The sequence below is a fragment of the Sciurus vulgaris genome, assembly GCF_902686455.1.
Source record: "Sciurus vulgaris genome assembly, chromosome: 3".
Classification (NCBI taxonomy): domain Eukaryota; kingdom Metazoa; phylum Chordata; class Mammalia; order Rodentia; family Sciuridae; genus Sciurus; species Sciurus vulgaris.
In genome coordinates this window covers 143,496,363-143,784,720 of record NC_136463.1, presented here as the reverse complement: position 1 = coordinate 143,784,720, position 288,358 = coordinate 143,496,363, and the positions used below count along the sequence as shown (strand labels likewise).

Genomic DNA, 288,358 nt, shown 5'->3' with positions numbered 1-288,358 from the left:
TTACCGATGGTGCAGTTAAGCTCCCTTTTTACTACTGTCCATCAAAGTAACCTAGCAGATTAATCTCTATATCCATTCTCCTGTAAACACGCCGACCATGGCCAGGATATCTGACCTTTGTGACCAAGGGACTCCTCTCTACAACACCTCCCCACCATCCCCCCACTACTCTTCTTCCCAACAATGAGTTCTCTGTGAACCAAGAGGTACTGACTTCCAAAACTCTGTCCCTAATTTTACTTTTGACAATGACAATGGTTAATTAAATATAATATAAAATAATAGAACATGAGTTTAAAAACAAAGAATTGAAGGTTTGGGTAAGGTTTGATTACGGTGGATCTTAAATTACCATATGAGTCAACTGTAAAAAATAGAGGGAAAAGATTACCAAAAATACAGAATGAACATGTCCTCAGACTACTTTGCAAATATTTTTAGGTTTTTCCTGTAAACTAATTAAAATTAGAAATCATGCTCACCTGGGTGTGGCTTTTACAAGAGAAACAATGACCTACCAGCAGACCCAGGCTCAAGGAAGGGCTGTGGCTTTCTGGCAAAGATTGACAATGAACATACAGTTGCCCCTCAGTGTTAGTAAGTGATTCATTCCAGGAACCCCTGTAGATAACCAAATCCACAGAAACTCAAATCCCGAATATAAAATGATGAAATGTTTGCAAATAATCTATTAATACCTATCAATACTTAAATCATCTCTAGATTATTTATAATAACTAAATTCAATATAATTGCAGATTACTTATGATATCTAAATTCAATATAAGTGATACTTAAATAGTTGTTCTGCTGCATTATTTAGGGAATGTTGACAAAAATACTGGACATATTCAGTACAGATGAAAAACCTTTTTCAAATATTGTCTAGGGAACAATGTCAACAAAACTGGACATATTCAGTACAAATTTTTTTCAAATATTTTCTATCCAACAGAGAGTGAATCTTGGATGCAGAAGCCACAAATATGCAAGGCTGATTGCATATAATAGGTGCTTAAAGAATACATTGATTCCCTTTTCTCTCCAGCTCCTTTTCCCTTCCGATTAGTTGAGGAACTGTCTGGATCTCACTGAAGATGGCTCTTCTGCTGTGGGTTCTTGATTATTTACATGCTTCATCAGCGTTCTTGGTATCAGCATATGCCTTTTTCTTTCCCCCACTCCATAGTCTGTTTCCATGATGATTGCATTTGGGAGTGGGGGATTTTCATTTCTACTGTGTTTTGTGAAGAATCAACTGACTTTGACTTCAAATTAACCTTTAAAATCAGACTATTAGTGACAAGATAAGACTTGACAGCCCACAACCATTGAGCACAGTGTAAACGTCTAAAAACTAATCACTAAATAAATCGCTGAATCTGCTATATGCAAAAAAGGTGTATATGCAAAAAAAAAAAAAAGGAAATGTGATTTCATTTGTGGAAGAAATAACTGCACTCCCATGTTCACAATGTTCATGATATGCAATCAGTTCCCGATTGTGTATCATTGAATGGACAGATAAAGAAAATGTGGTGTATATACACAATGGAATACCATTGGCTTTAAAAAGAAGGAAATCCTGTCATTTGCAACAACAGGATGAACCTAAAAACATTATGAATACAAATAAGCCAGCACTGGAAGACAAATGCCCCATAATCTCACTTTAAAAAAAATTTTCATATCTATCTCTCTCTATATATACACACACACACATATTTAGTTGTAGGTGAACACAATAAACTTATTTTTACTTTTATGTGGTGCTAAGGAATCAAACCCAGGGTCTTACATGTGCCAGGTGAGTGCACTACCACTAAGCCACAACCTAGCCCCCATAAGCTCACATGTATATGGAATTTAACAAGGCAACTCATAGAAGTAGAAAGTAGGACGTTGGTTACCAGGGTCTGGAGTAGTGGTGGTGGGGACATTCGTCAAAAGATACAAAATTTCAAAGAGATAGTTAATAACAATGTATTGTATACTTGAAAACTGCTAATGGAGAATATTTTGTGTTCTCACCACACACAAAAAATAATAAGACAATGCAAATGTTAATAGCTTGATGTAGTTATTCTGTGGTGTATGCATATTCCAAAGCATCATGTTATACAACATTAAGTATATGCAACTATTATTGTCGACCTTTATTTATTTATTTATTTTCTTAGTTTAGGGACAGAAGGGAAAAAAAACCAACTTTGTTATTTTCATTCCTTTGTGATTGCAGAAAAATGGAGGAACATCCTTTGGCCCCCAGAGGGCGCACAGTGATCAGCACTGAGGGTTTGATCCCTCTGGTGGACACTACAGGGTTAGCAGAGCACTAACAAAAACAAAACCCAAAACCCAGTAACCACGGTACGTGTCCATCTCAGAGAATATTCAATATAGGACACTGGTACACACAAAGCTACCTCTTGTGAAGTGTAGTAAATACACAAAAATCATAGAAATCTCTACTCCATCCCCTTCTGCAGAAATGGAGTCTGTCTCTCTTGGGTCTCTGTGTTATCTATGGTCTTTTCCCCCAGCACTCCCCTCCCCAGCACCCCACTGCCACCCCCACTTCCCCTTCCTGTGTGAATCTCTATCTAATTCCCTCACTGTCTCTGAGCAGGTGGGAGGGAGTCCACAGTGCTCCAGCCTTTCCTTCTTAAGGGAAATAATAATACTATTGAAAGTACATGGATTTGGGTACATTATGGAAATTCAGTTCTGGATGTTCCACCACAGGCTAAAACTGCAGATTTTCCCTTCAAGGAGACAAAACCCATGGAAACCCTTCCTGTATTCTCCCTAATATTTCAGTGACAGTTATTCTATAGACAGTTCTTAGATGTTTAGAGAAGTTCTATGAATTGAATAAGATTTTTTCCTTTCTTCAATATTTTATTGAATAAGTTTCAAGCAACATTAACATCATATTCACAGTAAGAATATCATACATCAATTTACTGCATGAATGTCATTAATTTACTGAAATTAACATTATGAACACATAATGGAAAAATATTCCTCAAAAGAGGAAGGTGAATGTTAGCCATCAATAGGACAAAACTATCTTCAAAAGATAGAGATAATGGGAAACAGTTGCAGTTTGGCTTACATGTATTTTGAGGTCAGAGACCTCTACGCCTGTGTCTCCAAAGGTGCCAGGTGTTGGACAAGGAGGCTCAGGAACGTCTCCAGCCGCTCCCTGGATCTGTATGCGATCAGTCCTCCCTTGTTGGCCCAGCGATCCACCCCAGCGGCGCCTTGGTTTTCCCTGTGGTACAGCAGCTGTGGCAAATCCAGCCCCGAGTCTGGATTCCTTTCTAAACATTCTTTCATGTCCACCATTCCCCCGCCCATGGCCCTTAGGATGGCATGAGCAGCACAGGAGTCCCACTTGAACGTGGTGTCTTCTGAAAAGATGTAAATGTCAACGAGGCCTTGGACAACACAAAGGCTCTTGTAACCAGCCCCAGCTGCCCGGAAGATCCTGTCTCCGCACACGCGCGCTAGCGCAGCCTTGATGCTCTCCTTCTCGCTGGTACTAATGACTGCTGAAAAAGCAGAGGCCTCTGACTCAGGGCTGGAGTTCTCAGTCCGCTTTTCACTGCCATTTCTTTTACAGATGGCATGCTCAAGTGAATGGATATTGGTCCCCATGTAAGAAAGGCCCCAGTAGCACGGTCCTTCCACCTAGTGGAAAAAAAGTTCAGTCAGATAGAGGTGATTGGCACATTGTTTTTTCATGAGTCATAGTGCTTCCAAACTTAATAAAATGAAAACAAACCAAACTCATTCATCCTAGCATAACGAGGTTTTACCTCCCTAAGGCCTAGAAATAGATCTCAAGTAGCTAATTCAGTTTTAAAAGTTACTCTTACGCATGCATCTGCCTGTGCTGTTACAATTAGGGATACTTCCACTTCTACTGCATTATCACATCAATCTAAGACAACATCAAATATTTGTTTGATTTCCAGTCTCCAGAAACACTGCAAGCTTTTATTGCCACTTTTGGCATTTAAAGTTTAGTAGGGTAAAAGATGAACAGGTAATCAATCTTCAAATGTCTTACAACCTATAACAAGTTTTTTGTTTTTTGGTTACTCCTTTTTATTCTCCATTGCTTACCCAGTTCCACTTTGGCTTCTAACACCAAGAAAGCTGGGACTCAAAATGTTATTATTTTGATCAACAATAGCAACAACAGTACCTTCATTCATCTGTTCTTCACATACAGTTCGATGTTGGAAATTTTTACTGTTTACAGAACAGGAAATGGAGACTTTGAGAAATAAATAAGCTGCTGAGGCCCACCAAGCTTGTAAAGTGGTACAATCTGCATTCACAAACCCAGGTGATCTCACTCTAGAATCTGTGGCACCAAGTACTTTGGTGACTCATCTCCATTTCTAGGTCATGAGTATGTCTCATCCTGCCCCAATTCTTTTTAATTTCCTAATGACCTTTTAAAGATGACACAAACATATTTTGTTTTGAACGAAAACAGAGGTAGAAGAAAAAAATCAAAATTCCAGAGTTGTAAAGAGCAAACTATTCTTCCCTGAAGTGACTCAAAATTCAATAAAAATATGTAGTTTCTATATAAATAGAAAAAAATGACCTATTTCAATTTAAAAAGTTAAAAACACAACAACAACAACCACCTTAAGCTGCTTCTATTGAAACCCGGCCTGCCCTGGAATCAACCCAAAGCCCAGCAAGAATCAGAGGCAGTTGTTGTCCTCACCACCCTCTATGCTCTGTTCCAGGAGTCTGTGGAAAGGGCAGAGGGAGAGTAGGCAGAAAGGGAAGTAGATGCCTTGACAGCATTCATGAGGAGAGATGCCCCAGAGGTAGGCTCTGATCCTGATCACAACTGTCAACGTTTTCACTGGATATTTTTCACATTTTGTTTAAAGTTTCTTCTAAAATTATACAAAAAGTTCAACTGGCTATATAGTTATGACAGATGACATCTATCCTGGTCCAAAGTGTTAGAAGACCATTTTAGTACCATTCTAATTTATTTATTTTGTGGTACTGAGGATCGAATCCAGGACTTCACACATGCTAGGCAAGTGCTATACAACTGTTCCATATCCCAGACCCTTTTAAAAAGTATTTTGGGATAGTGTCTTGCTAAGTTTCTCATCCACCTTCAACTTGTGACCCTCTTACCTCAGCCTCCCTAGTAGCTGGGATGACAGGGACATGCTACTGTGCCCAGCAGCACCATTTTATTAATCTGGTTCTGAGTGCATTCTAGAAATGGAGAATAGGGTTGCTATCTCCCAAATGTAAACCCATGATATCTCCGAGAGAGTATTTCTTTTAAAATTTCTACCTCACATGCACTTTGGCCAAATAAAATTTTGCCAAATCCAGGACTGAAAATAGAAAGAACTTTAATTCAAACATGCATACTTTTAGTGGGAACACCAAAATGTATGGTGGGAATATCATGTAGTGATCATCCTGACCGTAAGCAAAGCTGAGGAAGTAAATTCCAAAGACTGTAATAGACAAAAATGTTCATCTTTTACCTGAGAGTGTTTAGGTCTCGTGACACAAAAGGTTGATTGATGACTCCCATCAGAGGCACCCCTGTCTGTATGTCATAGACACCAATTAAAATAGTGACACACTGAAGTCCAGAGGGGAATATTCCTTGGTTGATTGAGTATCAGCAGAACCTTTAATATACTGATAGGTTGAATCTGAAAAATGAAGTAAAGGTGTTGGGGTTCAGGTAAAGATTATGTAGAAGATAATGCTGAATATATCTATAAATTTTGCCCAATGTGATCTCTATTTTTTAAATATTTTTATTAGTTGTTGATGAATCTTTATTTATTTATTTGTATGTGGTCTTGAAAAATCAAACCCAGTGCCTCAGACATGCTAGGCAAGTGCCCTACCACTGAGCCACAATCCCGCCCTGTAATTTCTCTTTTCTTTTAATTGACTTTAGCAGGTTTTAATTCTTGGATATCACCTGTATCAAATTGTTACTTGGCCTCCTATATTTCAGTCTTAAGCTGCTTATGTTTCATTCTCCTGACTAAAGAGAATTGAAGGAGAGGACCTGTCTATAGTTCCTGCAGCATGTAGTAGAGCACCTTCATTATAATAAGCCCTCAAATATTCGTCACAGGTGGAAAGCATTTAAAAGCTAACAACTCAGAATAATGGATGAGATTATTTTAGAACTGTTATTAACCAGAAGACTAGTACAATGAGAGATAGAAAGGCCTTCTTCCAGCAATCTGCCAGAGGCAGAATTATCTTTTATTGTTAGTTTATTTGGTTCCTCAGGGTCCAAGAGGGAAAGGCAATGATGGTGGCATAAAAAGAAAGAAATTAATGGTGCTCTTGTGAAAAAGAAGTGGAAGAGCTGTTTCCTCTTCAGAGATGGATATGCCAGCAGGCACATGCCAACATCCAGGGGGTTAGCACCCAATTAAGGAGACCGGCAGAAGATGCAGAGAGCTAGAGAACAAAAACAAGAACCAAGAAACAACTGGGTATGATTGTGCATGCCTGTAATCCCAGGATCTCAGGAGGTTGAGGCAGGAGAATTGCAGATTCAAAGCGAGTCTCAGCAACTTAGCAAGTCCCTAAGCAACTTAGTGAGACCCTGTCTCAAAATAAAAATTAAAAAAAAGGACTGGTGTTGTGGTTCAGTGGTCAAGCGCTCCTGGGTTCAATCCTTGGTACCAACAAAACAAAACAAAACAAAACCAAGAAACAGGAAATTCTTGCCCTTCAGAAATCATAATTGATGTAATTTCCCCTTAAGTAATGGAAGATTTTGGGAAAGACTCTTAGTTTCCACATACATTGACTGAATGTTATGCAATTCTCTAATTAAACTCCTATTTCTTTCTCTCTCTCTTTTTTTCCTTGATGAGGTCATGCTATGTTGTCCAGGCTGGTCTAGGACTCCTCGATCAAGTTATCCTCTTGCTTCAGCCTCCCAGATGGTCAAGACTAAGGCATGCACTACCGAGCCCAGTCAATTAAACCCATTTTTATAACACTGTTAATGTTCTTTCACGATGGAAAGGGTGAAGGAGTTTGTCTGCTCAGTAAAATGTGTCTAGTGGCAAGAACACAAGCAACAATAGGTATTGGCAAGGATGTGGGGGAAAAGGTACACTCATACATTGCTGGTGGGGTTGCAAATTAGTGAAGCCACTCTGGAAAGCAGTGTGGAGATTCCTCAGAAAGCTTGGAATGGAACCACCATTTGACCCAGCTATCCCACTCCTTGGTCTATACCCAAAGGACTTAAAATCAGCATACTACAGAGATACAGCCACATCAAAGTTCATAGCTGCTCAATTCACAATAGCCAGATTGTGGAACCAACCTAGATGCCCCTCAATCGATGAATGGATAAAGAAACTGTGGTATATATATACAATGGAATATTACTCAGCCATAAAGAATGATAAAATTATGGCATTTGCAGGCAAATGGATGAAATTGGAGAATATCATGCTAAGTGAGATAAGCCAATCTCAAAAAACTAAAGGATGAATGATCTCGCTGATAAGCGGATGTTGACACATAACAGGGGGTGGGAGGGTTAGTGTTAGGGTTAAGGTTAGGGTTAGGGAGGGAGGCAAGAATGGAGGAAGGAAGGACTGTATAGAGGGAAAAGAGGAGTGGAGGGGTGGGGGGAAGGGAAAAAAACAGAATGAATCAAACAACATTACCCCATATAAATTGATGATTACTCCATGCACAAACAGAGAAACAACATGTATCCCATTGTTTACAATTAAAAAAAAAAAAAGAAAAAAATGTGTCTGGTGGAATATGGCAGGGAGGTGGGAAAAAAATGGGGGAGCGTGCAAAATATCTGGGATTTGGTATTAGTGGCATCACTGAAGAAAGGACCACATTTTTAAAACAATGAGCAATAGATTGTGTCCTACCACAATAAAACAAAAAACAATGGTAAGATCTACACAGGCTTGCAAACTGACTGTTCTGCTTGATCAATACTGCTCTGATTGTTGATTTGTTTAAATGAATTAGTAATCAATGGTTAAAAACTGGGAACTTTTGGGCTGGGGCTGTAGCTCAGTGGCAGAGTGCTTGCCTAGCATATGTGAGGCACACATATAAAAATAAACAAGTAAGATAAAGGCATGCTCCCCATCTACAACTACAAATTAAAAAAAAAAAAAAAAAAGAAACCTTGGGACCATTTCACTTAAGACCCTGGATTTTGCTTTTTTTATCCTCCCACAAAATCTGAAGATCTGGCCTGTACTCCCAAACAGCACCATGTGCTCTCAATTGTCATAACGGCTGTCACTTCATGTCCTCACTTATGTACCAGTCTGGCCCTTCTGTGGGCCTGGGTAGTATATATGCACACCTGTTATAGACATGGGTATAAATGTGCATATGTGCATAGATATAGTATACGTATATACACATATATCTATAACCAACACATCATAATACATCTCAACTCTTAGCATTTTGAAACTTTAAAATTTTAATTCTTCTAGAAGAATTAAACTATACTTTCAATAATTTTTATTTTTCCAAGTCAAAAAAAAAAAAAAGAAAGAAAGAAAGAAAGAGGATTGTGCAGAAGAACAAATACACAGGAAACAGAGCAAACATATTCTCCTGTACTTACCTATGGGATCCACCCAAATTCCTATAAGGTCCTGTGGAATGTTGATCACTATCGAATCCAGAGCTGGGTCAGCAAAGGCGACGTCCTGATGAACAACCTTGGCTAGTGCTTCGGCTGCTGACTTGTTACCATTAAGGACTTTGCTAAGAAGCTGTGCTGTTTCTTCCTCTGTTGAACACAGTTTTATGGTAATCTTTTCCCCTAGAAAAGACAAACTAAAATCCATTACATCTCGAGAACTTCAGTGGAGAAAGAACAACAGAGGGGTGGGAGTAAAGAGAGAGACAGAAGGAGGCTGCAAAAGCCATGTCCCTGCATTAGGTGAGGTCAACATATCCACACTCATGGTTCCTAAGCCTGAGGACCACCAGAATCACCTAGGGAGCTTCACCAAGTCACAATGGCCAGTCACCTGATGCCCTTAATCTCAGGGTGGGGTATAGGCCTTGAAAGACTGACTCCCCAGGAAAATGTCAACATAGACACAATTTTGTGTCGATTTTAAGAGGGTTCACAGACCAGTTAAAAATCCTTGATAATTAATCTTTATTTATTTTGTCTTTTTAAAATTTAATATTTTAAAAAGGCAAATTAAGAGTATAAAAAGAAACTTCAATGGAGAAAACAAGAAACTCTTTTAAAAATTAAATAAACATGGCACTTTGGGGCTTTTTAGATATACAGATCCATACTCCTTACTACCCTATATGTTTCAGGGACCAGCTGCATCTGTTATCACCCAGGAGCTTGTTATAAATTCAGAATCTCACTGGGTGTGGAGGCTGAGGAAGGAGGATTGCAAATTCAGTGCTAGCCTCAGCAATTGAGCAAGACCCTGTCTCAAAATAAAAAGTAAAAAGGACTGGGAGTGCAGCTCAGTGGTAGAACACCTTTGAGTTTAATCCCCAATGCCATTAAAAACAAAACAAAACAAAAACAAAAATAAAAAAAACAGAACTTCAGGCCTTACACCAGACCAGACCTACTGGATTTTAACAAGATCCTGATGTAATGATATGATCAGTAAAGTTTGGGAAGCACAGTATGAATCTATTACAATGATGACTTTTTTTTTTTTGGTGGTGGTGATTGGACACAGGGCCTCACACGTGCTAGGTAAGCACTCTACCCTTGAGCTATATCCCCAGCCTACAATGATGACTTTGAATCGGCAAGAAACACTTAAATTCAAATTAAATTAGACTATTAAAGTTAGGGAATAATAGTATTAATAAGTGCCACATACTGAACACTACTTTGGGTTTACTAAAAGTCACAGGATCATTGAAATGAGTAAATCATATCATATCATATCTCCTTGGATTAAAACAGGCCAGTGAATCCCCACCAAACTTGGAGGGAAACCTGAACTCTGGCCAAGATCCCATCCTGCCTGGACTCACGCCATCCACCACGGTCTCTCCTCTTCCCTGCTCCACATTTCTTTGCCCTTTCGACAAACGGAAAGTAGATGTGGAATGGCTTTGTGTCCCTATAATTCTGGATAAGTGATGTATTGAAATAACTTTGTAAAATAGTCAAATGTAGGATGTTTAATGAGGAATTCTTGTGAGTTAATCACAGGAGTTATTTTTAACTTTCAGCTAACTCTCTCTTCCTACGGAGTGTCTATTATGGTTTAGATATGCGGTGTCCCCTGAAAGCTCATATGTGTGATAATGCAAGAATTTTCAGAGATGAATAGATTATGAGACATGAAACCTATGTCAGTGGATTAATCCACTGATAAAAATAAACTGGGTGTAATTGTGGACAGGTAGGGTGTGGCTGGAGGAAGTAGGTTACCTGGGGCCTTTTACCATGATGTTCTGCCTCACCTGGGCACCCAGAGCTGTGGAGTCAGCTGTCTATGGAGTAAAACCTCTGAATCTGTGAGCCAAAATAAACTTCCTACTTGTCACGTCTTTTGATCACAGTGACAAAGAGAGTTGACTAAAGCAGTATTATTAGAACCAAGTACATTTTTAATGTATTGCTCATGAAGGAGATTTAAAAAGGTTTTCAGAGTTAATCCAGAAACTCATTTTTTTCTTTGTAAAAATTCATTTTCTTCCTTTGTAAATGTGTTTCCCAATATTTGACTATTTGTCCCATGAACAATGTTTAAGAGTCATTATTTTAGTCTTCTCATATTAAACAAAAATCCCAAACAAACTAAAAATGAAAAATTTCTCCGAAAATAATCAGATAGATTATGATATTTTCCCCCAAACTGCCATGGAACATAGAGGTCACTGAAGGGCAATATGCCTGTAGGAAACAAAATAAATAAGATTAAAATCTTGGCATTGCTAAGTGAAATAGGCCAAGCCCAAAAAACCAAAGGCCAAATGTTTTCTCTGAAGTGGATGACGATACATACCGAGGTGGGGTGGCGAGGGGCGGGGAAGAGAAGAATGTAGGAACTTTGGATGGTGTAGAGGAAAATGGGGCGGGAGCGGGTGGAGGAAGGAAAGATAGTAGAATGAAACAGACAGTATTACCCTATGTATATGTATGATCACATGAATGGTGTGAATCTACATTGTGTACAACCATAGAAATGAAAAGTTGTACCCCATTTGTGTACAGTGAATCAAAATGCAGTCTGTAAAAAATTAAAATTTAAATAAAAAACAAATCTTGGTATTGGCCCAGCACTGTGGGGTGCTGTGGTATCTCCAGCCATTCTGGGGGAGGAAGCAGAAGGATCACTTAAACCCAGGAGTTCCAGACCTGTCTGGATAACATATCAAGACAGGACTCTGAGATTCTGTCTCAAGCAAAATAAAAACAAACAAAAAATAACAAAACCAGCTTGCCACTAATTTACTTCAAGTACCTTTACAGAGGTTCTGAGACCTTGAGAAACAATGGTTCGAGATCACTGAGCAGTTCAGGGTCAAGGGCTCCCAGGGGGTCCATAAAAGGACTTAGACCTGAAATTGTCTGTACATCCATGTAGCTGTGCATCTTTCTGGGGGCATCAAATAACCTCCATTAGGTTCCCAAAGGGCTGTGCAACTTTTCCAAAAAGTAATTTATTAATTATTTAAAGCCACAGATTTATATTTAAAATGATACATGGACATGCTGAATTATTCTAAGAGATCACATCTCTCTCTTAAATGGCATGATATTCTGAGGTACAGATTGAATGAAGCTTCACATTCAAATATGTACTGTTGACTTTGAAAGGTTTCCAAACATCCACGTATTTCATGCTGTAAGTTGGAGGTCAGAACCTCATACCATGCTTAAGTTACAAAAATACATTAAGATTTTTATACTTACCCAAATCATTAGTAAACTCATTAGATTCTTCTCCAAAAATATTTTTTTCCAAGCCTGGAAACTGAATGATTCAGAATATGACAAAAAGCAAAACAACAAAACCCCCACATGTTCAATTCCCAATAGATTTCCATTTTACATTTCAAGTTGAACAGCACAATTAGATTTGAATTTCAGAAATTTCCAACTGTATAAACCAATTCAAATACAAAAAATGACACCAGCTTGATCCAGTGCTTAGTTCTCTAATATTTTCCTGTTTCTTTGCCTCTCTAAAAAATCCAAATCATGGTTGAAGTCTGGTTTTCTTATGTCTTGTTATCCTCCTATGGAAGGGTCCTAGAGCTAGGATGCTTGCAAAGGAGATATTGTAACCATCATCTTAAATGGCACCTTAGTATCTTGTATAAGTTAATATTATGATCAAGTGCCTGAAATTATTGAGACTAGATAGAAGAGATAAGAGGGTAATGCTGGATTTTATTTTTCATTTCCAAGGGTGTTTCTGCTCCTGCCAGAAATATCATTAGCTTTCAGGCTAGGAAGATATAGGGAAAAAAAGAGGTAGAAATACTTTATTGACCAATAATTTATATGTCAATATAAAATAAATAAATTGAGTCAAGTAAGAATCTTCTCTCATCTTTATATGATCAGGAAACTTTCAAATACATTTTGCTTCTGATCCTCACTAGTAAGGATCATTTTTCTCAAAACATTTGCTGAAGCATGCCTGTAATCTTCAGGAAGCTGAGGCAGGAGGATGGCACATTCAAAGTCAGCCTCAGCAACTTGTCTCAAAAACAAACAAACAAACAAACAAAAAAGAACGCTAATGTGGCTCAGCGGTAGAGAGTTCTGGGCTCAATCCCCAGAACTACAAAAATTAAAGTTAAAAAATAAAAATTGCCTTGTGATATGCATGATGTTCATAGGGAACAAAAGTAAGGAAATGCTTTAAATATTTGAGCTCAGTCATCTGCAGATGGCCAAAAGCTTTAATAATGCCCAGAACCACTTGGAGGTTTATTTTTTTGTTGTTTGATTTGGTTTTGTTTGTTATTTTTTCCTATTTTGCAAGATGATACAAGCCAACAAGGGCTGCAACTATCCTATTCATCGAGGACTGAAACTCAGTCTCCCAAGTCTGCTTAAACATCTGTTTCTGAGGGGCCAGGACATAAGGGTCATGAAATAAAATATTTTATATAATTGAAAAGGAAAACTATTTGTTCATAAGTTCTGGCATTTACTTCATGAATAAACAAGTGCCTGAATTTGTTATAATGTTGTGGCAAATATTAGTCCATAAAAAAATCAATGTCAATAAATATCTAATCCAGTTGCTCAACCATCATTTGCACTCAATTATCTTGATTAGTAACAAACAAAAATAAGTTTGCTTCATTTAGTTTTTCTGATGTAGATATTATAGTGTATGAGGAACTCAAAAGTTTGCAGAAATTTCATGGGGTCATCGATTCTTGTCTCCTGCCTATGGTTAAGATTTTACTTAAATGATGGCCCATATTTCAAGCATTTCATAGAAAATATTCCAATAATTTAAAATGTTTTCTATCACAAAGTTCTATCCTCAAAAATCTAAAAAGAATTATTAGATTTTCACATAAAAGGCAATATAGTTTTGAAAAGAATATAGACTCTGGCAATAGGCACGGTGGCATACACCTGTAATCTCAGCAGCTTGAGAGGTTGAGGCAGAAGAATGGTGAGTCCAAAGCCAGCCTCAGCAGTTTAGCAAGGGCCCTAAGCAACTCAGAGAGACCCTGTCTCTAAATAAAATACAAAAAGGGATGGGGATGTGACTCAGTGGTTAAGCCCCATTGGGTTCAATCCTTAGTACCAAAAAAAAAAAAAAAATAGACTTTGGAGTCAGTTTGCCTGTGTTCAAAAACTTGCCCTGCCATTTGTTTGCTGTGTAACCTTAGGCAAGTTACTTAAGCTCTCTTTGGTTCCTTCTGTAATTCACTAAGTCATAAAATTACTAAAAGGGCTAAATAAGTTACCCTTTTCAAAGTCCTTAGAACAATGTCTGGTATACATTTAGCATTTATAAGTGTCTGTTATCATCATTAGTATGATCTCTTCTACTACCACTACTACTACTACTAGTACTATTACTACTACTTATGAATACTGTTTTGTGATTCAGCTTAAGATACACAGAATTACAAACATTGTTAGTTATGACAATGTTTTTCTAGTAAAACAAAGGGAGACTTTATCCAGCTACAAGTCCCATAACCAAGGCAAACATCGGATAAATGATTAAATCCAAAAGTTAAGACCTACTATATCAAGTTAAAAAAAAAAAAACAAAAACAAAAAACAGGTTACAAAACAATGTGCTCTCATTTCTGATGAGATAAATGATAGGAGTCACGCACACACATACACAAAGAAAGGAAACATTCTAACAATATTTAGCAAACACAGTTGTGGTTTTCTCTAGTTGCAGGGTTAAAGAGGGAGTGCATGTAAACATGAAGCAACTTGACCAAGGTTACACCACTAGTAAATGATAGAATCTGCATTTGAACCCACATAGTCTGGCTTCAATTTCTGGCTCTTATTCATTCCTCCTTGCTCATTTAAATACTTGAAAACATATATAATTATATAGAGGGGATTGGAAGATTTTATCTTTATGAAAATAGTGTCAACCACTTCTTTCTCCCCTGTCAGCAACATTGGGCCCCTTTTTAAAACTCTATTCCTTGAAACTCACTCCTCCTCTGACTTCCTTGACCCACAGCTTTGGGTTTCCTTCTTCCCTCAGGCCATGCCCTTCGTATGATCCTTTTGGGTTTTTTAATTCCTTGGATTTTGTTCTAGACCTTCCTTCTGTTTTTTGTTTTGTTTGTTTTATTTTTGATGAATGTCTGTTCTCATCCTGTTGGCTTCCATCACAGAATGTTTGAAGACAATCTAACTTGCATCTCTCTGGGGTGACTTCTCTCCTGAGTGTCAGATCCATATGGCCATTGTCCATTAGAATGTGTCACGGGCATCCCACCCTCACTAAATCTCACATCAGTGTTTCATTATCTTCTGCTCCTCCCCAGCTCTTCTTCCCTGTTTTCTCTTACTTCTGTATTCTCAACCTGCCATCTATCCTTGCCTCTCTCTAGCACTCCCATACATAGTATATTTTTTTCCTAGGGCTGCTGAAACACGCTACCATATTACCTTACAATTTTGGAGACAGAAGTTCAAAATGAATTTTAGTGGCTACAGGACTGCTATGTTAGTCAGCTTCTTGTAAAAAAATACTGGAGATAAACAACTAAAAAGGAAGAAAATTTTATTTTGGCTCATGGTTTCAGAGGTTTTAGTACATGATCAGTTGACCCTATTGCTATGGGCCTGTGGTAAGTTCATGGTAAGAAGCTCATGGTGGCCAGGAATGAGGAGTGGGGGCAGAGAGAAGAAGGAAGGGACTGGGGTGTACCACCAGTGACCTACTTCATCTAAGTAGGCCCCACCTCCTACAGTTTCCACTACCTCCCAATAGTCCATCCAACTATGAACCCATCAGTAGATTAATTCACTGATGATATTAGAGCCCTCAATCACTTGCCTCAATGCACCACCTCTGAGCATTACTGCATTGGGGTCAAGGCTTCTACACATAAGCCTTTGGGGGACATACCTGATTCGGTCTATAATAGCTACATTTCTGTACACTGTAGAGGACAATTAATTGCTTAGACTTTTCCAACTTCTAGGAGCTATTCACATCCCTTGCCTCATGTGGCCCCCTCCTCCACTTCCAAAGCACACAGTCTAACTTCTGCTTCAGTCTTCATGGTGCCTTTTCTGACTCTGACCCTTCTACCCTCATATTAGGACCCTCATGATTTCACTGGGCTCACCCTGATAATCCAGGTTAAGCTCCTTTTAAGAGCATTAATCACATCTGCAAAGTCCCTTTTTGCTATGGAAGGTAGCACATTCATGGGTGCCTGGGGTTGGGATTTGGACATCTATAGGAACCATAACCACACCTAGTCAAATGCCAAACTCTCCCAGATCCATCTTTTGAAATTTCTAGAGCCCATCCTTTTCTCTCCATCACTGTGCAATCCTGATCCATGAGGTTATCTCGCCTTTTCCTTGTGACAACCATTTCTCTTATCTATCTGCCTCATTGTGCTCATTTGTCTAATTTTCCATTTGCAACCAAAGTAATCTTTAAAAACATCCTACCATGTAATTTCTTTGCCATCCTTCAGGGTTGTGTAACACCATGGGGCATCCTTCACGTTGTATGGTGTGTCTGGGATGTGCTACCAGAGGACCTTCCTTCTCTTCTTAAAACACATACAAGACTTCATTTATTATAACAAGGAGATTCAAAGGCCTAGTAGTTAAATAGGACTAGAAATTTTTTCTCATTTAACACTCCATTATTAGGTGAATAGTCCACACAACACATGATTCAGGTCTCACCATTCCCAGCACATAGGTTGGTTATACACCCAATCAGTTAGGGAAGTCCTAGCATTTACACACGTCATGTCCATTCACATTGCATTGACTGGAACTCAGTCACATGACCACATCTGAGTGCAAAGGAAGGAAATGTGGTCTTTAGTTGAGTGGCTGTATGCCCAGCTAAGCTCTATTATTACAAATGAAAAGGAGAATTAATTTTGAGATTCAATTAGTATCCTTCAACAGAGGAAAAAACGAGATGCTGTACAAGAAAAAATGGAGGAGTGTAATTGGGAGGATACCAAATCCTTCTCTGAGGAAGTATCATTAAATTGAGGCCTGAAGTATACAGAAAAAATAGGCAGGCAAAGTGTTCTGGAAAGATCTTTCCCCCTCTGAAGAAACAGCCTTGAGGCAAGAAGAGCTAGGGTCCTCTGACTAGAGCAGAACGAGGAGTGAGCTAGGAGGAAATTTGATGAGATATGGTTGGGGAAATTGGCACTAGCTAGGTGAGGCAGATACCTGTACATCCTACTAAACATTTGGAATTTTGAACTTAAATTCAAAGCAATCCATTGTGGAATGTTTAGGAGATGTATCTATGCTTTTAAAATACCACCACGGCCCAGAGAGGGCTCAGATCGGAAGTCAGGCTAAATTAGAAAGTAGCCGGTGGAAGACAGAAATGGCTAACAGGCTTGGATCACAGTGGTAGCAGTGGGAATGGAGAAAGATGGATTTGAGAAGTTATTGAAAGTGTATGAACACGTTGGTGGATACATGGAGTGGGAGGCAAGGAAAGGAGGTGTTAAGAATGACTCAGAGTTCTGGTTGAACACCTGGGTAGATGGTGATAACCTTTACAGAGAGGGAAGAGATTGTGGGAGGAGCCCGTTGGAGGGAAGAAAGTTCACATTTGACATGAGTTTGAGATGGCTGTTGAGACTTGAAGGTGGAGCTATGAAGTAGACAATTAAATAAAAAAGTCAAAAGCTCAGAAGAAAGGATTGGAACTGGCAATAATCAGTGCTGAGGTAATATTTACAGTCGTGAAGAGAACCACTTAAGGACAAAATATGTTGAAGGAGCCCTGAGAAAAGTCACACTTACCAGTTGGTATATGAGGTAGAAATAAGAACAATACATCAGAAGTAGGAGGATATTGCCACTGCAGCCTAGAAGTATGTGGTGTGTCTTCAAGAAGTGAGAGGCTTCATACTCTACTCCTTTTTCAGATTCCCAAATAAACTACTCATCTTCTACAGCCTAGTCTTGTTGTCCCTCAGTGGCTGCCATTTGCCATGTGTCTTCTCCATCACGGTACGTACCATAACTATTGTAATGACTTGTTTGACTTCCATGTGGACTGTGTACTCCTTAATGGGAATATGCACACAGGGAATGTGTGAATGTTGTTCACCATTTTTATTAGGTAGAGGATGGTCTACAGTAATTGCCCACATATAGTGGTTTAAATAAGATAAAAGAATGTTTATCACCTCATATGAATTGTAGGTTAATAGGTAACTCAGTGGTGTTGGGAACAAGGGGAGGAGATATGATCTGTGTGATGCATCGTCCATATAAAACTTCCATCTCTGAATCCAACAAGGGATCCCCAAAATGCAATATCCAGCTCTCACTATTGTGTGGCACATTCTAGCCATTGAGCTAGTGGGGAAGGGAAGGCATGTTTCCTTTCTTTAAAAACATAAATGGAAGTTGTATAGATCTCTTAAATATTACTGTTTAAATTTCAGTGCCAGAAACTTATTTATACGACCACTTCTATTTGCTAGGAAGATCAAGAAATGTAGCCTTTGAGTATTTATGTATACAGATAAAACTCCTTTTGAAAGAAGGGGAACAGACACTAAGTGACTAGCAGCCCTTTGGACCTGCCTCTGTTACTGCATCACAGAGCCTGACTGCCTGTTCCCTAGCAGGTTATCGTGTTCACCTCACACAGAGCCTGACTCTTGGAATGTGCTCCGTGCAGGGTAGAGGAAAGGTGTGGAAGGACAAGCGCCAGTTTTTTGACACTGATTACCTCAGGTGGGAGGAAATGGAAGGAGCACATAGGGATAGTTTATAAATATTTGTGATTCAATGGATCATAATAAATGGATAAATTCAGTGGTGACAATAGTAATGAGGTTGTTCCCATCATCTTCCCTTCTTCTTTCCTTAGCATTGGCTTGTGGAGGAAGTAAGACTTAGCAATGGCCCAAAAGATGACTTAAGATGTAAATAGGAGCAAAGAAGGCTAATGCATTTCAATCTGTTATTAAATCTATTTTCACTTTGTTCCCTTGAGTTTTCGAGGCAGATAATCACATCAAACTATACATAATGAATATTTGGTATCCCTTCCAATACTTGTATCTATTTTAAAATTTTTATCACATTGTTAAAATGATGGTAAATATTTGTAATGATCAACAGGTTGTCCATTGTTATTACTTTCTTTGCTGATTGCCTCTGTACTTACCACTGAGGCTGACTATTGCTTTGACATAGGTATTCTTCATTGGGTTAATAAAGTTTCCTATATATGCCTAACAAGTGTTTTTTAAAATGAATAATAGATGTTTTAATATAATTTCCTTCATGCATTTTCTAATATCTTTGTCTATTTCCAATCCAGTTCCATATCATATTGTGCTTATTGTCTTCTACTTATGGTCATCCTAAATGGTAATGAATCTACCACGGTGGTACAGAGAGTGAAGCACTGAAGATATAAGGAAGTATAAAACCAGGTCCCTCCCTTAGAAGAGGCTTATGAGTTATTAGCAGGGATATGACTATAAATAAATCAATTCTAATTAATATAACAACAGAAGGTGGCATAGGTTATGAGTGATACACAGATTAACTTTACAAAAGTAACATTTTCTTCAAGTTCTTCCCCTCCTGAGAAAAATCTATTAGATCATTATGGCCTAGAGCATAAAGTCCAAATTTTCACATCGCCTTCAACCAAACACTAACTTTACCAATTTTATCTTCTTGGCATTTCTCTGATGTGTTTGATCTCACCCATCCTACATATCCTTACACACAATCCCATGGAACTCATGGTCTTAATGCAAAGTCTCCATAACAGCTTCCCTATCCCCAGTCTCCCAACTTATCCAAAACAAAACATTGACTTCTTGTATCCTTAATTTTAAAACTTTTTATGAGAGTATAATAACTTATACAGAAAAGTGCACGTTCTTGAGAGCACAATTCAATGAATTAAATATAACAAAAAAACTGTGTAATCACCCCAATAGCAAGAAATTGATCATCCCCATAAGACCCCTTGACCCCTACAAATACTCCTCACCCAAAGTTATGTCATTCTGATTTCTAACCTCACAGGTTGGTTTTGCCTGCTTTTGAACTTCATATAAATAAAACCAGTTTTGTAATCCTTTGTGTTTGATTTCTCCTGTTCAAAATTACATTGCTATGTGTAGTTATTTCATTTCCAATACACCGATGCATATTATTTCTCTTTCATTTTTCTGCTGAGGGACACTTGGATTATTTCCATCTTTGACAATTTCAATAATGCTCTAATGAACATCCTGTTCTTGCCTTTTAGTACACATGTATGAATTTCTATCATATGTACCAGAACTGTAATTGCTAAATCTCAGGTATGAAGCTTTTCACCATTATTAGTTACTACTAAACAATTTCCAAGGTGTTCACAAGAATTTATACTCTATTGATAGTTCTCTCTTTCATTATCCTTGTCTTTGCTTGATATTATGTCTTCTTTTGACTTTATTACTTTCTTTTTCTTTATTATGACTTCTATTTCTTTTGAAATAATTTTATACTTGCAGAGAAGTTTCAAAGCGAATATAGAGAGCTCATATACACCCTCACCCAGCTCCCCACAATTTTAGCATCTTACATAGTACATTTATCAAAACTGAGAAATTAATGTTCTACCAATACCCTAACTAAGCCCTAAGATACCCTATTTGAATTTGAATCAGTCTTTCCACTAATGTCCTTTTTCTATTCCAGGATCTAACACAGGATTTCACATAACATTATGATTGTATGTTGCTTTAGTTTCCCAAGTCTGTTACAGCTTCTTAGTCTTCCCTTGTCTTTCCTGGACCTTGAGATTGTATAAAGGATGCTGGTCAGGTGACTTATAGAAGGACCCTCAGTTTAGGTTAACTGATGCTTTCTCATGGCTAGATTTAGGCTTGTGATTTTTTTAAGGAACATAACAAAGGCTCTGTGTCCTCAGACCACACACATCAGGGGCACCCTTGTCACATGTCCTATTATTTGCAATGTGAATCGTGATTCTCCTGATGGAGTTGTGTGTACTGGGTTTCTCCACTGTGAAGTCACTGCTCTGGTTTGAATTTTGTATCCCTTTCAAAATTCATGTTGACACTAATCCCCTGCAACTGTATTAAGAGGTAGTGTAAGGAGGTGAAGTCATGACAGCTTCATCCTCATGGATGAGCTTAAAGGAATGTATTTGCTCCTTCCACCCCCTTTTCCTTCTCCATCCCTTCCACCGTGGTGAGAATTCAGCATTTGACCCCTCCAGAATAGGCAGCAACAAGGTGTCATCTTGGAAGGAGAAAGATGCCATCACTAGACCTCAACTCCACTTACTGGCATTCTGTCCCTACAGTTCACCTTTTCCAGAATGTCATGTAGACAGAATTATACAAACTGTAGCCTTCAGGGTATGGCTTCTTTCACACAGCACTCTCTGTTTAAGATTCATTGATGTCATGGTATGAGTTGTTGTATATATTGTATGAACCAAAGGTTTATCCCTTTTTATTGCTGAATTGTATAGATAAAGCACAGGTTTTTATCCATTTTATCCATTCATTGACCTGAAGGGTATCTAAGTTGCTTCCAGTTTTTGACTGTTATTAACAAAGCTTCCATAAACATTTGCATACAGATTGTAAACAAAAGTTTCTAGTTCACTTGAGAAAATACCTGAGAAGGATTAGTGGAGCACATGGTAAGAATATGTTTAACTTTGGGCCAGGGATGTAATTCAGTGGTAAAATACTTGCCTAGCATGTAAAAGACCCTAGGTTCTATCCCCAACAACACAACAAATGTTTAACAAATTCAACATCATTCAACAATCTATCAGAGAGTCTATTTAGTGTAACTAGGTAAAAAACAAATAAGCATACAGCATGGAAAGGAAGAAGTAAAACTGTCTTTATTCACAAATGACATGTTTGTTTATGTGGGAAATCCTAAACAATCTAAATAAAAGCTTCTAGACCTAACAGAACTAATAGGGTGAGAGTGTCAAGTTTGAAGGGTATAAAAATAAATTTAAAAATCAATTGTATTTCCCTGTGTAGGCAAAGAACAACAGGACACTTAACAGGAAACCATTTACATGACATCAAATGTAAAATAATTTTTTTGGGGGGTGCTGGGGATGGAACCCAGGGCCTTGTGCTTATAAGGCAAGCACTCTACCGACTGAGGTATCTCCTCTGTCCCCCATAAAATAATTTTATTTTGACCTGTAATTAAAAACTACAAAAGACAATTAGAGACACTAATGAAAACCTAAATAAATGAAAGTAATCTACAGTGTTACTACAAGTCTAAATATTGGTAAAATGTCAATTTGCCCCTAATCTACAAATTAAACACAACTAAAAGCAAAGTTCTAACAAGATTTTTTGTAAGATTTGACAAACTAATTTTATAATTCACATAATAAGGGTATAAAATAGGGCTGGGGATATAGCTCAGTTGGTAGAGTGCTTGCCCCGCAAATACAAGGCCCTGGGTTCAATCCTCCCCAGTACAGGAAAAAAAAAAAAAGGGGGGGGGGGGTCTAAAATATCTGAAACAATTGTGAAAAAAAATCAAAGTTGAAGGACTTTCACTTCTTTATTTCAAAACTTATAAACCTAGAATCATCAAGATACTGTAGTATTGGTATAAATACTGTCATAGAGATCAGTGGAACAGTATAGGAATTCAAAAATAGGCCCACATATATAGCTAGTCAATTTCAATGAATTAACTTTCTTAGTCCATTTTCTGTTGCTGTAACAAATATCTGAGCCTGAATACTTTATGTGAAAGAGGTTTATTTAACTCAGGTTTTTTAAAATTTTCGATTCATTGTACACAAGTGGGGGTACAATTTTTCATTTCTCTGATTTGACACAATGTAGAGTCAAACCATTTGTATAATCATACATGTACATAGGGTAATGATATTTGTCTCATTCTGTTATCCTTTCTTAACCCCCACACCCTCCCCACCTCTCATTTCCCTTTACACCATCCAACATTCCTACATTTTTCCCTTACACCTTCCCTGCCCCCTATCATGTGTCAGCATCTTCTTACCAGAGAAAACATTTGGCCTTTGGCTTTGGGGCTTGGCTTATTTCACTTAGCATGATATTTTTCCAACTCCATCCATTTACCTGCAAATGCCATAATTTTATTCTTCTTTGTGGCTGAAAAATATTCCATTGTGTATGTATCCCACAGTTTCTTTATCCATTCATCTATTAAAGGGCATCTAGGTTGGTTCTATAGTTTAGCTATTGTGAGTTGAGCTGCTATAAACATTGATGTGGATGCATCACTGTAGTATGCTGATTTTAAGTCCTTTGGGTATAGGCCAAGGAGTGGGATAGCTGGGTCAAATGATGGTAACCATTCCAAGTTTCTAAGTAACCTCCATACTGCTTTCCAGAGTGGCTGCACCAATTTGAAATCCCACCAGCAATGTGTGAGTGTACCTTTTTCCCCACATCCTCGCCAACACCTATTGTTGTTTGCATTCTTGATAATAGCCATTCTAAGAGTATGGAGTGAGATGGGGTGAAATCTTAGCGTAGTTTTGATTTGCATTTCTCTAATTACTAGAGATGTTGAGCATTTTTTGTATATTTGTTGATCACTTGTATATCTTCTGTGAAGTGTCTGCTTAGTTCCTTAGCCCATTTATTGATTGGGTTATTTGTATTTTTGGTATAAAGTTTTATGAGTTCTTTATAAATTTCGGAGATTAGTGCTCTATCTGAAGTGTGTGTGGTAAAGATTTTCTCCCACTCTGTAGGCTCTCTTGTCACATTATTGATTGTTTCCTTTGCTACCCTCAGTTTTGAAGGCTGAAAATCTTATGACACATGGCATCACAATGGTAGGAGCATGTGGAAGAGATCACATGGCAAAACAGGAAGCTAGAGAAGGGGCAGAGACCAGCCTCGGTGTTGATAACAATCTACTCTCACAGGAACTAACTGGGTTCCCACAAGAACTTTCAAGGGCAGTGCCCTCCATGACATCATTACCTTGCACTAGGCTCCACCTCCCAAAGGTTCTGCTCCCTCCAAAGCTGCTGCACTAGGGATGAAGCCTCCAGCACAGGAACCCCTGAGCACACTTGAACCATGTCCAAACCATAGCAGCTCCCAAGGCAATTCAATAGAGAAAGGATCATCTTTCCAACATAGATGCAGGAACAATTGAATATCCATATTTTAAAAGTGAATTTCAGTCTTACCTCATACCATACACAGAAGTTAACTAAAAAATTAACCAAAGACCTAAATATAAAAGCTATAACAATTACACTTCCAGAAGAAAATGGGACATTTTTACCTTTAATTTGTCAAGTTTTCTTATGTAAGATATGAAAATTCAAATTATAAAAGAAAGGAATAAATTAACTGGACTTCATAAAAATTAAGAATTTTTCCTTTTCAAAATATAAGTTTATGAAAAACCAAATGGCAAAAAAATGGAAGAAACTATTTTCAAACAAATAGTCAACCAATGATTTGCATGTGGAATATGTAAGAAGTCTCACAATTCAAGAGTGCACATTTTGTTTGAGTATTGTTGAAAATTTGACTGTTACATTAATATTCTTCTACGTATACTGTATTAAAAATAGCATGATATGGCACATAGAGAATGTAAGAGGAACCCTAATTCTGTCCCACTTCACTTAGCTCAATTGAAAATTGACTCTACTAAATTTAATACTGCTAAAATAAAGTAAAAACAAAATTTTCAACCTTAAATACCAGTTTATCATTTTTATCAGTGATAATAAATAAGTAATGAAATATCAATAATTGAGTAATTATTCAATTAATATTTATTAGGCACTCAAAGTTCTGGTACAGTCCTTATTGAAATGGAGTGATACAGAGCACAGAAAGAACAGGCCATGGTATTAAGTAGACTGCAATCTCAGCAGAGAAATATATTTAAAGCATATTTCAGAAGTTTGTGATTTGAGGAAAAGTACACATCTGTATTCAACAATCCCAGACCCTTAAAGTATTCTATAATACCACACGCAATACTTCTTTGGAGATGTACATAGGAAACTAGCTCCAGTGTCTTACTATTTGTCAAACTTTTTTGATATATTCCATTCCATTTATTCATTCAACCAGTCTAGTATTTGTCAAGTGCCTATTTAGTAAACACAACATCTTAGTGCTGGGAACACAGTCATATAGAAAACAGGCAAGGTCTACTCTCATCAAGCTTAATTCTAGAAGGTATATAACTTTAGCCAAATATTACTTTTGTCTTAATGAACGGTATCAACATTCATGTCATTGTTTTCCCTATCTATAAGAATAGTTCTCGCTTATTGGAAACAAACAACCATAATACAGAAAATGAATATAATCTTGTAATCCTATCCCTTGGTGTAATTACCATGAATACTTTGGTGCATATACTTAGATTTTAAAAAATATATTTTTTTTAATTTACAAACTGGATCACCCTTCCATAATTTGCTTTTTTCCCCCACTTGTTAATACAGTATACCATGATTATCTTTTGCATTTAGATCTAACTCTTCCTTTGTATTGGCTGCAAAACATGCCATTTTACATAGAGAGGACAATTTACTTCAGCCATTCTTCTATTGATAACTCACTGGACCTGTTTATGATTTTTCCTTCAGGATCAGTGCTTTCAGTGTGTCGTTTAAGAAATCTTTGCCTAAGCTCATGTATTTTTCAAATTTACAATGTGGGGTCTAGAGAGAGAGAGAAAAGGAGAAAGAAAGAAATTCCAGCTTTTTCGCTGTCCCATTGGGCTGAAAGGCAGAATTGTACTTTAGGGATCTGGGATAGCCAATATGAGGGTTTAAATCTCAGAAAAAAAAGAGAAATGTAGAGAGGTGGAGCTTGGCACCTCTGCATACAATTTCCCTTCAATGTTTTTCTAATTCAGAAGCTGAACATGCTCACAGTGAAAGGCTGAGAAACCTAGCAAAAAGCAAGGAGTTGCTAAGAGACTTAGGTCTAACGATTGATTTGACTGTCCCACCTGTTTTGTTTTGTTTTGTTTTGTTTTGTTTTGTTTTGTTTTTTGGTTGCTGTTTCGCAGTGCCAGGGGCAGAAAGAAGGGGGGCAGGAAGAAGGGCTTGCATGCCAAACTGAAGCCTCAGTGCAGGTCAACAGAGGGTTCTAGGGAAGGAGGATTGAGAATCAGTACACAATTCTGCCCTACAACAAAGAAACTGCACAGAAATTGTGCCCCACCCACAGTCACAGATCATCCCAGCAGCAGAGCCAAGACCACTGGGCCTCCTTAGACTGCACCAGTGCCTTAAAGCCCTGTTGGCCATGTGCGTGCAATGAGGCAAGGAAAGGTCTGGTCAAGAGTGGTGATGAGATGTTGTAAAAATAAAAGACTGTTGGAAGCCAAGAAATGGGGAAGAGCAGGGAGAACAAGCTCAAGGATGAGAACAGGGCCCCAGAGTTTCCTTCAAGAAAGGAGATAGAAGATGAAATCTTCCAGATTAGATAGAGGTGTCTAAAGGGGTCGGGGGGGGGGGGGGAATAAAAAAAGGTACTTTGGGACCTGTTAAAGATCATGGACCTGGCAACACAAGGAGGTACAAATGACCAGCAGACCATTGGAATACGAGTTTGAAGTTTAAAAGAGTTTAGGGCTTTCCCTATTCAAATTCATGCCTTTCTTAATTCCTTCTTTTTATTAATTTAAGAATTAGATATACATTGTAGCTGAAGCTATAGAGATAGATGTGATCTTTAGGTAAAAAAAAATGCATAAAGAAAATAATTTTTACACAGTATAGTACATTAGAATTTCACATCTGAAAAAAGAAACCCCAATATAGGTAATCAGATTCACATGGAAACTAGATGTCATAGCTTGGAATCTCAGAGGAAGGAGCTCTGGATTTTTCTTGGCTCTGTCTAATGTCTGTAGGATTGATGGTAGTGGAATGGAGTTTCCATAGCTGGACATCTCAAACCCCTCAACAGTTTCTTGTATGAAGTTCACCTGGGCTTCTCCATAATTTTTGCTCATTGATTCTATAAGCTTTTGATTCTGTAAACTGTATCTACATTCCATAATAAAATGGTACAATTCAAGAAATACAGTAGGCTTCATTAATAACTCACAGTGATTGACTAATTTCATCAGTATACAGTAGGTCTAAAGTAGAGCAATAGAATGTTAAAACATCCTTAAATTAGGATGAGCCAAGCTCATCTCTCTACATTTCTCTTTTTTTCTGAGAATTAAACCCTCATATTGGCTATCCCAAATCCCTAAAGTACAATTCTGCCTCCCAGCCCAATGGGGCAGCAAAAAGTTGGAATTTATTTCTTTCTCCTTTTCTCTCTCTCCTCTAGACCCCACATTGTAAATTTGAAAAAATACCATGAGCTTAAGCAAAGATTTCTTAACGACACACTGAAAGCACTGATCCTGAAGGAAAAATCATAAACAGGTTCATTACTATACAGTTAGGTCTAAAGTAGAGCAATAGAATGTAAAACATCCTGATCTTTTTCATACAGACTTTTGAACAGTTAATATAGCTAACATTGGCAAGGATGTAGGATATGGATATTTGCATACTCTGTTGATGAAGTCAATTAGTACATCTTTTCTGGAGGACCTTTTGACAGTTAAGCACCCAAGATTTAAAAATTTTCAAAAAGGAGAAAAAAAAAAAAAAAAGAAAAAGGAAAAAAAAAAAATCTACACAATAACAGTCACATAGTATTCAACTTCCCAGTCTTCAGTAGCCTCACACATGAGAGGTACCTGACAATGAGCTTCCAGTGTTCAGCAGGTGTCTAAGGATGGGATTTGCCCCACCTAAAGATGGGAGCTACCGCTTACAGGATAATCCAAGATGACCGCTCTGGCTTCCCAAATTGGCAAATGGGGAGCTGCAGCTCCAGGTTTGGGCGTGGTCTGCGGGGATTCCTGGAGTCAGGGCTGGGTCAGTCCCGCCAGGGGTCCGACAGGTCCTGGCTGTTGTCTCAAAATGGCAGCAACCACATGCATAACAAATCTATAGGTTCTGTGACAGTGAACTTCCAGGCAACAGCAGGCAGCTGGCGATCTGCCGGTGGTCCACTGTCGGGTCTACCGGCTACCGGTGAATGATTGGCAGGTGGACCTCAGGCAGTGGATAATGGGTAGGTGAAAGGCAGGTGATGGGAAGGCAAGACACAGGCAAATGGCAGATGATAAGTGCCAGTCAGTGATCAATCTGCATTCAAAAAGTAGTCCATATGCTGGCAGACTGCAGGTGATCGCAGTGGACAAATGGCGGTAAACAGCAGGGATGGATAAGTAGCAAAGACTGCCTCACAGAGAACATATATCCTCTGCTTGAAACTCAAGTTATGGAGCAACAAGGAATGCAGCCTCCCTCTAGGCCACCATCTTGATCTCTAAGCACCCAAGTTTAAAATGTGCATTTTTAATTTAGCAATTCCATTTCTAAGAATTTATCTTAATGATACAATTATAGAAGAGTTCAAATGTGCACATTCATCCAATATATTCATTGACCCATTAAACTTTTTAATTAATTGATTAATTACTAAATATAGTAAATAGATAAATTTTAGGGTATACATCAATTTTTACAAAATGAACACTCTCACATATCTGCCATCAAGGTATAGAGAACACTACTGAAACCCCCTGGCCTTTCCCAGTCATTTCCCCCAAGGTATCTGCTACTCCAACTTTGCAGACTGGATTCTTTAGGGAAGCTGACTCGGAGATCATTGTGCAGCTGGGACCAACACTGGGAGGAAAAGAAGAGAAGGAAAGAAGAGAAAGGGATGGGAGGGGACATCGAGAAGTAAAATTAAGGAGAGCTGTAAATGGACTGAACAGAATTGCAACAAAGACTTCTACAGTTCTGCAGTGAGTTTTGAATCTGGGGTGGCCCTTCAGAGTTATGCCAAATTGGGATGAGAGCTTTTATTCTCAGTCTCAGGGTTAGGAATTTAATCTTGCACCTGGCAGCTCTGTTCAGCTAAGGTACTTCCCAGGAAGGCCTTCATTCCTTCAGGGGGATCTTGATGGTGCGTTTCATTAGCTCTGTTTAGTATGCACCCCTGTTTAGTATGAAAATATTGATTTTCCTTCAATATTGTGTATGTGAGATTAATCCACATCTTTTCATTCCACTTTAGCATATCATAATACACTTATTCGTTCTACTACAGTTAAGCACTTAATCAGTTTCAAGTGCTGGCTGGTCTCAATAGCACTGTTATGGATGTTCTTGTACACAACTTTTGATGTATATTACATGCATTTCTATTAGATATATACAGAGAAAGGTTATAGAATAAGCATATATTCAGCTCTATTAAATCCTGCCAAGCTTTTTCTAAAGGAGTTACGCAGCAAAGGAAACTATCAGCAATGCGAAGAAAGAGCCTACAGAGTGGGAGAATATCTTTGCCAATCATACTTCAGATAGAGCACTAATCTCCAGAATCTATAAAGAACTCAAAAAACTCTACTCCAAGAATTCAAATAATCCAGTGGACAAATGGGCTAAGGAAATGAATAGACACTTCACAGAAGAAGATCTACAAGCAATCAACAAACATATGGAAAAATGTTCAACATCTCTAGTAATAAGAGAAATGCAAATCAAAACCACCCTAAGATTCCATCTCACCCCAATTAGAATGGCGATTATCAAGAATACGAGCAACAACAGGTGTTGGCGAGGATGTGGGGAGAAAGGTACACTCATACATTGCTGGTGGGGCTGCAAATTAGTGCAGCCACTCTGGAAAGCAGTGTGGAGATTCCTTAGAAAACTCGGAATGGACCCTCCATTTGACCCAGCTATCCCACTCCTTGGCCTATACCCCAAAGGACTTAAAATCAGCATACTACAGAGATACAGCCACATCAATGTTCATAGCTGCTCAATTCACAATAGCCAGACTGTGGAACCAACCTAGATGCCCTTCAATTGATGAGTGGATAAAGAAACTGTGGTATATATATACAATGGAATATTACTCAGCCATAAAGAATGATAAAATAATGGCATTTGCAGGCAAATGGATGAAATTGGAGAATATCATGCTAAGTGAGATAAGCCAATCTCAAAAAGCCAAAGGACGAATGATATCGCTAATAAGTGGAGGATGACACATATGGGGGGGAGGGAAGGGTTAGTGTTAGGGTTAGAGTTAGGGTTAGGGAGGGGGGCAAGTATGGAGGAAGGAAGTACTGTATAGAGGGTAAAGATGGGTGGGAGGGGTGGGGGGAAGGGAAAAAATAACAGAATGAATCAAACAACATTACTCTATGTAAATTTATGATTACACAAATGGTATGCCTTTACGCCATGTACAAACAGAGAAACAACATGTATCCCATTTGTTTACAATAAAAAAAAAAGAAAAAAAGAAAAAAAAAAAGGAGTTACGCAAATTTACACTCCTTTCAGGAAATATAAGAGGATTTTAGTTGTTCCAAATTCTCACCAATACTTGATATTAATTATTAAATTTTAGCCATTCTGGTGGGTATAGTAGCATCTCTACATAGTTTAGGTGCTTTATTTCTGATATCTTGTGACATGCCTATTGGTCATTTGAATACTCTCTTTAGAAAAGTAAAGGGACTAGTGGCCATCTTTTAAAACTGGGCTTTCTGCCTTGTTGATTTGTAGGTCTTTATTTCTTCTGGATACAAGTTCTTTGTTATATGTGTATTAGTAAATATCTTTCCCATTATATGGCTCAAATTTTTATTATTTTATGAATAGAATAAAAATAACTAGAGAAATTACAGGATTAAAAGCAGTTGTGTCTGAATGTTGAATTTTCCTTCTTACTTCTCCGTGTTCTCCAGTTCTTTCAGAAATGTGTGACAATCATTTAAAATACAATGAAAAGAATGAGCTATTTAGGAAGGTGATTTATGTTATTTAAAAAAAAAAAAAGTCACCCATAGGAAGAGAATAACCAAGACAAGAGCTTCGCCCCAACTTGACTTTAATGTCACATGTGCCTGTGCAAATCTGCTGGAGACACCTGCTGGACAGTTGAGTTGACACCAAATGTGAGAAGTGCTGAATGTGCCAACTTTCTTGCCAGGTGAGTTTAAAACACACCTTGGTTTAGTTACACCTCTGTCATCTCAGTTTACAAACAAATAAAAAGAACCTTCAGTTGGGGTGAACCTAGCTCCTCAGTGGTTTGAGTTTGGGCCTGACCAGCCCGAACTATGACAAAAATTTAGATAGAACAAAAAACAGTAAGGTTAGAAGTAGAAATGGGACTGATTCAGGACAGGCTACATAATTTGTGGGGCCCAGTGCATAATGAAAAGGGTAAGGCCCTTTGTTCTAAAAGTAGGAGGAGAGTCTACCAAAGTAGAAAGATTTTTTTCCCCATGTTTTTTTCTCAACTTGTTATGGTTTCATTTTTATTTTTTTGTGTTTGTGTTTTTGCTATTTCATGTCATTCTGGGCACAGAAAAATTAAATGTTTAGATTATTATCACTAATCTTTATACAGTGTAATGCAGATATGAGTGTTTAACTCATATGTGAAATCATCAAAATTACACAATTTTCCCCCTTTAAATCTTTTCTTTGATTGTTGTTTTTATTTTTGTTTTTCTTGGTGTTGGGGATTAATCCCAGGGCTTTTGCACATGTGCTGGGCAAGTGCTCTACCAATGAACCACAACCCTGCCCAATTCATTTTTCATAGCTCATGCATGGATATGTGATTTGTTATCAGAACAGTAGAAACACACAGAAGAAAACTAACTCAACTGTTTTCACTTCACTTCTTGATACCCTCATATTCTACCTGCTTTCTTTACACTGGGTTCACTGGCAAGAAAGGACTGAAAAGGGAAGAAGCTGCGAGAAGCCCTAGCTTTCCCTTTCCTTCTGTGTTCCCCTTTCCAGAATGTGGGATTGGCCGATACAGAAAATTAACACAAATAAGAAGGGATGTGATAGGCTTCCTTGGTTTTCCATGTTTCTTAGGATGCTGTTAACTTCTTGTTTCTTGAATTTTTTTTTTAGTTGTCCATGGACCTTTAATGAATGAATTAATTTATTTTTATGTGATGCTGAAAATCAAACCTAGTGCCTCACATGTTAGGCAAGCACTCCACTACTGAGCTGCAACCCAGCCCTTGCCATTGACTTCTATTTGTGTTTCAAGCAAGTTCTGGTTGAGACTGCTGTGACTCGGCTTAGTCATAAGTAGAATACACTTGTCATGTACTTGCTCTGAGTTTCATTGACCTCCACACACCTCAGGTCAACAGGATGCTGTGTGCAAGGAGTGCTGAGAACCCTATGTGAATGGAATTGCAAGAAGAGGCTCTCCTCTTATGCCCGGTTACAATAAGGAGATGATCAAAGTATAATTTCACAAATCACATGATTTGCTGCCATAAGAAGAAATCCTGTGGGTTTTTTTTTCCACATTGTTTAAAGGATGGAAAAAATAATGGGATGAAATGTCACAGAGAATACACATGCTAGACGAAGCGTATTAGCCACACCATAAATTCTGATTTGGTTTAGAATCCGACTAAAGTCTAGTTGTTCCCGTAGGATGGAAGCAGGCCTCCTTGAATATAAAGTCAAATTGAAGTTTGAGGCTACCTTTCCCTGACAGGTTCTCAGGAGACAGAATTTGGCCAACACAACAGAGATCTCTGGCAGCATGCAAGATCTTGGGATGCTTAGGCTCAGTGCCATGTTAGCTGGCCTCAAAAAATAGTTTTATAGCTGTCAGAGAAACCCTGCCACAGTCTAAGCTCTCAATCTGTCAGACAGAATATTGGGTTTATATGTGTTTTAAAGTCTAATTGCTGAGGCCAATCACTCACATATGTGGTCTGGTAAGATGCAATGTAACATTCCAGTGGAGGAGATTACACTCCATGTTCTCATCACAGTAAATACATGTCACTCCAAACATGAGTGGCATGTTTGGAATCATTTCAAAGCTACCTAACACCTCCATTCACATACCTGCTTCATTGTACCTTTGACTTAACTTACAAAACACGAGTTTGAAGATAAAATTCTTGAGAATTTCAACATGGCAATATCAGAATATTATTCCAAGCTTGGTGATCTTCTAAATGGGGAGCTTCGTGCAATTGCACAGGTCACAACCCCATGAAGCCAGGTCAGGAATGGTTGACTCTGTTTTCCTTTTTCTTTTAATAGGTAAAGGGAGAAAACTTGATCATGCCATGTTAGAAACACTGAAATACAGCCTAGAAAAGAAAAATCTTATTCAAAATTACAGGCATTTTATTGGAACCAGAATTTTGGCTAGCTTGAGCATCAGATAGAAATAATAAGCAAATAAGACCTTTTAAGAAAGATATCAATGATCAAAATAGCTGCCGCGTTGGACCATTTTCACCGATCTATTTGCATGCATACCAGGCTTTGAGCGCCCTGCCATTCTAAAGGGACATTTGCAGTTATTAGGTTTGCTTTATGAGCTTGTTTCCATGTTTTTCACCCTAACTACCAAGTCATACACAAGTAGAGCTGTTAGCTATAGATGTAAAGTTTACAATTTACTGTTTCTACTTTTTTTTTCTTTTTTCTTTTTTCTTTTTTAACACTTAGTACTTAGGGAAAAAATGCAAACAAAGCTGTGAACAAGAAGAAATGTGTTAGAAACCTTTGCTTGTTGTTTTCTTTTTGGGGAAAACAGCACATATATGCAGCTGAATTTTATGTTTTCCGCCATTTTTGGTATGGAAGCTTTATTAAGGCTGGTTACAGTGACGTCCTCTGAGCTGCAGATGCAGGAGAAAGGGTGATGACCAGCTGCTGTGCACTGGACTAAGTGAACAGACTACCAAAACGGAATGGCTGAGAAAGGTATGCAAAGCAGACATTTGACTCTAGATTGTCTGCATTCTGAGCAGTCGACAGAGGCAGGGGATATGAATTGATAAGAGGAGACAGTAGGCCCTGAGCCCAGTTGCCAGGTCCAAGAATCTCAGAAATTCCTCACAGGTCTCAGGAGAGGAGTAACTGTACTTGCATTTGCCTTCTCTTTCCATTATGTGATTGTTGCCGGGAAGCTCCCTTTATCATCTTGAAGGATGCATATGTTTACAGCACTTTAATTCTTTGGGGAATGAAGTGGATAAATGCATCGTACATAGATAAGTATTGTGGCTACCTACGGGTTGGAGTAATCTGACTGTGAGGCCATAAGTCCTCGGCGATAATAGCAGGGGATGTATGATCAGATGTCAGGCTGAGCCAGGGCAACTCTGTTGCACTGACTGATAGAGCCTGCCGGTTGTCCTCCTATACCTGTTTCCTATCTTCTAGGGATAAGACTTCTGGACTTCTGGCTTTTGGCTGGGTACTTGGCTCCCCAGAAAAGAGACATTTTCCAACTTCCCTTAGAGCTGTGAGCAGTCATGTGACTAGGTTGTAGCCAGTGGAAAGAAAAATCACCTTCCCTTCCCTGCTCTTTGTCTTTTCTTCTATCTGACAAGAAATGCAGATGCAGTCGGGTAGCCCAGGGAAAGGGTATAGTCTGGGGGATGAAACAAACTTGAGGACTTCAGGGCTGAGCCACCTTTCAGCTCTGGAACACAAACCACTTCACTTCACTTTTGGAAGATAGAAATTGCTTCTATCTTAAGCCATTGCTATTTTAGCATTTCTGCCACTCATAGTTAAGCCTAATGCTTACTGAAATGGAGTATTACTGCAAACTTATTCTGGCTAGGCCTCTTCTGGACACAAGGGCTATCTCATAGAGTATACTCATAGGTTCAGTGGCCTGTTTTTAATATCTCCATCATTATAACACAACAGAATGCCCTTTACAGAATATTCATCCCTTGGCACTTCAAAATATCATACAGCGAGTACAGGTATAGCTCAGTGGTAGAGTGCTTGCTTAGCATGCACATGGCCCTGGTTAGTCCTAGCATTGCAGTAGCAACAATAACAATGTCCCATACGAGGAGGCTCTACCAAAGGGGTCAGAAGTCAGGGCAAAAGAAATATTGGAATACAAGGTGCATTAAAAGATAATGATCTTCAGATCCCACACTCAAGGTAGGAACCAATGCTTATGAACAGCTAGGCTGAGTTAAAGGTGATGGTAAAATGGAAGCAGGTGGTTGGTGCAGAGAATAACAGGTGAGAGGAATGGGTAGAAGATATATTTAAAAAGATTGTGGTGCTAGGGTTGTGGCTCAGTGGTAGAGTGCTTGCTTAGCATGCATGAGGTCCTGGGTTTGATACTCAGCACCACATAAAAATAAAATAAAGGTATTATGTCAACCTACAACTAAACAAAAATAATTTTAAAAACTGGATGGTGAAAAATTAACTTAGAGCTTTTAAAAATGTAAGTAAATATTAAGTCAGGTGAAAAAGATAGTATTATGCCATGGTAGCCAGGGATATAAAATTTGACTTATTATTTTAACTAATACAATTCAATTAAATATCTAACAACATTTGGAATATAGTGCTCAAAATGTTAGCTATTAATATTGTTATTATGTCATAATAAAATAATTAATCTTGTTAATAACTTATATGATTACTGATTAAATGAGGCATGATCTATTTATTTCATGATGCTTTTATTTCTGATAATTTTTAGGTTGACATTATTAAACATGAATAATAAAAGCATTACTCACTATTTTATTGAGTGTTTTTTTTTTAACTTTTTTAGTTGTACATGGACACATACTTTTATTTATTTATTTATATGGGGTGCTGAGGTTCAAACCCAGTGCCTCACATGTGCTAGGTAAGTGCTCTACCACTGAGTCACAACCCCAGCCCCTGAGATGTTTTGCATACATTATTTTATTTGCTTCTTGCATTCTTCCTCAGAGATGGCATAAATCATGTTACCAGAAAGTGAAACTTTCAAAGAGATTATGTGGTTTAGTGTCTAGCAATATCCACATGGTAGATGGTGGTGAATCTAGGTCTGTTTCACTTCAAAACCATGCTCTTTCCCTTAGACTGATTTTTACTCTTTTTTTGGCAGCAAGGTAAACAATATGTCAAGTTGTATTGTCAGTTCACTTTGACTTATTGTTTCCCTTACCTAAGCTAATGGTCCCTCCTTCTTCTGTTATAACTCCCTACAAACACCACAGATGGATATGTGTTTAACTAAAACAAGGAATTTATGAAACAGCATTTGCCTTATTATTTTATTATAGTGGACAAGAATTATGCCATAGTCATGTATTTTTATCACATTTTAAATCCATTAATGAATATGTTGTTTCCTAGCTACAGGTCAGGGTACTTAGTCATAAGTCAATGGGTTGTTTCACTACAGTGTAGTATATGATTGAAAGATGGAATAAATTAATAGTTATGGGAAATGTGAGCAACAAAACAGTAAAGAATAAATAAATAACTTATAGATAGGATCTAGAAAAGAAAACTATTATTAAATACTGTTTTTATTAGTGAACTTAATATCACCATGAACTATTATTATTATAATATTTGTCACAAATTAAGTTTCTGAAATTTAAAACTATTATTTCATTACAAAAACTGAGTTATAGAGATGAATAACAGTGAAATCTAATACTGGACAACAATGCTTCAGTGAAACAGCCAATTGTCTTGTGACTAAGTCCCCTGATCTGTTGCTAGGAAACAGTTTTCTTCATCCTTGTTTCTATTGCTTGGTACTGGCACCTGTTCTGGGCTGTATTTCTTAGTACCCTCCTGGCAGCTGTCAGATATCAAGCATTCTTACAAATACACATCAGCTACCAAAGTAATTAATTAAGTGCTCTTGGGTAGGCAGTGCTTACTAGATATTAAGGAAGGTGGTCCCTTACCTAGGCTAATGGTCCCTCCTCCTTCTATTGTAACTCCCTACAAACATCACAGATGAAGATATTTTTAACTAAAACAAAGAACTCATGAAATGGCATTTGCCTTTACCAAGAAGGATGCTTTCTGATATTTTCTATTCTTTTAGGTTAAATTTTAAAATAATCACCATCCACCAAATTGAGCCCAGGACTTGATAATCTAAGATGGAGATACTAAAATTCTCTAAACAAAATTATTGACCCTAAACAATTTTTGTTTCATGTCCATCAGTTGCACAATAATAACACAAGAGCTATTCCAGGCTAGAGAATAGTGATTGGTTTAGATCTGAGGGCAGATGACATCCCAAAACTTGCATGGAAAAAAGATTTTATTTTTGGGTACCGGGGATTGAATTCAGGGACGCTTGGCCACTTAGTCACAAACTCAGTCCTATTTTGAATTTTATTTAGAGACAGGGTCTCACTGAGTTGCTTATCACCTCACTTTCACTGAGGCTGACTTTGAACTCGTGATCCTCCTGCCTCTGCTTCCCAAGCTACTGGGATTACAGGCATGCACCACTTCACCCAGCTCTGGAAAAATATATTTTAAATGCCATTCACTAGACTATTTTCAGAACTAATTTAGAACAATTTTTAGTGGTAAAGACTATTTATTACCGCAAGGATACAATTCTAAGACTTTCTATAGAAATTATTTGAAATGTACCTAAAATATTTAGTGTTCTTGAGCTCTTTGTTTTTAGAGGAATTGTATTTCTACTTCTGTGATCAAGCATGGCATAGTACTACCTGCCTTTGATTATTAGTCATTGGTTTCTACATTCTTACCTTTAAAAATAATTACCCAATATTTGTACCTTCATTTTTCATAGCAGCATTATTTTATTTACTTATTTTGTACTGCTGGGGTTGAACTGAACCCAGGGCCATCTGCATGTGAGGTAAACATTCTACCACTGAGCTATATCCCCAGTTTTTTTATTTTAAGATAGGGTCTCACTAAGTTTCCCAGGCTGGCCTTGAACTTGTGATGCTTCATAGCAGCATTATTTACAATAGCCAAAGGTGGAACTAGCCCAAGTGGCCATCAACAGATGAATGGATAAACAAAATGTGGGAATACATGCAGGAAGATAGTATTCTGCCTTAAAAAGGAAGGAAATCCTGACACAATCTACTGCAACATGGATGAACCTTGACGATAGTATGTTAAGTGAAATAAACCATTCACAAAAAAAGACAAATGTATGATTCCAACTACGTGGGGGAGGTACCTACAGTTGTCAAATTCATAGTGACAACATAAAATGGTGGTTGTCAGGGACTTGGGTGAGGAGGAAACGGGGAGTTTTATTATGGAGTTTGGGAGGATGACAAAGTCCTGGAGTGCCTTTGCTTAGCATGCACAAAACCAAGTTTTGGGTTTGATTCCCAGAATTGGGGGATGGGGATTGGAAAAATCCAGTAGTGTGGCTGGAACAAAATGAGGAAGGGGGAGAGTGTTTTAGTTCATTTGGGCTACTATAACAAAATATCATAAACTGGTAGCTTATAAACAACAAAAATTTATTTCTCACATCTCTGGGGCCTGGAAATTTCCAGACCAAAGCAGATTCAGTGGAGGGTGAGGGCCTGCTTCCTGACTCATAGACTGCATCTTCTTGTTGTGTCCTGACATGGTGGAAGGACTGAGAGGTATCTGTCAGGCCTCTTTTATAAGAACATCATTAGGACATCAGCCTCGTGACCTGATCATTTCCCACAGGCCTCTCCTCCTAATGCCATCAACTTGGGAGTTAAGATTTCAACATATGAATTTGGCAGTGGACACAAACATTTAGACCATAGCAGAAAGTAAGAGCAGTTCACTTCTACTCTGTGGGTAAGTGAGAAGGGTGGATGCTGAGTGTTATAGGTTGTGTAAAGCATTTGACTCTTAACCCTGAGAAAATTGAAGAGCCACTTGGAGGGTTTTGAACAGAACAGAGACATGATCTGATACTTTTGAAAAAGGTCATTCTGGCTTCTGCATTGAAACTAAGGTGTATGGTGGCAAGTTAGCAGTTTACTGCAATAATCCAGGTAAGGCATAAACGGGGCCTGGAGCAAGGTGAGGGGTAGGAGTCGGGAGGGATGGTGGAATTCTGAGTATATTTTGAAAGTGGAACCAAGAGGGTTTCCTTAATGATTGTTGTGGGTTTTGAGAACAAGAGATGAATCAACGTTTTCTTGAATTCTCAGAGACTGTTCTTACCGATGTGCAGTTTAAGCTCCCTTTTTACTACTGTCCATCAAAGTAACCTAGCAGATTAATCTCTATATCCATTCTCCTGTAAAACACGCCGACCATGGCCAGGATATCTGACCTTTGTGACCAAGGGACTCCTCTCTACAACACCTCCCCACCATCCCCCCACTACTCTTCTTCCCAACAAATGAGTTCTCTGTGAACCAAGAGGTACTGACTTCCAAAACTCTGTCCTAATTTTACTTTTGACAATGACAATGGTTAATTAAATATAATATAAAATAATAGAACATGAGTTTAAAAACAAAGAATTGAAGGTTTGGGTAAGGGTTGATTAAGGTGGATCTTAAATTACCATATGAGTCAACTGTAAAAATAGAGGGAAAAGATTACAAAAATACAGAATGAACATGTCCTCAGACTACTTTGCAAATATTTTTAGGTTTTTCCTGTAAACTAATTAAAATTAGAAATCATGCTCACCTGGGTGTGGCTTTTACAAGAGAAACAATGACCTACCAGCAGACCCAGGCTCAAGGAAGGGCTGTGGCTTTCTGGCAAAGATTGACAATGAACATACAGTTGCCCCTCAGTGTTAGTAAGTGATTCATTCCAGGAACCCCTGTAGATAACCAAATCCACAGAAACTCAAATCCCGAATATAAAATGATGAAATGTTTGCAAATAATCTATTAATACCTATCAATACTTAAATCATCTCTAGATTATTTATAATAACTAAATTCAATATAATTGCAGATTACTTATGATATCTAAATTCAATATAAGTGATACTTAAATAGTTGTTCTGCTGCATTATTTAGGGAATGTTGACAAAAATACTGGACATATTCAGTACAGATGAAAAACCTTTTTCAAATATTGTCTAGGGAACAATGTCAACAAAACTGGACATATTCAGTACAAATTTTTTTCAAATATTTTCTATCCAACAGAGATTGAATCTTGGATGCAGAAGCCACAAATATGCAAGGCTGATTGCATATAATAGGTGCTTAAAGAATACATTGATTCCCTTTTCTCTCCAGCTCCTTTTCCCTTCCGATTAGTTGAGGAACTGTCTGGATCTCACTGAAGATGGCTCTTCTGCTGTGGGTTCTTGATTATTTACATGCTTCATCAGCGTTCTTGGTATCAGCATATGCCTTTTTCTTTCCCCCTCTCCATAGTCTGTTTCCATGATGATTGCATTTGGGAGTGGGGGATTTTCATTTCTACTGTGTTTTGTGAAGAATCAACTGACTTTGACTTCAAATTAACCTTTAAAATCAGACTATTAGTGACAAGATAAGACTTGACAGCCCACAACCATTGAGCACAGTGTAAACGTCTAAAAACTAATCACTAAATAAATCGCTGAATCTGCTATATGCAAAAAAGGTGTATATGCAAAAAAAAAAAAAAGGAAATGTGATTTCATTTGTGGAAGAAATAACTGCACTCCCATGTTCACAATGTTCATGATATGCAATCAGTTCCCGATTGTGTATCATTGAATGGACAGATAAAGAAAATGTGGTGTATATATACACAATGGAATACCATTGGCCTTTAAAAAGAAGGAAATCCTGTCATTTGCAACAACAGGATGAACCTAAAAACATTATGAATACAAATAAGCCAGCACTGGAAGACAAATGCCCCATAATCTCACTTTAAAAAAAATTTTCATATCTATCTCTCTCTATATATACACACACACACATATTTAGTTGTAGGTGAACACAATAAACTTATTTTTACTTTTATGTGGTGCTAAGGAATCAAACCCAGGGTCTTACATGTGCCAGGTGAGTGCACTACCACTAAGCCACAACCTAGCCCCCATAAGCTCACATGTATATGGAATTTAACAAGGCAACTCATAGAAGTAGAAAGTAGGACGTTGGTTACCAGGGTCTGGAGTAGTGGTGGTGGGGACATTCGTCAAAAGATACAAAATTTCAAAGAGATAGTTAATAACAATGTATTGTATACTTGAAAACTGCTAATGGAGAATATTTTGTGTTCTCACCACACACAAAAAAATAATAAGACAATGCAAATGTTAATAGCTTGATGTAGTTATTCTGTGGTGTATGCATATTCCAAAGCATCATGTTATACAACATTAAGTATATGCAACTATTATTGTCGACCTTTATTTATTTATTTATTTTCTTAGTTTAGGGACAGAAGGGAAAAAAAACCAACTTTGTTATTTTCATTCCTTTGTGATTGCAGAAAAATGGAGGAACATCCTTTGGCCCCCAGAGGGCGCACAGTGATCAGCACTGAGGGTTTGATCCCTCTGGTGGACACTACAGGGTTAGCAGAGCACTAACAAAAACAAAACCCAAAACCCAGTAACCACGGTACGTGTCCATCTCAGAGAATATTCAATATAGGACACTGGTACACACAAAGCTACCTCTTGTGAAGTGTAGTAAATACACAAAAATCATAGAAATCTCTACTCCATCCCCTTCTGCAGAAATGGAGTCTGTCTCTCTTGGGTCTCTGTGTTATCTATGGTCTTTTCCCCCAGCACTCCCCTCCCCAGCACCCCACTGCCACCCCCACTTCCCCTTCCTGTGTGAATCTCTATCTAATTCCCTCACTGTCTCTGAGCAGGTGGGAGGGAGTCCACAGTGCTCCAGCCTTTCCTTCTTAAGGGAAATAATAATACTATTGAAAGTACATGGATTTGGGTACATTATGGAAATTCAGTTCTGGATGTTCCACCACAGGCTAAAACTGCAGATTTTCCCTTCAAGGAGACAAAACCCATGGAAACCCTTCCTGTATTCTCCCTAATATTTCAGTGACAGTTATTCTATAGACAGTTCTTAGATGTTTAGAGAAGTTCTATGAATTGAATAAGATTTTTTCCTTTCTTCAATATTTTATTGAATAAGTTTCAAGCAACATTAACATCATATTCACAGTAAGAATATCATACATCAATTTACTGCATGAATGTCATTAATTTACTGAAATTAACATTATGAACACATAATGGAAAAATATTCCTCAAAAGAGGAAGGTGAATGTTAGCCATCAATAGGACAAAACTATCTTCAAAAGATAGAGATAATGGGAAACAGTTGCAGTTTGGCTTACATGTATTTTGAGGTCAGAGACCTCTACGCCTGTGTCTCCAAAGGTGCCAGGTGTTGGACAAGGAGGCTCAGGAACGTCTCCAGCCGCTCCCTGGATCTGTATGCGATCAGTCCTCCCTTGTTGGCCCAGCGATCCACCCCAGCGGCGCCTTGGTTTTCCCTGTGGTACAGCAGCTGTGGCAAATCCAGCCCCGAGTCTGGATTCCTTTCTAAACATTCTTTCATGTCCACCATTCCCCCGCCCATGGCCCTTAGGATGGCATGAGCAGCACAGGAGTCCCACTTGAACGTGGTGTCTTCTGAAAAGATGTAAATGTCAACGAGGCCTTGGACAACACAAAGGCTCTTGTAACCAGCCCCAGCTGCCCGGAAGATCCTGTCTCCGCACACGCGCGCTAGCGCAGCCTTGATGCTCTCCTTCTCGCTGGTACTAATGACTGCTGAAAAAGCAGAGGCCTCTGACTCAGGGCTGGAGTTCTCAGTCCGCTTTTCACTGCCATTTCTTTTACAGATGGCATGCTCAAGTGAATGGATATTGGTCCCCATGTAAGAAAGGCCCCAGTAGCACTGTCCTTTCCACCTATGGAAGAAAAAGTTCAGTCGATAGAGGTGATTTGCACATTTGTTTTTCATGAGTCATAGTGCTTCCAAACTTAATAAAATGAAAACAAACCAAAACTCAGTTCATCCTAGCATAACGAGTTTTACCTCCCCTAAGCCTAGAAATAGATCTCAAGTAGCTAATTCAGTTTTAAAAGTTACTCTTACGCATGCATCTGCCTGTGCTGTTACAATTAGGGATACTTCCACTTCTACTGCATTATCACATCAATCTAAGACAACATCAAAATATTTGTTTGATTTCCAGTCTCCAGAAACACTGCAAGCTTTTATTGCCACTTTTGGCATTTAAAGTTTAGTAGGGTAAAAGATGAACAGGTAAATCAATCTTCAAATGTCTTACAACCTATAACAAGTTTTTTTGTTTTTTGGTTACTCCTTTTTATTCTCTTGCTTACCCAGTTCCACTTTGGCTTCTAACACCAAGAAAGCTGGGACTCAAAATGTTATTATTTTGATCAACAATAGCAACAACAGTACCTTCCATTCATCTGTTCTTCACATACATTCTATGTTGGAAATTTTACTGTTTACAGAACAGGAAATGGAGACTTTGAGAAAATAAATAAGCTGCTGAGGCCCACCAAGCTTGTAAGTGGTACAAATCTGCATTCAAACCCAGGTGATCTCACTCTAGAATCTGTGGCACCAAGTACTTTGGTGACCATCTCCATTTCTAGGTCATGAGTATGTCTCATCCTGCCCCAATTCTTTTTAATTTCCTAATGACCTTTTAAAGATGACACAAACATATTTTTGGTTTTGAAGAAAACAGAGGTAGAAGAAAAAAATCAAAATTCCAGAGTTGTAAAGAGCAAACTATTCTTCCCTGAAGTGACTCAAAATTCAATAAAAATATGTAGTTCTATATAAATAGAAAAAAATGACCTATTTCAATTTTAAAAAGTTAAAAACAACAACAACAACAACCACCTTAAGCTGCTTCTATTTGAACCCTGCCTGCCCTGGAATCAACCCAAAGCCCAGGCCAAGAATCAGAGGCAGTTGTTGTCCTCACCACCCTCTATGCTCTGTTCAGGAGTCTGTGGAAAGGGCAGAGGGAGAGGAGGCAGAAAGGGAAGTGATGCTGACAGCATTCATGAGGAGAGATGCCCCAGAGGTAGGCTCTGATCCTGATCACAACTGTCAACGTTTTCACTGGATATTTTTCACATTTTGTTTTAAGTTTCTTCTAAAATTATACAAAAAGTTCAACTGGCTATATAGTTATGACAGATGACATCTATCCTGGTCCAAAGTGTTAGAAGACCATTTTAGTACCATTCTAATTTATTTATTTTGTGGTACTGAGGATCGAATCCAGGACTTCACACATGCTAGGCAAGTGCTATACAACTGTTCCATATCCCCAGCCCTTTTAAAAAGTATTTTGGGATAGTGTCTTGCTAAGTTTCTCATCCACCTTCAAACTTGTGACCCTCTTACCTCAGCCTCCCTAGTAGCTGGGATGACAGGGACATGCTACTGTGCCCAGCAGCACCATTTTATTAATCTGGTTCTGAGTGCATTCTAGAAATGGAGAATAGGGTTGCTATCTCCCAAATGTAAACCCATGATATCTCCGAGAGAGTATTTCTTTTAAAATTTCTACCTCACATGCACTTTGGCCAAATAAAATTTTGCCAAATCCAGGACTGAAAATAGAAAGAACTTTAATTCAAACATGCATACTTTTAGTGGGAACACCAAAATGTATGGTGGGAATATCATGTAGTGATCATCCTGACCGTAAGCAAAGCTGAGGAAGTAAATTCCAAAGACTGTAATAGACAAAAATGTTCATCTTTTACCTGAGAGTGTTTAGGTCTCGTGACACAAAAGGTTGATTGATGACTCCCATCAGAGGCACCCCTGTCTGTATGTCATAGACACCAATTAAAATAGTGACACACTGAAGTCCAGAGGGGAATATTCCTTGGTTGGATTGAGTATCAGCAGAACCTTTAATATACTGATAGGTTGAATCTGAAAAATGAAGTAAAGGTGTTGGGGTTCAGGTAAAGATTATGTAGAAGATAATGCTGAATATATCTATAAATTTTGCCCAATGTGATCTCTATTTTTTAAATATTTTTATTAGTTGTTGATGAATCTTTATTTATTTATTTGTATGTGGTCTTGAAAAATCAAACCCAGTGCCTCAGACATGCTAGGCAAGTGCCCTACCACTGAGCCACAATCCCGCCCTGTAATTTCTCTTTTCTTTTAATTGACTTTAGCAGGTTTTAATTCTTGGATATCACCTGTATCAAATTGTTACTTGGCCTCCTATATTTCAGTCTTAAGCTGCTTATGTTTCATTCTCCTGACTAAAGAGAATTGAAGGAGAGGACCTGTCTATAGTTCCTGCAGCATGTAGTAGAGCACCTTCATTATAATAAGCCCTCAAATATTCGTCACAGGTGGAAAGCATTTAAAAGCTAACAACTCAGAATAATGGATGAGATTATTTTAGAACTGTTATTAACCAGAAGACTAGTACAATGAGAGATAGAAAGGCCTTCTTCCAGCAATCTGCCAGAGGCAGAATTATCTTTTATTGTTAGTATTATTTGGTTCCTCAGGGTCCAAGAGGGAAAGGCAATGATGGTGGCATAAAAAGAAAGAAATTAATGGTGCTCTTGTGAAAAAGAAGTGGAAGAGCTGTTTCCTCTTCAGAGATGGATATGCCAGCAGGCACATGCCAACATCCAGGGGGTTAGCACCCAATTAAGGATGAGACCGGCAGAAGATGCAGAGAGCTAGAGAACAAAAACAAGAACCAAGAAACAACTGGGTATGATTGTGCATGCCTGTAATCCCAGGATCTCAGGAGGTTGAGGCAGGAGAATTGCAGATTCAAAGCGAGTCTCAGCAACTTAGCAAGTCCCTAAAGCAACTTAGTGAGACCCTGTCTCAAAATAAAAATTAAAAAAAAGGACTGGTGTTGTGGTTCAGTGGTCAAGCGCTCCTGGGTTCAATCCTTGGTACCAACAAAACAAAACAAAACAAAACCAAGAAACAGGAAATTCTTGCCCTTCAGAAATCATAATTGATGTAATTTCCCCTTAAGTAATGGAAGATTTTGGGAAAGACTCTTAGTTTCCACATACATTGACTGAATGTTATGCAATTCTCTAATTAAACTCCTATTTCTTTCTCTCTCTCTTTTTTTCCTTGATGAGGTCATGCTATGTTGTCCAGGCTGGTCTAGGACTCCTCAGATCAAGTTATCCTCTTGCTTCAGCCTCCCAGATGGTCAAGACTAAGGCATGCACTACCGAGCCCAGTCAATTAAACCCATTTTTATAACACTGTTAATGTTCTTTCACGATGGAAAGGGTGAAGGAGTTTGTCTGCTCAGTAAAATGTGTCTAGTGGCAAGAACACAAGCAACAATAGGTATTGGCAAGGATGTGGGGGAAAAGGTACACTCATACATTGCTGGTGGGGTTGCAAATTAGTGAAGCCACTCTGGAAAGCAGTGTGGAGATTCCTCAGAAAGCTTGGAATGGAACCACCATTTGACCCAGCTATCCCACTCCTTGGTCTATACCCAAAGGACTTAAAATCAGCATACTACAGAGATACAGCCACATCAAAGTTCATAGCTGCTCAATTCACAATAGCCAGATTGTGGAACCAACCTAGATGCCCCTCAATCGATGAATGGATAAAGAAACTGTGGTATATATATATATATACAATGGAATATTACTCAGCCATAAAGAATGATAAAATTATGGCATTTGCAGGCAAATGGATGAAATTGGAGAATATCATGCTAAGTGAGATAAGCCAATCTCAAAAAACTAAAGGATGAATGATCTCGCTGATAAGCGGATGTTGACACATAACAGGGGGTGGGAGGGGTTAGTGTTAGGGTTAAGGTTAGGGTTAGGGTTAGGGAGGGAGGCAAGAATGGAGGAAGGAAGGACTGTATAGAGGGAAAAGAGGAGTGGAGGGGTGGGGGGAAGGGAAAAATAACAGAATGAATCAAACAACATTACCCCATATAAATTGATGATTACTCCATGCACAAACAGAGAAACAACATGTATCCCATTTGTTTACAATTAAAAAAAAAAAAAAGAAAAAAATGTGTCTGGTGGAATATGGCAGGGAGGTGGGAAAAAAATGGGGGAGCGTGCAAAATATCTGGGATTTGGTATTAGTGGCATCACTGAAGAAAAGGACCACATTTTTAAAACAATGAGCAATAGATTGTGTGCCTACCACAATAAAACAAAAAACAATGGTAAGATCTACACAGGCTTGCAAACTGACTGTTCTGCTTGATCAATACTGCTCTGATTGTTGATTTGTTTAAATGAATTAGTAATCAATGGTTAAAAACTGGGAACTTTTGGGCTGGGGCTGTAGCACAGTGGCAGAGTGCTTGCCTAGCATATGTGAGGCACACATATAAAAATAAACAAGTAAGATAAAGGCATGCTCTCCATCTACAACTACAAATTAAAAAAAAAAAAAAAAAAGAAACCTTGGGACCATTTCACTTAAGACCCTGGATTTTGCTTTTTTTATCCTCCCACAAAATCTGAAGATCTGGCCTGTACTCCCAAACAGCACCATGTGCTCTCAATTGTCATAACGGCTGTCACTTCATGTCCTCACTTATGTACCAGTCTGGCCCTTCTGTGGGCCTGGGTAGTATATATGCACACCTGTTATAGACATGGGTATAAATGTGCATATGTGCATAGATATAGTATATGTATATACACATATATCTATAACCAACACATCATAATACATCTCAACTCTTAGCATTTTGAAACTTTAAAATTTTAAATCTTCTAGAAGAATTAAACTATACTTTCAATAATTTTTATTTTTCCAAGTCAAAAAAAAAAAAAGAAAGAAAGAAAGAAAGAAAGAGGATTGTGCAGAAGAACAAATACACAGGAAACAGAGCAAACATATTCTCCTGTACTTACCTATGGGATCCACCCAAATTCCTATAAGGTCCTGTGGAATGTTGATCACTATCGAATCCAGAGCTGGGTCAGCAAAGGCGACGTCCTGATGAACAACCTTGGCTAGTGCTTCGGCTGCTGACTTGTTACCATTAAGGACTTTGCTAAGAAGCTGTGCTGTTTCTTCCTCTGTTGAACACAGTTTTATGGTAATCTTTTCCCCTAGAAAAGACAAACTAAAATCCATTACATCTCGAGAACTTCAGTGGAGAAAGAACAACAGAGGGGTGGGAGTAAAGAGAGAGACAGAAGGAGGCTGCAAAAGCCATGTCCCTGCATTAGGTGAGGTCAACATATCCACACTCATGGTTCCTAAGCCTGAGGACCACCAGAATCACCTAGGGAGCTTCACCAAGTCACAAATGGCCAGTCACCTGATGCCCTTAATCTCAGGGTGGGGTATAGGCCTTGAAAGACTGACTCCCCAGGAAAATGTCAACATAGACACAATTTTGTGTCGATTTTAAGAGGGTTCACAGACCAGTTAAAAATCCTTGATAATTAATCTTTATTTATTTTTGTCTTTTTAAAATTTAATATTTTAAAAAGGCAAATTAAGAGTATAAAAAGAAACTTCAATGGAGAAAACAAGAAACTCTTTTAAAAATTAAATAAACATGGCACTTTGGGGCTTTTTAGATATACAGATCCATACTCCTTACTACCCTATATGTTTCAGGGACCAGCTGCATCTGTTATCACCCAGGAGCTTGTTATAAATTCAGAATCTCACTGGGTGTGGAGGCTGAGGAAGGAGGATTGCAAATTCAGTGCTAGCCTCAGCAATTGAGCAAGACCCTGTCTCAAAATAAAAAGTAAAAAGGACTGGGAGTGCAGCTCAGTGGTAGAACACCTTTGAGTTTAATCCCCAATGCCATTAAAAACAAAACAAAACAAAAACAAAAATAAAAAAAACAGAACTTCAGGCCTTACACCAGACCAGACCTACTGGATTTTAACAAGATCCTGATGTAATGATATGATCAGTAAAGTTTGGGAAGCACAGTATGAATCTATTACAATGATGACTTTTTTTTTTTGGTGGTGGTGGTGATTGGACACAGGGCCTCACACGTGCTAGGTAAGCACTCTACCCTTGAGCTATATCCCCAGCCTACAATGATGACTTTGAATCGGCAAGAAACACTTAAATTCAAATTAAATTAGACTATTAAAGTTAGGGAATAATAGTATTAATAAGTGCCACATACTGAACACTACTTTGGGTTTACTAAAAGTCACAGGATCATTGAAATGAGTAAATCATATCATATCACTCCTTGGATTAAAACAGGCCAGTGAATCCCCACCAAACTTGGAGGGAAACCTGAACTCTGGCCAAGATCCCATCCTGCCTGGACTCACGCCATCCACCACGGTCTCTCCTCTTCCCTGCTCCACATTTCTTTGCCCTTTCGACAAACGGGAAAGTAGATGTGGAATGGCTTTGTGTCCCTATAATTCTGGATAAGTGATGTATAGAAATAACTTTGTAAAATAGTCAAATGTAGGATGTTTAATGAGGAATTCTTGTGAGTTAATCACAGGAGTTATTTTTAACTTTCAGCTAACTCTCTCTTCCTACGGAGTGTCTATTATGGTTTAGATATGCGGTGTCCCCTGAAAGCTCATATGTGTGATAATGCAAGAATTTTCAGAGATGAATAGATTATGAGACATGAAACCTATGTCAGTGGATTAATCCACTGATAAAAATAAACTGGGTGTAATTGTGGACAGGTAGGGTGTGGCTGGAGGAAGTAGGTTACCTGGGGCCTTTTACCATGATGTTCTGCCTCACCTGGGCACCCAGAGCTGTGGAGTCAGCTGTCTATGGAGTAAAACCTCTGAATCTGTGAGCCAAAATAAACTTCCTACTTGTCACGTCTTTTGATCACAGTGACAAAGAGAGTTGACTAAAGCAGTATTATTAGAACCAAGTACATTTTTAATGTATTGCTCATGAAGGAGATTTAAAAAGGTTTTCAGAGTTAATCCAGAAACTCATTTTTTTCTTTGTAAAAATTCATTTTCTTCCTTTGTAAATGTGTTTCCCAATATTTGACTATTTGTCCCATGAACAATGTTTAAGAGTCATTATTTTAGTCTTCTCATATTAAACAAAAATCCCAAACAAACTAAAAATGAAAAATTTCTCCGAAAATAATCAGATAGATTATGATATTTTCCCCCAAACTGCCATGGAACATAGAGGTCACTGAAGGGCAATATGCCTGTAGGAAACAAAATAAATAAGATTAAAATCTTGGCATTGCTAAGTGAAATAGGCCAAGCCCAAAAAACCAAAGGCCAAATGTTTTCTCTGATAAGTGGATGACGATACATACCGAGGTGGGGTGGCGAGGGGCGGGGAAGAGAAGAATGTAGGAACTTTGGATGGTGTAGAGGAAAATGGGGCGGGAGCGGGTGGAGGAAGGAAAGATAGTAGAATGAAACAGACAGTATTACCCTATGTATATGTATGATCACATGAATGGTGTGAATCTACATTGTGTACAACCATAGAAATGAAAAGTTGTACCCCATTTGTGTACAGTGAATCAAAATGCAGTCTGTAAAAAATTAAAATTTAAATAAAAAAACAAATCTTGGTATTGGCCCAGCACTGTGGGGTGCTGTGGTATCTCCAGCCATTCTGGGGGAGGAAGCAGAAGGATCACTTAAACCCAGGAGTTCCAGACCTGTCTGGATAACATATCAAGACAGGACTCTGAGATTCTGTCTCAAGCAAAATAAAAACAAACAAAAAATAACAAAACCAGCTTGCCACTAATTTACTTCAAGTACCTTTACAGAGGTTCTGAGACCTTGAGAAACAATGGTTCGAGATCACTGAGCAGTTCAGGGTCAAGGGCTCCCAGGGGGTCCATAAAAGGACTTAGACCTGAAATTGTCTGTACATCCATGTAGCTGTGCATCTTTCTGGGGGCATCAAATAACCTCCATTAGGTTCCCAAAGGGCTGTGCAACTTTTCCAAAAAGTAATTTATTAATTATTTAAAGCCACAGATTTATATTTAAAATGATACATGGACATGCTGAATTATTCTAAGAGATCACATCTCTCTCTTAAATGGCATGATATTCTGAGGTACAGATTGAATGAAGCTTCACATTCAAATATGTACTGTTGACTTTGAAAGGTTTCCAAACATCCACGTATTTCATGCTGTAAGTTGGAGGTCAGAACCTCATACCATGCTTAAGTTACAAAAATACATTAAGATTTTTATACTTACCCAAATCATTAGTAAACTCATTAGATTCTTCTCCAAAAATATTTTTTTCCAAGCCTGGAAACTGAATGATTCAGAATATGACAAAAAGCAAAACAACAAAACCCCCACACATGTTCAATTCCCAATAGATTTCCATTTTACATTTCAAGTTGAACAGCACAATTAGATTTGAATTTCAGAAATTTCCAACTGTATAAACCAATTCAAATACAAAAAATGACACCAGCTTGATCCAGTGCTTAGTTCTCTAATATTTTCCTGTTTCTTTGCCTCTCTAAAAAATCCAAATCATGGTTGAAGTCTGGTTTTCTTATGTCTTGTTATCCTCCTATGGAAGGGTCCTAGAGCTAGGATGCTTGCAAAGGAGATATTGTAACCATCATCTTAAATGGCACCTTAGTATCTTGTATAAGTTAATATTAATGATCAAGTGCCTGAAATTATTGAGACTAGATAGAAGAGATAAGAGGGTAATGCTGGATTTTATTTTTCATTTCCAAGGGTGTTTCTGCTCCTGCCAGAAATATCATTAGCTTTCAGGCTAGGAAGATATAGGGAAAAAAAGAGGTAGAAATACTTTATTGACCAATAATTTATATGTCAATATAAAATAAATAAATTGAGTCAAGTAAGAATCTTCTCTCATCTTTATATGATCAGGAAACTTTCAAATACATTTTGCTTCTGATCCTCACTAGTAAGGATCATTTTTCTCAAAACATTTGCTGAAGCATGCCTGTAATCTTCAGGAAGCTGAGGCAGGAGGATGGCACATTCAAAGTCAGCCTCAGCAACTTGTCTCAAAAACAAACAAACAAACAAACAAAAAAGAACGCTAATGTGGCTCAGCGGTAGAGAGTTCTGGGCTCAATCCCCAGAACTACAAAAATTAAAGTTAAAAAATAAAAATTGCCTTGTGATATGCATGATGTTCATAGGGAACAAAAGTAAGGAAATGCTTTAAATATTTGAGCTCAGTCATCTGCAGATGGCCAAAAGCTTTAATAATGCCCAGAACCACTTGGAGGTTTATTTTTTTGTTGTTTGATTTGGTTTTGTTTGTTATTTTTTTCCTATTTTGCAAGATGATACAAGCCAACAAGGGCTGGCAACTATCCTATTCATCGAGGACTGAAACTCAGTCTCCCAAGTCTGCTTAAACATCTGTTTCTGAGGGGCCAGGACATAAGGGTCATGAAATAAAAATATTTTATATAATTGAAAAGGAAAACTATTTGTTCATAAGTTCTGGCATTTACTTCATGAATAAACAAGTGCCTGAATTTGTTATAATGTCTGTGGCAAATATTAGTCCATAAAAAAAATCAATGTCAATAAATATCTAATCCAGTTGCTCAACCATCATTTGCACTCAATTATCTTGATTAGTAACAAACAAAAATAAGTTTGCTTCATTTAGTTTTTCTGATGTAGATATTATAGTGTATGAGGAACTCAAAAGTTTGCAGAAATTTCATGGGGTCATCGATTCTTGTCTCCTGCCTATGGTTAAGATTTTACTTAAATGATGGCCCATATTTCAAGCATTTCATAGAAAATATTCCAATAATTTAAAATGTTTTCTATCACAAAGTTCTATCCTCAAAAATCTAAAAAGAATTATTAGATTTTCACATAAAAGGCAATATACTTTTGAAAAGAATATAGACTCTGGCAATAGAGCACGGTGGCATACACCTGTAATCTCAGCAGCTTGAGAGGTTGAGGCAGAAGAACGGTGAGTCCAAAGCCAGCCTCAGCAGTTTAGCAAGGGCCCTAAGCAACTCAGAGAGACCCTGTCTCTAAATAAAATACAAAAAAGGGATGGGGATGTGACTCAGTGGTTAAGCCCCATTGGGTTCAATCCTTAGTACCAAAAAAAAAAAAAAAAATAGACTTTGGAGTCAGTTTGCCTGTGTTCAAAAACTTGCCCTGCCATTTGTTTGCTGTGTAACCTTAGGCAAGTTACTTAAGCTCTCTTTGGTTCCTTCTGTAATTCACTAAGTCATAAAATTACTAAAAGGGCTAAATAAGTTACCCTTTTCAAAGTCCTTAGAACAATGTCTGGTATACATTTAGCATTTATAAGTGTCTGTTATCATCATTAGTATGATCTCTTCTACTACCACTACTACTACTACTAGTACTATTACTACTACTTATGAATACTGTTTTGTGATTCAGCTTAAGATACACAGAATTACAAACATTGTTAGTTATGACAATGTTTTTCTAGTAAAACAAAGGGAGACTTTATCCAGCTACAAGTCCCATAACCAAGGCAAACATCGGATAAATGATTAAATCCAAAAGTTAAGACCTACTATATCAAGTTAAAAAAAAAAAAACAAAAACAAAAAACAGGTTACAAAACAATGTGCTCTCATTTCTGATGAGATAAATGATAGGAGTCACGCACACACGTACACAAAGAAAGGAAACATTCTAATAATATTTAGCAAACACAGTTGTGGTTTTCTCTAGTTGCAGGGTAAAGAGGGCTCAATTTTGCTTGTGTTCCAGAGAACACGTATTATTTACTAAGAGGAAACTCATTAATAAAAGAAAAATTTTTGTGATTATTCTTTTCTTTTCTGTACTTAGAAGATTTTCTGCAGTGAACAGTTTTTTAGCATTGTAATCCAATCAAGGGGGGAACCCAAGATACTTATTTCAATCAAGATGCTAGTTTTCTGAGGAGGAATAAAAGCCATACTGTTCTATGAGGGGAAAAAGCCATTGGGGCAATTTTACAATTACTTTGACCGTGACATTTCTTACCTTGTTTTCCATATTCTGTTTTATAACTTCCTGCACCAGTACATCAGCCAGCGTCTTAAAATCAACTGTGAACTTCTTGTTCTTTTCTCCCTCTTTCTTTTCTTCAATGAGCAGCTGGAAGAGGGCTTCCTGCTGCCTGCAAGCCCGGGCAATGTTGGCAGCTTTCTCTGAGACGCGGAGCAGTTCCCGGAGGATCTCTGACATTTCTCAACTTTGCTGTTCAGTGGCAGCTACTGGTGGAATCGGCACCCACTTACTGGGCTGTCAGCTGTAAAGTGCAAGAATGTGAAAGAGAAAGCAGTTCAGAGAGTGATGTCAGGGTGCCTCACCCTACCAGCTACTTAGTCACAACCTCAGTGTGACTGGCTCAGTGTGGAAGGCTGTACATATAACCTGAAATTTGAAACTTAGTGTTTTTAAAATCTTGAAAAAAAAAATTGCATTCTCAAAAATACATTATACAAAGAACTGAATTATCAGTGTGAGAAAAATCCTTGAATGAGAATCAATATTATATTTACAGATTTCTAAACAGATAGGTAGAGCCCAAGGTTAAAGGAAAGCCAGATTCTTGTAATGACCCTAGTCTGACCACAGAGACTCAGCAGCAGGATTGAAGCAGTGCTCTTTCTTTCTCTCACCTTGAAAGGAAGAGAGAAGTGGGACAAATTTAAGCTATCAGTTCCAGAGCAACTTTCTCAAGTAGTAAGTAGCAAGTCAGGAAGCAGTGTGTCCTGCAAGACTCCTGGGATAGCAGCACAAACCATCTTCTAGCCAACTTATCCCTGCCCCATTGGGGGAAAAAAAATCCTATATCTATGGGCTCCTCCTACCAAGTGAAAGTCTAAACAGTAAAACAGTGAAACATGCAACTTGTTGGGACTTGAAAGGTCCTGGCTTCTAAAAGTGTCAGGCTACCATGCCTTGATCTATCTCTTGGTCCTATCTTGCAATTAGAGAAACATTTTTCACCAGTATTAAAAGTCTGAATAATTCCCATTTCTTGTTGTGGGAATTACTGTGAGGATTTTCCTTCCTGTTTTACAGTTAGGGAAAGGGAAGCTTTGGGAGGTTAAGTCACTTATTCAGGGTTACGCAAGACTAACTGCATAGGGTTCAGCATCAGTCATATCGACACTTGGGCTCTTTATTATCATGGGTGACAGATGTCTTCATGGAAAGAAGTTTCCTGAATGGACTACTGGAGACTAAAAACTAGAACAAATATAAAGATACTGATGCAACAGGTTAATTGTGAATTGTCACAATTAGTTCATCTTAAGTTTGCAAACAAAATATGTTCTCATTTTAAGATTATGGGTAAACCAGCATGAGACAGTATGTCCAACCTCAACAGCTATAAAAGGGCAGTGGATAAAACAATGAGACATCCTCTTTCTGATTATACATGTTTTAAAGTTAACATTCATCCTTGGAGGAGGCACTGTTGTGCACATGCTCACAAACAAGGAGATATCCAGAGGGCAATAAACAGAAGTATATCAAGGTCCCTAGAGAAGACAGCACCTTTTTAGTCTGTAACTCCAGTGGGTCCTTAATTTGGGTTAAGGAAATGAGTTGAGTTAAAAGTATTTCTGTACACAGTGGGTTAATATTATTCACAGGAAGAAAAAGTTGAAAATAATCTTAAACACTGGCAAAATGGTAAGATAAAATACTGTGAGGTCAGCAAAACATGTTTATGAAGAATACTGAATAACATGGAAATGTGCTAATACTACAGTGTTGAGTGGAAAAACAAACTATGAACATATATAGAGTAACAGTATGTTATCAATATTTGTTTACACAGAAAGAGAAAGAAAGGAGAAAGAGATTGGTAGGTGGTGGTTGAGTGATAGTTTTTGCTGAGTAGTCAACTGCATATGACTTTTTTCATTAGGTTTTTCTATTATTTTCAAATATTCCATAGTAAACATATTAATGCTTTTATAATAAGCAATGACATTTAAAATATCTTAAAGCACCTGTCCAAACAAACCGGGCCTTTGGTAACAACACAAAAAGCTTCCAGGTGGTAGAAGGGTGTACTTAAAACTAAAAAACCTCTTCCTACTTTAAATGCTTTTTCTTTGAGAAATGAATGATATGTGGGAAGATTCACTTCAGTTGCCTTGAACCTACACATTAAGAAAAACAGTTTCTTAGTAAGCTAAGGCACTTTGCAAAATAATTTATGGCATATATGACACATATATGGCACAAATTAAAATGATGTATAATACACCCACAGAGAGATGCGTACATATTCCTAGTATAGCACAAACCATGAGAGATAAATTATGATTTCTTAGTAATTGTTTTGCAAGAACCAATGAACCAAGAGTATCCAATTAACTTTTTATCTTAAAAGCAACACAGAGATGTTAAGGAGTCCAATTTGGAAGCTTTTGAGATAAACAATATCAGTATTATCTACTATACTGAACTTTGTTAAAACCAATTAATATTTTTCTGTAAAGAGGCACTGAATCAACTATACTGTTGGATAGCCTCTGATAAGTTCCTGTACAGCTGTTCCCCAGGAATCAATTTCCTCCTCTTTGGACCTGACCTTTATTTCCTCAATGACTGTTGTTCCCACCTGAGCAGTTACTACTTAGGAAACCCAGCAACTTGATCAATGGGGGAGAACTATCAGTCACAAACTGTGGACCTGAAATTAACAGATGTACAGATTTTATAAATTCTTAGCCAAATAATCATGTTTTTCAAATCCAAAGATATCCCACAGTTCAGCCTTAATCACTGTATATTCTGACCTGAGGGATCACTATATTTTGTCAAGCTCTAAGAGGAATAGTTTCAGATTGGCACTACACTTTGTCCAGCCATCTGAACCAACCCAGCACTTCTTCAGCTATTTCTCCTTCTCCAGTTTTCCAGCTCCCTAAAAATAACCTACAGCCCCCATACAAGACTTTCTAGGTGCATACTTGTAGTCCCCACTACTTGAGAGGCTAAGGCAAAGATTATTTGAGCACAGGCATTTGAGGCTAGCTGGATGACATAGCAAGACTCTGTCCCAAAACATTTAAAAAAAAAAAAGACTTCCTAATTAATTTGCATAGCTGACCTACTACTTTCTGGCTGAACAGACTATTTCCTCCAAACAAATCAAATCATCATACTGTACTTCTCAGTAAGCTGTTTCCTGATAGCTCTCTCCCTCTATCCTCATTTCAGTTCATGCAGGCAAGAAGGAAGTCCTGGAGGAAAAAAAAATAAAAAAGAAAGAAAAGAAAAAGAAAAAGAACACTGAACAATTTGTCCTGACCTCAAATACTTGAGATTGTCTACAGAGAAATTGAAGGCGACATCCAATACAGAACTTCTCCAGCTTCACATGGAAATTATCTTTGAGGTGGTTTTTAAAAAGAAAAATTTTCACTTTACACACTTCTTATGGCCCTCATTTCAAGAGTGGCTGGCACCTAGTGGCAGGTACATTGGTGGAAACTTGTAGTTCTATTATTAGTTGTAGTTATAATAGATGCTTTGGTTCTATTAGAAGCTATTCATGTGCATGGATAGACCACAGTTGAAACTAGGTGGTTAACATATGCCAGCCATCTTATAAGCACTTCAAATATATTAGTATACTTAATTCTCACACAACCCCATGAAATATGAATTGTTATCTCCATTTTACAGATGAAGAAACTGAGGTATAAGAAGGTTAAGGAATGTGCCCCCAAATCACACAGTTAGGAAGTAACAGGACAGGATTCAAGTCCCAAAAGTGGACAAAGCCTATGCTGTTAATCAGTATTCTAGCCAATGAAATCTCACAAATTGTTAGTTAAATAAATTAATAATTATTGTATAATAATTCTAAGCACATTATAATGTACATTATACAGAAAAATACACACCTAGCTAATATCTGTCACCAGTTTGAGCATTATATATCACTAATTGACACTTAACTTCCCTTTTACTCTCAGAAAAACCCTTTCTTCAGCTGATCCTAAAACTCACTGTAAAGTACCCTACCAAGTAGTAAAAGTTCATTCATCAGTTCCACTGATGTTTCTCTTAACCATCTGCATACAATAGTGGTAGGGGGCTAAGGGGAACTTAAGGAACAGATTTATTTTTTTCACAGTTCTGGAGACTGAAAGTCCAAGATCAAGGTGTTAACAGTTCTGGTTTCTCCCAAGTTTCTCCTCGGCTTGCAGACAGCTTCTTCTTATTGCATTCACACCCAATCTTTCCTCTATTGGCATGAATCTCTGGTCACTCCCTGTTCTTATAAGGATCCAAGTCAGATTGGATTAGGGTCCACCCATGTGACCTCATGTAGTCTTTAAAGTTTCTTTCTCCAAATACACTCATTTCTTGGTATCTTTGGGGAACTGGGTCTAGGATTCCTGCAAATACCAAAATATATGCACGCTCAAGTCCCTTAAATAAAATGGCATAGTATTTACATATAACCTGTGCATACCCTCCTGTGTGCTGTCAGGACTTCAGGGTAGGAATGTCAGAGGAATACAATTCACCTTGCAATCCCTCTCCTGACAGGGAGGGAGGCCTTAATGATTTTAGCCAATGCCAACACAATCTATTCCTTTCTTTTTTTGTGTGTTATTGTCAAATAATATAAAAATCAGATAGAGTTTTCTTCCCCAATTATGTGGTCAACAGTTTAATTCTGTGAGGTAAACCTTCCCAAAGCTCTTCACTTTAACAGCCAAGTACTGCACGATGCAGTGAGTGCTGAAATGACTTCTCTCATAAGCCTTGATCCTATTTTCAGTCACATTTCAGCAAAATAGGCTTAAAGAATTTTCATCCTTCACCATCTCTCACTAAATGTATATCGATATGTTAATATTAGATTGTGTCACAATATCAGGGTTAGTCTCTAGTTTTTGTGTTATTTTCACAGTAGTTGGAGAAATTAAAATGAAAGTTGGAGAAAAAAAGCAGATCAGGAAAAAATCAAATTCTGTCTACAAAGATAAAATTCAACTTTAATTTGTAGCTATTCTATCATCTCACTGGAACATCAAGAGGTTTAAAAGTCACACCCGGGGCTGGGCACAGTGGTGCACATCTCTAACCCCAGCTGCTTGGAAGGCTGAGGCAGGAGGATTGCAAGTTCGAGGCCAACTTGGGCAACTTAGTAAGACCTTATCTCAAAAAAGAAAAAAAAAAAAAGCACTCAGGGGTAGGGAGTGCTTGCCTAGCATGCATGAACTCTGGGTTCAATCCCTAGTACTGCCAAAAAACCAAAAAACAAAAATCATATCTGGGGATTAGGAGAGTAACTCAGTGGTAGAGTGCTTATCTACCATGCATAGGCCCTGGGTTGGATCCCTAACACCATAAGGGAGAGGAGGGGGGGGGGGGGGGGGGAGAGGGAGAAAAGGAGAGTGTGAGAGACGAGGAGAGGGAGAGAAAGAGAGAACATCTTATCTGAAGAGGTGATGCATATTTCAGAAGTGATAACACAGTGGGGAAGATAAAGGTTCAAGTAGACCTGGTTCAAGACCTAGTTCTGCCCCTACCTGCACTTATGTGGAAATTATCTTTGAAATGATTTTTCATGAAGTTTACTTCGTTTCTCTGAGCCTCTCTTCACGGTAATATGAAGATAGTACCATGCAGTGATGTCACGAAGATCTAATGAGAAATCTCTGGAAAGGCACCCATCGCACAGGCTTGCACATTGTAGATAATAAAGGATAGCTATGACAATTAAACACAACCTCACAAAAAACATAGTCACATGTCCTTACTTGAGAAAATATGAGGTTTCAAGTTTTTATAGGTCACTGAAATCTCTTCTGAAAATGTACTAATCTATTAAATCAAAAGCCTGGGAACTACTTGTAATTCTATGAATAACCCTGAATGAGGTTCCTTTATGTAGGCCAGACCCCACTGCTTTGCCTTGGGGGCATCTGGGTGGAAACTTTGGCTCTTGGAGGCTGGGGGACTACTCTAGCTTCACAGCAGACCATCTGCGGGGAGACACTTTTCTGTCAGGGGTATATTTTGTCAGGGGATTTTGTGAGGATTGTAGGGCCCAGGGAGTCTATTCTGTGAACTGTTTGTGCCTTTTTGTTGTCTAAAGTGACAGAAATGTGACACAGAGATAAAGGCCCCACAAAATGGACTGCTCCCTAATGTGTGGCAAGTGAATCAAAGCATTTCTGTTGACATTCCCTTCTTCCAGCAGATGAGCCAACATTTCTTTCTATAGAGCCCACAGTTTTGCACTGCCCCTGCCCCCACACCCATTCCTATCCTGAATTCGGTTTTTTCTCTCATCCTCTAAGCTGTGCATGGCCCTGCCTAACAGCCATGGCTGCTGGGGCAAAAGGCCTGGCTTCCACAAAGTACATACATGTCTTACAGGAAGCTGTTTGTCCTGACCTCTCTCAAGGAGGCTCAGCTGTTTAGGAGTCTCCTAGGTGGACACATTCTAGTTGTGACTAGTGCTCTATTGAGTTTGAATTGCTATGATTCAGAAATGTCCCTTGTACATGTAACCCTAACAAAGTCACGCACGTAGGTAGGGGAAACATTTCATTCTACCTCTCCTTTGTTCCATACTTTACCTTCAGGGAGTAAAAACCAGAGGCTGTCATGGCAAAAGGGATGGGAACAGAAGCAGGCCCCAAAGACAGAGTAGGCCTCAATTTGTTGTACAGCTTACTAACAGTCACCTCCTCTGATAGCCCTATGACTGCTCATCTGCCCACGGGTTACCTAGGACAGAGGGAAATGGGATGACAAGCATTCAATGCTACCCTTGAGTTCAGTGGAAACTAAACTGTCCTTCCAGTGTATGAGCTTTGTTCAACTGTCAGATACTTAACTGTCAAATGTTTCTCAGAAGCCAGGGAGTCTTATAGTATGGGCCACCTGTACTTTTTGGTGTTATTTTACCCTGATGTGGGTTGAGTTGTCATCATTACTTCCTAGTCTCGATTAAGTATTCTCTTTTCACAGCTGATTTTCCATTTTCTACCCACTTTCTCTCCTGCTCTGAGAATACTATATATATTTGCACTTGCTATCCCCTCTGGTTGGTGTCTTTCCTCTTGCTTTCTCTACCTAATGGTCACCTATGCTCTCAGAATCAGTTTCAGGGCAAGAAGCTTAAATAGGTACTGCCTTAAAGAGGGTATCCAAAAAGTCAATGAACATATGAACAGGCAGCCTACTTTATTAGTAATGAGGAAAATGCTGCTTCAAATCTCAACAGGATACCCCCACTTAACCAATAGAATAGTTAAAATTAAAAACACTGAAATTTCCAAGGCTTGGTGATGATACAGAGCAATGGGACTACTTAGTGCTGGTATGAAATTGGTATAACCATTTTGGAAAACCATTTGTAATTTGCTGAATGCAAATATAATCTATGATCCAGGAATTTCCTTTGTACATATATACCCAACAGAAGTTCATGCAAGTGTACATAAGAGACATTCAAGGGTATTTATGAGCAGAATTATTCTAATAATCTAACACTGATAATAGCCCAAGTAACCATAAATAACTAATGAAATAAACTGTAGCATAATCACATCTATACAGAACTGAAAATTAATGAACCCTGCAATAAGGCAACAACATGCATGCATCTCACGAAGGCACACTGTTCTGAAAGAATTCAGATATGAAAGATATATACTGTGCTGTATGATTTATTCAGAGTTCAAAAACAGGCAAATTAGCTCATGGTGTTAGATGTCACTATGGTGGAAAGTAAAGAGGGTTATTGCTGGGGGGATGCAAAAGGGACTTTCAGGCCCTGGTAATGCTCTGAATCTGAGTGGGTGGGCTGACTTTGAGTGAATTCGTAGAATTATAGAATTCTAAGAAATTCTATACTTTCAAGTATGCATTTCTAACTCAACAGAAGTGTATGTGTGTGTGTGTGTGTGTGTGTGTGTGTACATGCGTGCATGCATGTGTGTTTAATGTATGTGTGGAAGGAGGAGAATCAGTTCAATTGTTGGCTCCTCTAGGAACACCATTCCGGACTCCTCCCTCTTGGGCTCCTGGATCATGGGAGACCAGAGATAGGCCAAATCTCTATTCCGGCTCACCATAACACAATACACTGTTTTACTTATCTATTCTCTGGCAAGAGACCTAAACATGTGTGGTTTCTTAGGCCTCTTAACACATATTTCAGAGGTGTTCAATTAATGCCAGCTGATATATTTCCTCTTAGCTTTGTAAATACAGATTTTATCTTTGTCATAATTTTTACTGTATTTGGACCTTATCAGCATTACCCAAGTGCTATTAAGCACATGGGCCCATATTTGTTTACATTAAAGACTATGTATATTCCATATTCATTTTTAAAAACAAACCACAGCTGTATCTGGATGATAGCAATGGAATTCCATTTTTTGAGCACTGAATCAGATTCTGAAATTAAACTGTGTCATCTAGAGGTGACTTATCCTTGACAAGAGTAATTCAGTTAATTAAATCATCTAAAAGAGTGAGTTTAGTTTGGTTTAATTAGAATAGACATCTACTTAACATTTCTCACTCCCTCCTCCCTAACCTTCAAAATAAGGCACATACCATTTCTAACCTGGTTAGTTTAACTCACTCTAGCTTTGTTGAGGTTACTAATGGACTACTAGCCAACATTTTTGCTCACTGAGGCTGCTCAAAGCAATAGGCTACACAGAGATAACTGATGTTCTCAAATATTGTTCTGGAAATTTCTAAATGGGAGATTGTGCTAAAGTAGTATTTTCCAAATAAGTAAGATTGAGAATTAATTGGGACACATTAAAAATATAGATTTTTGCATTTTTCCCCTGTAGATACTGTTTCAATAAACCTGGGTTTAAAAAGTCCCTCAGCTGATTTTTATAAACTTAAGGACACCAGGTGTGACAGTGAGTTCACCCTGTCCATCACTGGTTACTTAGATGCAGAACAGGGACTCCTATGACTACTACAACTAGGACAGCCTTGCCCTTAGGCCGAGTCGACTTACCCTGCTTTTTGTAACAGAGATTAAATGCTGGGTGGCTGGGGAGCGAGTTGGTCTACATAATGACTCTTCTACATTAGCAAAACACTTGGGAAAATGAGGCATTTCAAAGACTTTCCAGAACTTACTTGAAAATTATGAAAAAGTATTCCATTTAGAAATAGTTTTAAACTGATAGTGATCCTTTTTTTCCCTTTTCTTTTCCATAGTTAGGAACATTTTCTACCCAGAAACTTTGTTCATTTAGGTCTTTTTCTATCTGCTCTATTTCAACTATACCCTTAAACTTTTGTATGCTAACAGATGTTTTTAGAATAACTGTGGTGTTGTAAATGAAATCTGAAATAGAATAGAATATGAAAAATAAAAGTAGACTCAGGATAACTTTGTTAACTATAGAAAATATTTTTTAAAGATAATTTAAGGCAGGAAAACAAAAGAAAAGATGTATTCCTTGTAGAAAGAACTTCTTCCAGTAGAATATAATTTATAGTTTTGATCAATCTTCAAGTCAATTTGAATGTTTCTTTCTGAATGTAACTTTCTAGGTCTTTAAGAAAGACTCCCAGGTCAATTTATCTTTCCTTCTAAACTCTTACAACAATTCCTAGATGTACCAACTCATTTAACATATGCCTTTTATTGTCTATAGAGGCAGAGGAGTGTGTGGTACAAAAAACTCTTGTTTACGTGGCAGGTGAGCTGGTTCTTAGGTTCTGCTTTGTCCTTCATCTACTGATTGTATAACCTTGGCCATGTGACCTAGGCTTTGGGGAACTTGTATGAAATGTTAATTCAAGTTTTGTCACATTCTAAGAACATTTGTATTAATGAATGTTTAATGCAGGTTATAATGTAATCCACATTACATTGTAATCCACAGAAAAATATAATATTGTGCCTGACAATTTTATATAACAAATCTACTTGTCAGCTCTTCTGTGTTCCTGATTAAACTTATGGAAGACAAGCTTACAATTTGAGTAAACTTATTTATACATTTTTTAAAAATGACTCCTCAACCCTCCCCCCCAAAGTGAACCTTGGCCATAATGGTCAGTTATACATAAAAACTAATAAAATATTTTAATTAATTTGTTCACTAAGATTAATTTATCATTAAATTTTAATTATTAAATATTTTATACTTTGCAAATATAAAAAAGGAAGAGAAGACAGTTGGATAGAACGATTCCAGTGGTCTATTCCACTTAAAAACTTCCCTGTTTTTTTATATCTACTTTTCATAGAAAAGAAGGTGGGGAATATTATTCATTCTCAAAAAGGAATGAAATTCTGATAATGTGACAACTTGGATGAACCTTGAAGATACCATGCTAAGTAAAATAAGCCAGCCTCAAAAGTACAAATATTGCATGATTCCAGTTCCATATGAGGTACTCCGAATACTCACATTCACAAAGATAGAAAGTACAATAGTAGTTACCTGACTGGGAGGCGAGGGTAACGGAGAGCTGCTATTTAATGAGTATACTGTCTTAGTCTGGAATGATGAAAAAGTTCTGGAGGTAGACTCTGGTGAGGACAGCACAACAATGTGAATATACTTAGTGTTGCTGAATTGTGCACCAGTAAATGGTTAGGCGGTGGGGGTGTGGCTCAGTGGTAGAGCACTTGCCTAGCATGTGCAAAGCCCTGGGTTCAATCCCCAGCACCACAAGAAAAAAAAAAAAAAAAAAAAGGCTAAAATGGTAAATTTAATATAGTATATATTTTATAGAAAAAAATTACAGGTTCAAGGAAATGCACATTTCAAAAGCATTTGACATTTCTCATCTACCTAATAAGAGCATAATAAATATTTGTTAATTGAATGAAAAAAAGGTTATGGTTAGAGGTATGAAAATTAGGTTGAAAGAAAGGTGGCACTATTTGTCTTGATGCTGATTTTGTGCCACAAGCACACTGTTTTTAATACTTAGACTGTATGTTTACCACAGTGGTTTGGGTGTGGATGAAGGGGTTAATAAACATCATGAGAGGATCTAATGCTCCCACTAAGTCACCACCCGGGGCATCAAGGCTCATTCTGCTGCTGTGAGTGCCTGCAGGTACACATTCCATCTCTCCATGACACACAGTGGGAGTTCTATCAATTGACTGATTTTCATTCCATTAAAGATAAACATATTTAAAGGGATTTTCTCAAACCAAAATTAATCTATAAAGGATTATTTATTATGCAAATTTTAGTATTAAAACTATTAGAAAACATGAGTCCAGTTTTTAATTTTTATTTATTTATTTATTTATTTATTTTTTTTTTTTGTAGTGCTGGGGCTCAAACCCGGGGCCCTGTGCTTATAAGGCAAGCACTTTACCAACTGAGCTATCTCTCCAGCCCCAAGTTCAGTTTTTTGCAGAACTTTCCAGAAGATGATTATTATTTACATCTGCAATGAAAAATAACTAGACTTAAAACATATCCCCAGAATGTTAAAGCAAGAAAACAGAGGTCACAGATTATGTGCCATTTATGGGCTTCAAATCTCTCCCAGCATTCTATTTAGTCTTCTATTTTCTGAAAAAATAAAATGTTTATCTTTAACAGATGTTTACAAAATGTTGATTAGAGCAATATAGAATATCAAATGTAACATTTGCCTTTAAAGGAACATGAACTGATAAAAAATATTGTCAAAATGGCCATACTACCTAAAGTGCTATACAAATTCAATGCAATTCCAATTAAAATCCCAATTGTGTACCTTACAGAAATAGAGCAAGCAATTATGAAATTCATCTGGAAGAATAAGAAACCCAGAATAGCTAAAGCAATCCTTAGCAGGAAGAGTGAAACAGGGGGTATTGCAATACCAGATCTTCAACTCTACTACAAAGCAATAGTAACAAAAACGGCATGGTATTGGTACCAAAATAGAAAGGTAGATCAATGGTACAGAATAGAGGACACGGACACAAACCCAAATAAATACAATTTTCTCATACTAGACAAAGGGGCCAAAAATATGCAATGGAGAAAAGATAGCCTCTTCAACAAATGGTGCTGGGAGAATTGGAAATCCATATGCAACAGAATGAAACTAAACCCATATCTCTCACCATGCACGAAACGAAACTCAAAATGGATTAAGGACCTCGGAATCAGACCAGAGACCCTGCAGATTATAGAAGAAAAAGTAGGTCCAAATCTTCACCTTGTTGGTCTAGGATCAGACTTCCTTAACAGGACTCCCATAGCACAAGAAATAAAAGCTAGAATCAACCACTGGGATAGATTCAAACTAAAAAGCTTTCTCTCAGCAAAGGAAACTATCAGCAATGCGAAGAAAGAGCCTACAGAGTGGGAGAATATCTTTGCCAATCATACTTCAGATAGAGCACTAATCTCCAGAATCTATAAAGAACTCAAAAAACTCTACTCCAAGAATTCAAATAGTCCAGTCAACAAATGGGCTAAGGAAATGAATAGACACTTCACAGAAGAAGATCTACAAGCAATCAACAAACATATGGAAAAATGTTCAACATCTCTAGTAATAAGAGAAATGCAAATCAAAACCACCCTAAGATTCCATCTCACCCCAATTAGAATGGCGATTATCAAGAATACGAGCAACAACAGGTGTTGGCGAGGATGTGGGGAGAAAGGTACACTCATACATTGCTGGTGGGGCTGCAAATTAGTGCAGCCACTATGGAAAGCAGTGTGGAGATTCCTTAGAAAACTTGGAATGGAACCACCATTTGACCCAGCTATCCCACTCCTTGGCCTATACCCAAAGGACTTAAAATCTGCATACTACAGAAATACAGCCACATCAATGTTCATAGCTGCTCAATTCACAATAGCCAGACTGTGGAACCAACCTAGATGCCCTTCAATTGATGAGTGGATAAAGAAACTGTGGTATATATATACAATGGAATATTACTCAGCCATAAAGAATGACAAAATTATGACATTTGCAGGCAAATGGATGAAATTGGAGAATATCATGCTAAGTGAGATAGGCCGATCTCAAAAAGCCAAAGGACGAATGATATCGCTGATAAGTGGAGGATGACACATAATGGGGGGGAGGGAAGGGTTAGAGTTAGGGTTAGGGAGGGGGGCAAGTATGGAGGAAGGAAGTACTGTATAGAGGGTAAAGAGGGGTGGGAGGGGTGGGGGGAAGGGAAAAAATAACAGAATGAATCAAACAACATTGCTCTATGTAAATTTATGATTACACAAATGGTATGCCTTTACGCCATGTACAAACAGAGAAACAACATGTATCCCATTTGTTTACAATAAAAAAAAATAAAAAATAAAAAAAAAAATAAAAAAAAAAAAATAAAATCAGTCACCAAAAAAAAAAAAAAAAAAAGATATACATGGCTCCTTAAAGTCCCAGTAATATGTAAGTATACTAAATACTCTTGCATTCTGGCTGATTCTGCAACCATAAATAAATATATAAACTGGTTAATATTTAACTTTCTTGATCTTATTCTTATTTTTATTTCCCCCCATCCTTTGCTATTCATGAGGCTTACAATCATATTTTAAATGCATACTTTCAATTATTCCCAGATCAAACTGGGATTATATAGAATTCTTGCAAATTCCAAGGAGGAATTATCTAGAGGGGTTTTCTGGAAATTTGAAGATCAAATCTTCACTTAAAAAATCTACTAGTAATGAAAAATTAGGGCATCACTTTAACGTAGATCTGTTTTCCTAGAGCAGTATCAGAAGAACAATTTCCTGTGTTCACTTGAATTTAAATCCTTCGGTGTTAATTGTAACCTCATTTGCATTGAGGGAAACTTACTGTTGTCACCAAAGGTACATGTTTAAATATCTGTTGGTAAAATTAGCAAATATTTAAATTAATTTAAACTTGGATAATTTAGGAGATTTTAAAAATTTAGATGATTAAGATTAAAACTAATAACCACCCTCTCAAAAAAGGGAAAACAAAACAAACAAAAAAAAAAAAAAAAAGGAAGGCAAAGGGGAAGAAAAGAAAGGGAAATAAATTCTGATGTTTTCCATTGTGGCAATTAATCTCAACAAATCAGATGTTTATAGATGTTTAATACTCTATTTTGTTAATTTGTTTTTATGTATAACTGACTATTGTCTTATGGCCAAGAGATTTGTTTTGTTTTGTTTTGTTTTATATATTGGGAATCATTTTAATAAAAGCTACAAATAAGTTACTTAAAGTTGCACACTTGCCTTCCCTATATTTAATCAGGAACACATAAGAGCTGACAAATAAATTTGTTATATGGAAGAAATTAGCAGGCACAATAATTTATTTTCCTGTGGATTACAAGTCATAGTAATCTGTATTAAATATTCATTAATACAATGTTCTTAGAACATGACAACTTGAACTAACACTGCATTCCATGTAAAGGAAACTAAACATACAAAAATATGTTTACAAAACTCAACCACCAGAGGCTTAACTACAAAAGGATATAAAAGTATGAGATTTCCTAAATTAGTGATATATTAATAAAATCATCTTTCATTTAAGAATATTTTATATATAGGAGTCTTAATAGGTTTTGTCAACTGCTCATTCCAGCAACAGTCGTTTCCACCTGCTTTCCAAATCTGCCTTAAAAAAAAAAACAAAAAAAAAAAAAACCCTTTTAAAATGTTATCATCTCTGCTTAGTGTAAGTATCCTTTTTCCCTTAGAAATTCTGAATCAGGAAGTACCAAGCTGCAACCTGGGAATCTTTTTAAACCCCACCCCCTCACTTGCCCACAATCCTGAGTAATTTTAAAACTCAGGCAAATTTGGGAAACACTACACTAATTGTGGGAGATGGGAAGCCAATTTTTATGTCCAAACTCTAAGCCAAACAGAAACATCAACAGGGAGAGTTCTGTTAGCTTCATTACAAGATTCAAAGTATTTTAACAAGGACATTAATAAGGACTTACATCTGGAAAAAGTTCTCATATATGCCATCCCCACCCTTAAAAATGAAGATGTTTGTTTATATTGATCACTTTATATAACTTAATTATCTTTTAAGCAATGTCTGTAAAACATGAAATAGAATAAGACATTTTCTAATTGTTTTAGAGCTAGATATAGAAAGGGAAATGCCTATATGATGAATCACTATTTATAACTTGTTTCAAATGCCTTCTACACCAAATAAGAAATTAACTTTTTTAAAAAAGTGTTACCACGAATATTGTTACAATTTAAATTTGTAATAAGCAGGTAGTGGTTTAATTCAAAAGTTTGAAGAGAGTTTATTCTGTGCAAAAGTGTAACTTATATACATGTAATCCTGATGACTAAGAATTAATTTCAAAAGTAGCATAAAAATTCTCAGAAACTTAAAGTACGTTCTAAATAAGATTGCAAAAATACCTGCATGGGAAAAAAAGTTCTCTTCTATTGTCTTTATTTTTCTCCTTATAGGGATATTTTAAAAGTTCAGAATGAGATCACTTAGCTAATCCATTAATCAATAGTAGTTGACAGGATTATTTTCATCATTTATATTATTATCAGGCTGAGCAAAGCCTTTGGTTTTAAAACTAGGAATTAAAGGGAAAGGGCCAAAATATGTTTTATTCATCGTACGGGATGCACTTAAGTGGTCTGTTCACACAGCCATAATCCACTATGCTCTTCAAGTGGGCAAACTTCTGCTTGTTCAACACCTCATAACTAGCTTTAAAATTGGAAGTCTCCATGAAACACACTGTGATTGTTTATAAGTGTTTTTCATGGGTGTACTAAATAATGAAGGGATTTTCTTGTGTCTAATAACCATCTACACGATTAGGCCAAACCAGTTTAACTTTTTTCACCTACGCTCTGTCCATACCAACCAACTGCGTCTCACAAAACCCTCTCAAAATGCAGAAAGAATTAAAAGCAAGGAGGTAAAGATTTTTCTAAATATAGTCCCATCATGTTTATTTTACACTGATCAAGTAGGTCAGGAGAGGCAGCCAACAGCTATCAGCACTTAGAAGCATCTCTGAAAAGCGCACGCTGAAACCAAGGGGTGCTTGACAGTTATGCCATCTACCTGTTGAACCCGGCTGGTGCTCTCCACAACTGTCAAATCGGCTAAAGCAGCTTATTCGACCTAGAAATGTTAACGATTGAATTAAAAAAATTCAAGTCGCTTGTTACTCTGCATTGCCGTCCCTGATTACTTGCGGGTCGCTACAGCAGAACTGAGGGCCCCGCGAGCTCCTCCGCCCGGCTGCTGCAGCGGCATTGCCTGGGTGGGCAGCGCCAGGCCGGGGGCAGCCTCGCTGCAGGGACAGAGGACCTCACAGGCCAGGGCCGCATAGGCAAGGAGTTCTCCCAACCCAGATTGACTCACCTACCCTCCGCAGAGGCGAGGGAACGCGCCGCTCAGCCAACCCCGGACCCAGATCCCAGGAGGAGGGAGATGGTGGCGCGGGGACACGGGGGAATGGGTGGCGTAAGGAGGAAAACGTCTTACCTAAGCCGGGGATGAGGAGCCGAGAAGGAGGCTACAGCCTTTCTCTTGAGAAACGGAAGAGGCGGGGGAGGAGAAAAGGAGGAGGAGGAAAATGCTCCGGGGGAGGAGGAGGTGGCGCGGGAGGCTAGGAGAGGGGCGCCAGGCGTCCGGCCGCAGGCTCAGCTGGAGGACGAGGGGCGGGGAGGACGGCGGAGGTCACGCGAAGGGAGGGTTAAGCCAGGGCGTCGCTGCCTCGCTTGGCCTGGGATCGCTGTGCTCAGCATCCGCCAGGTCGCCGCCCCCTCGTTTCCCCTGGAACCGTGGCGTGGAAAGGCGCGGTGACGCCTTCAGGCTTGTGCGGAGGGCGAGGGCATCCCATGCCTGCCAAACCCGGGCGTCCACCACGTCATAAGTGGAGCGCGTTAATTCGAATGGGAGGGCCAGGAAGAAAAGAACTCGGGGTCTGTTTTTTCCATGTAACCGCCCACAAATTTACTTTTAAAATCTTCCTCCTTCATTCATTCGTACTGTTGGGGGATAATGGATTTGACAGATGGGTTGGCAGCTGTGAAGACGGACGTCCTGCGCATGGTATTTGGGTTCATTGTTCTAATAGCAATGTCAGGATGATTTGGATGTTCTTCAAGCCATAGCAATCTCTTCTGGGCGCGTGCTTCGTGAGGTGTGGGCCCTGGGCCACCAATACTAAAAGTATCGTGGGTAGGGAACTCATGCTTCAATCCTTTAAACTGTGGTAGTCAGAGTATTTTAAGAAGGCTTTTGAATGGTAGGTGGGTATAGGAATGGGGGACAAGGGTAGAAATTTTAAAAGGGCAACGTAAGACTTTTGAGTAGCAGGGGTCTCACATAGCCTGGCCCACAAGTTGATGTTTCTGAGTGCATTGAACTTCCTAAAGCAGTTGCTTATACTTCATGAGACAAGTAGGAAAGGAAAATATTGCAAAGTCCCAAATGGGTCATTTAGAAGAGATTGCTTTTGCAGGAGGTACCTAGGCCCTTCCACCTGGAGGGCTGAGAAGACCAGCATCCATATACCTGTAACTCAGTCCATGACAAAAATGGGGAATCTGTTTTAAAATTGTAGCTGGCACGTTTTCTTTTCTACATTTTCCCAACCACTCAAGACCATCTCACTATGTTGTCACCACGTGGTTCTCAGAACAGTCAGGAACCATCAGACGAGAGCCTAGGACAATGCTGACATACTTCAGAAAATGGTACTTAAAACCTTACACCTCTCAAATCACTCATCGCTCTGTTCCCAGCCTGCTCCTGTGGTCTCTAATTTGAGACAGATTCTCTCTCATCCACCCACTCCTCAGCTTTCACTCACTAGCAGATTCAGTTGATTATACTTTCTCTCTCAAATGCATCTCTTAGGGATCTGTAGGTACCGTTTATTAATTAGCCTCATAATTATATCCCTGATGGCAAAATCAAGAAATAGTCTAAGCACCATATTTAGAAGTAAGGAGGGGTAGGAATTTGGGCAGGGGAGTGTGGAAGAGAGGGATATGAATCTAGTTGATTTCTCACCTGGCTACCACAGTGATTATTCTATACCATAAGTCTCAATGCAGTTTCTTGCTCATTTAAAAGCCGTCATTGCCTCTCTCCCCATCTCTGGTTGTATCAAACTCTTTCCCAGGCACAGTGACACATGCCTGTAATCTCAGTTAATTAGCAGGCTTACACAGGAGGATAGCAAGTTCCAGTCCAGACTATGCCACTTAAGCAAGAATCTCTATTTCAAAGAACAAACAAACAAAATGAAAACAAAAAACAAGCTTCTATGGACATGGCATTCAAGGCCCATTGCCTCCTCCCATCTGTCCATCCTACCCCTCACATTTCATACCCCATTTTACCATAACACATCTAGTTTCCTAAACCCACAAATTGATTCCATACCTTTGCACATTTATATATGTTATTGCTTTTGCCTGGAGCATTTTCTTGCTGCTATAGTAAGTACTACTGGCACTATGCTAAATGCTTGATGTGTTTTATAGCTGTTAATTTTTACAACAATCCTATGGTACGTATTGTTATCTCCATTTTATAAACAAGAAAACTAAGACTTAGAGAGGTTAAGTAATTCACTCAAATATGTGGTATGTGGTGAAGCTAAATCTGAACCCAGCAATTTGACTCCAGGACTCACATAATATTACCTACTTATCCCTTTAAAACCTTTTTTTTGAGGTACTAAATTTGAACAAGATTGAAAGATTTAAATTCTTTAAAAAATCTTAAAAGGGCAAGGAGAATATACAAGTGAATTGCTTTAATCTCCAAGTACAGCAAATATTGAAATTACAAAGGAAAAGGACAGAGTTGACTATTCAACTTTTAATTTCTTTCATCTAAAACATCGATAGAACAAAATTAAAGGACAAATAAAAATTATCAAGATATGTAATATATATGAATAAGGAAATAACATCTTTATTAAACAAAGAGAGCATATAAGCAAAATAAAAATATACTATTCCAAGAAAAATGGACAAAAATGTAAATCAGTTAATCATGAAAGAAAAATATGAATAATGGTGAAGTATTTTAAAGGGAAGTGAGAACTTCAAATGATGTACCATCAACTTGGCTGAGAATAACACAATACTCACAGCTAGTGAATTGAGCCAGCAACCCCAGGGGCAGGATGTGTGGCAAATAACCAGGCTCATGCATTACTGAGAAGTGTGTAAATCAGCTCAAACATTCTGAGGGCAGTTTGGCAGAATGTAGTTAAAAAGCCTCAAAAATATTCACACCCTTTGACTAAAAAAAATTACATTTCTGGGAATTTCTAATACAGAAATACTCTATAACAGAGGTTTGCAAACATTTTCTATAAAAGGTTGGATAGTAAATATTTTAAATTTTGAAGGCTACATTTGTCTCTTTTTTTCTTTCACACATTTGCTTCTAAAAAACAATCTAAAAATGTAAAAGCTATTAGTTTGAGAGCTGTAGAAAAATAAGTAGTGGCTTGAAATCACCCTGAGGGAAGTAGTATGTGCAAAGAGTAGCCTACAGGAAAGTTTGTCACATGTATTTGGTAACAGCCACAAGAGAAAGTAAACTAAATGTCTGAATATTTATGTAGTTGTTAAAATCAGATATAAAGAGACAGTTTGGACAAGGTTTTGCAATTTTAAAATGTTGCAGAATGGTATCTGTTATGTGAAATAGTATTTATGATTTGTTAAGTGAAAATTACAGTATACAAGAGTATTTATGATATCCCAATACAAAATAATCATGTGTATATATGTGTAGAAAAAAGACCTGGAAAGATAGAAACACATTAAGATGTTTGCAGTGGTCTGGGAAGAGGAATGGAAACATATACATACTATTTAGCTTTTGGTTCTGCATGTGTGTTTCCCCTAGTGAATGCACATTGTTTTTATAACAAGCAAAACTACAAGAAAGTTTGCTCATGGGACAACAAAGCACATCAGGTGTCAATTTGAGTACATCTTTCCCAAATTCACTCCTCCGGATGAAGCTAGTTGCTCTCTTCTGTGCTCCCTGATTATATAATGGTCTTTTTTTTGTGTGTGTGGTACTGGAGATTGAACCCAGGGCCTTAGTGCTTACAAGGCAAGCACTCTACCAACTGAGCTATCTCCCAGCCCTATATAATGGTCTTTTGAGCACCATTATTTACTTAATTGCAGAATGGTTGCAGAATACCATCATCTAGTTAATCTTTTCTCTGTTATTGGGCATTGGAATTCCAAATACTCTGCTATTAAAAGTATGTTGATTATTCTTCACTTGCTCTGTGCTGGATCCACCTGTCCCTCTGTGCTAGACTCTGTGCCTATAAAAGACAAACTTTCATAAACTATTTCCTCTGGGCTCTCTTACCAGCTGGTTTTCACTGATGGGCGACACCAGTGAGAGATACCACAGAAGATTAAAGGATAGAAAAGGAGAAAGTTTGCTTCTCATCTCTTTCCCTGCTTCTGGAGGGATTCTGGAAGGTTTTGAACTTCTAAGGACAGGCCCTGCTCCTAGTGAGAAATGAACTAGATTTATACCTCTTCTCCCATCCTACCCTCCCTGAATTCCCAGCTTCTACTGGGCTCTGCCAATGTAATTTCCTACCCTTAGACCTTCAGCTTAGGCCTAACAGTTTCTTACTCTTGCAAGTGCCTGAGTACTCCATGACCCTTGGTTCCTTTCCTCCAACACTAACCTTAAACCTAGTATAACTTCTGTAAATAGTCTGTACAATAAAATCTCTTTGGTTGAAACATCTGAGTGGAAGTCAGTTCCTGTTATGACAAGCTGACATATATTAAGGAACTCTGTTGATAATCACAGAACACAAATCTTTTATTCCTTATTGCAACAAGCCCTGGAAATTCTCAGATTTTACATCCAAGGTAATTATAGAATGATTTACATGTTTCCTGAGCAGGAATTTGAATCACTACTATGAGGCCAGTGTGCAAATGTAACACTATTATTTCTCACTTCTCCAGGAGTTTCTCAAAGTAACACTTGTATTTATACCAAAGAAATCACATTGGTGTTCACATTTTGATATTTTCAGTGTAATCTTTAAGAAAAAATTCCTATGTAGAGTCTAACATACAGTTAGATAAAAATTAAATTACTCCAGGAGACAGGGTTGGGAACCTCTGAAGAACCCCAGGGGACCTTAGAACACAATTTGAAACAGAGATTTAGAGAGTACCGGAAGCTAGTAGATATATACTTCAAAAATGTCAAGTGTCTATTGTATTTCCTTTGGTTGAATTCTTAGGATTCCATGGTCAACGACTGGATGTTACTAATTATCCTTTGAGGCCCTTGTCACAGTGAATGATGTTACCTATTTCAATACTGCTTTTAGGGACTAGGGTTGTGGCTCGTGGTAGAGTACTCACCTACCATATGTGAGGCACTGGGTTTGATTCTCAGCACTGCCTATAAATAAATAAAAATAAAGGTCCATCAACAACTAAAAAATATTTTAAAAAATACTGCTATCAGTAAATATACAACACCAAAAAATACCAATTTATGAATATTTTCTTTGTTTATATGCTTAGAAAATTCCTTTAAACCAAAGATGAGATCTATCGTCATTTATATTTCCTCTACTTTTTATACTATTTGATCATTAAAGTTGATGTTTTTAGTAATCTTGAATTTTTTTATTTTTTGAGGAGCTCAAACTGATCCCCTATCCCTGAACAGTTCACTAATTTTCCTGACATTTTTATTATTGGATAAATATCCCCTTTTCATTCAACCATGATGTCAAAAGTATTATTTTTTTTATGCACAATTTTGTTCTATTTTGCTTCATCCTTCCTTCTTTGGAATACTGTGCTAATGGCATAGTTTTTTTAATAGTAACAGGGCAACTATGCTAAAATTCAGTTTTAAAAATATTCTAAATATACTTTCAGGTGAAACTTGTTTATTGTTTTGGATGACTTTCTGTTATAAAAGTAATGTTTTATGAAGAAAAGTTGGGAAAAATGTGAAAAAGTAAAAGGAAATCAAAATCTCCATGCCACTATAACTATTGACATTTTGGAGTATAACTTTCTAGTCTTCTGTGCATGTAGATATGCTATTATTTTTACAAATACTGCTATTGTTTTATAAATGGTTCTTCAATCACATAAGCATTTCACCATGTCATTAAATATGATCTTCAATGGCACATGAACCAATTGTCAATAAGAGTCAATAGCAGTAGTGTCAGTAGCAACTCTTAGCCCTTCTGGACTTGGTCATCTCTTCTATATTGACATTACCAATTGTCACACAGATCAATATTGTCTGCTTGCCACTGCCACACCTCATACCTTGAAATCAGCTGCCGTAAACCTGAAATTGGTTTTGGTTGTAGTTTACTGTATCATGATGAGTTTTGCAGTATTTGCCACCTGCATCTCTTTTATGTAAAAATGACTCAGTCACAGGATATTAGGTAGCTAATAGAAAAGAGTTACAACAAGGAACAGGCTTGAATTGGTTTAGTTAGTTGTAAGAGATTCCAAACACCATACTGCACAATCTTATTTTTGTGTTTCCTTTAAATCATTAACTAATATAAATCAATCTTAGTTATTCAACCTTAGAAAAGATTAAATAACTCTCATATTTGATCTTAGAAAACAATGACTAACTCTCATGAAAGCAAAGTATATCTATGATTTTAAAAAGACTTAGAGGTATCTTTAATATTTGTAATAGAATACTTAAAAGCCTGAGTTTTTTTTCCAAATATAGTTCAAGTTTTCTAAACTATATAACTATAGGGAATCAAATATGCTATGAAGCTACAAGTAGCTGAGATATCAAAAACAGAATAAATTTCTAGGATAAGTCACAGTAGATATATTTTTAGTTGCTTTTCAATACACAGGACTACAGGCCTCTATCTAGAAATGTTTCACTGGGCCTTGAGTATTAATTTTTTTTAATTGTTAGGTTCAGAATAATAGTACAGTGCCCAAATATATTTACTATGTCTCCATCTATTACCTAAATAATGAGGCATATTAAATCATAGAAGGAAGTTATTTAATAAAAGCTCCTTCTTCCCCTAACTTACCTGTACACAGAAGTGTTGCTCACTGAATCCCCAGATGTAAAATACAGTACATGCTAAAACTCTGAGGTAAATGAACCCTTAGGATTTGAGTTGCTTCCTGTCTCAAGGACTTAATGGCTGGAACCTGAGAGTAAAATACTCAGGGAAGGGACGTTGGATTGCCTTTCCCTGTGCTCCATCTGAACATACCTCACTGATCCACCAAGCCCAGCCTCTGCTGATTAGGTGAAGAGTTCTCTGCTGTTCAGTACAAAGGTTAACGCATATTATCGACCAGTCATTTCCTTTAATTCTTAAACTTCCCTGGATATTTTCTAGTTTACTTTAGCTTTCCACAAATGACGCTTAAGATGAACTTATTGTTTGATCCTTCCAAATGCACTTTCGTTCATAAAATCAGCATATTGCATACTTGTTAATCCTCACTGGTTATTCTTTTGTGTATGTTTTGCTTTGAACAGGTTTGCTTGGTTTCATTTTTAGAACTGTAAATAATTTGTAACCTATTTTTTATATTTTGTGGAAAGTATGAATATAAAGTTATTTCATAGAGGTGAGTGCATTACAAATTTCATTTCTTAAGCATTAAAAACAGAACTTGAAGAAACTTTTTTAAAAAGTCTAATGCATATAGTCAAATTCTTTTCCTATACCACATCATCGTATCTTCTCCACAACTCTTGTTACCACATCATTCTGGTAAAAACCTAAGCCAAGAAAAAACTGGAAAGGCAAGAGGAGACAAGAAGTAACCTCTCATATGCTAATTACACTGTCTCTTAAATGTGTTTGTGACCCGAAGTGCCTCATTATTCAGGTCATTGTTGGAGAAATAGTAAATATCTGGGTCTTGCACTATTACTCCTAACACCTCACAACTTAAAAATAATTTTAATTTTCAAAATGCCTTCACACATATTGACAATTTGATCTTAAATGCTTTCTTGCAAGTCTTTTAATATATTGACACTGAAATGTTTGCTCAGTGTGTTTAAGCTAGAGTTTCCACAAATGAACTGGTATAAATGGAAAGAAAACATTGGAAAATCAGAACACACACTTGTTATTTTTGAACTTGCTTTACATAGTTCCTTTCTTCATAAACGTTTTTCCTCCTTTCACACATTTTTCCCCCTTCCTTTACTCTTTCCACAAACTGGTTAAAAAAAAGTTAAATATATTACTTGATATATGCAGTTAAATTTTGTCTTGGAAATAACAAATACAGTCATTAGATGTTTCTGTGAGGACCAATGAATTAAGTGAAAGTTGCAGACCATTTCTTGACACCATGAAAGAAGGAAACTGATACCCAGTTACCCCTTACTTCTCTGCTGCCATCTACGGGGTCCCAATCCCCATCCCTTTAGATGAGTCTGGAGGTTTCTGACCTCAACATACTCAGGATCTAGAAAGAGATCTGTGTACAGAAGTAGCTGTCTCTTCCTTATCATTATCAAAGACAAAACCTAAAACCTGAAAAACAAAAAACTTTGATGTTATCATTTACCACAAATCTTCTATCAGTTGCAAATTATTTCCTACTCCATCCATTCTGAATCTTAAAAACACATATCAAACATAGCTGTCTTGCCTTCCATTTTTTTCTCTAAGTGACTATTTTGTTCCTAAACACAGGCAGAAATTATACATACATATATATATATATATATACACATATATATTTAAGTAAAATTTACCATTAGTATTGTGGGTTGAGTAATTTTTCTGTTTTAACTTAGGGCTGAGAGGCAAGAGTTTCAATCCAGGGTTTCTGAGCACAGCAGCTGAATATCAGAAACAGAATATTAATATTAACAATTTTCTCTGTTTTCCTCTTCCTTTAACTTTAGTAGGGAAAAAGAATATAGTAGTATTATGAATAGTAGAAAGTCTTCAAGTACCAAATAGTAGAACAAAATAAAAGAGATTCTGAAAATAACTTGAACCTTTCTCAAGAGAGTAAAAGCATATCATTTCAACACTTATTTGATTTTATTTCTCCTTCCCCAAAGAAATAGCAAATATTCAGAAATCTAATATTTATCATAGGGAAGTATATGCATACTATAAAAATATTTTATGCTACTTACATATTATTGCTGTGTATACACACCTACAAATAAGTCTAGGGAAAACACAGAAGACCTTACTGCCATAATTATTACAGAGGATCTTATTTTCCTAGTTCCCTGTGGGACTGGCTAACATTACAGAATTTGTAAACAGACTTACCAAACTTGGTAGAACAAGTCAGTTTACTTACTTATTTGGGTTTGTCTTAGTGGTAATTTAAAATATTTATTGCTAAACTGAAAGTCTCAAAATTATATCTGCATAATATACATATTTTTAATAATGAAGATGAGTTAACTAACATGAAAATTATTAAAAATCTACAAATAGACATTATACTGTTACTGTATACCAAGGCTTATATTCTTTAAAATTACAATGCAAAGTCTTTAGAATGTCAGTATTAATCTTATGTTATAGATGTATTATATATGTTTTAATTTTAATTATTATAGGAATAATATGGCATATCACATCCCTTTTTAATTTTTTTAAATTTTTTATTTCGATACAGGGTCTCACTAAATTGCAAAGGGCCTTACCAAATTTCTGAGGTTGGCCTTGAGCTTGCCATCTTCCTGTCTCAGCCTCTCAAGCCACTGGGATTACAGGTGTGAGACACCATGCCCAGCATGTCACATATCAAAATCAAGTGAAGTATTAAAGTTTTTCCCTAAGAAATCTGATTTGGAGGGACTATCTTATAGAAAAGATAAGCATTTCAGTCTTCCTTGAGTTATCATCTGGCAGCTCATTTGCAATCAAGTACACATAGGAAAGAAAAAAAATATCCATAAGTTATTTGGGGAATTACCCATAAAGAAAAATTTGGCAGATTACATGTAGTCACCCTTATTTCCTTTAAAATACCACATTTATTTTTGTTACAAAACAGCTATCTCTTCTCACATAAAACAATAGGAAAAAGAAATGACTCTAGATAAGAAGTGAGTCATACATATTTCCACCACTACCCAATGATAACCACTGTTAACATTTCGAGTCTGCATTCCTCTAGAATGTTTCTGCACACATGTACACACATTTCCCCTAATAGAAACCATCTTTAAAAAAAAAAAAAAAAAAAAAAAAAAAACTTCCCACTTTTTTAATGCTCCTCTCTTTATAGCAGCTATTGGAACCACTGTTATGAGCATGAATATTGATTGATGACCTAAGAAATAAACCATCATTGCCTGTTACACTTCCATAATCTTGGAACCCATGAATATTTCCAGCATCCAAACAGATGATTAAGTCTCAAGGCCTCTTCATCCAATGTGGCCCATTCATAGCTCAAAAAACTTAAAAGATCAGATTGCCAAGTCCAGAAAATGGGAAACAGATTGACCAGTAATTAGGTATGACAAAAAATGTGTAAATAAATAACTATTTAAAAGTGATTTATGGGATGCTGTCATAAGGTAGAGTTAAAATCAGACAAAGCAAAGCAAGTCAAAACCTTTTGCAAGTCAAATCATATGAAGGTAAAGAAAACATACAGGGAGGAGTTTGGAGAACCAGATGTGTTTCCTCTGATCCACTGGACATTCTTCAGAGTGTTACTGATAGTATGGAATTAAAATGTGGTTGTGTCATATTTCTGCTCAAATGCCCTTATGGTGGTTCACAGATCCTTACTGACCTACTTCCTCTCTACCTCTCCAGTGTCACTGTCAGAATGTTGGAGCCACCTGTTATGCTCCCATAGTGAAGAGTTTCTCTATGTAAAACAGTCTCACTTGTTCTGGGAAGCTTTCTCTGATTCCTGGCCTATGACAAGCAGCCCTACTATGTGTTTCCATAGCACCTGTAATGACTAATTTGAATTGTAAACTTGATTGGATTAAGAGATGCCTATGATTAAGTGGCTTCTGGGTGTGTCAATGAGGGCATTTCTAGGAATGATTGGAATGTGGGGTAGTGAACTGGAGACCTTCTCTAAGTATGGGCAGCACCACCCAACAAGATGGTGGCTTGGATGGAATAAAAGTTGCAAGAAGAAGGAAGCAGCAGCAGATGCAAGCACGACTCTTCTTGAACGGATTCTTGACTGCTGCTTCGATTGTCTGAGGATATCGGACTCCCAATTCTTCACTCTTTCAAAGCAGACTCTGCCGGTGATTCTCCAGATAGTTTCCAGAAGCCTTGGTCTTGGACTAGCATAGCACTGATGATTCTTTTTGTTCTGGGGCTTCCGCCTCTTGGATTGCACAGCTGCTGGTTCTCCCAGCTCTCCAGCTGCAAATGGCCATTGTGGACTATTCAGCTTCTGGTCATGTAAGCCAATCTAATAAATCCCCTTTTTATAATCATAGTTCCTGTTGATTCTGTTCCTCTAGAGAACCCTGACTAATACAGCACCATGTAACCTCAAGGGACAAGCTCTTAACACAACAGCTGGATCATAATAGTCCTTTTATGGCTATACAGAACACCAAAAGAGAAACAAACATTCCACACATTTGGATAAGAATTCATGCTACCATGGGGAGAGGGAGGTAGAGAAGAGAGGCCCTCCAGATGCGACACCCCTTCTGAAGTTTTTGGATACAATTTTGGTCTGTGTGATCCTTAAAATAACTCCACCATAGTGCATATGGTCTGGTCCTGTTCTTTGTGCTACACAAAATGATTACATATACAAGCATATAAAAGGGCAAGAGTGATCTTCAAAATATTGAACTTATTGCTCTGACAGCAACTCTGTGCATGCCAGCCTGCAGCAGGCAGTCTCAGTCTTGGGAAGAACTGCCTGATGGACACCAGGCACAGGCATCCTAGTACACCAAGCACCACTGCCAGGGGCGCCACCTCGCCCAAAAGGATCTGGACCTACTGTGAACACATAGAGAAGGGATCTAGACTAGACAGCTATGGCAGCCAGCTAGCAGATGCCACATTGTTTCTTCAGCAACGTCCACTTGAGGCTTCTTGGAGCTAGGATGACTGAATTGCCTGGCAATTGACACAAGCTCTTTATCGATCAGTTCAGAAAGTATTTCAATGTATTAATAATTATATGATGCTTACTTGCTGAATATTAGTCCTGCAGAAGGGTTTATTTAACTTGCTTAGGAAACTGAGCAAGAGGAAAGAAAGGATCCAGATTTCCTTACTCTACCTCAGGTAGCACCAAAACTTTGGGATCCATAAAGCGGCTAATCCATGCCAATAGTATAAGGCAGAAAATGACATCTTCCTTAAAAGGAGTGCCATTGTGTCACCGGCACCACAGTATTCCATACTGTCCATCCTGTGACATATAAGAGGGTTCATACCCTTCTGGGATCAATAAGTTGAGATCAACATTGATCATATAGTCACTGAAACAAGGTCTATTTTCTGTACATCTTGTCTTTAAGAGTTGAGAGACATTCTTACTTCTATTCCAATTGAATGACCCAGATCCCCTTATTTAAAGACACCTAGAACTTGATACAGGTGTTTCCATCTGGGTATTCTGTGGTCAGCCTTTGCCTAAGAGGTACACTGAGACCATCACACTTGCAGCCTTGAGGTAGGAATTAATGATCATTATAGGTCAGGACTTTGCCCTTGGCTTGGCAAAGAACATTGTCATAAAAAATGCTGTTTCCACAAAAGACCAATTTGCAAATTTTGGGAAATTAAGTATGAAAAGAGGCAGGAAAAATCAGGTTTTAGTACGTTTCCAAAAGTTTTAAAAGAAGGGGTAGAAGTATAAACTTGAACTTAAACCATGGTTTAAGTATAAACTCCTACTTAAACCATGAGTTAGAAATCAAGACACAGCTAAGCAAATAAGACCACCCCAGGCAAGTTTGAGTAAGAAAAGGTAGGCCCCCAAAGCTTCTTTCAGAAGTGGGTTTTTGTGACAGAATAAGCATCTCATTTCTGTCTTTGGCAAACATCTCTGATCTGTAGAGGAGATTAAGGGAAAGGGCAGGGATGGGTGTGTGGAGGTGCCCAATTCAACAGTAGTGACTATTTGGCAGGCTCTCAGAGCCCTTCACTGATTGCCAATCACTGATTTCCCATAAGGGAAAGTAGGAGGGAATCCCTTTTCTGTCCTTCAGTCCTGGAGTTGGTTTCTGGATAATCTTTGATGTGTTGTGGATACTCAATTCAAGGAGAACTTGCATTTTGACAAATAAAATTTGCAACCTTATTTTTCATATCATGACAGCATATAAGGGTTATTTCCATACCATACCAAATATTAGCGTTATTTCCAATCATTCCTAGACACGCCCTCATTGACACACCCAGAAGCCACTTAATCATGAGCATCTCTTAATCCAATTAAGTTTACAATTGTACATAAAATCTCCTTTGTGGTCAATTAGAATACCAAATTTGCAAGACTATTTACCATATCCCAGGGATAGGTTTTTGAAAGACTCAGACAAAATGTTATATAGCATTCCTATCCTCAAGGAATGCAGTTTGTATGAGAAAATTAGCATTTAACAATTAGGGAATAAACAGGTGATGAATTATGATATTGATTTGAAGTATAGTTTGAATTCTGGAAAGGCAAATTCAGTACCGGTTGAATAAAAGACTATTGTAGAAAGATTAGACTTAAGCCCTCAGGATGAAAAAAGTCTAAAAGAAGATAAAAAGAGAATGGCTTTGTGGTGTGAGGAATCATATGAACTAAGGCACAGAGGCAGAATATCAATATCATGTACTCAGTGACATCCAGGAGAGATATGTGTGACTGTAATTGGAGCAAGTAAACAGGAAAAAACAGGTTGGAAAGCTGTAAGGTGGATCCCTGTTTTGTTACCTCAAAATTCAGTCAATTTGAACTGAATGTTACAGACTACTGTTGTCTAATATAGATACAATGTAAATCATGTGTATAGTTTAAAAATTTCTAGTAACCACATTGAAAAAGTGAAAAGAAACAGGTGAAGTCAATTTTAACAATGTAGTTTCTCTAAATCAAAATATCCAAACTACTGTCATTTTGTCATATTAACTATAAGACTTTATACTGCTTTAGTGTTTTAATTAAAATTTTAAGAACTTCAGTTCTTCAGTTATAATAGCTGCATCTCAATAGCTCAATAGCCTTGTGTCTAGCATTGGACAACATAACTATTGATAAATATGAGATTGTTTATCAGTTGAATAACAAATAAAAAATATCTTAGGAAGATTTGTTATCAATAACATAAGAATGAATTTAAAGATGTTATGACCTTTAGGGAGAAGAGAAGTTAGATCTGGAATGAGTTAGAAGTGGGTACTAGATTGGTAGCAGTGGGGAGTTGAAAGAATAGGGCAAATCTGAGAAATCTCTCAAAGAAAAAATTGATATGCTTTGATGACTGGCAATTAAAAAGAAATCAAGCGTGATAGTCAGCCTTCAAAAAACCCTTAAAGGACTTTGCCTCCTGGGATTCATACCCTTCCATGCTCTACCAGGGGTGGTTTTTGTGGTTAATGGAATAAGCAGTAGTGATGGTGTGTCACTTCCAAGATTAGGTTATAAAAGACACTGTGGCTTCTGCCTTGGTGGTTCTCTCTAGGATTCCTGGCTCTGGAGGAAGCCAGCTGTTAAACTGTAAGCAGCCCTCTGGAAAGGCCCAGGTGGCAAGGATTTGAGGCTTACCAATCACATGAGTTTAAAAATGGTCCCTCCTCCTGGTGAACATTCAGATGACTGCAATACCAGCTAACACTTTTTAGCCTCATGAAAAGCTGAACTAGAACACCGGCTAAGCCTCTCTCTGCCTTACAGAATCTGTGAGAGATAATGTTTATTGTTTTATAAATTTTGGGTAATGTGTTACAGTAACTGATAAATGCATATCAAATAATAATAATAAAAAGAAAATCCAACTTAAAAATAGGCAAGAAAATTGACTAAGTACTTTGCAAAAGAAGGTAATAAACATATGAAAAAGTGCTCAACCTCTTAGACACCAGAAAATGAAATGAAAACCACAACGTGACAGCACTCCACATACACTAGCATGACTAAAATTAAAAAGACATCACAAAATGCTGATGAGTATATGGAGCAACCTAAATTGTTTTTAAAGTCAGATATCATTAACATACCATATAATCCATCCATTCGAATTATACTATTAAGTGTAATTAGTCCTGTTCCTACCATACTTCCTCAAATGGTTAAACACAGAGTTACCATCTGGCCCTACAATGCCACTCCTAGGTATATGCCTGAGAGAAAGGAAAACATGGTCCACATAAAAATTTGTACATGAATATTCATGAAGTGGAAAAGAACCAAAGTAACACCATTTTGTTCTGACCCAAGTCCATTTACTCCTTGCTTAAAATGTTTTCTTTTCAGCCTCCTGACAGTACAGTAGGACCTTCCCTCCTCATCCCTGATATGGCCCTGATGTGTAACAAAATGACACTGAAATGTATGATCAAAACAAGTCTCTCATGTGATCAAAACATCTGTCTCAACAGGGTCTTTCTGTTCTTGTGGTTTTTGTATTTTTTGCCTTTATAAACTCTGTACTCCCAAAATTCAGGTGCAGGGAGTTCTTGAGGCATTAGCCTGCTCTCAGCCACCGCTTGCCTGGCATTCTCATTAAAGGACTTTTTTTCCCTTTCAATTTGATTCACTATGCGTGGTGGTTTTTAATTCTCACACAGTCTGTAACATTCACAGCAGCACTATCTTTAATAGTCAGAAAGTGGGAAGCAATCTTGTCCATTCACTGACAAAGAAGTATTTTTTAAAAGTTATATATCCATACGATGAAGTATTATTGAGAAAAAAAAAGAAAAAGAAATGAAGTACTGATTATGTGTTACTACATGAATGAGCCTCAGAAACTATGCTGAGTGAAAGTCACAAAAATCCACATATTATATGATTCCATTTATATGGGTGTCTAGATAAGCAAATACGTAGAGACAGAAAACACACTGAGGGTTGCCCAGGAGGTGGGAGGACTGGAGGGTGACAGCTAAAATTACAAACTTTCTTTGAGGCATAATATATACTTTGAAATACACAGTGATGCTGGGGGCAGAACTGATGACATAATTTGTGGCCTACTACAAAATGAAAATGTGGGGTCCCTTATTAAAAAATTAACAGCAGAACATTGAAACAAGCAAGGGACCTTGTGAGACACAGGTAGCATTCACATGAAGCTAGAGGGACGAGGAAACTGAAACTCAGGTTGTAACAGAAAATCCATGTCTTTCCAGTAAACCATGCTGGGTAAGATGACCCATTCGTTTTTGTGACCAACTAAGGGAGTATGATAATGTCAGATGGTGGTTGCCTGTAGTTAATACTGAATGTCAGTTCGGGAAATTGTTGTCTGCTGTTTCTCCTTTGTTCAGTGGGAATTTACTTATTATATTGGACATAGGTTAGAAAGTAATTTTTGATCAAAGTTTTGATAGTGTATCTCCTTAAATACACAGGAGCTAAGAATAAGTGCTTTAGGGTTGGTAGGACAGCTCTGTGGTTAGAGCTTGCCTAGACCATGGGAGGCCGAGGTTTCAATCCCCAGCACTGACTAAACAAAAAACTCTTTAAACTTCCCCCTCTTTTAAACTCTTCACTGAATTTCTTACATCTCATAAATACGAATACTTGATTGGTAATGAAATGTTTGCTGCTACACACTTGGGTGGATCTGAGAGCAACTCAACAGTGGATCCTTGCGGTTTTGTTAAATATTGTTTTCATTTAATTTTTGAATGTAATTACTCTTTCACTGATAACAGTAATTTTTAGTTTGTGAGGACATGAATATCACTTTTTTTTTATACCGGGGATCGAACCCAGAAGTTCTTAGCCACTGAGCCACATCCCTGGCGTCCCCGCCCCGCTTCTTAATATTTTGAGACAGGTCTTGCTAAGTTGTTGAGGCTGACTTTGAACCCTCAGTCCTCCAGACTCAGCCTCCAGAGCCTCTGGGATTACAAGGGTGTGCCGCCGCGCCTAGCCTATCACCTCTTAGATATTCTTGTCTGTCATTGAGAAAGTGGGGGATCTATAGTTTATCCCAAGAAAATTGCAAATATTCCAATTCTAGTGTGAAAGGAGTTCAACTATTTTGGGCTTCAAATAAACTACATCGACATCGCCTTGTTATCAAGTGTATTTTATCTGCTTGATTCTCAAAGAATACTAAATAATATTTTAACTTAAAAATCATTAAAATTTCAGTAAAGTCACTGACATCAAATCCAGCTGGTCAAAATTACTGCGGGCCAAGACTGGTTGGGCTTTTTCCAAGACCACCTCTGGAGGGCAATCTCTTTCCCTGCTAATCCGACCGAGTCGACTTGCCACCCTCGCCCCGCCAGGCCGCAGCTCTCCCTTCGCTCTCCCTTTGGCCCTGCCCACAACGCTGGCCCCGCCCCAGCACGTCGCTCAATCCATTTCCTCCCCCGGTTGCTCTTGCCCCGCCCCCCTAGCGTTTCGTAGCGGAAAGCCGCTTGTGGGCCTCTCTGGCATCTTGGAGGACTTGTCGTCTGTGTCAGGTGGCGTGGTACTGTTCAGGTCTGACGTGAGGAGCAAACCCGGTGCGTCTTTCTGGTCGCTTTAGCTCCGGATTTTTTTTGGCGATGGGACAGGAGAACGTGTGGAGGCTAATGCAGAGGTAAGTGCCAACGGCAGGCTCTTCACCTGCTCTCGCCCAGGTGGGAAAAGTGTCGTGGGTGGCTACTGTTGGGCTTCCAAGTTTCGAGTCCCACTTGTAGGCATGGCCTTCAAACCCGGCCCGCATGCTCTGATGCCCCACGTCTCCTCTCCAGCTTTCTGCGGTGTCCCCGCCTCTCTCCCTCTAGCACCTTCTTTGCAGCAACATCTTCATTTTCTGTCACTGGCTCCTATTCACAAGCCACGGCATTGTTTCCTTTAGCCCTTATTTCTTTCCTTCTTAAACGTGGGATACAGTTTTGGGACCTGTAGGGATTCAAGTTAGAGTAAATGAATGTGTGTCACGTTTTATGCAGCTAACAGACGTGCTTTGCTGGTTGTTTTACCTGTACTGGTGGTGTTAACTGGCTTTATCAGATGACCTCAGCGTTGTTACAGGCGTCTGGAACTTAGGGAATAGTGCTTAGGACATTTGACATGACTTAGTAGAGAATGCGTGCAAACATTAACTTTTTAATAGTTCTCTTCACACTTGCCTAGCATGTGTGAGGCACTGGGTTCTATCCTCAGCATCACATATAAATAAAATAAAAGTCCATTGACTATATATATATATAAAAGTGCTTTTCATTGCAGGTTGGACTCAGCAAAATAACTGGGGTAGCAAGTATTTTAACGTTAGGAAATTAGGCTGCATCGGTCTTGAAGCCTACTGCCTGTCCCTAAACAATATCACGTAACAGCTGTGCCCACTTGAAGGGGGACCTATTTTTCCCACAAGGTCTTTCTGCCTAATAGTTCGCTTTAGAGGTTTTCTGCAAAGGGATGGTAATGTTTTTTTGAAGAATAGTTATTGTTTCAGTAAAAAGTGTCTAGTAGTCTGACATTGTATCCATTGACCTGATTCTTAAATGTTTGTTATACATTGAAGAGTTATGTTTTTAGTTTATTAATATCTTAAAATCAGTTCTTGTACTTCTAATCAGCCCAAGGAGAAACTTGTAAATACTAAGATTATCAGTACCTGTCATCATTGCTTCTGCTTTTTTGATGTCAGCAAATACCAAATTATTTGATAAGACATGTTTATTAACAAAGTCAACTTTGTTGGGAAAGAATCTGTCAGTCCCACTGTTCTTGGGTTTATTCCTCCCACATTTCAAGATGCAGACTGGATTAAGTGAAGACAGGACTAGTTTGGAGATTTTGTTTACAGGTGCCTATTCCAGATCTAACTCTAGAGTGAGTATTACATTAATAAAACAGGACCTGAGGCCAGGGTCATCCAGTCTCAGGTGGCCTAATCCACAAATGTGCAAGGGAATAGGATGCCCTAGAGTGTTTCCATGAGGTAAAAAGGCCTGTGTGCCATGGTTGATATTGTTGGACAATTCTACTTGAACTCTGGCCTCCTTTGGCTTCTCTGGCATTGTCTAATGTTCCTGCCACCACTCTTCCACTACTTGTCTTGTCCAAGTGTCAGTTCAATCCTCGGACATTTCTTCAAAGATGTGATAACTTACATTTGTTTAACCTGATTTATCCTGAGCTCTTGTGCTAGTTACAACTATCTGAATGTTTTAATTGGCCTTCACATATGTTTGCTCATAATTGCAACCCTTATAATTCATTTAATTCCTAAAGTTATATGTTTTCCCAAACTCCCAAACTTTACCTCTTCCTGTCAACTCAAATTTATCACTTGCTAATTTTGCAGAAATTATGGACTTACCCTCATCCCAGTTTCAGTAGGTTTGTATAAGACTGTCAGATTCATTTTACTAAATTTTACTTCAGTGCCTACCATTCTTCTGCTTGAAAGCTCTCAGAGGCACCCTTCTGTTCATGGACTTGCATAAAAATTTACTAGCCTGGATTGCAAGGATTTGGCTTCAGTTTATTTCACAAATGCAATAATATTCTACTGTCATTCTAACTTCAGGTAGGTACTGTTCTAGGCAATTCTATTATCCTGTAGCCAACTGGACTACTTGGTATTCTTGCTGTTCCTTATCCAGGACTGTGAGGACAGCAGATATGAAACAGATAATTAGGCAAAATGATATTTAGTTACCAAATCCGATAAGCATCTTAAAGGAAAGACTCAGATATGAGAGAGCCAGATTTAGAGGAACTCAAAGTTGATCTCTTCAATGGATTGATCTTTAAGTTGTTAATAGTAACTCATTCTTTTTTCCTTCTGCTCTGCTGAACTATATTGTTTGGGTTCTTGTTCTTTGGCTGCCTGTTTTCTCTTTTGCTTCCACTTAGGTGTTCAGAAGCTCAATTAGTGTCCCATCCTCCATCCCCGACCCTGCTGTGCTAGGAGGCACATATCCAAGTGCAGAGGCTGAAAAGATGTGCTTAGTGATTCTGGTTTGATGACAGCAGTGGGGGGCTGGTGAGCTACAGAGAATGCTCTAAAGGAGGCAGCTTCTTGGCCCCAGACATTGTTGCCATTACAGGATGTAGATATAGTGTTTCTAATGTCTACTTTTTTTTTCCCCTGGGAAAGCTGGAAAACTGCATATTTAGGTGAAATCTTTTGATTTTAAAATGTGTATAGTTTTGAAACACTGCCAAATGAAAAAAGAACAATGATGATGACAAAGAAGCACATTTACAGAACTAGATAACACCCTCTGGCCACTAGTTTTCAACTGCAGGTTTCTTATATATTTCCTACAGAAAGTTGAGAAGGTTTGATGCTTCCGCAATTGTCTGTGCATGTGATTTCCTGTCTATAATCCTAACTTTTCTTTCAGACTCCAGTCTCTTTTCTCCATTCGTTTTTGAATGTTTCTACTTATTATCAGTACAAATTCAAATTAAAAAATCAAGTTCATATTTCATCCCACAAACCAGTTGTTTTCCTTTCCAATCTTTTCAGTATATTCATTTAGCTATCCTTGTTTGAAATCTTAGAGTCATTTTTGACATATCTTTTATTTTTCACTGAGTTTTAACTTTGTAACTCAATAAATCATTCCTTTCTATTTTTACAACTGCTTTCTTTCATCAGCTCCTGCATGAATTACTTGGTGTTCTGGACCTGACTCTGACCTGTTCACATCTTGCCTACTTCTGGTTGTAATAGCCTTTAGGCCCTACTTATATAATGATATTATCTTCTTGCTTAAACAGTTTCTTTCACATGGTGTTGTTTAATTTTGTAAACCCATTTTTGTTTCATTGGCTAATTCTGTGAATGATTAAGTTCCCATTCTTCTAAGACAATTGTTCTTATACTTAAGTATGCAACATAATCACTTGGAGAGTTTAAGCAGATTTCTGGGTCCCATTCCCACAATTTCTTATTCAATAGATCAGTGTTGAGGCAGATACTTAGCATTTATAATAAGTTCCCAGTGTATGGTGACAGTGCTAGAACAACCAATTTGACATCATCTGAAAGAATTGAAATAAGTCAGTGCATAGCATTAATTAAATTCGCTGTCTCAGAAATGTGCATGGCCTCTTCCTGTCCACCAGGTGGCAGTTTTGGAACCAATTGAAGGAAAAGAAACCATAAATTCAGAATTACTTGGGGACTCTAAATTTCAAGTACTTATTTTGAGGTATAAAAACTAATATCAAATTTTATTTATGTTTTTGCAGTGCTGGAGATTGAACCCAAGGTCTCACGCATGCTAGGCAAGTGCTATAAACTGAACTACATCCCCAGTCCCAGATTTTAAGTATTTTGAATAAAAATTGGACTAAATAGAAGCAACATGATTATGTAGAATCTGGCATGGAATTTAGTTGTACTTAGATTTTTGTTGATTTTTTTTTTCTGTAATAATTGGTCCAGGGATTTTTATGACCCATAAATGCTGTGTAGAGTGCTTTGCCCTTGGATTTGGTAGGTTTAGATTAACTTTTCTTTGAGTGAAATAAAATTCTGTCTCAAATAAAACTGAAACTTGAAGGTGGACTTTTGTTACCTACTTCCTCTTATGCCACAGGTAATATTTAAACTGTTACTTAGATTTGCTATGGTAACACCTTCTTTAACTTTGAGCTGATACTTTGCTGCTGACCTCCTTGAGGATTTCAAGGTCATTCTGCACTGAAAAAAACTCTAAATTTTCCTTTCTTTCTCCTCTCTATCTCTTTCTTTTTACTTAGGTTCTGGGGATTGAACCTAAGTCCTTGTACCTGCTTAGGTACATGCAGCTCTTAAACTTTTTGGTACTTAAAACTCCCCAAAAGATAAAATTGAGTCAAGGTGAAAAAAAATCATCTGTTAGGGTAAGTGGAGTTCTGATTTTAAAAATCTGTATGAAAACCCTATTTAAAAAATATTCTTTGGGCTGGGGAGATAGCTCAGACGGTAGAGTGCTTGCCTTGCAAGCACAACGCCCTGGGTTCGATCCCCAGCACCGCAAAAAAAAAAAAAAAAAAAAAAAAAAAAATTCTTTAGAAAGCTAGGATCTGTCACTTCAGTTTGATGTTTTATCAAGTATAGATTTTAATGACAACTTGTCTTCATGTTGTAGTCATTTGGTGGAACTTTAAACAAAATACCTATAACTATAACCCACCTCTAGAGTTTGATTAATTGGTCTTTGGTGTGACTTGGGCTTTGGAAGTTATATAAGAGTCCTTAGGTAATTCTAATGTGTTCCGGGGTCCAGCCCTAGCAGCAGTCGGGGGTCTGAGGTGGATGAGAGGCGTCGGCGCAGTGGAAAAACAGCACACAGAGACACCAAGTGTTCTGATGCTGAGTCTTTGATATTGATTACATTATTTCATGGTTAATACAAGGAAATGTTGATTAAAAAATCTTCAAGAGGATAATTAATGATCTTATTCAAGAAACATGTTCTTAAATATGTTTAGAACATGATAGCTTAAATTAAAAAATCCCAGTTCCCAGCAAGATAGAAGACACCATGCTCTGTTTATTTTAATTTCCCTGAAAGAATACGACATTAAGTTTCTGTAGAAGTTACCCCTTCCAAGAACTCTGTTAGTTATTAACATTATTATGTTTTTTGTTATTACTAACAGAGAATAGAGGAATCAGCTTATAGTTAATATTTATTCTATTTCATGTACTCAATGATGGACTAAAACTCTAACTAGACATAGGAAGAATACAGATTGTACCTATGATTAACCTATTTATTTATTAAGTGGGAAAAATATCCTTAAACTTAATCATAAAAACTAAAAAAGGAATGAAGACCAAACACCACATCAAAGCTCAGAGGAATACTCTCACCTACTTATATATAACTTTTAGAGAATTTGTATACACTAAAAGAAATCACAGGCTCCCTACAAATTTGAGTAAATCATAATTGCTTATTTATAATTTCATCTAAGTATTAATATTGAACTTTATTGTATGTTATCTTGTGTCCCAGCACCATGAAATCTCCCCAGTATTCACTATGAACTGAATCTAAGGCTATATTCATTATTTGTATTAAAAGCAACGGCACATGGAGACATGCCACGCCTATGGCCCCCAAGAAGGAGGATGATTTTTCAACAGAATGGTGTCAAGCGTTGAATCCTCTGCTCCAACAGATCTGTCAAATGTTGGAGTGGTAGGAAATAGATGCGGCAAATGTGAAAGCAAACTGTGGAGTCACTGGACTAGGATAAGAATGTTTGTGATAAGGCAGATTCAAAATATGCTAGTCCAGGAGTATGAAGTGTGACAGATTTGAACAAATAGAAAACTTCCCCTGTTTTGTGATTGATTCAATTGAATATAATACAAAGAAAGTTAATAGGGGCTGGTCAAATTTCTGGGGCTGCGGAAATGACCTGTGTACATCTTGTACAACCAGGAGAGTGAGAAGTTATACTCCATTTATGTATGATGTGTCAAAATGCATTCTACTGCCTCTTAGGAGGAGGAGGAGGAGGAGGAGGAGGAAGAGGAAGAGGAAGAAGAGGAAGAGGAAGAGGAGAAGATGATACTAATGGTATTTACATCCTAAGGATATTATGAAGATAAATAAGTGCAAGAAGAGAGAAGGACATGGACTTTTTGCTATCACAGCCCAGACACCACACTGTTTTCCCTTCAAGCCCATTGGATAGAACTAATCACATGGCCTCACCTAACTGTAAGGGTTATTAGAAATAGGAGTATATATAATATAGGGGTTTGAAATGTGTGCCAGGATCACCTAGTGTGCAAGATGGTGTTCACATATAAGATGGCTGTAGAAATGTCAAACTGGATCCCTATAGTGTGGACTCAAAGGATTGGCTTAAAGGGAACCATAGGCCTCACAGGAGGATCCAAGATGGCGGACTAGAGGGTGACTGCACCTCCCGTCACTCCAGAACTCAGGATTCAAGAAGAGGAGGCATTGAGAGACTTGGACTAACATAGAGCCGCAGGGTGAGTCTCTCCCACTGGGTGAAGCTCGGCCCAGGTGGCAGGCCCGGACAGGGGCAGCTTCTCAGAGCAGGGCAGGGCAGCTAGAGTCTTCCCCAAGCAGCCCCTCTCCCTCCGGTGGCAGGCTCATTCCACAGCCAGCTTCTTGGAGCAGGCTGCCCAGTGAGAGCCTTTCTGCACAGAGCCAACTCCAAACCCTGGACCCAGCGGTGGGCCCCGGCCCGTAGGCGGCTTCTGGGACCAGGGCAGGGCAGCCACAGACTTCCCCAAGCAGCCCTGCTCCCTCTGGCGGCAGGCGCGATCTACAGCCAGCTCCTCGGAGCAGACTCGCCCAGTAAGAGCTTTTCCGCACAGAGCCAGCCCCCAGCCCTGGACCCAGTAGTGGGTTAGGGGCAGCTTTCTTTGGAAGCACTGCATTATCAAGTTCCTCCAGGACTTCAGGCTACTAAAGACTGGGAGGTGATATACTGGAAATCTACAGGGACACTATAAGCCAAAGAGGAAATCTGCAATATCTGAGTCCCACTGACATCTGACCAATATGAGAAAACAAGGGAAGAAAATGTCCCAAACAAACCTAGATACTATATCAATAAAACCCAATGACAGCACAGCAGAAGAAATGTCAGAAAGGGAGTTCATAATGTACATAATTAAAACAATCAGGTAAGCAAATAAGGAGATGAAAGAGCAAATGCAGGCATTGAAGGAAGAGATGAAAGAGCAAATCCAGGCATTAAATGATTGCACCAATCAACAGTTAAAAGGGCAAATACGGGAAGCAAGAGATCATTTCAATAAAGAGGTAGAGATACTGAAAACAAACAAACAAACAAACAAACCGAAATCCTTGAAATGAAGGAAACAATAAGCCAAGTTAAAAACTCCATAGAAAGCATAACCAATAGGATAGAACACCTGGAAGACAGAACCTCAGACATTGAATATTTAATATTTAATATTGAAACCAAAGTTGACCAAACAGAGAAGATGGTAAGAAATCATGAACAGAATCTACAAGAATTATGGGATATCATGAAAAGGCCAAATTTAAGAATTATTGGGATTGAGGAAGGCTTAGAGAAACAAACCAAAGGAATGAACAATCTATTCAATGAAATAATATCAGAAAATTTCCCAAATCTGAAGAATGAAATGGAAAACCAGGTACAAGAGGCTTACAGGACTCCAAATATACAAAATTACAACAGACCCATACCAAGGCACATTATTATGAAAATACCTAACATACAAAATAAAGACAGAATTTTAAAGGCTGCAAGAGAAAAGAATCAAATTACACTCAGGGGGAAACCAATAAGAATATCAGCAGATTTTTCAATCCAGACCCTAAAAGCTAGAAGGGCCTGGAACAACATTTACCAAGCCCTGAAAGAAAACGGATGCCAACCAAGAATCTTATACCCAGCAAAACTTACTTTCAGATTTGATAACGAAATAAAATCCTTCCATGATAAACAAAAGCTAAAGGAATTTACAAAAAGAAAGGCGGCATTACAGAACATTCTCAGCAAAATATTCCATGAGGAAGAGATGAAAAACAACGATGCAAATCAGCAACGGGAGGAACCAGCCTAAAGGAATAGCCAAATAAAGGAGAAACCAAATCATGTGAAAAAACAAAAATGAGTCAAATGACTGGGGATACAAATCATATCACAATAATAACCCTGAATGTTAATGGCCTGAACTCATCAATCAAAAGACATAGACTGGCAGATTGGATTAAAAAGAAAGATCCAACAATATGCTGCCTGCAAGAGACTCATCTCATAGAGATACCATAGACTAAAGGTGAAAGGATGGGAAAAACCATACCATGCACATGGACACAGCAAAAAAGCTGGAGTATCCATCCTCATTTCAGATAATGTGGACTTCACGCCAAAACTAGTCAGACGGGATAAAGAAGGACATTACATACTGCTTAAGGGAAGCATAAATCAGCAAGACATAACAATCTTAAATATCTATGCCCTGAACATTGGCTCATCCATGTACGTCAAACAAATCCTTGTCAATTTCAGAAATCAAATAGACCACAACACAATAATACTAGGCATTTTTAACACACCTCTTTCACCACTTTATAGATGTTCCAAACAAAAATTGAATAAAGAAACCATAGGTCTCAATAACACAATCAACAATTTAGACTTAACAGACGTATATAGAATATACCATCCAACAAAGAACGAATACACTTTCTTCTCAGCAGCACATGGATCCTTCTCTAAAATAGACCATGTCTTATGCCACAAAGCTACTGTTAGTAAATACAAGAAGATGGAGATACTATCTTACATTCTTTTTTTTTTTAAGATTTTCCTTTTTCCATATTTTTATTGGTGCATTAAAGTTGTACATAATGGTGGGATTTGTTGTTATGTATTTGTAGACACACAGAATGTAACAACATAATTTATGCAATATCATTCCTCAGTATTTCCCACTTTTCTTCCCCTCCCTTTGGTTATTTCTTCTACGGATTTTCTTCCATTTTTATGATCCCCTGTCTCACTTTTCTTTTCCTTTCTTCTCTCTACCTTCCATATGTGAGAGATAAAACACATGGTCCTTGATATTTTGAATTTGTTTTATTTCACTTAATGTACTGTTTTCAAGTTTAATCCATTTTCCTTCAAATGACATAATTTTATTCTTATGAATGATGAAAACTCCATTGTGTATGTATACTTCATATTCTTTGTGTCCATTGATGGGCATCTAGGCTGGTTCCAGAGTTTGACCATTGCAAATTGTGCTATAAAAATTGTTACACATGTATCACTACAGTACGATGATTTTAATTATATAGGAAAACTATAATGTGTGGTATAGCTGGGTCATATAGTGAATCCACTCCTAATCTTTCAAGGAAACTTCATCCTAATATCCAGAGTGGTTGTACTAATTTATAATCCCACCAAAAGTATAAAAGTGTTCTTTTTTCTCCAAAACCTCTTCAGTATTTATTATTATTTGTATTCTTCATGGCTGCCATTATGACTTTAGTTGGATGAAATCTCTGTGTTGTTTTGATTTGCATTCCCCTAATTGCTAACAATATTAGATTTTTTAAATCTATTTATAAGGTCACTTGTGCTTTTTTTAAATTTATTTTTATTGTAAACAAATGGGATACATGTTGTTTCTGTTTGTACGTGGAGTAACAGCATACCATTTGCGTAATCATACATTTACATAGGGTAATGATGTTTGATTCATTCTGTTATTTTTCCTTCCCCTCTACCCCTCCCACACTTCTTTTCCCTCTATACAGTCCCTCCTTTCTCCATTCTTGCCCCCCTCCCACCACCCATTATATGTCATCAGTGAGATCATTCGCCTTTTGGATTTTTGAGAGTGGCTTATCTCACTTAGCATGATATTCTCCAATTTCATCCATTTGCCTGCAGATTCCATAATTTTATTATTCTTTATAGCTGAGTAATATTCCATAGTATATATACCACAGTTTCTTTATCCATTCATCAACTGAAGGACATCTAGGTTGGTTCCACAGTCTGGCTATTGTGAATTGAGCAGCTATGAACATCAATGGGGCTGTATCTCTGTAGTATGCTGATTTTAAGTCCTTTGGGTATAGGCCAAGGAGTGGGATAGCTGGGTCAAATGGTGGGTCCATACCAAGTTTTCTAAGGAATCTCCACACTGCTTTCCAGTGTGGCTTCACTAATTTGCAGCCCCACCAGCAATGTATGAGTGTACCTTTTTCCCCACATCCTCGTCAACACCTATTGTTGCTTGTATTCTTGATAATCGCCATTCTAATTGGGGTGACATGGAATCTTAGTGTAGTTTTGATTTGCATTTCTCTTATTACTAGAGAACACTTTTTCATGTTTGTTGATGCTCGTCAATCTTCTGTAAAGCATCTGTTCATATCCTTAGCCCATTTGTTGATTGCATTATTTGTATTCTTGGTGTAGAGTTTTTTGAGTTCTTTATATATTCTGGAAATTAGTGATCTCTCTGAAGTATGAGTGGCAAAGATATTCTCCCACTCTGTAGGCTCTCTCTTTACATTACTGATAGTTTCCTTTGCTGAGAGAAAGCTATTTAGTTTGAATCTATCCCAGTTGTTGATTCTTGCTTTTATTTCTTGTGCTATGGAAGTCCTGTTGAGGAAGTCTGATCCTAAGCCAACAAAGTGAAGATTTCGACCTACTTTTTCTTCTATAAGATGCAGGGTCTCAGTCTGATTTCGAGGTCCTTGATTCATTGTGAGTTGATTTTTGTGCAGGGTGAGAGATAGGGGTTTAGTTTCATTCTGTTGCATATGGTTTTCCAGTTTTCCCAGCACCATTTGTTGAAGAGGCTATCTTTTCTCCATTGCATATTTTTGGCCCCTTTTCTAGTATGAGAAAATTGTATTTATTTGGGTTTGTGTCCATGTCCTCTATTCTGTACCATTGATCTACCTGTCTATTTTGGTGCCAATACCATGCCGTTTTTGTTACTATTGCTTTGTAGTAGAGTTGACGTTCTGGTACTGTGATACCCCCTGCTTCGCTCTTTCTACTGAGGATTGCTTTAGCTATTCTGGGTTTCTTATTTTTCCAGATGAATTTCATAATTGCTTGCTCTATTTCTGTAAGGTACGTCATTGGGATTTTAATTGGAATTGCATTGAATCTGTATAGCACTTCAGGTAGTATGGCCATTTTGACAATATTAATTCTGCGTATCCAAGAACATGGGAGATCTTCCATCTTCTAAGGTCCTCCTCAATTTCTTTCTTCAATGTTTTGTAGTTTTCATTGTAGAGATCTTTTACCTCTTTGGTTAGGTTGATGCCCAAGTATTTAATTTTTTTGGAGGCTATTGCAAATGGAGTTGTTTTCCTCATTTTCCTTTCAGCTGTTTCATTGCTTGCATATAAAAATGCTTTAGATTTATGCGTGTTGATTTTATAGCTTGCTGTTTTGCTGAATTCATTGATGAGGTCTAGAAGTTTTCTGGAGGAGATTTTTGGACCTTCTAAATATAGAATCATGTCATCAGCAAATAGTGACAGTTTAAGTTCCTCTTTTCCTATTCATATCCCTTTAATTTCTTTAGTCTGCCTAATTGCTCTGGCTAGAGTTTGAAGTACAGTGTTGAATAGAAGTGGTGAAAGAGGACATCCCTGTCTTGTTACCGTTTTTAAAGGGAATGGTTTCAGCTTCTCTCCATTAAGAATGATGTTGGCCATGGCTTAGCATAAATAGCCTTTACAATGTTCAGGTATGTTCCTACTATCCCTATTTTTTCTAGTGTTTTGAGCATGAAGGGGTGTTGCATTTTGTCAAACACTTTTTCTGCGTCAATTGAAATAACCATATGATTCTTATCCTTAAGTCTATTGACATGATGGATTACTTTTATTGATTTACGAATGTTAAAACATCCTTGCATTCCAGGGATGAACCCCACTTGATCGTGGTGCATGATTTTCTTAATACACTTTTGGATACAGTTTGTCAATATTTTGTTAAGGATCTTTGCATCTACATTCATCAAACATATTGGTCTAAAATTTTCTTTCCTTGATGTATCTATTCCTAGTTTGGGTATGAGGGTGATATTAGCTTCATAGAAGGAGTTTGGTAGGGTACCCTCTTTTTCTATTTCCTGGAATACTTTGAGAAGTATTGGAATGAGATCTTCTTTGAAGGTCTTGTAGAACTCAGCTGAGAATCCATCTGGTCCTGGGCTTTTCTTGGATGGTAGGTTTTTAATGGCTTCTTCTATTTCATTGCTTGATATTGACCTCTTTAAATTTTGTATGTCCTCCTGGTTCAGTTTGGGAGGAGCATTTGTCTCTAGAAATTTGTCAATGTCTTCGGTAGATTCTATTTTGTTGGAATATAGATTTTCAAAGTAGCTTCTACTTATGTATCTCAGCGGTTTCTGTCATGATATTTCCTTTTTCATCATGAATTTTAGTAATTTGAGTTTTCTCTCTCCTTCTCTTTGTTAATGTGGCTAAGGGTTTGTCTATTTTGTTTACTTTCTCAAAGAAGCAACTTTTTGTTTTGTCAATTTTTTGAATAGTTTCTCTTGTTTCAATTTTATTGATTTCTGCTCTGATTTTAATTATTTCCTGTCTTCTACTACTTTTGCTGTTATTCTGTTCTTCTTTTTCTAGGGCTTTGAGCTGTAATGTTAGGTCATCTAGTTGTTGACTTTTCATTCTTTTCTGTAATGCGCTCCATGCAATGAATTTTCCTCTTAGTACTGCTTTCATAGTGTCCCAGAGATTTTGATATGTTATATCATCATTCTCATTGACCTCTAAGAATTTTTTTATCTCCTCCCTGATGTTTTCTGTTATCCATGTTTCATTCAATAGCATATTATTTAGTCTCCAGGTATTGGAGTAATTTCTTTTTTTATTTTGTCATTGATTTCTACTCTCAGTCCATTATGATCTGATAGAACACAAGGCAGTATTTCAATTTTTTTTGCATTTCCTAAGGGCTGCTTTGTGGCATAACATATGGTTTATTTTCAAGAAGGTTCCATGTGCTGCTGAGAAGAAAGTGTATCCACTTGTTGATGGATGGAATGTTCTATATATGTCTATTAAGTCTAGGTTATTGATTGTGTTATTGAGTTCTATGGTTTCTTTGATTGGATTTTGTTTGGAAGATTTATCTAGTGGTGACAGCGGTGCATTAAAGTCACCCAGAATTATTATGTTGTGGTCTATGTGATTCCTGAAATTGAGAAGGATTTGTTTGATGTACAGGGATGCACCATTGTTTGGGGCATAAATATTTACTATCCTTATATCTTCCTGATTTATGGTTCCCTTAAGCAGTAGGAAATATCCTTCTTTATCCCTTCTGACTAACTTTGGCTTGAAGTCCAGTTTATCTGATATAAGGATGGAAACCCCCGCATTTTTACTGAGTCCATGTGCATGGTAGGTTTTTTCCCATCCTTTCACCTTTAGTCTGTGGATGTCTTTTTCTATGAGATGAGTCTCTTGCAGGCAGCATATTGTTGGGTCTTTCTTTTTAATCCATTCTGCCAGTTTATGTCTTTTGATTGATGAGTTTAGGCCATTAACGTTCAGGGTTATTATTGAGATATGATTTGTATTCCCAGTCATTTGGCTTATTTTTGGTTTTTAAGCTGGCTTGGTTTCTCCTTTGAGTGGTTTTTCTCTAAGGTAGTTCCTCCCTTTGCTGACCTCCATTGTTGTTTTTCATTTCCTCCTCATGGAATATTTTGTTGAGAACATTCTGTAGTATAGGCTTTCTATTTGTAAATTCTTATAACTTTTGTTTATCATGGAAAGATTTTATTTCATCTTCAAATCTGAAGGTTAGTTTTGCTGAGTATAGGATTCTTGGTTGGTAACCATGTTCTTTCAGAGCTTGAAATATATTGTTCCAGGCCCTTCTAGCTTTTAGAGTCTGGGTTGAGAAGTTGGCTCTCCCCCATATGTGTCTGATGCTTTTCTCTCGCGGCCTTCAAAATCCTGTCTTTATTTTGAATGTTAGGCATTTTCATTATATTGTGCTTTGGTGTGGATTTGTTGTGATTTTGTGCATTTGGTGTTCTGTAAGCCTCTTGTATTTGATTTTCCATTTCATTCTTCAGGCTGGGGAAATTTTCTGATATTATTTCATTGAATAGGTTGTTCATTCCCTTGGTTTGTATCTCTATGCCTTCCTCAATTCCAATAATTCTTAAATTTGGTCTTTTCATGATGTCCCATAGTTCCTGGAGATTCTGTTCATGATTTCTTACTATCTTCTCTGTTTGGGCAACTTTATTTTCAAGATTAAATATTTTGTCTTCATTGTCTGAGGTTCTGTCTTCCAAGTGGTCTAGTCTGTTGGTGATCTTTCCATTGAGTTTTTTATTTGGTTTATTGTTTCCTTCATTTCAAGGATTTTCCGTTTTTTTTTTTTTTTTTTTTTTTTTTTTTTGAGACTCTCTATCTCTTTGTTGAAACGATCTTTTGCTTTCTGCAGGTGCTCTTTCAGCTTATTAGTATTATCATTCATTGCCTGCATTTGCTCTCTTATCTCATCCTTTGCTTCGCGAATCATCTTAATCATGTATAATCTGAAGTCCTTTTCTGACATTTCTTCTAACATACTGTCATTGGATTCTATTAATATAGAATGTAGATTTGTTTGGATCATTTTCTTCCCTTGTTTTTTCATGTTGTTCATGTATCTTCCCCTCTAGCAGTGCAGATCTGGGGTATTGCAGATTTCCCCCTATAGGCCTATAGTGGCCCTATAGGTTTCCAAAACCCTTTCTTTAAGGGGAGATCAATATTAGCATTGCCCAATTCAGACACTGTGCAATCCTAGACCAAATAGCCCCTATGAGGACATTAACGAAATTGTCATAAAAACAGAATGAGTTAAAATATTATCTTCAATAAAACAAAGATTTGCAATAAGGTCTGCAGTTTCTAATGGAGGACAAAGAGGATGCAGAGGGATGTAGAATGTGGCTGTTAATGGGATAAGAAAAGATTATACAGAAGTTCTAGAAAATAGAAAGGGTGAGAGTGTAGTCAAAAGAAATTGGATGTTAGCATGCAAAAAAAGGGAGACGGAGACTGTGCTCATTGTTTTCTACATTTGTTTCAGGTTTAGCTCATTCAGAAGAACCAATATCATTTTGCAACATTTGGTAAGTTTGGCCTTTGTTTTGCTCATCTTATTATTTTGTGATATGTAACTTAAAATGTCATTTTTAAACAAGTACAAAAGTTCTGGCATGACAGCTTTCCTTGACTGTGGCATCTGATTGTTCTTAATTTCATATCAAGACTCGATACACTTTATAGGTTATGATAAAGGACATGGATAAATCTGAGTTCTTGGGTTTACATAATGGGTCTACTGCTTCGTCTTAGGCAGATTACTTGGTCTTTTGCAGCTTCTCTTTTGAAATATATATATATATATATATATATATACACATGCATATATTTATATATTTAATATGCATGTCATATGTAAAATATATTGGACATATATATTTATAGCTATATGTATAAATATCAAAGTAATAGTATCTGGCTTAGAGTATAAATGATAAATAAGATAATAAATTTTAAAATCTAGCATAGTACATGGCATATAATCAATTTATAAGTTAGCAATTATTGTACTGATACTTTGCAAACTTAAATGTCCTTAGTTTATCAGTTCATAAGAAAGAAATTCTTTTTTTCACTTTTATATCCCTTGTGTAGACCAACAAGGACCTTGCACATAAACATAACTGCTATAGCACTAACTGTATGCCTGGTACTGTTCTAAGTTCCTGATGTTTATTAACTCAATTAATTCCTATAGTCCTATGGGGTATACTGCATTCAAAACCTCTAAACTAGAATATTTTGTTAGTTTGTGGTCCATGCAGTTAGTGGCAAAATCTGACCTGAACATATTTGAAGCTCTTTTTGTCTTTGTCCTAACTAGTGTGACTATTCATGGTTTGGTGCAGAGATTCAGAAGGATTTGGTTATAATGTGCTGACCCAGACTTCATTTGGAGTGGTTTACATAGTATATGGTATGTACTATGTTACTTATCTAAAACAATAACATGTTCTTCAATTAAGGGATTGTGGCCTCATCCCTATTTATGAATTAGAAACTGAAGGACAGAGAGGCTGAGTAACACGCTCAGTGTCACACACCTACTAAATATAGGAGATGTGATTTGAATCTAGATAGTCTGGCTTCATTGACTTGCCTACTGTGCTGTATAGCTTCTGACAAGATTAGCCACTCAGTAGCGATTGCAAAGTGTGCCTCAGTTATGCTGAGGTTGAGGTGGGGATATGAAGATTAGACTACCCTAGTATTAGTCAGTTGATATATACTGGGGCTGAGGAGTTTCCTCGAAAAAGAACTCAGATCAGTGTGGAGAGTCACATTTAAACATATATACACAGGTGGAAAGACATGATATCCAGATCACATGGGGACTGTGGTGACATGGGGCATAAACTTCCCATTTTGAGGGAAGAAAGATAAACTGAACTGTCATCAGGGCCTGAGGACTGAGTGCTTGCGAGTCCCAGTGTTAGTTTTGACTTGTGCTTCAGGGGTAGAGAGAATCCAGAGTCCTCCTGTGGCCCTTCTAAGAGAACCAAGAGAGTCGTGGTTTTCTTTTTTCTTTTCTTTTCTTTTCTTTTTTTTTTTTGGGGGGGGGAGGGTTGAGGGGTGAGGGCAGGGGAGTACCAGCATTGAACCTAGGGGCACTTTACCTCTGAGCTACATACCTAACCCTTCTTACATTTAGAGACAGGGTCTCTAAGTTGCTGTTGCTGGGGCTGGCCTTGGATTTGTGGTCCTCCTGCCTCAACCTTCTGAGTTGGATGGGAGTACAGGCGTGCCCACTGGAGTCATGCTTTCTTTTTATTTCATTGAGTGACAGAAGTACACATTGATGGCAATATTGCAGGAGGGTTATGAAAAAAGACTAATTCGTGGTAATAGTGTGACATTGCAGGTGCACCCCCCCACACACTGACCTCCCCCCACCCCCAATCCCTGAATCCTTGATAGTTTTGAGAATTAAGTGAAAACTTTCATATGTGCCCATGGAAAGCATCAAGAATGGGGAGTTAAAATAAGAAAAGGCTTTATCTAATTGCTTAAGAAAATATTTGAAAATAGAAACAAATGGGAACCTGTTTTTTTTAAAGTACAGTGAAGGTTTAAGAAAACCTTAATTTTAAGTTTGAATCCCCCTTCTTCCTTTGGAATGTAGTGGTGCTGGCTAGAAACATTCTTCTTGCCTTTCTTTGTTATTCTTACCCTTTTCCCCAACGTCCCTTCCTCATATACATTTTGGGTTATATTAGAAATTTGTTTCTGATTTTAGAGTCTAATCTTTTCTCACATGATAAGTTTCTCTTTATGGAAATCTTTTCTAGGTTTTAGTTAAAAATAGCTGGTGTTATTTTTGTAGAAGAGATTATTTTTTTCTTTTAGAATTAATGAAAGCATATAAATGAGTCTTAACACTGGAGAACCCATGTTTCTCCCCTTCTGCCCTTTTTCATGAATGATTTTGATTTAAGAACCAATAGTTGTTTTCAGGTTTTGAGAGGGTCCTGTTTTTCAAGTAGGAAGAAATACCCTTTCTTTTGTTAATTCATTTACATCATTCTAGTGGCATTGATTTAGATAGTTTCTGTTCAAGACTTGACCTTTATAAATGTCCTGTATAAATACTTAGCCTAAGTGTGTCAAGATCCATGCTAAAAATAAATGAATAAAATAAAGGTCTATCAACATCTAAAAAATATTTTTAAAAAATGGACAAACTATCTGTGGATACATGCTTGACATTTATTCTAAAAGCCAGGATAGTTTTACTTTTCTAGGGAGGGAGCAGCTGTGATTTGGGTGGTATGTCTAAAAAGCATTAATTCTGGGATTTGTTTTTACCCCATATACAAGGGTCAGTACATCCAGGATGCTCCAAAAAATTACCATAGACTGGTTGACCTAAAAGGAAACAATTTTCTCAGTTCTGGGAAGCTGGAGAGTCCAAGATTAAGGCACTTCAGATTCAGTGTCTGACAAGGGCTTGCCTCAGAGTGCATTAGGTAGCCATGTTCTCAGTCTCCTGGCTGCATCTTTACATGGTGGGCATGGGGTAGGGGACTTTCCAAGGTTTCTTTTGTAAGGGCACTAATACTGTTCATCCAGGCTATGTCCTTATGACTTAATCAATCCTACCTTCCTAATATGCCACCTTGGAGATTAGAATTTCAATGTATGAATTTTGGATGGACACAGATGTTCATTCTATAGTACAAACTAATAGCTTTTTACAAATTCATGGATGGTGGCTAAGACAAAACTCTTGGGTTAGAGACAAAGGACTTTATCATTTATTTGAGGGAAGAAAGATAAACTGGACTCTCTTCAGGGCCTGAGGACTGAATTGTTTTTGGGCCCAGTGCTTGCTTTGACATGTTCTTCAGGATTAGAGAGAATGTGTCCCAAGTATGTGACCCTTCTAAAAGAACCAACACTTTTTATTTTTCATTTTGAGACAGGATCTCTCTAAATTGTCCAGGCTGGCCTCCAACTTGTGATCCTCCTGCCTTAACCTCCTGAATAGCTGGGATTATAGGGTGTGCTGCCATGCCTGCTAAAACAGTTTTCTAAGTCTTCTAGCTTAGTAGTTTATGCCCAATCTATCATTCTTTTAAAAAGGTAATTAAAATTTTGTTTTGAATAGGTTGTATATGCATACAGATGGTACAAAACTGAGAGTTCAAAGGGCTGTCTCATCCTGTCTTTTAGATGCCAGTTTTCCTTCAGGAAATCAACATTTTAGCAGTTTGTGTATCTATCTGGAGATACAAATTTATATTCTGTATATTTTCTACATAAATTTGTGTCTATGTACACAGAACGTGACATAATAAACACAGTGTACCTAGGATTGTTCCATAACTGTGTGGAGAAGTAGCTTCCTCATTCTCATGTATTTAATTTTTGGGCATGGCATGTTCTCTTCTATTTTTTATTTACATATTTTAATTGACCTGTAGTAATTGTATATATGTATAGGGTACATTGTGGCATATCAATCCCTGAATGTATTGTGTAAAGATCAGGTCAAGGTTATTGGCATATCTCTCTTCAGACATATAATTTCTTTGTGATATAAGCTATTTTTGAAATGTCCAACTAATTGTATTGACCTTATTCTACTGAGTTGTAGAACAATAGAAATTATTCCTTCTGTACAAATGCATGGCTTGCTTATGCAGTCTTTATTTTTTTTTATTTGTTCTAATTAGTTATACATGACAGTAGGGTGCATTTTGACACATCATACATAAATGGAATATAACTTGTCATTCTTCTGGTTGTACCAGTCGTGTAATCATATATATACAAAAGGTAAGAATGTCTGATTCATTCTACTATCTTTCCTACTCCCATACCCCATCCCCTCCCTGAAACCCACCCTGCCTAATTCAAAGTACCTCTATTTTTCTCTAGCTACCCTGCCGCCCCCCTCAACCCACAAATCTGAATTAGCATCTGCAAATTAGAGAAAACATTTGGCCTTTGTTTTTTTGGGATTGGCTTATTTCACTTAACATGATATTCTCCAGTTCCATCTATTTACCTGCAAATGCCATACTTACATTCTTCCTTAAGGCTGAAGAATATTCCATTGTATATATATATATGTCACATTTCCTTTATGTATTCATCTGTTGAAGGGCACCTAGTTTGGTTCCATAGCTTAGCTATTGTGAGTTGAGCTGCTATTATTGATGTGACTGTATCACTGTAGTATGCTGATTTTAAGTCTTTTGGGTATAAACCAAGGAGTGGGATTGCTGGGTCAAATGGAAGTTCCATTCCAAGTTTTCTAAGGAATCTCCATACTGCTTTCCAGAGTGGTTGCATCAGTCTGCAGTCCCCAGCAATGTATGAGTGTACCTTTTTCCCTACATCCTCACCAACACATTATTGCTTGTGTTCTTGATAATTGCCATTCTGACTGGAGTCAGATGAAATGTTAGAGTAGTTTTGATATGTATTTCTCTGATTGTAAGAGGTGATGAATATTTTTTCATGTGTCTGTTGATTGATTGTATTTCTTCTTCTGTGAAGTATCTATTCAGTTCCTTAGCCCATTTATTGATTCGGTTATTTATCTTTTGGTGTTAAGTTTTGTAAGGTCTTTATATGTCCTGGAGGTTAATGCTCTGTCTGAATTGCATGTGGTAAAGATCTTCTCCCATTCTATAGTGTGGTGGGCGAAACCCGGGGCCCAGGGTTACACCACGTGCATCTAAAGATGGCGACTGGCAGAGAGCAATCAGCGTCCTGATTATGCCTGGAGAGAGGCAGGAAGCGTTTACAATTGGCTGTATGATAATCAGTTCAGCCACCTAGCGTGTGGACAGATATACTTTACATGTATGCTTGAGCGAGTGATCGCTTGACCTTGAACAGGATTGGATGGACATATCTGGTTACAATTGCTTATGCATGAGACTGCTTATATATTGAGGGTGTGTTATCTGAATAAACGGGAAGCTGCTTCATGAACTTCTGAAGAGTACATGTCTTTTGTCCCGCTGGTCAGGCCGAAAGAGCAAGAAGCCGGCGGGTGAGCTGCTTGAAGCAAGCCGGGCTAGGAAGTGGCAGTTTTCTGTACTATAGGCCCTCTCTTCACATTATTGATTGTTTCTTTTGCTGAGAAAGAGCTTTTTAGTTTGAATCTGTCTCATTTATTGATTTTACTTCTTGCACTTTAGGAGTCTTGTTAAGGAAGTCAGGTTCCTAAGCCAACATGGTGAAGATTTGGGCCCACTTTTTCTTCTATCAGGCTCAGGGTCTCAGTTCTAGTGCCTTAAGTCTTTGATACACTTTGAGGTGATTTTTGTGCAGGATGAGAGGTAGGGATTTAATTTCATTTTGTTACATATGGATTTCCAGTTTTCTTAGCCTGATTTGTTGAAGAGACTGTCTTTTCTCTAATGAATGTTATAAGATAACTGTATTTATGTGGGTTAGTCTCTGTGTCTTCTATTCTGTACCTTTGGTCTACATGTCTATTTTGGTGCCAATACCATGCTGTTTTTGTTACTATGGCTCTGAAGTGTGGTTTAAGGTCTGATATTGCCTCCTGCTTCGCTCTTCTTGCTAAGGATTGCCTGGGCTATTCTGGGTCTCTTATTTTTCCAAATGTATTTCATGATTGCTTTTTCTAGTTCTATGAAGAATGTCATCAGGATTTTAATAGGAATTGTATTTAATCCGTATAATGTGTTTGGCTATTTTGACTGTGTTAATTCTGCCTATTCAAGAACATGGGAGATCTTTCTATCTTCTAAGGTTTTCTTTAATTTCTTTCTTTTGTCTTCTGTATAGTTTTCATTGTAGAGGTCTTTCACCTCTTTTGTTAGATTGATTCCCAAGTATTTTATTTATTTTTTGAGGCTTTTATGAATAGGGTAGTTTTCCTAATATCTCTTTCAGGGGATTCAGCACTTATGAATAGAAATGCATTAGATTTATGCATGTTGATTTTATATCCTGTTACTTTGCTGAATTCTTTTATGAACTCTAGAAGTTTTCTGGTAGAACTTTTTGGACCCTCTAAATATAGAATCATGTCATTGGCAAATAGTGATAGCTTGACTTCTTTTCCTATTCGTATCCCTTTAATTTCTTTGGTCTAATTGCTCTGGCTAGCGTTTCAGGGACAATGTTGAATAGAAGTGGTGATAGAGGGAATTCTTGTCTTGTTCCAGTTTTTAGAGGAAATGCTTTCAATTTTTCCCCATTTAGAATGATGTTGGCCTTAGGTTTAGCATAGATAGCTTTTATAATGTTGAGATATGTTCCTGCTATCCCTAATATTTCTCATGTTTTGAACATGAAGGGGTGCTGTATTTTGTCAAGTGCTTTTTCTGCATCTATTGAGATGATCATATGATTCTTGTCTTTAAGTGTATAGATATGATGAATTACATTTATTGACTTATGTATGTTGAACCCACCTTGTATCCTTGGGATGAACCCCACTTGTTTTTGTGCACTGTCTTTTAAATATGTTTTTGTATGTGATTTGCCAGAATTTTATTGATAATTTTTGCATCAGTATTCATCAGGGATTCTTTTTAAAGTCACCCTAACATGTGCTCATATGAATAACCATAATTTGTTTAACTGTGTTTTCTCACTGATGAACATTTTGGTCCTTCATGCGCTCACGCTCTCTCTCTCTCTCTCTCTCTCTCTCTCTCTCTCTCTCTCTCTCTCTCTCTCTCTCTCTCTTTCTCTATTTTGGGATGGAGCTGGGTGAGGATCAAACCCAGGGCCTCACACATGCTAAGCAGGTGCTCTACCACTTAGCTACTTGGTGCTAGTGTTGAACCCCTATTTTACTACAATTTGTAGTCTTAAGTTTGAATTTCTCTAGTTAGAAATTAAACTTAATTTAATTTGAAAACATGAGCTCTTTCCTGTTGCTTAATAGCCTTTCCTAAAATCTTTTGAAAGAATATAAATTATATTTAATCTGCTAATGAATTTTAATAATTAGCTTCAATCTTAAATATGTAGCATAATTTTTATAAAGGAGAGCTTAAACATTGTATAAACATATTGCTTAATACTTTCAAAATATGAACTCATGGGTTTTATTAGATTTTAGTTAATGAGTGTGCTATTTAACTTTAAATGGCATATCTTTTTTTTTTTTTTTGGTACTCTGAATTTAACTCAGGCACGTAACCACTGAGCTGTATCCCCAGCCCTTTTTTTTATTTTTATTAGAGACAGGGTCTCACTGAGTTGGTTAGGTCCTCTCTAAGTTGCTGAAGCCGACTTTGAACTTGAGAATCTCCTGCCTCAGTCTTCTGAGCCTCTGGGGTTGCAGGTGTACGACATCACACCTGGCCGTTAAAACTTTTTCAATTCAAACTGACTTCCAATTTTATATTGTACATTATTCCCATTTGAGGTTTAAGTAATTGTCCTGGGATAAAAGGTGTTAAGAATGTTAAGCATGAGCCCTGATATTTGTGTATGACAGAATTCTGGAAAATTACTCTTTAGTTAAACCTGTATTCTTTACAGAAGTTATATTAGTCCTGCATATTACTTAAACTGAGATTAGGTGATAAATTTACATTGTATGAGACCCTAAGTCAGTGTATAGGCAACTTCTTCACAAATGTATAACATGTACTTCTGAAATTTTATAATACTGCCTCAAATTTCTTTTTTCTACCCTCTATCAATCTTTGTTTTTTGTTTTTTTTTTTTTTGATGGTAGGGATTATTGAACATACTACGTGTGCTTTTGCACACACTAGGCAAGTGCTCTATCATTGATTTACAGCCCCAGTTGTTTATTTTAATTTAATTTAATTTAATTTTGGTACCAGGGATTGAACCTAGGGGCACTTAACTACTGAGCTACATCTCCATCCCTTTTTATTTTTTATTTTGAGGCAGGGCCTTGCTAACTGCTTTAGGGCCTACATTGCTGAGGCTGGTCTTGAACTTGTGATCTTCCTCTCCTGCCTCAGCCTCCTGGTGTTGCTGTTTTGTATTGTTTTTTCTTTTTAATGTTATTTTGAGATAGGGTCTTGCTGAGTTACTGAGGCTGGCCTCAAACTTATGACTCTCTTGCCTCAGCCTTCCAAGTAGCTGGAATTACAGGGATTACCCACTATACCTGGCTCCGTTCCACTCATTTTTAACATCTTTACATTTCCAAATATTCATAACTTATGGCTTAGCATGTGCTGTTCCTTCTAGCTAGAATTCCCTTTTTCTCAATATACATGAAAATGGCCCAGGCCAGATATCACCTTTTTTAAAAAAAAAAACTGTCTATAGGTAATATAGTCAGAATTATTTGTTCTTTTTTTTTTTTTTTTTTGGTTGTTGTTTGTTTGTTTTACTTTCTCAGTTCCTAACATGGAGCTTAGAAAACAGTAAGCTAAGAGATTTAAGATTATTTTATGGTACATGGAATTCTAGTACTAGGCTTTATTATAAATAAGTTGATTCAGTTCACTCAGAAATAAATTCAAGAGGTGGGTATAGTTTGCTTTGGAATTTGTCCATTTACAGAGTCTAAATAACTTAGAAAACTTTGTCAGATATACCTGTTTATTCATTCCTTCAGTTATTGTTAACATGACAAGTTTTTGTTCGATGTGCATGTTTAGATGTGGACTTGCAACAAAAAATGAATTTTATCATGAAGTTATTCTTTGCTTACACAGAGAATGTCCAAGCACACGGAAGCAGCAAATGACATACTTCTGGAAAGAAAAGGTTGCGCAGGAGTGATGATACTCAACAGACCAAAGTTACACAATGCACTGAATCTTTATATGACTCGGCAGATTTATTCACAGTTAAAGGTTTGTAATTTTCTGAAAGCATTTATATGGATCCTTTTAAAAGTACATCATAGTAGAACTTTTTATCCCACAGAATCTTTAACAGTTTGGTTGTAAAGATTTTATCCCATATACTCATATGACTCTCTTGGTTTGTATCCAAGCCCTAATGATTCTTGAGTCCTCGGTGTTTCCCTGTGTGATATTCCTTGGGACCTTGGTGATAGGAAGTCCATTGCCTTACAAGATAGCCCCTTCCACTTTTATATAGCTTTCATTGTTCACAAGTTCCTTTTTGTTTTTCTGCCATTCTTTGTTTCTCTGATGTTTGAACCAGTGATACGGATTCTGCCTCATAGACCAGGAGTGTGAAAGTCTGATCTGTCTGCATATGACAGCCTTTTGGATAAAAACAGCTTTTTTTTTTTTTTTTTTCAACTGCCTGGCTTGCCTTTTCTTAAAGAAGTCCATAAACTTTCTAAGTGCATTATATAGGGCACTAGAAAAATGTAGGATTTAAAGTCAGACTATTTATGTTTGAAACTTGGATTTCTACTTATTAACCAGTTATGTTGGGAAATTGATTTCTTTATTCCTCCCTGTTTTCATCTGTGAAGTAGGGATAATGATCTGTCATAGTATTGTCATAAAGATTAAGTGAAATAGTATGTGGAAGTACCTCATATGGCCTGCCATGTAGATGTTGAACAAATATTAGTTCTCGTTTGGCCTTTAATTCCTTATTCTTCACTTCATGGTCTCTTTTATTCTTGTGTTCTGTTTGGGACACCTTATTGTCCCAAATTGTGACAAATTGTCCTAAATTGTGACATACAGAAATTATCCAAGTATTACAGATCAGAGTTGGACCAGAGTAGAAGAAAATAGAAACTTCCATGTTAGAATAGCATATTTTTATTATTGTAGTTCAGAATTGCATTGTTTTTTAAAAGTCTTATCTGTCTGGCTATATCTCTTTCTTGTGTGCTTACCTTTTTTATTCTGTAGTGTAGAGTTTATAAAATCCCTGTTAACTTTTACAGTTTTTCATTTAGACTCTTGTTCTAACCTTTTGAATTTCCTTTGGTTCCAGATTCTTTCATTCTATTAATTGGTGGTAGGGGGATGAAATCTCGGGCCTTGCTCATGCTAAGCAAGTGCTCTTCCACTGAACTAAATCCCCAGCCCTGCATCCTGCTAATTCATTTTGGTTCTTTCCAACCCCAAACACTTGCATATTTGATCGATATCATAAGTGATTTTGCTCTATTACTTACAAATGTTTCAGTAGAAAGTGTCCTATTTTACTACAGTAGAAAGGTTATTCCTCTGTCAATAATCTTTTGGTTGATTTGTTTACCAGATTTATAAGTTTTTGTGACATAACACCTTTAAGTCCAAACTTACTCACCTTGATCTCAAAGTTATGGTTGATATTTTATATGCCATGAAATTTGGATCACAGAATGTATTCATCTAGCATCCTTGTTAAAATAGCTTCTAGTTTATCTCAGAAAAGAAAATGAAGTTCATTCTATGCTGAAATGGAATGAATGAGATCCATTCCTCTGGATATGCTTTATAAAATGTTGTATTTATATATACATGTATGTGTATGAATGTGTGTCTTTGAGTTTGTATTACAGTATGCTTATACCATCTTATTTTACATTTGAATAGAAGTGGGAGCAAGATCCTGAAACTTTCCTGGTTATTATAAAGGGAGCTGGAGGAAAGGCTTTCTGTGCTGGGGGTGATATCAGAGGTAAAAACTCTCCCTACTGCTCATGTAAACACTTCTTCTGCACTGGAACTGATAAAATATTGACAAGTTTTTGTGGTCATTTGTAATTTTTTTTCTTTTTTTTTTTTTACTTTTTGTTGTTGTTGTTACACATTAATTCTTAAAAATTCAGAAATATTTTGTTGTTAGTACTAGAAAATTAGATATTGTATCTCTCCTTGAATTATTCTAAACAAAATATCCATAGTGGTGTGTGAGTCCACTTTGTAGTTTAGAATAGCTGATACGAAGCATTTCTGTTTGTTATGTAACCTGGCAAACTAGTCATGTTGAGTGACTTCCCATTCTCCAAATATGACCTACTCTCATATAATCCTATAACTTGCACATTTACCTACTGTTCATGATCCAAAGCAGGCACTTTCTATATGTACTTATGGCTTTTTTTTTTTCTTTTTCTTTTTCTTTTTGATACCAGTGATTGAACCCAGGGGTGCTTTACTGTTAAGCCATATCCTCAGCCTTTTTATATTTTATTTAGAGACAGGGTCTCCCTGAGTTGCTTAGGGCCTTACTAAGTTACTGAGGCTGGCTTTGAACTTTTGATCCTCCTGCCTCAGAAAAAGGTAGTATTTAAAGTCAGACTTAAATCCCAAACTGCTGGGATTATAGGCATGCGCCACTGCACCCAGCTTTTTTTCTATTATATATATGTATATTGTGTGTATATTTACATATTTACATTGTTTTAACATAAAGAGATAGATAAAAGTTACTTTTCTAATTGGGTCAATCCATACATATTTAGCTGTTTAAGAGAGAAGAAATATTTGTTCTTAGGATCAAAGTCATGTATTTACTGTTATCACTACTTGTTATCCTTGTGTCATACACACATACAGAAAACTGTTTTTACAATTTGTATTTAGTTTCTTGTGGAGTGGGCGGGCAGGATCCAGGGATGTTTTTTCTTAGTGTTCTTGTTTTGTATATTGGTTTGTTTTTGTATTTTGATAAGATGATAATATTTGGGTTGATTTGTTCACCAAATTTACCGTTTATTTAAGTCATTACATTAAGAATAGGAAGAACCAATCTGGATTCAGGACGTAATTTCAAGTATCTATTAGATTTATATTAACTGAGTTTCAAAATGGTTGTTTAATAGAAACTGATTGCTTAAACTGATTTGTTAATTGAATAGTTTTTGAATTTGTTTTATCTACAACATGAATTTTTGTGTGTGTATGTATATGTATGGTGCTAGGGATTGAACCCAGAGCTTCACTCATTCATATCCTCTGCTACTGAGCTACACTCCTAGCCCCCATGTAAATATTTTTAAAACATTGTTTTTTTACCAGAAGTAGCCTTTCCTCTGGAATTGAGCCTATGTCTCATCACTTTACACATGGGTAGAGCCAAATATATTGAGTATGTCTTCTTCGGACTGCATATACTTCCTCTTATAGGCCTAACTGTATATTGCTGTTTGGGAACACAGTTAAAATTCAAGAATTATTCTAGTTTACATATATAAGACAATTAATTTCAGTTCCAGAAATTCTAAGACAATAAGTAGGCATTCAGAACATTTTTAAAAATTGTGAGTATCATTTAACTTTAATTTATATGAAACTAATTGATTAAAATAAAAATTAGATTAGAATAAGATTAGAAGGAAATCTGAGGGTTTTGACATTCCAAGGGCAGTACAAGTTAGACTTTTTTCTTTTTTAACTGGTAAGCTGTGATATGGATTGAATAAAGGACAACAGATAGGGTCTTTTTGTTTTGTTTTTCAGGCATATATCATTCAAAGCCTCAGAATAACAAAATTAGATATTAGATCTTTCTTTTAAAAATAAAGAAATCAACCCAGGAAATATTTTGAAGGAAGATATAGTTGGCCCTAGGTATCTGTGGGTTTTGCATCTGTGGATTCAGTCAACTATGGATTGAAATTATTTGAAAAAAAATATTTGCAACTGTACTGAACTTGTACAGACTTTTTATTTCTTTTTGAGATGGGGCCTCGTTAGGCTGGCTTCAAACTCAGTTCTCTCATGAGTAGTTGATATTACAGTGCCTGGCCAGACTTTTTCCCTGTCACTATTTCTTAGGCAGCACTGTATAGCAAATATTTATATTGTGTTAGGTACTGTAAGTCACCTAAAGATAATTTAAATGTATGGCAGAATGTACTTGGGCTATATGCAAATACTATGCCACTTTGTTTGTGTGTGTGTGTGTGTGTGTGTGTGTGTGTGTGTGTTTTAAGAAAAAGGAAAAAGGTTTATTGCTTTGCGGGCAAAGGAGAAACACAGGGGACTTCTGTCCCAAAGGCTGTGACTCTGCCCATCAGCAGGAACAGGGGGCTTTTAAGGAGGTGATTCAAAGTCTACATTCTGTGTGTTTTCCTTTGGACTTGTAATTCACTTGTTAATTGGGAGATAGTCATTTCTGAGATCTTCTGGTACCATCCCAAAGTCTGGATTCCTATCATCTGTGTGTACTCAAGGAGAGAGAAATCTGCCTAGGATGGGGAAGAAAGGTAATCCTATTTCCCCTGAGATTAGGAAGGGGAGAGATTAGAAAGGATGGTGGGGGAGAGCAAGAGAAAGAAACATGTCCATTTAAAAAATCAGTCACAGTGGCAGAGCATCAAGGGCTATATTCAAAGCATAAAGTGGACCACTGTTACATTTCCCCACTGTCAATTTCTACATTCCATTTCTTTTTTTTAATTTTATTTTTTAACTTTTATTTATTTTTTTATTATCTTTTTTTTGACAGTGATAAATATTAAAAAAAAATTTTTGTACATGTATATAGGGTAATAATGTCTCAATCCACTGTCCTTCCATCCCCACCACCTACCCTACCCATCTCCTCACTCCCCTCTGCATAATCCAAAGTTCCTTCATTCTTCTCTACCCATCCCCTACTGTGGATCCGCATTTGCTTATCAGAGAAAACATTTGGTCTTTGGTTTTTTGGGATTGGCTTATTTCACTTAGCATGATATTCTCCAATTATCTATATTTATCTGCAAGTGCCATAATTTCATTCTTCTTTAAGGCTGAGTAATATTTCATTGTGTATTTGTATCATACTTTCTTTATCCATTCATCTGTTGAAGGACATCTAGGTTGGTTCCATGGTCTAGCTATTGTGAGTTGAGCTGCTATAAACATCGGTGTGGCTGTATCACTGTAGTGTGCAGATTTTAAGTCCTTTGGGTATAAATCGAGGAGTGGGATAGCTGGGTCAACTGGTAGTTCAATTCCAAGTTTTCTGAGGAATCTCCATACTGCTTTCCAAAGTGGTTGCACCAATCTGCAGTTCCACCCACAATGTATGAGTGCACTAGAACAGAGCCCCTGTACCTAATAGAAGAAAAAGTAGACCCAAATCTTCATCATGTTGGCTTAAGACCTGACTTCCTTAACAACACTACTAAAGTGCAAGAATTATAATAAAGAATCAATAAATGGAATGGATTCAAACTAAAAAGCTTCTTCTCAACAAAGGAAACAATCAATAATTTGAAGAGAGAGCCTACAGAATGGGAACCGATCTTTACCATACCCACCTCAGATAGAGCACTAATCTTCAAGATATATAAAGAACTCGAAAAACTTAACACCAAAAAAACAAATAACCCAATCAGTAAACGGAATAAGGAACTGAACAGATACTTCACAAAAGAAATACAATTGATCAACAAACGTATGAAAAAATATTCATCATCTCTTGCACTTAGAGAAATGCAAATCAAAACTGCTCTAAGATTTCATCTCACTTCAGTCAGAATGGCAATTATTAAAAATACAAGCAACAATAAGTGTTGGTGAGGATGTGGGGGGGAAAGGTACACTCTACATTCTATTTCCATAGAAAAATGGGTGATGACATTTCCAACTGCTTTCTGCCAAAAGGGGGTGAAGTTCGGGGGAGTCCTGATAGAGAACAAGGACAATTAAGGGCATTTAGCATCAGAATAGTCCAGAGGTCCACAGTGGCAGATGGCAGGTTATTGGACAAGGCATACATAGGGCAGGGATCATGCTAAACCAACAATAAACAAGATAGCAAAGCATTACTTTTTTGTAAACAATTAGCACAAAAGCAATTAGTATTTTAGCCAGCCTCTGACAACCATGAAGATAATAACTCATAATCATATCAGTGAAAAATAGATCGTTTATAAATGTAGGAGGTTAGGAAAATGTCTATGAGATCAGGCTCAGATTGACTCAGGACAAACTTGCAACTCTAGAGTCCCTTGTGATCATTATTATTAGGCATTCCCACACAAGAACCCTTCCTTTAGAGCCTCCAGCTTTACTTTTGGTAGGACTGACACAAGTGTACATCTTAAGTTACATTTTAAAAAACATTGTTTTTCCTTTTAAATATCCTTGTAGGACTGTGCTCAGGTTATATCTCCTGTTAGGTGTTTAAGACAAGTTGGTCAAAACTGACCTTGTTCCTATCTTCTCTTAAGAGCTAGCTAAGATTCCTCAGAGGTCACTCTTGGGGACATGTGTGAAGCCCCTTGGCTTCTTTAGCTTTTCTCTACCAGTGGTGCCATCTGCCAGGATAAGTCAGGGTCCTGCTGACCCTATGGGACTTCTTTTGGAAGCCTCAGGATATTTCCATCTTCAATGACCCTTCTCTTTGCAGAATGTGCACTGGTTGACTTCCTGTTCTCTAGGGTCCTCTCATTCGCCTCGACCTACCAAAGTTGAAGGGCCGAGAGAGGGGTTCCATTGTTCTCTGAGTCCTGTTGACCTTAGAGGGCAAGGGCCACAATGTTGATTGCTTTTCCCTTGACCTTTTTATATCCTTGACTTTGGTCTCCAAGTTTTTGGTTTTAAACACCCAGCAAGCAAGTTTCACCAGTCTTGAAGAGGGAGTAACAGGTAATGACTTCAATATCTGTAATTTTACAGTTACCCCTTTCATTTAATTGGGGTCAGTATTAGCACTGGAAGTCAGCATTATATATTATCTGTCCTGTAGATGATGGCTGATTATCTCAATCCAGGTTTGTTTATTTGTTTGGTTTTTAGAAGTAGTACCTTTGCAAAACACTAACAGGCAACAGTTATAAAGTTTACAAAGAAAATACAAAATGAAATTAACAGAGCAAAGACATATTCAGTTTGTGTAATAGCCATGAACCAAGAAAAGTGATTTTTATAGTCTTGAACCTTTACTGAGTTATACATTATATTTCCTGTTTGAGATCACAGTAATTTTTACAACAAAAATCAATCTTTTGAATACAGCTTTAAATGAGCTGAAGTCTAGCTTATGTTGGAGCCATTCTAATGTGGAGTAAGGTAGGAGGCAAAGTCTAATCTCAGGTAAGGTGAAGCTCTGCACAAATAACACATTACAACATTATATCTGAAACATGAATCAAAGAAAGGCTAAGAGAGCTTTTAACTTTCTTTTTGTGGCAAAAATGGCAGAATGCTTCAGTGTTTTACAGTGGCATCTTGAAACAGTTCAGGATCTCATTATCTTCCAAAAATTCATTTAAATTCTAATTCTAGTGAAAAAAACACAAAATTTTATATATATATATATATATATATAAATAAAATTTACTGACAACATTTACTTTATCCAGTTATAAAACATCAAATGACATGAATAAATATCAACCAAATTTGTTGTTTCTGTACAAATTCAAGACTTTTGCTACAGATAATTTTAGTTTGGAGAACACCAACTTGTCAAAAGTGCTCTCCTAAGCTTTACATTTAACTAAGTTTAACTTCTAAAGTACAATTTAAAATCCAGAGTATACAATAAAAATAATCACAGGTTTGCATGGTTTAACAAAAGTCAACAGATAGCCTTAAATTTTTTATACATTTAGGAAATAGTGTTAATGATCTGAAATTGATTTAGTCAAAACAAACAGATATAAGACAGGTCCTCAAATGATAGGGTCGCCCTTCTATGTCAGATACATTGTATAAAAGAGCCTATTTATTGGTTATCTTGCCAGTAAACTTACATAAGTTTTATAAACTTTTACATAAAACTTAGACAAGGCTTAGACAGATATAGTTCTCAGATGCATACATATACATAGTCATATATACTTAGGGTGTCAGCTGTATTGTTATAACCTAAATAAACAGTAAATAACCGTTGTTTGTTTAACCAGTTTCAAAGTAAACATGTAAGACTTTAAAACAGATACAAACCATAATTCTTTTAAGACTTAGTTCTCCAAGTGATAAAATCTAACAAATAAAAGAAAATTATCTTGATAGATGAGAGCAGATCAGTGTTTTGGACTTTGCTTCATATCAGTACATTAAAGTTCAAATAACTTTGACTCTACTAATTATAGCCAATTTAATCACAAACTCTTTGATATTTACCTTTCACAAACCTTCTGCAACTTACTGAGATGTTCACAACTTTACATCCTTAGTTTTGTCCTCTTATATCATGGATTTAACCCCAAAATAGTACTTTACCAGACAAAATACTTTCTCATCCAGAAACATTTCTTTTACCTTCTAATTTCCCATATTAACATATAGTCCCATACCTATAACTTTCTTTTATCTTTTCCAGTTTGGGACCCTTTATTAAATTCATATTCTAAAACAGTCCATGATGAATGTTATCTGTGCATTTAATTTACACAACGAATTTCATCTAAGGAGAGAGATTAGACAATCTGACGTAAACAAAAACTGTGCCTTAATCTTTTTTTTTTTTTTTTCCCCAGGTTGCATTCAAGGGGTTGGAACACAGGATATTTTTTGAGCCTGACCTGTCCATTATCATTATCACAATGTCATCAATTTAAGTTCCCCACTGTCAATTGTACCTGGAGGCTCCTTATGGGCCTTTTAAAAATACTAGGCATATTGAAATGCATCGGAGGAGGCCCTCTCCATCCTTTTCTTTAGAATTCCTTGAAGATCCCTTTGCAGAGGCTGCCTCCGAAACATGAATTTGCCTTAGTTTCTTTTATGGATGCAGCTATTTATTCTGTCAGTCTCCCTAGGTGTTTAGTTTGATGGCATATTATTATAGCAAGAATTGCTTTGCCCCAGTGATGAATATCCCCTGGCCAAATGGGGTGTCCTGTCAGATCCTAAAAGGGGATACTACTACTGTCCCCAGGTCATAAACCGACAGTACTGGAACACACTGCCACATCCTTTGTGGCCAACAGCCTCCACCCCCCAGGGGCAAAAGGAACTGGAAGATAGGGCAGAGGCCAGGTTCTCTTTGGCCATTTTTCTACAGCTCAGGCAGCTTTTCTGGGATGTGTTTTCCACGGTTTAGAGCTGGCATCCTTAACCCACAGTGAGATGATCTGTGGCTGCCTGGCGCCAGGTTAAGAAATGGTGCTGGGAGTGCCAGCACTTGATTTAAAAGATATAAATCTTTTTTTTAACCCCTTCTGGTGTCCTGCTATCCTTGCACACCAGAGGTAAGGCCTTTTGGCACCTTTAACTTAGTTCCTGACAGTTCAGACCCCTTATCATGCAACTGAATAAATGCCTGTGCATACAGAATCTCCTCCATGTACTTTATCCCTGACAGACCAACTTCAACATCAAGATTGTATAATAGTCCAGAAAAACCATTCAAAGACCAGATTGGGTTACTGTAAACCATCTTTCTTTTAGACAGGCTTATACCTATAGGTGGCCCATTCAACCAAGATCTCTCTGTTCAAGGGACTACTGATAAGGTCAACACAGCATGCATGGCTCATGTCTTAAGGGACCAGTAATATATTCAAAAAAACACAGATGAGAAAGGATCACTGCAACCAGAGCTGACAGATGGGAACCTTTAAAACAGACAAACCTGCACATACACATTTCTTCCACTTTGCCTTTGACAGACCAACTCCAACTGCAGATTGTATAATAATCCAGAAAGCTATTTAAAAGCCAGATCTTTACAGGAAAACATTATCTTAGGTAGGCTTATACCTAGAGGTGGCCTTTCAACTTATTTTACCTCTGACAGACCAACTCCAATTGCAAGATCTACAAAAAGGAAATACAGAGGCAACCAGAGAGGAGCCCCAAAACCCATGGCCAACAGACAGGAACCTTTAAATTTACTAGCCAATATCTTTCCCAAGAAACTACCTATAGGATCAATACAGTATTGCCCATGTCTTAAAAGGGGTGGTAACAGATATAATCAAAACAAAAACACAGACAACTAGAGGGAATTCCCAAACCCAAGGCCAACAAACAGATGAGAACCTAGAACAGATCAGTGGGTAGTAAATATCCCTAGGGGCTCTGGTCCCTTTTAACCATGACACAATAGATCAATAGATGTCACCAGAAAGAGGGACCAGATGTTTGGAAATCAAGGGTCTCAGTGTGCACACCGGGGGACTTACCAAATGGCCAAGGGTATCATGATTTTTTTGAGTTCTGTTTCCTTTTTCTCCAAGTGGACCACGATGGAGCAACCTGTACTATTCAGGGAGAGAAGGCAGGAGTTCCCCGAAGCAAAAGGATTTTCGGCAGCTCCTCAGTCCCTCCCTTTACTCCAGGAACAGTTCCTCTGGTTCGACGCAAGGCAAACTCACCGTCTTCTAACTCACCTGCAGTTTGACTCTCAACAAGTTCACCAGCACCTTGAATCCTCAGCATGGAAGTGGGTGGGGTTCCTTGGAGAGCAAGGCCTGCCCAAGAAAGAGTGGTGGCTGCTTTCAGGTCACTAGGGTACCAAGTTTGTTTCTTAAAGCTCAGTCCTTGTCCCCAATGCCAATCCAAGAATGAGGACATGGTTTTGAGAAAAAGGAAAAAAGGTTTATTGCTTTGCTAGCAAAGGAGAAGCACAGGAGACTCCTGTCCCAAAGGCTATGATTCTCTTGTTTTTGTTTTATCATTGTGTGTGTGTGTGTGTGTGTGTAGTGCTAGGCAGCAAACCCAGGGCCTTGTACATACTATATAAGCTCTCTACTACTGAGCTATATCCCCAACCCTTTTCATTTTGAGATACCATCTCACTAAACTTCCTAGACTGACCTCCAACTTGTGATCCTCCTTCCTCAGCCTGCTGAGCAGTTGGGAAGCAGGTATGAACCACCATGCATGTTCATGTTTCCTCTCTGTATTACATAAGTATCATTGATTTAGACTTTGAGACAGTCTCTGGAGTTCTGATATATAGTCATCCTTCAGTATCTGCCTCCTAAAGGATTGGTTCTAGCACCCTGCCCCCAGGATACCAAAATCTACCAATGTTCAAATCTCATATAAAATGGTGTTGGGTGTGTAGCTCAGTGGTATGCTTGCCTAGCATGTGTGAAGCCCTGGATTCAATCCGTATATATCATACAAGTACATTTGACATATTTTAGTATATGATTCTCATAGAATTTAAGGACAGAAAAGGCATATGAGTTTGCAATATGTAGAAGAAAAAACTATCAGTCTTGAGATTGATTGTAGTAGAAGCAAGGAGATGTGAACTCTGCATAAGAGAAAATTGCAATAGAAGTGAAACTATTTGATAGTGTTCATTATTCAGCAAGTATCTAACTGAGTGCTTGTTTATTAAGTCAGGCAGCAGAATGCTATAACAATGTCTTTGAGAAGTTATAGTTCCACTGTTGATACTAACAAATAAGAACATGACTGTCTTATTCACCTCTCTAGTCTCGTCTTTTGCCATTTCCCTTTAGTCTTTTAAAACAACTTTATTCTTGATTTTACCTTTGCATCCTTGCTTTTGTGCCTTTGTGGATATTGCTTCCTCCATTCACAACTTTTCTTCCTGCCATTTCCTACACTTGGTTCCGGATTATCTCTTCTGGAAAGCCATTTTTTAATTACATCCCTCCTGCTGCCATTCCCATAGCACCCCCTTCTTATCTTTACTATCTATAGCACAGAGTATATTTTAGTAGTCATGTCTTTTTCATTAGTTTAAACTCCAGGACAGTTATTGTATATAGCTGTTTTGTCATAGAACTTAAAAAGTGTTTGGTACATAGTAGATGCTTAATAAATGTTTGGTGGTGATGAATGTGGCAGAAAATTTTAACTAGGTGGAGTATACTGTAGCACTACACACATGTATCTATAATGTACTTTGTCTTAAGATATATTACCAAAGGAAAGGTTTTAGGGAATGTTTACTCAGGCATTAGAGGAAGAATTGTCAAGAGAAAGTTTGTGGCAACATATAATTTCTAATTTAAATAAAACAACATTTTGTAAGAAGTATAGTAAGAATATAGTAAATCTGTGAATACAGAAAGAAAAGCAAATTCTCAAATTGAATTTCTCTCTCTATACTCTCACAATGCAGATCACATCTGACTTCAGATGTATGAAGTTTTTCTCCAGATGCCAAACAAGCAATCATTTCTTCAGACACCAGTTGGGTGTCCTTTAATTCAATTCATTCTGACACTGTCTACCTGGAGACAGTGTCAGATCTACAGGTTGAGGGCTCAGGTCCTGACTGCTCCCACCTCTCACTTTACATGGTAGTCGTAAGCTCTGTGTTGTTTTATCTGCGCTCTAACCTGCACTCTGATAAATCCGGTTCCACAACTCACTCCTCAAGTTCAGTGAATTTGCTCAAATGGGTCATGGAACCCAGGGTAACACTTGCATTTACTGATTTATTATAGAGAATATTATAAAGAATACAGATGGATAGATGCGCAGGACAAGGACGGGCGTAGCGCTTCCAAGCCCTCTTTGGGCACACTGCTCCCAAGAACCTCAGCTGTCCAGAAGCTCTCCAAACCCTGTGCTTTTGTGTTTTTATGGACACTTCATTTTATTAAGCATTATTGAAGCACGGAGACCCTTGCAGAAGTGTGATTAGATAAAAAGGGTGTGATCTAATGCTCACAGACTGAGTGGTAAGGCCTGTTTGTGCAGCATTCCTCCTTCCCGATCTGGGAAGGCTCCTCTAATGGAATCTGTGATCTGCTGTCAGACAAAGTGGGTCAAAGAGTAACTTTTTGATCAGCTCCAAGACAAAGGTGGGGGAAGATTTGAGTATGTTTTGGGAAAGAGAAGTTCTAGTTTCTCTGGCCTGTTTCGGAGAGGGAGTTAAGGAGCCTGGAACTGTGGATGAAACCCAAAATGTGTGCATTTCATAACATCAAAATAAGTCAATTAAGAATTTTGTCTTGAAATTTTGATACTGGACTGTGGATCTCTATATTTCTGTGGCATGATCAACTTCAATTTTATCAAGCCATTTTGGAGCCCCCCCCCCCAGTACTTAATTATCACAGTATTTTTAATTTAATATATCTTAATATGTCGACTAGAAAACACCTTTTTTGATTTTGAATTGTTCCTCTTTTTGATTTCTGTTTTCCTTTCTTAGAACTCTCAGAAGCTACAAAGGCAAAACAGAAGTTTGCTGAAGTTTTCTTCAGAGAAGAATATATACTGAACAATGCCATTGGTATGTGTACTCTCGGGAAAGCTTTGAAAATGGAATCAAGAAATAGGGTGGGCAGTATGATTTGTTAAGATGTCATCAGTAGGCACTTTTTTTTTTTTGGATATTGGGGATTGAACTCAGAGGTGCTTTATCATTGAGCCATATCTTCAGCCCTTTTTATTTTTTATTTTGAGGCAGGATCATACTAAATTGTTTTAGGATTCACTAAGAGACTGGCCTTGAACTTAATGATCCTACTGCCTCAGCTTTACAGGTTGCTGGGATTATAGGCATGTGCCACCTTGCCTGATTTATTGAAAATTTATATACTATATGTTAGGCATAAATAAAGTTGATTCAAGTATTTTGACTGCTTATTACAGAATGATTATACTTTAATATTTGTAGGCTATTCTTAACTGCTGTTTGTCATGAAATCAATTTGAAAACATGGATTTCTGATCATACAGTTAGCTTTCTTACAAAAAACTTGTGTTCCACCTTTCTATATAAAACATAGTATCATTTCCTAATTCTCAAGGAATTCAGAAATGAAATTTTCCTTATAGTCAAGGTTCTGGGTTTCACTGGAAGCAAAACAGTATTTACTTTTATCAAACATGTGTTTTCAAAAGTTAAATTATAGGGAATAACGTAGCAAATACTTATGTACCCACCAGTCCAACAATGACAGATATCAATATGTTATTTTTGCTTGATTTTGAAAAATTTATTTAAAAGAAAAAAATACTTTAATTTTTAAAGCCACAATTTGGCCCATTTTGTGGTTTTCTTTTGTGTCATTCCTTTCTCTAACCGGAAGCAACCATTGGCTGGGCATAGTGATACAACCATAACTTTTAATTTGAAATTTACATAAATTTTTACTACGTATAGATGTTGACTTAGAATGGTTTATTTTAATCATTCAAATATACAGTGGTATATTTGATATACATGTTCTATAGAAACTGTATTTCAAATTTAGAATTTTGATCTTTTCTTGAGTTAGTGATATGCAGTTCAGTACTCTCCCATGATACTGGGCAGCAGCAGCAAGCTGCAGTTCACAGGGGTGAACGACCTCTGTGATGTGTGGTAAGTTAGATATTTTAAATGTGTTTTTACTTCCAATAGTTCCAATTTAGTAGTGGTCTTATTGGATGAAAATTCATAAGTCAAGGAGCATCTATATGCTGTTCCCTAAATTGTTTCTAATAACAGAGTATAACTGTACTATAGTATCCAATATTATGACTATACCCCATATTATTTATTCTACATTTATGGATATCTTAGGTCATTTCTAGTTTTTACTAGCATAGATGATTGTAACCTTGTAATGTCCATGTGTTAAAGTTTCTCTAGACATAAATATGTGGAATGTGGATCATAGAACTTATATGTCTTCACTTTGTTTCCAAATTCTCTCCAAAATATGGATTTTTCTCTACCCATCTTTTGTCATGTCTACTCTTGGATTTTTCATTTTCCAGAATTGCTAGGTGGATCAAAACACTGAAGTTTTATGTTGGCATTTGATAAGGAGGTAATCTTAGTAAAAAGTTATAATAGAATCTCAATGATTTATATTTTTGTTATGTTCTGGCCAACTTTCCCTCTCAGAGGAAAAAACAAAAGAGGGAATGGAAGGATGACAAGAGAAGTTCATATGATTAACAGAATTTTCTACTGGGAAAGGACATCTGAGGCCATGTTAAGTCTCATCATCTTATATATATATATATAAGATACCCTTATCTGGCATGTATATATATTATGTATAATTCATATCTATGTATTTATCATTTAATACCTAATTTGAATTGCCAGTTAATGATAAAGCTGAGGCTAAAATCTGAGTCCTCTAACTCTCAGTCCCTGCTTTTTCTTGTATGCTGTACTTCTTTGTGTGTATCCAGATACTTTAGTTATATGGAAAACAAATATGTTCTTTAAAATACAACTGTGTACATAGACGTCAGTAACTTATAAGATATTAATTATATTTCTTAATAACTGAGTTACATGAGAATTTGTTTCAAATTGAAGGTTGAGTTGTTTAGTGATAACGAATAACTAATCAGGATTGTATATGAATTAACATTTAAAAAATAATACATTTTATTAGACTTATAATAGTCCTATTTGATATTTCTTACAAAAATATCCCAGGAAGAATAGAGTCTATCTAACATGATTTTTGGAAAAGTGAATATATTTTAAACATTGCAACTAAAATTATAGCTCTGTTTCTTTTAGCTTCTTTCCAGAAACCATACATCGCACTTATGGATGGAATTACAATGGGTGGGGTAAGTAGTCTTTTTACTCTCCATTAATCTGAGTGAGTTGTATTTAAAAAAAAGTTAATAATTTTTAAATGGAAGTAAGATGATGAAAATCCAGAACTCTCTGAAATAAAATCATGTGTGGATTGGATTTTGGATCCTGGCAGGTTTGGTTTATAGTATCTGCTTATAACACTTTTAGACTGTCTCAACCCACAAGAGTATTTTATGTTCTTAATTACATTATATACTATTTTAATTTTTTGAATTAGCAAGATTTCTCTTCTTTTTTTTTTTTTTGTATCAGGAATTGAACCCAGGGGCACTTAACCACTGAGTGACATCACTGGCTCTTTTTTTATTTTTTATTTTGTTACAAGGTCTTGATAAGTTGCTTAAGGCCTCATTCAGTTGCTGAGGCTGGCCTTGAACTTGCAATCCTCCTGCCTCCTGAGTTGCTGGGATTACATGCATGCACTACCACACCCAGCAACAAGATTTCTTAAGCAACAAAAACTGCATATTTTTGGTTCATATGTAGAACCTTTTTTTCTACTTAATGAATTGCTTGCTTTCAGCAACTTCAGAAGAGAAACAGGAATGTAGAATTTTCCCCTTAGATTATCAGTGATGGGAATGTGATTGACTAAGTTGTATCTATTGTATATAATTTCACCTTAGTGGATGCTTGTAATGTTAAAAAGTTCTCTAAAACTGCATTTCTATCAGTTGACATATTTATTTTGCCTCTGCGCTATTATAAAGAACTCTGAAATATAACTGATCTTGAATAACATGATATGGAATTGGAGTAAATATGAAAAAATTGCAGAACAAATAGTAAATTATACAACCATGCCTATAACAAAAACAAGACTTTATAAGAAGTGAGAGTTCATAATGGATCTTCACGGTGAAAAAGGGGCTTCATGGAGAAGATGATGAATTTAACTCAGCCTAGAAAGATAGTATGGGGAGAAAAAGTAATTTCTTTTCCCAATTGCAAGGGTCATGTCTGATATTCTAAAAAAAAGATTAACAAGAGAGAAGGTTAACATTTATTTAATCAAAGTTTTACATGATGCAGAAATCTTGAAATCCCGAAGATCCAGGGAAGACTGTATTTTATACTTAGGTTTAATGCAGAATGGATGGTTTGGAGAGAATATGATTACAGAAAAGGAATGTGAGGCAGTGGTGCTAGATTGGGGGACTTAGCAAGGCCTGTTTGCTTAGGTGGTTCTTGGCCTCCCTGATAGCATTCTTTCCTCTGGCCTTAATGCAGAATACTCTTCACTTGACAGTCTAATGATGTACTTTTAGGAGAGGTTGCTCAGAGAATTCCTTTATTGTTAGCTCTCTTACAGAAAGGTGGGGAAAATCAGAGAGTAACCTTTAAAATATGGACCATTGGGATATGTGGTTTTTGTTAATTTTTTAATTGTTCTAATTGGTTATACATGACAATAGAATGCATTTTAACATGTCGTACACAAATGGAGCATAACTTCTCATTCCTCTAGCTGTACATGGTGCATAGTCACACTAGTAGTGTAATCATACGTGTACATGGAGTAATAATGTCTGCCTCATTCTATCGTTTTTCCCATCCCTACTGCCCCACCTCTACCCTCACTCCCCTCTGCATAATCCAAAAATACCTTCTTTCTTCCCTACCTATCCCCAACTATGGATCAGCATCCACTTATCAGAGAAAACATTTGGCCTTTGGTTTTTTGGGTTTGACTTATTTCACTTGGCATGATATTCTCTAGCTCCATCCATCTTCCTGCAAATGCCATAATTTCATTCTTCTTTAAGGCTAAGTAATATTCCGTTGAGTATATGTACCACATTTTCTTTTTCCATTCATCAGTTGAAGGGGATGTAGGTTGGTTCCATAGTTTAGCTATTGTGAATTGAGCTGCTGTAAACATTGATGTGACTGTTTCTGTAGTATGCTGATTTTAAGTCCTTTGGTTATAAACCGAGGAGTGGGATAGCTGGGTCAAATGGTGGTTCCATTCCAAGTTTTCTGAGGAATCTCCATACTGCTTTCCAAAGTGGTTGCACCAATCTGCAGTCCCACCAGCAATGTATGAGTGTACCTTTCCCCACATCGTCACCAACATTTATTATTGCTTGTATTCTTGATAATTGTCATTCTGACTGAAGTGAGATGAAATCTTAGATTTTTCATTTACATTTCTCTAATTGCAAGAGGTGATGAATATTTTTTCATATGTTTGTTTATCAGTTGTATTTCTCCATTTGTGAAGTATTTATTCAGTTCCTTAGCCCATTTATTAACTGTGTTAGTTGTTTTTTGCTGTTAAGTTTTTTGAGTTCTTTATAGATCCTGGGGATTAGTGTTCTATCTGAAGTGCATATGGTAAAGATCTTCTCTCATTCTGTAGGCTCTCTCTTCATGTTAACATTTCCTTTGCTAAGAAGAAACTTTTTAGTTTGAATCCATCCTGCTTATTGATTCTTAATTTTACTTCTTGCACTTTAAGAGTCTTGTTAAGGAAGTCAGGTCCTAAGCCAACATAGTGAAGATTTGGGCGTACATTTTCTTCTATTAGGTGCAGGGTCTCTGTTCTAGTGCCTAAGACTTTGATGTACTTTGAGATGAGTTTTGTGCAGGATGAGAGATAGATGTTTAATTTCATTTTGTTACATATGGATTTCCAGATTTCCCAGTACCATTTGTTAAATAGGCTATTTTTTCTTCAATGTATGTTTTTGGTATCTTTGTCTGGTATGAGATAACTGTATTTATGTGGGTCTGTGTCTGTGTGTTCTATTTTGTACCATTGGTCTACATGTATATTTTGGTGTCAATTCCATGCCATTTTTGTTACTATTGCTCTGTAGTATAGTTCAAGGTCTGGTACTGTGATGCCTCCTGCTTCGCTCTTCTTGCTAAGGATTGCCTTGTTTATTCTGGGTCTTTTTTTCTTCCAAATGAATTTCATGATTGATTTTTCTAGTTCTGTGAAGAATGTCATTGGGATTTTAATGGAATTGCATCGAATCTGTCTAACATTTTGGTAGAATGGCCATTTTAACAATATTAATTCTACCTATATAAGAGCATGGGAGATTTTCCATCTAAGGTCTTCTTTAATTTCTTTCTTTGATGTTCTGTAGTTTTCAATGTAGAGGTCTTTCACCTCTTTTGTTAGATTAATTCCCAAGTATTTTATATATATTTTTGAGGCTATTGTCAATGGGGTAATTTTCCTAATTTCTCTTTCAGGGGATTCACCACTGATGTATAGAAATGCATTTGATTTAGGGGTATTGATTTTATATCCTGCTACTTTGCTGAATTCATTTATGAGTTCTAGAAGTTTTTTGGTAGAATTTTTTGGATCTTCTAAATATAGAATCATGTCATCAGCAAATAGTGATAACTTGAGTTCTTCTTTTCCTATGCATATTCCTTTAATTTCTTTGGTCTGTCTAATTGCTCTGGCTAGAGTTTCAGGGACATTGTTGAATAGAAGTGCTGAAAGAGGGCATCCCTGCCTTGTTCCTGTTTTTAGAGGGAATGCTTTCAATTTTTCTCCATTTAGAATGATATTGACCTTGGACTTAGATAACTTTTACAATGTTGAGGTATATTCCTATTATCCCTAGTTCTTCTAGTGTTTTGAACATGAAGGCATGCAGTATTTTTCAAATGCTTTTTCTGCATCTGTTGAGATGATCTCATGATTCTTGTCTTTTAAGTCTATTGATATGATGTATTATATGTTTATTGATTTCCATATGTTGAACCAACCTTGCATCCCTGGAATGAACCTCACTTGATTATGGTACACTGTCTTTTAAATATGTTTTTGTATGTGATTTGCCAGAATTTTATTGAGAATTTTTGTGTCTATGTTCATGAGAGATATTGGTCTGAAATTTTCTTTCCTTTATGTGTCTTTGTCTGATTTTGATCAAAAGGTGATCAAGGTGATACTAGCCTCATAGAATGAGTTTGGAAGGGTTCCCACCTTTTCTATTTCATGGAATAATTTAAGGAGTATTGGTGTTAATTTTTCTTTGAAGGTCTTGTAGAACTCTGCTGAGAATCCGTCTGCTCATGGGCTTCTTGGTTGGTAGGCTTTTGATGATTTCTTCTATTTCATTGCTTGGAATTGATCTGTTTAACTTGTGTATGTCCTCCTGCTTCAGTTTGGGTAGATTGTATATCTCTAGAAATTTGTTGAATCCTTGAGATTTTCCATTTTATTTGAGTATAAAATACTTTCTAATTATCTTCTGTATTTCAGTAATGTCCATCATGATAGTTCCTTTTTTATCACGAATTTTGGTAATTTGAGTTTTCTCTTTTTCTTTGTTAGTGTTACTAAGGGTTTATCAATTTTATTTATGTTTTTCAAAGAACCAGCTTTCTGTTTTGTCAATTTTTTCAATGTTTTTCTTTTATTTCAATTTCATTGATTTCAATTATTTCCAATCTTCTGCTGCTTTTGGTGTTGAGTTGTTCTTTTATTTTTCGGACTTTGAGATGTAATGTTAGGTCATTTATTTGTTGACTTTTTATTCTTTTAGTGCATGAGCTCAATGAACTTTCCTCTTAGCACTGCCTTCATAGTATCTCAGAGATTCTGATATTTTGTATTGGTTTTCTCATTTACCTCTATATTTTTTTTATTTCCTTCCTGATTTCTTCTGCTATCCAGTCATCATTGAATAGCATGTTATTTAGTCTCCAGGTTTTGAAGTAGCTTCTATTTTCTATTTTCTATTGATTTCTAGTTTCATTCCATTATGATCTGATGGAATGCATGGTAATATTTCTGTTTTTTTGTATTTGTTGAGAGTTGCTTTGTGACAGAACATACGATCTATTTTAGAGAAGGATCCATGTGCTTCTGAGAAAAAAGTGTATTTGCTTGATGATGACTAAATACTCTAAATATGTCCGTTAAGTCTAAATCATTGATTGTATTATTTAATTCTACAGTTTCTTTGTTTAGTTTTTGTTCAGAAGATCTATCCAGTGGGTGAGAGAGGTATGTTAAAGTCATCCAGTATTGTTGTATTATGGTCTGTTTGATTCTTGAAATTGAGAAGGGTCTGTGCTCCATTGTTTGGGGCATATATATTTACAATTGTTATGTCTTGTTGGTGAATGATTCCTTTAAGCAGTATGAAATGTCCTTCTTTATCCCTTCTGACTTACTTTGGTTTAAAGTCCACTTTGTCTGCTATGAAGTTGGAAACCCCTGCTTATTTTCACAGTCCATGTGAGTGATATGTTTTTTCCCAACCTTTCACCTTCAGTCTGTGGATTTTTTTTCCTATGAGGTGAGTCTCTTGAAGACAGCGTATTTTTTTTCCCCAATCCAGTTTGTCATTGTATGTCTTTTGATTGATGAGTTTAGGCCATTAACACTCAGGGTTGAGATATGATTTGTATTCCTGGTCATTTTGGTTTATTTTTGGTTTTTAACTTGACTTAGTTTCTCCTTTGATTGACCTTGCCTTTAGTGTAGTTCCTACCTTTGCTGATTTTCATTTTTTTTTTTTTTTTTCATTTCCTCCTCATGGAATATTTTGCTGAGAATGTTCTGTAATGCAGACTTTTTAGTTGTGAATTCTTTTAACTTTTGTTTGTCATGGAAGATTTTTATTTCATCTTCAGATCTGAAGCTTAATTTTTCTGAATATAAAATTCTTGATTGGTATCCATTTTCTTTCACTGCTTGATATATATTATTCCAGGACCGCTTTGAGTTGGGGGTCTGGGTTGAGAAATCAGCTGAGATTCGAGTTGGTTTCCCCCTATATGTAATTTGATTTTTTTCTCTCACAGTCTTTAAAATTCAATCCTTATTCTGTATGTTATACTCATTATAATGTGCTTTGGTGTGTGTCTGCTGTAATTTTGTACATTTGGGGTCAGTTAAGCCTCTTGTAGTTGATTTTCCATTTCATTCTTTAGATTTGGGAAGTTTTCTGATATTATGTCATTGAAAAGATTGTGCATTCCTTTGGTTTGTATCTCCATGCCTTTGTCTATTCTGATAAATCATAAATTTGGTCTTTTCATGTTATCCCATATTTCTTGGATATATTTCCCATGGTTTCTTACTTTATTGTGTGGTTGACTTTATATATTTTATATATATTTTATATATTTTGCTTTCATTGTCTGAGGTTCTATCTTCTAAATGATCTGTTGGTGATATTTCTCATTTAATTTTTAATTTGGTTTATTGTTTTCTTCATTTCAAGGATTTCTGCTTGATTCCTTTTTAGACTCTCTGCATCTTTATTGAAGTGATCTTTCACTTCCTGTATTTTCTAAACTCCCTCTCTGGCATTTCTTCTACTGTGTTGTTTATGGATTCTATTGTTGGAACATCTTGGTTTGTTTCAGGTGCTTTGTTCCCTTGTTTTTTTATGTTGTTTATGTGTCTTCTCACCTAGCAGAATGGATCTGAGGCAGAGTACAGATTCTACCCTGTAGTCTTACAGTGTCCCTGAAGACTTCCAGTACCTCACCTTTAAGGGGGAGACTAATAACAGCACCAAATGCAAACAGTATGCAACCTTTAACCAAAATGACTTCCATTAAGGTGTCTACAGTTTTGTCATAATAAGCAGAAATGAAGTGTTCAGTTATTGTCTATGATATAAACAGTAAGTTTGCTAAAAGGGTTTACCATTTCAAATGATGGACAATGAGGGAACAGAAGTAGTGTTAGATGTGATGTTTATAAGGAAGAAGGAGAGAAGATAGAGGTAAAAGTTTATAGTAGGAGCCAATACAATAGCTAGATTGTGGAACCAACCTAGATGCCTTTCAAAAGATGAATGGATAAAGAAATTCTGGTATATATACACAATGGAATACCATTCAGCCATAAATAAGAATAATATTATGGCATTTGCAAATAAATGGATGGAATTGGAGAATATCATGCTAAGTGAAATAAGCCAAGCCCACAAAACCAAAGACCAAATGTACTCCCTGATAAGTGGAGGATGATATATAATGAGGTAGGGGGTGGGGAATGAGAGAATAATGGGGGAGCTTCAGAATATGTAGAAGGAAATGAGAGGGAGTGAGGTATGAAAAATGGTGGAATGAGACAGGTATCATTACCCTATGTACATGTATGATTACATGAATGGTATGAATCCACATTGTGTACAACCATAGAAATGAAGTTATGTATTCCATTTGTGTACAATGAATCAAAATGCAGTCTGTAAAAAATTAAAAGCTAAATAAAAAAAAAAAAAGAGTAAGGGAGGTTGACTGTTAGTATGAGAGAAGTGAGAAAGAGTCCCAGGGGCAGATAGCTGAAAGAAAAAATATATACAGATTAAAAAAAAGTAAAAATATAAGAGTACACAAAAAAACTGTAATATAGTTTTCAGACATCCCATTCCTCAATAAAGTGATGCATGAAAAACATTTGGATTCAAAGATAGCAGAGGTATGATAGGGCAAAAAAAGAAAAAAAAAAAAAAGGAAATTCTCAATGGAAAATTGAATGATTGCTTCCACTGGCTTTCAAAAATTTTCTCAGCTTCCCTTCTCTGCCTATAGGTGAGGTTGTCTAAAGTTTGATGTTAGCACCAGTCCAGTGGGTTGGGTGGGTAAGCTGATAGCAAGATGCCCTCACACCTTCTTCCAGTCTTCCTACCCATTGTAGCCAGCTCCTTCCATCCCTGTGCACTTCAGGACTCACTGAGCTGGAGAGAGCCCAGTTTTCTCCAGTGTCTTCAACCTGTGCTCCCTGCAGGGAATTGCCCCTAGTCTCCAGCTTTCCACAGACTTGCCAGAGCCAGTCTGGCCCATGCAAACCTAGCTGCAGTCTGATAGACCTGGGCTTCAGCTTCCCCAGGCTCTGCCTTGCTGCAGTTCTAAGATCTGTGTCCTTTCAGCTTGCAAAGAGACCACCAGGGATGCACTTTTACAAAGGAACAACCCTGCAAAGAGGCAGCCAGATGGCAACCACTACCACTCCAAGCAGAAAGACCTGGTGCAACCAGACATGCAGGTACCCCAGTATATCCCAAGGCCCTGACCAGTGTCCTCAGACTGAGGTGGCCACACCCCAAGATGGTGGTAGAGGCTGCGGCAAATCTGCAGGCCCTGGGTGGTATCCTAAGATGGTAGTAGCTGCATGTAACCAATCCTACAGTTTACTGTGACAATGAGCTTCCAGGTAATAGTGGGCAACAGGCAATCCACTGGCAGTCTGCAGGCTAATGGACAATGATTGGCAGGTGGATGTCCAGCCGTGGGCAATGGGCAAGCAAGAGGTGGGCAAATGGGCAAATGGTAGATGATAGGCAGTGGTCAGTGAGCAATCTTCCCTCAAAATGTGGGTGATATGCGGGCAGATAGCAGATGTACATGGGGTAAACAGCAGGGATTAGTGGGCAGCGGCTTCTGCCTCACAGAGAAACAGTATTTCCTTTGCTTGAATCCCTAGTCATGGAGTGACAAGGAATGTAGAATCCCTCTAGTCCGCCATCTTGGATCCCTCGGGTTATGTGTTCTGAACCCCAGCAACAGGTAAAACTTAGATAGGAGGCCAAAAAGCAGAATTTCAAAAATTCTACCTGCTGGCTGTGGATTGTGGTGTTATGCCTGTAATTCCAATGACTTTGGAGACTGAGGCAAAAGGATTGCAAGCTTGAGGCCAGCCTGGCAACTTTGTGAGATCCTATCTCAAAATTTTTAAAAATGAAAAAGGTCTGGGGATATAGCTAGTGGTAGAGTGCTTGTCTGGTTCAATCCCAATTTGGAATACAAGTTCCCCCCCCCCCTTCATATTCTTGTAGAACCACCTTAAATGAAACCTCGTGGGTATCAGGAATTGATTAGATCTTGCCCATCATTTTTTGAGGGGCTGGTTCCACTAGCAGCTATGTGGTTAAAAAGCAAAATCATGGGTAGCCTCATGTTGTCTTCTGGTTGGCTGACATGGAACATGATATAGTTTACTTTCTTTGTCATAGAAGTGTTAACCCGGGGAACAATAGAAGCTCTTAAAAAAATAAAAAACTGCTAAGTTAGGTGTATGATTTAGATGTGAGGTGTCCCCCAAAAGCTCACGTTGAGACACTGCAAGAAGGTTCAGAGGAGAAATGATTGGGGTTGTGGGAGTCTTAATCCAATCAATGAATTAATCCCTGATGAGAGTAACTGGGTGGCTGGAGGAAGTGGTTAATTGAAGGTGTGGCTATGGGATATATATTTGAATCTGGCTAGTGGAGTCTCTCTGCTTTCTGATTGTCATGTGAGCTGCTTCCCTCCACCACGCTCTTCCACCATGATGTTTTGCGTCACCTTGAGCCCGAGGAATAGAGCTGGCCTTCTATGGACTAAGACCTCTGAAACTGAGCCCTCAAATAAACCTTTTCTCCTGTACAATTGTGCTGGTTGGGTCCTTTAGTCATGACAGCGAAAAAGCTTACTAACATACAAGGGGAAGGCAAATAATGTGATGTATTGAGGAAAAGCCACCCTGTGAATATGGAGAGCCAAGAAAAACTGAAAACAAAGCAATGGGCATACCCAGTAGCATGTAAGAAAATGTGGCCCCAATGAAACTGGAAAGAAACTCCATAAGGAGATGGTAAACTCAGATAAAAGGGCTTCCAGTTGAAAAGGGGAACAAGTAACATAAGGAAGGATCACATGGAATTAAAATATAATAGCAGAACTGACATTCCATTTTGAAAGTGATAGGTGAGTAAGAATTGAATATTACAAATAGTGAAGTTGTATGTGTAGAGAACAAACTTGAGAAATTCTTCTAAAACATGTTTAAAAAAAAGATAAGATGATAAGAATTGGGGATAGAATATAGCTCAGTTTTAGAGTGTGTGTTTAGCATGCTTGAGGCCTTGGCTTCAATCCCTAGCCCCCAAAATACTAGTTTTGATATGAAAAGATTGGTGAAGTATTCTGTGGTGCTATCAATAGGTAGAATGTCTACCTTTTTACAGAAGCTTGGGAAGAATCTTTGCACTATATGCTATCTGAATGTACCGGTTGTTCTTTTGGCCCCCATGATATTGGTTGGTGTTATGTTTGCATACATTCCTATAGATGTAACAGCTAAGATATTTCATTTATTTCTAAGGAAAAGATTGTAGTGAAACAGACCAGGATGAAGATGTCTTGAATAGGAATAGTAAGGATGATTCTGCTTCTTCCTACTGGTCTCTGTTCTCTCTATGTACTTTAAATGGCAGTCAAAATGAAGGTATACTTTATAGCAAGCAGCATTTCTTAACTAGAATTCTACCAGACAATTAAGTCTTAGTATCTTAAGGCAATGGCTTTCAAGGTGTTTTCTCTACAGTAGCAGCAGTAGTAGTGCTTGGGAACTTATTAGAAATACGTATTCTTCTGTCCCACCCCAGAATCAAACCAAGATCTTAAATGCCACAGTCTGATTAAACAGACCCTCCAAGTGATTCAGTGATTGAGAATCATTGCCCTCAGGCAGCCCCTGTATATAGTGAATTAACTTCTGTCCCATTGCTGACCTGTGCTTTTTAGAATAGTTCTCTGTTCCATCCTTGGGAGAATTAAAAAATAGTTGTATCATTTGCAACAACTGATGCTTAAGATGAGGAACCCCTTAGGGAAGAAATTTTATATCACATTTTATCTGCTCCTCTAAAACAAACAAAAAAATTTATACACTTTTCTCCCATCAGTCCGCCTACCATCATACATTCTTAAAGACTGAAGTTCTAGTCTTTATTTTTTTCTTTCTTTCTTTTTTTACAGTCATAAAAGCTATTACAATTGGACAAGATTTCTTCCTTCATTGAGTCAGTATATTTATCTGAACTCAGAATTTGGTGTTTGTACCTTATTGTTACTTCATGATATGTCTTGCTTCCCTAGGCATATCAGGTGGATTGTAAAGGCAAAGACTATAATGCCTCCTTTTGTTTTTAAAACTTACGCATAACAACAGGCCAGTATGTGCATGCGTATAAAAAATAAATAGTTTATTAAAGATCCTACTCTGATAATGAATGTCTTATGTAACCTTTTGAAAGAGTAAAGTGAATAGTTTGGGGTGAACTGGCTTTTTTTGTAATGGAATTTTATATATATATTGGTTTCGAAAGCTAACTTTTCATGTTTCATTTACAGAATTCTTAATCTAAAACTTTTCATGAACTCTAGCTTTTAAATATAATCCTCTAGATAAATGGCTCTCAACTTTGACTGCACTTTAGTATCATTTGGGAGTCTTTAAAAAATTCTCAGTGCCCAAGCTTTCCTCATCTCCCCTAACCATTAAATTGGATAAATTGGATATTGGAGTTGGTCCTATTCATTTCTAAAGGCCCCTGCTGATACTAATGTGAAGGTCAAGTTAAGGACTGTTGATCTAGTTTTATAATTAGTGTGTCGTTCAGTGTCACCTGTGGACTTCTTTCTAAATTCCCCAAAGACAATGGTTCTCACATTCCAGCTGGTATCAGAATCACTCAGAGGGCTTATTAAAATACAACCCCTGCCTCCACAACCCATTTCCAGTTTAGTAAGTCTGTAGTTTGGCCCGAGAATTTGTATTTTTGAATAAGTTCTTAGATGATGTTGATGCTGGGGGCGAGGTCGCTGTAGAAAACATTTCTGTAAGATGTTGAGAACAGTTTGTTAGTTTTTATTTTCAAAATTTTCATTAGAATTTGTAATATGTAGTTGTTGCATGCAGGCACATTTTTAATTGGTTAAATGAAAAACTTTGGACAGAATTAACCGTTTATTTGAGCAAAAAAAAAAAAAATGAATTGGACAGCATTCAGCAAGGAAGGGGTTGTGAGAGCTCTGCCTGGCAACATGAGCAGGGAGCTTTTATAAACTGAACACAGAAGCAAAACAAAGTTTGCATTATTTGGGCATAGTATTATCAGTTGGCTGCAAGTGATAGACTGAAATCCATCTGTTTTTTACTAACATACACTTCCAAATTAGGTTTGAGTTTAAGTAATAAGGTTGGGGTTTCTTACAAAGGACCTAAGAGTACAGAGACAGTCTTAGGCCAGTGACCTTCTGTTTATTTAAATGAGCAAAACTAATACATAATTGCTAATAAATGGAGCAAATAAGGCTTAAGAAAAAGTGTTAGGAACAGTAGTTGTCTCTGTTTTGTTTTGATTCTGATCAATACATTTTTTCTAATACTAAAATAATTTTCTTAGGAATTTGAACAAGCCAAAAGACAGTGCCAGAGAGCTTGATTTTTCCTCATTCCTTTTTTTGCTGTGGAAAGTTATTTTTTTCCAACATGGAAAATTAGTTTTACTGTCTCATCGTGCGCCATGAAGAATAGCACAGTATTTTGAAGAAGAGATAGCTAAATTCTATTTTGTTTCAGATTTTAAAAATTCAAACATTTACTCTGTTTTGGTATTTAGTAAGAGTGGTTCTCCACATAGTTTTTCAAAATTATGTAAAAACTTTTGTTCTTCTAATGTTTCTGAAGAAAGATGAACAGTTTTGGGACTGGGGCTATAGCTTAATGGTAGAGTACTTACCTAACATGTGAGACCCTGGGTTCAATCCCTAATACTGAAACAACAATAACAACAACAAAATAGAAATGATTTTTTAAAAAAAATGAATAGGTACTGGAAATAATAGTTCATTCTGTTTCTGAAGAATAAAAAATTCTAATTTATTTTGTCCCTTAAATCCATGAGGTCACATCTTCTCATGCTAATAGGAAGGGAAGTTTGTTTAAAAATTAAAGTTTCGATCGATATAGAACAAAGGGGAGGAGGAAAGAATGGTGGATTAGAGGAAGAATGTACTTCCCAGCAGTTCCTCAGCATCAGACTTACAAAGTGGGAAGACTGTTTTTCAGCAAGGTGGGCAATAAAAGGAACTCACTGAAACTTAATATTGCACTATAAAAGAAACTATAGAGACAAAGAAACTCGAATTTTAAACAGATAAGAAATAGTATGTTAAAGATGTGCCAGCTTCGCTGACTGCTGCCAACAAAGAGAAGAGGGGAGCATAGAGAACCTGTGAATTAGAGAGGGAGGCTGATCTTCATGAACAGAGTTAGTGGGGAAGGGATTCAGTAAAACCAACCAAAAATTACTTAAATCCCCAGAATGGAGAATTCAGGGAGAACTGAAATCTGTGGCCCAGAAAACAACTACAGGCACAGTCTGGGAACTGTCTAACCACTGTGCTGGCAGCCAGCAGAGGCAAGTTGGGAACATGTAAAGGAAGTAGCCATCAGTCATATTTTATGACCTGCAGAGTGTGCTGAACCATGGTGACTGAAATAGCAACAAAGAAAATTTTATCTGACTCATATAGACTCCAAATACTGAGGGGAGAAATCTCCCTCTGTTGCTGGTACTCTAAAGAGCTTTCAGGAAGATACCTATAGCTGCCGCTCAGGAGTGTCTGCACTCCAGGGTAGATACCTGGTAATTCACATTCATAGCACTGAAGGTGAAACCTGTGGGGGGTTAGTCCCTGTGCCCTAAAAGTGGATTTTACGAGGGCCCCCAGAGATCCAGACATCTAGCAGAGACTGGTATTTTCCCAGCAACAGGAGGCATGGATCAAATCCCAAATACCCACCAACATAGTTCCACAGTTCACCCAAGACAAAACTGCAGCTACTGAAACTGCCCATTTAGAGCTCTGTACCACCTCTGCTACTGAATGACACAATTCGTCAGCACTCCCCAGTCTTACCCATGCTGTACTGGAAGATGGGAAGCTGAGAGCTAGTACACTCAGCTGACAGCTAGGTGAGGAACACAGAGACACTGGACTTGGCAACTCCCAGCTTTTGACCCAAGGGGTACAGAGCCAAAAATAAATATAAAAAATGAAAATCCATTCCTGCCAGTGGTTTTGACCACTGTAGTGCAAACAGATCCTTTATTTCTCATTAATTTTTTTTCTTTTTTTTCTTTTCTTTTGTTTTTCTCTATTCCTATTTTTAAAAAATTTTAATTATTTAAATTTTTAATTTTTTCAAACATCATTTCACATTGTGTATTTTTACTTTTTTCCATTGTACATGATTTTGTGTGTGTGTGAATGAGTGTGTGTTCTCACTGTGCTAAGAGATTTAAAAAATACATATAATTTCACATGCACATTAATAGCTTTCTTCTGCACCTATTATTTAGCCTTGATTCAAATTAGGTGGGGTATAATTATACAAAGATTTGAGTGGTTTTTTTTTTTGCGGTACTGGGGATCGAACTCAGGGCCTTGTGCCTACAAGGCAAGCACTCTACTAACTGAGTTATCTCCCCAGCCCTTGAGTTGTTTTGATGTTACATTTGTGAGTTTGTTTATACCTTGGTTCTCAACCCTCCTATCTCTCTTTCTTCACTCTCTTCTTCCATTAATAGCTAAAATTTCCTTTCCCCTCCTCCTCTCTTTTATTCATTCCTTTCAGTTTTTTATTTCTTCTCTAGAGTTGACATCTGCTACCTGCCTCTCCTCTGATCACTTTTTTTTAACCTATTTCAAACTTTCTCTTGCCTTCCTACCCTATTTTTTTCTTATTTAAATAATAATCCCACTAATATTTTATAGTTTATTTAATTCCTACCCTATTCATGTTCTGATTATTAACACAGTGGATAGCATAGTAGGCACCTGTTGTCAAATGTCTAATCTAGTTCAGAGTTTTTTATTATTGGTACTGATTTTAAATGCTAATTCCACCATTCCTATATAGGTGGCAGGTACAGTTATAGATGTCAAAGTAGAACCTGACATTTATCCTAAGGCTGTACTTCTGTTGCCAACATTAATGCTATCTCTGATTTCCTCTCCCTTTAAAAGGGCTGGAAAGTGATTGAGACACATCAAGATCACAGGGTAGAGATATTGAGAAATACAACTCAGCCAAGCAACAATGAATCTTATTCTACACATGATCTAGCCCCACCTGAGCTCCAGCTCAGAATTGGGGAGGCAAAAACCAGGCCCCAGGGAAGAACAATCAGAGGTCAACCTCATGTCCCACCCTTTAACACCTACTCATATATCCAAATCAGAAGTCCCAGAACAAAAAAGATAACTTTACTCAAGAGAACATGCATAGAAAAGAGAAAGGGGAATCCATTTCAATAGATGCACAGGTCTCAGACCTCTGAAAACATAAGGAAACAGGCAAACAACCCCCATTCCACAATTTACAATCCCCTAATGATCCCAAAGATATGGAAGGGGATAGAATTACTGAGAAAGATTATAAAAAACTGATTATTAAAGTGTTCAGTTAACTTAAAAAAATCCTAAGGAATGAATTGAGAGAAAATAGCAGAGATGGAAAATCATTTCAATAAAAAAATAGAAATATTGAAAAGAAATCAATCCGAACTTTTGGAAATGAAAGACACAATCAAATTAAAAACTCAGTTGAAAGCATCATCAGCAGATTAGATTACATAGAAATAGAACTTAAACCCTTGAAGATAGAACTTCGGGCTTTGAAGACAAGGTACATTAATTTGAGTACACAATGTGCAGTAAAGGGGGGAAAATGATAAAAAATGAGCAGAATATATAAGAACTCTGGGAGAATATCAGGACCAAACCTGAGAATCATTGGGATAGAAGAACACATGGGGATACAAAATGAGGGTATAAAGAACATTTTCAATGAGATAGTAACAGAAAATTTTCCCCATATCAGAAATGAGATAGACATTCACACAGGAGGTATACAGTACTGCAAATAGACCAAACCCAACAAGAAGCTCCTGAAGATACATTATAATCAAAGTGAAATAGAAAATAAAGAATATTTAAAGATGCAGTAGAGAAACATCAGATCACATTTAGAAGCAAACCAGTAAGGCTCACTTCTGACTTCTCAACTCAGACCCTGAAGTCAGGGAGGACCTGGAATGAGATATTCCAAACTCTAAAAGAAAATAATTGTTGAATAAGATCGCTAAAGCTTTCTTTCAAATTCCAGGGGGGACTACAAATTATTTATGACAAGGATAAGCTACAAGAATCCATGACCACCAAGCCAGCACTACAAAGACTACTCAAAGATAAACTTCACATAGAGGAACTCAAAAACAAAGCTTTCAAAGCTCTCAAGTAGAGAAAGATCAATAGAAGAGTAATCTAAATAGGAAGACATAATTAAACATAGCAAAAAAAAAAAAAAAAAAAGAAAGAGAAAAAGAAAAAGTGGCAGCAAACCACAAACACACATTCATACTAACACTGAATGGAAATGGTCTCAGCTTCCTAATTAAAAGAAATAGATTAGCAGAATGGATCAGAAAGAAGATTCAACTATATGCTGTTTGGAAGAGATTCCTCTCATAAGCAAAAAATATAGGCTGAAGGTAAATGATTGGAAAAAATGCAAATGGAGTCTGAAAACAAGCCAGAGTAGCTATTCTCATATCTGACAAAGCAGATTTCAAGCAAAAATTTATCAGAAGAGACAGGGCCACTACATCCCAGGAAAGGAAAAAAATCCAACATTTATAATGATAGTAAATATATATGCCCCAAATGTCAGCACATCCAGTTATATTTAAAAAAATATTCCTTGCCATTAAATCTCAAGTAGACCCCAATATAATAAATGATTTCAACACATCCTTATCACAACAAACAGGTCATCCAAACATAAAATCAATATAGATATTTTCAATCTAAATAATACTATAAATCAAATGGACCTAATGGACATCTACAGAACATTTTACCCCCAAACAGCTGAATTTACATTCTTTTCAGCAGCTTATAGAATCTTCCTCAAAATAGACCATATTGTAGGCCACAATGTAAGTCTTAGCAAATACAAAATTGATATAATCCCATGCATGCTACCAGAGTATAATGGAATGACACTAGAAATCAACAGCATGAAAAACAAAACCACATAATACGTAGATTGAATAATCTTCCTTTAAATAAAGAATGAAACAAAGAAGAAATCAAATTCTTAGAAACAAATGAAAACAGAGATAAAACATATCAAAATCTCAGAGAGTGTGAAAGCAGTTCTAAAAAGAAATTTTATATCATTGAGTGTCTACATTAAAAAAAATCTCAAATAAGTTTATGCTTTTCAGTGCCTTAGAAAAGGGAAAACAAACTATTTCCATATCAGGAGAAGACAGAAAATAATAAAGATCAGAGCCAAAATTAGTGAAATGAGAGTAAAAAAAAAAAACACAGGATCAATGCAATGAAGAATTTGTTCTTTGAAAAGATAAATAAGATTGATCAAGATTTAACCAGACTAACCAAAAGAAGACCCAAATCAACAAAATTAGAGATGAAAAAGAGATATCACCACAGATACTTTTGAAATACAGAGGATCAGTAGAAACTATTTTGAAAATTTATTCTCCAATAAATGCAAATTCTGGAAGTCATTGACAAATTTCTAGACACATATGACCTGCCCACATTGAATCAGGAAGATATAGAAAATCTAAACAGACCAATATCAAGTAATGAAATTGAAACAGCAATTAAAAACCTTCAACAAAAAAAAGCCCAGAACCAGATGGGTTCTCAGCTGTGTTCTACCAGACCTTTAAAGAACTAACACCAGTCTTTCTCAAATTATTCCATGATATTAAAAGGGAAGGAACACTCTCAAATATATTCTGTGAAACTAATATAACCTTCATATCAAAATCAGACAAACACATCAAGGAAAGAAAACTACAAACCAAAATCCCTGATGCAAAAATTCTTAGTAAAATATAGCAAACCACATTCAAAGACACATCAGAAAGATAATACACCATGATCAGGTGGATTTCATCCCAGGGATAAAGATTGTTTCATTGTAAATCAAGAAAGGTTATTTACTACTTAATTAGAAATAAGGACAAGAATCATATGATTATCTCAGTAGATTTAGTAATGGCCTTGGATAAAATCCTGCACCCATTAATGCTAAAAACACTGGAGAAGCTAAGGATAGAAGGATCTTACTTCAATGTTATAAAGACTGTCCATGACAAACCCAAAGCCACTGAAAACTTTTCCTCTAAAACAAGACAAGGCAGTCCATTGTCACCATTTCTGTTCAATATAGTTTTTGAAACAGAGTAATTAGGCAAGAGAAGGAAATTAAAGGAATCCACATAGGAAAAGAAGTTGTCAAATTATCTGTTTGCTGACAGCATGATGCTATATCTAGAAAACCAAAAAAAAAAAAAAAAAAACAACTCCACCAGAACCCTTCTAGAGCTGAGAAATGAAATTCAGCAAAGTAGCAGGATACAAGATCAACACAGACACATGAATAGCTTTCCTTTACTTCAACAGTTATTCTGCTGAGGAAGAAATTAGAAAAACCATTCCTTCCACAATAGCCTCAAAAAAAAAAAAAAAAAAAACTCTTGGGAACTGATCTATCCAAGGAAGTGAATGATCTCAGCAATGAAAATTATGAAACACTGAAAAAATAAATTGAAGACCTTAGAAGATGGAAAGACCTCCCTTGTTTCTGAATCGCCAGAATATTGTCAAAACGGCCATACTACCAAAAGCAGTATACAGATTTCATTCAATCCCCATCAAAATACCAATGACATTCTTCACAGAATTAGAAAAGACAAGCCTTAAATTCATTTACAAGAATGAGAGACCCAGAATAGCCAAAGCAATCCTGAGTAGGAAGAGTGATGCAGGAGGCATTCCAATACCTGATCTGAAATTATACTGCAGAGTTATCATCACAAAAATAGCATGGTAGTGTCATCAAAATAGGCATGAAAACCAATGGAACAGAACAGAGACACAGGGATAAATCCACATTCTTACAGCCAAGTGATACTTGATAAAAGTGTCAAAAATGTTCTTGGAGAAAAGGCAGTGTTTTAAATGATGCTGGGAAAACTGGATAGTCAAGTTGTAAAAATGAAACTAGACATTTATCTGTCAACACTGCACAAAAGTCAAATCAAAATGGCCCAAAGACTAGGAATTAGATAAGAAACCTTGTAACTGCTAGAAGACAAGACAGGGTCAACACTCCATTATATCAGTGCTGGCACTGACTTCTTTAACAAGACTTCTAAAGCTGAAGAAATAAAACCAAGTGGGATGCCATCTAATTAAAAAGTTTCTACCCAGCAAACGAGTGAAGAGAGAGCCTACAGAAGGAGAGAAAATCCTTGCCAACTCCTTTTCTGATGGGATATATATTCAGAATATATAGAGCACTCAAAAAACTTAGCACCCAGAACCGAAATAACTCAATCAATACATGGGCAAAAGAACTAAACAGACATTTCTTAAATCAAGAATTAGAAATGGCCCACAAATGAAAACACAATTGACATTTCTAACAATTAGGGAAATGCAAATCAAAACTACACTAAAATTTCATCTTACTACTATTAGAATGGCAATTATCAAGAGCACAAACAATAATTTATTGTTGAGAATGTGGAGGTAAAGGTTCACTCATATGTTCTGCAGAATAGTACAACCACTCTGGAAAGGAGCATGGAAATTGCTCAGAACAGTAGGAATGGAACCACCATATGACCCAGCTATCCCAATCCTTGGTATTTATCCAAAAGAACTAAAATCAGCATACTAAAACAATACAGCCACCTCAATGTTTATAGCAGCACAATTCATAATAGTCAGATTATGGAATCAGCACAGGTGCTTATCAATGGTTGATTGCATTAAGAAATAGACACAGTGGAATTTAGCCATAAAGAAGTATAAATTATGGCATTTGCTGGTCAATGAATGGAAATGAAGAACATCATGCTAAGTGAAATAAGGAAACCAGAAAACCAAGGGTTGAATGTTTCATTATGTGGAAGCTAGAGCACAACAAAGGAAAAAGGAGGGGAGGATTGAATATCAGAAAGATAAGTAGAGTATAAGGAGGAGATTGAAAGGGAGAGAGGAAGGATGGGAAAGGGGACTAAGTATGGAATGAATTTTTAAAAATGCTATGTGAATATATAAATATACCACAGGAAATTTCACTTTTATGTGTAAGTAAAAATAAAAAATAAATAAGTGGATGAGTGAAAAGAAGATCAGTAGAGTAGAGGAAGAAGAATGGGGGGAAGGAGGAAGGGAGGAAAAAGGGAACATGAACTGAAATAGAATTGCACACATGTGAATTTGTTGAGATGAACCTGACTACTATGTATAACTAATGATTTAATGAAAAAGAAAGGGGTTCCTTAAATTTTTATTCCATGCATGTATAGCATTTCTATTTCCCTTCCCAGTTGAAGTGGATTTCTAGAATGGCTAAGTTTGTTTCTTCCTTCCCTCCTCCCCTGTTTCACCCCACATTCATTTTGTGGTAGAAATAATATTGGCTCCTTCAAACCAACTAAAAAAAATGTGGGTGGAATATGGTATTATTTTGTGTTTCTCAAAGTATTTTTAAGATGCTGCTAGCAGAAGGGTTTTGTGTTGTAGGAGACCAGAATATGCTGTCCCAAATAAGGCACTTTTTTTATAAGTATTATTTTGAGAAACAGACATAGTGAAGCTCTGAAAACAGTACAAATTACCCATTTCTAAAGAACTTTATATGGAAGAGGAAATCTCCATTTGTAATGGTGTCTCACTGTTTGAAACGGGAAGAGAAGGACTGAATCACTAGAGATTCCTATCAGTGGAGAAGGCATCAGCTCAAGTCTTTAAAACAAACTTTACTCTTGTTTTCCATGCTTTTTCTGGTCACCTTCCCATTATTTGCCTCCCCTTCATATTTCTTTCAGTTGAAGACCCTATATAAGCTAGAGTTCAAGACCACTTCTTGGAGAACTTTTCCCTGTTTCCTTTTCTTTTGTGTGCATATATTTGGTTTCTCTTGTTGATTTGTCCTTTGGGGGATCCTAGCTAAGAACTCAGGAGGGTACAGGGGAAATTATTTTCTTCTTCCACTCCATGATCAGTAATGGAAAAATAAAAGTTTTAAGCATATTTTAGAAAGGTATGTTCTGATTAATTGAGAAGTTGGAATTGGAATGGAAATAATGAGAATATACATAACCCATATGATTTTATTAGGACACAGGCCATCCAAATGAAATGTTGACTAGTGCTCAGTTAAATGGGAGCTACTGAATCAGATTATACTTAGCTACTGTTTAATGTCACTTGAGACATGTTGTTTTATGGAAAAAATGAACAGTTCTCAAAGATTAAATTATGTTAATTTATTACCAAGGTCTGTTAGATACAATAGATCCTTTTTCAGTTTTAAAACGTATTGTTTTTGTTGCTGTAAGTGACAGTTGAAAAGAAGACATTTTAAGAAACCTTTTTATAGTATTATGAAATGCTGAGTTTTTCTTAACACTATTTAGTGGAAACTGAGAGCTTAATGAAACCTGAAAGAAAAGAGAAAATAATTTTATGCACTAATTTTCAACCCCAGGGCTACAGATACCCCAAGAATATTGCTTACTGATCCCAAAGAAAGAACCTGGAGGATTCAGTGAAAAGGTTTTGGATATTTTATTTCTCTTGCACTCCTCAGTGGTGGCAGGCTGGGACACAGTGGAGGGCCGCACTGTACCTACAACCTGGGGGAATGTATGGAATGGATTGCATGTTCACTGTACAGGTAGATTTCTTCAGATGTTTTATGTGCATATTCTTTTACTTTAAATCCAAAGTCACTCTGCTTTGTTTCTCACCTTAAGATTGGAGATGGGGGAAGAACCTGTTTTCCCTTTCCACTTCCTTTATTATCATATTCTTCTGAGTCCTTATCTGCCTGCAAACTTCCCTAGGATTAGTGGGTTAGAAAAACTTATGTAGGCTGGGGCTGTAGCTAAGTGGTAGAGCACTTGCCTCCTCATCCATGTGAGGTACTGGGGTCGATCCTCAGCACCACATTAAAAAATATTTTTAAAAAACTTATGAGTATACCTTCCTTCTTCTCACTCCCATGTCTTTTAAATGTCTTTAAAAAATCATATAAAAATTCTTTAAGATCTGAAAAGAGCCTTCTTTAAGACTGAAATGTTAGTAACAGAGAAGGAGCTTCGAGGGGAAAAGCAGAAATTTCCCTTGGATTTCTAAGTGTAAGGCTGTGTGTTCCTATGTATTCAATTTGTGTTCGCTGTTGAACTTTCTTCAAGTGTGGCTGGATATCTTCTTTTTCTTTACAGAGAGGAATCCCCCACTGGGATTCTCTCTATTTAAAATTTGCTTCTGTCTTATTGAGGAAGAAGGATTGCCATTAGTTGCAGAATTTCTCAAAGTGAATTTTTAAGGTCATTTAATTTTTCTTTTTTGCATAAAACAATATTGTGGTTTTATTTATAATAGCTAAAAACCAGAATCAACTCGAGTGTCTATCAAGAAGTGACTAGTTGAATAAATACAGTGACATAGTTTGTGCCTGTAAAAGAGAATCGGGAAAGTCTCCACACCTCAAGAGGACTGACCCTCGGGACATATTTTCAAATGAGAGAAAAAAATGTAAATCCTATGTATGGTATGCTCCTTTTTATATAGGAAAGATGGGGTAATCAGAATATACAAATATTTTTATTTTGTAAAGAGAAACTATAAATATAAATTAACCAAAAAATTACTTATAGGATATGAGAAGGAGAGAAGAAAATAAGACGTCCCTTAACATTTTTTATATATAATTTTGACTTTTGGACCATGTAAGTGTTTTGAATATTTGAAATTAAATTGAAATTAAAACTAATTTGAAATAAAATTAAAATGTTCATACGTAAATTTAATAGTTTCCTACAATCTTTAGTCTAAAATCTTCCCCAGACCTTTACTCTGATTCTAATGGAATTGCATCCCAGTGTCAAATAAACACCCAAGGACAAGAAACTGCTTCCTGATAGAACTGTCAAATTTTACCTTGCTGGTGGGTTAGGATTGACCATTTCTGCTGGCTTTACTGTTCCCTAAATCATATTCTGACATTATCAACTTTGATCCACTCATACTGGAAACCATACCAATTCCATAGAGTTGGCAACAGCGCCATCTGGTGGGGAAAACCTAATACTGTAAATGCAGTGTTTTTTTTAAGGGCTGTTTTTATTTTGTTATTTTTAAAATTTATTTTTATTTTTACATACTGCATTTTGATTCATTGTACACATATGGGGTAAAACTTTTCATTTCTATGGTTGTACACGATGTAAATTAGCACCATTCATATACTCATACATGCATTTAGGGTAATGATGTTTGTCTCATTCCACTATCTTTCCTTCTCCCCCCCTTTCCCTCCCCTAATTTCCCTCTACACAATCCAACATTCCTCCATTCTTCTCTCATCCACCTCCGCCTGCATTATGTATCAGCATCCATTTATCAGAGAAAACATTTGGCCTTTGGTTTTTTGGGATTGGCTTATTTCACTTAGCATGATATTTTAGCATGATATTCTCCAACTCCAACCATTTACCTGCAAATGTCATAATTTTATTCTTCTTTATGGCTAGATAATATTCCATTGTGCATATATACCACAGTTTCTTTATCCATTCATCTATTGAAGGGCATCTAGGTTGGTTCCACAAGCTATTGTGAATTGAGCTGCTATAAACATTGATGTGACTGCATTACTGTAATAATGCTGATTTTAAATCCTTTGGGTATAAACTAGGGAGTGGGATAGCTGGGTCAAATGGTGGGTCCATTCCAAGTTTTCTGAGGACTCTCCGTACTGCTTTCCAGAGTGACTACACCAATTTGCAACTCCACCAAACACCTGTTATTGCTTATATTCTTGGTAATAACCATTCTAACTGGAGTGAGATGAAATCTTAGGGTCGTTTTGATTTGCATTTCTCTAATTACTAGAGATGTTGAACACTTTTTCATATATTTGTTGATCACTTGTATATCTTCTGTGAAATGTCTGTTTAGTTCCTTATCCCATTTATAGATTGGGTTCTTTGTATTTTGGGTGTAAAGTTTTTTAAGTTCTTTATAAATTTTGGAGATTAGCACTCTGTCTGAAGCGCACTGCATGTGGAAAAGATTTTCTCCCATTCTGTAGGCTTTCTTTATTGTTGATTATTTCTTTTGCTGAGAAGAAGCTTTTTAGTTTGAATCCATCTCATTTATTGATTCTTGCTTTCACATCTTGCATTCTGGGAGTCTTGTTAAGGAAGTCTGGTCCTAAGCCAACATGATGAAGATTTGGGCCTACTTTTTCTTCTGTTTGGTGCAGGGTATCTGGTCTTATTCCTAGGTCCTTGATCCATTTTTGAGTTAAGTTTTGTGCAGGGTGAGAGATAGGGGTTTAATTTCATTTTACTGCATATGGATTTCCAGTTTTCCCAGCACCATTTGTTGAAGAAGTTATCTTTTCTCCATTGTATGTTTTTGGTACCTTTGTCTCGTATGAGATAACTGTATTTGTGTGGGTTTGTCTCTGTGTCTTCTATTTTGTACTTGGCCTACCTGTCTGTTTTGGTGCCAATACCATGCCATTTTTGTTACTGTTGCTCTGTAGTATAGTTTAAGGTATGGTATTGTGATACCTCCTGCATCACTCTTGCTGCTAAGAATTACTTTGGCTATTCTGAATCTCTTATTCTTCCAAATGAATTTCATGATTGCTTTCTCAATTTCTATGCGGTACATCATTGTTATTTTAATTGGAATTGCATTGATCTGTTCAATGTCTTTGATAGTATGGCCATTTTGACACTATTAATTCTGCCTATCCAAGAACATGGGAGATCTTTCCATCTTCTAAGATTTTTTAAAATTTCTTTCTTTAGTGTTCTGTAGTTTTCATTGTAGAGGTCTTTCACCTCTTTTGTTAGATCGATTCCCACTTTTTTTTTTTTTTTTTTTTTTAGGCTATTGTGAATGGAATAGTTTTCCTAATTTCTCTTTCAGAGGATTCATCACTTATGAATAGAAATGCTAAATTTATGCATGTTGATTTTATATCCTGCTACTTTGATAAATTCATTTATTAGTTCTAGAAGTTTTCTAGTGGAGTTTTTTGGATCCTCTAAATATAGAATCATGTCATCAGCAAATAGTGACATCTTGAGTTCTTCTTTTCCTATTCATATCCCTTTAATTTCTTTGGTCTGTCTAATTGCTCTGGGTAGTGTTTCAAGGACAATGTTGAACAGAAGTGGTGAAAGAGGGTGTTCCAGTTTTTAGAGGGAATGCTTTCAGTTTTTTTCCATTTAGAATGATGTTGGCCGTGGACTTAGCATAGATAGCCTTTACAATGTTAAGGTATGTTCCTACCATCCCTATTTTTCATGTTTTAGCATGAAGGGGTGCTGCATTTCATCAAATGCTTTTTTCTGCATCTTTTGAAACAATCATATGATTCTTAACTTTATTGGTGTGATGAATTACATTTATTGATTTCCAGATGTTGAACCAATATTGCATCCCTGGGAGGGGTCATTTAGTTTCATCTTTTCTTCCCTTTCTCTTTCTGTTCTCATCCTCTTACATGTTCTTAGGCTGATTGGCAGGCCACCTCAGGTGGCCTGTTTATCTCATCACTTGTCTGTCTTATTAGATAGAACCCTTTATTCTCTTACTTCATCTCTCCCCTCCAACACCTTTTAGCCAGGAATATCGAGGTACAGAATTGGGACGTGTTTTTTTTTTTTTTCCAAGAACTTGGCTTTACTGCCCCCACTCCCCATTTTAAAGTATTGAATTCTTAGAAATAGAACTTTGACTTTCTAGAAATATGGATATTCTTGCCAACGTTCACATAATTGCAGGTTCTCAGATATACAGGGAATTCTTTTTGCTTGACCGTATTGGTCAGGTTTCTGGTTCATTCTGTTTTTGATTATGAAATTACCCTATGTTCTAGGTCATGTGGCAGGTACTTCCCCTGCCATTTTTCAGATTTTCTGAATCCCAACCCAACGGGTTGAATTGGTCTAGAGAGTTCTATTCCTCGGGGAGCATCAAACTATTTCACAGAAAAGAAAGTATGGCCTATTAAATAAGATCATTCTTCTAAGGATATATATTAGTTTTGAAACTAACTAGGGCTCATTATGACTTTAGCCATTATTTGAAATTGTTCTCAACTATTTTACCCAAGCAGCAAAACTTTTTGGGTGTCTACTATATACTAGGTACTGGTTAGTTCTGAAGATAAATTGGTGAGCAAGACCTTTCTGTCTAAACAGACAGATACAGGGTGGTCTGGAAATACATGAGAGGCCCAGCCTCAACATGTGTGCAAGTGTGAGTGGTTTAGTGATGAGCATGAGGTAGGAAAAGAATTGTAGAAGGAGTTATGTTTAAGCTGAGACCTACCAAATGAGGGATTTGGGAAGAAGTTCAGAGCAGAAGACAAAGAATATAATTGGTGCAAGTGTGCAAGGGTTTCTTAAGTGTAGAATGACAGTGTACAAGTGAGAGGTAATACTGTGAAAATGAGAGGAGAGAATGCTAACTTGGGGAAAGTTTAGTCTGCCCAAATTTCGGAGTATGAGGTTGTTGGGGATTCAGTTCTGAATCTGTATGTAGCAAGAAACCACATCAGTACTCTTGTGTAATATGTGTTAAAACAGTTTATCCTGATGTCAACTTGGAGAGGTGTTTAAGTGCTTTTAACAGGGGCATTGAATAGAATAGATTTCCAGTTTAGAAAGATACTTTCTTGTGGAAAGAGTAGATTGGAAGTGGGTAGGATTGAGGTAAAGAAGTTATTTAGGAAGCTATTGTAGAAATCCAGGTTAGAGATTATGGTGATATGAGCTGGGGTAGACGTAATAAAGGGGCAGAAAATGGGATAGGTTTAAGACAGATGTTTAGGAGGAGATTTGGTGGAATTTCATGATGGATTGTATGTGAAGGATAAAGAGATCTACTAAGATCTGGGAGGAAGAGGGTATGGAGTGGGCTGGTGACGGGGAAGGAACTGAATTTAATTTGGGGCTTGTTAAGTGAGAGATGCCTGTGGGCAATTCAGTGGGAGTAGTTATTTTGAACCAAAGTGTCTTGTTGATTATGTAAATCTGAAATCAGGTTGCTTTCTTTCTAGGCAAGGAGTGTTAACTTTGGGACTCATGTAGGTATGGTGTGCTTTAGAGTAGATGTTCATTTTATCAATTAACTTGTAAGTGATTGGAAACTGGGAAAATGATTTTAGAATAATGCAGAAGTCTACTGGTTCAATGTAGTTTTTTTGCTGGATATCGGGAGGCAGGATGTTGGGAGACATACATAATTTTTGCTAAGCAGGAAAATGTGTTTTCCTCAGTTGTACTATGAACAGGAATTCTTTGGTCTGTATTTTAAGAAAGTAAAAGAAAACAAATGCCTACTCCTGGGGCATCTTCCACCATAAGGTAAATCTCCAGGTTTTGGCAGTCCCTGGAGCACATAGCTTTGCATTGTTTCAGCACCTGACAGTCTTATTCTGATTGAAGTATTGCCCTTATTTCCACTTTATTTCCGTGTCTTTTAAATCTGTACTGTGGTAGTCTTTGTTGAGATGGAGCTGCCTGACTAAGTGGTCTAAATCATGTCCCCAAGGACCATTTAGTTTTCATTAGCACTAAAATTAAGTTGTTTAGGTTCTGAGCAGACCGCCCCACTCTGTTTTTCCTGTAAGCTCTGTGCAGTTTTATAGAACACAAGGATTTGTTTTAAGAAACTAATTATGTTACAGTAGAGATGCCTTATATTGAAAATTTGTTAGTAGAAAAGATTATGCATGGAAATGTGACAGAAATGGTGAAAAGAAAAATAAGTCCAGAATGGAATCCTAAAATACACCAGTGTTTATTGGCCAGGGACAGAACAAGAAACCCATAAAAGACAGTGGGGTGGAGTCAGGGGTGGGGGTTGAGAAAAACCAGGAAGACAGAGACAAACCAGAAAAGTAGACTTGTAGTGGAAGCCTCCATGGTCTAGGAATGCAGCTGAGTGGTAGAGCACTTGCTTGACTAGCTTGCATGACAAGGTTTGATTCCTGTCACTGGGGGTGTGCAGGGGAGCCTTCCTGTGTCTCAGACCTTTCCCCATTTCTTGTGGCAAAGAACATGTTCTAGACTCATGCATTTCATTCCCAGACCCCTAAAAAAAAAGCTGTTTCTCCAAGGCAGTCCTGATTATTAGAAAACAGTAGTTACCAATCACAATCTATTGGGCAACAGTGAGTGATAATTGTTTCTGGATTTTTCAATAAAGAGAACGATGAATATATATTTTGTGTTTTAAGAGAAAATAGATCCTGAATTCAGTATTTCTTACTCAAGTTTAGGTTTTTACTTCTTTGATATTATATATATATTTTTCTTATGTTGAAAATCTTCTTCTTAAAATGACATTAACATTGTTACAAACTTGCCTAATCTTAATGTATATAGTTTCAGAATAACAATACCAATATTATTACAGAGAATAAAATCACTTGAAATAATTGCTGTGTTTGCCTCATGTCAAATTGTAGTGACTTAGCTTTTCATACTTTTCTAAAATATTTAATCTGATTTTCACAACTTTTATTTTTATACTCATTGGTTTTTACATTGATATTTGATATTTAAAGTACATGCTAGTACAACTATTGTAAACAGAATGCAAATAAGTATGATTATCATTTGGCAAACTCCCAGCTCCACAGATCAGAGAATTATGTAGGTATATCAGCAAGCAGCCCCAACGAGTAGCTTTTTGGATGCTGTAGAAACTAAGTAATATGTTTTACTGAGTTATTAGAAATCCTCAGTAAATCAAAGAACTATCAGGAGCACTCCTATTATAATAATCCTTCTTGTTTGGGTATGTGATGTAAGCAGTGGTTTCTTAGAACTTTTTTTAAAAACTTTTATTAAATATCATTAATCATTTATTTAGATAGGATGTTAGTCTGGTTACTATCATGTGTTAGTACATGTACATGTGTTAGTACATGTACATGTGTTACAGTTTGAATAGTCTCAAAAGTTCATGTGTTGGAAAATTAATCCCCACTTCATCAATTAATTGCATTTAGAGGTAGAGTCTTTGGGAAGGAATTAGGATTAGTTGAGGTCATGAGGAAGGTACCCCCATAGTGACTTGAGAGGATTTATAAAAAGAGGAAGGGAGATCCAAGCTAGGATGTGTGTGATCTCTTGCTGTGTACTAACTTCTGGCTTATATGATGAAGTAGGATATCCTTCTCAGATGCTAAGCAGATGCTACACTGTGTTCTTGTATTTCTTAGCTTCCAGAACCACAAGCCAGATAAACTTCTTCGAGTTATTTGGTTCAGGTTTTTGCAACAGCAATAGAAAATAGATTAAGATACACATAATTTATAAATAAATATGCATTTATTAGGTATACGTGCTCATGGGGTAAAACCTTCAGTATGAATCTACATAGGAGGTATATATTTTTAGAATTTACTTCAAATTTACATTTTAACATATGTTATACAAAGTTCATAGTTTTTCTCCCTGGTGGGTGTGTGCATGTGTGTGTGTATTTAGTTGTGGATGGATACAATATCTTTATTATTTTATTTTTTGATGTGGTGCTCAGGATTAAACTCAGTGACTAGGCAAGTGCTCTACTACTGAGCTACAAGCCCAACCCTACCCCCTGGCTTTTTAAAATTTAAAGTAAACCTATACTTCCAAAAATGGTAGACTGTTAATGTGTAAATAAGTTAAATTTTTTCTTCAATTATTTGTTGTCGAGTGTTATTTCCATCTAAAATGATGAAAATAACATGAATTTTATATGCATACATAAAAATAACATGAATTATGTATCTGATAAGATAAAAATGGTGTTGACATCTACATATTAGCTTATCAAAATACATTGCTATTACATAATCAGTATATTAATATGCATCAGTATGTAACATTAGCCTATTAGTGTTAGTGTGAGAAGCACTATAAAGTCTACTTTTACTGTGCAGGTTGCTGATCTGTCTACTGTCTAATGATGTGGTCCCAGAGATATGTTTTGAAGCTTATTTTATACTTATGATACTTCTATACCATAGTGGAAACATGATGAGAAAATGATTTGAATTTCGAGGAAGTTTTCAAGATGGTGGCCTAGAGGGTGGCTGCATTTCATGTTGCTCCAGGACTCAGGATTCAAAAGAGGAGATATTGAGACACTTGGGACCAACTCAAAGCAGCCGGGTGACTCTCACCCGTTGGGAAGGCGTCCCGGATGGGACGGTGGTCCCGGAACGCAGGAAACTTTGTGAAGTAGGGCTGCCGGCGAGATGCCCCTCCCCCCGCTGGAGCAGTGAACTCGGACAACTGGGAGTGCCGAAAAGGAGGCCGATCGGCACAGCGCTGGGACTCGGAGCAACCACTGGGGCTCCGGCGGCTGCCCAGGGGAGGAGCAGCGAGGAGAGCTGTGTGAACTCAGGACACCGGGGCCTGCCCTGAGAAGGAGGAGGAGGAACGTGGCCGCGTGGATTCGGAGTGACTACACCAGAGCTACAGGCGGTTGCCAGAGGAGAAGCTGCGTGGCGAGCTGTTTGGACTCAGAACGACCGCTTCTGAACACCGGGGCTGGCCCTGAGGATGAGGAGGAGGAAGAGGAGCGCAGCCGCTTGGATTCAGAGTGACTACACCAGAGCTACAGGCGGTTGCCAGAGGAGGGGCTGCGTGGCGAGCTGTTTGGAATCAGACCACTTCTGAACCCCGGGGCCTGCCCAGAGGAGTAGGAGGAGGAGGAGGAGGAGGAGCGCGGCGGGTCCTTTGGACTCGCAGTGACTGCATTAGCGCTCCAGGCGGCTGCTCAGAGGAGAAGGCGAGTGGTTAGTTGTTTGGACTTAAAGTGACAACGCCTGAACACAGGGGGGCTGCCTGGAGGAGAGGCGTGGTGGGTCACTTGGTCTTGAGTGGCCGCATCAGAGCTCCGGGCGGTTGCTCAGAGGACCCGTGCTGCGGGTCACGTGGATTCAGAGCCACTCAGAGCGACTGCTCCTGAACACTCGGGGGGTTATCTGGAGAAGGAGGAGGAACAGGGAGGGTCACTTCGACTCGGAGTGATTGATTGCCCAGGGCTACGGGTGGTTGGTGGGAGGTGGAGGCACACAGTGAGTTTCTTGGACTCCTAGTGACCGCACCGGAATACTGAGCGGCTGTCTGGAGGAAGAGGCGTGTGGCGGGTCTCTGGGTCTCAGAGCGATTGTACGGGGCCCCAGGTGGCTGCTCAGAGGAGGGGCCGCATAACCAGGCGATTAGGTGCAGAGCAGGGTCCCAGGATCTAGGAGGCTTCTTGGTGGAAGAGCCGCACAGAGACAGGCTTAGGGCGGAGTGAAGGTTCCAGGCCTGCGGGCAGATTCTCTGAGGAGGGGCAGCCTAAGGAGATTCATCTGCGAAGGGTGAGGCTCCCAGGCCCAGGAGGTAGGGCCGGGCCCCTGGGAACTTTGCAGAGGAAGGCAGCCCAGCCCAGGCGGTAGCTGTAAATTGAGGGGAACCTCTAGGAGGGTACTGACCAGCGAGACCTCCCCACCGGGTGAGTCGTCCCTGCCGGGTGAGGTTTCCCCACAAGGACGGTAAAACTAGAGACTCAGGCCCAAACAGGCCTTGCCTCAGCCCACAGCCTAGGTCCCCTTTGGATGACCATTGGTCAACAAGTGGAGGCACCTCTGCCTACTAGCAGGGATTATACCCCACCTGAAGGCCACCACTCCTAGAGAGGCAGCTTCCTTGTGGAGCACCGCATTATCAACTTCCTCCAAGACTTCAGCCTACTGAAGGCTAAGGGGGGATATATATAGAAATCTTCAGGGACATTGTAAGTCAATAGAGGAAATCTGCAATATCTCAGCGGTCCACTGATACCTGAACAATATGAGAAAACAAGGAAAGAATATGCTGCAAACAAATCTAGATGTTACATCAATAAAACCCAATGACAGCATGGCAGAAGAAATGACAGAAAAGGAGTTCAGAATGTACATAATTAAAATGATCAGAGAAGCAAACGATGAGATGAAAGAGCAAATGCAAGCATTGAATGATCGCACCAATCGACAGTTAAAAGAGCAAATACAGGAAGCAAAAGATCATTTCAATAAAGAGTTAGAGATATTGAAAAAAAACCAAACAGAAATCCTTGACATGAAGGAAACAATAAACCAAATTAAGAACTCCATAGAAAGCATATCCAATAGGATAGAACACCTGGAAGACAGAACCTCAGACATTGAAGACAAAATATTTAACCTTGAAAACAAAGTTGAACAAACAGAGAAGATGGTAAGAAATCATGAACAGAATCTACAAGAACTATGGGATATCATGAAAAGGCCAAATTTAAGAATTATTGGGATTGAGGAAGGCCTAGAGAAACAAGCCAAAGGAATGAACAACCTATTCAATGAAATAATATCAGAAAATTTCCCAAATCTGAAGAATGAAATGGAAAATCAAGTTCAAGAGGCTTATAGGACTCCAAATACACAAAATTACAACAGACCCACACCAAGGCACATTATAATGAAAATACCGAACATACAAAATAAAGACAGAATTTTAAAGGCTGTGAGAGAAAAGAACCAAATTACATTCAGGGGGAAACCAATACGGATATCAGCAGACTTTTCAATCCAGACCCTAAAAGCTAGAAGGGCCTGGAACAACATTTTTCAAGCCCTGAAAGAAAATGGATGCCAACCAAGAATCTTATACCCAGCAAAACTTACCTTCAAATTTGACGATGAAATAAAATCCTTCCATGATAAACAAAAGCTAAAAGAATTTACAAAAGAAAGCCAGCATTACAGAACATTCTCAGCAAAATATTCCATGAGGAAGAGATGAAAAACAAAGAAGCAAATCAGCAAAGGGAGGAATTATCCTAAAGGAATTGTCAAATAAAGGAGGAAACAAGTTGTGTCAAACAAATAAATAAATAAAATTTTAAAAATGAACCAAATGACCGGGAAACCAAATCATATCTTTATAATAACCCTGAATGTTAATGGCCTGAATTCATCAATCAAAAGACATAGACTGGCAGATTGGATTAAAAAGAAAGATCCAACAATATGTTGCCTGCAAGAGACTCACCTCATAGAAAAAGATACCCATAGACTAAAGGTGAAAGGATGGGGAAAAACATACCATGCACATGGACTCAGCAAAAAAGCTGGAGTATCCATCCTCATTTCAGATAATGTGGACTTCAAGCCAAAGTTAGTCAGAAGGGATAAAGAAGGACATTTCATACTGCTTAAGGGAAGCATAAATCAGCAAGACATAACAATCATAAACATCTATGCCCCAAACAGTGGCTCATCCATGTATGTCAAACAAATCCTTCTCAATCTCAGAAACCAAATAGAACATAACACAATAATACTAGGTGATTTTAACACGCCTCTCTCACCACTGGTCAGATGTTCCAAACAAAAATTGAACAAAGAAACCATAGATCTCAATAACACAATCAATAATTTAGACTTAACGGACATTTATAGAATATACCATCCAACCAAGAGCGAATACACTTTCTTCTCAGCAGCACAGGGATCCTTCTCTAAAATAGACCATATATTATGCCACAAAGCTAATGTTAGCAAATACAAGAAGATAGAGACACTAGCATGTATTCTATCAGATCATAATGGATTGAAGTTAGAAATAAATGAAAGAGTAAAACACAGAAACTATTCCAACATCTGGAGATTAAACAATATGCTATTATATGATGAATGGATAACAGAAGATATTAGGAAGGAAATTAAAAAATTCTTAGAGGTAAATGAGAACAAAGAAACATCATATCAAAACCTCTGGGACACTATGAAAGCAGTACTTAGAGGGAAATTTATTTCATGGAGCGCATTTAATAAAAGAAGTAAAACTCAACAAATAAACGACCTAACACTACAGCTCAAAGCCCTAGAAAAAGAAGAACAGACCAGCACCAAAAGTAGTAGACGACAGGAAATAGTTAAACTCAGAGCTGAAATCAATGAAATTGAAACAAAAGAAACAATACAAAAAATTGACAAAATAAATAGTTGGTTCTTCGAAAAAATAAACAAAATTGATAAACCTTTAGCCACACTAACAAAGAGAAGACGAGAGAAAACCCAAATCACTAAAATTCGGAATGAACAAGGAAATATCACAACAGACAGGATTGAAATACAAAACATAATTAGAAGCTATTTTGAAAATCTATACTCCAACAAAATAGAAAATTTCGAAGACATCAACAGGTTTCTAGAGACATATGAATTGCCTAAACTGAACGAGGAGGACATAAACAATTTAAATAGATCAATTTCAAGTACTGAAATAGAAGAAGTCATCAAAAGCCTACCAACAAAGAAAAGTCTGGGACCAGATGGGTTCTCAGCCGAGTTCTACAAAACCTTTAAAGAAGAGCTCATTCCAATACTTCTCAAAGTATTCCATAAAATAGAAGAGGAGGGAACCCTCCCAAACTCATTCTATGAAGCCAATATCACACTGATACCTAAACCAGACAGAGACTCATCAAGGAAAGAACATTTCAGACCAATATCCTTAATGAACATCGATGCAAAAATTCTGAACAAAATTTTAGCAAATCGCATACAAAAACATATTAAAAAGATAGTGCACCATGATCAAGTTGGTTTCATCCCAGGTATGCAAGTTTGGTTCAACATCAGGAAATCAATAAACGTAATTCACCATATTAATAGACTTAAAGTCAAGAATCACATGATTATTTCAATAGATGCAGAAAAAGCATTTGATAAAATACAGCACCCCTTCATGCTCAAAACACTAGAAAAAATAGGGATAGTGGGAACATTCCTTAACATTGTAAAGGCCATCTATGCTAAGCCCATGGCTAATATCATTCTAAATGGTGAAAAACTGAAAGCATTCCCCCTAAAAACTGGAACAAGGCAGGGATGCCCTCTTTCACCACTTCTATTTAACATCGTTCTTGAGACTCTGGCCAGAGCAATTAGACAAACCAAAGAAATTAAAGGGATATGAATTGGAAAAGAAGAACTCAAACTATCCCTGTTCGCTGATGACATGATTATATATTTAGAGGAACCTGGAAATTCCACCAGAAAACCCTTAGAACTCATAAGTGAATTCAGTAAAGTAGCAGGTTACAAGATCAATGCTCATAAATCCAACGCATTTTTATACATAAGTGATGAATCTTCAGAAAGAGAAATTAGGAAAACTACCCCATTCCCAATAGCCTCTAAAAAAATAAAATACTTGGGAATCAATCTCACAAAAGAGGTGAAAGACCTCTACAATGAGAACTATACAACACTAAAGAAAGAAATTAAAGAACACCTTAGAAGATGGAAAGATCTTCCATGTTCTTGGATAGGAAGAATTAATATTGTCAAAATGGCCATACTACCTAAAGTGCTGTACAAATTCAATGCAATTCCAATTAAAATCCCAATGACGTACCTTACAGAAATAGAGCAAGCAATTATGAAATTCATCTGGAAGAATAAGAAACCCAGAATAGCTAAAGCAATCCTTAGCAGGAAGAGTGAAACAGGGGGTATTGCAATACCAGATCTTCAACTCTACTACAAAGCAATAGTAACAAAAACGGCATGGTATTGGTACCAAAATAGAAAGGTAGATCAATGGTACAGAATAGAGGACACGGACACAAACCCAAATAAATACAATTTTCTCATACTAGACAAAGGGGCCAAAAATATGCAATGGAGAAAGATAGCCTCTTCAACAAATGGTGCTGGGAGAATTGGAAATCCATATGCAACAGAATGAAACTAAACCCATATCTCTCACCATGCACGAAACTAAACTCAAAATGGATTAAGGACCTCGGAATCAGACCAGAGACCCTGCAGATTATAGAAGAAAAAGTAGGTCCAAATCTTCACCTTGTTGGTCTAGGACCAGACTTCCTTAACAGGACTCCCATAGCACAAGAAATAAAAGCTAGAATCAACCACTGGGATAGATTCAAACTAAAAAGCTTTCTCTCAGCAAAGGAAACTATCAGCAATGCGAAGAAAGAGCCTACAGAGTGAGAGAATATCTTTGCCAATCATACTTCAGGTAGAGCGCTAATCTCCAGAATCTATAAAGAACTCAAAAAACTCTACTCCAAGAATTCAAATAATCCAGTCGACAAATGGGCTAAGGAAATGAATAGACACTTCACAGAAGAAGATCTACAAGCAATCAACAAACATATGGAAAAATGTTCAACATCTCTAGTAATAAGAGAAATGCAAATCAAAACCACCCTAAGATTCCATCTCACCCCAATTAGAATGGCGATTATCAAGAATACGAGCAACAACAGGTGTTGGCGAGGATGTGGGGAGAAAGGTACACTCATACATTGCTGGTGGGACTGCAAATTAGTGCAGCCACTCTGGAAAGCAGTGTGGAGATTCCTTAGAAAACTCGGAATGGACCCTCCATTTGACCCAGCTATCCCACTCCTTGGCCTATACCCAAAGGACTTAAAATCAGCATACTACAGAGATACAGCCACATCAATGTTCACAGCTGCTCAATTCACAATAGCCAGACTGTGGAACCAACCTAGATGCCCTTCAATTGATGAGTGGATAAAGAAACTGTGGTATATATATACAATGGAATATTACTCAGCCATAGAGAATGATAAAATTATGGCATTTGTAGGCAAATGGTTGAAATTGGAGAATATCATGCTAAGTGAGATAAGCCAATCTCAAAAAGCCAAAGGACGAATGATATCGCTAATAAGTGGAGGATGACACATAATGGGGGGGAGGGAAGGGTTAGTGTTAGGGTTAGAGTTAGGGTTAGGGAGGGGGGCAAGTATGGAGGAAGGAAGTACTGTATAGAGGGTAAAGATGGGTGGGAGGGGTGGGGGGAAGGGAAAAAATAACAGAATGAATCAAACAACATTACTCTATGTAAATTTATGATTACACAAATGGTATGCCTTTGCGCCATGTACAAACAGAGAAACAACATGTATCCCATTTGTTTACAATAAAAAAAATATTAAAAGAAAAATGATTTGAATTTCTAACAAAAAATACCCATTTAAAAGCACCCTTTATAATCATGAGTGATGGTAAGAGAAGACTCACATGTTCTCCATTTCGATGCAGCATTTATTCTCGACAGGAGTTTACTCATGCTTTCTGATTAGAAATAAAATCCATGATTCTTTGCAATTTTTAAGTCATATCACCCTATTGTGTATTTGAGTTTGTTGTTTTCTTAACTGGCTGTCTGTTCTACTTAGTCTTGAGCATTCGTTTTTCATACACCAAACTGTCTACACATCTCTATGTTTGTGTGTTGGAAGGTTAATCTTATTGCTTTTTGTGTAGACTAGTAATATCTGGAATATAAAATGAATGCTTATTCCTAGCTACTTATTAACATATTTGTATTTTTGACGGACCAGCCTGGGCAACCTAGTATACACCCTCCCATACCTTCCATCCTTGCCTCCTGTCTCAAACAAACAAACATCCTGTGAATCTGTTTTCTCTTTGGTTCTAGTCATAGCCATTCCTCATATGTCTGATTATTTTTCAGTTATTTCTAATTACTTAAAATGTAGATTTTTTTTTTATTTTGAGCCCTAGAATGACATTATTTTCTATTACCTGTGTTTCTGCTAGGTATTTATTAGGTTAAGGATACCAGTAATCCTAGATAATTTTACTCTAGTCAGCAGAGGGAGGTTTTGAGACTGGACTCAAATGCTGATTCTAGGCCACCCTCACTCCCAAGGCTTAGCTTTTAGGGACTTAGCTTAGCAAGCCCTAAATTACAAATTTTGTTTCGTTAGCAGGTAGAACTTGATTGAATCTGTTGAAAGCTGTCTTTAGCTTTTTACCCTCATAGGATTATGTGGGTTAGATTCTGAAAATAATTTTATTTTCTATGATCAATTACAGAAAGATACACAATAAGTACTTATGTAAAATTCTCAGTTTATAACTGAATATTAAGGTGAACCAGATGGGTTCCATAGCATACTTAGGTTTAGTACTTAGGTTTGAGGTTTGTTTTTATCTGAAATAACTACCAGTATGATATTTTAAAACATTAGAATTGATTCATCTTATTAAAAAGTAGAAATTCCTTATAGGGGAAATAAATAAAACTTTAATCCTATGAGAAGATTTGAACATATTTCTTTTAAATAATAGCTGAAACAAACTGTATGTAAATACTTTACATGATGATCTAAATGTGATAGATGAAAATGTAAATATTTTAGAAGATAATATGGGAAAATATCTTGATGACCTTGGTGGTAGAGAGGGATTACTTAAATAATGCACCATAAGCAATTCCAAAACATTGGATTGTGTTAAATTTAAGAATTTTAGCCAGGCACCCATAATCCCAGTGGCTCTGGAGACTGAGACAGAAGGATCATGAGTTCAAAGTGAGCCAGCAGTGGTGAGGTGTAAGCATCGCAGTGAGACTCTGTCTCTAAATAAAATAAAAGTAGGGCTGAGAATGTGGCTCAGTAATTGAGTGCTCCCTAGTTCAATCCCCAGTACACACACACACACACACACACACACACACACACACACAAAATTTGTCTCTTCCAAGACATCAAATGATTGAAATGGCAAGCCACAGATTGAAAAGATATTTGGAATATATATATTTAACAAGGAATCATATCCAGAATACATAATAAGGGAAATTTAATAGAAAAATGTGAAAAGATTATAATAAATATTCACATAGAGAATGTCCAGATGGCTAGTACATATGAGAAAACATTCACCTGCACTATTCTTGAATTACAAACTAAAACCACAATGACATACAACTGACCCTTGAACAACACACATCTGAACAGGTTTTTTTTTTTTTTTTTTTTTGAGATTTATGACAATTGGAAAAAATTCAGGTAAACCGTATAACATAGACATATCAAAAAATTAAAAGGTATATCATAAACATATAAAATATAAATAGACACTAGTCTGTTTTATCATTTAATTCTGTAAAATATTACTACCCCCCAAAACAAACAAACAAACAAACAAACAAACAAAAAAACCCTCATTTGAGTGCCTTCCCAGCTTAGGAGATGGAGAGACTATAGAGTTTGTTGTGAAAGAAAAAAGGATGAGAAGGCAGCAAGTGCTCCAGTCCTGGTGGAGTTCCAGTTTGGGGGAGTACATGTGCAGTGTTGATGGTTATGGATGCTGTCCCTGTGAGGGGCCAGATGGGAATTCAGAGACAAAACAGCATCGCTTGTCTTCTGCAAGTGGACTGCAGGTGTGGATACAGTATTTCTGTATTGTAAATTTAAGTAGTGTGTTTACCTATTTTTCTCTCCTTTTGACTATCTCTGCTTCTTTTTATATGTTTGCTTTGTTTTCTGTGTTGTACAGTCTCAGCCTTCTCAGATTTTTGGTTTCTACCCCCATATAATTTCAACTTTTACTTGGCTCTCAGATCTTCTTTAACTCAAATTTCTAAAGACCTATTAGCATCGTTGCCTGTCATCAACTGACAGCTGCCCCCTGTGTTTCTGTTTAAATACCTAAGAGTAAGAACCTTGTCTAATTCACTTCCCCTTCTTTTCTCCCCAGGCCTCCAAATTCTAAAAAAGTCTCAGTTGGCTGCCCTTGAATCCATTGTTCATCTTCTGTTCAGCCAGTGTTGGGGGGAGGGAAAAAAGTCCCTAGGCAGAGCAAATTTCTGTAGAGAAAGGGCGGTGATCGGGCAGGCAGTGGCCTTCTTTTGTATGTCTTTGTTGCTTAAAATTATATGATTTGTTGAAATTGTAAAAGCTTAATTTGAGAAGAAATGGCATGAACCCCTGTGGCTAGTAGAATGAGAGGAGGAAAAGCTGTGGAAGCTAAAGTCAGAGAGATAACCTGCGCAAGATTATGTAGAGCCTGGCAGGCTGTGGAATAGAGTTTGAAATACACACACCCTCACATGATGTGTATTATTATATGTGAAATTTAAATCTGATTTATTCAAATATATCACATTTATTCAAATAGATACACAGGAAGTTTAAAAGGTTACTTACCAAATTGATAATAGCTATGTGTCTCTGCAAGACTAGGACTGAGAATTGTAATTTGTAAAATTCAAAGTTAATTAAAAGAGGAGGGGTCAGCCAGTTGAGACCTGGAGTTCTACCTTCTAGGCAGCTTTTCTGGGTCCTGTAGCTCAATAGAACATAGTCTGAAATTGTTAATTCAGTCTTTTTTTAAAAAAAGTTCAGCACCATGTTCCTGAATAGTTATTAAATTTCAGTTATATTATGATAAAAGTAGAGAATGGAATACAAGGCAAAGGCCCTTAAAATAGTAAAGGAGATTGTTAATATAACTAATTTTTATGAGAATTATAAGATTTTATTATAATTTTGAAGTATATAAGTCTAATTTGGATTACTCTTGTCAGTTGACCATGTCCTAATGCAGAACCTATAATATAAATAATCACAATCATAATCTAATATTATGGATATAACTTACAAATGTTTACAGCCATGGTCATATTTAGTGAATAAAGAATGTTATTTATTGCCATGTTTATGGACATGATCTATTTAATTTTAAGATTAGCACATGGTACATGAAGTTTATAAGAAATTGCATATGTTTCTAAGTATTTCTGTATTGAAAGACAAAGTTTTTAAGAACTTACAAGTGGCTGAACTGAATTTGAAAACACTTGAAGGAGATGAGACAATTTTGATGAAAAATTAAAAGAATCAAAGAAATGAATCCCTTTCAATTTTCCAAGATACACTGGTTAAAAAGAATTAAGAACAAGAAGTGTAACAATAAAAGAAGTTCTGAATAATGTGAAGAGTGTAGCACAGGAAATTACAATGATGCCAACTACCATAAACTTGGATGCTTTGTCATCATGTGTGCTTCCTGTTTCAGATATGTTTAGTATTCAAATATCTGTCATATATTTTCAGTGACATTCAGCAGGTTCAAGATAGACTCTCAGTCAAATCTTTTAGTAATAAATTTTTAAGTTTTATAATTATCCTCATTAAATGTTATATCTGAGAAAAATTATGTTGCTCATTTGATTTGATGAAATATATAAGTAAATAAAATGTGCTAAATATTCTTTTTAAAATTACTTAAATTTGATAGAATAGCTTGGTTGTGCTTTTTGGATTATTATTGCCACTAATAAGCAACACTGGGTGGTTTTGAGAAAAGTTAGTATTCTATAATGCTGCATCTTTGCCACATCTGTTTTGATATGAGAGGGAATTGGGGAAGAGAGTATGAAACAACACTGATTGAAAACATTTAAGTTAAAACAAATTAGTTTCAGATATCAGGGATTCCCATTTATTTTTGTCTGGCAAGTTCTTCTGAAATTGTGTGGTTTGGGTCTTCTCTCTAACCTATATCCTGAAACAAATTCCTTTGAATATAATTTACTTGCTTTGTATTATTTGTGTTTATGCTTTCAATTTTTACAGTGTTTTTGAACAAAATATTTTTCCTTATATCCCTAGGGAGTTGGTATCTCAGTTCATGGACAATTCCGAGTGGCTACTGAGAAGTCTGTTTTTGCAATGCCAGAAACAGCAATAGGTAAAAAATGAATTTTTTATGATTACTTTCAGAATCATCTTCCTTTCAAACACTTTGCTGTTGTTGAAGGAATGAATTAATTGAATCTTGTGTGAGATACAACAATGAAAGGAGGGTTGGAAATATTATGAACAATATTATGCTAATAAAGGAAAGCAAGGGGCTGGGGTCGTGACTCAGTGGTGGAGTGCTAACCTAGAAAGCGCAAGGCCCTGGGTTCGATCCTCAGCACCTTGTAAAAATAAAATAAAGATGTTGTGTCGTCTACAACTAAAAAAAATTAAAATTAAAATATATATATTTAAAAAATAAAAATAAAGGACAGTAAGCAAGAAAAAAAGCAAGGTAAACCTCACACTAACTCTAGCTTTACACCTTGAGTTTCCAGGCCTGGTATAGTCTCTCATTTGGGAAAGGCAAGCTAAGAGGCTAGGGAAACAGGACATATAGAATTCCTAGAAGAGAGGACCATAGAGGAGAGAGTTGCAGAGAGAAAACTCTGGGGAGCTGAGGGATTCTTGTTTAAGGAGAAGGTAGCCTAATTTCAAGCCCAGGCTCTGTAACACTTAGCGATCAAGCAGAGGAAGTGGAGTCAGCAAGGGAGCCTGGAAAGATGCAGCCACTGAGGGCAGTGGAAGTGTGTGCGTTGTGGAAGGGAAGAATGTTTTTCAGGATGGGAGGGTGCTTTCGCTTGGGCAGAATGCCACTGAGTCTCTGGAGAGGAAGGAGAACAGAATGTTGGACAAATGAAAGAAGGCCAGAGTGGCTGGGGTTTAATGACTAGTAAGAGATTCAATTGAAAAATGGTCAAGATCCTGAAGGATTTTGATAAAGGTGATTGTTCTTATCCAAGGGAATCAGTAGCAGAGTGCAAGCCTCTGATCAAAATTTGTGTTTTAAAAAGATCACTCTGGCTAAGAGAAGGTATCAAGGTATATGGTTGTTCCTTTTACCAAGGTGGGCGATGACAGGAGTGGGGAAAGTCAGGAGTGCAGCTTTAGACCTTGCAAGTTTGGTGTGATAGCAGGTATTTCTATTTACAGTAGCATGCTGCATATTCTCTTAATTATAGAAACTCTTTGTCCAGTAGAACTAGAAAGAATTTTTGAGGGTTTGTTTTTGTCTCAACCTCATTACATTAAGCAATCTTAGAATAGCTATATGAATTAAATGACTAGAACATCACAGTTGTTTAAGAAGTTCTTAAATACCATAAAGTAGTATACTGGCAACTATTCATATAGATACTACTTCTAGTTCTTACAAGTAGAGAAGGAATTTTAAAAATATCAATAGCTAAGGAAAGATTAAATGCATGTAATTATATCAGTTACATACTCTTCATTTAATAGAACTAATAATTACTGCACTAGTTTTATCTAGAATATTATATGATTAAGTTTCAAAGATGATTTGAATGGTGGTAATGAATTTTCCCATAATAACCCTTGGACTATGTATGTTTTTTCCCTGTGCTTATCATTTGGAATGAAAATATTTTTCTAATTTTTATCTATTTCAGAAATTCTTAAAAAGTAAATTGATGGCTGGAAAATTTAGGTAGAATTATTAAGTACTTCAAGTACATAAAACATTGTATCATCAAATACTTTTCTGCCTTCTATAGAAATGAGACATGAAGATTCTTGAATATACCAAATTAGCACAATTTATAGTAAGTTCTTCGTAACATTGATTAAATTTGGTATTTAGTTTAATAAGATTTGTAGTATAGATTCACACTCCAGAGAGAAATGGCTATGTGACCTAAAGGAACGGAGTTTTATTCACTTCTTATTTGAGTCATTGTTATCTCTTTTTGTTATGTTTAATTTCAGGACTGTTCCCTGATGTGGGTGGAGGTTATTTCTTGCCAAGACTTCAAGGAAAACTGGGTTACTTTCTGGCATTGACAGGATTCAGACTAAAAGGAAGAGATGTGCACAGAGTAGGAATTGCTACACACTTTGTAGATTCTGCAAAGGTAATTGGATATTTACTTGGCATGTGGAAGTACTATAAATGGTTGAGATAACAGGTTTTTGGTAGACATGGGTATGAATTCTGATTTATTGCTTTTAGTGGTACAACTGTTTTCTTAGCTTTTTTTGTTGTGACCAAAAGACCTGACAAGAACTTAGAGGAAAAAAGGTTTATTTTAGCTCACAGTTTCAGAGGTTCTGCCAACTCCATTCCTCTGGGCCCAAGGTGAGGAAGAACATCCTGGCTGAAGGGCATGGCAGAGGAAAGCAGCTCAAGACATGGCAACCAGGAAGCAGAGAGAGGACTTTGCTCAACAGGGACAAAATATAAACCCTAAAGGCACACCCCCAGTAACCCACCTCCTCCAGCCATACCTTAACTCCCTATAGTTACCACCCCGTTAATCCATATCAGTGGATTAAGCTAACTTTCATAATCTAATCATTTCATCTCTAAACATTCTTGAATTGTCTTACACGTGTCTTTTGGGAGACACCACATATCTAAACCATAACATCAACCTTGAAGAAGGTGCTTAAGGTTTCCAATTCTGTTTCCTCATGGCAAAATGGAAATGATAATGCCTGGATTCAGGGATGTTTTGCCTGGCATCTTTAGTGAAAAAAATTTAAATTTAAAGATAGGCTTTTATGAAGACATTTCTGAAGGATTCTGTTGGTTGTAAGTTTCCCTAGTGCTTTTAAAATAATTGCATTTATAAAATACGATCTTGACTTTTATTTATTTCTTGTGGTATTAGGAATTGAACCTAGGGCCTCATACATGGTAGGCAACTGCTATACCACTGAGCTACATCCCCAACCCCTGGTCTTGACTTTTCTTAAACATATCTGCCTTGTACAAGGAATACATATTATTTATCTTTGTGTATGTGTGTGTTTCTTTCTCTCTCTCTCTCTCTTTTAATAGTATGACCAATTTTCTTAGTATAGGATAGCATAGTAGCAAAGAGTATGCAAATAGCCTAAGTTTAAAATCTACCTTAAATTTTGCCTCTCTGGCTTCCAGATTTCCATTCACAAAAGGGAGATGATAGTATTCCCATAATAATCAAAGTAATTTTGTCCCAGAATTCTCAATAAGAGGGCTATGATTTATTCTACTTCATCTTGCTTACCCTGACTGAACTAATTTATCTCACCCTTGAAGCATATAGGTGGGTGGAATACACTGATCGACCTATCTGTCCTGGATAATGCACTTTATCTTTGGAGTTGTGGGTTAAGTCCACTTCTCAGAAAGCATATGGTCTTCAATTGAATATCTGATCTTGAGGAAAAGGTGTTGTGGGATAGGGGAAGGAATGTTATAAGAATTAGAAAAATTTTTTTACATGCTTAGCCTAATAACTGACATATAGTAAGCATTCAGATTTTAGCTATTAATATTTTAACGCAGCTTTGTGTACTTTTTTTTTTCTTTTTTCAAGAGTTAACCAGAGTTTTCACTGACAATTTCTTGTATTACACGATATGTCCCACTGTACCTATGTGCCTACTTTCTTTTGGGGCACTAATACCAGAGATTGCATTGATCATTGGATTATTGTACAAATTCCTAAGAACTGTTAAAAAATATATATAGTTCTTTAGTGTCACGTATCCTCTCTGACCTACCAGCCATTAACATAAACTAGTTGGATAGCATAAAAATATATTATTTGCTTGTTAATAGAATTCTCTTCATTAACTTTATAAATTGGCTGTGACATTTTTTATGTTAGTAAACCTTGGTCTTGATCCATTATGGATCCCACGAGGTATATGAAATTGAAGTTTGTCCCTGTACACTGTTATGAGGGCATTCCATCCCATTCGGTTCAAGTTTCAGATCTTCTTGTTGTGGGTATCCTCAATCACATTGAGTAAGCAGCCGTTTCATCCTTCCCTTGAGCCATGGGCATTCCACTGTCCATTCTGAAAGGACACTCTTTGATTATAGTGGAACTTGGCTAAGAATAGGAGAGAGAGCTGATGTGCAGTCCTTTTCTCTCTGTCAACTTGCCCAAAAATAACATCAGTAGCAGATAAACAGCCATTCTTAGGACCTATAGAAGATACAGAAATGAGTGATACACATTGAAGATGGGTTTAGAGGTGGGGACAAAAGGTATATAAACATCTGTCTCATCTGGCAGTGTAAAGTGTGACAAGTATAAAAATAGGGTATGCACAAAGAAAAGTACTCAACAGAATGAAAGGAGGGAGAACATACCTGTGAGAAAGGACTAGAAAGGCCTTAAGTTGAGTATCATCAGAAAAAGGCAAATAGAGTAAATGTAAATAAAATAAATAAAACTCATGGCCAGGAAAACATTAGCTATGTTTAGAAATAGTGAAAACCCTATTTAGCTGTAGAATGGATGAGTGACTAGGTAGAGGGGTGAGTGGCAGTGATGACAGTAGCCCCTAGTCGAGTGTGGCAATTTTACTTAAAATTAATTTTAAATGAAATTTATAAATCAGGTCTTTGCATACAATACATGTTGAGGATCTTTTATATGAATGTTTCTTGGAATTAGAAGTGTTTTAAATTTTGGATTAGAGAGACTCAACTTGTGCCACATTTCCCGTGCTCTTTAGTTTCTTTCATCTCTTATCTGTTCCTGCTAAGGCAACATTTGCTGTGTGGGAATGTGTGTGCATTCAACTTCAGTCACAATTTCTGGCTCAGTTTAAGAGAGCATCATAACTTTAAGACAAAGATTCTAACAAAGAACGAGAAATTAAAAAAAAAAAAAGAATGAATGTTAATTTAAAAATACTTTCTGTTTCTATGGGATTTCCAATATGTTTACCTTTTTCCCCCCTTTAGATGGGCATGTTAGAGGAAGATCTGGTAGCATTGAAATCTCCTTCAAAGGAAGATGTCGCAGCTGTCTTAGGAACCTACCATACACAGGTGCTTGTCAATGCTTTTACCCTAAGTTTTAATTTATGGGGTAAGTGATTAAAAACTTAGCTGCTGGTAAGTAGTATAGTTTGTGGATGTAAATAAATATACTGGGGATTGATTTACTTTAAAGTGTGGTGGGATGACCAGGGTTTTGTTGTTAGGGTAGCCATCTAATTTTTTTTTTAGTTGTAGATAGACACAATACATTTTATTTATTTATTTATTTATTTATTTATTTATTTATTTATTTATTTATTTATTTATTTTTGGTATCAGGGATTGAACTCAGGGGCACTCAACCACTGAGCCACATCCCCAGTACTATTTTGTATTTTATTTAGAGACAGGGTCTTACTGAGTTGCTTAGCACCTCACCATTGCTGAGGCTGGCTTTGAACTCATAATCCTCCTATCTTGGCCTCCCAAGCTGCTGGGATTACAGGCACTTGCCACCATGCCCAGCTTATTTTATTTATTTTTGTGTGATGCTGAGAATTGAACCCAGTGCCTCACACGTGCTTTGCAAGCACTCTACCACTGAACTACAACTCCAGCCCCAAGATGACTTCTTACTGTGGAACTGCACAGCTTGTCTCATCACTGCTGAAGAATCTCAGCACATTGCCTTGCAAGGGCTTTTCACAACACAACTTGACACTTCTGTAATGGAGGTTCAGTATTCACACTATTTTGCAGAGCTGCTAAATATATATCTATAATAATATATTGCAGTGTTCAGTTTAATTCTTTACTTACTTTATCTAACTTAAATTTTCTTATAAAAGCCAAGTACAAAAACACTGTGCAACTCTACATACACATCTTGATTGAATATATGCTTCTTCCAAAATGCCACTAAAATTGTAATAGGGGAATAAATTTTAAAAAGCATAAAACCACCAAGTCAAATGTAACAGAAGAGGAGACAATGGTAGACATGAAATATCAACATTCTCCAGCTTGAATTCTAGGATGATTTTTTTTTTTTTTTTTTTTTGGTGGCACTGGGAATTGAATCCAGGGCCTTATACATGCCAGGCAGGTATTCTACCACAGTTACATCCCCCAGCCTAACATTCTGGGAGCTTGTAAGCAGAAGGATCATGGCAGCTTAGTCCTGAGAATGCTGAAGTCATCCTTCAATGTGGGAAAGCCAGTAAGAAGTCATCTGATTCCTGTTGTAGACCCTTTCAAAAGAACCAGGGCCCTCTGAAGATTGGGTTTTGGGGCTAGGGCTATAACTCAGTGGAAGAGCATTTGCCTAGCATGCTCAAGGTCCTGGGTTCAACCCCCAACACTGGAAAAAGACAGATTGAAGCATGGAGTAGAGAAGACAAACAGGAAATTTCTTTTGCTTTTGTTTTTTGTTGTTATTTTGCTTTTGTGATAATATATTTCACTATATTGCCCAGACTCTGGGCTTAAACTCCCAATTCTTCCACCTCAACCTTCTGCGTAGCTGGAGTTAGAGGCATGCACCACCATGCCCAGCTAACTTGTAAGTTTTTAAAAGCAGAACTCTGGAAGTCTTCCTCTTGTGTAACTGAGAGCCACTACCTTCACATAGCCTGGCAGCAGAGTAAAAAGTTACTCCTTAGACCAAATCAGACAGGTCTAGCTGAGGGCAGGTGTGGTTGAGGTGCTGTATTGTTAAGAGGGGGAATGTACTAAATGGGAAGACCTGTAACTGCAGTTGGCCTAGAGAACCAGCATGTACATATAAAGTTTTCTAACTTTAGATCTTCACAGAAAAACAAGTGTTGCTAGGGCAAGAGTAAGAAATTTAAATATATTTAAATATAATAGCAAAAATGGAAAAAGCTACAACAGATAGATTAAAATTGATATTGAAGAAAACTCCAGAATAAGAGGAAGAAAAGGATAATGAGATGGAAAGTCCAATGTGTAATTATTAGGAATTCATTACAGAGAAGACAAAGGGATGAAATATTGAGAGAAATAGTACAAAAAGTAATCCAGAACTAAAGAACTCAAGTGCATATTGACAGGGTCATTGAGTATTTGGTGAAATAATGTGAATATAGAGCTTATGAGGATTCTATCCATTTTTGTCAGAGCATTTAACAGTCTTTCACTTTATCAAATTGGGTAAACATGAGTTGGATTATGGCATATGGAGATTGAAAGTCTTACCAAAGAGTTCTGTTAAAGTGTGAGTATCAATCTGTAGGGAAGTCATCAGTACTTTTGTCAGTGATTTAGGTGAGAATGTTGACAGCATTTTGAACAAATTGATTTAAAACTAAGAAAATAAGTTTGGTAAAAGTATATGAGTTTAGAGGGGATCTATTTAATAGTATCTATATGAAATTTAAAAAAAAAATTTGTTGTTGTAGATGGGCACACTATTTTATTTATTTATTTTTATGTGGTGCTAAGGATCAAACCCAGTGCATCACACATGCTAGGCAAGTGTTCTACTACTGAGCTACAACCCCAACCCTGAAATTAATAAACCTAAGTGAGAACTACCCAAAGTACTAAATTCATAATTACTATTTTCTCTCTGGATGTCAGAGCTGCAGGGACATCAGGAATAAAGTAGGAATTTCCAGATCAGATAGAAAGTTGGCAGGATGATCTCTCAGGTCCCTTAAAATCCTTAAACTCACAGGTATACTTAAATGATAATGTATCGTACTTAAATGACATATAAACAAAAGCATAAGAATGTTTTGCCTTAACACTAGTGAGAATTAGTCTAGAGTATTGCATCCCATCTGCATTTTGAGCACATGATGGTAGGTATTTGAGATTGTGAGATGTAATTTGACTGAAAGTGATTATCTGTCACAAAGTATATCATTAAATATAATGTAATTTTTAAGGATTTAAAAAATTTTTGAGTTACTTCAAATTATTTCTTTTCAAACAGTCCAAGATTGATCAAGACAAGTCTTTTATACTCGAGGAACACATGGACAAAATAAACAGGTACTTAAAAAGACATCTTGATGTTTTTATTCCTTTGGAAAGACTCTATTAAATTGAATTTGCTAACATTGTAATTTTGTCATATTTGGTAACATACTGATTCTGTGATCATAATAGCATAGTGTGTGCTTTTATTTTCACTTACATTTGAAAGTAACCTTTGCCACTCTTTTAGAGAGAAATAATCATATGTATTTAACTTATCTTCCATGCTTATTTAGTTTAACGCAAAATACTTTTAAGTGGGGAAGAAAGGCTAGAAAATAATAATTGAACTAACTTTTATCTTTGTAAAATCATCTTCTCTTAAGGTCTTATTAAGGCATACAGCGAAAGGTTTTGTGTAGTGATTTGAGAAATTGATAGACTGGCCTAAGGAATAAGAAGAAACTATTGGAAAATAAATCCATCTCTTCATTTTAGAAGCATCAGATTTTCTTCAGTTGAGATATTTATTTACATATAAGTACTATGGATGTAAGAAAGCAAATGAAAAGGGAAGATCTAGGTTTTGTTTTGTACTAATGATGGAAGCCTGCCAAGCCCTAATCTAGGGAAGTAACGTTCTGTTTCTTTATCCTATAAAATAGATTAAGAAATTCTTCATTATTGGAATAGGATTAGGAGAAGCTTGTGTTCAGATTCTTTGTTATCTTGGAAATGGGAAATCACTTGCACATTGGTGAAAATACCTTTCCTTTTTTGTAGTTGTTTTTCAGCCAACACTGTGGAACAGATTATTGAGAATTTACAGCAAGATGGTTCACCTTTTGCCCTGCAGCAGTTGAAGGTAATCTATGGATTCTTTTTATCTCTGACTATTGTGAAGTCTTAGGATGGGGAATTCTCTCTAAGGGTATCAGTGCTCTGTGGTGGTGGTAACCCAAGGCCTGGGAAGCAGTTCTAATAAACATTGACCTAAACACGAGTGCTTAGTCTGCCTGTCTGCTCATGAGGGCAAAGCCAAACTGGGATTATATCCTTTGAATGTAAAAGATAAGGACTTTAGTAACCATGTTTCCTTTCTAAGTAGTCCCTCTTGTCCTATGGGAGAGGCTTTTAGGAAGACTTTTATCAGAAAGATTGGGTCACTGAAGAATAGTCACCTGATGATACATTGAAATTAATGATATTCATTGATGGATTCTGTTTAATATGAAATATTTTTTAAGCAGAAGTTTAATGGAAACGTGATCCTTTCTAAACTAGAAAGAGATTACATTTACTTATAATAGCTAAATCTGAAGTAGTGTTTCTGAGTTAAGGACTCTTTGATCTTTCTACAGAATAACTGATAATAGAGAACAAGCTGTTTTCGTAGAAATGTGTACACAACTGGATATCGACATTCTTTGACCTCCCATATGATTACGAAGCTTGGGATATCTCAGATTTCTAGACAGAGTGAAAAAAAGTATATTTTCTTGTACTTAAAAGTGGTTTAGCTTGTCTTTATCTGGCAGTATTTTTCTGTTTATAGAACTAGTGATGGAACTTCACTTCTCACGAAACACATTGACAAAAAATTTTAATAGTCTTCCCTGTGAAGATGAAAGAATTTCTTTATTGTTACAGCATTCTTAAAGAGGAAATTCCAAGTTATTTTGTCTCCTAAAAACTTATTTAGTATTGGAATTTTATTTACTTTCAAAGATAGGCATAAATTAAAGTAGGTAGACCATCCATTTATTTCTATAGTCACAAAAAGACATTGTCATTATTAACAACTTTTAGTACTGTTTGCATAAGCATAGATAATCATGTATCAAAGATTCTGAATTTAAATTGGTTCTCTCTTTTCTATAGCAATATAGAAACTAATGTCCACGAGGCCAGGGACATGCTCAGTGATGGAGCCTTTGCCCACCACATATGAGGTGGTAGGTTCTTGGTTCTATCCCTAGAACCACACAATAAACAGTGTTCATGCTATTTCTTTCCAGCAATAGAACTCAATTAAGTGCATTTGGCAATTAAGTTGCTTTCACCAACTTCATTTGAATATAGCCATGTAGCACATCACCTCAGACTGTATGATATCACTTTAAAGCATACACATATGCTATGTTATTTTAAAACCACTGGCCTATCCCAAAAACCAAAGTATAGGAACACAGTGGTCTTTCAATTCTTTCCATTCCTCTGGCCATAATGATTATTCAGAGAGTGCTTACAAGCCACCCATCACATTGCCATAAGTGCTATCATTGGAAGCATAGATTTTCATTTTAATGTGGCTCCAAAATATTAGTATCTGCTGGAAGCAACATATGGGGATCAAAATATTCTCACTGAGACAGGGTTTTCAAGATGGCGGCCTAGAGGGTGGCTGCATTTCATGTTGCTCCAGGACTCAGGATTCAAAAGAGGAGATATTGAGACGCTTGGGACCAACTCAAAGCAGCCGGGTGACTCTCACCCCCTGGGGAGGCATCCCGGATGGGACGGTGGTCCCGGAACGCAGGAAACTTTGTGAAGTAGAACTGCCGGCGAAACGCCCCTCCCCCCGCTGGAGCAGTGAACTCGGACAGCTGGGAGCGCCGAAAAGGAGGCCGCTCGGCACAGCGCTGGGACTCGGAGCAACCACTGGGGTTCCGGCGGCTGCCCAGGGGAGGAGTGGTGAGGAGAGCTGTGTGGACTCAGGACACCGGGGCCTGCCCTGAGGAGGAGGAGGAGGAGCGTGGCCACTTGGATTTGGAGTGACTGCACCAGAGCTACAGGCGGTTGCCAGAGGAGAAGCCGCGCGGCGAGCTGTTTGGACTCAGAACGACGCTTCTGAACACCGGGGCCTGCCCTGAGGACGAGGAGGAGGAAGAGGAGGGCGGCCGCTTAGATTCGGGGTGACTACACCAGAGCTACAGGCGGTTGCCAGAGAAGGGGCTGCGTGGCGAGCTGTTTGGACTCAGACCACTTCTGAATCCCGGGGCCTGCCCAGAGGAGTAGGAGGAGGAGAAGGAGGAGCGCGGCGGGTCCTTTGGACTCGCAGTACTGCATTAGCGCTCCAGGCGGCTGCTCAGAGGAGAAGGCGAGTGGTGAGTTGTTTGGACTTAAAGGGACAGCTCCTGAACACAGGGGGGATGCCTGGAGGAGAAGCGTGGTGGGACGCTTGGTCTTGAGTGGCCGCACCAGAGCTCCGGGCAGTTGCCCAGAGGACCTGTGCTGTGGGTCACGTGGACTCAGAGCCACTCAGAGCAACCACTCCTGAACACCCCGGGGGTTATCTGGAGAAGGAGGAGGAACGGGGAGGGTCACTTCAACTCAGAGTGATTGATTGCCCAGGGCTACGGGTGGTTGGTGGAGGTGGAGGCACGCAGTGAGTTTCTTGGACACCTAGTGACCGCACCGGAATACTGAGCGGCTGTCTGGAGGAAGAGGCGTGGCGGGTCTCTGGGATTCAGAGCGATTGTACAGGGCCCCAGGTGGCTGCTCAGAGGAGGGGCCGCATAACCAGGCGATTAGGTGCAGAGCAGGGTCCCAGGATCTAGGAGGCTTCTTGGTGGAAGAGCCGCACAGAGACAGGCTTAGGGCGGAGTGAAGGTTCCAGGCCTGCGGGCAGATTCTCTGAGGAAGGGCAGCCTAAGGAGAGTCATCTGCAAAGGGTGAGGCTCCCAGGCCCAGGAGGTAGGGCTGGGCCCCTGGGAACTTTGCAGAGGAAGGCAGCCCAGCCCAGGCAGTAGCTGTAAATTGAGGGGAACCTCTAGGAGGGAACTGACCAGCGAGATCTCCCCACCGGGTGAGTCTTCCCTGCTGGGTGAGGTTTCCCCACAAGGACGGTAAAACCAGAGACTCAGGCCCAAACAGGCCTTGCCTCAGCCCACAGCCTAGGTCCCCTTTGGATGACCATTGGTCAACAAGTGGAGGCACCTCTGCCCACTAGCAGGGATTATACCCCACCTGAAGGCCACCACTCCTAGAGAGGCAGCTTCCTTGTGGAGCACCGCATTATCAACTTCCTCCAAGACTTCAGCCTACTGAAGGCTAAGGGGGGATATATATAGAAATCTTCAGGGACATTGTAAGTCAATAGAGGAAATTTGCAATATCTCAGCGGTCCTCTGATACCTGAACAATATGAGAAAACAAGGAAAGAAAATGCTGCAAACAAATCTAGATGTTACATCAATAAAACCCAGTGACAGCATGGCAGAAGAAATGACAGAAAAGGAGTTCAGAATGTACATAATTAAAATGATCAGAGAAGCAAACGATGAGATGAAAGAGCAAATGCACGCACTGAATGATGAGATGAAAGAGCAAATGCAAGCATTGATTGATCGCACCAATCGACAGTTAAAAGAGCAAATACAGGAAGCAAAAGATCATTTCAATAAAGAGTTAGAGATATTGAAAAAAAACCAAACAGAAATCCTTGACATGAAGGAAACAATAAACCAAATTAAGAACTCCATAGAAAGCATATCCAATAGGATAGAACACCTGGAAGACAGAACCTCAGACATTGAAGACAAAATATTTAACCTTGAAAACAAAGCTGAACAAACAGAGAAGATGGTAAGAAATCATGAACAGAATCTACAAGAACTATGGGATATCATGAAAAGGCCAAATTTAAGAATTATTGGGATTGAGGAAGGCCTAGAGAAACAAGCCAAAGGAATGAACAACCTATTCAATGAAATAATATCAGAAAATTTCCCAAATCTGAAGAATGAAATGGAAAATCAAGTTCAAGAGGCTTATAGGACTCCAAATACACAAAATTACAACAGACCCACACCAAGGCACATTATAATGAAAATACCGAACATACAAAATAAAGACAGAATTTTAAAGGCTGTGAGAGAAAAGAACCAAATTACATTCAGGGGGAAACCAATACGGATATCAGCAGACTTTTCAATCCAGACCCTAAAAGCTAGAAGGGCCTGGAACAACATTTTTCAAGCCCTGAAAGAAAATGGATGCCAACCAAGAATCTTATACCCAGCAAAACTTACCTTCAAATTTGACGATGAAATAAAATCCTTCCATGATAAACAAAAGCTAAAAGAATTTACAAAAAGAAAGCCAGCATTACAGAACATTCTCAGCAAAATATTCCATGAGGAAGAGATGAAAAACAAAGAAGCAAATCAGCAAAGGGAGGAATTATCCTAAAGGAATTGTCAAATAAAGGAGGAAACAAGTTGTGTCAAACAAATAAATAAATAAAATTTTAAAAATGAACCAAATGACCGGGAAACCAAATCATATCTTTATAATAACCCTGAATGTTAATGGCCTGAATTCATCAATCAAAAGACATAGACTGGCAGATTGGATTAAAAAGAAAGATCCAACAATATGTTGCCTGCAAGAGACTCACCTCATAGAAAAAGATACCCATAGACTAAAGGTGAAAGGATGGGGAAAAACATACCATGCACATGGACTCAGCAAAAAAGCTGGAGTATCCATCCTCATTTCAGATAATGTGGACTTCAAGCCAAAGTTAGTCAGAAGGGATAAAGAAGGACATTTCATACTGCTTAAGGGAAGCATAAATCAGCAAGACATAACAATCATAAACATCTATGCCCCAAACAGTGGCTCATCCATGTATGTCAAACAAATCCTTCTCAATCTCAGAAACCAAATAGAACATAACACAATAATACTAGGTGATTTTAACACGCCTCTCTCACCACTAGTCAGATGTTCCAAACAAAAATTGAACAAAGAAACCATAGATCTCAATAACACAATCAATAATTTAGACTTAACGGACATTTATAGAATATACCATCCAACCAAGAGCGAATACACTTTCTTCTCAGCAGCACAGGGATCCTTCTCTAAAATAGACCATATATTATGCCACAAAGCTAATGTTAGCAAATACAAGAAGATAGAGACACTAGCATGTATTCTATCAGATCATAATGGATTGAAGTTAGAAATAAATGAAAGAGTAAAACACAGAAACTATTCCAACATCTGGAGATTAAACAATATGCTATTATATGATGAATGGATAACAGAAGATATTAGGAAGGAAATTAAAAAATTCTTAGAGGTAAATGAGAACAAAGAAACATCATATCAAAACCTCTGGGACACTATGAAAGCAGTACTTAGAGGGAAAATTTATTTCATGGAGCGCATTTAATAAAAGAAGTAAAACTCAACAAATAAACGACCTAACACTACAGCTCAAAGCCCTAGAAAAAGAAGAACAGACCAGCACCAAAAGTAGTAGACGACAGGAAATAGTTAAACTCAGAGCTGAAATCAATGAAATTGAAACAAAAGAAACAATACAAAAAATTGACAAAATAAATAGTTGGTTCTTCGAAAAAATAAACAAAATTGATAAACCTTTAGCCACACTAACAAAGAGAAGACGAGAGAAAACCCAAATCACTAAAATTCGGAATGAACAAGGAAATATCACAACAGACAGGATTGAAATACAAAACATAATTAGAAGCTATTTTGAAAATCTATACTCTAACAAAATAGAAAATTTTGAAGGCATCAACAGGTTTCTAGAGACATATGAATTGCCTAAACTGAACGAGGAGGACATAAACAATTTAAATAGACCAATTTCAAGTACTGAAATAGAAGAAGTCATCAAAAGCCTACCAACAAAGAAAAGTCTGGGACCAGATGGGTTCTCAGCCGAGTTCTACAAAACCTTTAAAGAAGAGCTCATTCCAATACTTCTCAAAGTATTCCATAAAATAGAAGAGGAGGGAACCCTCCCAAACTCATTCTATGAAGCCAATATCACACTGATACCTAAACCAGACAGAGACTCATCAAGGAAAGAACATTTCAGACCAATATCCTTAATGAACATCGATGCAAAAATTCTGAACAAAATTTTAGCAAATCACATACAAAAACATATTAAAAAGATAGTGCACCATGATCAAGTTGGTTTCATCCCAGGTATGCAAGTTTGGTTCAACATCAGGAAATCAATAAACGTAATTCACCATATTAATAGACTTAAAGTCAAGAATCACATGATTATTTCAATGGATGCAGAACAAGCATTTGATAAAATACAGCACCCCTTCATGCTCAAAACACTAGAAAAAATTGGGGTAGTGGGAACATTCCTTAACCTTGTAAAGGCCATCTACGCAAAGCCCATGGCCAATATCATTCTTAATGGTGAAAAACTGAAAGCATTCCCCCTAAAAACTGGAACAAGGCAGGGATGCCCTCTTTCACCACTTCTATTCAACATTGTTCTTGAGACTCTAGCCAGAGCAATTAGACAAACAAAAGAGATTAAAGGGATACGAATAGGAAAAGAAGAACTCAAACTATTCCTCTTCGCTGATGACATGATTATATATTTAGAGGAACCTGGAAATTCCACTAGAAAACTCTTAGAACTTATATGTGAATTCAGTAAAGTAGCAGGTTACAAGATCAATGCCCATAAATCCAACACATTTTTATACATAAGTGATGAATCTTCAGAAAGAGAAATTAGGAAAACTACCCCATTCCCAATAGCCTCTAAAAAAATAAAATACTTGGGAATCAATCTCACAAAAGAGGTGAAAGACCTCTACAATGAGAACTATACAACACTAAAGAAAGAAATTAAAGAACACCTTAGAAGATGGAAAGATCTTCCATGTTCTTGGATAGGAAGAATTAATATTGTCAAAATGGCCATACTACCTAAAGTGCTGTACAAATTCAATGCAATTCCAATTAAAATCCCAATGACGTACCTTACAGAAATAGAGCAAGCAATTATGAAATTCATCTGGAAGAATAAGAAACCCAGAATAGCTAAAGCAATCCTTAGCAGGAAGAGTGAAACAGGGGGTATTGCAATACCAGATCTTCAACTCTACTACAAAGCAATAGTAACAAAAACGGCATGGTATTGGTACCAAAATAGAAAGGTAGATCAATGGTACAGAATAGAGGACACGGACACAAACCCAAATAAATACAATTTTCTCATACTAGACAAAGGGGCCAAAAATATGCAATGGAGAAAAGATAGCCTCTTCAACAAATGGTGCTGGGAGAATTGGAAATCCATATGCAACAGAATGAAACTAAACCCATATCTCTCACCATGCACGAAACTGAACTCAAAATGGATTAAGGACCTCGGAATCAGACCAGAGACCCTGCAGATTATAGAAGAAAAAGTAGGTCCAAATCTTCACCTTGTTGGTCTAGGATCAGACTTCCTTAACAGGACTCCCATAGCACAAGAAATAAAAGCTAGAATCAACCACTGGGATAGATTCAAACTAAAAAGCTTTCTCTCAGCAAAGGAAACTATCAGCAATGCGAAGAAAGAGCCTACAGAATGGGAGAATATCTTTGCCAATCATACTTCAGGTAGAGCGCTAATCTCCAGAATCTATAAAGAACTCAAAAAACTCTACTCCAAGAATTCAAATAATCCAGTCGACAAATGGGCTAAGGAAATGAATAGACACTTCACAGAAGAAGATCTACAAGCAATCAACAAACATATGGAAAAATGTTCAACATCTCTAGTAATAAGAGAAATGCAAATCAAAACCACCCTAAGATTCCATCTCACCCCAATTAGAATGGCGATTATCAAGAATACGAGCAACAACAGGTGTTGGCGAGGATGTGGGGAGAAAGGTACACTCATACATTGCTGGTGGGGCTGCAAATTAGTGCAGCCACTCTGGAAAGCAGTGTGGAGATTCCTTAGAAAACTTGGAATGGACCCGCCATTTGACCCAGCTATCCCACTCCTTGGCCTATACCCAAAGGACTTAAAATCAGCATACTACAGAGACACAGCCACATCAATGTTCATAGCTGCTCAATTCACAAAAGCCAGACTGTGGAACCAACCTAGATGCCCTTCAATTGATGAGTGGATAAAGAAACTGTGGTATATATATACAATGGAATATTACTCAGCCATAAAGAATGATAAAATTATGGCATTTGCAGGCAAATGGATGGAATTGGAGAATATCATGCTAAGTGAGATAAGCCAATCTCAAAAAGCCAAAGGACGAATGATATCGCTAATAAGTGGAGGATGACACATAATGGGGGGGGAGGGAAGGGTTAGTGTTAGGGTTAGAGTTAGGGTTAGGGAGGGGGGTAAGTATGGAGGAAGGAAGTACTGTATAGAGGGTAAAGAGGGGTGGGAGGGGTGGGGGGAAGGGAAAAAATAATAGAATGAATCAAACAACATTACTCTATGTAAATTTATGATTACACAAATGGTATGCCTTTACGCCATGTACAAACAGAGAAACAACATGTATCCCATTTGTTTACAATAAAAAAAAAAAAAATTCTCACTGAGTCTTCTATGATAGGACCTTGCTACAGGGCTCCTTTTAACTAAATGAGCTAGAAACATCAAAAAAAATAAATAATTTTGAAGTAAGAAACAGTTGTTTGTGATTTGTTCAAAAGTTTGCAGATCAAATGTTTGAACAAATTTCAAAGAGATTCTAATATCTCTCTGTAAGCCTCTGGGATTGCTTCTCACCTTAGAGGATCTTCAAGGATAGAAATTTTCCTTCTGTAGGTCCCAAGGATCTAGTCTGTGTCTAGTAGATAACTGGCAGATAGTTGACTCTATCTCTTGACAGTTTGTCTCCAAAGATTGTTTGTGAGGAAAGACAGCGCCTTTTTTTTTTTTTTTTTGTGGTGTATTCGCTAATTATTTAATAAAAACATAAAATTTTAAAAATATCTCCTTATATTTTAATGCCAATTGCTATAGGATGAGGTTTAAAAAATAACAAATATAGGTAAGCTATAAATTCTTTAAACTGATAGAATCTTCATAGGACTTTATGATTAATAATGTCTTTTTTTGAATTTTCCTTTGAAGTCTCACTATACTTTTATTTAAGTTTTCTTTCAATTCTTAATGTTGGAATTCCTCAAACCTACTTTTAATTCCTCTTTTGATGTAGGTTGTTTATAGTGCCAAACAATCAGTGTAAGCTAGTGGGTTATTTAAGTGTCCTGTGCAGTAGATGAGTCGCTTACATTAGGAAACCTTAACCAGAGGCTCTAATCGCAGCACTCTCTGGTGTGTGTGTGTGTGTGTGTGTGTGTAAGGTATGTATAATATAAATTTACACCTTAACCATTTTTAAGTACACAGTGCAGTATATTCACACTGTTGTGCAACCAGTCTCCAGGATATTCACATCTAGTAAAACTGAAACTATTATTTGTATTAAACAACAACTCTGCCTGTCACTCTCCCTGGCAATCCCCACTCTGCTTTCAGCTTCTGTGAATTTTAACGTTTATGTAAGTGAAATCATATAGAACTTTTCCTTTGTGACTGCCTTATCACTTGGAATCATCCATGTAATGGCAGGTGCCAGAATTTCCTTCTTTCCTCTCAAAGGCTGAATATCACTCCATTGCATGAATATATCATATTTTGTTTACCCATTCATCTGTTAATGGATACTTTGGATAACTTCCATGTTTTCACTTTTGTGAACAATACTGCTGTGGACGTGGGGTGTCTCTCTTTGAAACTATGATTTTAATCTTTTGGATATGTACCCATATGGATCATAGGGTAATTCTGATTTTCATGTTTCAGGGAGTAACTATACTATTTTCCATGTAGCTGTTCCATTTTATGTTGCCACCAATAGAATGAGAGTTCCATTTTCTCCAGATTGTTTCCAACACTGGCTGTTTGTTTTTGATAGTAACCATCCTAATGGCTGCTAATCTTAATATTTTTGAGATGATGGCTCCTTGTAGTTTTGACTTGAATTTTCCATGTTTATTGATATACAAATGTATATCTTTGGATAAATGTCAAGTCTTCTGCCAATTTTTTAATCAGGTTTCCAGATTTTTTGTATGTATGTGTTGACTTATAGGAAATGCTCCCTGCACCACCCCCCTTTTTTTTTTTGCCCAGCACTCTACCACTGAGCTAAATCCCCAGCTCAGTACTCACTCTTCTATTTGAATCTCCCTTTTCTGGTGATGAGATGAGTCAGCTTGCCAACATAAAGAAGTGACTTCAGGTATCCATTTGCAGTGTAAATAATCAAAGGAGCATGCAAAGAAGAAAATCAGAGTCTTTCCTCCTACCCTTAAGGCCTTGTTAAGGACACTAAGTGAAGGAAAGAGATCTAAATGGACTACCGATCTTTAGGAGGGATAGTCTCTATGAAGTCCTGGCCAGAGAGAGAAACAAGAACAGGGAACAGTAAGGTTCACTTTATATACAGGTAGATGATCCTGAGTGAATGGCCAAGGAAGCCAGTTGTCTTTGACTCATTTAAGTGTATTCTTGGTTGTTGATAAAGCCTGGCCTATTGTGTTAAAGGCTTAGAGAGAGGGCATATATGTTCCTTCTAGTATTAGAAAACTCACGATTCTTCATGATTCTTCTTTCTAGTCAGCCATGTGAGGTTATGTATTTGTTTAAAAATACCCACTTTGTGAAGAGTAAATGATGCACAGTTTTGTACCTGAAGAATTTAGCATACAGGAATATGAGAGAACTCTAAAGGATTTATGTACCAAAAAAAGGGAGGGATAGGAAACCTAAGAGTGATAGGCAGAACATAGATTTTTAAAAAGAGCAAAATACTAAAAATAAAGCAATTAAACCTGAAAAGATTACTCATCTTTATATAAGCTTTGAGAATTATTCATATAATATACTGTTTGAACACAAAGTGTCAGACTTTCATTCATGAAGAATTAACTGTGAAAGGAATTTTTCTCCTACTGTAAATAAGTAGAAAACTGGACAAAATATATGAAACCATCTATATATGTCCCTGAGAGAAGGGAAACAAAGGTTTTATCAGCTTTCTTTCTGGAGGAATTTCTAGAATATTCACCTGTACGTGTTTTAGGTAAAACTCCACAAGATCAAGGAAAGAGTAATGGGAAAGCAGTGGTCTGAACAAGAAACAATGCTCACTAGGGTCTGGGTTGAGTTCAGTTCCCTATCACACAGAAGGTTCACACCTGATTTAACACTAGAGTGAAGGCTACTTTAAAGTCCCAGGTAATTTGGTGAGGAAAAGATGGTCTTTTTAACAAGTGGTTCTGTAACTATTAGATGTCCATATGCAAGGGAAAAAAGAACTTGACTCTTACCTTGCACCATATGCATTTCAAAATAGGTTATACATCTGAATGTATGTGCTACAACTCACCATTTAAAAAGCAGAAATGAATTCTGTTGTGAATTTGGGTTAGCCAAGATATATTTAATATAAAAGCATGAACAGCAAAAATAAAATAAATGAATTAATAAGATGATCCTTATTTTATTTTTTGCAGTACTAGAGATTGAACCCAGGGCATTGCTAGGCAAATGCTCTACCACTGAGCTACAGTCCCACCCCTAGAAGGATGACCTTTAATATAATTAAATAATTTTGCTCTTTAGAAGACATTGTCAAGAAAATAATTTAAAAATACATTTCTGAGTGAATTACAGAACTGTAATTCACTATTTGTGTACTCTTATAACTTGATAAGAAATAAACCGCTTCTGTGAACATTTTTGTGTGTCTTTTGGTACTGAAATCATCAGACATGCATATATTCATCTTTATTACTGTCAAATAATTTTCTACTATGGTGTACATTTGGGCACTAGTTGATTCTACAATCTTACCCACTTGTGATATTATTTCTTTTTCATTTTAGTCATTCTCTGTGATTTGCCTTCTCTTTCTCGATGGTGCCATATGATGAACAGAAATTGTTAATTTTAATAATAATCCAACTTATCTTTTTTTTTTCCTTCATGGTTTGCTCTTTTATGTCCTGTTTTGTAGTTGTCACTTTTGTTTAAATTGTCAAATTTATTAGAAAAGTTGTTCATAATCTCTTTTAATGTCTGTAGAACCTATAGTAGTCTCTTTTACTATTTCTTCTTTTTCTCTTCCCCTCTCACCATCTCTATATGCTTTATTTTTCCATCTCTATATTTTTCAGATTCATTATTGGTCATAATTCATAGTTGTAGAAAAAGAGTACAAACCAGATCTTCTAAGCAGAAGGAGTTTTATTAGGAGGCATAGGTAGCTCACAATAAGTTTGGGGCAACCAACAAAAAACAAATTTTTAAACAAATTTCTAGTTAATTTAAATAGGTTTGCAGTATTTAAGAATAAACAATTTATCCCCTCTGACCTCTGTTATGTGATAACAGTATTAAATGTTCCATAATTGGTTACTTTTTCTCTTTTATGAAAATTGTTTCTGTGGTTTACTTACAACATTTTCTAGATGGTATTTTTAGCAGTTCTAAGAAAGTTTTTAGAAATAGTGAATTTGGTTTCTTATTGAAGGGATTAGAAAGTTTATTTTATAGCATATTAGTAGATTTGAAATTTGCCATAACTTTCTTCAGAGTACAAAATTACACCCATATATATTTATCTTATACTTTAATGTATTCCTTACGTTTAGATAGGGAACCAATCAATTTGTTTCCTTTAATTTGTCTCTTAAGCCTTCACTTCCTGATCATTGTCTCTGCTCTCTACTTGGAAATCAGTATCAACTCTATTTTAAGTGCATTTTAAAAAGTAAAATTATCTAAATATACATGAATTCCAAACTTTAGAATTCTGTATTAGGGTTCTTTAGAGAAACAGGACCAAAAGGAGATAGATTTGGTGTGTGTGTGTGTGTGTGTGTGTGTGTGTGTGTGTATGTGTGTATGTGTGTGATGTAATGTATATATTTAATTTATAGAAAGATATTTTATAAAGTATTGGGCTCAAGGAATTATGGAGGATGAGGATGAGAAGTCCCATGTTTTGTTGTCTAAAAGCTGAAGACCCAGGAGAGCCAGCACTAGAGTTTGAAAGCCTGAGAGGAGGATAGCCCAAATTTAAAGAGTCTGAGAAGATTGATATTTTAGCTCAAGGAGTCAGAGAGAGGCTAACCCATCTTCTTCCAACTTTTTTCTTCAGTCTCTCAGCAGATTAGATGTTGTACACTCACATTAGGAAGGGTCTTCTGCTTTGCTCAGTCCACGAATTCAAATGCTAACCTCATCCAGAAACATTCTCATAGACATTCCCAGAAATTAGTGTTTTTTTTTTATTGTAAACAAATGGGATACATGTTGTTCTCTATTTGTACAAGGAGTAAAGGCATACCATTTGTGTAATCATAAATTTACATAGAGCAATGTTGTTTGATTCATTCTGTTATTTTTTTCCCTTCCCCCCTCCCACCCCTCTTTTCCCTCTATATAGTCCTTCCTTCCTCCATTCTTACCACTCTGCTTATCCCAAACCCTAAACCAAACCCTACTCCTAACGCTAACCCCTCCCACCCCCCATTATATGTCCTCATCCACTTATCAGCGAGATCATTCGTCCTTTAGCTTTTTGAGATTGGCTTATCTCACTTAGCATGATATTCTCCAATTTCATCCATTTCCCTGCAAATGCCATAATTTTATCATTCTTCATGGCGAAGTAATATTTCATTGTATATATATATATATATATATATATATATATATATATATATATATATATATGCCACAGTTTCTTTATCCATTCATCAACTGAAGGGCATCTAGGTTGGTTCCACAATCTGGCTATGGTGAATTGAGCAGCAATGAACATTGATGTGGCTGTATCTCTGTAGTATGCTGATTTTAAGTCCTTTGCGTATAGGCCGAGGAGTGGGATAGCTGGGTCAAATGGTGGTTCCATTCCAAGCTTTCTGAGGAATCTCCTTACTGCTTTCCAGAGTGGCTGCACTAATTTGCAACCCCACCAACAATGTATGAGTGTACCTTTCTCCCCACATCCTCGCCAACACCTGTTGTTGCTTGTGTTCTTGATAATCGCCATTCTAATTGGGGAGAGATGGAATCTTAGGGTAGTTTTGATTTGCATTTCTCTTATTACTAGAGATGTTGAACATTTTTTCATATATCTGTTGACTGCTTGTACATCTTCTTCTGTGAAGTGTCTGTTCATTTTCTTAGCCCATTTGTTGATTGCATTATTTGTATTCTTGGTGTAGAGTTTTTTGAGTTCTTTATAGATTCTTTATAGATTCAGATAGACTGCTAATTTCCAGAGTGGCAAAGATATTCTCCCACTCTGTAGGCTCTCTCTTCACATTACTGATAGTTTCCTTTGCTGAGAGAAAGCTTTTTAGTTTGAATCTATCCCAGTTATTGATTCTTGCTTTTATTTCTTGTGCTATGGGAGTACTGTTAAGGAAGTCTGATCCTAAGTCAACAAGTTGAAGATTTGGACCTACTTTTTCTTCTATAAGATGCAGGGTCTCTGGTCTGATTCTGAGGTCCTTGATCCATTTTGAGTTGAGTTTTGTGCATGGTGAGAGATAGGGGTTTAATTTCATTCTGTTGCATACAGTTTTCCAGTTTTCCCAGCACTATTTGTTGAAGAGGCTATCTTTTCTCCATTGCATATTTTTGGCCCCTATGTCTAGTATGAGAAAATTGTATTTATTTGGGTTTGTGTCCATGTCCTCTATTCTGTACCATTGATCTACCTGTCTATTTTGGTACCAATACCATGCCGATTTTGTTACTATTGCTTTGTAATAGAGTTGAAGATCTGGTATTGCGATACCCCCTGCTTCGCTCTTTTTACTGAGGACTGCTTTGGCTATTCTGGGTTTCTTATTCTTCTAGATGAATTTCATAATTGCTTGCTCTATTTCTGTAAGGTACATCATTGGGATTTTAATTGGAATTGCATTGAATCTGTATAACACTTTAGGTAGTATGGCCATTTTGACAATATTAGTTCTGCCTATCCAAGAACATGGGAGATCTTTCCATCTTCTAAGGTTTTCTTTAATTTCTTTAGTGTTCTGTAGTTCTCATTGTAGAGGTCTTTCACCTCTTTTGTGAGATTGATTCCCAAGTATTTTATTTTTTTTGATGCTGTTGTGAATGGGGTAGTTTTCCTAATTTCTCTTTCTGAAGATTCATCACTTATGTATAAGAATGCATTGGATTTATGGGCATTGATCTTGTAACCTGCTACTTTACTGAATTCACTTATGAGTTCTAAGAGTTTTCTGGTGGAATTTCCAGGTTCCTCTAAATATATAATCATGTCATCAGCGAACAGGGATAGTTTGAATTCTTCTTTTCCAATTCGTATCCCTTTAATTTCTTTGGTTTGTCTAATTGCTCTGGCTAGAGTTTCAAGGATGATCATGATGTTGAATAGAAGTGGTGAAAGAGGGCATCCCTGCCTTGTTCCAGTTTTTAGGGGGAATGCTTTCAGTTTTTCACCATTTAGAATGATATTGGCCATGGGCTTAGCATATATGGCCTTTACAAGGTTAAGGAATGTTCCCACTACCCCAATTTTTTCTAGTGTTTTGAGCATGAAGGGATAATGTATTTTATCGAATGCTTTTTCTGCATCTATTGAAATAATCATGTGATTCTTAACATTAAGTCTGTTGATATGGTGAATAACATTTATTGATTTCCAGATGTTGAACCAACCTTGCATCCCTGGGATAAAACCCACTTGATCATGGTGCATTATCTTTTTAATATGTTTTTGTTTGAGATTTGCTAAAATTTTGTTGAAAATTTTTGCTTCAATGTTCATTAAGGATATTGGTCTGAAATTTCCTTTCCTTGATGTGTCTCTGTCTAGTTTAGGTATCAGGGTGATATTGGCTCCATAGAATGAGTTTGGGTGGGTTCCCTCCTCTTCTATTTCATGGAATACTTTGAGGAATATTGGAATGAGCTCTTCTTTAAATGTTTTGTAGAACTCGGCTGAGAACCCATCTGGTCCCGGACTTTTCTTTGTTGGTAGGCTTTTGATGACCTCTTCTATTTCTTTGCTTGAAATTGATTTATTTAAGTTGTGTATGTCCTCCTCGTTCAGTTTAGGGAATTCATATGTCTCTAGAAACTTGTTGATGTCTTCGAGGTTTTCTGTTTTGTTAGAGTATAGGTTTTCAAAATAGCTTCTAATTATGTTTTGTATTTCACTCGTGTCTGTTGTGATATTTCTTTTTTCATTCCGATTTTTAGTAATTTGAGTTTTCTCCCTCTTTCTCTTTGTTAGTGTGGCTAGGGTTTATCAATTTTGTTTATTTTTTCAAAGAACCAACTCTTTATTTTGTTAATTTTTCCGATTGTTTCTTTTGTTTCAATTTCGTTGATTTTGGCTCTGATTTTAACTATTTCCTGTCTTCTACTACTTTTGGTGTTGGTCTGCTCTTCTTTTTCTAGGGCTTTGAGCTGTAGTGTTAAGTCGTTTATTTGTTGATTTCTACTTCTTTTGTTGAATGCGCCCCATGAAATAAATCTTCCTCTAAGCACTGCTTTCATAGTGTCCCAGAGATTTTGATATGATGCATCTTTGTTCTCGTTTACGTCTAAGAATTTTTTTATTTCCCTCCTGATGTCTTCTGTTATCCATTTATCATATAATAGTGTATTATTTAATCTCCAGGTATTGGAGAAGTTTCTGTTTTTTATTCTGTTATTTATTTCTAATTTCAATCCATTATGATCTGATAGAGTACAAGGTAGTATCTCTATCTTCTTGTATTTGCTAACAGTAGCTTTGTGGCATAAAATATGGTCTATTTAGAGAAGGATCCATGTGCTGCTGAGAAGAAAGTGTATTCGTTTTTTGTTGGATGGTATATTCTATATGTCTGTTAAGTCTAAATTGTTGATTGTGTTATTGAGACCTATGGTTTCTTTATTCAATTTTTGTTTGGAACATCTATCCAGTGGTGAGAGAGGTGTGTTAAAATCACCTAGTATTATTGTGTTGTGGTCTATTTGATTTCTGAAATTGACAAGGATTTGTTTGACATACATGGATGAGCCAATGTTCGGGGCATAGATATTTATGATTGTTATGTCTTGCTGATTTATGCTTCCCTTAAGCAATATGTAATGTCCTTCTTTATCCCTTCTGACTAGTTTTGGCTTGAAGTCCACATTATCTGAAATGAGGATGGATACTCCAGCTTTTTTGCTGTGTCCGTATGCATGGTATGTTTTTTCCCATCCTTTCACCTTTAGTCTATGGGTATCTCTTTCTATGAGATGAGTCTCTTGCAGGCAGCATATTGTTGGATCTTTCTTTTTAATCCAATCTGCCAGTCTATATCTTTTGATTGATGAGTTCAGGCCATTAACATTCAGGGTTATTATTGTGATATGATTTGTATTCCCAGTCATTTGACTCATTTTTGTTTTTTGACATGATTTGGTTTCTCCTTTATTTGTCTATTTCTTTAGGCTAGTTCCTCCCATTGCTGATTTGCATCGTTGTTTTTCATCTCTTCCTCATGGAATATTTTGCTGAGAATGTTCTCTAATGCCGCCTTTCTTTTTGTAAATTCCTTTAGCTTTTGTTTATCATGGAAGGATTTTATTTCGTCATCAAATCTCAAAGTAAGTTTTGCTGGGTATAAAATTCTTGGTTGGCATCCATTTTCTTTCAGGGCTTGAAAAATGTTGTTCCAGGCCCTTCTAGCTTTTAGGGTCTGGATTGAAAAATCTGCTGATAACCGTATTGGTTTCCCCCTAAATGTAATTTGATTCTTTTCTCTTGCAGCCTTTAAAATTCTGTCTTTGTTTAGTATGTTAGGTATTTTCATAATAATGTGCCTTGGTGTGGGTCTGTTTTCATTTTGTATATTTGGAGTCCTATAAGCCTCTTGTACCTGGTTTTCCATTTCATTCTTCAGATTTGAGAAATTTTCTGATGTTATTTCATTGAATAGATTGTTCATTCCTTTGGTTTGTTTCTCTAAGCCTTCCTCAATCCCAATAATTCTTAAATTTGGCCTTTTCATGATATCCCATTATTCTTGTAGATTTTGTTCATGATTTCTCACCATCTTCTCTGTTTGGTCAACTTTGTTTTCAAGATTAAATATTTTGTCTTCAATGTCTGAGGTTCTGTCTTCCAGGTGTTCTATCCTATTGGTTATACTTTCTATGGAGTTTTTAACTTGGTTTATTGTTTCCTTCATTTCAAGGATTTCTTTTTTTTTTTTTTTTTTTTTCAGTATCTCTACCTCTTTATTGAAATGATTTCTTGCTTCCCGTATTTGCTCTTTTAACTGTTGATTGGTGCAATCATTTAATGCCTGCATTTGCTCTTTCATCTCCTCCTTCAATGCCTGCATTTGCTCTTTCATCTCCTCGTTTGCTTCCCTGATTGTTTTAATTATGTACATTCTGAACTCCCTTTCTGACATTTCTTCTGCTGTGCTGTCATTGGGTTTTATTGATATAGTATCTAGGTTTGTTTGGGACATTTTCTTCCCTTGTTTTCTCATATTGGTCAGATGTCAGTGGGACTCTGGGATATTACAGATTTCCTCTATTTGCTTATAGTGTCCCTGTAGATTTCCAGTGTATCACCTTCCAGCCTTCAGTAGCCTGAAGTCTTGGAGGAACTTGATAATGCAGTGCTTCTGAAAAAGCTGCCCCTAGCCCGCTACTGGTTCCAGGGCTTGGAGCTGGCTCTGTGTGGAAAGGCTCTCACTGGGTGGTCTGCTCTGAGAAGCTAGCCTTGAATGGCACCTCCCGCCGGAGGGAGCCGGGCTGCTTGGGGAAGTCCCTGGCTGCCCTGTCTTGGTCCCTGAAGTTGCCTGCGAGCTGGAGCTCACTGCTCGTGGGACTTGGAGCTGGTTCTGTGCAGAAAGGCTCTCACTGGGTGGCCTGCTCTGAGAAGCTGGCTGTGTGGAGGAGCCCACCGCCCGAGTGAGCAGGGCTACCTGGCGAAGACTCTAACTGCCCTGCCCTGCTCTGAGAAGCCGCACCTATCTGGGCCTGCCGCCCAGGCCGAGCTTCATTCGGTGGGAGAGACTCACCCCGTGGTTCTATTTTAGTCCGAGTCTCTCAATGCCTCCCCTTCTTGAATCCTGGGTTCTGGAGCATCTGGAGATGCAGTCACCCTCTAGTCTGCCATCTTGGATCCGAAATTAGTTTTTAATTCTATATCTGGTCATCCTTTGAGACAGTCAAGTAGACATTTAAAATTAACAGATTCTTTGAGAATTAAATCTCACAGCACCTAGACTTTTAGTGTTATAAATGGTATCCTTATCAATGAAAGAAAACTTGAAGGATCATTTTCTAAGATCACATAGTGAAAGGAAAAATAGGGGCATACCTGTACATCTCTTTAGTCAACCCTGAGACCTACTTAATAAAATCATCTAATTGCATTGTGCTATTGAGTATTCTAGGAAAGGGGAGGAGGGAAGATAACATCTTGAGTTTTCCTATTGTTAAATCTTGATAAGCCTTGAAAGAGGTTCTTTATCCAGCAGGCAGTGATTACAGTGATAAAATGCTCTTTGAGAGCTAGGACCATATCCTGTTTATTATTGTCTCCCCAGAAGTGTCTGTCTAATGCAAAATAGATGATCCATATTATTGTTGTGTTGAGATTAAAATGTGAATCTTTTTGATGAAAGTAAAGGAAAAAAAAGAAATTGGTTCCTTGACAGATAGGAGACAATCTTTAACAGGTCAGATAATTTGACCTGTATTTTACAATGAGGAGAAACACTTTCACTGGGTTGTGTGGGTACAAAATTGTATCAGTACACATTTATGGCATAGCCAAAGATGCAAGTCCCAATTGTTCATCATATTTTGCAGAATAGTTTGTACTAACAAAGCCATATGATATGAGCTACTTTGACTCTCTTCATCTTCCCTTTTTTGATTCTAACATGTTTCTCACTTCTTTGCCAAGGGAAAGTCCCCATCTGTGTTCTCATTCCATCTTTTCCTTCCTCTGTAGAAACTAATTGCATCAATCATTTCCTTCTTTTAGTATCTTCAGGTTTACTTTCTTGCCTTACGCCATTACTCTCAAAGCTTTTCTACCCCTTCTAATACTGAAATACCTTCCTTTGATATTGTCTTCCTTACTTTGTCTTCCCCTCACCATCAAAATTATAAGAGTTTTTGGTCATTTCTCTTCATTACCTGATGTGCCGTCCTCTTCTCCATACTTTTTTCTTTTTGACTTCTCTGTGGCTTTTGACAATCTTGACTACTTTTATAGCCTTGTATAGTAGTCTTTGGAGTTAGTACCATTGGGTTTAGATTCTAACTCACTTTCTACATAATCTTGGACAAATTCATACCAGAGTTTGGTTTCCTCATCTGTAAAATGAACATCCCACCTCCTTTCCCAACGTTTAATGAAACACATTAACTTACCTCCCTGAGAGCTAAGGGGATGTGCTCCAAACATATTTCTTCCCTTCCCTGTTCTGCTGTGTTTCTTATGCATTGCAGTACCCTTACTGCCATGCCATTTATGAGGCAAGTGGTAGTATTAGCCTTATTTCACAAATGAGGAGACTAAGGTCAGTCTTCCTTTCCCCTTGCCCTCCTTAGTATTAACTAGAGAATAGCTCTCTTGTCTTCTCTTAAGCAGCATTGTGGCTGTATGTAGGCTACTGATCTTTTCTGGACTTTTCCTGTATGGTAGTCATCTACATAAGCTCTGGCAACTGCTAGGTAAGATGCTGTCCTATCCACTCAACCTGTTCTTTGAATCTGTTTGCCAGACTTGAAGATGATACAGAGAACATAGAGTCTTGGAGTGGGCAATTCTTTGAATTCATAAAGTTTAAACCTTTGAGACATCATTGAACAATAAGCTGAAAACTATATGTTGCAATTATAAAGGAAAATGTAGGCATCAGATGTATGTGGTTTGGAATGGACTCTCATCAGCCAGGTAGTCACGATCACACACACATGTACTGAAACACTAGTAATAGCATCTTTAAATTCAGAACAAATGGCGTAGCATTGTAGCCAAGGAATCAGTCCATAATTCTTACTTTATTAAATATTAAATACGATAGAAGACTGCCTCATAGTTACTTGGATCACTTCACCTTCTCTCTTCCAAGGTAAGAAGGTTTATTTATAGGTGAAGAGTTCACATAAGACACTTCTAGAGTCACATAGTGGGAAGGGAAAGCTACTGGCTTTCTTAACTCCTCCACTTTCTTTATATTTAATATAAAGTGTCCTCTGGAAAATATTACTGCCCTGTAATATGCATATTAATTTTATTTAGGTGTAATCACTGGTTGCTTAGTTGAGATAATTTATTCTAGGCAAACCCCAAAGGTAGATTAAGTTGTAAGTATAGAATTTACTCCACTTGTGAAATGATCTCTTTTTTGTAACAGAATTTTTGTTGATGTTTTGGTAGGATGAGGCTAAGGTGTACCTTTTATGAGACTTTGGCATATGAAATTAAGGGGCATATTTTAATATAACATACATGGAAATTTTTCTGGCTTATGACAGACAATAAATGGACTATTTGGCTACAACTAACAACTGTTTTTTTCCCCAAAAGGTGATTAACCAAATGTCTCCAACATCTCTAAAGATCACACTAAGACACCTCATAAATGGGTCTTCACAGACCTTGCAGGATGTATTAACTATGGAATATCGACTGAGTCAAGCATGTATGGTGAGAATTGTTTTTTAAAAAAATACTGTTTTGTAGTTAGGAAAGTAATATATGTTCATTGTATAGAATATGTAAAATACAGAAAAAGATAAATAAGAAAATCAAAACTGCCTATAAATATACTCTATGAAAACAAACAGACCAGTTAGTTTTAGGGTTGTGGAGGTATTGCTACCCAGATTATCATTTATGACATACCAGTTGCATTTGTGTGTGTGTAAAAAGGCCTCTGAACTCATGTGGAATTCAAAATGGAAACTGTCCATTTTTCACATTGGGCAAGAAGCAGAAATGTTCTAAATCTGAATTCTTTCTCTGGCAAAATGAGGAATTATAAGTTGATATATGCCTAAATGGAAAATATAAGTTACATGTTTTAATTGGTAGGTTAATATTGAAAGTACTATTATAAATATAGACAGTAATCAAAGGCAATGTGGATATCATGAAACATTTCAGAATCAGATTTCTTTTTTCCATATAATAAACTTTATAAAAGCAGAATCATCCCTTAGGTTCAGAGGACCCTTAGAAAGCATCATATTATTTAGATTATAAACTTATGGTTGAGGGAATATTTAGTTTAATTACCAGAAAATAGACATTCCTAGTGAATTTTAATGTTTTGAAATAGTTACCAAGACATTCAAATTTTTAATCTAATCAGAAATAAAGCTCTTTTTAACCATGTCTTAAAGTCACTCCTTGAAGAGCCGATGGTAGCCGAAGTCTATTGAGTGTAAATATTAAGGTGAAAAAGTCAGGAAAGAGGATACAGAATACAGAGTGATAGTGGGGGTTGAACTGCAGCTAGGTTAACCAGAGAAGACCTCACAGAGTTGCCTTTAAATGAAGACCCTAAAAGAAGTGAGAGCAGGAGAGCATCCCAGGCAGAGGGAACTGCACATACAAAGCTGTGAGGAGGGTGTACCTCCCTGTGTTAGGAAGAGCCAGGAGGCCATGTGGAAGGGATGGGGGATGTAGGGGTGAGTGAAAGATGAGGTCAGAGGTGACATTGTGGGGAAGGACCTGGTGGAGCATACAGGGGCTCGAAGGTGTTAAGATCTTTGACTTTTGTTCTGTTTAAAATAGAAGCCTCTAGATGGTTTTGAGCAGAGGAGTGCCATGCATCCATTACTCAGGCTGATGCATTAAGCTCCGAGTGAGAAGATCATCTAGACAGAAATCAAGAGATCCCAGATCTGAGCCCCAGGAACTCCTGCCATTTTGAGGTGGGGTAGAGAGAGTGCAGTGGGACTGTCAAGGCATCTGGCAGATGAACTTAGAAGTATTCTTTGAATTTGGTGACCCTGAAACCATGGGTGATTTTGTCAAATTTTCAGAGTAATGGTGGAGGAAAAAGTTAAGAGTGCAGAAAGTTGGAGAGGAAATGAGCAAATGAGATGTGAAAGTAAATAAAATATGTATACAACTTTTTTATTGAAATAGAAATAGAAGCTGGAACTGTGAGGTTCTTTTGTAACATGAAAGGTACTAGAACATGTTTATAAATGGGAATGATCCAATTGAGAAAAATGGTTATATTGATGATACTAACAGTTAACTTTTACTGAACACTTAGTATGTGTCAGACACTGCTGGGACATGGATTAAAATAATCCTGTATGGATGTATTGGTATTGACATTTCATGTAAGGAAACTGGGGTTTAAAGTGATTACTAGGCAAGGTAACATGGTCACTATGTAGTGGAACTAGGGTGCAATGTGAACTGCATGCACTCACCCCCTCAGACACACAGACTGCACTGGCAATGCGAGAACAGAAAAGTGGATGACTTTCTCAAGCAAAATCTTTGAGAAGGCAAGAGGAGATGTAAACTGGAAAGTGGGGGAGGACTGGCCTTGCAAAAAGAATGGTCCCTTCCTCCATAGTCATGAAAAAGAAGACAGGTTCAGATGGCCACAGTTGGCTGTAGGTGTTTCAGTGGTGAGAATATAAGAATGTTCATGTCAGAGAGCTTCTCTATTTTTAATAAAGTAGGAGGTTAGGTCATTAGAGAATACAGTAAGAGGGTACTCTAGGGAGAGAGGCTGAGAAAGCAAGAAACAGTTTGAATCATTATTTTGGGGAATGGGGAAGAAATTACGGATAGTTTTCTGTGCCTGTTTGAGAGTTGTGATCTTGAATTTTAAACAAAACCACTCACAGTTGTATGATTTTGTACAGCCAGATTAAGCTGCTCAAATGCAGACAGAGGTAAGTGGTAGGGTTCTGCTGGTGCAGGGATTTTGCCAGAATAGGAGAGAAGAGATTTGAAGAGGTGGCATTTTCCAGGGAAAGTGATCTATAAATGGACTGGGGGCACTAGACTGTACAAAGAGCAAAGGGAAGCCAGTGCAGGTGGGAAGAGTTGTGGAGTCAGTGGACCTGAGGATGACCAAGAGAAGCACAGCAGTGGACAAACTTGTGCAAATAAAATTTGGAGATGATGATCAGAAAGCAGTTATCAGAGATGGTCCAGTCTCTGAATTTCGTGGTTTAGATTGTGGTCATGGGAGCGGGAGGCTGCAGGGGCTGAAAAAGAGAGAAATCGCCAGGAATAAGGATGCCCTAGAAATTTCCTACATTTAATCTCAATTTTCTTTCAGAGAGGTCACGACTTCCATGAAGGCGTTAGAGCTGGTAAGTGACAAATAGCTGTGTTTCCTTTTGGATATCAGAGAAATAGGATTTGTGAGCATACCATGTTACTTAAAGTTGGTAGTTGTTTTATTAGTGAAAATTAAACTTCTGTAAAAATTGCCAAGTTATGTGTTTTTAATAACATCTTGGATACAAAGGGAAGTTCAGTCTTAAAACTAATATTACTCTTGAAGTTCACATAATGTGATCACTGCTTTCTAATTTAAACAAATAGTAATCCTGCTCTTACAGTCACATGGACTGCCTTATGAGCTTGTAAACTCACCTGCTGCTGAGACCTTTGACAGGTACATTTATTTCCTTGCAAAGCCCTCAATTCTCCTTCCCTTCTTCCTGTTTTGTTATTGGCCTAGTTAAATTGGGCAGTGGTTGAATCCTACCATCTACTTCTTGCCTGGACCTGAGCAGTTAAATGTTGCTGGAGAAAAGCATTGACATTATACTTTCCATGTTTGCTTCTCACCTCCAAAGTCAGCATTTCTAGGAAAAGCAAATATTTTTTTTCCAACAAACTTGCAACAGTTCCTTTTATGGATAGCCCTTATCTCTCTAAAGAGTTGTTGTTTACTGTATAAAAATGAGTTACTTTTCTCTATATATATTTTGTACATATAATTTTCTTATGTTTTTATTAATCATCTTGATATACAAACTCTAGATATACATTTTTATCTGAATAAAACGTTTTGTTCTCTGAACTCTAAGCCTTGGTAAAGACCAATGACTACTGTAGAATTTTCTTCATTTCTGGCATGATATAACATTATCAGAAATAAGCACCAGGTTCAAATCCATTTGGAAGACAAATGGAGTTGAGTCAGAGCAAATGGCTATGTTTTATAGAAACCAAGTACGATATGCATTTTTCTCACTAATTCCTTGCCAATTCTCACTGCATGTGATTAGTGTCTAGATCTGATTTTAGGAGGACCTGGGTAAGACTTGGATTATGTTGCTAAAGTATTCATGATTATGTTATGACAGCTCTTCTTCAAAAAGGGAGGTATTATTTTTAGATAAATACTTGCAGTTATTTTAAGAAAAAAGTTGAAGTCAAGCAGCATTAGAGTTCTGATTCATAAAGGAAGTGATTATCAAACTACTTTTCAAATGAGAGAAGGTATGTTGCCTCTTTCAGCACAGTTTATTTATTCAGAAAGCAACATTTATTCTGGCTAAAATTGTTTCATGTTCTTGCTACAATTTGCTAACTATAAAAATGTGTTAGCAAATTAGAAGAAATGAGTTAGTAAATTAAGAAAAGTTGCTAAAAATTCTTACTCTTAACAACTAGAATAAACTTTTGTCTAGTTATAGAAGAAAATAAAAATGGGTTATCTTAGTAGAGCTACCAAATGGAGCTTGGACGGGTATCTCAGGAGACGTTCTGAAAAACAGCTTCCTAAATGGCAATAATTTTTCTATCCAGGAAAAAAATTTTGTTAGCTTGAAATAATACCCAGATTTGATTAGAATTCTCTTTTCTTTTGTCCTTCAGTGGAATGTCAAGGAGGTAGGTAGTACTGGTCAGAAGACTCAAAGGCAGGCATCAGAACATCAGTGTTTAACATCACCACTGATCTGATTGCAGAATCCAACAGGCAAACCTTAACAACCTCCATTGTGAGCGGGGTGTGATGGTGCACACCTGTCTGTAGTCCCAGCTACTCAGAAGGCTGAGGTGGGAGGATCACTTGATTCAAGTTTGAGGTAAACCTAGGCAACACAGATACCCCATCCTAAAACAAAACGAACCTCCAAAATCAAAAGATTTAAAAAGAGCCTCCAGTATCCACATTCAACTGTATCTTATAAAGCTTCCTTTCCTCTACATACCAAGACAAGCTTCGTCCTTGGTTCCTAGACTGCTGCTTTCACCAGCCTTTTTTAATGTTTAGTTTTTTGCCATCTTTGTTGAATTTGTATATTTAAATATTACCATTATTCACCAGAATTATGCATATTTTCAAGCATAGTTGAAATTTGCTACCACAATTATAACATTTTTATAAACTTTTTTGTAGACTCACATGTAGTGGTAAGAAATAATGTAGAGATCTTGCATACCCTCTACCCAGTTTCCCAGATGAAAAAAATGTATAACTGTAATGTGCTGACACAACCAGAAAGTAGGCATGGCTCTTTTTATTTTTTAAGAAGAGGTTACAGATTGCCTCATTCTTACAGTCTTGTGGGGATATTATGTGGCTACACTGAGTGATGACCACAGTGAAACAGGAGAAGTACAAGGCTTCATGATAACCTGATTTTATTAAAATTCAGAGCTGTCTGAGCTAGAGGATTTGGCAGAACAGTAGTGTCCACATTTAATTATGCATAAAGTTCCCTTCTCTCAACCTTAAGTGAGTAATTTTCCTCCCAAAACTAAGTGTGATAGAGGATAGATGGCAGATCTGGGTCTTTTGCCCTCCCTTGCCTTCCTTTTTTGAAAGAGGAAAAAAAGAATGTTGAAATCACTGAATTAGTTCAGATGGCTTTATTAAAGCTGCAGACAGGAAGCTTAGTAGGTGAGAAAATCCCCCACACCAGTCATCAAAGGTATATTGCTGTTCCTCCATATTCTTTGAGGGTTTAATTTAGAAGGAAAATGTACAAAAATCTAAGCTGAAAGGAAAAAAAAAATGTACTATAGAAAAGTATGTCTAGTATAAAACAGCTTCTATCAATAATTAAAATCTGACACCAGAAAGAAATGTCCTAATATTTTTGTCTTCTTTTGACAGTTTTAATTGAAAAAGACCAGAGTCCAAAGTGGAAACCAGCTACTCTAAAAGAAGTTACTGATGAAGATTTGGATAATTATTTTAAATCTCTGGGAAGCAATGATTTGAAATTTTGAGGTGACTGTTCTTTTAAAGCTTGTTTTGTAGCAGGGATTGACAAACTACAACACATGGACCCAGCTTGGCCTGCCACCTTTTTTTATGTAGCCTACAAACTAAAAGTGGTTTCTTCATTTATGAAGGGATGGGAAGGGAAACAAAAAATTAATATTTCATGACTTTTGAAAATGACATGAAGTTCACGTGAGTGTCTATAAATAAAGCTTTATTGGAACATCACTGGCTGCTTTGAGGTGAGTAGTTGTAGCAGAGATTGTATTGCTTGGAAAGCCTAAAATATTCACTGTCTGCTCCTTGTCAGAAAAAGCTGCCACCTCCTGTTTTTGAGGATGGGACAATTCAAAGATCTCTAGAGATTTTCAAGTTACTATATCTAATTGAAATGGAAACTTTGACTTTCAATAAGTAGTGATTTATAACAGGACTAAACAAACAAGTGCAGATTATAAAAAAGACCCTGATACTTTTTGAGGATACTGTGGTAATGCATCATAGAATTTCCTTCTTTTTATGAGTGTATTTTGAAGTAATTGGGTTACTATAGCAGAAGAGTTTCTTTTATAAACATTACAGATCTTGAACAAAAAGAAACAGTTCTCATGAGGTTATCTCTCCAGTATGTTACCTCAGCCTTGGTCTTCCCTAAAATAATCAGAATATCTTCCCATAGTGAAAATGAAGGCATTGTTTTTTACTTACAGTATTTGCTAATTTGGCAGAATAAGGATTAAAAAACCTCAGTCTCGAAGATAAGAGAAACTCTACTTTTTGTTATTTAAACTTTTGTGTGGTAAGTTTAAAATGTAACTATCTTCAATAATTGGTACTGTTCACAAAATAAGTGTTCTTTAGGTAAGAAACTTCAAGGTGTTATAGACTAAGGACTTTAAAGTTCTAGGTAAGAGTAATTTTTAAATTAAAGGTCAGTTTATCATTTATTTTGTAACTCATTCTAGTTTCTCCTTAATTCCATATCCCTCAGAAACTAAGAGAACTTCAGATGTGTAAGAACAAACATAAAAGGACATTAAAGGTTATGGACTATACCCTTTCTCATAGATGAGATTGCAGCCCAGAAGGTATTGCTCAATTCTTAATCTATTTGACATGGATTCTTCTAAAAATTCAGGAACAGATATGAAATAAAGATGTCATGATATCAGACATATTTACATTTATATTCATATCTTTAAAGCTTCTAAATTGAACCCAGATTATTCAAGAAATTTTCTGTATAAGTGGATTTTTATTCACTTTACACTTGTAAGCAATACAGAAAATATTCTTTTGTGTTAAAAAAATGTGAAAGTATATAGCATTGAGAAGAATTTACTTTAATTAAATAAGAACTTATAGCTATGTAATTGCAACTGGACTTTTGTACAGTTACAAAAAAAGTTTTCACAAAAGTATTTGGGAAAAAAATATACCACTTCATAGCTAATTCTTACAGTGAAGAGAATTTGTTAATAAAACTTGAGTTTGTAAATTAAAGTGTAGGTAGTACTTCTGAGTCAGTGCCCCTGACTCCAAGGAAGGCATGGCTTATTTGGTCATGTAAAGACAGGATGAGGGCATTCTGATTAACCAGTATATTTGTTAGAACTTTGTTTTGGGAGGTGCTAGGGATTGAACCCAAAGCCTTACACGTGTTAGTCATGTTGCTCTACCACTGAGCTACATTCCCCAGCCATTTTATTTTATTTTGAGACAATCTCACTAGGTTGCCCAGACTGGCTTCAAATTTGGGGTCCTCCTGCTTCAGCTTCCCATGTGACTAGAATTACAGGTGTGCACCACCATACCCAGCAGAACTTTGTTACTTAAATGTGTCTCTAACTTTTGATTTCTACAAAGTGTAATGCAAATGTACACTCCCACACCATCTCAGAATGCCAATGATTTTTAATAGGATGTGTGAGTACCATGCTATTTCATACTATTTTTTTATCATACTATAGTATTAAGGCAGTTTGACACAAATTATTCCTTTGGGATTAAGATGATAATCATTTTTGCTTCCTTCAATGTGCCTTAAGTGCTGATAACCACAGGCAGTTTGCAAAAAACTGATAAGGTAACTCAAAGTGGAGAATTCTAGAACCAAAGGCATAAAACTGAAAGTTAACAGTATATAAGAAACAACTGGGGAAGCAGTAGTGGGGCACGTTGTGGGGTTGTGTGACTCTGAAAATGAGAGATTGGCATGCTTGTTTCCTGATGATCTGCCTCCACAGTTGTCACCTGGAGGATCTTTGTTGTGCTGGTAAATGTTCATACTCCAAATGTTTCCAATAATTCTCTTTAGTATTCTACTTGATAGGTCTCCTTCCTCCTCAGTTTTCCAATTATTTATAAAAAAACTTTCAAAATGAAGTAAAGCCAGTGTTTCAAATGAAGGTATGAAGAAGGCTAATTCTTATCAAGGATGTTCTTGTTGTCAATCAAGGCCGATCTCTATCTTGGTAATTATCACATGCACTATAGATTCTGTTTACTCAGCTCTCCTCCCATCTGGTTTATCTACTAACTCACTAATTATGTAAGCCTGTGGTTCCTAGTTCATGGGTTGACATATAATACAGCATATTTCAGAGATAAGTCTCTTAGATGATATATACAGCATACTCTGTGGAAATAAAATTCAGGGCAGGGGTGGTGCTCAGTGATAAAACTGTGTGACCATAGTACTGAGAGAGGGTGACAAGAAGATCAGACTTCTAGCTAGGTATAGCTCTTTCAGAGATTCCTGTTACACTCTTGGGAAATAGGGGCACAGAGCAAAGAAGGAACCTGAAGTTAAAATATTTAGTTAGACCCAAACCCCACTAGTCTATGTCCCCAATGTATACTGAAAAATTTAGTGGCATACTTCTTTGTATGGCTTTATTTTCTTACCACAGTATTATTGTGTAAATTTAATTTATATTTTTTCAATAGCAATGACCTTGCAGCAAAAGCATCCTTTGTGAGATATAAAACAAAAAAATCTTCATCTAGGTTTTTATCTGTATCATTAGTATAAATCTCAAAACCTAATTTTTCTTTATGAGCTACAAATGTGGTTTGTACTTATGGAAAACTTTCTGTCGGGCTACAGACTTCAGGTCCTTGTAGGAGGAGGAGTGGTTGCTTTTCTATTATATAAGTTGTGAGATTGCAAGCTTAATATAAGGCATCGAAAAACAACTGAAAGATGGGACATCACTTCATGTCACTCGCTTCTTGCCCCTTTTCTGTGCTCATGCAGTTTGGAGAATTCACTCATTTGATTTTTGGTTTCAAAGTATTGCTTTAAATTATTGGTAGCTTTCTGCCTGCATACAAAGCCAAATATTTATCTCATTGAAGAGGTCACAAGCCTTCTCATACCTCTTTTGGATTTCTGTGACACTGGTGTATCTTAATAAAAGGATCTAACATATATGGGCTTAAGCAATTTTCTTCCTAATTTAATTAAACTCTGTAGCAAATATTAATGAAAAGACAATTCTAGAGGCTCAGTCTCATTTTCCCCACAAGTTTTGTCTTCTCAGTATCTTCCTCCCCCTCTCCTAAATCTTCTGTTATCATTGATCTTCAAACAGTATGTTGTCTAAGTGTGTATGTGATGACAGTAAAAAGAGAAAAAGCCTCATTTGTGAAAATAGCACAGTATATGGCTAAAAATGCCCAATGGGCACATATTCCTAATAAAAACAAGTATTGACCTTGGAGGAGTGTGATATCTTCTTCTGTAACACAACTGTAAATCCTCATGCATTATTTGGTCCCATGTAAACTGAATGGAATTGCCCTACAAGTCCTGGGAGTAAGTGCCACCTGCACCCACATCTGCATCTCTGAAACAAAGGTTAATACACACTTAACACCAGGTTTTGCTTTCTACCTTACCGACTTGGCTTCTATTATTTTAAAGATTTACTGGATTGCTCTTTGTGAAAGGAACCTAGGACGTAATACAATGCAATAAACATTAATGTCCTGGCTTCTATAAATTGTGTCTTTTAAAGATGGCTTTATATACAGTCTAAATCATTCAGTAACAGCTGTAGTTTGGACCCTGAGGTTCAAGGTGGTAGTTATGCTTTTCATCTACAAAAATATATTAAGAACGGGGTTCAAGGTGGAACTTTTCTACACAGGTTGTATTCTAATCTTAGGTTATAGGTGTCAAGAAGTGGGGATCCTTGAATGGTTTTGACAAACGACCCACATTGTATCACTATGGTCAGAGTGCTACTTCCTGGCCAAGGAGTTATGAGGAAGAACCCTTTTCACAGCTGGGCTTTTTTTTTTTTGGTATAAATCAACAGAAATGGTTATTTTAAAGAAGTGACTAACCATTTAGAACCTGGGGTACTTTAGCATTTTCTTTGGTGATGCCATTATGCCTCAGGAAGAAAGTGGGATGACCTCCGGATGATTACGGGGTGCCACGGGACCTCGTTTAGCCCTTCCATGACCAAATTCTAGGAAGCAGCAGGTAGAAATTATTGTTAACACAGAACTGCTTAAAACACATTTCATCTTAGGTTTTCCTACACCAGTGACATTATCATAGACAAGTTTTTACATCCAGATGGAGTTATTGTACTTATGCACACCAGTGTTTGCTTCTGCTTCTGTATTTAAACTAGCACCAACTATATCCACAGGTCAACAAGGCTGTCATCCTACGGCATCAAGGCCCTCGCAGTCACTCTCAATGTACGGGATGTCATAGTACTTGATGTTATTGCGTGCCCACTGCTGCATGGCATCATGCAAGATTTCCTGGGACAGGCGGTGTGCGTACTGAAGCACCAGAAGGTTGGGCCCTGGGGGTTTCTTCACTTCCTCTTGGACATGAACTGAAGACATCCTGGGTAGAAATTCCTGTTCTGGCATAAAGGTTTCTTCACTCTCATCTTGCTTCTCAGGTGCAAATGTGGTAGGAAATGGAAACGTTTGCTTTGATTTCATGCAGCCCATTTTGTGGAGGTGTTATGACTGAGGGAAGGAGAGCAAGCAGCGAGACTACTTCAGCATATCTGGGAGACAGTGAAGGTCTTCCGCACGGTGTGGACTAGTGCTTTCTCTCTCCAGGCCGCTTCGTAACCAGTGCTCCCTTTCTCCACTCTTCACGTGCAATGTTTATCTGTCAAAAGAAGGGAGTTTTCATTGTGAATCATAGAAGGCAAAATAAGTAAGATTCGGTGACCTGTTGGAACTCTGTAAAGGTTCTTTTCACCATTTGGTCCCCTGGAGGAAATGTGAGGTAACAACAAAGAGAGTTTTATCTTATCAACTGAAGGAAAAAAAAAAAAAAAAAAAATCACACAATAAAAATGTCAGTTTATAAACCAGGAAAATATTTTTTCAGACTTTTGAAAATTTTATAAAACTAAAAAGATTTAGACTTATTTATAATAGCAATATAGCTCCTGGATAAAATTCTAACCACCTGTTATCAGAATGCAGCCCTGCTCACTTATTTATGAAATCAATCTGTGGTTGATTTCATGCCACAATGGCAGAACTGAATACTTGTGACACACTTTGACCTGCAAAGCCTAAAATATTTATTACCTAGCCCTTTACTGAAAGTTTGGGCCAAACTCTGATCTTTCTTTGTCAAGGGAAATAAACATATTGAAAATTTGATTTTGTTGTAAACCCTTGAACTTGTACATCTTGGACTACTATTAGAGTCAGGCATTGTTCCCTGGTCAGATATTTACCACTCAATAGTCTTCATACTAGTGCCAAGCAAACAACACAGGTTAGACATCATAGAAAGCCAAGTTTTTTTTCCTTCTGAATTAATGTCCCTATGAAATTATATGAAAAGTTCATATTTATTTAAAATAAGTGTAAAGGTTTCTCCTCTTAAGTATCCTACCCCTATCTGATGTTTGGACAGTAAGTGGGCAATAGTGCTTGTGATGTGACTTCTGTGCTCCCCAAGTGGGTGCTGTCACTGGATGAACTTCTCTTAGGTTCAAGATAACTAAAAGAACACTGAACAACTTCCCTGTAGCAAGAACTAGACATGCGAGAGCACAGGCAAAGTCTCTGTGGATGAGGTTAACGGTCCCTGATTCTTAGTTTGGGGACTCGACAATTCTGTTGATTGTTTCCGAAACCACTGATCCCTAAAAGGCAGCATCTAGCATATTCCTAAATTGCTTTTCTAAATAAATGAAAAAAAAAAAAAAAAACTTTGCTACTTTTATAACTATATACTTTTTTGGTTTTCTATAAATTCTACCCAGTTGGTTTTCTATAAATTCTACTCATTACATCTGTTCCTGATAAGGATGATATGTGGTAAAGAGGAAATCCAACCTTCTGCTTTCAAATACCTTTAGTTTTGTATGCTCTGCTTCCTACTCGATTCAGAGATGTATTTCAAAGGGGAAGTAGGTACATGTATGATATCTGCCTTGTTTACTAGATTAACTGCTTAAAGAGAACTGTCTTGGTTCTTCATCTCCAGCATGCCAGCATGTATCTATTTTGTATTGTGAGGAACAGTTCAGGGAAGCAGACATGGTTAACATGAAAAAGTTCAGAAAACTCAATGGGTGTCACAAATAAAAGGCTGTGAGTAGAATCATCAGGAGATCTTGTATTTTCTAGAATCTTTGGTTTTTTATAAGCAGCTTTGTCTTGCCAATACAGAATAACTGGTACCAGATTTGCCCTCCCAACCGGGACACAATACATAAGCAGGTACTTTCAGGCATTGAAGGATAAGCTGCTCAATACTGTGATTACTTGCAGAAAGGAAGACACAAGATGTTGAATCCCATAGTTGAACATCCTGGAGTTTTACTTGCGGGTATCTTCCAACATTATTACAGAGAAGTTGAGCCCAAGGATAGTGTAAATTCTACTGAGCTAAGAAAGCAGAGGTTACTGAAGCAACTAATTTATAAAACAGAGTTTATAAGAAAAGCCCTAGGAGAGGCAGAAATTTACTAAAGGACTATCAAGAATAAGAGCTGGGATGTGCATATGCAAGATAAGGATCTGTACGACCTAGTAAGAGATCGCCTGCTCTGGGACTTTAGAATTGAACAGTGATACCAGATGTTCTACAGTACTGGGAATCCTTGGAGTTGCAGATCAGCCAAAGTGGAGATACCTCCTTGAACACTTGAGGCTTTAATTACTGCTCAGGAAATGTGACACCTTAGGAGTCAGGGGTATACCCTAGAACAGGGTCTGCAAAGTTTTCCTTAAAGAGCTGGATAGTATATGACAGGCTTGTGAGCTATACTGCTATAATTTGATATCCTGCCCCCCCCCTGCATTTATATTTGAAACCTAATCCTCAAAGTGATAATATTTGGAAGTGGGGTCTCTGGGAAGTAATTAGGGTATTATTGCCCTTATAAAAGAGGCATCAGGAGCTCTCTTGCCCTCACTGTGAAGGAAGAAGGCACCATCTTTGAACCAAGAAACAGGCCTTCGATAGATACAATTTGAGTGTACTTCCCAGACTCCAGAACTATGAGAAACGTTTGTTGTTCATAACCACCCAGTCTAATGGCATTTTGTTATAGCAGCATGAACAGATTGAGACAGTGTGTATCACAACTACTCATCTCTGCTACTCCACAAAAGCAGCCACAGAAATATATTAAATGAATGGGTATGCAATAAAACTTCATTTGCAAAAACCAGCTAGCCACAGGCCATAATCAGATTAAGTTCAACAGAAACAGTCCTCTCTTTAACAAGAATCAAAGTATCATTTATAGAAAGATGACATAATCCAGACTCCATACAGTTATTATTTGCAAAGTGTAGTAAATAATTAGTAGTCATGGAAAGAAGCAGGAAAATGTAACCCATAATCAAGAAAAAAACTGTTGGAAACAGACCCCCAAATGACCCAGCATTTGATAATTAACAGAGCTTCATAGAACTTACTAGAAATATAAAGGAGTTAAGAATATAAGTAAGTTCAAGGACATAAAGGAAAGGAAATAGAAACTCAAAACCTAAAGTATACAATATCTGAAGTGAAAAATTCATCATATGGGCTATTGGATGTTGCAAAAGATTAGTATAGTTGAACATAAATATATATTTATATATACATATATAAATATGAAAACTGGGAGGGTGAAATTTTTAAAAACTTGAAAGAAGCAAAAAAGATAATACACTAAAAAGATAATGCAAGTATGACCTTAAAGCAGGGGGGAATTAGGTAACCCAGAAGAAGACAGGAAATGGGGCACATAGGAAGAAAATGGAGCAATTAGAAAATAAGGTGACTAACTTCCACAAAAAAAGTACTATTTGAAAGGGAACAAACTACAAGTTCCATAAAATAGCAGGGGTGATCGCACTAGTTAAACAGGATCCAGACCATACAGATATGGTCAACAGATCCAAGGCCTACAATGAAGAAGCATAGTCTTTTGAACAAGTGTGAGAACTGAAAATCCACATTAAAAAAAAAAAAAAAAAAAAAAGATATTATAGTCTTCACAAAAATTAACTCAAAATGGTTCCTAGACCTAAATACGGAATGTAAAACTATAACACTCCTAGAAGACAACACAGGAGAAAAGTCTATATACAACCTTGGGTTTGATAATGATCTTTTAGATAATCAGTTAGACTTTGCTAGAAAAACTCTGCTCTTCATAAACCACTGTCAAAATATGAAGACATGCCACAGACTGGGAGAAATATTGTAAAAATCATTTTATAAAGAATTATTATTCAGAATACACAAAAGAACTCAAAACTCAATAAGAATATGAACAACCTGATTTAAACTGGGCAAAAAGAGCTGATGAAGACAAACAGATGGCAAGTAAAACATGGAAAAAAATTGAACATCATATATCATTAGGGAATTGCAAATTAAAACAAGAGCGAGATGCCACTATAACCTGTTAGAATAGTGAAAATCCAAGACACAACACCAAATGTGGAACAACAGAGGTCACATCCATTGCTTGTGAGAAGGCAAGATGGTACCAGTTTGGAAGGTAGTTCAGTAGTTTCTAACATAACTAAACATACTCTTATTGCATGATCCAGCAATTGCTCTGCTTGCTATTTACCAAATGAGTTGAAAACTTTTGTCTACGCAAAAAAAACCTATACACAGATTTCTTTATTCATAATTTTCCAAAACTTAAGAGCAACTAAGGTACTCTTCAGTTGGTGAATAAATAAACTGTAATGTATCTAGATAATGAAAACAATATTTGGCATTAAAAAGGGATAAATAAGTCATGAAAAGAAGGAATCTTAAATGCATGTTAGTAAGTTTAAAAAGCCACCCTGAAAAGACTACATAATGATTCCAAATATATGACAAGTAAGGCAAAACTATAGAGACAGTAAAAAGATCAGGGATAAGTTATGGAGGCAGGTGGAACCGGTAGGTTCAGTATAGGTGACTTCTGGGGCAGTGATTCTACATGATACCATAATGATGGATACATGTTGTTACATGTTTGTCAAAATATATGAACTGTGCAAAAGCAAAGTGAACCTTAATCAAGTATGGACTTAAGGCGAATGTGATTTGTCAGTGTAGGTTCATCAGTTAAATGTACCACTCTGGTGTGGGATGCTGATAGTGTGCACTTGGTGAGTACATGAAAGGGCTATCTATTTTCTGTTGAATTTTTCTGTGAGCCTAAAACTGCTCTAAAATAAAAGTCAACTTTAAAACCAAACTATATGCTCTCTCTAAGAGGTTCACTTTAAACATAAATATGTACGGAACTAATAGCTTCAAAATATAAGAAAGAATTGAAAACAGACAGAACTGTAAGAACAAGCATTGTTGGATTTAGACATTGTTCAGTCAGTAAATGATACAGAGTATCCAAAGACAAAGAATACAGGTTTTGAACATTATGATCCAATGTGAGTTAACTGACATTAACCTAACAGTTATATTAACACTATCTTAACAACTAATAGATTTCCTGTTGAGTGCTTATGGAACATTCATCATTACAGACTGAGTACATAATGGTCTCAAAAGATTTCAAATATTTGAAATTTTTGAGTATATTTCTTAACCACCCTAGAATTCAATAAAAATAAATGATAGTAAAATCGGCCCAAAATATTTAAAAACTAGACATTTTTAATAACTTATGGGGTAAGGAGGATATCACAAGGAAAATTAAAATACATTTCAACTACATAATAGCCACAATATGTTAAAGTTTTGAAATGTATCATTAAAGCTCAGCAGAAAATATAGATTTAAATGCTTCAAATAGAAAAGGTTTAAATCAGTCATCTAAGCTTTCACCTTTAGCTAAAAAAGACAAGTAAATTAAACCCAAAGTAAGCAAAAGAAAGGAAAGAATTTAGGTCAGAAAAAAATAGAAAATCTAATACCCCAATAACAAGAGCAGAAATCAGTGAAGCAATGGAATTAATAGTATTTATTTAGAAAGATCTAATAAAATACATAATTTCTATACAAACTGGCCAAGAAAAATAAGAGAAGTCACATACTAAGATGTGTTGTGAAAAAGAGACATCAACTGCATGTCCTGTGTACATTAGAAATACAATAAAGAAATAATATGAACAATTTCACGCTAGTACCAAATTGCCAAAACTAGCACAAGAAAAAAACAATAGCCCAATATCAGTTAAAGAAATTGAATTTGTAATTTAAATATTCCCCAAAAGGACCTTCAGACCCAAATGACTATACTAGAGAATTCTATCAAACATTCAGGAAGAAATAATATCAATCTTACCCAAATTCATTCTATATAAGGCCAATATGACCCTGTCACCAAAACCAAAGATAGTATAAGAAGACTCAACTTTATGTACCATTATCTCCAGGTGTTTTGTTTTAAGTGACAAATCTAGTATGTATGAAATGGTTAATACATGATATTTATACCAGGAATTTAAGAAATGCAGTCTAATATTGAAGAGTTAAACTAATTCACCATGTTAACAAAAAACTCAGATACTCAACAGAAGCAGAGCACACCTCACAAAATACCTGTTCATGATAAAATTTCTCAGCAAAGTAGCAACAGTAGGGGTGTCTTCAAACTAACATCAAACAATGGGAATGACTGAATGCTTTTGCCTTATGATAAAGAGGTAATGATGTTCATTTTCATTTCTATTTAAAATTCTAGAGGTCCTACTTGATGTGAGAAGGAAGGAGGAAAAAAATAAGCATAAATAGCAATGGAAGAAAAAACTACACAGGACATGATATAGAAAATTCTACAGATTATTCCCCCTAAAATTACTAGGATTAATTACTAGGATTAATAGGTAATTTTGTCAAGATATAAAATTGATATACAAAAATCAGCTATATTTCTATATGCCTAGTATTTGAAAGACAATGTCTTTTGCAGTAGTCTAAATATATGATCACAGGCATACATTTAAGAAAGCATATGAAAGAAAACCACATTGCGCATTATGTATGTTGGATATGAAAAATAATTTTTTTTACCAAGGAAAAGTGAAGAATGTAAACACATAAATAAATACTGTTCACGATCTAGAAAACTTAATATTGTTAAGATGTCAGTTCTCCCCAAATCGATGTTATATTCAGTGCAATCCCAGCATACGTTTTTGTGGATATTGACAGACTGATTCTTAAATTCTAATCAGAATTCCAGCAAAATTTGCTCTACATATAGACATACTAATGCTAAGTTATATATGTAAATACAAAGGAAGTAGAAAAGCTGAAGCAATTTTGAGAAAGAACAAAGTTAGAGGAGTCATATTATCCGCTTTTTAGAATGACTATAAAGCCTCAGAAATCAAGACTGATAACAGGCTTGACACAAATCTGTGGGACAGAATAGAGTCAAAAAATAGACCCACACAAATACAGTTTGACAAATGTATAACAATTCAATACAAAAAAAAGATAATCTTTCCAACAAATGAATGAAATAATTAGACATTTGTATGTTTCCATCCCCTACCAAAAAATCTACCTCTACCTTATACAGTCATCCATTGTATATATAGGAGACTGGCTCCAGGACCCCCTGAGGATACCAGAACCCTCAAGCCCCTTATATAAAATGATACAGTGGGCTGGAGTTGTAGCTCAGTGGTTGAGTATTTGCCTAGCATGGCACTGGGTCTAATCCTCAGTACCACATAAAAATAAATATAAAAATAAAGGTATTCTGTCCATCTATAACTAAGTAAAAGAAATTCTTTAAAAATTTTACTCTTTAAAAATGATATTTAGTAGATATATCCTCTCATATATTCTAAATCACTAGGTTATTTGTAGTACCTAATACAAATGTAAGTGCTATGTAAATACTGTATTGTTTAGGGAATAATGATAAAGAAAATTTTGCATGTGTTCAGCACAGATGCAAATTTTTCCAAATATCTGGAAATCTATGTATGTGAAACTTGCAGATACAGAGTACTGATTATACTTCATACAAAAATTGACTGTAGGGCTGGAGAGGCTGATGCAGGAAGATCCCAAGTTCAAAGTCAGCCTCAGCAACTTAGGCCTTAAGAAACTTAGCAAGATCCAGTCTCAAAATAAAAATTAAAAAGGGCTGGAGACGTGGCTCAGAGTCTAAGCACCTCTGGGTTAAATCCCTGGTATAAAAAAATTAATTAATTAATTAACTGCAGGGATTGATTTAAGTGCAAAATGTAAAACTATTAGATTCAAGAAAAAAAAAATTTGTGATCCTGGGGTTAGACAATTCCTAGATGGGACACCAAAAGTATGAACCATTCAAGAAAACATTGATAAACTGGACTAAATCAAACTGAAAACTTTTGCTCTGAAGAAAAATGCACAGTTAAGGAAATGAAAAGACCAGCAAATATTAAACAGTTTGCAAAAACTATTCTAACAAATGACTTGGAATATAGAATATATAAATACTGAAACTCAACAGCACAAAATAACCAGGTTTTAAAAATGAACAAAAGATATAGATGAACATTTCACTCAAAACCACATATGGCTGGGGATATAGCTCAGTTGGTAGAGTGCTTGCCTTGCAAGCACAAGGCTCTGGGTTCAAATCCCCAGCACCGCAAAAAAAAAAAAAAAAAAAAAAAAAAAAAAAAAAAAACACATATGGATAGCAAATAAGAACATGAGAGATGCTTAATATCAGGATGCTATAATCAAATAATGAAGCCATAAGGGAAATGCAAATTGAGGCCATGAGAAGTGCTACCTATTGGAATAGGTAAAGTAAAATCTGTATAATAGGTAAAGTAAAATCTGTATAATACCAAGCATACTGAGTACCAATACAACTGGAACTCACACATTGCTGGAAGGAATGCAAAGTGTCATGGCCTCTCTTGAAAGAGGTTGCCAGTTTCTTATGAAGTTCAAACAATCACTTACCATATGTTCCAGAAATTTCACTCACAGATAAACCCTAGAGAAAGGAAAATTAGTGTTCATATAAAACTTTTGTACAAATGTCTGTCATGGCCTTATTCATAGCTGCCAAAAGGTAGAATAAAGACAGCGACACACACCAGTAGTCTTAAAAGCATGCTAACTGGAGAAGCCAGTCTTGTTAGGTTACTTACCATATGATTCTATTTGTAGGACATTCTGGGACAGACATCAGATCTGGGTCTAACAGGGGTTGTAGGGATTGGGGTAGGTTGCAACTTCAGAGAGGCAGCAACAAGGAACTTTTTGAGAGCAATAAAACTTCTTTACCACAACTGTGATGGTGGTTATAACAAATCTATACATGTATTAAAACTCATGGATTTGTTCACCGAAGTTACTTTTACTGTATATACATTTTAAAAGGTATTTTCCAAAACCACAATAATATTTACACTAAGATTGCTAAAGCCGAAAAACCCAGAATGCTTAATGTTGGTGAAAACATAGAATACATATACGGCTAGGGAGTGTAAAATATTATAACCACTGTAAAGAACTATTTGGCTGTTTGGTGTGTGGGCTTTTTTTTTTTAATTTTTATTTTTTGGTACCAGGGATTGAACTCAGGGGCACTAAGTCACATCCCCAGCCCTTTTTTGTATTTTATTTAGAGACAGGGTCTCACTGAGTTGCTTAGTGCCTCACTAAGTTGCTGAGGCTGGCTTTGAACACTTGATCCTCCTGCCTCAGCCTCCCTAGCTGCTGGGATTACAAGAGTATACCACCAAGCCCAGCTATCTGGCTGTTTCTCAACAGAATTATCCATGTTCTTTCAGTGGGAACTAGACGTTTCATTTCTAGATATTTGTCTAAAATAAATGAAACATGTCTATCAATGTTGATGGCATCTTTATACACAAATAGCCAAAGTGGAAACAATCCAGATTTCCATCAGTAGGCACATGGATGAACAAATTGGGGATATTCTTAAAACAGAATGCTACTTGACAGTACTAAAGAATGAATATTGATGTATGCAACAACATGGATGAGTTTCAGAAACATGTGAAGCCAGGTGCAAAAGACTGATTATATGTATATGAATTTCAAGATTGGACAATACTAACTCCATGAGGAGATATGACAGCAGTGGTTCCCTCTGGGTGAGAGGCAGTAGGGACTACTTGAAAGGGGATATGAAAGAACTTTCTGGTAATGGAAATGTCCTATATCTTGATTGGGGAGTTGATTACATGGGTATATACATTTGTTAAAACTTACCAAATAGTACCCTTGATATTTGTGTATTTCACTGTAATTTTTATTTCAATAAAATGTCTGATCAATTTTTGAGAACATCCAGGATACCCAAATCCAGGGGATTGATATATTTATACCTGAAAAAGACTGTTTGCTTCAATCAGTCACACCAAGTGTTAAAATCTGTCTGAAGTTCCAGTTCTTGAAATAATTGGGCAGAATCCAGAGTACAGACCAACTAACTCATGGTGCCATATGCCTCTAAGGCAAGACCTGTTGTTTCCTTCTTACACTGGCCTAAAACCAGCCCCAAACTTAGTGGTCATGTTCTTGGAGAAGTCTTCTCCTACCTCCAGTTACCAGTGCAAGAGCTTTATTTCTCACTTCCTTTGGGAACATTATTGCTTTGGTTTAGAATGATGATAATAAAAGAGAAACCAATCTGGAAATCGGATTTGAAAGTCCTTTATCCTAAACAGTGCTGTAGCTAAAGGGTGTAGGGGTGGTGGCGGAGTTGAGGGGGGAGAGGGATATAGAATCTCATACAAAGAACTAGATTAGTGAGGTTCATAAGATTATACCCACTACTACATTATTTGTTGGACCACATTTCTGTATTGTTTATAAGACATAATACCCATATAGTAAAATGTTGTCAACCTTCAGCTTGTTTTGCTGTAGTGTGAAAAGGATAGAAGACTGCTGTTCTTCAGTTATTCATCACTTTAGTCTACTAATTTATGTTTGCCATCTCTTTCTACCAGATGTAATAGGCAAGTATGTCTGTTTCTGTGACAAGCAATTCCATTACCTTGTGACTGGGGCAGTTGTTTAAATTCATTAAAAACATACCTGAGTTCATTAAAAAACAGAACTGAGTTTCAAATAGCAGGTTTGTCATTATTTGTTCTCTAATAATGGGTACTAAGGGTATATTTTCTTTCTTGTAGGGGTCCAAATAATTGTACATTAAATGGAAGACTTTGTACTGGGAATACTGAGAATCACTGACTTGGGGACTATAAATTCATAACAGGGTAAAATGACACCAGTTAAGCAAACAGAAATGGACTCAATTTAAATTTAATGTTCTTTTTCACCAAAAATGCAAAAGCTAGAAAATATGCACATATGATTTCAATCAATCTGGAGGTCACCAAAAGAACATCGCAGTAAAGTCCTTGGAAGCCAAGTAGCTGGTTTCCTCCTCTGCCATACAGGACACATGCTGTGTGCAGCTGCTTAAACAGGCAGTCTCGGAGAGGGAGCTCTTCATGTGTCACTGGCCAAAGTACCCCAGTGGAGGGCCAGAGAAAATAACATGGCTAAGTGAAAGGACAATGTTTGAGATTCTGATAAACCTAAATGGAGCTGGGTGGTATGGTTTTATATGTAAACTGGGCTCCACCTCAGATGGTCATAAAAATTGAGATCCAATGTGTATAGCATCTAGAACTCCCTAGGAACAGAGAAGGTGTTCCAGGTTATTTCCCTTCCTTTCCTCTCTAGATTTCCCCTAAACCTACTAACATCAAAATTCATTCTTTTAAGTGCTTCATTTATATCTTAAGATTATAATTATGGAAAGAAGTATTATCTAAGAATGCCAACAGTCATTTAGGATTCTGGAATTAGAATCAGGTGATACATATCCTAAGTCAGGGGTGAATACTTCATCTCACTTACCAGGTCCTTCAGGTGGAAAAAAGAACCAAGCTGGCATATCTCTCAGCCATCTGGGCTTTACTCTGGGTACCATGTGGCTTTACCTGGCTACTCCTATTTATGATGACAAATACTGAACTTAAACTGCAGAAGTTCCCACAATATTGTAATATAAATCCTTGCAGGAAAATGAAAAGTAGCTCCTGACCTAAGGCAAGCACAGTGGCTCTGGAGCCTGAGGCAGGAGGATCACAAGTTCAAAGCCAGCCTCAGCAACTTAGGGAGACCCTGTCTCAAAAGAAGAATAAAAAGAGCTGGGGATGTGGCTCAGTGGTTCAGTGCCCCTGGATTCAATCCCTGGTACAAAAAAAGCAAAAAGAAAAAGAAAAAAGAAAAGAAATTTTGATGTAGAAACTTTGCACACTTTTTGCCTATTTTAAGATTGTTAAAATGGTGCATAAACCCTATAGTCTAACTGCCTCCTTGAGTCTCACTTTTGGGAACTCCTGTGCATATACACATAATTAAGTCTGTTTTTAAATCATGCTATCTGCTTTTTATCAGTTTGATTCATAGGCCTGAGTCACTCGACCATGTCTAATAGAAGAGCTTTTTTCCTCCACTATAAATTAAATTACAGTCTTTATGTTATGTAGTGATACCAATTCAAATACTTAAGAACAAGTAGGAGGCATAAATAATAGAAAATGTTAAGTGCTATGCACTAAATCAAATTTCAGATAGCAGTGTGTGTAATTTTGAACACTGAGAAGAACCACCCGGATGTGGAGACATGCGAGAATGTAGTATTCAAAGGCACTTGGACTCTGAGTCAAGGAACCAAGAATTCAGAAAGGTTTGCTATTTAAAATGTAATAATTCCTTTGTGATGCATATACTACTATACATCTTTCCCTTTGAGTTATAACAGTTTTATTGTCCATGGCTGATAGTACAGTATTTCAGGAGATGAAAAGTACAGTTAATTTAAACATGTTTAAAACTTCTTTTACCACTGGATTTCTCACTAATCCAAGGAAATGTCCTATCACATCAAGCTAATCCTGACACACCCATGCTCATTTCCTCCTCCTGGCCCTTTCTTAAACTGAAACACCACCTCCCCCTTATCTCTACCCAACACACTTTCCCCTCTTCCCTACGTAAACCAAAGTACTAGCTTCAAAGACAGGGAAGCCCCCATCTCCTCCATGCAAACTTCCTAGAATTCCACTAACCTTTCTCAGAGTCCTCTTCTTGAACTAATGTCTAGACAAATTACTTTATAAAGTAATCTTTTCCCAATGAGATTAAATATTCTTCACAAGTAGGAGTTGCTTTTTCTTATTTTGCACAGAATGGTTCTCTAAGACACTTAATGAATGCCTATTAATGTTTGGCCATTTATCAAATATCCATGTGCATGCAGTGTGTGAGACGTGGGGAATAAAACAGTCAACTTCACACAGACAGCTCTACCGTTCCCCAGAGTGCTCACATGCAAAAGCCATAAACTTGTAATAATGTTTGGATCCGTGTTTTATGTGACTAGTACAATGTTTAAAGTGTTCTGAATTAGGATTCCCCTGGACTGGGCATTTCAACAGGCCTCTGTGCACCCTTGTGCCCATCCAACTTCACTAAATTGTTACTTTCAGCCTCTTGTGAAACACTCTGAATTTCTAAGGTATAAGTTAATTCTTAAAATGCAAGGCTCTTTGCATATTAGATCATGACTAGAATTATTTACTACTACCAAAACTTTTAACATTATAATACCATGAGTGGTTTTCTCCACCAATTTGGTCCATGCTGTTCATTGTACTCTTGCTATGGAAAACAGGCCCCAGTTAAAGAATGCTCAAATCCAAAGGCAGATGGTATATTAGTTAATTAGAGAAAGAAAACAGAACTGCTTAGCAGCTGTTTTGCTGCCTTAAAAGCAAATGAGCTTCAAACTGAAAAAGAAACCTCATTAAGAGAGAACTAAGGTGCAAGCAGAGGAAGGTACTTAAAAGAGACCAAGTCTTCACCTTCTGGGGACTCATTTCCAAGATTGTAAGAGAACCTGCAGGTGTGAGCACAGGGATACTGGTTAACTTGGAGAAGGAGGGAGGTCTCTAGAGACTGGAGTCACACACAACCCTCTCATCCCAAGTGTATTTTGTAATACTCAAAATGAAGAAAAGAATTAGAATTCCTAAACATTATATACCAGGTAGTCTGATATCAGTCTCTGGCAAACTTTAAGACTTAATGATAAATAGGCAATACTTGGGGGGGGATTAAAGATATCTAAGAATTAGTAGTTCAATAAGAATCATTTTATAACTAACATTATTTATTTTTATAATAGATTAGGGAATACCCAAGATCTTTATTGTTAGCAAAGCATTTGATTAAAATTTTTCTCATGATTTTTTAAAATATTTTTTTAGTTGGCACCTTTATTTTATTTATTTATATGTGGTGCTGAGAATCAAAACTAGTGCCTTGCATGTGCTAGGCAAGCACTCTGCCACTGAGCCACAACTCCAGCCCTCTCATAATGTCTTTACGGACAAAATCAGTCTACTGACTAGAACAGTTTATGGACTATAACCCACCAACTTATTAAAATAAGTCAAAATGCTGAGTTCAGCTGATCCATTAATTTCAACAATATCTACTTAGGAGCAAATATCTCTAGCCATTACTATATTTGGCACTATGGGTACTCTGAATTTTCACAACCACTCTGAAAGGCAGATGTTGCTAACCTCATTTTACTGATATGGAAAAAAACTTCTCAAGGACATCGATCTGGTAAGTATCAGGAACAGACTCCAAAACCGGGTTCTAAAAATTCAGGGCCATTTCTACTATGCCATAGCCTTCTAGATGAGACACTTTTATAGCAAAGGGACTTGTCCCATATGTTATCAGTAACTTTAGTGTCTGCTGAATAAACTCACTGAGTGTCCAGAAATTAACATGATGAATGTCACAATCATGAGTAAAAATATCCAACAGAGTGGAGATGGTAGAGAGAGGTTTAAAGTAATAGAAGTCAACAGAAAAAAAAAAAAAGGTCAGATCTGAGAAATGTTTAATTGCACAACTTAAAAATTAAAAAGCCTACCTTAACAGCAGTATAGGAATTAGGTTTTCAGTCAACTTTGGAGTATTTGTTTGAAGGTGGGAATTCATTATACTCTGAATTCATTTTGAATTCATTTTGAATATACTGAATTCATTTTGGACTAAGGATCTTTAGCACAAGAAGGGTCTCAGGTAAGGAAGGAAGCAAAGATCACATTTTCTGACTTCCTGGCACCTATACTACATACTTTATGAAGATCATTTAATTTCATCTTCACATCACCCTCTGGGCAGATGGAGTATATTATCTTTCCCATTTTGCAGATAAGGGATCCAAGATGCAGAGATCTGAAGGCTGTCAAATGGACAAAAATCTTATTTTGTATCACTTTATGCCTCTTATTTAACTATTTTCGGTCATGGACCCTTTGCAGACTCTTGGTTTAAATTTTAGATCTTATTTGCAAAAAAAAAAAAAAAAAATAGTCCTGCATGTAATTTCAAAAATTGGAACATTACTGGCAAAAGCCAAACTAATGAAAAACATGTCCAAGGAAGCAGTTGTTAGTTGGGTGTAAACAAGGTCTTGGTAATACTAACCTTCATAATGAAGTGGAGTGTGGCTGGTCTGTCAGGAGTGCTGCAGAAGAGAGATTAAAATGGACAGAAGCATGGAGGATAGTCTATGATTTTAAAGTATCCTTTTGCTGTAAGACTGTGGGCCTAAGTGATTTTTGCTTGACAGCAAACAGTTAAAAACTCAAGTTACTATTTTTCCAGGCCATTCTGCTAAACTTAAATAATGTAATTTCCCATTTATATATGATCGCTATGTATTGTTTTCTAGATAATAGAAAACAATCTCATCCAAAGGCAAAAGGAATATCCAACTGTTCATCTTGGTTTAATTTATACTTTGTCATAACAAGAGTAGATTCTTATTCCTCTTAATTCTTATTTTAAAATTTCCCAAAGAGAAATATTATATACATCAAATCCTAAAGGGATGGAGTCGTTGACGTGAATATTACTAGTTTATAATTTTGTTAACCTACTTTCATAAAGAATGGGGAGGGGGTATCAGAAAAGAGACAAGAGAAACAACTCCAGTTGCTCTGCTTTGCTCCTCAGATCCTTTCCTAATGGCTGAAGATCTTACAGTTTACTGGCTTGCTTTCTCATTGGCATTATTTCCTCTCTGGAGTCAGCCTCCAGCTCCTAAGAGCACAAGAGCTAAGTCTCTGCTCATCATATGCTACTCAGAGCACAAGCCTGATAGCTTGACATAACAAATAAAATGTTGACTGGCAAACCTTTTACCTGAAAACCTTCACTCTTCAGGTGGGTAGGAAGATGAAACTGCAGCTCATAAATACCTCTAATTGGGGGCTCAGAACAGGATGGAAGGGGTGGGGGCTAACTCTCCGCAATTAGGGAACTGAGATGCGAGGCTCAATCCAAGACATCGGCCGAGAAATATCTGGTTTAATTAAAGCCTCCTATAACTCGTGGGTTTCTGCCATTGAAAAAGCAAAAAGGCACAGCTGATGAGCAAAGACCGACACACACACACGCGCCCCGGGGACCCACCTTCCAGATGTTCACTTACACCACACATCACCGGGACATCTGCGCGGCCATCGCAGGTGTGCACAGCCCTGGGGGCCCTGGAGGTATCCGGCGCTCTGCAGGCTGCATGCCGGGGCCAGTACCCGAGCTCCAGAGCCGGCGCTGCTCTTGGGAGGGGGCTTGCTGGCGTCAGGGCGGGCGGACGCTGAGGCCGAGCAGGGGCAAAGTGCAGTCCAGCCGGACAGTGGCGCCGCCTTCCCACAAACGCCAGGCTCAGTCAAGTGGCAGCGTTTGGAGGACGGGGCGTCCTTCGGCCGCGCTCCCTGGCCCTCCTCCTGCCGCTGCCGCAGCCGCACCCGCCGCGTGCCCGTCACGGGTTCGCGCCCCGCTCCCGGCCGGCCCCGCAGGTGGCAGCCGAGGGGCGCGCGCTCCCCCGCACGCCCTCTGCGGGCAGCACGCGAGTTCTGGGAGGCTGCAGGGTGCCACGGTCAAGTCCGCAGACTCTAGGTCGGAGCGCGCGGGACAGTGGGTGCCGGCCACCGCGCTCACACCCACCCTCAATACACTACGTAATGCTGCCACTTCCCCAACAGGAGCTAGACCCCCAAGAAATTATGAAAGCTGAGCAAGCAAGTCACTTCGCTCCCCGGCTCCCTTATTGGAGCCACCTGGGCTGTGATTTCACTTGCGCTCTGCCCTGGTTTGAGCAGGCACTGTTCCCCAAGGCTCCTCCGAAGTTGGGGAGAACAGGTGCCCGGCCGTGGCGCTGACCTCGCCGTGGCTTTCGGGACTAAGGGTTCAGGCTTCAAGCCAAACCTGCTTTGACCCCAAACCCCACAATTTGCAGGGCTAGGCCGGGACTGCTCTTCCTTACTAATTTGTACTGTGAGTATATAGAGCAAAAGTACTTAAAGATGTACAGGATGCATCCGTTTTGCTTTTTCAAGCGTGTTTCTCCTTAGCAAAATGTCTCGAAAGGCCGTTTTCTCACTCTGAAGAACTGAGCTCCACTACCTCAAAACACGGCCACTATTCAGTTACACTTCCCCACACATTCCATGTGATGCCTGCATCTGTCCAGCATGATTCCCAGCAATAATAACAGCCCCAAGAGAACTACAAAAGAACCATTATTTTCATCGTGTTTTACAATGGATTAGTCAATGCAAAATTCATGCCTGAACGGACCTTAGTGATAACTTCACTTGACTACTTCACATTACAGATGAGGATGCTGAGGCCCAGAGTCCAGCTGCAGAAGTCAACTGGGGAAGATTGGAGCTTAAAAAGTCCACAGTTGGAAAACATACGAGATTTAATCCTTTGAAGCTACAGAATATGGAGAATAAACTTAGATAGCAAAGGAATTGAGAAACAGAGAGAAAACCTAGCTCAGAATATTTGAGTTTTTTGTTGTTGTTGTTGTTTGTTTGTTTGTTTTGTTTGTTTGTCCTAGGGATTGAACCCAGGGTTACTTTACCACTAAGCTACATCCCCAGCCCTTTTAATTTTTTATTTCGAGAGTCTCACTAAGTTGCTGAGATTGGCCTTGAACTTGCGATTCTTCTGCCTCAGCTTCCTCAATCACTGAGATTACAGGCATACACCACTGTGACTGGCTTCTTTGAGACTGTAAATGAACCAAACATTCTCATTTTTTTTACTATGCTTAAATTAGTTAAGGTAATGTGTATATTACAGAAATGTAATTTTTCATCATGCTAAATGACTAATAGAATTGAAATGAGTATATTCTAACAATTAAAACATCAATATACTTATAGTGATGTATCTTATAAAGTATCAATTTTTAATATATACAAATTGATTATACTTAGATAAAATAAATATTTAGTTCTACATATTTCAGGTACACCACGTTAAATAATCATGATCAAATGCAAGGTTCTACCTCGCCTAATTCTTCACCGATGGCATTTGCTTGTCCTCTCCCTTCCCGAGCTTTAAGGCTCTGTCAACCTAGTGCTGAACTCATCTGTAGGGAACTGCTGAGTTCCACACTGATATGGGTGTCAGTCCTTGATGTTCTTTGGGCAAGAAGAGAAACAGTAATTTGTCATTTTTGCTTCCCAGTTACCAGGGTAGAAGGAAAAAGTGGGTGAGGAACAAGTCTCTGGCTTCTATCAGAAAAGAACCCTAGGTACATGACTCCTCCTCCAGACCCCCTTCCTCTCTGCAGGGCCTCCCACCATCATCCATAAAAACTGGCTCAGAATCCTGATTCTGGGTAGTGGGTGGGAGTTGTTGGTGGGAAGAGCCTTGGTCTTTCTCCTCAGTACTGAAGGCTGTGCCTCTGGTGAAGACGGTACCATGGTAAGACCAGGAGGGGAGTTGCCCCAAGAGAATGTGGTGCCCTCTGCTGTTGGAATTTGGAAAGACCCGCTTTCCTCACAGCCACCCCAGTCTGCAAATGGAAGTCAGGAACCAGCATTTCTACCTTCCTGTCATCCTCTCAGCCTGGCTTGAACAAGGTTTGAGGAGGTGAGAACGCAGAGTTCCTCAAACTGATGGTGACAGAAACTGTACAAATTTGAAAGAGAGCGCCTTTTAAAAAGTGAGAGAGAAGAGGAAGGGCACCTGGTGGAGCCTGATACCAGTGTGGTTAAGGTGAGGGTTCTTGGAGTATAACAAAAATTTTGGTGGGTTTTCTTTTGGGGAGAAGGCCATGGAAAATAAAAATTATAAAATACTGATATTTGAATATGCTGTCAACAAGAAAGAAGTTTTGAGCTGAACTTTGGACTGCATGCCAAATAGAAGGCTTTAATTAATAGAGTCAAATCAAGGGATCCCCATACACTTTTACCTGAAAGAACCTCAATTTCCACGTGCCCCCCTCCCATAAAACTTCCATTTCCATTTCAGACAGAGAGATGACTCATAGAGGTATGTAGCAGACTCCTCCCTTTCCTATCCCTACTTAAACAAAAGCACCTTTAATTTCCATTTTTGCTTCAGGAAGACCAGTTAGAGCTTGTTCCTCTGGAGGAAGCAAGAAACCTCCCAGCTAAAAGAACTGTAAGTAATGAAATGGGTGACCTTGTCCCTGTCAGGAGGAGAGATCTGTACCCTGGGCTCACCTCTTAGTTATGGTGCTCTTTATTACCCAGTCAGAGAGTTAAATGTCATAATTTGTTTTCTGATAATGAAGTGATGAGGACAGGATAAGTAGATGAAATGGCTGTGAGCATTCATTCACCTGGAGATTAGAGCATGTATGTTTGTTCAAGAGAGGTATGAAAATCACAGAAAAGATTTATAAAGAATGGACAACTCTTACTGCCTCCCCATCCCCACTCCCATCCAGAAAACATCTCAGGTTATGAAAAAGAGTCCAAAATCAACTGGGCAGAAGAAGAAAATTGAAATCCTCACAAAATTTATTGCAGAGATAGAAAACATACCATTATGGGATATAAACTCTGATAGAACAGATATCTATGAGAAAACTCATTTTGAGATTCTACATTCTCATTTCTCATATAATAGTGGTTAAGGGAAAACATAGTGGTTATTTACAAATAAGGCTACTCCAACATGTATTCTCACTGATCCAGGCTTTATGTGTTTTTAGCCTCTTCAACAAATGGTGCTGGGAGAATTGGAAATCCATATGCAACAGAATGAAACTAAACCCATATCTCTCACCATGCACGAAACTAAACTCAAAATGGATTAAGGACCTCGGAATCAGACCAGAGACCCTGCAGATTATAGAAGAAAAAGTAGGTCCAAATCTTCACCTTGTTGGTCTAGGACCAGACTTCCTTAACAGGACTCCCATAGCACAAGAAAAAAGCTAGAATCAACCACTGGGATAGATTCAAACTAAAAAGCTTTCTCTCAGCAAAGGAAACTATCAGCAATGCGAAGAAAGAGCCTACAGAGTGAGAGAATATCTTTGCCAATCATACTTCAGGTAGAGCGCTAATCTCCAGAATCTATAAAGAACTCAAAAAACTCTACTCCAAGAATTCAAATAATCCAGTCGACAAATGGGCTAAGGAAATGAATAGACACTTCACAGAAAGAAGATCTACAAGCAATCAACAAACATATGGAAAAATGTTCAACATCTCTAGTAATAAGAGAAATGCAAATCAAAACCACCCTAAGATTCCATCTCACCCCAATTAGAATGGCGATTATCAAGAATACGAGCAACAACAGGTGTTGGCGAGGATGTGGGGAGAAAGGTACACTCATACATTGCTGGTGGGGCTGCAAATTAGTGCAGCCACTCTGGAAAGCAGTGTGGAGATTCCTTAGAAAACTTGGAATGGACCGCCATTTGACCCAGCTATCCCACTCCTTGGCCTATACCCAAAGGACTTAAAATCAGCATACTACAGAGACACAGCCACATCAATGTTCATAGCTGCTCAATTCACAAAAGCCAGACTGTGGAACCAACCTAGATGCCCTTCAATTGATGAGTGGATAAAGAAACTGTGGTATATATATACAATGGAATATTACTCAGCCATAAAGAATGATAAAATTATGGCATTTGCAGGCAAATGGATGGAATTGGAGAATCATGCTAAGTGAGATAAGCCAATCTCAAAAAGCCAAAGGACGAATGATATCGCTAATAAGTGGAGGATGACAAATAATGGGGGGGGAGGGAAGGGTTAGTGTTAGGGTTAGAGTTAGGGTTAGGGAGGGGGTAAGTATGGAGGAAGGAAGTACTGTATAGAGGGTAAAGAGGGGTGGGAGGGGTGGGGGAAAGGAAAAAACAGAATGAATCAAACAACATTACTCTATGTAAATTTATGATTACACAAATGGTATGCCTTTACGCCATGTACAAACAGAGAAACAACATGTATCCCATTTGTTTACAATAAAAAAAAAAAAATTCTCACTGAGTCTTCTATGATAGGACCTTGCTACAGGGCTCCTTTTAACTAAATGAGCTAGAAACACAAAAAAAATAAATAATTTTGAAGTAAGAAACAGTTGTTTGTGATTTGTTCAAAAGTTTGCAGATCAAATGTTTGAACAAATTTCAAAGAGATTCTAATATCTCTCTGTAAGCCTCTGGGATTGCTTCTCACCTTAGAGGATCTTCAAGGATAGAAATTTTCCTTCTGTAGGTCCCAAGGATCTAGTCTGTGTCTAGTAGATAACTGGCAGATAGTTGACTCTATCTCTTGACAGTTTGTCTCCAAAGATTGTTTGTGAGGAAAGACAGCGCCTTTTTTTTTTTTTTTTTGTGGTGTATTCGCTAATTATTTAATAAAAACATAAAATTTTAAAAATATCTCCTTATATTTTAATGCCAATTGCTATAGGATGAGGTTTAAAAAATAACAAATATAGGTAAGCTATAAATTCTTTAAACTGATAGAATCTTCATAGGACTTTATGATTAATAATGTCTTTTTTTTGAATTTTCCTTTGAAGTCTCACTATACTTTTATTTAAGTTTTCTTTCAATTCTTAATGTTGGAATTCCTCAAACCTACTTTTAATTCCTCTTTTGATGTAGGTTGTTTATAGTGCCAAACAATCAGTGTAAGCTAGTGGGTTATTTAAGTGTCCTGTGCAGTAGATGAGTCGCTTACATTAGGAACCTTAACCAGAGGCTCTAATCGCAGCACTCTCTGGTGTGTGTGTGTGTGTGTGTGTGTAAGGTATGTATAATATAAATTTACACCTTAACCATTTTTAAGTACACAGTGCAGTATATTCACACTGTTGTGCAACCAGTCTCCAGGATATTCACATCTAGTAAAACTGAAACTATTATTTGTATTAAACAACAACTCTGCCTGTCACTCTCCCTGGCAAATCCCCACTCTGCTTTCAGCTTCTGTGAATTTTACGTTTATGTAAGTGAAATCATATAGAACTTTTCCTTTGTGACTGCCTTATCACTTGGAATCATCCATGTAATGGCAGGTGCCAGAATTTCCTTCTTTCCTCTCAAAGGCTGAATATCACTCCATTGCATGAATATATCATATTTTGTTTACCCATTCATCTGTTAATGGATACTTTGGATAACTTCCATGTTTTCACTTTTGTGAACAATACTGCTGTGGACGTGGTGGTGTCTCTCTTTGAAACTATGATTTTAATCTTTTGATATGTACCCATATGGATCATAGGTAATTCTGATTTTCATGTTTCAGGAGTAACTATACTATTTTCCATGTAGCTGTTCCATTTTGTTGCCACCAATATAATGAGAGTTCCATTTTCTCCAGATTGTTTTCCCACTGGCTTGTTTGTTTTTGATAGTAACCATCCTAATGCTGCTAATTTAATATTTTTGAGATGATGGCTCCTTGTAGTTTTGACTTGAATTTTCCATGTTTATTGATATACAAATGTATATCTTTGGATAAATGTCAAGTCTTCTGCCAATTTTTTAATCAGGTTTCCAGATTTTTTTGTATGTTGTGTTGACTTATAGGAAATGCTCCCTGCACCACCCCCTTTTTTTTTTGCCCAGCACTCTACCACTGAGCTAAATCCCCAGCTCAGTACTCACTCTTCTATTTGAATCTCCCTTTTCTGTGATGAGATGAGTCAGCTTGCCAACATAAAGAAGTGACTTCAGGTATCCATTTGCAGTGTAAATAATCAAGGAGCATGCAAAGAAGAAAATCAGAGTCTTTCCTCCTACCCTTAAGGCCTTGTTTAGGACACTAAGTGAAGGAAAGAGATCTAAATGGACTACCGATCTTTAGGAGGGTAGTCTCTATGAAGTCCTGGCCAGAGAGAGAACAAGAACATGGGAACAGTACGGTTCACTTTATATACAGGTAGATGATCCTGAGTGAATGGCCAAGGAAGCCAGTTGTCTTTGACTCATTTAAGTGTATTCTTGGTTGTTGATAAAGCCTGGCCTATTGTGTTAAAGGCTTAGAGAGAGGGCATATATGTTCCTTCTAGTATTAGAAAACTCACGATTCTTCATGATTCTTCTTTCTAGTCAGCCATGTGAGGTTATGTATTTGTGTTTAAAAATACCCACTTTGTGAAGAGTAAATGATGCACAGTTTTGTACCTGAAGAATTTAGCATACAGGAATATGAGAGAACTCTAAAGGATTTATGTACCAAAAAAGGGAGGGATAGGAAACCTAAGAGTGATAGGCAGAACATAGATTTTTAAAAAGAGCAAAATACTAAAAATAAAGCAATTAAACCTGAAAAGATTACTCATCTTTATATAAGCTTTGAGAATTATTCATATAATATACTGTTTGAACAAAGTGTCAGACTTTCATTCATGAAGAATTAACTGTGAAAGGAATTTTTCCTACTGTAAATAGTAGAAAACTGGACAAAATATATGAAACCATCTATATATGTCCCTGAGAGAAGGGAAACAAAGGTTTTATCAGCTTTCTTTCTGGAGGAATTTCTAGAATATTCACCTGTAGTGTGTTTAGGTAAAACTCCACAAGATCAAGGAAAGAGTAATGGGAAAGCAGTGGTCTGAACAAAACAATGCTCACTAGGGTCTGGGTTGAGTTCAGTTCCCTATCACACAGAAGGTTCACACCTGATTTAACACTAGAGTGAAGGCTACTTTAAAGTCCCAGGTAATTTGGTGAGGAAAAGATGGTCTTTTTAACACAGTGGTTCTGTAACTATTAGATGTCCATATGCAAGGGAAAAAAGAACTTGACTCTTACCTTGCACCATTGCATTTCAAAATAGGTTATACATCTGAATGTATGTGCTACAACTCACCATTTAAAAAGCAAAGAATTCTGTTGTGAATTTGGGTTAGCCAAGATATATTAATATAAAGCATGAACAGCAAAAATAAAATAATGAATTAATAAGATGATCCTTATTTTATTTTTTGCAGTACTAGAGATTGAACCCAGGGCATTGCTAGGCAAATGCTCTACCACTGAGCTACATCCCACCCCTAGAAGGATGACCTTTAATATAATTAAATAATTTTGCTCTTTAGAAGACATTGTCAAGAAAATAATTTAAAAATACATTTCTGAGTGAATTACAGTTCTGTAATTCACTATTTGTGTACTCTTATAACTTGATAAGAAATAAACCGCTTCTGTGAACATTTTTGTGTCGTTTTGGTACTGAATCATCAGACATGCATATATTCTCTTTATTACTGTCAAATAATTTTCTACTATGGTGTACATTTGGGCACTAGTTTGATTCTACAATCTTCCCACTTGTGATATTATTTCTTTTTCATTTTAGTCATTCTCTGTTGATTTGCCTTCTCTTCTCGATGGTGCCATATGATGAACAGAAATTGTTAATTTTAATAATAATCCAACTTATCTTTTTTTTTCCTTCATGGTTTGCTCTTTTATGTCCTGTTTTGTAGTTGTCACTTTTGTTTAAATTGTCAATTTATTAGAAAAGTTGTTCAAATCTCTTTTAATGTCTTAGACCTATAGTAGTCTCTTTTACTATTTCTTCTTTTTCTCTTCCCCTCTCACCATCTCTATATGCTTTATTTTCCATCTCTATATTTTCGATTCATTATTCATAATTCATAGTTTGTAGAAAAAGAGTACAAACCAGATCTTCTAAGCAGAAGGAGTTTTATTAGGAGGCATAGGTAGCTCACAATAAGTTTGGGGCAACCAACAAAAAACAAATTTAAACAATTTCTAGTTAATTTAAATAGGTTTGCAGTATTTAAGAATAAACAATTTATCCCCTCTGACCTCTGTTATGTGATAACAGTATTAAATGTTCCATAATTGGTTACTTTTTCTCTTTTATGAAATTGTTTCTGTGGTTTACTTACAACATTTCTAGATGGTATTTTTAGCAGTTCTAAGAAAGTTTTTAGAAATAGTGAATTTGGTTTCTTATTGAAGGGATTAGAAAGTTTATTTTATAGCATATTAGTAGATTTGAAATTTGCCATAACTTTCTTCAGAGTACAAAATTACACCATATATATTATCTATACTTTAATGTATTCCTTACGTTTAGATAGGAACCAATCAATTTGTTTCCTTTAATTTGTCTCTTAAAGCCTTCACTTCCTGATCATTGTCTCTCGCTCTCTACTTGGAATCAGTATCAACTCTATTTTAAGTGCATTTAAAAAGTAAAATTATCTAAATATACATGAATTCCAAACTTTAGAATTCTGTATTAGGGTTTCTTTAGAGAAACAGGACCAAAAAGGAGATAGATTTGGTGTGTGTGTGTGTGTGTGTGTGTGTGTGTGTGTGTATGTGTGTATGTTGTGATGTAATGTATATATTTAATTTATAGAAAGATATTTTTAAAGTATTGGGCTCAAGGAATTATGGAGTGAGGATGAAAGTCCCATGTTTGTTGTCTAAAAGCTGAAGACCCAGGAGAGCCAGCACTAGAGTTTGAAAGCCTGAGAGGAGGATAGCCCAAATTTAAAGAGTCGAGAAATTGATATTTTAGCTCAAGGAGTCAGAGAGAGGCTAACCCATCTTCTTCCAACTTTTTCTTCAGTCTCTCAGCAGATTGATGTTGTACACTCACATTAGGAAGGGTCTTCTGCTTTGCTCAGTCCACGAATTCAAATGCTAACCTCATCCAGAAACATTCTCATAGACATCCCAGAAATTAGTGTTTTTTTTTTTATTGTAACAAATGGGATATACTGTTGTTCTCTATTTGTACAAGGAGTAAAGGCATACCATTTGTGTAATCATAAATTTACATAGAGCAATGTTGTTTGATTCATTCTGTTATTTTTTTCCCTTCCCCCCTCCCACCCCTCTTTTCCCTCTATATAGTCCTTCCTTCCTCCATTCTTACCACTCTGCTTATCCCAACCCTAAACCAAACCCTACTCCTAACGCACCCCTCCCACCCCCCATTATATGTCCTCATCCACTTATCAGCGAGATCATTCGTCCTTTAGCTTTTTGAGATTGGCTTATCTCACTTAGCATGATATTCTCCAATTTCATCCATTTCCCTGCAAATGCCATAATTTTATCATTCTTCATGGCGGAGTAATATTTCATTGTATATATATATATATATATATATATATATATATATATATATATATGCCACAGTTTCTTTATCCATTCATCAACTGAAGGGCATCTAGGTTGGTTCCACAATCTGGCTATGGTGAATTGAGCAGCAATGAACATTGATGTGGCTGTATCTCTGTAGTATGCTGATTTTAAGTCCTTTGCGTATAGGCCGAGGAGTGGGATAGCTGGGTCAAATGGTGGTTCCATTCCAAGCTTTCTGAGTATCTCCTTACTGCTTTCCAGAGTGGCTGCACTAATTTGCAACCCCACCAACAATGTATGAGTGTACCTTTTCCTCCCCACATCCTCGCCAACACCTTTGTTGCTTGTGTTCTTGATAATCGCCATTCTAATTGGGAGGAAGATGGAATCTTATGGTAGTTTTGATTTGCATTTCTCTTATTACTAGAGATGTTGAACATTTTTTCATATATCTGTGACTGCTTGTACATCTTCTTCTGTGAAGTGTCTGTTCATTTTCTTAGCCCATTTGTTGATTGCATTATTTGTATTCTTGGTGTAGAGTTTTTTGAGTTCTTTATAGATTCTTATAGATTCAGATAGACGCTAAGTATTCCAGAGTGGCAAAGATATTCTCCCACTCTGTAGGCTCTCTCTTCACATTACTGATAGTTTCCTTTGCTGAGAGAAAGCTTTTAGTTGAATCTATCCCAGTTATTGATTCTTGCTTTTATTTCTTGTGCTATGGGAGTACTGTTAAGGAAGTCTGATCCTAAGTCAACAAGTTGAAGATTTGGACCTACTTTTTCTTCTATAAGATGCAGGGTCTCTGGTCTGATTCTGAGGTCCTTGATCCATTTTGAGTTGAGTTTGTGCATGTGAGAGATGGGTTTAATTTCATTCTGTTGCATACAGTTTCCAGTTTTCCCAGCACTATTTGTTGAAGAGGCTATCTTTTCTCCATTGCATATTTTGGCCCCTATGTCTAGTATGAGAAAATTGTATTTATTTGGGTTTGTGTCCATGTCCTCTATTCTGTACCATTGATCTACCTGTCTATTTTGGTACCAATACCATGGCCGATTTTGTACTATTGCTTTGTAATAGAGTTGAAGATCTGGTATTGCGATACCCCCTGCTTCGCTCTTTTACTGAGGACTGCTTTGGCTATTCTGGGTTTCTTATTCTTCTAGATGAAATTTCATAATTGCTTGCTCTATTTCTGTAAGGTACATCATTGGGATTTAATTGGAATTGCATTGAATCTGTATAACACTTTAGGTAGTATGGCCATTTTGGACAATATTAGTTCTGCCTATCCAAGAACATGGGAGATCTTTCCATCTTCTAAGGTTTTCTTTAATTTCTTTAGTGTTCTGTAGTTCTCATTGTAGAGGTCTTTCACCTCTTTTGTGAGATTGATTCCCAAGTATTTATTTTTTTGATGCTGTTGTGATGGGGGTAGTTTTCCTAATTTCTCTTTCTGAAGATTCATCACTTATGTATAAGAATGCATTGGATTTATGGGCATTGATCTTGTAACCTTGCTACTTTACTGAATTCACTTATGAGTTCTAAGAGTTTTCTGGTGGAATTTCCAGGTTCCTCTAAATATATAATCATGTCATCAGCGAACAGGGATAGTTTGAATTCTTCTTTTCCAATTCGTATCCCTTTAATTTCTTTGGTTTGTCTAATTGCTCTGGCTAGAGTTTCAAGGATGATCATGATGTTGAATAGAAGTGGTGAAGAGGGCATCCCTGCCTTGTTCCAGTTTTTAGGGGGAATGCTTTCAGTTTTTCACCATTTAGAATGATATTGCCATGGGCTTAGCATATATGGCCTTTACAAGGTTAAGGAATGTTCCCACTACCACCCAATTTTTTCTAGTGTTTTTGAGCATGAAGGGATAATGTATTTTATCGAATGCTTTTTCTGCATCTATTGAAATAATCCATGTGATTCTTAACATTAAGTCTGTTGATATGGTGAATAACATTTATTGATTTCCAGATGTTGAACCAACCTTGCATCCCTGGGATAAAACCCACTTGATCATGGTGCATTATCTTTTAATATGTTTTTGTTTGAGATTTGCTAAAATTTTGGTTGAAAATTTTTGCTTCAATGTCATTAAGGATATTGGTCTGAAATTTCCTTTCCTTGATGTGTCTCTGTCTAGTTTAGGTATCAGGGTGATATTGGCTTCCATAGAATGAGTTTGGGTGGGTTCCCTCCTCTTCTATTTCATGGAATACTTTGAGGAATATTGGAATGAGCTCTTCTTTAAATGTTTTGTAGAACTCGGCTGAGAACCCATCTGGTCCCGGACTTTTCTTTGTTGGTAGGCTTTTGATGACCTCTTCTATTTCTTTGCTTGAAATTGATTTATTTAAGTTGTGTATGTCCTCCTCGTTCAGTTTAGGGAATTCATATGTCTCTAGAAACTTGTTGATGTCTTCGAGGTTTTCTGTTTTGTTAGAGTATAGGTTTTCAAAATAGCTTCTAATTATGTTTTGTATTTCACTCGTGTCTGTTGTGATATTTCTTTTTCATTCCGATTTTAGTAATTGAGTTTTCTTCTCCCTCTTTCTCTTTGTTAGTGTGGCTAGGGTTTATCAATTTTGTTTATTTTTTCAAGAAACCAACTCTTTATTTTGTTAATTTTCCGATTGTTTCTTTTGTTTCAATTTCGTTGATTTGGGCTCTGATTTAACTATTTCCTGTCTTCTACTACTTTTGGTGTTGGTCTGCTCTTCTTTTCTAGGGCTTTGAGCTGTAGTGTTAAGTCGTTTATTTGTTGATTTCTACTTCTTTTGTTGAATGCGCCCCATGAAATAAATCTTCCTCTAAGCACTGCTTTCATAGTGTCCCAGAGATTTTGATATGATGCATCTTTGTTCTCGTTTACGTCTAAGAAATTTTTTTATTTCCCCTCCTGATGTCTTCTGTTATCCATTTATCATATAATAGTGTATTATTTAATCTCCAGGTATTGGAGAAGTTTCTGTTTTTTATTCTGTTATTTATTTCTAATTTCAATCCATTATGATCTGATAGAGTACAAGGTAGTATCTCTATCTTCTTGTATTTGCTAACAGTAGCTTTGTGGCATAAAATATGTCTATTTAGAGAAGGATCCATGTGCTGCTGAGAAGAAAGTGTATTCGTTTTTTGTTGGATGGTATATTCTATATGTCTGTTAAGTCTAAATTGTTGATTGTGTTATTGAGACCTATGGTTTCTTTGATTCAATTTGTTGTTTGGAACATCTATCCAGTGGTGAGAGAGGTGTGTTAAAATCACCTAGTATTATTGTGTTGTGGTCTATTTGATTTCTGAAATTGACAAGGGATTTGTTTGACATCATGGATGAGCCAATGTTCGGGAGGGGGCATAGATTTTATGTATTGTTATGTCTTGCTGATTTATGCTTCCCTTAAGCAATATGTAATGGTCCTTCTTTATCCCTTCTGACTGTTTTTGGCTTGAAGTCCACATTATCTGAAATGAGGATGGATACTCCAGCTTTTTTGCTGTGTCCGTATGCATGGTATGTTTTTCCCAATCCTTCACCTTTAGTCTATGGGTATCTCTTTCTATGAGATGAGTCTCTTGCAGGCAGCATATTGTTGGATCTTTCTTTTTAATCCAATCTGCCAGTCTATATCTTTTGATTGATGAGTTCAGGCCATTAACATTCAGGGTTATTATTGTGATATGATTTGTATTCCCAGTCATTTGACTCATTTTTGTTTTTGACATGATTTGGTTTCTCCTTTATTTGTCTATTTCTTAGGCTAGTTCCTCCCATTGCTGATTTGCATCGTTGTTTTTCATCTCTTCCTCATGGAATATTTTGCTGAGAAATGTTCTCTAATGCCCGCCTTTCTTTTGTAAATTCCTTTAGCTTTGTTTATCATGGAAGGATTTTATTTCGTCATCAAATCTCAAAGTAAGTTTTGCTGGGTATAAAATTCTTGGTTGGCATCCATTTTCTTTCAGGGCTTGGAAAAATGTTGTTCCAGGCCCTTCTAGCTTTAGGGTCTGGATTGAAAAATCTGCTGATAACCGATTGGTTTCCCCCTAAATGTATTGATTCTTTTCCTCTTGCACCTTTAAAATTCTGTCTTGTTTAGTATGTTAGGTATTTTCATAATAATGTGCCTTGGTGTGGGTCGTTTTCATTTTGTATATTTGGAGTCCTATAAGCCTCTTGTACCTGGTTTTCCATTTCATTCTTCAGATTTGAGAAATTTCTGATGTTATTTCATTGAATAGTTGTTCATTCCTTTGGTTTGTTTCTCTAAGCCTTCCTCAATCCCAATAATTCTTAATTTGGCCTTTTCATGATATCCCATTATTCTTGTAGATTTTGTTCATGATTTCTCACCATCGTCTCTGTTTGGTCAACTTTGTTTTCAAGATTAAATATTTTGTCTTTCAATGTCTGAGGTTCTGTCTTCCATGTGTTCTATCCTATTGGTTATACTTTCTATGGAGTTTTTAACTTGGTTTATTGTTTCCTTCATTTCAAGGATTTCTTTTTTTTTTTTTTTTTTTTTCAGTATCTCTACCTCTTTATTGAAATGATTTCTTGCTTCCCGTATTTGCTCTTTTAACTGTTGATTGGTGCAATCATTTAATGCCTGCATTTGCTCTTTCATCTCCTCCTTCAATGCCTGCATTTGCTCTTTCATCTCCTCGTTTGCTTCCCTGATTGTTTTAATTATGTACATTCTGACTCCCTTTCTGACATTTCTTCTGCTGTGCTGTCATTGGGTTTTATTGATATAGTATCTAGGTTTGTTTGGGACATTTCTTCCCTTGTTTTCTCATATTGGTCAGATGTCAGTGGGACTCTGGGATATTACAGATTTCCTCTAGTTGCTTATAGTGTCCCTGTAGATTTCCAGTGTATCACCTTCCAGCCTTCAGTAGCCTGAAGTCTTGGAGGAACTTGATAATGCAGTGCTTCTGAAAAAGCTGCCCCTAGCCCGCTACCTGGTTCCAGGGCTTGGAGCTGGCTCTGTGTGGAAAGGCTCTCACTGGGTGGTCTGCTCTGAGAAGCTAGCCTTGAATGGCACCTCCCGCCGGAGGGAGCCGGGCTGCTTGGGGAAGTCCCTGGCTGCCCTGTCTTGGTCCCTGAAGTTGCCTGCGAGCTGGAGCTCACTGCTCGTGGGACTTGGAGCTGGTTCTGTGCAGAAAGGCTCTCACTGGGTGGCCTGCTCTGAGAAGCTGGCTGTGTGGAGGAGCCCACCGCCCGAGTGAGCAGGGCTACCTGGCGAAGACTCTAACTGCCCTGCCCTGCTCTGAGAAGCCGCACCTATCTGGGCCTGCCGCCCAGGCCGAGCTTCATTCGGTGGGAGAGAACTCACCCCGTGGTTCTATTTTAGTCCGAGTCTCTCAATGCCTCCCCTTCTTGAATCCTGGGTTCTGGAGCATCTGGAGATGCAGTCACCCTCTAGTCTGCCATCTTGGATCCGAAATTAGTTTTTAATTCTATATCTGGTCATCCTTTGAGACAGTCAAGTAGACATTTAAAATTAACAGATTCTTTAGAATTAAATCTCACAGCACCTAGACTTTTAGTGTTATAAATGGTATCCTTATCAATGAAAGAAAACTTGAAGGATCATTTCTAAGATCACATAGTGAAAGGAAAAATAGGGGCATACCTGTACATCTCTTTAGTCAACCCTGAGACCTACTTAATAAAATCATCTAATTGCATTGTCTATTGAGTATTCTAGGAAAGGGGAGGAGGGAAGATAACATCTTGAGTTTTCCTATTGTTAAATCTTGATAAGCCTTGAAAGAAGTGTTCTTTATCCGCAGGCAGTGATTACAGTGATAAAATGCTCTTTGAGAGCTAGGACCATATCCTGTTTATTATTGTCTCCCCAGAAGTGTCTGTCTAATGCAAAATAATGATCCATATTATTGTTGTGTTGAGATTAAAATGTGAATCTTTTTGATGAAAGTAAAGGAAAAAAAAGAAATTGGTTCCTTGACAGATAGGAGACAATCTTTAACAGGTCAGATAATTTGACCTGTATTTTACAATGAGGAGAAACACTTTCACTGGGTTGTGTGGGTACAAAATTGTATCAGTACACATTTATGGCATAGCCAAAGATGCAAGTCCCAATTGTTCATCATATTTTGCAGAATAGTTTGTACTAACAAAGCCATATGATATGAGCTACTTTGACTCTCTTCATCTTCCCTTTTTTGATTCTAACATGTTTCTCACTTCTTTGCCAAGGGAAAGTCCCCATCTGTGTTCTCATTCCATCTTTTCCTTCCTCTGTAGAAACTAATTGCATCAATCATTTCCTTCTTTTAGTATCTTCAGGTTTACTTTCTGCCTTACGCCATTACTCTCAAAGCTTTTCTACCCCTTCTAATACTGAAATACCTTCCTTTGATATTGTCTTCCTTACTTTGTCTTCCCCTCACCATCAAAATTATAAGAGTTTTTGGTCATTTCTCTTCATTACCTGATGTGCCGTCCTCTTCTCCATACTTTTTTCTTTTTGACTTCTCTGTGGCTTTTGACAATCTTGACTACTTTTATAGCCTTGTATAGTAGTCTTTGGAGTTAGTACCATTGGGTTTAGATTCTAACTCACTTTCTACATAATCTTGGACAAATTCATACCAGAGTTTGGTTTCCTCATCTGTAAAATGAACATCCCACCTCCTTTCCCAACGTTTAATGAAACACATTAACTTACCCTCCCTGAGAGCTAAGGGGATGTGCTCCAAACATATTTCTTCCCTTCCCTGTTCTGCTGTGTTTCGTATGCATTGCAGTACCCTTACTGCCATGCCATTTATGAGGCAAGTGGTAGTATTAGCCTTATTTCACAAATGAGGAGACTAAGGTCAGTCTTCCTTTCCCCTTGCCCTCCTTAGTATTAACTAGAGAATAGCTCTCTTGTCTTCTCTTAAGCAGCATTGTGGCTGTATGTAGGCTACTGATCTTTTCTGGACTTTTCCTGTATGGTAGTCATCTACATAAGCTCTGGCAACTGCTAGGTAAGATGCTGTCCTATCCACTCAACCTGTTCTTGAATCTGTTTGCCAGACTTGAAGATGATACAGAGAACTAGAGTCTTGGAGTGGGCAATTCTTTGAATTCATAAAGTTTAAACCTTTGAGACAATCATTGAACAATAAGCTGAAAACTATATGTTGCAATTATAAAGGAAAATGTAGGCATCAGATGTATGTGGGTTGGAATGGACTCTCATCAGCCAGGTAGTCACGATCACACACACATGTACTGAAACACTAGTAAGAGCATCTTTAAATTCAGAACAAATGGCGTAGCATTGTAGCCAAGGAATCAGTCCATAATTCTTACTTATTAAATATTAAATACGATAGAAGACTGCCTCATAGTTACTTGGATCACTTCACCTTCTCTCTTCCAAGGGAAGAAGGTTTATTTATAGGTGAAGAGTTCACATAAGACACTTCTAGAGTCACATAGTGGGAAGGGAAAGCTACTGGCATTTCTTAACTCCTCACTTTCTTTATATTTAATATAAAGTGTCCTCTGGAAAATATTACTGCCCTGTATATGCATATTAATTTTATTTAGGGTAATCACTGGTTGCTTAGTTGAGATAATTTATTCTAGGCAAACCCCAAAGGTAGATTAAGTTGTAGTATAGAATTTACTCCACTTTGAAATGATCTCTTTTTGTAACAGAATTTTTGTTGATGTTTTGGTAGGATGAGGCTAAGGTGGTACCTTTTATGAGACTTTGGCATATGAAATTAAGGGGCATATTTTAATATACATACATGGAAATTTTTCTGGCTTATGACAGACAATAAATGGACTATTTGGCTACAACTAACAACTGTTTTTTCCCCAAAAGGTGATTAACCAAATGTCTCCAACATCTCTAAAGATCACACTAAGACACCTCATAAATGGGGTCTTCACAGACCTTGCAGGATGTATTAACTATGGAATATCGACTGAGTCAAGCATGTATGGTGAGAATTGTTTTTTAAAAAAATACTGTTTTGTAGTTAGGAAAGTAATATATGTTCATTGTATAGAATATGTAAAATACAGAAAAAGATAAATAAGAAAATCAAAACTGCCTATAAATATACTCTATGAAAACAAACAGACCAGTTAGTTTTAGGGTTGTGGAGGTATTGCTACCCAGATTATCATTTATGACATACCAGTTGCATTTGTGTGTGTGTAAAAAGGCCTCTGAACTCATGTGGAATTCAAAATGGAAACTGTCCATTTTTCACATTGGGCAAGAAGCAGAAATGTTCTAAATCTGAATTCTTTCTCTGGCAAAATGAGGAATTATAAGTTGATATATGCCTAAATGGAAAATATAAGTTACATGTTTTAATTGGTAGGTTAATATTGAAAGTACTATTATAATATAGACAGTAATCAAAGGCAATGTGGATATCATGAAACATTTCAGAATCAGATTTCTTTTTTCCATATATAAACTTTATAAAAGCAGAATCATCCCTTAGGTTCAGAGGACCCTTAGAAAGCATCATATTATTTAGATTATAAACTTATGGTTGAGGGAATATTTAGTTTAATTACCAGAAAATAGACATTCCTAGTGAATTTTAATGTTTTGAAATAGTTACCAAGACATTCAAATTTTAATCTAATCAGAAATAAAGCTCTTTTTAACCATGTCTTAAAGTCACTCCTTGAAGAGCCGATGGTAGCCGAAGTCTATTGAGTGTAAATATTAAGGTGAAAAAGTCAGGAAAGAGGATACAGAATACAGAGTGATAGTGGGGGTTGAACTGCAGCTAGGTTAACCAGAGAAGACCTCACAGAGTTGCCTTTAATGAAGACCCTAAAAGAAGTGAGAGCAGGAGAGCATCCCAGGCAGAGGGAACTGCACATACAAAGCTGTGAGGAGGGTGTACCTCCCTGTGTTAGGAAGAGCCAGGAGGCCATGTGGAAGGGATGGGGGATGTAGGGGTGAGTGAAAGATGAGGTCAGAGGTGACATTGTGGGGAAGGACCTGGTGGAGCATACAGGGGCTCGAAGGTGTTAAGATCTTTGACTTTTGTTCTGTTTAAAATAGAAGCCTCTAGATGGTTTTGAGCAGAGGAGTGCCATGCATCCATTACTCAGGCTGATGCATTAAGCTCCGAGTGAGAAGATCATCTAGACAGAAATCAAGAGATCCCAGATCTGAGCCCCAGGAACTCCTGCCATTTTGAGGTGGGGTAGAGAGAGTGCAGTGGGACTGTCAAGGCATCTGGCAGATGAACTTAGAAGTATTCTTTGAATTTGGTGACCCTGAAACCATGGGTGATTTTGTCAAATTTTCAGAGTAATGGTGGAGGAAAAAGTTAAGAGTGCAGAAAGTGGAGAGGAAATGAGCAAATGAGATGTGAAAGTAAATAAAATATGTATACACTTTTTTATTGAAATAGAAATAGAAGCTGGAACTGTGAGGTTCTTTGTAACATGAAAGGTACTAGAACATGTTTATAAATGGGAATGATCCAATTGAGAAAATGGTTATATTGATGATACTAACAGTTAACTTTTACTGAACACTTAGTATGTGTCAGACACTGCTGGGACATGGATTAAAATAATCCTGTATGGATGTATTGGTATTGACATTTCATGTAAGGAAACTGGGGTTTAAAAGTGATTACTAGGCAAGGTAACATGGTCACTATGTAGTGGAACTAGGGTGCAATGTGAACTGCATGCACTCACCCCCTCAGACACACAGACTGCACTGGCAATGCGAGAACAGAAAAGTGGATGACTTTCTCAAGCAAAATCTTTGAGAAGGCAAGAGGAGATGTAAACTGGAAAGTGGGGGAGGACTGGCCTTGCAAAAAGAATGGTCCCTTCCTCCATAGTCATGAAAAAGAAGACAGGTTCAGATGGCCACAGTTGGCTGTAGGTGTTTCAGTGGTGAGAATATAAGAATGTTCATGTCAGAGAGCTTCTCTATTTTTAATAAAGTAGGAGGTTAGGTCATTAGAGAATACAGTAAGAGGGTACTCTAGGGAGAGAGGCTGAGAAAGCAAGAAACAGTTTGAAATCATTATTTTGGGGAATGGGGAAGAAATTACGGATAGTTTTCTGTGCCTGTTTGAGAGTGTGTGATCTTGAATTTTAAACAAAACCACTCACAGTTGTATGATTTTTGTACAGCCAGATTAAGCTGCTCAAAATGCAGACAGAGGTAAGTGGTAGGGTTCTGCTGGTGCAGGGGATTTTGCCAGAATAGGAGAGAAGAGATTTGAAGAGGTGGCATTTTCCAGGGAAAGTGATCTATAAATGGACTGGGGGCACTAGACTGTACAAAGAGCAAAGGGAAGCCAGTGCAGGTGGGAAGAGTTGTGGAGTCAGTGGACCTGAGGATGACCAAGAGAAGCACAGCAGTGGACAAACTTGTGCAAATAAAATTTGGAGATGATGATCAGAAAGCAGTTATCAGAGATGGTCCAGTCTCTGAATTTCGTGGTTTAGATTGTGGTCATGGGAGCGGGAGGCTGCAGGGGCTGAAAAAGAGAGAAATCGCCAGGAATAAGGATGCCTAGAAATTTCCTACATTTAATCTCAATTTCTTTCAGAGAGGTCACGACTTCCATGAAGGCGTTAGAGCTGGTAAGTGACAAATAGCTGTGTTTCCTTTTGGATATCAGAGAAATAGGATTTGTGAGCATACCATGTTACTTAAAGTTGGTAGTTGTTTTATTAGTGAAAATTAAACTTCTGTAAAAATTGCCAAGTTATGTGTTTTTAATAACATCTTGGATACAAAGGGAAGTTCAGTCTTAAAACTAATATTACTCTTGAAGTTCACATAATGTGATCACTGCTTTCTAATTTAAACAAATAGTAATCCTGCTCTTACAGTCACATGGACTGCCTTATGAGCTTGTAAACTCACCTGCTGCTGAGACCTTTGACAGGTACATTTATTTCCTTGCAAAGCCCTCAATTCTCCTTCCCTTCTTCCTGTTTTGTTATTGGCCTAGTTAAATTGGGCAGTGGTTGAATCCTACCATCTACTTCTTGCCTGGACCTGAGCAGTTAAATGTTGCTGGAGAAAAAGCATTTGACATTATACTTTCCATGTTTGCTTCTCACCTCCAAAGTCAGCATTTCTAGGAAAAGCAAATATTTTTTTTCCAACAAACTTGCAACAGTTCCTTTTATGGATAGCCCTTATCTCTCTAAAGAGTTGTTGTTTACTGTATAAAAATGAGTTACTTTTCTCTATAATATTTTGTACATATAATTTTCTTATGTTTTTATTAATCATCTTGATATACAAACTCTAGATATACATTTTATCTGAATAAAACGTTTTGTTCTCTGAACTCTAAGCCTTGGTAAAGACCAATGACTACTGTAGAATTTTCTTCATTTCTGGCATGATATAACATTATCAGAAATAAGCACCAGGTTCAAATCCATTTGGAAGACAAATGGAGTTGAGTCAGAGCAAATGGCTGTGTTTTATAGAAACCAAGTACGATATGCATTTTTCTCACTAATTCCTTGCCATTCTCACTGCATGTGATTAGTGTCTAGATCTGATTTTAGGAGGACCTGGGTAAGACTTGGATTATGTTGCTAAAGTATTCATGATTATGTTATGACAGCTCTTCTTCAAAAAGGGAGGTATTATTTTAGATAAATACTTGCAGTTATTTTAAGAAAAAAGTTGAAGTCAAGCAGCATTAGAGTTCTGATTCATAAAGGAAGTGATTATCAAACTACTTTTCAAATGAGAGAAGGTATGTTGCCTCTTTCAGCACAGTTTATTTATTCAGAAAGCAACATTTATTCTGGCTAAAATTGTTTCATGTTCTTGCTACAATTTGCTAACTATAAAAATGTGTTAGCAAATTAGAAGAAATGAGTTAGTAAATTAAGAAAGTTGCTAAAAATTCTTACTCTTAACAACTAGAATAAACTTTTGTCTAGTTATAGAAGAAAATAAAAATGGGTTATCTTAGTAGAGCTACCAAATGGAGCTTGGACGGGTATCTCAGGAGACGTTCTGAAAAACAGCTTCCTAAATGGCAATAATTTTCTATCCAGGAAAAAAATTTTGTTAGCTTGAAATAATACCCAGATTTGATTAGAATTCTCTTTTCTTTTGTCCTTCAGTGGAATGTCAAGGAGGTAGGTAGTACTGGTCAGAAGACTCAAAGGCAGGCATCAGAACATCAGTGTTTAACATCACCACTGATCTGATTGCAGAATCCAACAGGCAAACCTTAACAACCTCCATTGTGAGCGGGGTGTGATGGTGCACACCTGTCTGTAGTCCCAGCTACTCAGAAGGCTGAGGTGGGAGGATCACTTGATTCAAGTTTGAGGTAAACCTAGGCAACACAGATACCCCATCCTAAACAAAACGAACCTCCAAAATCAAAAGATTTAAAAAGAGCCTCCAGTATCCACATTCAACTGTATCTTATAAAGCTTCCTTCCTCTACATACCAAGACAAGCTTCGTCCTTGGTTCCTAGACTGCTGCTTTCACCAGCCTTTTTTAATGTTTAGTTTTTTGCCATCTTTGTTGAATTTGTATATTTAAATATTACCATTATTCACCAGAATTATGCATATTTTCAAGCATAGTTGAAATTTGCTACCACAATTATAACATTTTTATAAACTTTTTGTAGACTCACATGTAGTGGTAAGAAATAATGTAGAGATCTTGCATACCCTCTACCCAGTTTCCCAGATGAAAAAAATGTATAACTGTAATGTGCTGACACAACCAGAAAGTAGGCATGGCTCTTTTTATTTTTAAGAAGAGGTTACAGATTGCCTCATTCTTACAGTCTTGTGGGGATATTATGTGGCTACACTGAGTGATGACCACAGTGAAACAGGAGAAGTACAAGGCTTCATGATAACCTGATTTTATTAAAATTCAGAGCTGTCGAGCTAGAGGATTTGGCAGAACAGTAGTGTCCACATTTAATTATGCATAAAGTTCCCTTCTCTCAACCTTAAGTGAGTAATTTTCCTCCCAAAACTAAGTGTGATAGAGGATAGATGGCAGATCTGGGTCTTTGCCCTCCCTTGCCTTCCTTTTTTGAAAGAGGAAAAAAAGAATGTTGAAATCACTGAATTAGTTCAGATGGCTTTATTAAAGCTGCAGACAGGGAAGCTTAGTAGGTGAGAAAATCCCCCACACCAGTCATCAAAGGTATATTGCTGTTCCTCCATATTCTTTGAGGTTTAATTTAGAAGGAAATGTACAAAAATCTAAGCTGAAAGGAAAAAAAAAATGTACTATAGAAAAGTATGTCTAGTATAAAACAGCTTCTATCAATAATTAAAATCTGACACCAGAAAGAAATGTCCTAATATTTTTGTCTTCTTTTGACAGTTTTAATTGAAAAAGACCAGAGTCCAAAGTGGAAACCAGCTACTCTAAAAGAAGTTACTGATGAAGATTTGGATAATTATTTTAAATCTCTGGGAAGCAATGATTTGAAATTTTGAGGTGACTGTTCTTTTAAAGCTTGTTTGTAGCAGGGATTGACAACTACAACACATGGACCCAGCTTGGCCTGCCACCTTTTTTTATGTAGCCTACAAACTAAAAGTGGTTTCTTCATTTATGAAGGGATGGGAAGGGAAACAAAAAATTAATATTTCATGACTTTTGAAAATGACATGAAGTTCACGTGAGTGTCTATAAATAAAGCTTTATTGGAACATCACTGGCTGCTTTGAGGTGAGTAGTTGTAGCAGAGATTGTATTGCTTGGAAAGCCTAAAATATTCACTGTCTGCTCCTTGTCAGAAAAAGCTGCCACCATCCTGTTTTGAGGATGGGACAATTCAAAGATCTCTAGAGATTTCAAGTTACTATATCTAATTGAAATGGAAACTTTGACTTTCAATAAGTAGTGATTTATAACAGGACTAAACAAACAAGTGCAGATTATAAAAAAGACCCTGATACTTTTTGAGGATACTGTGGTAATGCATCATAGAATTTCCTTCTTTTTATGAGTGTATTTTGAAGTAATTGGGTTACTATAGCAGAAGAGTTTCTTTTATAAACATTACAGATCTTGAACAAAAAGAAAACAGTTCTCATGAGGTTATCTCTCCAGTATGTTACCTCAGCCTTGGTCTTCCCTAAAATAATCAGAATATCTTCCCATAGTGAAAATGAAGGCATTGTTTTTTACTTACAGTATTTGCTAATTTGGCAGAATAAGGATTAAAAAACCTCAGTCTCGAAGATAAGAGAAACTCTACTTTTTGTTATTTAAACTTTGTGTGGTAAGTTTAAAATGTAACTATCTTCAATAATTGGTACTGTTCACAAAATAAGTGTCTTTAGGTAAGAAACTTCAAGGTGTTATAGACTAAGGACTTAAAGTTCTAGGTAAGAGTAATTTTTAAATTAAAGGTCAGTTTATCATTTATTTTGTAACTCATTCTAGTTTCTCCTTAATTCCATATCCCTCAGAAACTAAGAGAACTTCAGATGTGTAAGAACAAACATAAAAGGACATTAAAGGTTATGGACTATACCCTTTCTCATAGATGAGATTGCAGCCCAGAAGGTATTGCTCAATTCTTAATCTATTTGACATGGATTCTTCTAAAAATTCAGGAACAGATATGAAATAAAGATGTCATGATATCAGACATATTTACATTTATATTCATATCTTTAAAGCTTCTAAATTGAACCCAGATTATTCAAGAAATTTTCTGTATAAGTGGATTTTTATTCACTTTACACTTGTAAGCATACAGAAAATATTCTTTGTGTTAAAAAAATGTGAAAGTATATAGCATTGAGAAGAATTTACTTTAATTAAATAAGAACTTATAGCTATGTAATTGCAACTGGACTTTTGTACAGTTACAAAAAAAGTTTTCACAAAAGTATTTGGGAAAAAATATACCACTTCATAGCTAATTCTTACAGTGAAGAGAATTTGTTAATAAAACTTGAGTTTGTAAATTAAAGTGTAGGTAGTACTTCTGAGTCAGTGCCCCTGACTCCAAGGAAGGCATGGCTTATTTGGTCATGTAAAGACAGGATGAGGGCATTCTGATTAACCAGTATATTTGTTAGAACTTTGTTTTGGGAGGTGCTAGGGATTGAACCCAAAGCCTTACACGTGTTAGTCATGTTGCTCTACCACTGAGCTACATTCCCCAGCCATTTTATTTTATTTTGAGACAATCTCACTAGGTTGCCCAGACTGGCTTCAAATTTGGGGTCCTCCTGCTTCAGCTTCCCATGTGACTAGAATTACAGGTGTGCACCACCATACCCAGCAGAACTTTGTTACTTAAATGTGTCCTCTAACTTTGATTTCTACAAAGTGTAATGCAAATGTACACTCCCACACCATCTCAGAATGCCAATGATTTTTAATAGGATGTGTGAGTACCATGCTATTTCATACTATTTTTTTATCATACTATAGTATTAAGGCAGTTTGACACAAATTATTCCTTTGGGATTAAGATGATAATCATTTTGCTTCCTTCAATGTGCCTTAAGTGCTGATAACCACAGGCAGTTTGCAAAAAACTGATAAGGTAACTCAAAGTGGAGAATTCTAGAACCAAAGGCATAAAACTGAAAGTTAACAGTATATAAGAAACAACTGGGGAAGCAGTAGTGGGGCACGTTGTGGGGTTTGTGTGACTCTGAAAATGAGAGATTGGCATGCTTGTTTCCTGATGATCTGCCTCCACAGTTGTCCACCTGGAGGATCTTTGTTGTGCTGGTAAATGTTCATACTCCAAATGTTTCCAATAATTCTCTTTAGTATTCTACTTGATAGGTCTCCTTCCTCCTCAGTTTTCCAATTATTTATAAAAAAACTTTCAAAATGAAGTAAAGCCAGTGTTTCAAATGAAGGTATGAAGAAGGCTAATTCTTATCAGGATGTTCTTGTTGTCAATCAAGGCCGAACTCTATCTTGGTAATTATCACATGCACTATAGATTCTGTTTACTCAGCTCTCCTCCCATCTGGTTTATCTACTAACTCACTAATTATGTAAGCCTGTGGTTCCTAGTTCATGGGTTGACATATAATACAGCATATTTCAGAGATAAGTCTCTTAGATGATATATACAGCATACTCTGTGGAAATAAAATTCAGGGCAGGGGTGGTGCTCAGTGATAAAACTGTGTGACCATAGTACTGAGAGAGGGTGACAAGAAGATCAGACTTCTAGCTAGGTATAGCTCTTTCAGAGATTCCTGTTACACTCTTGGGAAATAGGGGCACAGAGCAAAGAAGGAACCTGAAGTTAAAATATTTAGTTAGACCCAAACCCCACTAGTCTATGTCCCCAATGTATACTGAAAAATTTAGTGGCATACTTCTTTGTATGGCTTTATTTTCTTACCACAGTATTATTGTGTAAATTTAATTTATATTTTTTCAATAGCAAATGACCTTGCAGCAAAAGCATCCTTTGTGAGATATAAAACAAAAAAATCTTCATCTAGGTTTTTATCTGTATCATTAGTATAAATCTCAAAACCTAAATTTTTCTTTATGAGCTACAAATGTGGTTTGTACTTATGGAAAACTTTCTGTCGGGCTACAACTTCAGGTCCTTGTAGGAGGAGGAGTGGTTGCTTTTCTATTATATAAGTTGTGAGATTGCAAGCTTAATATAAGGCATCGAAAAACAACTGAAAGATGGGACATCACTTCATGTCACTCGCTTCTTGCCCCTTTTCTGTGCTCATGCAGTTTGGAGAATTCACTCATTTGATTTTTGGTTTCAAAGTATTGCTTTAAATTATTGGTAGCTTTCTGCCTGCATACAAAGCCAAATATTTATCTCATTGAAGAGGTCACAAGCCTTCTCATACCTCTTTTGGATTTCTGTGACACTGGTGTATCTTAATAAAAGGATCTAACATATATGGGCTTAAGCAATTTTCTTCCTAATTTAATTAAACTCTGTAGCAAATATTAATGAAAAGACAATTCTAGAGGCTCAGTCTCATTTTCCCCACAAGTTTTGTCTTCTCAGTATCTTCCTCCCCCTCTCCTAAATCTTCTGTTATCATTGATCTTCAAACAGTATGTTGTCTAAGTGTGTATGTGATGACAGTAAAAAGAGAAAAAGCCTCATTTGTGAAAATAGCACAGTATATGGCTAAAAATGCCCAATGGGCACATATTCCTAATAAAAACAAGTATTGACCTTGGAGGAGTGTGATATCTTCTTCTGTAACACAACTGTAAATCCTCATGCATTATTTGGTCCCATGTAAACTGAATGGAATTGCCCTACAAGTCCTGGGAGTAAGTGCCACCTGCACCCACATCTGCATCTCTGAAACAAAGGTTAATACACACTTAACACCAGGTTTTGCTTTCTACCTTACCGACTTGGCTTCTATTATTTTAAAGATTTACTGGATTGCTCTTTGTGAAAGGAACCTAGGACGTAATACAATGCAATAAACATTAATGTCCTGGCTTCTATAAATTGTGTCTTTTAAAGATGGCTTTATATACAGTCTAAATCATTCAGTAACAGCTGTAGTTTGGACCCTGAGGTTCAAGGTGGTAGTTATGCTTTTCATCTACAAAAATATATTAAGAACGGGGTTCAAGGTGGAACTTTTCTACACAGGTTGTATTCTAATCTTAGGTTATAGGTGTCAAGAAGTGGGGATCCTTGAATGGTTTTGACAAACGACCCACATTGTATCACTATGGTCAGAGTGCTACTTCCTGGCCAAGGAGTTATGAGGAAGAACCCTTTTCACAGCTGGGCTTTTTTTTTTTTGGTATAAATCAACAGAAATGGTTATTTTAAAGAAGTGACTAACCATTTAGAACCTGGGGTACTTTAGCATTTTCTTTGGTGATGCCATTATGCCTCAGGAAGAAAGTGGGATGACCTCCGGATGATTACGGGGTGCCACGGGACCTCGTTTAGCCCTTCCATGACCAAATTCTAGGAAGCAGCAGGTAGAAATTATTGTTAACACAGAACTGCTTAAAACACATTTCATCTTAGGTTTTCCTACACCAGTGACATTATCATAGACAAGTTTTTACATCCAGATGGAGTTATTTGTACTTATGCACACCAGTGTTTGCTTCTGCTTCTGTATTTAAACTAGCACCAACTATATCCACAGGTCAACAAGGCTGTCATCCTACGGCATCAAGGCCCTCGCAGTCACTCTCAATGTACGGGATGTCATAGTACTTGATGTTATTGCGTGCCCACTGCTGCATGGCATCATGCAAGATTTCCTGGGACAGGCGGTGTGCGTACTGAAGCACCAGAAGGTTGGGCCCTGGGGGTTCTTCACTTCCTCTTGGACATGAACTGAAGACATCCTGGGTAGAAATTCCTGTTCTGGCATAAAGGTTTCTTCACTCTCATCTTGCTTCTCAGGTGCAAATGTGGTAGGAAATGGAAACGTTTGCTTTGATTTCATGCAGCCCATTTTGTGGAGGTGTTATGACTGAGGGAAGGAGAGCAAGCAGCGAGACTACTTCAGCATATCTGGGAGACAGTGAAGGTCTTCCGCACGGTGTGGACTAGTGCTTTCTCTCTCCAGGCCGCTTCGTAACCAGTGCTCCCTTTCTCCACTCTTCACGTGCAATGTTTATCTGTCAAAAGAAGGGAGTTTTCATTGTGAATCATAGAAGGCAAAATAAGTAAGATTCGGTGACCTGTTGGAACTCTGTAAAGGTTCTTTTCACCATTTGGTCCCCTGGAGGAAATGTGAGGTAACAACAAAGAGAGTTTTATCTTATCAACTGAAGGAAAAAAAAAAAAAAAAAAATCACACAATAAAAATGTCAGTTTATAAACCAGGAAAATTTTTTTCAGACTTTTGAAAATTTTATAAAACTAAAAAGATTTAGACTTATTTATAATAGCAATATAGCTCCTGGATAAAATTCTAACCACCTGTTATCAGAATGCAGCCCTGCTCACTTATTTATGAAATCAATCTGTGGTTGATTTCATGCCACAATGGCAGAACTGAATACTTGTGACACACTTTGACCTGCAAAGCCTAAAATATTTATTACCTAGCCCTTTACTGAAAGTTTGGGCCAAACTCTGATCTTTCTTTGTCAAGGGAAATAAACATATTGAAATTTGATTTTGTTGTAAACCCTTGAACTTGTACATCTTGGACTACTATTAGAGTCAGGCATTGTTCCCTGGTCAGATATTTACCACTCAATAGTCTTCATACTAGTGCCAAGCAAACAACACAGGTTAGACATCATAGAAAGCCAAGTTTTTTTTCCTTCTGAATTAAATGTCCCTATGAAATTATATGAAAAGTTCATATTTATTTAAAATAAGTGTAAAGGTTTCTCCTCTTAAGTATCCTACCCCTATCTGATGTTTGGACAGTAAGTGGGCAATAGTGCTTGTGATGTGACTTCTGTGCTCCCCAAGTGGGTGCTGTCACTGGATGAACTTCTCTTAGGTTCAAGATAACTAAAAGAACACTGAACAACTTCCCTGTAGCAAGAACTAGACATGCGAGAGCACAGGCAAAGTCTCTGTGGATGAGGTTAACGGTCCCTGATTCTTAGTTTGGGGACTCGACAATTCTGTTGATTGTTTCCGAAACCACTGATCCCTAAAAGGCAGCATCTAGCATATTCCTAAATTGCTTTTCTAAATAAATGAAAAAAAAAAAAACTTTGCTACTTTTATAACTATATACTTTTTTGGTTTTCTATAAATTCTACCCAGTTGGTTTTCTATAAATTCTACTCATTACATCTGTTCCTGATAAGGATGATATGTGGTAAAGAGGAAATCCAACCTTCTGCTTTCAAATACCTTTAGTTTTGTATGCTCTGCTTCCTACTCGATTTCAGAGATGTATTTCAAAGGGGAAGTAGGTACATGTATGATATCTGCCTTGTTTACTAGATTAACTGCTTAAAGAGAACTGTCTTGGTTCTTCATCTCCAGCATGCCAGCATGTATCTATTTTGTATTGTGAGGAACAGTTCAGGGAAGCAGACATGGTTAACATGAAAAAGTTCAGAAAACTCAATGGGTGTCACAAATAAAAGGCTGTGAGTAGAATCATCAGGAGATCTTGTATTTTCTAGAATCTTTGGTTTTTTATAAGCAGCTTTGTCTTGCCAATACAGAATAACTGGTACCAGATTTGCCCTCCCACCGGGACACAATACATAAGCAGGTACTTTCAGGCATTGAAGGATAAGCTGCTCAATACTGTGATTACTTGCAGAAAGGAAGACACAAGATGTTGAATCCCATAGTTGAACATCCTGGAGTTTTACTTGCGGGTATCTTCCAACATTATTACAGAGAAGTTGAGCCCAAGGATAGTGTAAATTCTACTGAGCTAAGAAGCAGAGGTTACTGAAGCAACTAATTTATAAAACAGAGTTTATAAGAAAAGCCCTAGGAGAGGCAGAAATTTACTAAAGGACTATCAAGAATAAGAGCTGGGATGTGCATATGCAAGATAAGGATCTGTACGACCTAGTAAGAGATCGCCTGCTCTGGGACTTTAGAATTGAACAGTGATACCAGATGTTCTACAGTACTGGGAATCCTTGGAGTTGCAGATCAGCCAAAGTGGAGATACCTCCTTGAACACTTGAGGCTTTAATTACTGCTCAGGAAATGTGACACCTTAGGAGTCAGGGGTATACCCTAGAACAGGGTCTGCAAAGTTTTCCTTAAAGAGCTGGATAGTATATGACAGGCTTGTGAGCTATACTGCTATAATTTGAATATCCTGCCCCCCCCCTGCAATTTATATTTGAAACCTAATCCTCAAAGTGATAATATTTGGAAGTGGGGTCTCTGGGAAGTAATTTAGGGTATTATTGCCCTTATAAAAGAGGCATCAGGAGCTCTCTTGCCCTCACTGTGAAGGAAAGAAGGCACCATCTTTGAACCAAGAAACAGGCCTTCGATAGATACAATTTGAGTGTACTTCCCAGACTCCAGAACTATGAGAAACGTTTGTTGTTCATAACCACCCAGTCTAATGGCATTTTGTTATAGCAGCATGAACAGATTGAGACAGTGTGTATCACAACTACTCATCTCTGCTACTCCACAAAAGCAGCCACAGAAATATTTAAATGAATGGGTATGCAATAAAACTTCATTTGCAAAAACAGCTAGCCACAGGCCATATCAGATTAAGTTCAACAGAAACAGTCTCTCTTTAACAAAGAATCAAAGTATCATTTATAGAAAGATGACATAATCCAGACTCCATACAAGTTATTATTTGCAAAGTGTAGTAAATAATTAGTAGTCATGGAAAGAAGCAGGAAAATGTAACCCATAATCAAGAAAAAAACTGTTGGAAACAGACCCCCAAATGACCCAGCATTTGATAATTAACAGAGCTTCATAGAACTTACTAGAAATATAAAGGAGTTAAGAATATAAGTAAGTTCAAGGACATAAAGGAAAGGAAATAGAAACTCAAAACCTAAAGTATACAATATCTGAAGTGAAAAATTCATCATATGGGCTATTGGATGTTGCAAAAGATTAGTATAGTTGAACATAAATATATATTTATATATACATATATAAATATGAAAACTGGGAGGGTGAAATTTTTAAAAACTTGAAAGAAGCAAAAAAGATAATACACTAAAAAGATAATGCAAGTATGACCTTAAAGCAGGGGGGAATTAGGTAACCCAGAAGAAGACAGGAAATGGGGCACATAGGAAGAAAATGGAGCAATTAGAAAATAAGGTGACTAACTTCCACAAAAAAAGTACTATTTGAAAGGGAACAAACTACAAGTTCCATAAAATAGCAGGGGTGATCGCACTAGTTAAACAGGATCCAGACCATACAGATATGGTCAACAGATCCAAGGCCCTACAATGAAGAAAGCATAGTCTTTTGAACAAGTGTGAGAACTGAAAATCCACATTAAAAAAAAAAAAAAAAAAAAGATATTATAGTCTTCACAAAAATTAACTCAAAATGGTTCCTAGACCTAAATACGGAATGTAAAACTATAACACTCCTAGAAGACAACACAGGAGAAAGTCTATATACAACCTTGGGTTTGATAATGATCTTTTTAGATAATCAGTTAGACTTTGCTAGAAAAACTCTGCTCTTCATAAACCACTGTCAAAATATGAAGACATGCCACAGACTGGGAGAAAATATTGTAAAATCATTTTATAAAGAATTATTATTCAGAATACACAAAGAACTCAAAACTCAATAAGAATATGAACAACCTGATTTAAACTGGGCAAAAGAGCTGATGAAGACAAACAGATGGCAAGTAAACATGGAAAAAAATTGAACATCATATATCATTAGGGAATTGCAAATTAAAACAAGAGCGAGATGCCACTATAACCTGTTAGAATAGTGAAAATCCAAGACACAACACCAAATGTGGAACAACAGAGGTCACATCCATTGCTTGTGAGAAGGCAAGATGGTACCGTTTGGAAGGTAGTTCAGTAGTTTCTAACATAACTAAACATACTCTTATTGCATGATCCAGCAATTGCTCTGCTTGCTATTTACCAAATGAGTTGAAAACTTTTGTCTACGCAAAAAACCTATACACAGATTTCTTTATTCATAATTTCCAAAACTTAAGAGCAACTAAGGTACTCTTCAGTTGGTGAATAAATAAACTGTAATGTATCTAGATAATGAAACAATATTTGGCATTAAAAAGGGATAAATAAGTCATGAAAAGAAGGAATCTTAAATGCATGTTAGTAAGTTTAAAAAGCCACCCTGAAAAGACTACATAATGATTCCAAATATATGACAAGTAAGGCAAAACTATAGAGACAGTAAAAAGATCAGGGATAAGTTATGGAGGCAGGTGGAACCGGTAGGTTCAGTATAGGTGACTTCTGGGGCAGTGATTCTACATGATACCATAATGATGGATACATGTTGTTACATGTTTGTCAAAATATATGAACTGTGCAAAAGCAAAAGTGAACCTTAATCAAGTATGGACTTAAGGCGAATGTGATTTGTCAGTGTAGGTTCATCAGTTAAATGTACCACTCTGGTGTGGGATGCTGATAGTGTGCACTTGGTGAGTACATGAAGGCTATCTATTTTCTGTTGAATTTTTCTGTGAGCCTAAAACTGCTCTAAAATAAAAGTCAACTTTAAAACCAAACTATATGCTCTCTCTAAGAGGTTCACTTTAAACATAAATATGTACGGAACTAATAGCTTCAAAATATAAGAAAAATTGAAAACAGACAGAAACTGTAAGAACAAGCATTGTTGGATTTAGACATTGTTCAGTCAGTAAATGATACAGAGTATCCAAAGACAAAGAATACAGGTTTTGAACATTATGATCCAATGTGAGTTAACTGACATTAACCTAACAGTTATATTAACACTATCTTAACAACTAATAGATATTCCTGTTGAGTGCTTATGGAACATTCATCATTACAGACTGAGTACATAATGGTCTCAAAAGATTTCAAATATTTGAAATTTTTGAGTATATTTCTTAACCACCCTAGAATTCAATTAAAAATAAATGATAGTAAAATCGGCCCAAAATATTTAAAAACTAGACATTTTTAATAACTTATGGGGTAAGGAGGATATCACAAGGAAAATTAAAATACATTTCAACTACATAATAGCCACAATATGTTAAAGTTTTGAAATGTATCATTAAAGCTCAGCAGAAAATATAGATTTAAATGCTTCAAATAGAAAAGGTTTAAATCAGTCATCTAAGCTTTCACCTTTAGCTAAAAAAGACAAGTAAATTAAACCCAAAGTAAGCAAAAGAAAGGAAAGAATTTAGGTCAGAAAAAAATAGAAAATCTAATACCCCAATAACAAGAGCAGAAATCAGTGAAGCAATGGAATTAATAGTATTTATTTAGAAAGATCTAATAAAATACATAAATTTCTATACAAACTGGCCAAGAAAAATAAGAGAAGTCACATACTAAGATGTGTTGTGAAAAAGAGACATCACTGCATGTCCTGTGTACATTAGAAATACAATAAAGAAATAATATGAACAATTTCACGCTAGTACCAAATTGCCAAAACTAGCACAAGAAAAAAACAATAGCCCAATATCAGTTAAAGAAATTGAATTTGTAATTTAAATATTCCCCAAAAGGACCTTCAGACCCAAATGACTATACTAGAGAATTCTATCAAACATTCAGGAAGAAGTAATATCAATCTTACCCAAATTCATTCTATATAAGGCCAATATGACCCTGTCACCAAAACCAAAGATAGTATAAGAAGACTCAACTTTATGTACCATTATCTCCAGGTGTTTTGTTTTAAGTGACAAATCTAGTATGTATGAAATGGTTAATACATGATATTTATACCAGGAATTTAAGAAATGCAGTCTAATATTGAAGAGTTAAACTAATTCACCATGTTAACAAAAAACTCAGATACTCAACAGAAGCAGAGCACACCTCACAAAATACCTGTTCATGATAAAATTTCTCAGCAAAGTAGCAACAGTAGGGGTGTCTTCAAACTAACATCAAACAATGGGAATGACTGAATGCTTTTGCCTTATGATAAAGAGGTAATGATGTTCATTTTCATTTCTATTTAAAATTCTAGAGGTCCTACTTGATGTGAGAAGGAAGGAGGAAAAAAATAAGCATAAATAGCAATGGAAGAAAAAACTACACAGGACATGATATAGAAAATTCTACAGATTATTCCCCCTAAAATTACTAGGATTAATTACTAGGATTAATAGGTAATTTTGTCAAGATATAAAATTGATATACAAAAATCAGCTATATTTCTATATGCCTAGTATTTGAAAGACAATGTCTTTTGCAGTAGTCTAAATATATGATCACAGGCATACATTTAAGAAAGCATATGAAAGAAAACCACATTGCGCATTATGTATGTTGGATATGAAAAATAATTTTTTTTACCAAGGAAAAGTGAAGAATGTAAACACATAAATAAATACTATTCACGATCTAGAAAACTTAATATTGTTAAGATGTCAGTTCTCCCCCAAATCGATGTATATATTCAGTGCAATCCCAGCATACGTTTTTGTGGATATTGACAGACTGATTCTTAAATTCTAATCAGAATTCCAGCAAAATTTGCTCTACATATAGACATACTAATGCTAAGTTATATATGTAAATACAAAGGAAGTAGAAAAGCTGAAGCAATTTTGAGAAAGAACAAAGTTAGAGGAGTCATATTATCCGCTTTTTAGAATGACTATAAAGCCTCAGAAATCAAGACTGATAACAGGCTTGACACAAATCTGTGGGACAGAATAGAGTCAAAAAATAGACCCACACAAATACAGTTTGACAAATGTATAACAATTCAATACAAAAAAAAGATAATCTTTCCAACAAATGGAATGAAATAATTAGACATTTGTATGTTTCCATCCCCTACCAAAAAATCTACCTCTACCTTATACAGTCATCCATTGTATATATAGGAGACTGGCTCCAGGACCCCCTGAGGATACCAGAACCCTCAAGCCCCTTATATAAAATGATACAGTGGGCTGGAGTTGTAGCTCAGTGGTTGAGTATTTGCCTAGCATGGCACTGGGTCTAATCCTCAGTACCACATAAAAATAAATATATAAAATAAAGGTATTCTGTCCATCTATAACTAAGTAAAAGAAATTCTTTAAAAATTTTACTCTTTAAAAATGATATTTAGTAGATATATCCTCTCATATATTCTAAATCACTAGGTTATTTGTAGTACCTAATACAAATGTAAGTGCTATGTAAATACTGTATTGTTTAGGGAATAATGATAAAGAAAGAATTTTGCATGTGTTCAGCACAGATGCAAATTTTTCCAAATATCTGGAAATCTATGTATGTGAAACTTGCAGATACAGAGTACTGATTATACTTCATACAAAAATTGACTGTAGGGCTGGAGAGGCTGATGCAGGAAGATCCCAAGTTCAAAGTCAGCCTCAGCAACTTAGGCCTTAAGAAACTTAGCAAGATCCAGTCTCAAAATAAAAAATTAAAAAGGGCTGGAGACGTGGCTCAGAGTCTAAGCACCTCTGGGTTAAATCCCTGGTATAAAAAAATTAATTAATTAATTAACTGCAGGGATTGATTTAAGTGCAAAATGTAAAACTATTAGATTCAAGAAAAAAAAAATTTGTGATCCTGGGGTTAGACAATTCCTAGATGGGACACCAAAAGTATGAACCATTCAAGAAAACATTGATAAACTGGACTAAATCAAACTGAAAACTTTTGCTCTGAAGAAAAATGCACAGTTAAGGAAATGAAAAGACCAGCAAATATTAAACAGTTTGCAAAAACTATTCTAACAAATGACTTGGAATATAGAATATATAAATACTGAAACTCAACAGCACAAAAATAACCAGGTTTTAAAAATGAACAAAAGATATAGATGAACATTTCACTCAAAACCACATATGGCTGGGGATATAGCTCAGTTGGTAGAGTGCTTGCCTTGCAAGCACAAGGCTCTGGGTTCAAATCCCCAGCACCGCAAAAAAAAAAAAAAAAAAAAAAAAAAAAAACACATATGGATAGCAAATAAGAACATGAGAGATGCTTAATATCAGGATGCTAATAATCAAATAATGAAGCCATAAGGGAAATGCAAATTGAGGCCATGAGAAGTGCTACCTATTGGAATAGGTAAAGTAAAATCTGTATAATAGGTAAAGTAAAATCTGTATAATACCAAGCATACTGAGTACCAATACAACTGGAACTCACACATTGCTGGAAGGAATGCAAAGTGTCATGGCCTCTCTTGAAAAGAGGTTGCCAGTTTCTTATGAAGTTCAAACAATCACTTACCATATGTTCCAGAAATTTCACTCACAGATAAACCCTAGAGAAAGGAAAATTAGTGTTCATATAAAACTTTTGTACAAATGTCTGTCATGGCCTTATTCATAGCTGCCAAAAGGTAGAATAAAGACAGCGACACACACCAGTAGTCTTAAAAGCATGCTAACTGGAGAAGCCAGTCTTGTTAGGTTACTTACCATATGATTCTATTTGTAGGACATTCTGGGGACAGACATCAGATCTGGGTCTAACAGGGGTTGTAGGGATTGGGGTAGGTTGCAACTTCAGAGAGGCAGCAACAAGGAACTTTTTGAGATCAATAAAACTTCTTTACCACAACTGTGATGGTGGTTATAACAAATCTATACATGTATTAAAACTCATGGATTTGTTCACCGAAGTTACTTTTACTGTATATACATTTTAAAAGGTATTTTCCAAAACCACAATAATATTTACACTAAGATTGCTAAAGCCGAAAAACCCAGAATGCTTAATGTTGGTGAAAACATAGAATACATATACGGCTAGGGAGTGTAAAATATTATAACCACTGTAAAGAACTATTTGGCTGTTTGGTGTGTGGGCTTTTTTTTTTTAATTTTTATTTTTTGGTACCAGGGATTGAACTCAGGGGCACTAAGTCACATCCCCAGCCCTTTTTTGTATTTTATTTAGAGACAGGGTCTCACTGAGTTGCTTAGTGCCTCACTAAGTTGCTGAGGCTGGCTTTGAACACTTGATCCTCCTGCCTCAGCCTCCCTAGCTGCTGGGATTACAAGAGTATACCACCAAGCCCAGCTATCTGGCTGTTTCTCAACAGAATTATCCATGTTCTTTCAGTGGGAACTAGATGTTTCATTTCTAGATATTTGTCTAAAATAAATGAAACATGTCTATCAATGTTGATGGCATCTTTATACACAAATAGCCAAAGTGGAAACAATCCAGATTTCCATCAGTAGGCACATGGATGAACAAATTGGGGATATTCTTAAAACAGAATGCTACTTGACAGTACTAAAGAATGAATATTGATGTATGCAACAACATGGATGAGTTTCAGAAACATGTGAAGCCAGGTGCAAAAGACTGATTATATGTATATGAATTTCAAGATTGGACAATACTAACTCCATGAGGAGATATGACAGCAGTGGTTCCCTCTGGGTGAGAGGCAGTAGGGACTACTTGAAAGGGGATATGAAAGAACTTTCTGGTAATGGAAATGTCCTATATCTTGATTGGGGAGTTGATTACATGGGTATATACATTTGTTAAAACTTACCAAATAGTACCCTTGATATTTGTGTATTTCACTGTAATTTTTATTTCAATAAAATGTCTGATCAATTTTTGAGAACATCCAGGATACCCAAATCCAGGGGATTGATATATTTATACCTGAAAAAGACTGTTTGCTTCAATCAGTCACACCAAGTGTTAAAATCTGTCTGAAGTTCCAGTTCTTGAAATAATTGGGCAGAATCCAGAGTACAGACCAACTAACTCATGGTGCCATATGCCTCTAAGGCAAGACCTGTTGTTTCCTTCTTACACTGGCCTAAAACCAGCCCCAAACTTAGTGGTCATGTTCTTGGAGAAGTCTTCTCCTACCTCCAGTTACCAGTGCAAGAGCTTTATTTCTCACTTCCTTTGGGAACATTATTGCTTTGGTTTAGAATGATGATAATAAAAGAGAAACCAATCTGGAAATCGGATTTGAAAGTCCTTTATCCTAAACAGTGCTGTAGCTAAAGGGTGTAGGGGTGGTGGCGGAGTTGAGGGGGAGAGGGATATAGAATCTCATACAAAGAACTAGATTAGTGAGGTTCATAAGATTATACCCACTACTACATTATTTTGTTGGACCACATTTCTGTATTGTTTATAAGACATAATACCCATATAGTAAAATGTTGTCAACCTTCAGCTTGTTTTGCTGTAGTGTGAAAAGGATAGAAGACTGCTGTTCTTCAGTTATTCATCACTTTAGTCTACTAATTTATGTTTGCCATCTCTTTCTACCAGATGTAATAGGCAAGTATGTCTGTTTCTGTGACAAGCAATTCCATTACCTTGTGACTGGGGCAGTTGTTTAAATTCATTAAAAACATACCTGAGTTCATTAAAAAACAGAACTGAGTTTCAAATAGCAGGTTTGTCATTATTTGTTCTCTAATAATGGGTACTAAGGGTATATTTTCTTTCTTGTAGGGGTCCAAATAATTGTACATTAAATGGAAGACTTTGTACTGGGAATACTGAGAATCACTGACTTGGGGACTATAAATTCATAACAGGGTAAAATGACACCAGTTAAGCAAACAGAAATGGACTCAATTTAAATTTAATGTTCTTTTTCACCAAAAATGCAAAAGCTAGAAATATGCACATATGATTTCAATCAATCTGGAGGTCACCAAAAGAACATCGCAGTAAAGTCCTTGGAAGCCAAGTAGCTGGTTTCCTCCTCTGCCATACAGGACACATGCTGTGTGCAGCTGCTTAAACAGGCAGTCTCGGAGAGGGAGCTCTTCATGTGTCACTGGCCAAAGTACCCCAGTGGAGGGCCAGAGAAAATAACATGGCTAAGTGAAAGGACAATGTTTGAGATTCTGATAAACCTAAATGGAGCTGGGTGGTATGGTTTTATATGTAAACTGGGCTCCACCTCAGATGGTCATAAAAATTGAGATCCAATGTGTATAGCATCTAGAACTCCCTAGGAACAGAGAAGGTGTTCCAGGTTATTTCCCTTCCTTTCCTCTCTAGATTTCCCCTAAACCTACTAACATCAAATTATTCATTCTTTTAAGTGCTTCATTTATATCTTAAGATTATAATTATGGAAAGAAGTATTATCTAAGAATGCCAACAGTCATTTAGGATTCTGGAATTAGAATCAGGTGATACATATCCTAAGTCAGGGGTGAATACTTCATCTCACTTACCAGGTCCTTCAGGTGGAAAAAAGAACCAAGCTGGCATATCTCTCAGCCATCTGGGCTTTACTCTGGGTACCATGTGGCTTTACCTGGCTACTCCTATTTATGATGACAAATACTGAACTTAAACTGCAGAAGTTCCCACAATATTGTAATATAAATCCTTGCAGGAAAATGAAAAGTAGCTCCTGACCTAAGGCAAGCACAGTGGCTCTGGAGCCTGAGGCAGGAGGATCACAAGTTCAAAGCCAGCCTCAGCAACTTAGGGAGACCCTGTCTCAAAAGAAGAATAAAAAGAGCTGGGGATGTGGCTCAGTGGTTCAGTGCCCCTGGATTCAATCCCTGGTACAAAAAAAGCAAAAAGAAAAAGAAAAAAGAAAAGAAATTTTGATGTAGAAACTTTGCACACTTTTTGCCTATTTTAAGATTGTTAAAATGGTGCATAAACCCTATAGTCTAACTGCCTCCTTGAGTCTCACTTTTGGGAACTCCTGTGCATATACACATAATTAAGTCTGTTTTTAAATCATGCTATCTGCTTTTTATCAGTTTGATTCATAGGCCTGAGTCACTCGACCATGTCTAATAGAAGAGCTTTTTTCCTCCACTATAAATTAAATTACAGTCTTTATGTTATGTAGTGATACCAATTCAAATACTTAAGAACAAGTAGGAGGCATAAATAATAGAAAAGTGTTAAGTGCTATGCACTAAATCAAATTTCAGATAGCAGTGTGTGTAATTTTGAACACTGAGAAGAACCACCCGGATGTGGAGACATGCGAGAATGTAGTATTCAAAGGCACTTGGACTCTGAGTCAAGGAACCAAGAATTCAGAAAGGTTTGCTATTTAAAATGTAATAATTCCTTTGTGATGCATATACTACTATACATCTTTCCCTTTGAGTTATAACAGTTTTATTGTCCATGGCTGATAGTACAGTATTTCAGGAGATGAAAAGTACAGTTAATTTAAACATGTTTAAAACTTCTTTTACCACTGGATTTCTCACTAATCCAAGGAAATGTCCTATCACATCAAGCTAATCCTGACACACCCATGCTCATTTCCTCCTCCTGGCCCTTTCTTAAACTGAAACACCACCTCCCCCTTATCTCTACCCAACACACTTTCCCCTCTTCCCTACGTAAACCAAAGTACTAGCTTCAAAGACAGGGAAGCCCCCATATCCTCCATGCAAACTTCCTAGAATTCCACTAACCTTTCTCAGAGTCCTCTTCTTGAACTAATGTCTAGACAAATTACTTTATAAAGTAATCTTTTCCCAATGAGATTAAATATTCTTCACAAGTAGGAGTTGCTTTTTCTTATTTTGCACAGAATGGTTCTCTAAGACACTTAATGAATGCCTATTAATGTTTGGCCATTTATCAAATATCCATGTGCATGCAGTGTGTGAGACGTGGGGAATAAAACAGTCAACTTCACACAGACAGCTCTACCGTTCCCCAGAGTGCTCACATGCAAAAGCCATAAACTTGTAATAATGTTTGGATCCGTGTTTTATGTGACTAGTACAATGTTTAAAGTGTTCTGAATTAGGATTCCCCTGGACTGGGCATTTCAACAGGCCTCTGTAGCACCCTTGTGCCCATCCAACTTCACTAAATTGTTACTTTCAGCCTCTTGTGAAACACTCTGAATTTCTAAGGTATAAGTTAATTCTTAAAATGCAAGGCTCTTTGCATATTAGATCATGACTAGAATTATTTACTACTACCAAAACTTTTAACATTATAATACCATGAGTGGTTTTCTCCACCAATTTGGTCCATGCTGTTCATTGTACTCTTGCTATGGAAAACAGGCCCCAGTTAAAGAATGCTCAAATCCAAAGGCAGATGGTATATTAGTTAATTAGAGAAAGAAAACAGAACTGCTTAGCAGCTGTTTTGCTGCCTTAAAAGCAAATGAGCTTCAAACTGAAAAAGAAACCTCATTAAGAGAGAACTAAGGTGCAAGCAGAGGAAGGTACTTAAAAGAGACCAAGTCTTCACCTTCTGGGGACTCATTTCCAAGATTGTAAGAGAACCTGCAGGTGTGAGCACAGGGATACTGGTTAACTTGGAGAAGGAGGGAGGTCTCTAGAGACTGGAGTCACACACAACCCTCTCATCCCAAGTGTATTTTGTAATACTCAAAATGAAGAAAAGAATTAGAATTCCTAAACATTATATACCAGGTAGTCTGATATCAGTCTCTGGCAAACTTTAAGACTTAATGATAAATAGGCAATACTTGGGGTGGGGGATTAAAGATATCTAAGAATTAGTAGTTCAATAAGAATCATTTTATAACTAACATTATTTATTTTTATAATAGATTAGGGAATACCCAAGATCTTTATTGTTAGCAAAGCATTTGATTAAAATTTTTCTCATGATTTTTTAAAAATATTTTTTTAGTTGGCACCTTTATTTTATTTATTTATATGTGGTGCTGAGAATCAAAACTAGTGCCTTGCATGTGCTAGGCAAGCACTCTGCCACTGAGCCACAACTCCAGCCCTCTCATAATGTCTTTACGGACAAAATCAGTCTACTGACTAGAACAGTTTATGGACTATAACCCACCAACTTATTAAAATAAGTCAAAATGCTGAGTTCAGCTGATCCATTAATTTCAACAATATCTACTTAGGAGCAACTATATCTCTAGCCATTACTATATTTGGCACTATAGGTACTCTGAATTTTCACAACCACTCTGAAAGGCAGATGTTGCTAACCTCATTTTACTGATATGGAAAAAAACTTCTCAAGGACATCGATCTGGTAAGTATCAGGAACAGACTCCAAAACCGGGTTCTAAAAATTCAGGGCCATTTCTACTATGCCATAGCCTTCTAGATGAGACACTTTTATAGCAAAGGGACTTGTCCCATATGTTATCAGTAACTTTAGTGTCTGCTGAATAAACTCACTGAGTGTCCAGAAATTAACATGATGAATGTCACAATCATGAGTAAAAATATCCAACAGAGTGGAGATGGTAGAGAGAGGTTTAAAGTAATAGAAGTCAACAGAAAAAAAAAAAAAAGGTCAGATCTGAGAAATGTTTAATTGCACAACTTAAAAATTAATAAAGCCTACCTTAACAGCAGTATAGGAATTAGGTTTTCAGTCAACTTTGGAGTATTTGTTTGAAGGTGGGAATTCATTATACTCTGAATTCATTTTGAATTCATTTTGAATATATTGAATTCATTTTGGACTAAGGATCTTTAGCACAAGAAGGGTCTCAGGTAAGGAAGGAAGCAAAGATCACATTTTCTGACTTCCTGGCACCTATACTACATACTTTATGAAGATCATTTAATTTCATCTTCACATCACCCTCTGGGCAGATGGAGTATATTATCTTTCCCATTTTGCAGATAAGGGATCCAAGATGCAGAGATCTGAAGGCTGTCAAATGGACAAAAATCTTATTTTGTATCACTTTATGCCTCTTATTTAACTATTTTCGGTCATGGACCCTTTGCAGACTCTTGGTTTAAATTTTAGATCTTATTTGCAAAAAAAAAAAAAAAAAATAGTCCTGCATGTAATTTCAAAAATTGGAACATTACTGGCAAAAGCCAAACTAATGAAAAACATGTCCAAGGAAGCAGTTGTTAGTTGGGTGTAAACAAGGTCTTGGTAATACTAACCTTCATAATGAAGTGGAGTGTGGCTGGTCTGTCAGGAGTGCTGCAGAAGAGAGATTAAAATGGACAGAAGCATGGAGGATAGTCTATGATTTTAAAGTATCCTTTTGCTGTAAGACTGTGGGCCTAAGTGATTTTTGCTTGACAGCAAACAGTTAAAAACTCAAGTTACTATTTTTCCAGGCCATTCTGCTAAACTTAAATAATGTAATTTCCCATTTATATATGATCGCTATGTATTGTTTTCTAGATAATAGAAAACAATCTCATCCAAAGGCAAAAGGAATATCCAACTGTTCATCTTGGTTTAATTTATACTTTGTCATAACAAGAGTAGATTCTTATTCCTCTTAATTCTTATTTTAAAATTTCCCAAAGAGAAATATTATATACATCAAATCCTAAAGGGATGGAGTCGTTGACGTGAATATTACTAGTTTATAATTTTGTTAACCTACTTTCATAAAGAATGGGGAGGGGGTATCAGAAAAGAGACAAGAGAAACAACTCCAGTTGCTCTGCTTTGCTCCTCAGATCCTTTCCTAATGGCTGAAGATCTTACAGTTTACTGGCTTGCTTTCTCATTGGCATTATTTCCTCTCTGGAGTCAGCCTCCAGCTCCTAAGAGCACAAGAGCTAAGTCTCTGCTCATCATATGCTACTCAGAGCACAAGCCTGATAGCTTGACATAACAAATAAAATGTTGACTGGCAAACCTTTTACCTGAAAACCTTCACTCTTCAGGTGGGTAGGAAGATGAAACTGCAGCTCATAAATACCTCTAATTGGGGGCTCAGAACAGGATGGAAGGGGTGGGGGCTAACTCTCCGCAATTAGGGAACTGAGATGCGAGGCTCAATCCAAGACATCGGCCGAGAAATATCTGGTTTAATTAAAGCCTCCTATAACTCGTGGGTTTCTGCCATTGAAAAAGCAAAAAGGCACAGCTGATGAGCAAAGACCGACACACACACACGCGCCCCGGGGACCCACCTTCCAGATGTTCACTTACACCACACATCACCGGGACATCTGCGCGGCCATCGCAGGTGTGCACAGCCCTGGGGGCCCTGGAGGTATCCGGCGCTCTGCAGGCTGCATGCCGGGGCCAGTACCCGAGCTCCAGAGCCGGCGCTGCTCTTGGGAGGGGGCTTGCTGGCGTCAGGGCGGGCGGACGCTGAGGCCGAGCAGGGGCAAAGTGCAGTCCAGCAGCCGGACAGTGGCGCCGCCTTCCCACAAACGCCAGGCTCAGTCAAGTGGCAGCGTTTGGAGGACGGGGCGTCCTTCGGCCGCGCTCCCTGGCCCTCCTCCTGCCGCTGCCGCAGCCGCACCCGCCGCGTGCCCGTCACGGGTTCGCGCCCCGCTCCCGGCCGGCCCCGCAGGTGGCAGCCGAGGGGCGCGCGCTCCCCCGCACGCCCTCTGCGGGCAGCACGCGAGTTCTGGGAGGCTGCAGGGTGCCACGGTCAAGTCCGCAGACTCTAGGTCGGAGCGCGCGGGACAGTGGGTGCCGGCCACCGCGCTCACACCCACCCTCAATACACTACGTAATGCTGCCACTTCCCCAACAGGAGCTAGACCCCCAAGAAATTATGAAAGCTGAGCAAGCAAGTCACTTCGCTCCCCGGCTCCCTTATTGGAGCCACCTGGGCTGTGATTTCACTTGCGCTCTGCCCTGGTTTGAGCAGGCACTGTTCCCCAAGGCTCCTCCGAAGTTGGGGAGAACAGGTGCCCGGCCGTGGCGCTGACCTCGCCGTGGCTTTCGGGACTAAGGGTTCAGGCTTCAAGCCAAACCTGCTTTGACCCCAAACCCCACAATTTGCAGGGCTAGGCCGGGACTGCTCTTCCTTACTAATTTGTACTGTGAGTATATAGAGCAAAAGTACTTAAAGATGTACAGGATGCATCCGTTTTGCTTTTTCAAGCGTGTTTCTCCTTAGCAAAATGTCTCGAAAGGCCGTTTTCTCACTCTGAAGAACTGAGCTCCACTACCTCAAAACACGGCCACTATTCAGTTACACTTCCCCACACATTCCATGTGATGCCTGCATCTGTCCAGCATGATTCCCAGCAATAATAACAGCCCCAAGAGAACTACAAAAGAACCATTATTTTCATCGTGTTTTACAATGGATTAGTCAATGCAAAATTCATGCCTGAACGGACCTTAGTGATAACTTCACTTGACTACTTCACATTACAGATGAGGATGCTGAGGCCCAGAGTCCAGCTGCAGAAGTCAACTGGGGAAGATTGGAGCTTAAAAAGTCCACAGTTGGAAAACATACGAGATTTAATCCTTTGAAGCTACAGAATATGGAGAATAAACTTAGATAGCAAAGGAATTGAGAAACAGAGAGAAAACCTAGCTCAGAATATTTGAGTTTTTTGTTGTTGTTGTTGTTTGTTTGTTTGTTTTGTTTGTTTGTCCTAGGGATTGAACCCAGGGTTACTTTACCACTAAGCTACATCCCCAGCCCTTTTAATTTTTTATTTCGAGAGTCTCACTAAGTTGCTGAGATTGGCCTTGAACTTGCGATTCTTCTGCCTCAGCTTCCTCAATCACTGAGATTACAGGCATACACCACTGTGACTGGCTTCTTTGAGACTGTAAATGAACCAAACATTCTCATTTTTTTTACTATGCTTAAATTAGTTAAGGTAATGTGTATATTACAGAAATGTAATTTTTCATCATGCTAAATGACTAATAGAATTGAAATGAGTATATTCTAACAATCATAAAACATCAATATACTTATAGTGATGTATCTTATAAAGTATCAATTTTTAATATATACAAATTGATTATACTTAGATAAAATAAATATTTAGTTCTACATATTTCAGGTACACCACGTTAAATAATCATGATCAAATGCAAGGTTCTACCTCGCCTAATTCTTCACCGATGGCATTTGCTTGTCCTCTCCCTTCCCGAGCTTTAAGGCTCTGTCAACCTAGTGCTGAACTCATCTGTAGGGAACTGCTGAGTTCCACACTGATATGGGTGTCAGTCCTTGATGTGCTTTGGGCAAGAAGAGAAACAGTAATTTGTCATTTTTGCTTCCCAGTTACCAGGGTAGAAGGAAAAAGTGGGTGAGGAACAAGTCTCTGGCTTCTATCAGAAAAGAACCCTAGGTACATGACTCCTCCTCCAGACCCCCTTCCTCTCTGCAGGGCCTCCCACCATCATCCATAAAAACTGGCTCAGAATCCTGATTCTGGGTAGTGGGTGGGAGTTGTTGGCGGGAAGAGCCTTGGTCTTTCTCCTCAGTACTGAAGGCTGTGCCTCTGGTGAAGACGGTACCATGGTAAGACCAGGAGGGGAGTTGCCCCAAGAGAATGTGGTGCCCTCTGCTGTTGGAATTTGGAAAGACCCGCTTTCCTCACAGCCACCCCAGTCTGCAAATGGAAGTCAGGAACCAGCATTTCTACCTTCCTGTCATCCTCTCAGCCTGGCTTGAACAAGGTTTGAGGAGGTGAGAACGCAGAGTTCCTCAAACTGATGGTGACAGAAACTGTACAAATTTGAAAGAGAGCGCCTTTTAAAAAGTGAGAGAGAAGAGGAAGGGCACCTGGTGGAGCCTGATACCAGTGTGGTTAAGGTGAGGGTTCTTGGAGTATAACAAAAATTTTGGTGGGTTTTCTTTTGGGGAGAAGGCCATGGAAAATAAAAATTATAAAATACTGATATTTGAATATGCTGTCAACAAGAAAGAAGTTTTGAGCTGAACTTTGGACTGCATGCCAAATAGAAGGCTTTAATTAATAGAGTCAAATCAAGGGATCCCCATACACTTTTACCTGAAAGAACCTCAATTTCCACGTGCCCCCCTCCCATAAAACTTCCATTTCCATTTCAGACAGAGAGATGACTCAGAGAGGTATGTAGCAGACTCCTCCCTTTCCTATCCCTACTTAAACAAAAGCACCTTTAATTTCCATTTTTGCTTCAGGAAGACCAGTTAGAGCTTGTTCCTCTGGAGGAAGCAAGAAACCTCCCAGCTAAAAGAACTGTAAGTAATGAAATGGGGTGACCTTGTCCCTGTCAGGAGGAGAGATCTGTACCCTGGGCTCACCTCTTAGTTATGGTGCTCTTTATTACCCAGTCAGAGAGTTAAATGTCATAATTTGTTTTCTGATAATGAAGTGATGAGGACAGGATAAGTAGATGAAATGGCTGTGAGCATTCATTCACCTGGAGATTAGAGCATGTATGTTTGTTCAAGAGAGGTATGAAAATCACAGAAAAGATTTATAAAGAATGGACAACTCTTACTGCCTCCCCATCCCCCACTCCCATCCAGAAAACATCTCAGGTTATGAAAAAGAGTCCAAAATCAACTGGGCAGGAAGAAGAAAATTGAAATCCTCACAAAATTTATTGCAGAGATAGAAAACATACCATTATGGGATATAAACTCTGATAGAACAGAGATATCTATGAGAAAACTCATTTTGAGATTCTACGTTCTCATTTCTCATATAATAGTGGTTAAGGGGAAAACATAGTGGTTATTTACAAATAAGGCTACTCCAACATGTATTTCTCACTGATCCAGGCTTTATGTGTTGTTTTTAGAACGTATTCTGGCTACGATGGTCTTTTTAAAACAGTGAACTTATCTTACATGTGCTAAGATTTTATTTAGATTTGGCTAAAGAGACCCAGATATCTTCTCTGAGTAGGCGACAGACACATTTTTGTGTCAGACCCTAGACTAGAGTTTTAGGATGTAAAACTTCAAAATTTAAGAAGCAGAAATGGTATACTGATTCTTTAACACTTTCTGTAGCCCAAGACATCTAAGAGGCTTTCTTGATGCAGAACCAGCTATAGGTAGAAAAACTGCGTCTCATCCTTTTTTCCTATAAATTTTTCCAGCATCCTCCATGTTCTCTCAGTTGCTTCTATGCCCAAGCAGGCCTCAAAACCCTGTAAATCTTAATCATGTAGTTGCAAGAGACCTCTTCTTGTTTAACATGTTTCCAGAATCAAAGACCAAAGTGCTGGATTACCTGACATTAAGATGGGACCAGGTTTTTTGTTGTTGTTTATAAATAATGTGGGTATAAGACATTGCTAAGAACCAGATAAATACTGCAGTAATCATTGCTTCAAAATTTATGATTTCAAATGTCATATCATATTGAATGTTTGTTTTTTAGGGCATACATGCCTTTCAGTATGATTCATTTCCCATTATCTCCCTGTCCTGATTGTTACAAGCAATCTGTCCCAATTGGATAGAAATAGTTCAGTTTCCTCCTGGGATTCTGAATTTTTCACATATTTGTCTAATAGCTCATAAGTTTTAAATTCAAGCTAATATTTAACAAATATACCTTGAAAGCCAGCATAGCTCCATAATTAAAAACAGTAGGATGTTTTTATTCTGGAGAAGTTAGGGGAAATTAGAACAGACGATCTGAGGCAGAGTCATACTCTATGTTGCTCTTATGGGCTGTGCTAGAATCAAAGGAAAGAAGACACCGCAAGAAGATTTGGATTTAATTAACAGAAGGCTGACTAGTGGTTATATCTTACAAGGTAAAGATCTGGTTTATGAAATAAGGAACTGCTTCTTCAACCACAAGTTAGATGATCTATCTGGGATGCTATAATGGAGGTTTCTAAAAAGAATAGTGAAATTCCATATCTCTAAGAAAATCCAAATCAAGATTCTATAATTTTAGTAGTTGAATTGCAGTATATATTGGCCTTTGGACTGTATCCATCCCAATACTGCAGGCGTCATCTTGAAGTCTTACTGTGTGTGCCCTCTGCAAGGACAGTCTTGCTGTTGTCTTTGGCTAAGGAGGCAGTTCCCAATCTTGTAAAGATTTTTCCTTAGAAAGCAAATTAACTGCCAAATGTTGAACAAATTGGTACTCAAAAAATGCCAGCTAATTCAACATAAGAAATTGTCTATCCATGTAAGAATATTTTATGACTTGTGATATTTCACTTAACTGCTAACCTCCTCTGATGGAGTCGGATGCTAATCTAATTTAGAGGCAATAATTATAATTTATGGAGCATCTACTATGCACTGGAAACCATAAAACCCCCTCTCATTTAATACTCACAATAATACTGTGAGGTATGTATGATTTCGGTGTGAAATATGAAGAAATAAAAAAAGATAAGGTAAATGTTAACATGTATAGAACTTGAATTTGAGCCCAGGCCCGAGTCCAAAACCGATGCTCCTTTTATTATTCTATGCTGCATTCCAAAGCCACAGCCGTCTTCACAAGGGCCTGTTAAATTTGGCCGGAGTTCTAGGCAGCAATCCTCCTATCCAGCTCCCAATCCCTCAACTCTTATGGGTAGCATCCATGACCAAAGTATTGAGGTTTGGAAGAAGATGAGTGGCTACCAAAACTAGTGAAGCTGTAGTGGTAGAATACCTGGCTTGAACAGGGAGATAGAGAAAGTATTCAAAGCAATGATATTTCCTATCACTTCTGGATTTCTTAGTAAGGATCTATTTCATGTACCTTCTATTTCAAATCATGCAGGTAATACTTATGAAAAGTCAGCCACATAGATAAGATAGTTACATACTAAAGTACAGTTATATACTATAATAGCTCATATATATATTATATAGCTATATAGCAAACTAATCAGCAAATGCATAACATTGAGAGAAGACAGAATATACTGTAAAATTTAAGTCACAAGAGGTCAATGAGAAGTGAGTTTTGATCAGACCATGAAGCAAACAGCATATAAATTATTGAAAGAAGGAAATAAGTGTATATAACCTATGCTTAGGAATAGGGTGGCCATGAACATAGAACACATATGAATGGGAAGAAAATGAATCTGTGAGAGAATAAACTAGCAAGGCAGGGACCCACTGGTGCTAAGCTAGGGTGATAGTGTTATGGTTTGGATGTGAGGTGTCCCCCCAAAACTCATATGTGAGACAATGCAAGAAGGTTTAGAGGAGAAATGATTGGGTTATGAAAGCCTTAATTCAATCAGTGAACTAATCCTGTGATCGCATTAACTGAGTGGAAACTGAAGGCAGGTAGGGTGTGACCAGAGGAGGTGGGTCACTGGGGGTGTGCCTTTGGGTATATATTTTGTATCTGGCGAGTGGAGTCTCTCTGTGCTTTCTGATCATCATGTGAGTCACTTCCCTCTGCCACACTCTTTCGCCAGGATGTTCAGCCTCACCTCAGGCCCTCAGGAATGGAGCCTGCTGTCTATGAACTGAGATCTCTGTAACCATGAGCCCGCTAAATAAACCTTTTCTCCCCTAAAATTGTTCTTGTCGGGATTTAAGTCACAGCAGTGAAAAAGCTGACTAAAACAATATGTTAAGAAAAATAACAGATGCACACTGAAAGCTAAGAATGATGTAATAAAATTGTTCTTCAATAGAAGAGATTTACAATTAACAATGCAATACTGAGTATGAAGGTAGAGATTAGTGGCACAAAGCAATCATGCTGCAGAAATTCAGATGAAAAAATATAATGGCCTGGCTTACCACAGTGCCAGAGAAAAAGAATTCACAGATGTTCTGGTTTTCCTAACAACTTATTTTTCCCTCCATAAACTTAGTCTACCTGTGGTTTTTCTTGCCACCAGGCACCAAGATCTGGAGCTTTTAAAACTTGATGGAACCCTTCTTGTCCATTGAGTTTACATGCTTCAGTTAACAGGAATGTTTTTCTGGACAACAGACAAACAAACAAATAAAACAAAACCTACTAATTATATATTGGTAGAATGGAGTTAAAAAAAAAAAAAGGAATCACCTGTTTGCTCAGAAAAGTGAGGCAAGATTATTGACTGAGTCTGAGGGAATGAAAAATTTAAGAGAAAGAATTATATTTTTAGAGCTTTTAAAATGTTTACAATGAATATTAATTATATTTATAATCAGGAAAAAATCTGATAAAATGATTTTCATTTTGAAAGACTGAATAGAGAAGTTTTGGAGTACCTCTAAGTTACCATGATTGTTTTAAGGAGCCCTTGGGTGAGAAGTAGCTATTAAAACAATTCTATTAATACCACCTCTTGTGGTGTATGAACATTTCATTGTTTTTATATTTTTTCTATTTTATTTGCATTTTACAGTAGAGAATTGGAATTATTGGTGTAGTGGCAAAATATGGATAGACCATGTTCTAAACAAAGGAAGATGAGATGCTTTAAATGAGGAGGTTCTCCTAAGAACCAACATATACTTTGCAGTTTTAAGTTAAACAACCATCTCAATTTAAAGAACAAGCCTTCTATTAAACATAGTTACTGGGAACCTATCAGACATTTGAACTGAAATTCTTTCCCAAGAGACTGGCTAGCTCAGTTCCAAAGGGATTTCGGTTCCTGGGAAATTGCTACTTTATCTGATGTAGGACTACCCAGTTTTCATGTATAAGGAATTCAGTGTCCACAGTCTCTTTTCTCCCATTCAGTCTGCTCTAAGAGTTGAGATTGATTCTTGAAGTCCAACTTAAGTGATCAGGAAGTAGGGAAGTAAACTAGGGTGAGGTACAACAGAACATCTTTACTACAACTGCATTATCCTGCATCTGGATTGGATTATGAACTATTAGCTTTCTCTTTCATCAAAAGAAAAGCTTCACAGGGAAATTCTATGGTTAATATTAGTTGCCTTCTATTTTCTAAGAGCAAAATTAAAATTAATCACTATTCCATGGTCCATCTAGGGATGGGAAGTGGACATAAATGGGAAAAACAACATTGCTTGGGTTATATCATCCGCAGAAATAAAACCCTTGGAAAACAGGTAATAAGATATGCATAAAAAAAAAAGATATGCATAGATAGAGATAAAGAAACAGTTCAGATTCCAAGTATGTCTCTGCCCAGTTCCAATTCTCCTGGCTACATACCACTGATGGATAAAAATTTACACATTTGATCTTAATAAATGACACAACTGGGATTCAATCTTGTAGGATTGCTATGGCCTGAATGCTTGTGTTACCCAAATTCATATGCTGAAACTCTAATCCCCAACGTCATGGTATTTGGAGATGGGGCCTTTGAGAGGTAATTAAGTCTCAGGGGTGAAGCCCTCATGATGAGATTAGTGCTCTTATAAGAGACACTAGAGAGCTTTCTTCCCTTCTTCCTCTCTCCACTTTGTGAGGATACAGCAAGAAGAAAGCCATCTACGAATCAGGAAAAGGGGCCTCTCCAGAACCCAATCATGTGTCCACACTGATCTCAGAATTCCCATCCTCCAAAACTGTTGAGAAATATATTTCTGATACTTAAGCCACCTGGCTTATGGTATTTTTATTGTATCAGTCTGAACTAAGACAAAGATTGACTTTTTCTTTTTGTGAATACCTTTGAAGAGCTCCTGTCTTATGTTCTCATCTTCAAAGACAAACAATAAGTGCCCCAGTAACCTGGATTTATTTCAAAAGTGAAGAGCCTCATATGATAAAGTCCTACTGCTGGAAAACAAACCATTAGTCTTATTGAGGATATCCAGCTAATAATATACTACTGCATCTTAGCCCAAACAAAGTAGGCCTGACCAGTATTACCAGTGGAGTCACAGTTAATCATGTCCCCAAGGGCAAATGCTTATTACCTCAGAGGGAGTAGTTGGTCACATTTCACAATGCCTTAAACACTCTTTCCTGAAATGTGACAGGATAAAAAATGCAAATATCTAACCCAGTTCTCTATTATCTGTCATGAGAGGCGCCTATTTTTCCAATGGTTAAGGTTTTCTGTGATTTACAAAATGGAGAAAAGATCTGGGAGACTGTTCTCACTGACACCGAGAAGGTCAGGCCTTGATATTCGACATTATTGTTAGAGTCTCATGTTCCCACAGAGGGAGTTCCTTACCTTCAGGTCCCTTCACCATCCTGAGCTGCAAGAAGTAGTTTAACGCTGTGCATTTCAGGTATTAGGTGATATCTGAACTTGCTGGATTTAAATAATTCCAACCGTTTATTTGTAATTTTTGAAATTACCTATGTAGACAATCATGTCCAGTCTGAATAAATAAGTTTTTCTTATTTCTAATTCTTATTTTTTTCTTGTCTTTTCTTGCTGGCTATAATTGAATAGAAGTAACAATAGGAACATTCTTTTTTGTTGCTGATTTTAAAAGGAATGCTTCTATGTTTTATTATTTAGAGCAATGTTTTCTATAAGATTTGGGAAATTTTTTAAAAAGAATTATATATTAAAGAAACCCCCTTCTATTCATAATTTTCTAAAAGACTTTTTTCATGAATAGGTGACTCATTCTTTTTATTTTTTATTTTTTTTTTTATTTTTATTTTTTTTTATTGTAAACAAATGGGATACATGTTGTTTCTCTGTACATGGCGTAAAGGCATACCATTTGTGTAATCATAAATTTACATAGAGCAATGTTGTTTGATTCATTCTGTTATTTTTTTCCCTTCCCCCCACCCCTCCCACCCCTCTTTACCCTCTATACACTAGTTCCTTCCTCCATACTTGCCCCCCTCCCTAACCCTAACTCTAACCCTTCCCTCCCCCCCATTATGTGTCATCCTCCACTTATCAGCGATATCATTCGTCCTTTGGCTTTTTGAGATCGGCCTATCTCACTTAGCATGATATTCTCCAATTTCATCCATTTGCCTGCAAATGTCATAATTTTGTCATTCTTTATGGCTGAGTAATATTCCATTGTATATATATACCACAGTTTCTTTATCCACTCATCAATTGAAGGGCATCTAGGTTGGTTCCACAGTCTGGCTATTGTGAATTGAGCAGCTATGAACATTGATGTGGCTGTATTTCTGTAGTATGCAGATTTTAAGTCCTTTGGGTATAGGCCAAGGAGTGGGATAGCTGGGTCAAATGGTAGTTCCATTCCAAGTTTTCTAAGGAATCTCCATACTGCTTTCCATAGTGGCTGCACTAATTTGCAGTCCCACCAGCAGTGTATGAGTGTACCTTTCTCCCCACATCCTCGCCAACACCTGTTGTTGCTCGTATTCTTGATAATCGCCATTCTAATTGGGGTGAGATGGAATCTTAGGGTGGTTTTGATTTGCATTTCTCTTATTACTAGAGATGTTGAACATTTTTCCATATGTTTGTTGATTGCTTGTAGATCTTCTTCTGTGAAGTGTCTATTCATTTCCTTAGCCCATTTGTTGACCGGACTATTTGAATTCTTGGAGTAGAGTTTTTTGAGTTCTTTATAGATTCTGGAGATTAGTGCTCTATCTGAAGTATGATTGGCAAAGATATTCTCCCACTCTGTAGGCTCTTTCTTCGCATTGCTGATAGTTTCCTTTGCTGAGAGAAAGCTTTTTAGTTTGAATCTATCCCAGTGGTTGATTCTAGCTTTTATTTCTTGTGCTATGGGAGTCCTGTTAAGGAAGTCTGGTCCTAGACCAACAAGGTGAAGATTTGGACCTACTTTTTCTTCTATAATCTGCAGGGTCTCTGGTCTGATTCCGAGGTCCTTAATCCATTTTGAGTTTAGTTTCGTGCATGGTGAGAGATATGGGTTTAGTTTCATTCTGTTGCATATGGATTTCCAATTCTCCCAGCACCATTTGTTGAAGAGGCTATCTTTTCTCCATTGCATATTTTTGGCCCCTTTGTCTAGTATGAGAAAATTGTATTTATTTGGGTTTGTGTCCGTGTCCTCTATTCTGTACCATTGATCTACCTTTCTATTTTGGTACCAATACCATGCCGTTTTTGTTACTATTGCTTTGTAGTAGAGTTGAAGATCTGGTATTGCAATAACCCCTGTTTCACTCTTCCTGCTAAGGATTGCTTTAGCTATTCTGGGTTTCTTATTCTTCCAGATGAATTTCATAATTGCTTGCTCTATTTCTGTAAGGTACACAATTGGGATTTTAATTGGAATTGCATTGAATTTGTATAGCACTTTAGGTAGTATGGCCATTTTGACAATATTAATTCTTCCTATCCAAGAACATGGAAGATCTTTCCATCTTCTAAGGTGTTCTTTAATTTCTTTCTTTAGTGTTGTATAGTTCTCATTGTAGAGGTCTTTCACCTCTTTTGTGAGATTGATTCCCAAGTATTTTATTTTTTTCGAGGCTATTGTGAATGGGGTAGTTTTAATAATTTCTCTTTCTGAAGATTCATCACTTATGTATAAAAATGCGTTGGATTTATGGGCATTGATCTTGTAACCTGCTACTTTACTGAAATCACTTATGAGTTCTAAGAGTTTTCTGGTGGAATTTCCAGGTTCCTCTAAATATATAATCATGTCATCAGCGAACAGGGATAGTTTGAGTTCTTCTTTTCCAATTCGTATCCCTTTAATTTCTTTGGTTTGTCTAATTGCTCTGGCCAGAGTCTCAAGAACGATGTTGAATAGAAGTGGTGAAAGAGAGCATCCCTGCCTTGTTCCAGTTTTTAGGGGGAATGCTTTCAGTTTTTCACCATTTAGAATGATATTAGCCATGGGCTTAGCATAAATGGCCTTTACAATGTTAAGGAATGTTCCCACTATCCCTATTTTTTCTAGTGTTTTGAGCATGAAGGGGTGCTGTATTTTATCAAATGCTTTTTCTGCATCTATTGAAATAATCATGTGATTCTTGACTTTAAGTCTATTAATATGGTGAATTACGTTTATTGATTTCCTGATGTTGAACCAACCTTGCATCCCTGGGATGAAACCCACTTGATCATGGTGCACTATCTTTTTAATATGTTGTTGTATGCGATTTGCTAAAATTTTGTTGAGAATTTTTGTGTCGATGTTCATTAAGGATATTGGTCTGAAATTTTCTTTCCTTGATGAGTCTCTGTCTGGTTTAGGTATCAGTGTGATATTGGCTTCATAGAATGAGTTTGGGAGGGTTCCCTCCTCTTCTATTTTATGGAATACTTTGAGAAGTATTGGAATGAGCTCTTCCTTAAAGGTTTTGTAGAACTTGGCTGAGAACCCATCTGGTCCCGGACTTTTCTTTGTTGGTAGGCTTTTGATGACTTCTTCTATTTCAGTACTTGAAATTGGTCTATTTAAATTGTTTATGTCCTCCTCATTCAGTTTAGGCAATTCATATGTCTCTAGAAACCTGTTGATGTCTTCGAAATTTTCTATTTTGTTGGAGTATAGATTTTCAAAATAGCTTCTAATTATGTTTTGTATTTCCATCCTGTCTGTTGTGATATTTCCTTGTTCATTCCGAATTTTAGTGATTTGGGTTTTCTCTCGTCTTCTCTTTGTTAGTGTGGCTAAAGGTTTATCAATTTTGTTTATTTTTTCGAAGAACCAACTATTTATTTTGTCAATTTTTTGTATTGTTTCTTTTGTTTCAATTTCATTGATTTCAGCTCTGAGTTTAACTATTTCCTGTCTTCTACTACTTTTGGTGCTGTTCTGTTCTTCTTTTTCTAAGGCTTTGAGCTGTAGTGTTAGGTTGTTTATTTGTTGAGTTTTACTTCTTTTATTAAATGCGCTCCATGAAATAAATTTCCCTCTAAGTACTGCTTTCATAGTGTCCCAGAGATTTTGATATGATGTTTCTTTGTTCTCATTTACCTCTAAGAATTTTTTAATTTCCTTCCTAATATCTTCTGTTATCCATTCATCATATAATAGCATATTGTTTAATCTCCAGATGTTGGAATAGTTTCTGTGTTTTACTCTTTCATTTATTTCTAACTTCAATCCATTATGATCTGATAGAATACATGCTAGTGTCTCTATCTTCTTGTATTTGCTAACATTAGCTTTGTGACATAATATATGGTCTATTTTAGAGAAGGATCCATGTGCTGCTGAGAAGAAAGTGTATTCACTCTTGGTTGGATGGTATATTCTATAAATGTCCGTTAAGTCTAAATTATTGATTGTGTTGTTGAGATCTATGGTTTCTTTGTTCTATTTTTGTCTGGAAGATCTGTCCAGTGGTGAGAGCGGCGTGTTAAAATCACCTAGTATTATTGTGTTGTGGTCTATTTGGTTTCTGAAATTGAGAAGGATTTGTTTGACATACATAGATGAGCCACTGTTTGGGGCATAGATGTTTATGATTGTTATATCTTGCTGATTTATGCTTCCCTTAAGCAGTATGAAATGACCTTCTTTATCCCTTCTGACTAACTTTGGCTTGAAGTCCACATTATCGGAAATGAGGATGGATACTCCAGCTTTTTTGCTGAGTCCATGTGCATGGTATGTTTTTCCCCATCCTTTCACCTTTAATCTATGGCTATCTTTTTCTATGAGGTGAGTCTCTTGCAGGCAACATATTGTTGGATCTTTCTTTTTAATCCAGTCTGCCAGTCTATGTCTTTTGATTGATGAATTCAGGCCATTAACATTCAGGGTTATTATAGAGAAATGATTTGGTTTCCCGGTCATTTGGTTCATTTTTAAAATTTTGTTTATTTATTTGTTTGACACAACTTGTTTCCTCCTTTATTTGACAATTTCTTTAGGATAATTCCTCCCTTTGCTGATTTGCTTCTTTGTTTTTCATCTCTTCCTCATGGAATATTTTGTTGAGAATGTTCTGTAATGCTGGCTTTCTTTTTGTAAATTCTTTTAGCTTTTGTTTATCATGGAAGGATTTTATTTCATCGTCAAATTTGAAGGTAAGTTTTGCTGGGTATAAGATTCTTGGTTGGCATCCATTTTCTTTCAGGGCTTGAAAAATGTTGTTCCAGGACCTTCTAGCTTTTAGGGTCTGGATTGAAAAATCTGCTGATATGCGTATTGGTTTCCCCCTGAATGTAATTTGGTTCTTTTCTCTCACAGCCTTTAAAATTCTGTCTTTATTTTGTATGTTAGGTATTTTCATTATAATGTGCCTTGGTGTGGGTCTGTTGTAATTTTGTGTATTTGGAGTCCTGTAAGCCTCTTGATCTTGATTTTCCATTTCATTCTTCAGATTTGGGAAATTTTCTGATATTATTTCATTGAATAGGTTGTTCATTCCTTTGGCTTGTTTCTCTAGGCCTTCCTCAATCCCAATAATTCTTAAATTTGGCCTTTTCATGATATCCCATAGTTCTTGTAGATTCTGTTCATGATTTCTTACCATCTTCTCTGTTTGTTCAACTTTGTTTTCAAGGTTAAATATTTTGTCTTCAATGTCTGAGGTTCTGTCTTCCAGGTGTTCTATCCTATTGGATATGCTTTCTATGGAGTTCTTAATTTGGTTTATTGTTTCCTTCATGTCAAGGATTTCTGTTTGGTTTTTTTTCAATATCTCTAACTCTTTATTGAAATGATCTTTTGCTTCCTGTATTTGCTCTTTTAACTGTCGATTGGTGCGATCATTCAATGCTTGCATTTGCTCTTTCATCTCATCGTTTGCTTCTCTGATCATTTTAATTATGTACATTCTGAACTCCTTTTCTGTCATTTCTTCTGCCATGCTGTCATTGGGTTTTATTGATGTAACATCTAGATTTGTTTGCAGCATTTTCTTTTCTTGTTTTCTCATATTGTTCAGATATCAGTGGACCGCTGAGATATTGCAGATTTCCTCTGTTGATTTACAATGTCCCTGAAGATTTCTATATATATCCCCTCTTAGCCTTCAGTAGGCTGAAGTCTTGGAGGAAGTTGATAATGCGGTGCTCCACAAGGAAGCTGCCTCTCTAGGAGTGGTGGCCTTCAGGAGGGGTATATTCCCTGCTAGTGGGCAGAGGTGCCTCCACTTGTTGACCAATGGTCATCCAAAGGGGACCTAGGCTGTGGGCTGAGGCAAGGCCTGTTTGGGCCTGTGTCTCTGGTTTTACCGTCCTTGTGGGGAAACCTCACCAGGCAGGGAAGACTCACCCAGTGGGGAGGTCTCGCTGGTCAGTTTCCTCCTAGAGGTTCCCCTCAATTTACAGCTACTGCCTGGGCTGGGCTGCCTTCCTCTGCAAAGTTTCCAGGGGCCCGGCCCTACCTCCTGGGCCTGGGAGCCTCACCCTTCGCAGATGAATCTCCTTAGGCTGCCCCTCCTCAGAGAATTTGCCTATAGGCCTGGAACCTTCTCTCCGCCCTAAGCCTGTCTCTGTGCGGCTCTTCCACCCAGAAGCCTCCTAGATCCTGGGACCCTGTTCTGCACCTAATCGCCTGGCTGTGTGGCCCCTCCTCTGAGCAGCCACCTGTGGCCCCGAACAATCGCTCTGAGTCCCAGAGACCCGCCACAGGCCTCTTCCTCCAGACAGCCGCCCAGTATGCCGGTGCGGTCACTAGGAGTCCAAGAAACTCACTTCGTGCCTCCTCCTCCCACCAACCACCCGTAGCCCGGGGCAATCAATCACTCCGAGTCGAAGTGACCCTCCCTGTTCCTCCTCCTTCTCCAGATAACCCCCTGGGTGTTCAGGAGCAGTCCCTCTGAGTGGCTCTGAATCCACGTGACCCGCTGCACGGGTCCTCTGGGCAACCGCCCAGAGCTTAAGTGCGGCCACTCAAGACCAATCGTCCCACCACGCTTCTCCTCCAGGCAGCCCCCCTGTGTTCAGGAGCTGTCACTTTAAGACCAAACAACTCACCACTCGCCTTCTCCTCTGAGCCGCTGCCTGGAGCGCTAATGCAGTCACTGCGAGTCCAAAGGACGCGCCGCGCTCCTTCTCCTCCTTCTCCTACTCCTCCGGGCAGGCCCCGGGGTTCAGAAGTGGTCAGAGTCCAAACAGCTCGCCACGCAGCCCCTTCTCTGGCAACCGCCTGTAGCTCCCGTGTAGTCACCCGAATCCAAGCGGCCGCTCCTCCTCCTCCTCGTCCTCAGGGCAGGCCCCGGGGTTCAGAAGCGTCGTTCTGATTCCAAACAGCTCGCCGCGCAGCTTCTCCTCTGGCAACCGCCTGCAGCTCTGGTGCAGTCTCTCCGAATCCAAGTGGCCACGCTCCTCTCCTCCTCCTCAGGGCAGGCCCCGGTGTCCTGAGTCCACACAGTTCTCCCCGCCACTCCTCCCCCGGGCAGCCCAGCCGCCGGAGCCCCAGTGGCTGCTCCGAGTCCCAGCGCTGTGCCGAGCGGCCTCCTCTACGGCGCTCCCAGCTGTCCGAGTTCACTCTGACTCATTCTTTTTAAATGCTTATTTTTCCTATCTGTTAAGATGACTGAAATTCTCCATTTTGATCTGCTAATGTGATAACATACAAATAGATTTTAAAATGCTAGACCATTTTTTCATCTTTATGATAAAACAAAGTTGGTTATAATTGTTTTTAATAAATTGCAAGATTTGGTTTGCATGTATATTTTCTTGGTACTTTTCAATTATGTTCATGAGTGGTATCAGTCTATAATTTTAAAATATTTCTCCTATGTTAGTATTAGTGTTATAATAGTTTCATAAAATGAATTGTGAACACTTCATTTTTTCAGTCTTTGGAATAGGTTTTATAAGACAGAAACAATCTACTTTACAAAAAGTTATCAGATCTCACCAAAAAAGATTTAAAAAAAGGGTTTGGTGGATTAAAAAATAAAAAATCCTTCGCATATTTAAGTTTCATACTTTTTGAGATAATTTTGGAAATGTGTGTTTTTCTAGAAGATTGCCCATTTCCCCTAAGTCTTATAATTTATCAGTGTTGTTTTATTTTATTTTATTCTATTCTACTATTATTAGTATTATTTTGGCACTGCTGGGGATAAAACCCTGGGCTTTGAACCTGTGTTCTCCAACTGAACTACATTCCTGCCCTATTCTCTTCCACTTTAAATAACTGCTATAAGTGTTTCTCTTTTCCATGCCTAGTATTAATTTCCTCTTCACCAGTGCTTCTTACATTATATTCCTTTGTTCTAGATTTGTTTCCTTCTACAGTTGGCACATCCTTGAGTTAATCTTTCTGTCAAGATCCAAGCAGTAAATTCAGTTTGTCTAAATATGACTTTCTCTGACCTTCCTTCTTAAACCTTCTAAACCAAAAGTCTGGACAAAGAGCCCCAGGAGTATTTGCTTCTGCCACCCAGTTCAGGAGTGTCAGTCGCCTGGGATAGGTTCTCAAGCTTATTTATTGGTTTAAGATAACGGAGCCACTCAAGTGTTATAAATCAGACTCTGAAAACAAGAACTGCACAGGCTGGTGCTTTCAGTTCATCAGATTATACCCAGGCCCTGTGGACGCCAACAGAAAGCAAAGCAAAGCAGAACACAAACACAGTGACAAGCTTTTATGCTTTCTCCTTGGTATAATATCTTGAGTTTTCAATTTTCTCTCTCAAAGATGCAGCTTTTCGCCATGCATGGTGGCACATGCTTGTAATCCCAGAGGCTGGGGAGGCTGGGGCAGGAGTTCAAAACCAGCTCAGCAATGGCAAGACGCTAAAAGGAAACTCAGTGAGATCCCGTCTCTAAATAAAATACAAAATAGGGCTGGGGAGGTGCTCAGTGGTTGATGCCCCTGAGTTCAAGAGTACCAGTTTTAAGCATGAATGGTGCCTCCCATTTCCTTCCTTGGCTAGGTCAAGGTCACCTCTCTTGTTTCTGTGTGTCAGTTATGACCTCAGCTCCCAGGTCTATTTCTTGGCGTCTGACCTTCTTGCACTACTTCTACTCGCTGCCTTCTGTGTCAACCCCTGTACACACTATTTTATTTTTCAGATTTCTCTTTTTGGGGGGTATCTGAGATTTTTTATTTCTTATTAGGACACTATGTATTAAAATTTGTTATTGGAATTTAGCTTGCTTAGGTGTTTAGTGAGGGATAGCTAGATATTAGTTACACCTTCTCTCACCCTAGCCACACTGGCCTCCTCTCACCTCAAGGCCTTCATACATTTTATTTGATCTGCTTTTCGTGGCTTTTCACGTCTTTCATGTCTCAGTTTAAATGCCACCTCCATGGCATTTAAGACTTTCCTGATTACTCTGTATTAAGTAGCCTTCTCCCCATAACCAGCTCTTCCTTCACTCATGCCACCATTTATTTCCTTCAGAGCCTTTATTACAACTCGAAATCACCCTATTTGTTTATATTTTACCTGCTTGCTCTAGGATGTGAGCTCCATTAAGAGAATACCTTATATAGTATTTAAAGCATTGCCTGGAGCAATCGTACCTTCTATACTGTAAGTACTAAAATTACTCCTTGAACAAATGAATAACAGGATATTTCTACTTCCAATTATAGCCGTCTATAGAGTTTGTATTACACCAACTCTCCTAATGAGAAAAACTCAAAAATTTGGATAGAATGTAAAAAAATGAAAAATCAGACTGATGGTATCCAAGATCTATCAAGGCAGCCAAGACTGCAGGAGCCAAGATCCTAACAAGAATGGAAATGCTGAGAAGTGAGTTTGTTATTTTGTGCAGCATATCCATTTCATGCCTTTGCCAATTTACAAGTGACAGCCAAAAGGCTGAAACTCTGACTCGGGTTTGGAAGAAAAAAAGAAATTAGTTCAGGATTCATCA

General features: G+C 37.2%; 5 protein-coding genes and 2 long non-coding RNA genes across 17 annotated transcripts; 2 read left to right on the top strand and 5 right to left on the bottom strand.

Moving 5' to 3' along the window:
- Positions 1–2,880: 2,880 nt before the first annotated feature.
- On the bottom strand, positions 2,881–4,222 carry LOC306658172 (inositol polyphosphate 1-phosphatase-like; the record flags this gene model as incomplete). Its single annotated transcript, XM_079134900.1, has 2 exons — positions 2,881–3,696; positions 4,217–4,222. The coding sequence occupies 2 exons, from the start codon at positions 4,220–4,222 to the stop codon at positions 3,142–3,144; spliced, it is 561 nt and encodes a 186-aa protein (XP_078991026.1). The 3' UTR covers positions 2,881–3,141.
- A 941-nt stretch (positions 4,223–5,163) lies between these two features.
- Positions 5,164–12,749, bottom strand: LOC306658487. The gene is made up of 3 exons (XR_013763064.1): positions 11,963–12,749; positions 8,669–8,869; positions 5,164–5,723 (listed from the first exon to the last, which is right to left on the bottom strand). It is a non-coding gene; the product is annotated as an uncharacterized lncRNA (long non-coding RNA).
- Positions 12,750–41,737: 28,988 nt separating this feature from the next.
- INPP1 (inositol polyphosphate-1-phosphatase) lies at positions 41,738–76,910 on the bottom strand. Of its 6 annotated transcripts, XM_079135522.1 has the most exons (8): positions 76,705–76,910; positions 75,020–75,059; positions 54,215–54,274; positions 53,634–53,901; positions 50,853–50,913; positions 47,554–47,754; positions 44,407–44,581; positions 41,738–42,554 (listed from the first exon to the last, which is right to left on the bottom strand). In XM_079135522.1, exons 4-8 carry the CDS (start codon positions 53,835–53,837, stop codon positions 41,999–42,001), a joined length of 1,197 nt encoding a protein of 398 aa, XP_078991648.1. In that variant the 5' UTR covers positions 53,838–53,901; positions 54,215–54,274; positions 75,020–75,059; positions 76,705–76,910; the 3' UTR covers positions 41,738–41,998. The 6 variants fall into 6 exon arrangements, with proteins under 6 accessions (XP_078991648.1, XP_078991645.1, XP_078991650.1 ...); XM_079135519.1 differs by lacking the exon at positions 54,215–54,274; XM_079135524.1 differs by lacking the exon at positions 54,215–54,274 and having other exon boundaries at positions 75,024–75,059.
- A 10,279-nt stretch (positions 76,911–87,189) lies between these two features.
- HIBCH (3-hydroxyisobutyryl-CoA hydrolase) lies at positions 87,190–204,726 on the top strand. Of its 4 annotated transcripts, XM_079135116.1 has the most exons (14): positions 87,191–87,380; positions 102,395–102,437; positions 111,555–111,695; positions 113,355–113,439; positions 124,798–124,878; positions 127,120–127,172; positions 168,619–168,697; positions 170,536–170,681; positions 173,516–173,602; positions 176,493–176,551; positions 177,260–177,341; positions 198,904–199,023; positions 201,635–201,668; positions 204,434–204,726. In XM_079135116.1, the coding sequence occupies exons 1-14, from the start codon at positions 87,346–87,348 to the stop codon at positions 204,547–204,549; spliced, it is 1,161 nt and encodes a 386-aa protein (XP_078991242.1). In that variant the 5' UTR covers positions 87,191–87,345; the 3' UTR covers positions 204,550–204,726. The 4 variants fall into 4 exon arrangements, with proteins under 4 accessions (XP_078991243.1, XP_078991242.1, XP_078991244.1 ...); XM_079135117.1 differs by lacking the exon at positions 201,635–201,668 and having other exon boundaries at positions 87,190–87,380; XM_079135118.1 differs by lacking the exons at positions 87,191–87,380; positions 102,395–102,437; positions 111,555–111,695 and adding an exon at positions 166,187–166,385 and having other exon boundaries at positions 113,373–113,439.
- LOC306658313 (small membrane A-kinase anchor protein-like) lies at positions 204,448–225,741 on the bottom strand. 3 transcript variants are annotated; one of them, XM_079135129.1, is made up of 2 exons: positions 225,531–225,741; positions 204,448–209,693 (listed from the first exon to the last, which is right to left on the bottom strand). In XM_079135129.1, the coding sequence occupies exon 2, from the start codon at positions 209,525–209,527 to the stop codon at positions 209,225–209,227; it is 303 nt and encodes a 100-aa protein (XP_078991255.1). In that variant the 5' UTR covers positions 209,528–209,693; positions 225,531–225,741; the 3' UTR covers positions 204,448–209,224. The 3 variants fall into 3 exon arrangements, with proteins under 3 accessions (XP_078991255.1, XP_078991254.1, XP_078991256.1); XM_079135128.1 differs by having other exon boundaries at positions 225,550–225,741; XM_079135130.1 differs by lacking the exon at positions 225,531–225,741 and adding an exon at positions 224,541–224,560.
- Positions 225,742–243,301: 17,560 nt separating this feature from the next.
- Positions 243,302–249,182, top strand: LOC306657206. The gene is made up of 3 exons (XR_013762727.1): positions 243,302–243,498; positions 246,106–246,139; positions 248,894–249,182. It is a non-coding gene; the product is annotated as an uncharacterized lncRNA (long non-coding RNA).
- A 1,647-nt stretch (positions 249,183–250,829) lies between these two features.
- Positions 250,830–255,253, bottom strand: LOC306657205 (small membrane A-kinase anchor protein). Its single transcript, XM_079132985.1, is given in 2 exon segments — positions 250,830–253,839; positions 253,842–255,253. Coding segments are annotated over 2 exon segments (300 nt in total). The 5' UTR covers positions 253,981–255,253; the 3' UTR covers positions 250,830–253,678.
- Between the last annotated feature and the right edge of the window lie 33,105 nt (positions 255,254–288,358).

Excerpts from the sequence above, each read along its gene's own strand:
- INPP1 (XM_079135522.1), bottom strand. The coding sequence starts at position 53,837 with ATGTCAGAGATCCTCCGGGAACTGCTCCGCGTCTCAGAGAAAGCTGCC. Across the intron at positions 47,755-50,852 it reads TGAGTTTACTAATGATTTGG|GGGAAAAGATTACCATAAAA; the intron begins GTAAGTATAAAA and ends TGTCTTTTCTAG. Across the intron at positions 42,555-44,406 it reads CGAGACCTAAACACTCTCAG|GTGGAAAGGACAGTGCTACT; the intron begins GTAAAAGATGAA and ends TTTCTTCCATAG.
- HIBCH (XM_079135116.1), top strand. The coding sequence starts at position 87,346 with ATGGGACAGGAGAACGTGTGGAGGCTAATGCAGAG. Across the intron at positions 176,552-177,259 it reads CACATGGACAAAATAAACAG|TTGTTTTTCAGCCAACACTG; the intron begins GTACTTAAAAAG and ends CCTTTTTTGTAG. Across the intron at positions 201,669-204,433 it reads CCATGAAGGCGTTAGAGCTG|TTTTAATTGAAAAAGACCAG; the intron begins GTAAGTGACAAA and ends TTCTTTTGACAG.
- LOC306658313 (XM_079135129.1), bottom strand. The coding sequence starts at position 209,527 with ATGGGCTGCATGAAATCAAAGCAAACGTTTCCATTTCCTACCACATTT.